The sequence below is a fragment of the Mauremys reevesii genome, linkage group 1 (assembly GCF_016161935.1).
Source record: "Mauremys reevesii isolate NIE-2019 linkage group 1, ASM1616193v1, whole genome shotgun sequence".
In the NCBI taxonomy this organism is placed as follows: domain Eukaryota; kingdom Metazoa; phylum Chordata; order Testudines; family Geoemydidae; genus Mauremys; species Mauremys reevesii.
Genome location: NC_052623.1, coordinates 247,371,143 through 247,659,500, shown reverse-complemented (window position 1 = coordinate 247,659,500; position 288,358 = coordinate 247,371,143). Strand labels below are relative to the sequence as shown.

The following is a 288,358-nucleotide window of genomic DNA, read 5'->3' as shown; positions in this document are numbered from 1 at the left end:
CACAGGAAGTCTGTGGTAGAGCATAAAATTGAACCCAGCTCAAATCCTAGGCTAGTATTCTAACCACTGGAAAAAACTACCTGTCTCCAATATGCCACTCCTTGTTCCAATGTGCCAGTTTTTTACTTTGAAACTATGGCCAACATGCAGGTGAAGCAGACACATTGCTATCTGCAACCTTACTGCCAGAGATGGTCTATATTTGGCTGATTTTTTATTTGTTCGGGGTTTTTTATGTTTTTTTTTTAGATTTTTCATAAAATGAAAAGTTCCATTTCAATTTTTTACTCTTTTCTCTACCTTTTAAAAAAAAACACCACTTTTCTCTCCCTTTTCCCATTTTTGAAAATGTTACCCATCCTAACTAGCAACTGTTTCTAGGTAGGCTGTGGATTCAAAGTGAGTTCAGCTGGATGACAGCAAAGACCCAGTGCAGTTAATTGGAATCACCTTTGGGGAATAACTCACTCCCAATCTTTGCAGTCCCCAAAGAATTTGCATTCTCCTATTGGTTAGCAAAGCCTTCTTTTCACTGATTACCTGAACTGTCAGTCCTGAGTATTTCACTCCCTTTCCTCACAATTACATCACCAGGGGTGTATAAAATCTGACCAGGTGGTGAGTGAAATAAAGCAGTGTCTGGAGTACTGAGAAAGGTCAGTAAGTCATTCCTTGAAGGAGTGGGACTTGTTGGTAAGGCTTTTTAGGTTTTTTTAAAATTGTTTATACAATTTCTTGGGTAGGGTTTTGTACTTCTGTGACTAAGAAATGTTTGGATGACTAAATATCTGTATTAAGAAGCTGTGGGTAGGACAGAAGTTGAGTCTGGGGAACTTAATACTTCCTGGCTTTAAGCCTGTTAGCTGGTGAGACAGGATCCCATTCTTCCTTCTCTCACCCCCACCTCCTCATAGTTAGAACTATTAAATGGCCTTTAGTAGTAGTGACACCTACTGCCTTTAATAGAATCTCCTGGCACAGAGTGGTTGAAAAATCTTCTATTTTTTGAGAAGGAATCCTCCTGCTTGCTTTCTCCTTAGCTGTAGCAGAACTGAAATATTTCCTGCTTTTAAAAAAGCAGTGACAATGTATTTAGCTCACTAGTCCTCTAAATAGTTATAATCTGATGAGAACCCTGCCATTTCTTCTAGTCCCTCTCTGGAGTAGAACACCACCCTTGTCTTTAGGGTGCTGTAACTTTTCCTTAAGGAACTTAACCTGTATCTTCAGGCCTTTCTTCTTGCCCTTTTCAGGTAGATCTGATCATACCATGGCTTCTAATGGAAAAGACACAACTATGGCATCCCCAGATCATGGGGAGGAAGAGCAACAGGTAGGTGCTCCCTCTTAAGCAATGCTGGTTCAACATGTGACTATGAAAGATGACTGGCTGTTACCTGGTAGCAGGCATCACATATGTACATCTCGGTGTCTAGAGATTTGTGCAGTTGCTCTTCCAGATGCTGCAAAATAGCCTGGTTTATAATGAGATTTAAAAATTCTTCTTGCCTTAGTTAACCTTGTGATCCAGTTTCAGTACTAACCCCAAAAGCAGCTGTTGGGCCTCTTCAGATTTTTGACCATTAAGCAATCCTTTGATTGGGGCCAACACATCAAGTGGTTACACCCTTGATGTAAAGGTTCAGCCCCAGTGTAGAACATGGCCTCCCTGACTCACTGTTCTGTCCCTTGCCTCACTAGAATGTCTTGAGGAGGGTGGCCAGTCTACCTTTAGTCAACTCTGCCTATGATCTGGCTGCCACTGCCTATGCTTCCACCAAGGAGAGCCATCCCTATGTGAGGTCCATCTGTGACATGGCAGAGAAGGGAGTGACCTCCATAACCAATGCTGCAGTTAGCAGTGTACAGCCAGTTGTAACTAAACTTGAACCTGAGGGTGAGTAAAGCATATATGCAGACCTTTCTATTTGTATAGTAAAATTTCTCAACAGTAAGCTCTAACACCTTGTTGGGAAGCTTCCATGTCTAAAACTCAGGTCCATGAAAATCAGTACTGGAGGAGAAGCTGGCAGTGGGGGTGGTGTTCCTATATAGGAACAATACAGTAGCCCATGCATGTAAGCAACATTTGCTAGAAGCTAACAAAGGGCTTTGCTTACACGAATTAGCATTGCTGAGCCTGCCCTCACCTTCATTGTAGCCAGGAGGTGAGATTAGTGCTAAGCTCGCTCCCTTTAAGGAGCAACACCCTTTGAAAGGTACCTAATCTCAAAATGCAACCAGAGAGGCTCAATCTAGGCTGTCACCAACAGAAGTTGGTCCAACAAAATATTATCTCACTCACCTTGTCTAATATCTCTAGACCAACATGGCTACAACAACACTGCAAACAAACAACTGCTAAACTTTTTTTAACTAGCTGCTTATCAGGCAATAGCTCAACAGCAATGGCTGCTCCCTGACTTGCTTCCTTCATGAGAATAGTTAGTTGGACTTATCGCAGCCAAGGCATTGCAAAAACTTCTTGGTGCCTTCCAGAGGGATGTTAAATGTTTGATAAAAAAGCTTCAGAGCTGTAAGACTATGGAGTGAGATGATTGCACTTTATTCAGAACATAAAAACCTTTCACTTGGTGAGGTAGCCTGGAAAGTAATGCCTAGAATGCTTGGGTAAGAGACTTCTGCAGTAAGTATAGATGGGATGAGAAAGTGTTCAGATGCTAGTCATAACTATCTTAATTCAGTTGCCCAATTAGGATGCATGGGAGGAAGCATGGAACGATGAACTATTGAAGGGGACACTATTTCTCATGGAAAATTTTTACAAAAGAGCTCATCTCTTGAGGGAGAGGGAGGGAACCACCTTACATGGGGAAGGAAGGGGGGAAATATGCAGCCCCTACAACCCAGAACAATTGCTGCCTGAACATATTGGAGAACTGAAGCTCTCATTACAGATGTGAGCCAGAGTCTGTAAATATTACAATAGCAAAATTGACCAATTAAGAAACTGAACTCTGCTTTTTCTATAGGGACAACAGCAGAGGAGTGTGTTTCTGAAGTACCTGACAAAGTGGAGGAGAATCTACCAACCCTTCAACAGACTGCTGATGAGGTAACTTTCACCACCCTCTCACTAGACAAAACATGATGCCAATAATGGGATGCTTCCTCCAGCAGAGGTACACTCCATACTAAAAGTGGTCAAGAGGCAGGAGCTAGGGACTATATATAACTCTGGTCTGATGCTTAACAGCATGATGCAGTTCTTCCCCTCAAGATTTGACCTATGGGGCAGAGCAGGTGGTAATCCCCTCCCCAACCTCAATCTCTGGGTAAATGTGGTGGTATCACCCTGAATTACTGTACAATATCTTGCTTGATCACTCTCCTCTAGGCTACATCTGAAACACTGGAGTTGGCCTCTTCCAGACTGACAGATGTCAAGGAGACCATGATCAGAATGGTAGATATGACCAAAGAGGCTGTGCAGGACAGTATGAAGACCACCAAATCAGTGGTAACTGACAGCATGAGCACAGTTGTGGAATCAAGAATGGGCCAACTGGCCATAAGTGGAATGGAAGCAGTGCTGGAGAAATCTGAAGAGCTCTTGGATCACTATCTTCCCATGACAGATGATGAACTAGGTCAGAACACATGAATGACAGGCCTATTATCCCTAAAAGTTTAGGGTAATCCTCCCTTTGTGCCAAACTTCTCTCAAGGCTTCTCAATCTTATCCATCACCAAATGCAGGCTCATTCTACAGCCTTTTCATAGCTGAGACTTAAGACTTTAGTTGGTGGGCATGTAACCATGTAAAATGATTTGAGCAACAAGTGGGGACAGGGTGGTACTAGAAGGAATGATGGGCATGACTATTCATTAGAAGTCAGTCACTTGCAAAGTATGCAAAATCCTTAGTAATGCTGTATGGTATGTGGCCTTTTGTTTTAAGGCTGAAGCTACCTCTGTGGTACTTGATGGGTGCTAAAACAAATGCTTGTTACAAGGGAGCTTAAGATTTAGCAGACCAGTATGGCTTGTACTCCTTTACCAATCTCTCAACCTGAGGGTGAACAACCTGAACTCTCTTCCCTCTAGCTGTACTTGCTGAATCTGTGGAAGGGGCTGAAGTGGCTTCAGCACAACCACAAGAGCATCGGAGTTACTTCGTGCGTTTAGGTTCCCTGTCAACCAAACTTCGCCAACGTGCCTACCACTATTCCCTAAACAAGATGAGACATACCAGTCAAAGCATCAGAGAGGCTCTTTCCCAGCTCCATCAAACCATGGGACTGGTAGGAACTCCACTATATCTCAAAACTGATGCCCTTCAGGGCAGGGAACACTCTAACCACACCTGTATAGAATGTGATACAATGAGGCTTAGACCTCATTCATAGTTGGGTTATGTAACTAGACCCTTCTCCTCTTGATGCATTGAGCATACCACACTGTGGTGAAGGCATATCAAACAGTGGAACTAAATAATTGATGTGCAAGTGTCATCTCTCAATATGCTTAATCCACTTCTAGATTGAATACCTTAAGCAAGGTGTCTCTCTCCAAGAAGTCCAGGAGAAGTTCCATCACATATGGGTGAGCTGGAATAAGGAGCAGCCAAAAAGCAGTGAAATGAAGGATTTGGCAAAACCAGAGGTATGTACATTTGGGGGTGGCAGTGTCAGCTCTGGTCTGAAGCTAGCCACCCTGCAAGGCCAAGAATAATTGCATCTTTGGATAAGTAGCTCAAACTCAGGTGACTTTAGTTTTATTACAAAAAGTTGTTCCCTTTTTGAGCATAATGAGTGGCTTCCTAGTTTAGACATCCCTAAAGTGATGTCATACCAGCAAGGTCTGTGCCCAAGAAGCATAGTCACTTGAGATTCATGCTTACTACTTTTTAAACCTCTGCCCAGCCTGAAAACTGATTGACAACCCATGATCTACAATCAGTGACATGCCTGTTAACTTGGCTTAGGTCAGAATAGAGCTAAGCCATCTTACATGGCTTATTGCCTCTGTTAGCTGCCATTGTCACAAGTGGCTTCTTTTAGGGAAGGCACAACTTGGCCTCTTTCTTTATCCTGAAAGATCATGGCACACCCATTGCAGACCTTGTTGGTGCCCATGGTCTTTCCATCAGACTGCTGTGATTGCAGCATAACTTGCTGCCTTACAACATCACCTGTGGCAATAGCAAGTCTGATCCTCATTGTGTTTTGAACATTAGAATTAAGCTTCTATTTCTCCAACAGATGGAGTCCGAGACTTTGGCTATGTCCCGTAGCATTATCCAGCAGCTGCAGGATGCTTGCCAGATGCTAGTATCCAGCATTCAAGGTCTCCCCACCAACTTCCAGGAGAAGGTGAAACAGGTGTATCGCAACATTGAAGAGCTTCATGCATCCTTCTCCACTGCCCATTCCTTCCAGGATCTCTCCAGCAGCCTCCTAACCCAGAGCCAGGAGATGGTGACCAAGGCCCAGGAACATGTAGATGAGCTGATGGCATATGTGATGGAGAATACTCCTCTGTCTTGGGTTGTGGGACCATTCATCCCATCTGGAAAGGTGTCTGCAGACTCCCTTGAACCACAAGAAAATGAGGCTGAGGAAGCCTCCAAGTCTAAGGAGGACCTGTGACCTGGAGGACCTGAAACTTCAACTTCTAAGGAAGAAGACGACTAAATGAATTTGCCTTCTGACTTCATGTGTACTGTCATACTTCAGGAAAGACACCAGTGGCTAGTACTAGTATGCACTGTGCCTAAATCTCTACCAATTTCTGGAGGTGTTGTGTGACTGCTATAATGTAGATCACTTCTCAGCTCAGATACTACTTGTTTGTGCTATCACGGTCTTCAAAATAAAATGCCACTGCATTTGAATGAAGGTCTAATCTGCTCTTTCTAGGAAGTGATTTCCAGTTCTATAGTAGACATCTGTGACTGCAATTAGTCATGCTATATGTAGCCTTGTTTGCCATAGCCGCAACCACTGGCATTAGTGTGTAGACATTTAAAGCCTGGGAAGCTTACCCTATATACCATAGAACCAAATCTAGAACTTACAAATTAAGGCTCTAGATCAACTACTCACCTGTAAACATGCTTTAGTTTCTGGTTATAACTTGCAACAGACATTCCTTTTGTTGCTCTCATGGCTGTGGTAGAATTGCACTTGGGATTTCAGGTAGCAACTTCTGAAAAGCACACAGTGCATTTGGTTAAAATTCCTACCACTGTCTAGCCAACCTGGGCTAGACACTACCTGGGTTGCTCAGTCCTGGCCCCTGCCCCAGGAGAGAACAGGCCTGGGATTCCTTTGTCCATCTCAAAATAGGGCTGTCCCTAGAGGGGCTTTAGGGCATAAATGTCACAGCCTATAAAATATTGGTGGTTCTGGTGGGTGGATGTATTTCAACCACCTATAAAATCACTGAGTCAGTATCAAGGCTGCATATTTCAGCACTTCACAGCTGGAAATGTGAAAGGTTGTAGATGCAATCTTCACCCTTAGGAAAGCAGGCCCTTTAAATCTACATCATAGAGTGACAAGTGTCTGCTTTTCTGTGGGTACAGGCTTTCTGGTGGTACCTTAAAGGCAACATTTATTTGGGCATAAGCTTTTGTGGGTAAAAGATCATTTCAGATGCAGCCTCAACCCTTTTTCTCATCAAAGGGTGAGTGAGTCAGCTTTTCCCATAGCCTCAGACCTACCTGTCAAAGGCATCAATCACTTGCTTAGTATTTTTCATACACTAAAATAAGAGTTTTGAAATTCAAAAGATGGTACAGTGCCCATAATACAGAGGATATGGGTTCTGTTTATGGCACCACATACCCTAGGAAAGCAAAAACATTAGGGCCCTTGTGCTTAAAGGTATTTAGGCATTGCTCCACTCTGCATTGCAGGACCTCCCTGAGCCAACTGTCATTTACAAGTGATGTCTCATTTTCAATGAGACATTGATGTCACATGGGTCTTGCAGAGCAGGGTTTTAAAAATAAAACTGGGCTGCTCTGAACAAAGTGGTTTAATCTGAAACCCAGGCCACGCTTGAGTGTTATGATAGGTGGTAATGACCTATGTCCTAGGTTATTTCCAGCCCTGCTACTCCTAAGGCATTTCTATGCTTTGTGCCTCTGTAAAAGGGCCACTTGTATAATGGGGATAGATTCTCTGGAATCAAGCAGTAGTTTGAAATGTTTATATTCAGTAACTAGCACAAGGGGGCACACAAGCCTCAACTGCAACTATTACAGCTGTGATCATCCTAATATGCAGAAGTGCTAAAGTTTGCACAATGTAGCTGTACCCAAAGTCAATGGGAGAGAAGCTGTTCCAGATGCATTTTTCTAAGCCACTCTTTCTACAAAGAGAAAACTGATCTAGTGGTTCTGGAATACCTACCTTCTATAAAAGCTACTGTGAATGCCTTGCCTACACTAGAAAGGGAGCTGCAGCTTATTCCAGCAAAAGTTTGTTGCCAGTATCATTTATGACTTCAGCAAATGAAATAAGTAAGGCTGTCAATGGCAGTTAACTCACACAATTAACTGAACTAAATCATGATTAACAGTGCAATTAAGCACATTTTTAAACAATAGAATACCAATTAAATATTTTTGGATGTCCTATATTTTCAAATAGATTTCTATTACAATACAATCTGTACAGTGCTCACTTTATTATTTTTATTACAAATAGTGGACTGTAAAAGATAAATAGTGTTTCACTTCACCTACAAGTACTGTGCTACAACCTCTATCAGGAAAGTGCAACGTAGAAATGTAGACTTTTTTTGTGTGTGTGGGGGGGGGTTACATAACTCTTCTCAAAAACAAAATGTAAAACTTTAGAGCCTACATGTCCACTCGGTCCTACTTCTTATTCTGCCCATTGGTAAGACAGACAAGTTTGTTTACATTGACAGGAGATGCTGCTGCTTATTTACAATGTCACCTGTAAGTGAGAACAGGTGTTCACATGGCACTTTTGTAGCTGGTGTTGCAAGGCATTTATGTTCCAGATATGCTAAACATTCATATGCCCCTTCATGCTTCAACCACCATTGCAGAGGATATGCTTTTGTGTTGATGGTTGTTAAAAAAATAATGCATTACTTAAATTTGTGACTGAATTCCTTGGGAGAGAACTCTATATCTTCAGCTCTATTTTACCCACATTCTGCCATATATTTCCTGTTAGCAGTCTCGGATGATGACCCAGCACGTTTGTTTTAAGAACACTTTCACTGCAGATTTGACAAAATGCAAAGAATGTACCAATGTGAGATTTCTAAAACTAGCTACAGCACTTGACCCAAAGTTTAAGAATTAGAAGTGCCTTCCAAAATCTTAGAGGGACGAGGTGGGGTGCACGCTTTCAGAAATCTTAAAAGAGCAACACTCAGATGCCGGAACTACAGATCCCAAACCACCAAAAAGGAAAATCAACCTTCTGCTGGTGGCATCTGACTCGGATGATGAAAATGAACATGCATTCATCCACTCTGCTTTGGATAGTTATTGAGCAGAACCCATCATCAGCATGGATGCATGTCCTATGGAAGATGAAGGGACATATGAATTTTTAGTGCATCTGGGACATAAATAGCTTGTAATGTCAGCTACAATAGTGCCATGCAAATGCCCACTCTCACTTTTAGTTGACAAACAAGAAGCAGCCAGCATTATCTCTGCAAATTGTATCCAAGTTTGTTTGTGTGAGCGATTGGCTGAAGTAGGACTGAGCGGACTTGTAGGACAAAGTTTTACATTGTTTTATTTTCAATGCAGTTATTTTTGTACATAATTCTACATTTGTAAATTCAACTGTCGTGATAAAGAGGTTGCACTACAGTACTTGTATGAGGTGAATTGAAAAATACTATTTTTGTTCTTTACAGTGCAAATATTTGTAATAAAAATATAAAGTGAGTACTATACACTTTGTATTCTCTGTTGTAATTGAAATCAATATATTTGAAAATGTAAAAAACATCCAAAAATATTTAAATAAATTGTATTCCATTATTGTTTAACACAATTGCTATAATTTTTTTTAATCACACAATTAATCGTGATTCATTTTTTTAAATCACTTGACAGCCCTAGAAGTAAGCTATATTTGCAAAGGGCTTTCTTCCCTAGTATATATGTATCTATACAGGGTGCATTGAGGGTAAAGCATTCCTAATTGACAGTTATGCCAGCAAAAGGCAGACTAGACAAGATATTTATTAACCTTGCAGAATTCCTTATGTATACATAAATGACCTTTAATAACTCCTTAACTATTATCCCAAGATACCTACCTCTCTCTTTCCTGAAAAGTTACCAGTTCTTCCCCCAACCTTCTGTGAGAGAAGGAAGGAGAAAAAAATAACTAGAAAAAGTTTGAGTTTAGGTTGGACCCATGTAACCTAATGCATATTAGTTAAGTGATCTAAACTCAGCTATTTTCCTAGTGCAGACCCAGGACAATATATTTAACATATTAGCTGGTCAATTTCTAGCCTAGGCTCCTGTATCTATATTAAGAAAAAAAGGTTGGCTTTAGCTACCATGGTGTAGCTAAGTCTGAAGTAAATTCAAAACTTTCCCTAGTTAAGGCAAACCCTACAGAGTGTTTCACAGTTTCAGCCAAGATGTTTGGGAATTATGATAAACCAAATCAAAAAGGTAAATTTTCAAGAAGTGAAAACACCTCTTGTTATATGCAGAGCTCCCAAATACCATCTCCAGTTTGCCTCAAACTTTTCAGACAAATTCAGCCCTGGCATAAGAAAAATGTCATAGAGCTTGGTTTGTTTCTGGTAAATTTAGGGTTAAGACTTTGTGCAACAGAGAACAAATATTTGCAGGACATGGGTCTTAGGCAAAAAGGTGCAAAACAGGCTGATTATGGAAGGACAGCATCTCTAGCTATTAAACTGCATTAACACTCTACTACAAATAATTAGTATAATTACAATATAGTATTCTAAAACTTGTGAGAGACTTTAAATGATCCATACCAATCAGCTGGGAAACCACACACCACTCCTCCTTTAGTGTCTAGTCTTTGTTAGCAAGGAAAAAACAGCTTCTCCTAATTAGCAATAGTTGCTAGTCAGGGTGTGGCATCCTAGAAGAGTCCAGTTGAATGAAAGAATAGTGCCAGTCAAAGAAATAGATAGGCTACCTCATACATTATTTTAATTAACTATCTTTCTCTTTCAGGTCTCCAAGATTTTGGAGTAACTTTTTGTGGTGAGACTTGACTTTGGGGGTTGGTAAGTATGTTTCTCTTTTCCCTTTCTCCCCCCTCACCCACCCCATCCCTGTGTTAGCTTCCTTTAGAGATAGCATTTTATATCAAATATTTTGATCTCCTCCTAATCTAAAGTACAGTACTCACCATTTATTTTAGGCAATACAGTTTCAGATTTCTCGTATTTCTATATTCTATAATTAAAGGGGTTATGATGTTTGAGTTTTCATAACAAGAAATTGTTGAATTTCCTTCATTTTAGTATATATCTGTGTTCTGGGGTGCTCCTTATATTATTGTTCTTGGAGGGGTCGGTTGTAAGTTAACTTTCTCTCTGAATGTTGTGTGAAATCTTTGTCTTGCTACAGGTCTGAAGTGAAATGGGAAGATCTAAAACTAGCTCAGATTACAGCTATTGCTAATATCAAAAGATACAGGAGAAAAATGGTTATTGCCATGTGTTGCTTTCCTATTTTTATGTCTACTGTAATTGTATTCGGACTGCCTGGGTGTGGCCTCTAACTACGTGGCTTGAACAGGGAGTTGAAATGAAGGTGGATTTTATTGGTTTGTCCGTCTGTCCACTAATCCCAATCCTGGACTCTGTCAAGCCTGCCTCGCAACCTTTAAGAGCTGGTTGTTGTTTCTTGTGTATTTAAAAAACACATTTGGATATGATGCATCTCCCCTTTTTATTCTTTTGTCTGCTTTAGATCCTAGTTGTAGTAGCTTCTTGTAAGAAGGGTACAGTTGGGACTTACTTTCTATGAAATGCAGTGATAGAAAGTATGTAATGTTCTTGTGCTGCAGTGTTTTGTTTGTATGGTGCTGGGTTACTGTTTACTCTGCCATTTGGACCTACAATCATTTTTCTTGCTTTTCAGTTTCATCTGACTAGAACACATCTTCAAAAGCCAAATAAGAAATCAAAGCAGGTAGGTGCCTTCAGTAGAAATTTAGGCTTCTGCAAGTAAATTACTGATCTTAACTCTTGGGTGTTAGCCACCTGCTGATTGTTGTACTCAGTATCATTACTCTCTAGAAACCAGTCACATTATACAGTCCTTGTTATTGCTGTAGTGGCTTCAGAAAAATCTAGAGCTGGTCAGAGAATGACAGTTCAGTCTCACAAAAACTTTTGAGGTTTCAGTATTTATTTTTGTCCTACATTAGAATGAAAACAAAACTTTGGAATGCTTTTGCAAAATAGAATTGTGTTAAAAATGTGTCTTACGATCAGAAAGCTCAGTTTTTTTTTATCTCTTTCTCTGGTCAGAAGTGACCAGGGAGCCCTGGATATGAGGCCTTCCCATCAGAAACTTTATTGAAACTGCTAAGTTTCTGTGGAATGTTCTGGCTTTGACTAAATAGCATACTGAGGTGAAATTACATTTAGTTGAAAATGTTCCCATTAGCTCTAGAAAAAACATGAAAGGCTGGTAATTGTAGATGATGTTGAAGCACAATGCTACTCCCAGATGTTGTTATGACTCAGTCAACCACATTTTATTAATGATAATAGTCATTTTTGATGAGGGGCAGTTCCTGGAAGAGCTACGTGTCCAATCTGAGCTGAATGATCCTCTAGCTTTCAAAGTGGAAGATCCTAACTATTAAGGGAACCTGGAAAGAGAACTGGGGAGAGGGAATGATCTTATGCCCCCCTCTTTTTTTCTGCTTTATAATACATGGAAACAACATGAAAGGACTTTTTTTTTTTGACCTCTCCGAAAGGATCATCTTGGTTGGTGATCTTTTGAAATTTTAACCCTTCTCTCATTGAGATTCTAATTTTCACACAGAGACAGTAAACTGGACAGCTGAGGGAAAGAGATGTTTAGTCATACTGTTGACCTGTTTCTTAACACCTTTCTGAGTCTGACACATCATACAACTTGTGGGAAAAGATAGTTATTTTAAAAGATTTAATTCTCCCAATTCAAGGAAGATGTGGAAGTGCACAAGGCCCATTTTCTAAGCACCCCTCTCCTCCTAGGTACTCCAGAAAACCTAGGGAAATTTAGTCTAATATTTCTAAGATTAAAAACATGCAGAATTACTCTTCTGCCTCCTCCCCTGCAGTGATACTGTGGAGATACAGGCAAGAAGAATAACAAAGCTGTTTAAGCCTTCTTTGGAAACATGATAAGGAAGCAAAAAGGCACACTCAATTTTTAATAAATGCCTCTTGCAAGTCACATCAAACTAGCAATATAAGTACTCTTACCTTGGCTACTAGACTTCATAGTTAAATAGATCCCTGCAGTGGATACCTAGACTCCTGAAGTAGCTTGATTTAATTTGAGTCTTCAGCCCACAGAGACTTCTATTGTCAATATCCACAACAGCTCCAGAGGGACTGATTTCCTGGAAACATAGGTGATTCAATCTCCACAGTGACCGTCCTTCCTCCAAGTCAATGACATGATGCTTCTTTTTGTAGGATGTATTCAGCAAGGTCCTCGGTCAGCTCTTAGTCCATGCTGACCATAGCCTGGGTTCCATGCTTCCACCTCTGAAAAAGAGCACCACTGAAACATCACATTTGTCCATGATCCTGCCATCAGTGATCCATGATCCATACCCCCAGTTATGACTACGCTTGAACCTCAAGGTGAGTAAATCATGGGATGAAGTTGGATTTCTGTACTTATCTCAGAGGTGACATGCAACTAGAATGTACTGCTTTCTATGTGGAAAACTGACTGTTGTGTGACCTTAGGCAAGTTACTTCACATCTCTGTCTTGCTTCCCTCCCCACCTTCCTATAAAATGGAGGCAATGATATGTGAATTCCTTTGTAAATTAGTTTGAGATTTACAGATGACTAGCACTGTGAGCTTACTATTACCTTCCCTCACACTCTAGTCAGAACAGCGCTTTAAAGTTGCAGTTATAACTCCTGAGATCACAGCAGGATTTGCAAGTGTGGGATGGAAGAGAAAGTGGATTGAGTGTCATCTAGAGTTTCATGAACTGGATATTGTAATATTTGGTGCAGATGGGAAGGGGGCTGGAGGTACATTTTAGAAGAAGGGATAAAAATGTGTTGCTTGCAACATGACTTCATGGAAATGTCTGCAGAGCAAAAGTGTCAACATGTTGCTCTTCCTCACTTTGTCTGCTGCAATTGTAATATGGCCTTGAAAAGAGCCTACCAGAAATTGTGATAAGGCTGATATTGTAGGGTCCTGTGACTCAAACATCTCAATTTGTTTATGGTGGGTTTTTGTGTCTGTGTTTGGTTTCAAGTCCAATTGAAACACAGTTTAAGGAAATCAAAATCACAGGAATAGGTGGGTTTTTTTTTTCTGAAATTAAAAATGAGGCCGAAATAAAGGCACAATGCAGGGAAGAGGGGCACAGAGAGAAAGTGTAAGTGAAAAACTGTAACCAGCTAACTACTCGTGAATCTTTGACCAACATCCCTCCTCTCTGCTCACTATTTCACCTAGTCTTCTGGGACTTATTTGAACATTCCAAACATAGGGGTGGATGATGGGTTTTAAAACAAGAAAAGGAAAAAAGAAAAATTGCTTGCCACTAAAACATTTCCTCTTTCTCTAACTTCCAAAAATGTGGAGCTTCTGTCTCCCAAAATTACTCTGTCTGAGGCCATATTCACCTCGCTATGTCCATCCTTAAAGTCAGATCTCTCAGCCCTCTAGGATGAGAATTTTAGAGAATTTAAAAAAGGCGATTCCCAGCTGTTAATAGGGAAGGCACTTTGCTTTTAGCCCTGGAAAGTCTTGATGACTGAAGGTATAAAGGATCTGGAGAGGCACTTCTATGTAGAGAGTTATTTGAAGTCACTTTTTGGACTTGTCGAGACAGAGACTTTGTGTGTGGCAAGCCAGGTGTAAATCTTGAACACGCTAACTGGCTGTGTGGACCCTGCTTCGGTGCAGTAAAATTTACCTAGTATGCAATGACATACTACTCTTTGAAAGAGGTGCAGATCAGTGTGCACTGGAAAACATTTAGTACACGGCAGCAAGATCCATATGACCAGTTAGTGTGCAGCACTCTAATGTGCTGTAGATTTACATCCTGGTTTGCCATGCGTTCATTCTCTTTGAAGGAACTATAAAGGATTTGCCTTGAGAGCCCTGGATCATAAAACTCTATTCCCAGCCCATCCTCACAATTCCCCTCGATTACAGCTGGAGTTGTGGGTGCCCAGCATTTATGAAAAATCAGGCACGTGGTAATGAAGGCACCTACCGTTAGAGAAAGAGATAGTGGCCCCTGTAATTCTTTTAAAAACATTTACATTCCCTCACACACTTTCTGTAACTCAGGGTAATGTTCCCACCTCCTGGGGAGACCCTTCACACCATACCATGTAGTATGTGTAGGGACTGACTCTCTCTTTTTTATTTATTTATTTATTTATATAGTGATTTTTATTACATCTTAATTTTCAAAAACACCTTGTACCAACTGTCATGGTTCTTGAGGTAATTGCACCTCTGATCCCTTCATGATCTCCTTGAAGGCACCCTATATAGGTTTCAGACCTCCAGCCATTGTCTTTCTTGGGGGGGAGTCCCATGACACTCTCCCTCTAGACTGGGGATTTAAGCTGCAATTCTTTCTGCCCTTTGGTTTGGTTTTATATCCAATTGAAATACAGTTTAAAGAAATTGAATTCATGGGAATAGCAAGCCTCACTTCGGTTCAACACCTGCAGCCTTGTTCTCTCACAGCCATGACAGGGTTAACCAGTGACCATCCAGCCTTCACAAAGCAAGGTATTTGTTCATAATAAAAGCATTACAGAGAAGACTTCTTAAACAGTGAACAGTTTACATGTCAGGTTTGGCTTATCAGGCAGCCATCCATCTTCCACATGGATTGGAACAAAGTACTTCGGATCCTTTCCATAGGGTCTATCTCTCTTGTGGTTGCTGTGTGAGTTCATGGGTAAATCGAAGTGACCCACTCTTCCTAAATCAGGGTGATTGCTTTGTACAGATTTTTGATTCCTTGTTTGCCAGGCTTCTTCAACCAGGTCATACCATACAACTAAGCAGTTTCCCCCAAGAGGGGTGAGGCTTACTGGCTTGGTCATTTGTATTAATTATCTCTTAGTGACTTTACTTCCTGCAGAAAAGTCCAGTAACTACTTCCTAGTTCAGACCGATACAAATATCACTTTTTAAATTGATACAGTGCTCTCTGAACATTCCATGATTCTATTGCTCAGTTCATAGGTTGACAACTCCTGATAGTTCATTCATGTTTATGTGGTGACTTCCCCTGGCACTGCATTGCTTGTCCTGTTCAAGAAAGAAATTAACTCCTTTGCAACCAGAGAGTAACACAACAAATTGAGAAGGGACCGAGTCACATTTTTAATGAAAAAAAACACAAGTATCCCAGTTCCGTACACCCACCTCATGCTCTTAGTATATTGTATGCATTAAAGATACGTATCTGTTAGAACTTCTCTTTACACTTTCAGCTAGTATCTGTACTTCCAATAGACCCAGGTGAAATGGAGTGTCTTAATATGGCTTCTGAAGGGATATTGCTGTGGTGTATTCTTGGTTCAGAGCGAGAAGCATGGTTAGGTCTTGGCACCAGTCAGCATCTTGGAATGCTGTTTTGGAAGAATAATCATTCTTGTGTGTTAGGTCAGAGCCATGAAAGCGACGGGGAGAAGGCTGGACCATCACAGACCAGCAGCAATGCACATGCTAGTAAGCCTGGGCTTTCAGTGGCAGCTCATGCTTTGTCCAGCCATCCTGAGAGTGGGAGCAACAAAGTGAATATTAAACATAGCAGCCAGGATGATGAAATCTCAATCCTGGATTTCTCTGACCTTAAAGGGGAGCATGAAGGAAGTATAATTCCTGTATTTGGCCTGGAGGACAGAGAGAAACCAGAAGATACTGCTTGTAACAGGTTTGCTGCAGGACCAAGTCATTGTGATGTACCTACTGGGAAGAGCAACCTCAAAGAAGGAGATGACACCCCCCAGCAGCGGCACCAGGGGGGCAGGCTTCTCCAAGCCATCAAGCTCAGGAGGAGACAACAAAACTTCAGTTTACAGAAAGTGAGAGGGTCACATTTGCAACAAGTAAGAGAGTACTGGAGTTCTTAGAAACCAGCCATCGGGAAGACTCTGAGGCCATACAGAGCATGTAAACACAACTGAGGGGCATGGGGGTAGCCTCAGCTATCATCCATAAACAGCTGGAAGCAATAGCTAATCTCCTCAGACAGCTTCCAAGGCCTGTCCCTGCACAGCCAGATAGCTCCTTCTCTGCCACACCCTGTGTAGAAAAGGTAGATGCTTCTACATACGCTGGTGACAACTGCATGTGATCCAGAGAGTTAGTTGCTCTTTGGAGCCATAAGAGATGGCTCCTGCCTGGTGTAGCTCTCACTTTCAGAGAGTGGCAATGGAACAAGCCTTGTTATCAGTCACCATGGCTAGGGAGGGAAGAAGAGAGCATGTGGGGCTTAATCTACATATGGTATCTTGTATCTCTTATTATGCTCTACATGTTTTATTGGTCAAGATTTTAAAGAATAACAATCCTATGGGGTAGTACTAAATAACGCACGAGGGAAAGCAGCCACATGAGGCATTGTTTGACTAGGATTTTAGAATCTCCACCTGTTCTCTCTCTATTTGATACAAAATGTGATTTCTGGAGATTTTTGAAAATGTATCCTAACAATTAAACTTTGCTATTTATATGAGGCTGTGCATGTGGCTGGTTCAGTTATCCTTAAGTTCTCTTTGGATAAGTCTGTGCCAGGTTGATTTGTCATCTTGGTCTGATGACTATAGGTAATTTTTCCTCTAGGATTTATGGTTTCACTGTGACTTATCAGCAAGAGAGGATGATCCACCATTTGCAGTAACTGTACACGATATGTCAATGGTACCTTTCTCCTGATTGCATTTTAGGTGCCTGAACCTCCATTTTCATAGAGGGAAATGCACTTTCTGAATCTTGCTTGACTACAGAAGGTACTCCGCCACTGTTAGCGGAAACCATTAGCCTTTCCTTTCTCAAAAGGAGTTGCTGCATTTTGTGAACTGTGAGCCAGTCAAGTGGCAGCTGCAGGAAGGGGCTCCTTTTGTACAATTTGCCTTGGACTGGATAGTGGAAGCGGGCCTAAGTTTTTATTATGGATGTGAAGTGTGTGTGTAAACAATATATTCATACCCTACTATCTGAGGCCATCAGGTGGTCTGTACAGGAAGACTTTGGGGAGGGATCGGGGAAGAGGATGTGTTGAGTGGGAAAGGATTGTGTGAGGACAGAGGACTACATGTCTTGGGTGGGGAGACACTCCATAGGTTTCAATAACCTTCATGAGCATCCTTCCTTTGTCACTGCATTTATGGTGCAGCTAATTTACAGCATGCTTGGCTGTGTTTTTAGGCAGTGGCTTGCATACTGATTGATCTACCAGCATTCTGGAAAAAAAAATCAATATTTGGCATTCACTGCCCTAAGTGGCATTGTGTATGCCTTGGTATGTGGCTGCACCTGAAATAAAACTTGCAGGCCAAAAAGAAACCAACTTCCTGCATTCGGCATTATATTGTTACACAGCTCCATTGCAGAACCAACCCTTCAAATATTCTTTTTAAATCCAGGAACCAACTGATATACCCATGGGAGCCAAAGGATTTGAAAACCAATAGCTTTCTGTAAAGCTATTTTACAATTTCAGCATATTAGCCCAGTAGGTCATTAAAGAAAAATCTTTAACTGAGCCAATTTTATCTTTTGTCATAACTACAAGCCTATACAATTTAAGGGCCTAATTGAGTTTTGACTGAAGTCAGGCTTCTGCCATTGACTTTAGTAAAAGAAAGGGAAGATATGAGAATTGGAGAGTATGGCAACCAAATCTGGTCAAAATTCAGAATTTCCATTTTTGTGGGAAAATTTGACACTACAAATCTTGTTCCCGATTCGTAATAAAAACACTTTGAAAAACTCCCACAATGAAAATTTAAAAAGAGAACTTTAAAAAAAATACACCAAAATTTTCTAGATTTTTTTTTCAATTTAAAAAAAAATTCCAAATCATTGTTTCAAAAATTTTACAAATCATTGTTTCAAAAATTTTACAAATCTTTCTCAAGACTTTTTTTTTTTTTCTTCTGAATACTCTTCAATTCTTCAAAATCCTTCCTGAATTGTGGACAGGAGAACTGAACAAGGAATTCCAGTGCTAGTTCTGCCAATGCTAAACAGAGGTAATAACCTCTCTTCTACTTAAGATTCACCTGTTTATACATCCAAGGATTGCACTAGCCCTTTTGGCCACAGTGTCTCACTAGGATAAAATGTTCAGCTGATTATCCATTATGTTCTCCTAGTCATTTTTACAGTTGGTGCTTACCACAATCGTTCCCTATCTTGGAAATATGATGTACATTCTTTGTTCTTAAATGATAACTATTTACCTACAATTGGTCATGTCAAAATGGTAAGCTGGGTGCAAGCAAATAGTATCCAGGCAATCAAGATCACTCCGCATCAGTAACCCTCTTCATTATTTATGCTCCTCCAGTCTTTAGAATCTGCAAACTCTTGCAGTAATGACTTGGGGCTTTATTCAAAGGAATTTAGGGCATTGGAATGCTCAGCATTCCAATGTTCAACTTTTAGGGGCCTACACAATCAGAGGAACACCATTGCAATCCACAAAGAGGGGCACCAGAACAGGGGGGGCTAGGAGGTCATGGCCTCATCGCTTTTTACTGGCCGTAGGGGCGAGCAAGGGGTGAGGAGGCAAAGAGGAGAGAGTGGGTGATGGGGTCTCAGGGGAAGGGATGGAATGAGGGTGGGGGCTCAGAGGGAAGGAGCGGCATGGGGCGCAGGACTACAGTTCAAGTGCCAATAGCCCCCACACACTTTTAGGCTTTGTGGACAGGAGTAGCAGAAGCTTCTTAAGTTAAGCATCTAGGCTCCCTATGCAATGGAGGGGGAGAGCTAAGCACCTTAGAATTCAGTTCATAGGAGCCAGTGCATTAGGTGGGGAGCCACCTAAGTTAGTCAAATAGGAGATGCTGGTAACAGGGGTATGTGTTGTAAGCCACATCCCTCTGATAGAGAGAAATGCCTATCTCTGCTAGTGGTCCATGACTGAGTGCCCCTGTCCTGGAATCAGGTGGTTCAGATAGCTGAGTTGTTTCTAGTGATTGGAGCTGGGAGCCTAGACCCTGTATGCTTTACCCCCAACTCTGCCAGCTGGATGCCCTACTTGCCAGGCTCCAGAATCATTCTCTCTGCCTCACTGACTCTAAGTATTTATCCACAGTAGAACAGCTTCAGCTAGTCACACTTGATGCATCCAATGGCATGACCAAGGACTAATTATTTGTCCTAATTTGCTGAAATTTCCCAGCCTCTCCTTATTTTTTTCCCTTCCCACTGTACACTCAATAAAATTCCTACCACTCTTTCTAGCACAGGTACGCTACACACGATATGACAGGAGTGCCTGTCTGACTCATGTCTATAGAGAAACATTAATAAAGACTTCATAGGGCTGTGTCTCATAAAACAAATGTTTCCAAGGCCAGCATTCGAGGAGCTCTCTTCTACAGATGATCATGTAACATTTCACATTACTCCTATATTGTATGTATTATCAAAATATGTGTTAACTACTTATGCTAAACAATCTGTTCCACCTTGTATTTAGCTGTGACTCTGAGTACGTTTCCCAGAGCTGAAGCAGAGCTCTCTAGCTCGAAAGCTTGTTTCTCCCACCACCAAAAGCTGTTCCAATAAAAGATAGTACCTCACCCACCTTGTCTTTCAGTGGCACTTAGCCCCACAGTTCCACACTATAGTACTCTTGAACACCTTGTAAATCACTTGGATGCTCTAGCAAGGTTGCATGCTTCAGCACTCACGCACAGGAAATACCAAAGCAGAGGCTGCCCATTCAATTCTAACCCTTGTGCCTAGCAGGCATTCGAAAACTATCACTTTGTATTGCATACTAAGTAATATAGCTCTTCCACAACCTCTGGTCTACCTGTCAAACACTCTTCCTATCACTCAGGTGTATGAAATATACACAGTAACCATTATTGTGTAACATTACAACAAACAAATGTAACATAACTCTTTGACTTGCAAATGCAATTGGCATATAGCTCTTTTCATAGTTTGCTTCCTTATGCTCCTCAATTGTACTTCAGAAGCAGCCATCAGATTTTAAAGCGGAAGAAATAAATTGTATGATATATGGGTAATGATTAAATACACAGGTAAGAAATCTAAAGATAAACTAGACATTTCTGTGAAAATAGTTAAAACATAAATATACATGACTGGAAAAAGTTGCAACTCTGTCAGGTTTAGAGAGAGGAGGGATAAATGCTATGTGATCATGTATGTAAGGCTGTACCATACTGCATCCATGTAAAGAAGATGCAGTTAAATCTGTAAATGTGAGCTTAATTTTGTCATGGCCTGATTCTCAAGTGCACTCTTTACATTCTTATTGTGACTTTGCAAATATAGCCCATATTCTGTGCATTAATACATGGCCAACTCCAAGAAACCAAGCCTTCCAAAGAAAGCTGTACTTCAAGCTGAAAACCAAGACAAAACTCAGAGGGGCACCTGGAAGAGTTGAGCAGGGTGAAGGAGTGTCATCCCAGGGATAAGATAGGACACTGCACTATAATTCAGAGATCTGAATTGCTATTCCTAGTCCTGGCACTAACTCATTATGTGACTCAGGGCAAGTTATTCCAATGCTCTGTGCCTCCATTTCCCAGCTGTATAATGGGAATGATGACACTTATGAAGTACTTAGAGAGCTCTCGCTGTGCTTATACTCAGTAACTAACACAATGGGGCTCAGTCTCATGTGTGGCCACTAGGTGCTACTGGGCTGTAAACTTCCCAGCAGGAGCACAATCGCTACAGGAGTTTGTACAATGTAACTCTGCTCCATAAAAATCCCACATGCCGAAAACTGTGCCAGATGCAACTCCTGTACTTGGAGGAAATGATCTAGCTGTTCTTAAATTCCTAGTTTCTGTAATAATCAACAAGAAAATGTAGGGACCCCACAGAATTTCTCATGTATGCATAAATTGCCTTTAATAACTCCCTTGGACATAAGAAAAAATAATCAGTTACCAATGATCCCCTCCACAACACACACGCCACCTTGCAAAAGAAAAGAGGAGAATAAATGTCGTGCCTAGGTAAAGAGATTGAGTTTAGGGTTGGACCTACCTGACCTGACACATGCTGATCTAATCTTAATTTTAGATGGATGAGTTCAAGCCTAGTCTCCTGCATCTATACTAAAAATAAAGATTGGCTTGTATTAGGCAAGCCTAAACGAAATACAACCGCTTTCCCTAGCAAAGGCAAATCCCATGGAGTGTTTTGGCCAAGATGTTTTGGAATTTGAGCCATGTCAAAAAGATACATTTTTAAGAAGTAAAATCATCTCCTCTTGGTATATGCAGAGCTCCCAAATACCTTCCCTAATTTGTCTCAAACATCTGAAAAAAACTCTACCCTGGCATAAGAGAAATGTCATACAACTTGGTTTATTTCTGGTAAATTTAGTTCAAAGACTTGTGCACATTCTTAACTCTTCACAAGGGAGGACCTTAATGAAGGACAAGTATTTGCAGGACCAGAGCCTTAGGCAATGGGGTTCAAAACAGACTGATTACACTGCTCTACAGCCAAAATGCTTCTGAAATAAATGTAGTCAAACTTTACTAATTCTAGGTCACTGAGAACGAAAATGATGCTTAAAATTGTTGATTGGCTCTAGTTTTCAAGATATGCTATTGGGTCAGTATATACGACCCTTGGGAATGGTGGAGGATAATCATAGAATCATAGAATCTCAGGGTTGGAAGGGACCTCAGGAGGTCATCTAGTCCAACCCCCTGCTCAAAGCAGGACCAAACACAACTAAATCATCCCAGCCAGGGCTTTGTCAAGCCTGACCTTAAAAACCTCTAAGGAAGGAGATTCCACCACCTCCCTAGGTAACCCATTCCAGTTCTTCACCACCCTACTAGTGAAAAAGTTTTTCCTAATATCCAACCTAAACCTCCCCCTCTGCAACTTGAGACCATTACTCCTTGTTCTGTCATCTTCTACAACTGAGAACAGTCTAGATCCATCCTCAAAATAAGTGAGTTATAAAGGGAAGGGATCTCAATTTAAACCAGAAATGACTAAAATACATCTTTGACTGGATCTATGAATAAATCTATGACTGGGTTTGGACAGTACTTGCTTTTTAGGCAAAACAATGAATGATGCAATCTGAAGCTGGTATTGTGTCATACATGATATGAATTGCATCATGTTATTCCTAGAAGTCATGGATGATGCAATCATAACGACACTTACATCACTCTGCTGAACAAATTGCCCTATATCAGCTCTAGAAATCATACGGTGTCGTGCTCTCTGATTTGTCAGTGTTTGATTTCGCAAAGGGACACATTTCTGTTTAGCCAAAGTGAGCAGAGATGCCTCGTACTTGTGTGAACAGTGCAGATAACTTCTGCTATGTTTGTGGTGAAGTGACTTTTGCATCACAAAAGCGCAGTATAACCACTATGGTTAAGAAAGCCTATCACCTTTATTTTGGCTGCAAAATTGGAGATCAGGACAAGAGGTGGGCCCCACACATATGCTGCAACACTTGTGCAACAACTCTTTGCCAGTGGTTGAACAGGAAAAGGAAATCTATGCCTTTTGCAGTGCCAATGATTTGGAGAGAGCCAACAGATCATACCAGCAATTGTTACTTCTGCATGATGCCTCGAGTTGGGAAAGGTGTGTCAAAGAAGAAAAAGTGGACTGTGCTTTATCCAAACATTCCATCAGCTATACGCCCAGTACCCCACGGAGAAGGACTGCCGGTTCCTGATGCACCAGAATCATTCTCACTTGAGTCAGACGAGGAAGAGGATGAAACTTCTGGTCCTGAACCATCAATGACACAGGACCCACATTTTCTCCCATCCTCCTCCTCTGAACCACACCTCATAACACAAGGTGAACTGAATGACCTTGTCAGGGATTTGGAACTACCCAAGAGTAAGGCAGAGCTGCTGGGCTCCAGACTACAGCAGTGGAATCTCCTGGCAGGAGATGCTCCATTTAATGAATACAAGAGACAAGCCAAGAAGCGCCGAGTAGACACTGAATAGGACTAAACTATGTACATAATAGTTTTTTGCCTTTTGTTTCATAATACATTTTATTTATATAACCCTTTTGCTGATTTTTAAAGTGTTAAATAAACAGGACAGGTGAAATATTATGTAAAGCAACCATAAACACATGAAAAGACCTAGGTTTACAATTTATGATTAAAACTCTACTATCTACACAATATACATAGACATAAAATGTAAAAACTTAAATATCTTAGAAACAGTAGCCAATCAGTTGCTTTAATTGTCATATTTGAATTCAGCACATCAAAATACATAATAAATAGCACATTTTATCTCTGAAGCAGACGACGTCTCAAAAATTGTAGACCAGTGTTATGGAAGGCTAGCTTTAACCTTAACTAGGGTGAGACTAAGGTCTCTTGCTAATAAATTGCATTAACACCCTCCTACAAATAATTAGTATGATTAAAACGTATTCTCTTTAGAACTTGTGAGAGACTAATGCCCCCTTTTAAATAACCCAAAGCAAATCAGCTGGGAAACCACGCAGTGCTGTTCCTTCAGTGTCTATTCCTTGTTAGCAAGAAAAACAACTTCTCCTAATTAGCAATGGTTGCTAGGCAGAGCGTGGCAGCCAGGGAGATTCCAAATGAATGGGAGGCTGCTGCTAATCCCAGAAAAAGATAGTTAATTAAAATAACATGTGATGAGTTAGCCTCTTCTTTCTCAGTCTGCTAAGATACCCATTCTCCATTCAACTTAGCAGAGTGCTTCTTTCTTATTGTTTCACTGCTGGCATACTAGTATTATCACGTGTTTGTATAGACTGTGGGTATGTCTACACTACGAAATTAGGTCGATTCTATAGAAGTCGATTTTTTAGAAATCAATTTTATACAGTTGATTGTGTGTGTCCCCACTAAGCGCATTAAGTCAGAGGAGCGTGTCCACAGTACCGAGGCTAGCATCGCCTTTCGGAGCGTTGCACTGTGGGTAGCTATCCCACAGTTCCTGCAGTCTCTGCCACCCATTGGAATTCTGGGTTGAGCTCCAAATGCCTGATGGGGCAAATACATTGTCGTGGGTGGTTTTGGGTACATGTCAGCCCCTTTACACCCCTCCACTCCCCGTGAAAGCAATGGCAAACAATCGTTTCTCGCCTTTTTTCCTGGGTTACCCGTGCAGATGACATACCTCGGCAAGCATGGAGCCCACTCAGCTCACCGTCACCATACGTCTCCTGGGTGCTGCTGGCAGACACGGTACTGCAGTGCTACACAGCAGCAGCTCCTTGCTTTGCGGCAGCAGATGGTGCAGTATGACTGCTAGCCGTCTTCATCATCTCCTGGGTGCTCCTGGCTGACCTCGTTGAGGTCGGTCAGGGGTGCCTGGACATAAATGGGAGTGACTCCAGGTCATTCTCTTCTTTAAGTTTCGTCTCATGGAGATTCACTCCTGCCTGGAATGTCATGCGAGCTGGAGGCTTCTGCCTCAGGCTGCTCTCCCAGCCTGCAGCACCGCGTGGTCGCACCTACCCCTTGCTCCCATGGCTCATGAAGCCTGGACAGTAGTAAGGAGCAGTACAACTATAGGCTGAGCAGGTGCAGAATGGTGGTAGAATGTGCCTTTGGACGTTTAAAAACTTGCTGGCTCTGTTTGCTGACTAGGCTGTTTGCAATTAGAAGAGCACAGTAAGGCATGCTGCACATCACAGAGGCTTTGAAAACCGGTTTCATGACTGGCCGCTTCAGTGTGGCAGTTGTGTGTGTTTCTCCTTGATGCAAACCTGCCCCCTTTGTTGATTTTAATTCCCTGTAAACCAACCCTGCAAGCCATGTTGCCAGTCACCCCTCTCTCCTTGAGAGCAATGGCAGTTATGAGCACTGTAAACACCACACCCATGATCCTGCAGTATTTGCAGCACCAGAAACTTCAAAAGTAGGTGAAGAGGCAACTGCAGCGCGGTGACAAAAGTGATGAGGACATGGACACAGACTTCTCTCAAATCATGGGCCCTGGCAATTTGGACATCATGGTGTTAATGGGGCAGGTTCATGCCGTGGAACGCCGATTCTGGGCCCAGGAAACAAGCACAGTCTGGTGGGACCGCATAGTGTGGCAGGTCTGGGATGATTCCAAGTGGCTGCGAAACTTTCGCATGCATAAGGGCACTTTCATGGAACTTTGTGACTTGCTTTCCCCTGCCCTGAAGCACAAGAATACCAAGATGAGAGCAGCCCTCACAGTTGAGAAGTGAGTGGCGATAGCCCTCTGGAAGCTTGCAACGCCAGATAGCTACCGGTCAGTCGAGAATCAATTTGGAGTGGCTAAATCTACCATGGGGGCTGATGTGATCCAAGTAGCCAATGCGATCACTGACCTGCTGCTATCAAGGATAGTGACTCTGGGAAATGTGCAGGTCACAGTGGATGGCTTTGCTGCAATGGGATTCCCTAACTGTGGTGGGGCAATAGACGGAACACATCCCTATCTTGGGACCGGAGCACCAAGGCAGCCCGTACATAAACCGCAAGGGGTACTTTTCAATGGTGCTGCAAGCACTGGTGGATCACAAGGGACATTTCACCAACATCAGTGTGGGACGGGCAGGAAAGGTACATGACGCTCACATCTTTAGGACCTCTGGTCTGTGTGAACGGCTGCAGCAAGGGACTTACTTTCCAGTCCAGAAAATAACTGTTGGGGATGTTGAAATGCCTATAGTTATCCTTGGGGACTCAGCCTACCCCTTAATGCCAGGGCTCATGAAGCCATACACAGGCACCGTGGACAGTAGTCAGGAGCTGTTCAACTATAGGCTGAGCAAGTGCAGAATGGTGGTAGAATGTGCATTTGGATGTTTAAAAGCTCCCTGGCGCAGTTTACCACCTCGGTTAGACCTCAGCAAAACCAATATACCCATTGTTATTACCGCTTGCTGTGTGCGCCACAATCTCTGTGAGAGTAAGGGGGAGACGTTTATAGCAGGGTGGGTGGTTGAGGCAAATCGCCTGGCCGCTGATTACGCGCAGCCAGACACCAGGGCGGTTAGAAGAGCACAGCAGGGCGTGCTGCGCATCAGAGAAGCTTTGAAAACCAGTTTCATGACTGGCCAGGCTACGGTGTGACAGTTCTCTTTGTTTCTCCTTGATGAACACCAGCCCCCTTGGTTCACTCTACTTCCCTGTAAGCCAACCGCCCTCCCTCCCCCCTTTGATCACCACTTGCAGAGGCAATAAAGTCATTGTTGTTTCAAATTCATGCATTCTTTATTCATTCATCGCACAATGGGGGTGGGGGATAACTGCCAAGGTAGCCCGGGAGGGGTGGGGGAGGAGGGAAGCACTGGGTGGGTTAGGGGAGGAGGGAAGGACAAGGCCATACTGTACTTCAAAACTTATTGAATGCCAGCTTTCTGTTGCTTGGGGCGTCCTCTGGGGTGGAGCGGTTGGATGCCTGGAGGCCCCTCCACCACATTCTTGGGCATCTGGGTGAGGAGGCTATGGAACTTGGGGAGGAGGACAATTGGTTACATTGGTTACTGCAGTGGTGGTCTGTGCTCCTGCTGCCTTTCCTGCACCTCAGCCATACGCCGGAGCATATCAGTTTGATCCTCCAGTAGCCTCAGCATTGATCCTCCAGTTTGATCCTCTAGTAGCCTCAGCATTGCTTCCTGCCTCCTCTCATCATGCTGATGCCACCTCTCATCTTGATCCGACCACGTCTCCTCATGCTCCCGCCACCTGTCCTCTCGCATGTCCCTCCTGTCCTTGCATTCATTTTGTGCTTTCCTGCACTCTGACATTGTCTGCCTTCATGCATTCTGCTGGGCTCTTTCAGCGTGGGAGGACTGCATGAGCTCAGAGAACATTCCATCGCGGGTGCGTTTTTTTTTCACCTTCTAATCTTCGCTAGCCCCTGGGATGGAGATGATAGGGGGAGCGTTGCAACATTTGCAGCTGCGGGAGGAAAAAAAGGGAGAATAGTATTTAAAAAGACACATTTTAGAGAACAATGGGTAGACTCTTTCACAGTGAACCAAGCTGTTAACATTACATAGCACGTGTGCTTTCTTTACAAGGTCGCGTTTTGCCTCTTATATTGAGGGCCTGCTGGTTTGGTGTGTGAGATCACACATGCAAGGCCGGCGAGCAACAGAATTTGGCTTGCAGGCAGATATGGTAAGCCACAGTCTTTTGGCTTCTTTAACCTTCATAACATGTGGGCAGCACCCTCATTTCCCATACCAAGCACCCATTGGTTGGCCATTTAAAAGGCCAGGCTGTGGTTTTTGGGTAAACGTGCAGCACAAACCCAACTAAACACCCCCCCCCCACACACACACAATTCTCTGGGAAGATCGCTTCACCCCACCCACAACCGCGTGGCTAACAGCAGGGATGATTCCTGTTCAGCCACAGGCAAACAGCCCAGCAGGAACAGCCACCTCTGAATGCCCCTTTAATAAAATTCCTGTATTTCAACCAGGTGACCATGAAAGAGATCACTGTCCTGAGGATAACAGAGAGAGATAAAGAACGGATGTTGCTTGAATGCCAGCAAACACTGGGACCGTACGCTGCCATGCTTTGTTATGCAATGATTCCAGACTACGTGCTACTGGCCTGGTGTGATAAAGTGTCCTACCATGGAGGACAGAATAAGGCTGCCCTCCCCAGAAACCTTTTGCAAAGGCTTTGGAAGAGATCCCTGGTGGATTTCCACTCCATCCCCATAGACGTTAACAGACTTTTCCAGTAGCTGTACTGGCTGCAAATGCATCCCAAGTCTTCAGGTCAAATTAATCATTAAACACACTTGCTTTTAAACCATGTATTATATTTACAAAGGTACAGTCACCAGATGTCCCTTCTCTGCCTTCAAGGTCTGGGAGCCCACCCTGGGTGGGTTGGGAGGGTACTGGCTCCAGGCTGATAAACAGTTCCTGGCTATCATGTAAAGCTTGCTTGCTGTGCACTATCTTCAACCTCCTTCTCCTCCTCATCCCCAAAATCCACATCCCTGTTGTGTGAGAATCCATTGACGGAGTCCATGCACAGGGTGGGGTAGTTGTAGAGGTACCCCCTAGAATGGCATGCAGCTCATCATAAAAGTGGTGTGTCTGGGGCTGTGACCCGGAGTGGCTGTTTGCCACTCTGGTTCTTTGGTAGGCTTGCCTGAGCTCCTTAAGTTTCACACGGCACTGCTGCGGGTCCCTGTTATAGCCTCTGTCCTGGAGATTTTTTCAAATATTTGGGCATTTCATCTTTTGGAATGGAGTTCTGATATCATAGATTCCTCTCCCCATATAGCGATCAGATCCACTACCTCCCGTTTGGTCCATCCTGGAGCTCTGTTGCGATTCTGGGACGCCATGGTCACCTCTGCTGATGAGATCTGCATGGTCACCTCTGAGCTCACCATGCTGGCCAAACAGGAAATGAAATTCAAAAGTTCCTGGGGCTTTTCCTGTCTACCTGGCCAGTGCATCTGAGTTGAGAGTGCTATCCAGAGCAGTCACAATGGAGCACTCTGGGATAGCTCCCGGAGGACAATACTGTTGAATTGCATCCACACTACCCCAAATTTGACCCAGAAAGGTCGATTTCAGCGCTAATCCCCTCGATGAGGAGTACAGAAATCGATTTTAAGAGCCCTTTAAGTCAACAAAAATGGCTTCATCGTGTGGACGGGTGCAGGGTTAAATTAATCTAACACTGCTAAATTCGATCTAAACTCATAGTGTAGACCAGGGATAAGAGGGGGAGTCACTTTTATAGTACAGATTTGGTGTGCTTAAACAGGCAGCTTTGTGGTAAAAGTGTTGGTGGTAAATAGATTCTTCTTTAGCATCCTCCCACTCTTACCTTCCTTTACATAAGGTATTCAGTTATTCTCCTAATCTTCCATTGGCTCCTAACCATCTTTTTTAGGTAACTTATTTTCAGATCTCTTGCATTACTGCATTCTGTAATTAAAGGGGTTGTGATATTTTAGTTGTTATAACAAGCATATGTTGAATAGTTTCCATGTGTCATATATATGAGAATGTTCTAGGGTGCTGCTTATTTAATGTTTTATTTTCAGAGGAGTGAGATGTAAGTTAGCCTTTCCTGGGACCATTGCCTGAAACTGTTGTTATCCTACATGTCTGAAGTGAAATGGGAAGATCTAAAACTAGCTCAGATCATGGCTATAGATAATGGCAAAAGCTAGAGGGGATACATGGTTATTGGGGTTACTTTGCTATTTTTATGTCTACTGTAGTTGTATTCAAAGTGCTATCTGAACCTACATCTATTTGTCTTGTTTTTCAGTTTCATCTGATTTCAGCATGTCTTCCCAGCCAAAGGGAAAAAAACAACAAAGCAGGTAGGTGCCTTCAGTAAGAGTTTAGGCTTCTGTAAGAGGGATACTGATGTCTTAAGTGTCTGCTAACAGGTGTATTGTTGTACTTAGTATAATTTGTCTAATAAGACTGATTTCTAGACACTCATTGTCATTACTGTAGTCTGACTAAATGTTGAGAAGCTGGTACTTGTAGATGTGAATGAAGAACAATGATTGAGCCCTAATAAAATCTAGGACGGGCAGTCACGCTTATGAATAGCAATATTCAATTCTGAGGAGGGGTAGCTCCTGGAAGACCCAAAATTGCTCTTTGATCTGAATGACTCTGTGCTGTTGTATGACCTAACTCTTGGAGAAACCTGCAAGAAGTGAAGCATGAGTACTGCTGTCCATGTGGGAAAATTCTTGAGGTCCAATGTATAGTCTTAAAGGGCTGAGATGTGGCTATTACCCTCGCTAATGAAGAGGAGAGAGTACTGTTGTGTGTGTCTTGCTGGGGAATGGCATAGCTTAATTGGTTCTTGTGGGTGGAAGCATGTCATCTAGGCTACTCAGGGAATAATAACTAGGATGAAGTAGGAAACAAAGGCTTGGAATTTACTTTCCTGTTGAGGTTTTGTTAAGTAAAAAATCTCTGAACTCAAAGTAACCCGACTTCTGTCACAATGACACGGAGAAGCTGAGATAGTATAGTTTATACTATACTATACAGAGAAGTTTTGTGTAGGATGCATCAGCCAGAAGCCCTACAAAAAGTCTTATCAAGAGGCAAAGCTGTAGAGTAAACAAGAATAATCATGGGAGAGGCTTTGGATTGGAACTTGGGAGACAGGGGTTCTATTCCCAGTTCTGAGTGCTGAAGTGATTTACCCAAGGTTACTCCCCTCTTTGCGTCTCTTCCCTCCCCCTCCTTTTGTAAAATGTGATACTTGCCTGCCTCTGCAAACTGTTTTGAGATCTACAGATGAAAAATACTCACAGCTCAATGTTATCTTCCTTTTACCTTTAGTCAGAACAGAGCTTTAAAGTCTATTTTATAACCCTGAGATCACAGCAGGATAGTGGATAAAAACTTTGTAAATGTGGAGGTGGGATAAGTATTTTTGCTGCATTAAAGGAATATTGCAATATTTGGCTCAGATTGGAAGAGATGAGATGGTGTTGCCTGCAATGCTATTTCCTGGAAGCGTCTTCAGAGCAGAAGTGTCAACATGTTGTTGGTCTTAGTTTTGTCAGCCTATTCTTAATATGGCCTTGAACAGATCCTAGCAGGAATTTGTGATAAGGCTGATATTGTTGGATCTTGTGAACTAGAACATCTGCAACTTTAAATGAGCATGTTCCCTAATTGATCAGCAACATAACAGTGAAACAATGTTAACCGGGATGACTTTAAGTGAGGAGTTACTGTACACATTTGCTGTTTCGATCTAGTAGTTCTGCAATACAAGTAGGCTTGGGAGAATTCAATTTTTTGTAAAATTTTTGATGGTTATACCTATTTTTATGCATTTTTAAAAACTTATCTGTTTAAATTCTAAGCTATGCAAACTCATGGGATTTAAACATTTTACATGATTTTACTTAATTTTTCACACTTGTGGAAATTATTGTGGGGGTCAGACAAGGAGGGAGGTCAGACAGTTATGTAATGGCAGATGTTGAGATTCAAAGGTAAAGCTTTATACTGTTAAAACACAATTTGTCAGCAAGACATGTCAAAGGATACAAAGTAAATATCTTCAAAACAAGCTTCAATAAGTTTTCAAGTAGCTTTTTTCTATCTGTAAATTTTGATTATCAATGGAAATATTTTTTGTTGGTTTCTGTGTGTGTGTGTGTTGAAATTGATAGTTACTGACACTAATAAAAATCTAATCCTTCCAAGTCTGAATGAGCAGGAAGGCCCCCTGCAGGCTCCCAAACTATTTAAAGGGATACTACCCAATTCCTGTGCATTCTACTGTGAGCTTATGATGTGTCTGCAGGCTACTGTGGTTTTAGATCTTTTGGCTGATTGAAATACAGGGTCTAGATTTTTTTTTTTTAAAGAGTATTTTTAAACTGGGTATTCTGACCTCTGTATGATGAGAAGATCACTTGAAAAAGGATATTCACAGCTTCCCGATGGAGAATGCTCTCTTCTTCCAGCCCTAGAAAGCCTTCATGACTACTTATAAAACTGTAGAGGCTTTTTATTTGGGTGTGTTTGTAGCAATGCTATCTTAGGTCACTTTGTTTCTTGTGATGTGACCTACCTATACAGGCCTCCAAAAATGTTTTCCCAATCCACCCGCCAGATTTGCTACCCCATCTCATACAGATGACCTTTTGAAATTTACCATGAAGTATGCAAAAGTGAAAATTATATCTTTATATGTAGTGGGGTTTTTTATTATACCTAAAACGTACTAAAACACTTAGCAGCCATCTCATTTTTGTAGTATGTATTGGAATAAATGTACAGGGAAACTACATGTTAGAAGTTCTCTTTACACCTTCAGCTAGTATCTTACTTCCAATATACTCAGGTGTCACATTCCATGGTGCAATCCAGACCAGTGAGGGGTTGTTACCACCTGTTGTTGTTCCCACTGGGCCACTCACAGTCTATCAGCATGCAGGTCACACCCTGAGTGTCTGTGTATAGCTGCAGCTCTGACTCCAGCAACCTGTCAGCAACACTCCAGTCACACTCCGGCTTCCACCAGCCTTGGTTACTAGTTGCAGGGTGGCCCCAACACACTGCCTGTCCCAAATTTCCACCAAATGTGTGTTCTGCACTGCCCAGCCCTCTCCTGGACATTTGAGATATTAGAGCTCCATTGCCCCTGTAATGGGTCAATTATTCAACAATTTGCTACTTTAATTGGAGTTACCAAATAGTGCAGTTCAAACACAACACTGGCTTCATTTTAATTAAAAAATAAAATAAGTTTATTTAGCTACAAAGAGATTTTAAGTGAGTGCAAGCATTAAAGTCAGAAATGGTTACAAGAGAAATAAATATAAAACACTTTCTAGTATCTAAAACTTAGCAAAGTAGACTTAGTTCAAGGTAAAATCCTCACTGCAGTTTGTCAGCAATGTTGACCAAATTCCCAGATGTCTTTTGCCCTAAAGTCAAAGGACTGGTTCCTTTGTCCTTTTAGGTGAGAGGAAGGGACAGGAGGGGCAGAGAGTCTCAAGAACCTTGTTTACTACTTACTTGTAAATTGAGGAAAACACACATTCCTTTGTTTAGAATAGATCTATTTAATACCTCTTGCCTAGTCAGGGATGTGTGGGTTTGGACATGTGCTCACATCATCGTTTGGGAATTCATAACTTTACATATAATGTTACTATTAAATAAAAACTAGACTAAATCAGGCATGTTTCTGCTGGGAGTAATTTGTTCAGGTTTGAAACTTCCGCTAGTTAATGTTTGAACCCAATTTTAGGTACTGTTCATAATCATATCACTGTCCATATGACTTCTTTGAGTCAAATATCAATTTCAGCCTGATAAGGAAATTATTTTAAAAACAGCTTATCTAGCTTGAAGCTAGATATTAATTCACTGTAGAAATGACCTGTTTCAGTGTGAGATATGGGGTAAAATTCCTAAAAGTGACTTCGCAATCTGCAGGTTAAATCTCCATTGGAAGTCCATTGCATTTAGGCACCATTGACAATTGCAGCCTGGAGTCTTTTTCAGTTAGGTTTTTTATCTCACAGGTATTTGGTTGTCTGAAACATGCCATTGGTATGAGGGAAAGGGGAAGCTCACTGCACTCTGTCATGTTTAGGAGACATGAAACGAAACCGTGAAAGAGAAATCACTAGAGTAAATGTAATCAAGTAAAATATACACATTGCTTAGAGGGAAGGAAGGACTGCTGAGTGCTTTTCAGTGCCTGAATACTTCAATACTACTTTCTTCAATGACTCAAGTAAGCTAAATTTATTGTAAGAGGGAACATGTTAACTGATTCACATCATCATGGTGTAGTTAAAAAAACCCAAACAACTATTTGATTGCATCAAATGGCCAGTGCAGTGGTGTCTCTTGCTACAACTAAATTAGTTTTGCTAAACAAATGTCTTTATAGGCAAGACAATTTAATGCGGATAGAAAGAGAACCTGCTAAAGAACATATTAGTAGGCAGCCAGAAAAAATAATCCTAAAATTGTTTTTAGATTAACCTTTAGCAATATATGTCAATAAGAGAGTTGGTATTTGGTGTAATATGTTCTCTGCAAACTAGTGTGCTCATTGTCCCTGAGTCTCTTCACAGGATTTGCTACTGTACAGTTAAGCTGCCTGCTTTCTCTGCACAGGTTGTCCTCCTTAGGGGCTTTGGAATGCAGTGAGTTTCTGCTCATGGCATTTTTTACTTAATTCTCCCATTTATGAGGCGTGGTGTTGGTGCACAGGAGGGTGGCAGGAGGAGAGAAAATATCTGGACCTTTCCTAACCTTAAAATAGGAGGAGGATGGGCCCGATAATATCCTAGAGGGAGCAGCAGCATTGACACGATAAACCTAAGCCCTGTGGAATATGGGGAAGTGCAGCCTACACTACAGTCAGCCCTCTCAATCAGCCAGCATCCAGATGTGGAACTCAGTGTGTGATAAAGAGCCAAAATTGGGGGTGGGGGTCATGCAAAACTTATGTGGGAAATTTAAAATGATGTGGGTTTCCCACCTTTATACTGAACTCTTTCCATGAGCTTCAGCTTAGTGATTTGTTGTCTCTGTTGTAAATCTATTAGTGAGGATGATGCCAAGTTAGGGTGGAACATGGATAACTTGTGGAGAGACATGTGGTAGCTTAGCACCATCCAAGAGGATGACTGAAAGGGGTTTTTGTGCTCTTGGGGAGGAGGGCAGATGTGCAGTTTTCTTAAATTCCAATTTTGAAAATACAGAGGATTGAAAAATGAATAAGAAACAGAAAAATTAAGAAGAGGCCGAGGGTGTCGGATAATACACTACCCAGGTTGCTATTTGTGTCTTCACAACCTTGGACCTGGATGGGTTGTCTGAGTGTGCTGTACTTTTGTGTAAAGGTACAGTTAGCTGGAGAGAGAGCGCCAAGTTTCTTTGGTTTCTAGGAGTTCAGTCGGTCCACGTGTTCTATGAAGAAGATCCAGTTGTTCCTATTTAATATATATGTTTTTCCATAACTAGCATATTCCCTCATTCTCATTAGCTAGGGTATGATACCTGGTGATACTGTTGCTCTCTCACCCTTCGCCCTGCAGTCTATGGGTTTGTATAATAAATGAGCACTTAGCAGCAGCTGGAAAGTAAATTCTTTCCACATCATGTTATGTTGTAAAATTAACATCTGGTAAAACTAAAGAGAGGTTGTGGGATCACAGTCAGGTGATGGCTGAAACAAGGGAAGAGCCAAATCTTCCAAAATCCCAATTTTGGGGGAATCCGCATCAAATGTGAATGAATGAGCTGGTTTCACTACATTCTCAAGCTCAGTCAGAAATAGGCCCACAAATACTCTGGCCTTTTAAATGGTGTAAGGATAAATTACCACTGGCTATTCGTACAGAAGACGACTAAAGCTGAGGAAGGAAGACAAAAGGAGAAGGGCCCAGGACATCTCCTTTTCTCCCACAGGGACGTGGCCAAGAGTAAGGGCTTGTCTACACTAGCAAGTTTCTGCGCAGTAAAGGAGATTTTTGTGCTCAAACTGCAAACGTGTACACACTGCCAAGCCACTTTGTGCGCAGAAACTCCTCAGCTGCAGCACTGCAAAAAACCCACCTCGATGAGAGTTGTAAGGCTATTTGCACAGCCGTTCCAGGGCTCTATTGCCAGTGTAGCCACTTGATTGCTTTCTGCACTGTAATTGGCCTCCGGAGCTGTCCCATACTGCCTCAAGTGACCACTCTGCTCACTGTTCTGAACTTGGCTGCCCTGGAGACATATGCCTCTCCCCTTTCAAAGCACCATTTCTGACAGCCGTTGTGTGCTGTGCTGATCTGCTCTGGGACACAAAGCAAACCATTAATGTGGAATGCTCATGCTGTTGAACACAGAGGCAGAGGTGTGTGTGTGTGTGTGAGAGAGAGAGTGATTGCTGTGCAGAGAGCCCAGGGAGGGAGATGGGGGTTGATGTCAGGGTTTCCCCTTTTCTAGGACTGGCTGCTTTCTGCCGCTGTCTGAATTTACAAGACAGCAAGCTGACACTCCTTTGGTCCCCCCAAACACACTGTCTTCCCTCCTCCATAACACACACACACTCTCCCTGTCGCACACTCCCCCCCCCCTTCAGTTGAAAAGCAGCTGGCAATGTAGTAGGATGCCCATGGAACAATCCTGCCCCATGAGGCATTGTAAACCCTTCCCAAAGCACCCTGTGGCCAGTTGCACCATGGGATAGCTACCACAATGCACTGCTGTCTTTGCCATTGCAAGTCCTGCTAATGTGGATGAGCTCAAGCATCACAAGGAGCACAGTGTGGACATGGAACAGCGGTTTAATTCCAGTGTTTTAATAAAAAGATATAACTTGTGGTGCAGAAAATTGATAGTGTAGACATATACCCTAAGTTATTCCCTTTTCCAGTCAAAGGTAGGGGAGGCAGAAGGATCTGGAGGTGGTTCTTCCTGCTTTCAGGTTAGCCAAGGATCACTGTGGCCGAATGACATGTGACCCCAGAGTGAGGTTACTTGAACAGATTGAGGTTCTTCTTAGCCAACTAGAAAGAGGTAGGAGTCTTTCCTGACTTAAGTTGTTCTTGCTGCTGTGGATAACAGCATGTTTCTGATAGATCCTAGCATTTTTCTTCTAGGCATTTACTCTGTTCCAAGTTTTTTATCTGTTACACTCTGGAAATGCGATTTTTGCCCAAGGTTAACACTTTATTGTTCTTTATCCGTTTTAGATGGAGCCTTCCAAATTACTAAGCATTTTTAAAATCTGCAGTGAAACCCTTAGATCCATTTTATGTGCACTATAAAATTGCCACCTAACACATTGTTAGATAGGACAACAGTTAGTTAATATTGGTACATGAGGAGCACCATTCCTCAATGTATAAGTTTAATAGTGGACATTTTCTATGTGTTAAAGTTTTGTTTTAGTGGCACTTTTTGTAGTAACATCTGGCTGATAACATTTTTCCTATTGAGCAAGTCAAATGCTTTCCTTCCCCTTTCCCTCAGCCAAGTTCTGAAACAGGTGCTAGGACAATTACATACCACACCCCGGGGCACCTCTAGGAGGCAATACTTCCCCACTCGCAAGCACGGAGTCCGAGTGTAGCAAAATCCTTTTAATAAAGGAGGGAAACAATGCGGCATCACATTGGAGAAACACCACAAACAGAATTATAACACAAACCATAAGCAAAAAACCCACCTCCAAGTAATAAAAGGAGATATACCAATCTCCTAGAACTGGAAGGGACCTTGAAAGGTCATCAAGTCCAGCCCCCTGCCTTCACTAGCAGGACCAATTTTTGGCCTAATCCCTAAGTGGCCCCCTCAAGGATTGAACTCACAACCCTGGGTTTAGCAGGCCAATGCTCAAACCACTGAGCTATCCCTCCCCTCTAAATGGCCTTTCCCCCTTAGGGTCTTAAGTCCAATCACCCCAGAGTCCAACAACCCAAAAGTCTCTGTTTCTGGTCAGTGCCACCCCAGAGTTCAAAAGTTTATCTGCAGAGTTTCTCCCCCTCCCACCCCAGCCTGGGTGGAAATGGGGGTGGAGGGGGGCAGGGGCCAACTGCTCCGCCTCTCCATGGAGTTCTGCTGCAGCCTTCACCACGACCAGCTCCACTCCACCAACTGTGCCGCTCCTCCAGCCGCCCCCATGAGCTGCTCCCGCAAACTGCTCCACTCACTGTTCCATGGGCTGCTCCAACGTGCTGCAAACTGCTCCGCTCTGCCAGCTGCTTAGCGATAGATCATCAGGCTCCCCGACTAGTTAACACAGCACTCAGTGATCTCAGCTCAGTAAGCTTAGCTCTTTTAGTGATTTCAGCTTGTAGTAGGGGAGCCCAGGTGCTGGTGCACCATTGGCCCAACATGAATTTAGCTCAGCAGCCTCTAGATGGACTCCTAATGGATTCAAAATTAGCTCTGCTCTTCAACAGTGGAGAGAGGAGGATGTACAATTGGTGTTCCAGGCCCTCAAAAGGGGCCCATCCCATCAGGTGTACACACCAGTCCCCAACCTCTCTCAATTCACTGGGTTTTGGCACCCATGTCCCTTGTCTAGCAAGCGCCACCCACCTGATGGTGAGACAGCTCTGTCACAAAGCAGTCCCACAGTTCCTCATCCACACAACCAGGGCGACAACACTCCACTCCTCCCGCCCCAACAACAAAGAAACTGGAGATCCCAGAGCTGTCAAAACAACCATCCCAGGCTGCCACGAGCTACACCAGGTGGGGTGGGTGTGCCAATGCAAATACCTGAAATTCCCTTCCACATGCCCCACAATTCACCACCAGATGTCAGGGCAGAGCCCATCCTGACTCTTCTTACATCAGTATAAATTAAATCAATTAAGACACCATTAAACCCACTTACTGACCTGTATTTCTACCCACTGTGACATGCCCTGCAGTGCAATCTGGCCTGTGAAACTCACGTACCCCCTTTAACTCTCCTGCCCAGGCTGTCACCTACACTGCTCTGCTAGTGAACAGCAAACCCCGCCAGGCTCTGTTCCCTCAGCCATCCGTGTGCAGAGGCAGACCCAGCTAAATTGCACGAATACCCTCCCAAGCCACACATCAACTACTACATATAGGGAAACCCCAGCAAATTCCCCCAGCCAGAGCCTTGCACCCCAGAAATGTGTGTCTTACACTGCTCAAGACCTTCTTGATCAATGCAAGAAGCTTAGGTAACAAAATGGAGGAACTGGAGCTCCTGGTCCGGGAATTGAAACCGGATATTGTAGGAATAACAGAAACATGGTGGAACGGTAGCCATGACTGGAGTACAGGTATGGAAGGGTATGTGCTGTTTAGGAAAGACCGATGCAAAGGTAAAGGTGGGGGAGTAGCACTGTATATCAATAATGAGGTAAAATGTAATGAGATAACTAGCGCTGCAATGGACAATACAGAGTCTGTTTGGGCAATGGTCACATTGGGGAAGAAAACTACCAGAGCCTCATCCAGGATAGTGATTGGGGTGTGCTATAGACCGCCGGGATCTAGCTTAGAGATGGATAGAGAGCTCTTTAATGTTTTTAAGGAGGTAAACACTAATAGGAACTGCTTGATCATGGGGGACTTTAACTTCCCGGATATAGATTGGGAAACAAATGCTAGTAATAATAATAGGGCTCAGCTTTTCCTAGACGTGATAGCTAATGAATTCCTTCATCAAGTGGTTGCTGAACCGACGAGGGGGGATGCCATTTTAGATTTGATTTTGGTGAGTAACGAGGACCTTGTTGAGGACATTGTTGTAGGGGACAACCTTGGCTCGAGTGATCATGAGCTAATTCGTTTCCAAATAAATGGGAGGATAATCAATAGTGCATCTGAGACTAGGGTGTATGATTTCAAAAGGGCTAATTTTACTAAATTAAGGCGACTAGTTAGGGAAGTGGACTGGGCTAACATATTTAGGGATCTAAGGGCAGATGACGCCTGGGGTTACTTCAAGTTGAAGTTGCAGGAGTTGTCAGAGGCATGTATCCCGAGAAGGGGGAAACGGCTCGTAGGTAGCAGTTTTAGACCGAGCTGGATGAGCAAGCGTCTTAGAGGGGTCATTAAGAAAAAGCAGAAAGCGTACCAGGAGTGGAAAATGGGAGGGATCAGCAAGGAAACCTACCTTATTGAGGTCAGAGGGTGCAGGGAAGCTGTGAGAAAGGCAAAGCGACGAGTGGAGATGGATCTAGCGAAGGGATTAAAACCAATAGCAAACGGTTTTTTAGCCATATAAATAGGAAGAAAACCAAGAAAGAAGAAGTGGGACCGCTTAAAACTTTAAATGGAGTGGAGATTAGGGATAATCTTGGAATGGCACAATATCTGAACGAATACTTTGCCTCGGTCTTTAATGAGGCTAATGAAGGGCTAAGGAATAGTGATAGAGGGACCGATGGGAATGAAGATATGGGGGTAGACATTACGGTAGCTGAGGTAGAAGCCAAACTGGAACAGCTTAACGGAAGTAAATCGGGGGGCCCGGATAATCTTCATCCTAGAATATTAAGGGAATTGGCGAGGGATATTGCTAGCCCGTTAGCGATAATCTTTAATAAATCCCTAAATTCGGGGATTGTACCGACTGACTGGAGATTAGCTAATGTAGTTCCTATATTCAAGAAGGGGAAAAAAAGTGACCCGGGGAATTATAGGCCTGTTAGTCTAACATCTGTAGTATGCAAAGTCATGGAAAAAAATCTTGAGAGAGTGGTTCCGGAGCATGAGGCCGATGGCAACTGGGATAGATTACAGCATGGATTTACGAAAGGTAGATCGTGCCAAACCAACTTGATCTCCTTCTTTGAGAGAGTAACAGATTTTTTAGACAAGGGAAATGCGGTGGATCTCATATATCTGGATTTCAGTAAGGCGTTTGATACGGTACCGCATGAAGAATTACTGGTTAAATTGGAAAAGATGGGGATCGAAGTGAAAATCCAGAGGTGGATAAGGAGCTGGTTAAAGGGGAGACTGCAGAGGGTAGTATTGAAGGGGGAACTGTCCGGTTGGAGGGGGGTTACCAGTGGAGTTCCTCAAGGCTCGGTTTTGGGTCCGATTTTATTCAATCTATTTATTGCTGACCTGGGAACCAAGAGTAGGAGTGGGCTGATAAAGTTTGCGGATGACACCAAGTTGGGGGGTATTGTCAATTCGGAAGAGGATCGGGATATTCTCCAGGGAGATTTAGATGACCTTGTAAACTGGAGTATTAGTAACAGGATGAAATTCAATAGTGAGAAGTGTAAGGTTATGCATTTAGGGATGTCTAACAAGAACTTTAGTTATAAGCTGGGGACGCACCAGTTGGAAGTAACGGAGGAGGAGAAGGACCTAGGAGTCCTGGTTGATCGCAAGATGACTATGAGTAGGCAATGTGATGTGGCGTTAAAAGCTAATGCGGTCTTGGGTTGCATTAGGCGAGGTATTTCTAGTAGGGATAAGGAGGTGCTAGTCCCGTTATATAAGGCGCTGGTGAGACCTCATTTGGAGTATTGTGTGCAGTTTTGGTCTCCCATGTTTAAGAAGGATGAATTCAAACTAGAACAGGTACAAAGAAGGGCCACTAGAATGATCCGAGGAATGGAAGGCCTTTCGTATGAAAGGAGACTTGAGGAGCTCGGTTTGTTTTCCTTAACCAAAAGAAGGATGAGAGGAGATATGATTACACTCTTTAAATATATCAGAGGGATAAATACCAGGAAGGAGAAGAATTATTTCAGCTCAGTGCTAATGTGGACACGAGACGAACGGATATAAACTGTCAGTCAGGAAATTCAGGCATGAAATTAGACGAAGGTTTCTAACCATCAGGGGAGTGCAATACTGGAACAGTCTACCGAGGGAAACAGTGGGGGCGAAGGACCTCCATGACTTTAAGATTAAGCTAGATAAGTTTATGGAGGGGATGGTATGATAGGATAACGGGCTTAGTCAATAGGTCAATTATGTGCCTGGTATGATATAACCTTTTCCAGAGGGTTTGGCTGGAGAGTCTTGCCCGCATGCTCGGGGTTTAGCTGACCGCCATATTTGGGGTCGGGAAGGAATTTTCCTCCAGGGAAGATTGGCTATGGCCCTGGAGGTTTTTCGCCTTCCTCCGAAGCATGGGGCAGGGTTCACTTGCTAAGGAGTGGGTGGATCGGCTTATGTGGCCTGCATCTTGCAGGAGGTCAGACTAGATGATCATAATGGTCCCTTCTGATCTTGAATTCTATGATTCTATGATTCTATATAGGGAAACCCCAGCAAATTCCCCCAGCCAGAGCCTTGCACCCCAGAAATGTGTGTCTTACACTGCTCAAGACCTTCTTGATCAATGCAAGGTCATTAATGAATTCACCACTCCTTCAAAGGGTACTGGACATGCCCCAGCCTCTGTCATCTGAGCAGATTCCCCCAAGCACTTTCGAAAAACTCACTGGTTTATATTAAACATCAAAATAAGTTTATTACTGGAGAAAGATAATCACTTAAAATCTAAGTGGTATTGGCATAGAAGGTTAGAATTGGTTACGGTTACAAAAGGAAACAAAATAGCAAAACTACAATCTAAATCCTAACTTACCAGGCTAATAATTCTAAAAACAAGAGGATTTCTTTCACACAACAGCAGTTCACGTTAACTGGATTGCCTTCCAGTTAGGCCCAGCCCCTCCCAAAGTCCTAATGGAGATCTTTGTTTTCCAGGCCATCTTGCTTCCTTGTGCAGATATTGGGGGTGGGGCTGGGGGAATAGGGGTGAGACAGGCCCTGTGGTGATGTCAATGTCCATTTAAACTTTTCTCCAGGTGCTGGAAAAATCCGTGCTAGGTCATGGGATTAGGCACCCTCCATGCCGTAAGTGAGCTGCTGACTGTCCTTTATTATGAATTGCAAATTTTTGCTTGCACCTTTTTTCTATGTGAGGTTTGGCATGTAAGGCCTCTGTGTGTACAGTTCCTTTGTCCTCTCTGAGGAGCTCATCTGTGGGCATTTCCTAGAGTCACAATATGTTTCAGTGACAAACGTATGAAGTTATGAGATTTTTGCTATATACTTTCATACACACATTTCAACAAGATAATGAGGTTCACCAAATCAAGACTCTTCAAATGATACCTCACAAGACATATTTTGTACAAAACATATAATATAGTAGTGGTGAATATGTGGGTACAAGGGGTAACATGGGGTACAGTATGTCAAACCCACCATACACATTGACATTCAATATGACCCCATACTTGTAAAATGCCATGTAAATGTACAGTATTCTGTTAATTAATAAAAAACAATGTATATAAGGATAAAGAAGCCAGTGTAGCTGCTTTAACTGTAGAAAAATGTTTGACCTGTAATAATCTGGCCATTAATGCCAGACAAATCATGAATCAAAGTTGCCAAATAAGCCTCTTGACAGCTAGTCAATATACTTTTTGAGTTGCTAATTATTATTTAATGGATGGGAAGCTTTAAGTCTGGGCAGATTAATGTGCAAACTAATTCATTCATACTCTTAGCAAAACTGGGGAAGAGATTGAATTTTTGTTAACATAGGCAGTACATGCTATTCAGCCCATCTTCGAATCCTCTTGAATAGAAATACACAGTGGTATACAAAATTACTGGCAGACGTAGCATGCTTTGTTATATGTATCATTGTCTTAGTTGATTTCATGAGCTAACTTTCTCATTCTAAATGTCCATCAACTTAAAATGAGTCTTCCTAGTCGGAGTGCTTTTGTTAACATGGACACACTGCATAGCTAAATGAAAACATGCAGGTGTTTATGTTTAACTGGATGGAAACATTTATTGATTTGTTAGCTGAATTAATCTAACAGGTTTTCCTCACTGTCATAATGGACCGTCTACTCCCACACGTTCCTTGGGGCTTGTCACAGTTCTGGGATTAACTGTATTTTTGCCCAGTCCATATTCTGCTCATAGGTGCCTCTCTAGCTCCCAGGCCTCCAGCTGTCACTTCTGTATGAGTGGGGACGTGTGGCCCTCTCCCCGAGACCATGTGTTCCGGCTTGCAATCCCCCTGAAACTCTCTGTGCCTATCTGAGCAAGTTTGACCTTAGAGCAGCACCTGCTGTTTTGCTGTCTCCTGGGAGCTATGAACGTGGTTACTGTTACCCCAAGATTTAGACCTCAGACATTCCAAGAATGGTTTGCTTAAGACTATGCAATCTGTTTTATCAAAAGGGGTAATAAGGTAGTGGTCCGCCCCAGAGGAATTGCCAGAGTATTACCAGGGAGCTTGTCTCTGACCCGCAGAGGGCTCCCCAGAGCAAGCCCCCTTGAAAGGACATGGATACAGACTTCTGCTCAAAGGATTGACTATATTTATTTATAAATTTATTTATTTAAAGAAGAATAATCAGTTATATTGAAATCAGTAGAATGAAAAAGAATACATTATAATACATAAGAAATACTATTAACTCCTACTCATCGTACATTAAGCCGATGCATTGGAATAAAAGACACAGACTACATGGAATATTTCTATATCTAATATGGAGACTATAACAGTTAAAATGTAATTCTAGTGAGAGACAGAGAACCTGTATACATATGTGTAAGAGCCGTTAATGCAGTGCTGCTCCACATTATTGTACCTATTATAATCAACACAACTTCTATACATAGCAGGATCATACATTTAAAGGATGTTGCAAATTAATATTACCATTTTGCAAGTAGGGGCCAACCAGTCACAGAATTGGGTGGGGTAGATCTCACTCAGAAACAGGCACAGAATATTAGGGTTGGAAGAGACCTTAGGAGGTCATCTAGTCTAACCCCCTGCTCAAAGCAGGACCAACACCAACTAAGGCCTGGTCTACACTGGGGGGGGGAGGGGGTGTCGAACTAAGGTACGCAAGTTCAGCTACGCGAATAGCGTAGCTAAACTCGAACTACCTTAGTTCGAACTACTCACCCATCCAGACGCCGCGGGATCGAAGTCCGCGGCTCCCCCGTCGACTCCGCCACCGCCGTTTGCGGTGGTGGAGTTCCGGAGTCGACGGGAGAGCATTCGGAGTTCGATATATCGCATCTAGATGAGACGCGATATATCGAACTCTGAGAAGTCGAACGCTACCCGCCAACCTGGGCGGGTAGTATAGACGTAGCCTAAATCATCCCAGGCAGGGCTATGTCAAGCTGGGCCTTAAAAACCTCCAAGGATGGAGATTCCACCACCTCCCTGGGTAGCCCATTCCAGTGCTTCACCATCCTCCTAGTGAAATAGTGTTTCCTAATATCCAACCTAGACCTCCCCCACTGCAACTTGAGACCACTGCTCCTTGTTCTGTCATCTGCCACCACTGAGAACAGCCTAACTCCATCCTCTTTGGAACCCCCCACTTCAGGTAGTTGAAGGCTGCTATCAAATCCCCCCTCACTCTTCTCTTCTTCAGACTAAATAACCCCAGTTCCCTCACTCTCTCCTTGTATGTCATGTGCCCCAGCTCCCTAATCATTTTTGTTGCCCTCTGCTGGACTCTCTCCAATTTGTCAACATTCCTTCTGTAGTGAGGGGACCAAAACTGGATGCAGTACTCCAGGTGTGGCCTCACCAGTGCTGAATAGAGAGAAATAATCACTTCCCTTGATCTGCTGGCAATGCTCTTATTAATATAGCCCAATATGCCGTTGGCCCTCTTGGCAACAAGGGCACACTGCTGACTCATATCCAGCTTCTTATCCACTGTAATTCCCAGGTCCTTTTCTGCAGAACTGCTGCTTAGACAGTCGGTCCGCAGCCTGAAGTGGTGCATGGGATTCTTCCTTCCTAAGTGCAGGACTCTGCACTTGTCCTTGTTGAACCTCATCAGATTTCTTTTGGCCCAATCCTCCATTTTTTCTAGGTCACTCTGGACCCTATCCCTACCCTCCAGCATATCTACCTCTCCCCCCATCTTAGTGTCATCTGCAAACTTGCTGAGGGTGCAATCAATCCCATCATCCAGATCATTAATGAAGATGTTGAACAAAACCAGCCCCAGGACCGACCCTTGGGGCACTCCGCTTGATACCGGCTGCCAACTAGACGTCAAGCCATTGATAACTACCCGTTGACCCGACGATCTAGCTAGCTTTCTATTAACCTTGTAGTCCATTCATCCAGCCTATACTTCTTTAACTTGCTGGCAAGAATACTGTGGGAGACCGTATCAAAAACTTTATTGACAAACACACCCGGGCACTCCTTAACAAGAGAGAGGAAAATCAGACTTCACTCACACCCAGAATCCCTCTGACTCATCAGAGGGTCCTTCTGCTCTGTCAGTATCAGAGAGGATGGTGTCCGCACCTGGAGATGATGGGGCTGTTAGTCCAAAATAATTCAAAGGGAAATTGCGAACACACTATTTAAAAAAAAAAATGCAATGAGGATAAGTAAGTCTTATGCTTGGGATCTGAGCTAAACACCACTGGGTCCAGAATGAAATCTCCACTCCACACCACCAAATACAGCATTGCACAGTTATGTGTGACAGTGTGCACCAGCTGGAACCCCTTGTTTAATGGGTAAACTTCAGCTCTGTGTCCCCCTTCCTTTGCTTGGAAGGAAGAGATGGAAAAATGGCAGCTTTAGATTCAGATTGGGAGGAGAAGAATTCAAGCCCCAGTGTGTTGGGGAGGTCAGGCCCCAACTTCAGGATAACAGAACTGGGTTGAATCTCAAGCTAGGGAATTATTCTGTTTAGCTTTAGCCAAGATTTTTAAAAACAGGAGCCTACAGTTAGGTTTGTAAATCCATATTTAGGCACCAAAATAAGTGACAACATATTCAAAAGTTCTGAGAATCCAACCGCTCCCATGGGCTTCAACCAACACAAGCCATCAAGCTGGCCTTAGAGGTGACTTAGAGCATTAGAGTATTAATCATTTATCTGACAACTAGGAATACACAACACAGTAATTCACTAATTTTAAGAGCCCAAGTATAGGGATAAAAGTTGCACTGTTGCCTGAAGCAGTGTAGCACGCCTTGAAGCTTGCTGCTGGAAAAGATGTGTTGATGTGCCTAGTTTAAAATCAAAGAGAGAAAAGCAAATTCTGTTGCCAAATAACAATGTGAAGGTAGGAATCTTGTGATGAGCTTCCAGAAGTGGGACTTCTAGCCATCTGATTCCACTTAACTCAGGGAGTGGATACTGGTTCAAGGTTAAATACAGTAGCTTGTATTGGTTTAACATGGACTTATTCACCTGGTTATTGTCCTGCCTTCTTAGGGAGTTTACCTAGCAACTGGACTCAATCCTGAGAGGTCTCAACTCCCACTGAAATGGATGTGCATAACAATAACTGAGAATGTCCTTAAATATGTGGCGCAGTCCTGTCCTTGAAGTCAATGGGTGTTGTATTTGGATAATTCACGGCAGAACTGGGCCCAAGAACTTTACTTGTCTGAGGCACCAGAAATCTAGCTGACAGTGACTAATTTTTTTCAAACTAATATTTTTTTCCCCATATGTGGCTGTAATTCCCTGTTTTGAGCTATGATGCTTTCATAAAATAGTGATTATATTTCCTGACAATTGTTTAGGAAAAATATGAATGCACGTAACAACCCTTACATATTTCATTGGATTCTTGAACGGCTTCAGCACTTCTCTAAGAGCTCTTCACAGTACAAAATCCATAACATTTGTGTTTGGGAAATAATAATAGGTTCTATATGCAAGTTATCTTCCAAAAGGATCCCATAGCACTTCTCAAGCTTTTGGCCTTATGCAAAGCTCATTGAAGTCAGTGGAAAGACTCCCACTGGATAAGCCTCTTAATGGCAACAAAAAGAAAATGCGCTATTAAATGTAGAACTTATATAACCTCAGTCAAGGAGTTACTTTAATGCAAACTTCTTTAAAATTGACCTTGACTATCTAGCCTCTTGACTACTTACATTTTTCACCTCATTTGTGTTGTACGTGCTTTCTCAAACTGTTTTATTTTTTTCAGTCCTACCAGAACACAGGATCAATCATAGACAAGCAAGCCCTGAGTTACAATGTAGAATATGAAAAAAGGCCTAATAATAAACACAATTGGCAATACGGCTGAGTAGCACATGTGGTACTGTATATCAGTTGCCATGGGAAAGAAAAAGTAGGGAGGAAAGAGGCAATTCTAATGTTTATTTTTCTGTATGTTGCTTGGTGACTTGTTTTGCTAATAATAAACATCTTAATGAAAATTACAAAAGGGCACAAGTCAAAATTCAGATTAAAATCCATAGGATCTCATAGTTTATGGCTGTTTGGAGTTTCAGGTTGGCTGTGACGGGGCAGGGCAGCCCCGCACTGGTACAGCAGGGGTTAACCCTTCTCTACTAGCAGAGGAAGCCACGCCCAGGAAGTTCTGCTGGGCATGCTCCAACTGGCAGACCAGTATAAAAGCCTGCAGGTCTGCTCAGTCTGGGCTGACCACCGGGGGAGAAGGACGCAGACCGTCAGCTCCTGCGGGAGGAGAGCCAGGGAGCCTGGACCGGGACGTCAGCCGGGCAGAGGCCGTGAGACCCGGAGAGGGCGCCGGCGGAGGGGACCTGCGGGGAACCGCTCCCACAACGCCAACGTCCGACTAGACGGGTAGGAAGTGACCCAGGGGACTTTAGAAACTGACAGCCTTAAAGCTGCAGTACCGCTCGGCGTGTTGCGGGCGGATCCCGCCAGCGGGTGGCAAGGAGAGCTTGCCACAATCAGGGCCCTGGGTCGGGACTCGGAGGAGAGGGCGGGCCCGAGTCCCCCTACCCCACCCCGTGATACCCCACCCTGAGGGGGGGGGTTTATGGACTCCGGCCTCTAGGCCGCGCTACCCCGCCCGAAGCGCTTATGGACTCCGGCCGCCAGGCCACACTACCCGCCCCAAAGAGGGGGTTTATGGACCCCGGCCGCTAGGCGCTGCCCCGCCCCGGGCGCATGGACTCGGCCGCTGGGCGCTGCCCCGCCCGAAGGCGCTTATGGACTCCGGCCGCTCTACCCCGCCCGCTTATAGACTCCGGCCGCTAGGTCAAGACTACCCGCCCCGGGCGCTATGACTCCGGCGCTGGGCGCTACCCCCGCCCGAAGGCGCTTATGGACTCCGGCCGCTGGGCGCTCCCCACCCCGAAGGTGTGTATGAACTCGGCCGCTGGGCGCTACCCCACCCGGCCGCTGGCCGCTACCCCACCCGAAGGGGTGTGTATGAACTCCGGCCGCTGGGCCGTGCTACTCGCCCGAAGGCGCTTGACTCGGCCGCTAGGCGCTACCCCGCCCTGAGAGGGGCGGTTACGGACTCCGGCCACTAGGGCGTGCTACTCTACCCGGAGGTGTCCATAGACTCTGGCCACTAGGCCGTGATACGGCTACCAGAGGCAGGCCGGAAGACAAGCGAGTGGTGCAGTGCTAGGCCCCAGCCCGCCCCTGCCGCGAGGGGGCGCTGGGGCACCTGGCCCATCACAATTGGCACCTGACCAGGGACTTGAACGGGCCTGAGATAAGGCCACAGGGCCCAAGATGGACCCTGAGAAACTTCTGCAGTGGCTGCTGGAGAATCAGCAGCAGCAGATGGCACAACTGCAGCAGCAGTGCGCAGCTGCTCCAGCAGCTGGCGGCCCAACAGCAGGCACAAGCCGTCCAGCAACAGGAACAGCAGCAGCAGTTGGTCCGGGAATTGACGGCCCAGCAACAGACGAACCAGGAGCGGCTGGTTCAACAGATGGCGGCGCTAATCGGACCGGCACCGGGTACGCCTCTCGGGGCCATCGAGGGCAACCCCGACGAGGGCCTCGGAAATTACCCGTCGCCTAACTAAGATGGGGCGGGATGATCCGAGGCCTTCCTTGTGACCTTTGAAAGTCGCGACCGCCATGCAGTGGCCCTCGCTCATTGGGCCACGATACTGGCACCCTACCTGGGCCCAGCCCAGCGGCGTGCGAACTTGGGCTCCCAGGATGCACTGGACTACCCGAAGGTTAAGGCCGCCATCTTAGACGGTTGGCGTCAGCCCTGAGACCTACCGCCAGCGACTCCGCCGGGAACGATACGCCGGGGCTCGGCCGCGGGCCGTGGCCCAGCGAATCCGGGACCTCTGTTGGCGGTGGCTGGAACCGGAAGGGCGGACGGGCGCTCAGGTGGCTGAGATGGTAGCCTGAGACCCGTTCCTTCCAGCCCTGCCCCCGGGCGGGAAGGAATGGGTACAGCGCCACCGCCCCAAGACCCGCGCGGACGCGTTTCCCTGATGGAGGACTACCAGGCGGCAGATGGGGACGTGAAGGCCAACCCCAGGGGTGAGCCCAGCAGACGGAGCCCAGGACAGGCCCAGGGCCCACGTAAGGGGCGGGGACCCTCGTCGGCTTCCCAGCCCCGTAATACCAGTGACCCGGGGCCCTAGGGCAACACCCGGGACGATATCCCACGACGCCGGCGGAGGCCCCCGCAAGGCCGGGCCGCCCCCGCCACCACCCCACCGCCGAAGGGAGACGGGACCGCTGCTATGAGTGCGGTCAGGTAGGGCACGTCCGGAGGGAGTGCCCGTACATGGATTGCAATTATGGGCACGTGTTGGCGGGTCACCGGGCCCGGGCTTGGGAGCCGGGAAAATTGTTCTGCCGGTGAAGGTAGATGGGACGTCTGCCTGGGCCTTAGTGGACTCGGTGTAGCCAGACGGTTATTCGGGAGGGCTGATCAAGCTCACCGGCCCTGCCGGGCCCCATCCAGCTACAGTGCATCCATGGGGATGTGAAGCCTTACCCCACTGTCTGGGTACAGCTGGAGGCGGCCCAACACCGGGCGCGGTGTCTAGTGGGGGTGGCTCCCAAATTGGCGTACCCCGTGGTCCTAGGGCGTGACTGGCCGGGTTTCACAAGCCTCTTGAGGGAAGGGGCTATGCCGCCAGGCAGGAGAACTGGGAACGGGCTAGACGGCCGGGATTTCTAGGCCAGCCAATGGCAGAGGACCCCTAGAGGGACCCTCGGGAGCTCCGGGAGAGGGTAAGGAGCCAAGGCCCTACCGAGCTCCGGCAACAGAGGGCCGGGCTGGCTAGATGTGGACACCGACTTCCTCGAGGAGCAACGAGGATACCACTCTCAGCCGGGCTTGGGAACAGGCGACTAGTCCACCAGGGAGGACGACCCGCCCCACCGCCAGCCACAAGGGCCCGATTTGAGATCCATCGGGACTTACTCTATCGGGTGGTGCCGAACCCCAGACAAAGAAGAACTCGCCAGCTATTGGTCCCGCGGTTCCGTCGGGACTTGCTCCGTCTGGCACACTCGGTGCCGTGGGCGGACACCTAGGCAGAGAGAAGACGCTACAAAGGGTGGCCCAGAGGTTCTTTTGGCCGGGCATCCATGCAGAGTACGAGACTATTGTGCCTCCTGCCCAGAATGCCAGAGAGCCAAAAGGTGTACCAAAGGCCCCCCTCGTACCCTTGCCCGTGGTGGGGACGCCCTTTGACCGGATAGGCCTAGATCTCGTGGGACCCCTGGAAAAGAGCGGCACGGGTCATAAGTACATCATGGTGGTGGTCGATTATGCCACACGCTATCCCGAAGCGGTGCCACTAAGGTCCACCACGGCACCGGTCATTGCTAACGAACTATTACAAATCTTCGCCGGGTAGGTATCCCGAGGGAGATATTAACGGATCAAGGGACGAACGTTACCTCTAGGTTGATGGCAGAGCTGTGTAGGCTGCTGAACATCCGGGCACTAAAGACCTCCGTCTACCATCCCCAGACGGATGGCTTGGTCGAGCGATTCAACGGCACTTTGAAGGCCATGCTGAGGAAGTTTGTAGACGACCCCGACACTGGGATAGACTACTCCCGCACTCCTCTTCGCGGTGCGAGAGGTACCCCAGGCGTCCACGGGTTCTCCTTTGAACTCCTCTACGGGAGGAAGCCTAGGGGTATCCTTGATCTCCTAAGGAAACCTGGGAAGAGCAGGAGACCCGTGTTAGGATCGGTGCAGTATATCCTCCAGCTGCGGGAACGTCTCCGGGAGCTAGGGGCCTTGGCCCGCGAAAATCTGGTAAGAGCTCAGCAGACTCAGGAGGCTCAGTATAACAAGGGGGCCAAGGTACGAACTTTCGGATCGGGTCCTCTTGCTACTTCCTTCCTCAGAGTCCAAGCTGCTAGCCAAGTGGCAGGGCCCCTTTGAAGTGGTCAGGCGGATGGGGCCGGTCGATTATGAGGTACGGTTGTCCGGGCGGAGGAGGGATACCCAGATCTACCACGTGAACCTCCTTAAGGCCTGGAGGGACCGAGAGGGCCTGCTGATAGCCCCATACCCGCCAGAACCAGAATTGGGGCCGCTGGTGGGAGAGCCCGAGGCAGCCGGGACGGCAGACATAGGCCGCGAGCTTACCCCAGCCCAGCGGGACCAGGTAGAACGACTAGTGGCGGCGTTCCCCGTGGTTTTGTCAACGCGACCCGGGCGAACCACGTTAGCAAACCACCACATCGCTACCATTCCAGGACACAAAGTGCGGGACACACACCGCCCGCTCCCCAGGAAGATGTGGGAGACAGTGAAGGAGGAACTCGGGCTGATGTTAGCCTTAGGGGTGGTGGAAGAGTCGCGGAGTGAATGGAGGAGTCCCATAGTATTGGTCCCCAAGCCAGACGGAACAGTCAGGTTTTGCATCGACTTCCGCAAGGTAAATGCAATTTCACGGTTTGATGCCTATCCCATGCCCGGGTGGACGAGCTGCTAGGCGGCTAGGAAAAGCCGAGTTCATCTCCACCCTGGACTTGACGAAGGGATATTGGCAGATCCCGTTGACACCGGCCTCACGAGAAAGACAGCATTTCCAACGCCGTTCGGACTCTACCAGTTTACGATGATGCCGTTCGGATTGCAGGGCGCGGCGACCTTCCAGCGACTCATGAACCAGGTGCTGAACGCCCACAACGAATACGCCGGCGTACGCATCGATGACATTGTCATCTACAGTAACACTTGGGAGGAACATCTACAACACCTGACTGAAGTTCTGCAGGCATTGGGCGAAGCCGGCCTCACGCGAACCCTGCGAAATGTCACCTGGGCCAGAAGGAGGTGACTTACCTGGGCTACACGGTAGGTCGGGGTCAGATCCGTCCTCGTAGATAAGGTGGAAGCGTTGAGGACGTACCCACGCCCACAACCAAGCGGCAAGTCCGACAGTTCTTGGGGCTGGCGGGTACTATCGGCGGTTTGTGCCTAACCCGCCACACTCGCGGCCCGCTAACGGAATTGACACGCAGTTCACAACCCCGAAAGTACGTTGGACGGAGGGCTGCGAAAAGGCCTTTCGCGCCCTGAAAGAACAATTAACCGGGAGCGGTACTAGTCCAACGGATTTTTCAAAACCCTTTATCCTACAGACAGACGCCTCGGAGGTGGGACTGGGGCCGTACTGTCACAGGAGGTAGGGGACGAAGAACACCGGTCTTGTACCTCAGCCGCAAGCTGTTCCCCGCGAAACCCGGTACTCCACCATAGAACGCGAGGCCCTGGCAGTAAAGTGGGCGGTTGAGGCACTACGGTACTACCTATTGGGAACCCCTTTTCCTTGGTGACTGATCACGCCCATCCGATGGAATAATAGTATGAAGGAGACAAATAACCGGATAATGCGGTGGTACCTGTCCCTCCAACCCTACGCCTTCCGTGTGTCACATCGGCCAGGCAGGGCTCATGGGACCGCGGACTTCTTCTCCCGCATCGGGGAGGAGGAAGGGAGGCAGGAGTCCAGGGTCGGCCGCCCCGGCGGCTGTCTTAAGGGGAGGGTGTGTGACGGGCAGGGCAGCCCGCACTGGTACAGCAGGGGTTAACCCTTCTCTACTAGCAGAGGAAGCCACGCCCAGGAAGTTCTGCTGGGCATGCTCCAACTGGCAGACCAGTATAAAAGCCTGCAGGTCTGCTCAGTCTGGGCTGACCCCCGGGGGAGAAGGACGAGACCGTCAGCTCCTGCGGAGGAGAGCCAGGAGCCTGGACCGGGGCGTCAGCCGGGCAGAGGCCGTACGGAGACCCCGGAGAGGACGCCGGCCGGAGGGGACCTACGGGGAACCGCTCCCACAACGCCAACGTCCGACTAGACGGGGTAGGAAGTGACCCAGGGACTTTAGAAACTGACAGCCTTAAAGCTGCAGTACCGCTCGCGTGTTGCGGGCGGATCCCGCCGAGCGGGTGGCAAGGAGAGCTTGCCACAATCAGGGCCCTGGGTCGGGACTCGAGGAGAGGCGGGCCCGAGTCCCCTACCCCACCCCGTGATACCCCACCCTGAGGGGTTTATGGACTCGGCCTCTAGGCCGCGCTACCCCGCCCGAAGGCGCTATGGACTCGGCCGCCAGGCCACACTACCCCGCCCCAAAGAGGGGTTTATGAACCCGGCCGCTAGGCCGCTGCCCCGCCCGCGCTATGGACTCCGGCCGCTAGGCGCTCCCCGCCCGAAGGGGCGCATGGACTCCGGCCGCTAGGTCCCCCGCCCGAAGGGCGCGACTCGGCCGCTAGGCACCTCCCCCGCCCGAAGGCGCATGGACTCCGGCCGCTGGGCGCTCCCCGCCCGAAGCGCATGGACTCGGCCGCTGGGCGCTACCCCACCCGAAGGCGGCCGCTGGGCGCTACCCCACCCGAAGGGGTGTGTATGGGCTCGGCCGCTAGGTCGCTACCCCACCCGAAGGGGTGTGTATGACTCCGGCCGCTAGGCGTGCTACCTCGCCCGAAGGCGCTATGACTCCGGCCGCTAGGCGCTACCCCGCCCTGAGAGGGGGCGGTTACGGACTCCGGCCACTAGGCCGTGCTACTCTACCCCGGAGGGGGTGTCCATAGACTCTGGCCACTAGGCCGTGATACGCCGGCTACCAGAGGCAGGCCGGAAGACAAGCGAGTGGTGCAGTGCTAGGCCCCAGCCCGCCCCTGCCGCGAGGGGGCGCTGGGGCACCTGGCCCATCACAATGGCACTAGTTAGGAATAGGGATCAGCCACAAGCTTCAAATCCAGTCTGAATCCACATTTTCCTGAAATTCCAGGGTGGAGGTTTTCAGAATTCTAGTTCCAGTCTGTACTAGAATCACTATATTCAGATTCACATCTGAACTTTCCCAAAGTTTGAGGGTGTCCTAATTCAGGCTTATTATAGACACTGTGGCTCAGGCCTATATTCAGGGGTGCTGGAACAATTTGTATAGTGGGGGTGCTGAGAGCCATTGACCCTTCAAGTCAGCACCCACCGCACCCTTAGTTCCAGCACCTATGCCTATATTCAGATCTGGATTGGAGCTTTCTCTGTTTTGGCTATATGGGTTTGCTATGGGGTTTCAGTTCAAGCCAATCTTTAATTAAAACTACTTTTAAAAATAATTAAATTGATGTACAGATTAAACATGGTTTGTTCTTACTTCTTTGTTTCAATGGTAGAATCTGGGCTGAAGCACAGCTTCTGTTTAATATCACACAGAAACACTAAGCAAGAGTTTCTATAATAATTACAGTTGCATGGGAAATGGTTTTACTGTCCCATGAAAAACGTTGGGATTTTGAAATTTCCCACAGTGGGAAAAAACTGAGACCTTGTAGTAGTCATTCAACAAGAATCTATCCCAGAGTAGCCAATAGTCTGGTGATTATGGCACTCTCCTGAGGTGCAGGAAACGCAGGTGTAAGTCCCTGGATTGAATCAGGCAAAGAAGGGACTTGTAACCAGGCCTCCAACATTCCAAGTGAGTGCCCCAACCAGGGGACTACTGGCTATTGTGGTGTCTTTCTCTGACCAGACATTTCATCCTGGACCTGATAAACCTTTCTGGGTGAAAACCTGTTCCATCAGAAATTTCTTGATCAACTCTTCTTATCCTACTACTTTAATTATTTAGTGTCTTTCATCTAAACATCCATTATTCCTTTTGAGATAGAAAAACCACATAGTATCTCCATTTCACTGATGGAAAAGGTGAGAGGCATTGAGAGGTTGTGTGTCACAGTGAGTCAGTGGCAGAATTCACATCCAGAATTCCTAGCTTCCAATCCTCTGCGCTAACCACAAGGTCACATTTTGTATGAATGGAGGCTATGTAGAACCTAATCGTGCTCCTTTTGAAGTAAATGGCAAAACTCACGTTGACTTCAGTAGGCGCAGGATCCGCCCATTCTGAGAAACAACATGATTTCCTGTTTAAACTGCAAAATGAGGGATGAGACTTACTTTTTTTTTTTTCAAAATGTATATGGACATCTGCTGTCATTATTGCCATTTCTTCATCCCTCTTGTTAAATGTGAGATGTTTATTGAGCTCCCTACTTTCCACGGCATGGGGGCATGATGCGAGGTTTGTGATACTCAGATTTCTTCACATAAGTGTGCATCACCTGATGGAGACAAACTGCTGCACATTGTGCATAAAGTTAAAAATGAAAACCCCCGTGAATAGGTGGCAATAAAAGCTTCTGTCAATTTAAACACCCAAGTGCAATTATAGTAGAAAAGTAACTGTAGTGAAAATGACACTGTGGAATTCCCCACTGTGTCATCCTCTTTCAAGAGCTTCAATATCAAATAGGCTTAGTTTATAAGTTAAAAGAATACATTGTTCGTCATTTAACTGCCAGCCCTGCACACCTGGGGTTTACAATGCCAGAAGAGTTCTTTCTGCTTCTTATATCACTCATCAGAAATGAAGATCTCAGAGTCAGAATTTAGCTCACAGTCTTACTGATGATTCGTAAGGCCAGCCAGCAGTTACAGCCCTTCAGTGCAAACAAAAATAAATGTGTAAAGTAAAATAAGCAGCTCTGGGTCAGAGTCCCAGCAAAGAACAAATATATTGAGAAAAGACAATATTTTTACAAGGTGATTTTTCTGACTATACCCACGCTTTAAGATTTATGTGCCCAACTCACTGAATAGGGCAATTCTACGAGAAAATCAATAACCATTGAACTGGTACCATAATATTAAGAAAAGTCTCCATTCATGCAGAAAATGAATTATAAGGGCACATTTTAAAATCGTGTTTTGGCTTCTAAATAACTTATATTTTTTCTTTCCCTCATAATGCTTTACAGAGTTGAACATTAGAATTACAGAGACAAAGAAAAGTAGGAGGAGAGAGAAATGCAGAGATACAGGAAACAGACAAAATAAAATTTTCCTGTTAAGATTTAAAAAGGGTGGGAAGTTAATGCAGTAGAAAGATGCAGGAAGGCTGTTCCAGACAGCAGGAGCTGCAGAAGGAAATCTCTTATACAAACAGGGCCAAGGTTGTGTGAGAAAAATAGGGAAGCCCATTGCTACATGATCATAGGGAAGGGAAGAGAGACACACGATTCATCCAAATCCCTGTTTTATGAGCAAAGGGCCCAATCCTGCCCTCCTCTACAAGGGTGCAACTCCTATTGACATCACTGTATGTGTCAGCAAAAATAGATGGTTAGGATGAATGACCTTGTTAAAAAATAATTGGCATTGTCCATATATGCCATTGCCTCAACGCCATCTCTGCAGAAATCCTCATCCAGACTTTCACTTTCTCTATGGCCTACTGTGATGGGGTCCTTGGACTGCAGCCTGGACTGTGGGACTGCTGAGCCCCCTGGAATCCGCCAACCTGGACCGCCTCTCTCACTGTGATGCTGATGTAAAGCTACAAACCTCTGACAGGCCCTGCACATCCAGACATCCACAGGCAGGGACACACCAACTGAGTTACATGGATGATCTCCCAGTCACTCATGAACCATCAAAATAGAGGCTCCAGTCAGTTCCCCCCAGCTCCAGTCCTACACCCCAGAACTGTACCATCTTACATTGCTCAAGGCTCTCTGGGGCAGTGCAAGTTCATTAATTAATTCACTACTCCCTCAGAGGGGAATGAGCACATGCTAGTCTTTGTAAATTGAGCTGAGATTTCCCAAGCATTTCAACCAGAGCGCACTGTTTTAGGTAACACATAAAACAGATTTATTAACTACAGAAAATGTTTAAGTGATTATAAGTGGTAGGTATAAAGGTCAGAGTGAGTTTACTTTCCATTTTCTTAAGGTAACATGCATTCTAAATCCTAAACTTTTACTCTATACCAGGGTTGAACCAAACAATGTCTCACTCTGATAGATGGTAGAAGCAGGTAACAGTTCCTCAGTACACAGGCTGGGACTGCTTTCGAGCATGAGACCACCTTTCCCCAGTTCAAAGTCTTTATCTTCCAGACATTCGTCTGGGTGCTGAGTTGGGGTTGGGTTAGGGTTGGGGTAGGGTTAGGGTTGAGTTGTGGGGGGGCAGGGGGGAGAAGAGGCCAAGTGTTGTCACTTCCCCTCTTTTATATTTTCTTCCAGCCTCCTGGAAATATCTTTGCTGTGATGTGGGTTAGTTCACCTCCAGGGTGTATATGCCTCCTCTAAGAAGTCTCTAGGATAGTGGATTGTGTGTTGATGATCCAGTAACACCATCTGGCTTTTCATGGCTACTCCTTTTCTTTAACTGAAAGGGTATTTGTGGATGTTCCCAACTGCACAAATTTCAGTAACACATATAGTAATACTTTATAACTTCGCATACAGTTATAGTACATACAATCCAACAGGATATTATTGTTCAACAGATGAAGACTTACAAAATGATACCTCACAAGACATACTTTGTACAAAACCTATCATAATATCACAGTGGTGAATATGGGGGTTCCAGGGTGCTGCTTTGAGGTACAGAGTGTCACAGCTGCTCAAGTCCCAGCTGTTCAGAATCCAGGACTCAGAATGCTGCTGATATCCTCAAACAAAAACCAAAACAAAACAGCCAACGATTCCTATTCATTTCGGAAGCCTGTTAAAAATGGCCCACTTTGGAGCCAATTTTTGACTTGCCTGCAAGGGTACTTATAACAATTTCAAAATCTATTGCCTGAGAGTTGAGCAATTAGGATCATCTTCTCATTGATTTCAATTGGCTTTTGATCAGATGGTAGCTTTATGTAAAGAGAGAGAGAGAGAATTTGGGATAGTGTGGGTTGGTGGTGATATGGACGTTCCCAAAGTAGAATACTTTTCTGTATTAGGCAGATAAATCTATTAAAAAGCCTGACAAGATTGTTGTATTTCTCTACATTTGATGAATCAGCTACATGGGGACTGTGCAGTATTCAGACAAATTCTACCAACATCTTTAGTATTTTAGAGTTAGTTCTGGATGTCCTGAACCTCTGATTTTTATTTTTTTCCATTACAAGAAAATTAATGTCATTAAATTTAACCTGGGAGGCAAGTGTTTTGGTTGGCCGTCTGGTAGTGGTTTTGAAATTTTGCATCCAAAGAACATATCAGACCTTGCTATTGGCCATGTCACCCTTTGGCAGAATTATTCAATCATTAAAATAGATTTCGTGACCCGAATGCCATGATTTACTTAAATTGGCCTGTAATTTGGAAAATGTTACTTTTTAAGGATGCAACAACTTGGTGGGTTTATTTCAGCCCACTAGGCTGTATGCCAGCACCTCTCTTCTGTGACAACTTTTCCTCTGACTTTCCCAAGTCCTGTGAAATTTCCTGACACTTATTTATTTTCCCCTCCCTCCAGTCTTCAAGACATGTTGTGAAGTGGATAAAAGACTAAATGCTTTTCTTGCTCCCGCTGACTCATTTGGTATATTGAGGACTCTGTTGGAATTGCAAGCTATCACTTTAAGAACAAGGTGGTTTTCTAGTCTTGCTTGCAGGCTAGGGGGCTCTATAGAAAAGTGTGCAAACTATCTGTCCATTTGAAAAGAGCCAGCTTAAAGTCAGAGGGTGAAGTGTCTTTGTCTTAGGGAGCAGTCTGTTTTCTTCCTTTGCGATTCTGGGCTCTTGTGTGTTATTGTTCTGAATTCTAAGAAATAAAGTATGTTATGTTTTAATGTTCCAACAAGAGAATTTAATTTTTTTAAATCTAATTTATCTCTGTACATCATGAAGATTACAACGTGGAAGTGGAACTGCCATGTTTCAGTTGAATTGAGGGAGAGAGGGACAAATAGAAGTGGTGCGGGATGACTCTGCACCCCCGTGTGTCTTTCTGAAACAGTGAATGCATATAGAGGCCAAATGGGGGCAGAGCAGAAAGCCATTTTGAGGCAGGGGTATCTTCCTTGAAGATATCTTAAGTAAGATGGGAGGTCCCCAGGGCCATGGGGAAAAGGTTATTTGGAGAGTTGTTGGAAGGTTGTTGCTGAGGGTAGGGTGCTTTTGGGGAAGACAAAAGTTAGGAGACTAGGCTAATAAATCTGTCATTAACTCCTCTGTGGAAAGGGCGGGGGGGAAGGCCCAACCAAGACTAGAGTTTGTTGGACTTAGACTTCACACAGCCTAACCTTCCTCCTGTTTTCCTCCACACAGGTACAGCTCCCACATTACTCTCTGGTACTGAAACCTCCTCCCTTAGCTTAAATGTCTGCAAAGTGAATCTCATTGTGCAGCTCCTTCCTACAGTGTGCTGGAGTCTGGGTGCCCTGCTCCCCAGAGTCTTCCCTCTGTTAAGCAGGGTCTTTGGGGCAGGAGGCTGCCAAGTCTTACCAACAGCTCCCCCAGATCCTAAAGTATCTTAGGGAAGCAAGATGCACCTGCTCCTCCTACGCTGGCATTGGAGAGGGGAAAAACCTATGTTCCCATTGACGCTTACCACTCTACCAAGTCAGTTATGGATAGCACCTAGTAGAAAGCAAAATTGTACTGGAAATCCTAAGTATACTTTTAGGCGGCTGCTTTAGACAGGGGGATGCCTATTGGAAATGGGCTTTAGAAAACATTGGGTTTCATTGCGGCAAGCTTAAGGATTAATTTTTGAGGAAGTGTCCTGCAGCCTTGTGAACAGAAGAACGGCCATACTGGGTGAGACCAATGGTCCACCTAGCCCAGTATCCTGTCTTCCAGCAGTGGCCAATGCCAGGTGCCTCAGGGGCAACCCTGACCATTATGGCAACCAGGAATATTTCTAATGCTATGTTAAGCCCTGATGCAGTTTATTAATTCTATATAGTAGTGAGTAAAATATTCAGTCGTCATCAGGGATTGGCTTAGGGAGAGGAAGGATGGACTTATGGTACAAGACTGGGAGTGAGGACATCTGGATTCTATTCTCTTTTTACCTGGGGAGGTGCTGTCCTGATCCCAGTGAAGCCAAGGGGGCTTTAACACAGCCTTTCTGTGGCAGCTGGCTCTATGCATGCCTTAAGCAAATGTTTTGGGTCACTGAAGCAATATAAATGTGGATCTTCTGGCTGCTATCATGGCCTGTCCCAAGGCAGATGAGCTCTTCGAAGCTGACAAGACGACCACCTCAGAGCTCCCAAGCATATCTAGTTCCATATAATGTTGCACATTTGAGCTGAATCAGGCTACCTGTTCTGCTGCACTGTCAAGACAAGCAGTGTTCTGCAAACACAAGAGAAAGTGACAGAGCCTTCTCATCCAAGCTCCTTCGTCTTAAGAAGTGGTATGGTGAGCCACAAGCCAAGAAATCATGAGTTCTCGTCTCACCTCTACTGACTGTTGGTTACATTTCTGTGTACTTGGTACTGATTTCTGTGTACTTATTCATAGCCTAATCCTAACAGGCAGTCGAGTACAATCCTGTGATGCTTCCTGGGGGGGACCCAGGGTTGTAATGCCACCTGCCCTTAGTGTGAAGCAGCTTCATCTGTGCCTGCCAGGGGTCAGCTCCTTGACTCTCCCAGACTAGCTTTCAGCACACTCTAACCCCTGAATCTTCTGAGCATCCCACTGCAGTGTCTGTCCCCTTATCCACTGGCCAGTCACAGACTTACCAGGCCCACTGTTCCCAAAGGAACAGTATACCACAGCTTACCTTAGAACACAGCTTCACATGATAGCAAACAGAAATATTGGAAACAAAGGGTTATGTATGAAACAAAATCATGGCATGCTTTCTAGAGCCTACATTTAACTAACAAGACTTTCTCCTGTCTGAAGAGTTTCTCACCTAAAGCTATGTCCAGTGTTTTCTTTTATGATCAAGCCCATTTGTCAGTTTACTTCCTTGGGGAAGGATCTATTGGCATCCTAGTTATAGTTCCAGAAATTCATTATCTTTACTTCTAAACAGGATAACCCCTACTGCTTTTAGTTTTTATCTGTAGCATCCACAATCCATTGGTACACATTTTGCTCACACTGTAAAGGGGCATCCATTGTGACCTATACAATACTCAATTTGCACATGACCAGTGAGAGAGAGAGAGAAGCATCTCTTCTCCCCTGCCTGCTGTTACCCGGGGTTCTTTCAACCCAAAGCTCTTGGTAACTTTACTCTGTGCGAGGAGGTGTCAGGAAATAAATCAGGGGAGACATGGCCGTCTGACCGATAGATGGCTGGCACAAACAGGACAACACAAGAGTGCTTTCACTTAAAGCTAAACTTTACTAGTCTCAAGCACTTACACACGTCCGCAACAAGTTAGTAAAACACCCCCAACCCTTGATAATTACCAAAGCTGAGTGTGGCTTTCGAGTGATACAGCGGCAGCCCGTCTGCCGCTGGGGAACAGAAGATGCATCCAGAGGGAGAGGCCAGTCCTGAAACGAGTCCCACCTGTCTCAAGCTTTTCCTCTTATTTATACATTAGTAATTAAAGAAACCTTGTTAAATAAGCAGTTTCAAGCAAGAGGTTCCTTCTGATTATTGATTAACCAGGTGTGGGTCTTTCCAGAGCCTGCAGCCTTGAGACCCCAATAGACATTCCTAAAGGTACATCCTGCTCTTTTCAAATGCATGTATCAGCAATTTTAACACAATTCTTATCAGGAAGGACGCGGGGTCAAGCTGCCCTTTCGGTGGCACCCTAAACCCACCTCCCCTCCTGCCTTGGTCAAGCTGAGACTTGCTTTTAAAGCTTGCTGACTAGGCTGTCTTTAACAATAAGCCATAGTGGTTTCAAACACTTTACTGGTTTGCCAAAGTCTCCCTGTACACCTGCCACCATCTTTTGGTGACCTGCCTTAGATCACAGACCTAGAGAACACGTTTTTTAGTATATATACATATTTTCTGTACATACATTTTTACAGGGGATGGATCACTTGATACTTTTCCTGTTCTGTTCATTCTCTCTGAAGCACCTGGCATTGGCTACTGTCAGAAGACAGGATACTGGGCTAGACGGACCTTTGATCTGACCTAGTATGGCCATTCTTATGCATGTACTGCACCTAGTGCAATGTGGGTCCCCATCCTGATTAAAGCTTCTAGACACTACTTGTCTAGTAATTCCCAGTGAGTGGTACTCTTGAAAAGTGGTGGACTAGAGTTCTTTCTTCAGCTCCAGGAGGTGGAGATATGCTTTACCTCATTGAGAAGCTCTGGGCTCAATGCAAATTGAATGGATGAAATTCTTTGGTCTGTGTTATACAGGAAGTTAGACTAGGTGATCATCACAGTCCCTTCTGGCCTTAATATCTATGAATGTGGATGTAAGACAATTGCAATGGAAAAACAAGGGGTCTGACTCTTATCTCCCTTACACTATTGTATCTCCATTGACTTGTGTAGAATTATTCCTAACTTATTCCAGTGTGAGGAGGGAATCAGGCCCAAGATGTTGAATCATTCTGCCCTCTTTGAATATGCTACTGATTAGGCCTGTTGTGTTAGGCTGTAGTATTGGTGCAACCAAACACCAGTGGACTCAAACCTGGATGGAACCAACAGGAGGAGGTAGAAGAGGACGTCATCTAAAAACAGATACATAAACAAAACACTTATTAAAAAATTGCTTTGTGAAGTATTTCAGAATTTTTAGTTTTCACTCTGAGTCAGAATGAAACCAAATCTCAAAATCCTTCCTGAAACACACTTGTGTTCTTGATTAGCTCTAGCTAGGAGGCTCTTTCTTTTTTCAAAGCACTACCAATGTCTTTTTCTCCTCATTTCCTGGTATCTCTGTTTTCCGATTGGGGTCATCTCCTCCTGTGCTATTTTTGATGCCACTGTTGCTAGGTTGCGCCAATACTAAAGCACGCAGTGTTGTCACTACAACTAATCCACTATTTCTCTTCCAATCTCTCTGGTATTCATACTTGCAAATTTTCGAACTCTGTCGCCAAACCTAGGAATGCTTAAAAGCACAGCATGAAATAGGACATAACCTCAAATCGCTGACTGAGTTCAAAATTCTCAAAACAAGCACTTCATATGCTTAAAAGGACATTACCAAGAGATCTGGCCCCAAATTAAAGGAAAATAAAACTCTCTGTGAAGGGCTCTTTATGTAGAGTCATGGGCAATGATTTTCACAGCTGGCAAAACTATGGTAAATTATAATTTTTGCCAGACTTACAAAAACAGCTGATCTTTGTTTGGCTATGATTTTGATTCCTTCTTTTCTTCTACCATTTGTTCTGAACCAATGGCCTAGCATTCTACTAGGGAGCACTGTGTTACTGGAAGGATTGCCTTTCAGCTGAGCTTTCCAATTAAATTTGGAAGTTATATACTGTCTACCTAAAATTTCCTTGGCAGTTCCTACTGGATGCAATGGGTGACATCCTCAGCTGGTTTAAATCTGCATAATTCCACTGAAGTTAGGAAAGAATCACTGATTTAGAAAAGCTGAGGGTCTTGGCCCCAAAAGCTTCCCTTTGTGTTCCAAAGTGATATGCGCGCAACTTTTGCATGGAGTTTAAATCAGAGCAGGAATTTTCTCAACATATGTAGATCTTTAAAAACCCGTTAGGATAAAATGTGCAACATAAGAGAGCCTTAAAAGTAAAACAGTCTCTTAATGAATGACTTTCAAAATTAAACCAATAAGCCATTTGCTATGATGGGGCTATTCACTCTGGTAAAGATGAGGGGAGTTATATAAATGTTCATAGCATAAGTAGAGCCAGAAATAATCAGGAGACTGTTGAGTTTCCTTAAAGTGAGATCTTAAGTAAAAGGAAACAACATGAGTAAACGCTGTAGCAAAAGTGCCAGCAGTATTTGAAGTTGGTGGGATTCTAGCCAGAAGCTAGATGATATGCTGCACTAAAACAAGGGGCTTTCACATTCAAGAAAAAAATAAATAAAACTAGAACATGTTCACAGAGTGTACTCTGCCTCACCAGTAACGTCATGTACTTCTTTTGATGTTGTTGCAGTGACTTGTGATTGGCATTTGAGCATCTTTATAAATAAATACATATCCTACTGCTTGATCAGAGGGATGTTGTAAGCGATGGCCCCTACAAAACTCATTTTAGGAAGAGAGAAGATTGTATAACAAATATCATGGCAAGATCCCTTCCAGGTTTATTATTCGATCAACATTGAGTTAAGTGGGAACTTTGCTGCAGAGTTCACCAGGATTATTGTTTGTTTGTTTGTTTGTTTATTAGAGAAGGAGAATCTTCATGTAATTATAGACATTGGAGAGGGCCAATTTTTATAGTATAAACAACTGAACTCCATTGCTATAAGGGAGTTGCACCTGCCTAGTGGAGTTGCTTACACCAGGACTAAATTTGACCCTTATTTAGATCTAATCCATTTTTAATTATCCAAATAATGAGGCTTCCACTAATCCACTAATGAAAGCTTGGGGCTTGTCTCGATGGCCCCACAGTGTGGACTATGGAGTGTAAACTACCTCACGCTGAAGTGTTGCATTGCAACTTCTTTGTGCAGACCCTGCTTGTTCAAGCTAAAAGGTACCTGGTTTGTCTCAACACAGTCCTGTCTGAAATTGAACTATAGAGGTTTGCACCAGCAAGATCCTGACGTGGCCTTTGCTGTCGTCTTCTGTTTTTTGTCATGAACCAAACCCGACCCCCCTAGATGCAAAACTTGTTTGTGCTGAAATCTGTATCTGGATGTTGGGACTCCGCATTCATCTCTGGCATAAATAGCGGTCTATAGAATCCCTCAAGCACTATTGGGACAGATCCTCAGTTTGTTAATCAACATATTTCCATTATCTTCAGTGGAGCTATGCCAATTTTCATCTGCTGAGGATCTGAGACATGAATCTCTGACTTGCTCTGAATACCTATTCATACATTGTTTCATATTAATTCTTTTTGGCCATGATAGCCTAAGTGTATCCTAAAAGATTCATGAGTTTTATGGTTCTCTTTTGCAATAACTCCCATTTCAGGTATAGATTTTGACTGTATCTTTGACCCATTGGTGACTGTACACAAAGGCTTATGTTACTTTAAACTCTTTAAATAGAATTTCCTATGTCAAAAACTGCAGAAGACAATAATGCTCCTTTGAATAAGTATATATTGTTCCTTGTGGGGGAGAGATCTCTTGACTTTTGCATCTTTTCTTAATTTATCTGTCCTTTCTGAAGACCAATGTTTGAATTGTTCACATTTGGTGAGATACGAGGGCAACTGAATAGCCACTATGTTAGAGAGAGAGAGGAAGATTCTGCCTTGGTGTGCCAAAGATTTTAATTGGCACCTTTTTGAAATAACGAACTGCTACTGACTATACTATGATTGTCCACAAAGCATCTGTACTTTAACAGGACAGAACCACAAACTATCACCATATGCTAAGATGTCATTTCAAAACCACACCACCTGTACTCACATCACAGTGTGACTACTGAGAACAACAGCATGTAGTCCACAAAGTACCCCCATTTATGCCCTGTTAGGATACACGCACGCGGGGTAACTGTCATGTCAGATGGTTTAGCAGTGTAATGTTTTCCCTTTCTCATTTTCAAAATGACCTCCTGCCACCAGTGGACAGAGTAAAGATAAATTGGGAATAAGCTGTCAATCACTTAGGGCCAGATTCTGATACATTTACTCACAGTGTGTAGCACCTTACACTACATGTAAGCCCACTGAAATCATGGGGGCTACTTGAGGAATAAGATACAATTCAGTGTAGCTATGTAACTTTCTGTATTGTAGAGGAATCAGCTAGTATCCATTTAAATTGTTTGTGAGCCGTCTAGTAGCATTCACTGTGTTCTGTGTTTCAGAAACCTCTAGAGATTAATCAGAACAGCAGTACGTTATATAGCCCAGGCCTGGCAAGCTGGTCTGTAATTAGTAAACATGGTTATTTGGGACCCAGCTGTGCCTATGTGATTTCTTCATGTTGCTTTTTTGTATAAAAATTAAAAGTGCCACTTTCCTACTGAGTTCAGTGGGAGCCAAATGCTATGTTGTAACAAGCTTCACACTGACGTGCAATTAGACTCAAATATGGCTATATGAGAGGTACACATTCCATTTTTTTCAATGGGGTGTGAGCACTAGATGTCCCACCCAGTGTTCATAAAGATGTATCTTCTGCTACAGATATGGAGAGTTGCTTGGACATCAGTGACCCCATATCAAAATGATATTAAATGCTCAATTGCTGTGACATATGCACATGAGTAAACAGATGGTGAGGGGTTAAGAAAGTGAAGAATATTTTCCTGGGGTTGTTGGAAGAGGTGTTGAGTCAGGATGATTACAAGAGAATAAGAGTAGGGGATAATTTGTAGAATTCCAGCTGGAGAGGCTGGACATTGGTGAATCTCAGCCTCCCCATCTTCTTAGTGGCCACAATTTTTTCAGAACCACAAGCCTAAAGTTATGCTCCTAAATCCATATTTGGGCACCTAAATGTAAGTGACTTGATCTTCAGAACTGCTAAGCACTTATAAATCCCATTGAATTTGGTGGGAGTTGCAAATGCTCTGGACCTTTGAAAATCAAATCCCTTCACAACAGGCTCCTAACTCCATATTTAGGCACCTAAACTTTTGGCATCCACACTTGAAAATTTTGACTTGTTTCTACCTTGAGTAAATATTTCTTCTTTCATACCACATTTCAGTTCTTGCTTCCTTGTTCAGGAATAACTTCGCTTTGTTGAACTTCCACCATCAAACGTGTGACATTAGAGGGAGACTATTGATGAACATTTGTTTCACCAATACCACCACCTATGAGGTTAACTCTGTCAGGTTGTTTTAACTGGAAAATGGTTTGAATACTCTCCCCTATCCCCCATCCCGAATATCAATTTAGTAGGCATCACATGCCAACTGTGAAACTGAAGTCAGTTTACTGCATGTGAACATCCAGTAATAGATTGAGAAAATGTGGAATGGTCTGGCAATAGATTCTAGTTTATGGAGTAAAAAGCTTGAGTGATTACTAATAGCAATGCATATGAATGCAAGAAATGTCACTTCCAGATTGCTGCATGAAGTTGATGTAACTGAAAAATGTTGCAATGTAGATCTACACCAGGGATCTCAAAGTCCCGGCTTGCGGGTCATCTGTGTCCCGAGAACCTGCAACCCGCAGAGGAGAGACGCATGCAGACACTCTGCCGTCAATGTCTGCTGCAGGCGCCATCCCCCCGCAGCTCCCATTGGCTGGGGGAGAGGGACAGAGATACCATCACTAGTCGCTGGGCAGAGTCAGCCGTGTAGACAGCATCATTAGTTGCCGGGCAGAGTCAGACATGGAGGCAGTGTCACTTTTTTCCACAATGAATATAAACAAGTCAAAATACTAAACACAATTATCTGATGCACACCTTGCTGCAATCCTGAAGGTTTCAACTGCCCAGTCACTGAGGCCAAACATCAGCAAACTGATAGAACTGAAGTGTTGCCAGGTGTCTGGCAAACACTAAAAACTCTCTGGCAGGTGAAGAATTGTATAAAGTTGGATGATAGTTTTATTATTTCTAAGAAATTTGAAATAAAAAATACAATATAAATGTTTTCTTTTCTGAACACCATCTTCAGCGACATTGCTGGCCTGCTAGGAGGATTTGAGGACTGGCACTGGCCCTAAGGTAAATTGAGTTTGAGACCCCCTGATCTACATGCTTATCATCAGGCTTTAAGTAATGAGAGAATATCTTGCAGCATAAACATCTCTGATGTACATCTGTTTCTGATGGTGACTTTGTGAACATTGCAAATATTTTTGATATGTGTTTATTTAGAGGCTAATTGCCAGATGTTTTACATGAATATTTTAGGAATTTAAACAATTTTTGTAACTTATTAAAGTGCTAATACTGTCCTCCACACTATACAAGACATGGTACCTGCTCTGCTGAACTTGCAGTCTATGGCCCTGATCCTGAAAACATGTATGTGAGCAGTCCTATGGGTCGATGGGATCATTCAAGTGCATAAAATTACTCATGCATAGATGTTTGCAAGATCAGGGCCAAGGTAAAGAACTCATTGAGAGGCATAGAGGATTGCCATAACTTAGAATGGCCTACCTTAAAATAGAACTAGTGATTGGTGTTATATAAGTTTCTCTTTCAGAAGAGATTTAAGGTGGGTGGGATCTTGTTATATTACTAATGGAATATTTCTTAATGATATAACAGCAGTATGATTTAAATACATATCTTATTTGAAAATTCCCTAATACTGTGGATATTGGTAAAACTTCCCATCCAAGGCTTTTAGGAAGGTCTGAAAAACAAACATCAACTAATCAGCAACCACCACCCATAAGTAGTAACATTGTGAAGTAGTCTCTTGCAGAGCTCCCAAAAGAACACAGATCTCCGGACTTCTTGTCCTGAACTTTAACTTCAAGATTGTCCTTTCCTCACCACATGAGTTCCATGTTGTGTTTTCCCCCTTTCGCTTACAAGACCTATATTAAGGGGTCTGTGATTCCCTTGCTACAATTCATTATGGGCCTGTTTCAAAGCCCATTGAAAGAAAAGGAAGAACTTCCATTGAGTGTTTTCAAGGGCCTCCAGATCAGACCCTGCATCATCAATGAGTGAAGCAATGTAAACTGCCTGCTTCACTTGTGTGAGGTTATCAACGCGTGCAGGGGAGGCACAATGTTGAGCTTGGTTCTTGGCAACGTTGTGGTGGCAGTATGGAAAACCATGCCCACTCTTATATTACCAAGTCCTCCAGCTTCATGCTAAACATTCAATATTGATGCAAATCTACAATCACTTCCTGGGATTGAGACTCCCTGACTGCCTCAGGGAGAGCTGCAGCCCAGTGCTAACCCTGTAGGGGCACACAGGATGAGACTCGGATTGATAATCTGTTTATACAGAAATGTATATGGCCCTCCTTACCACACACATTGAGCACTTCACAAACGTACATTAATTTTATCCTTGCATGCCTCCTGTGAAGTAGGAAAGTAGTAGTAGTATCATTTTACACATGGGGGAGTGAGGCTGAGAGGATAAGCAACTTCCCCAAGGTAACACAGGAAGTTCATGGCAGAAACAAGAACTGAACCCAGGGCTCCAAGTATAGTTCCTTAACCATAAGGCAGTGAAATGTGAGAGAATACTCAAAGACATCACAGAAATGCCTAAAAAAAGGTATCTGCATTTTTAACAATCAGAAGCAAACAAAAACCTTGTATGAAGCTAATATGCAAAGGAGGAGTTGGTAATGTATCAAAATAAATATCCATTGCAGGTTTTACACAAGGCTGTCTAGCAGATTGGATGTACTTGGAACTGGTCCAAAATGGTATTTTTCCCGTGGAATATATTTTTTAGGGAAATTGTTTTTATTAAAATTTTTAGGTGGGGAACTTTTGATTCTCATGAGAAATTTCAAAACAAAACCAACTACTTTTTCATTTCACGTTAAAAGTTGCCTCGTGTTCATTAATGTAGTCCCATTTCAACACCCTCCTTCAGCCCTCCCATCCCCCAAAAGCTTGGCAGTTACCATGAGAAATATTGCTGCCCATGAAATTTAAAATTGTATAGGATGGTAAATATGGCATGTACCTGGAAAGAGCAGCACAACACAATGGGTATGAGTGCACATGTATTTTGTAGGTACAGTAGATTTGACAAACTAGTATTTTAATATTCATTGAGCTTCACTTTTAGACAAATCAGTATTGATTAGAATGAGGCAAGAGGGGAAGCTTGGGATCTGTGATTACACGTAAACTAGTTTTAAAAAAATCAAGCCAGTTTTGAGGCATGTGAAGGAAAGCTTCTCAAATAAGAACATGGGAAATATTAACAGAAAGGGCTAGTTATTTTCCAGTGGAAAAATTGCCATGATATCCTCTCAGTAACTCTGGAATAAAAGGTGTGTAGTGTGCTAGAATTGGAAGTTTTCTCTTCAGCAGAGAGAGAGGCAAATAGCCATGAGTATGCGGGGAGGACTGACAGACAAATGACTTGTCTTCCTTGTGACTTTTGGAAGAGGACTTTATGGGACACAAAGAAGGATAAGGACATACAGTTGCTCACTTCTTATGAGCAGCAAAGATCAGTTCCATATTTCAACTTCCCTGAAATGCTGGGGTGTGACAGGCTCATCTGTGATAGCGGACTGTGGGTTGGGCTCTCAAGTCAATGGAAGGCTTTCAACTTATTTCAGTGGGGGAATGGGTCAGAACCATACAAAGTAGCCTAAATAAAGTTCTGAGATGGAGAGAGCTGCAGGGAACCTTTGCACAAGCTGTCCTTGATAAGCAGGCTGGCTTAATATTCAGATATATGCTCTTTCTTCAGAATTATGGTATTATGTACCCATTCTGGTGCAAATCCAGAAATGAATGTAGTTACTGGGTCTATGCCGGTTATGCGATATGTATGTATCTTTTCATCCTTGCAAATGATATCTGTAACCTCCCATAACCCAAGCCTGACCGCAGATGTACAGTACCTTCCCTCTCAACCTGTGTATATTTCATTTCAAACATTTACTTTAATAAAATTTTTAAATCTGGATTCACACCAGAGTGATTCTAGTGTAAATCCAGAAATATTTTTCTCTGAAATAATGGCACCAGAACTGGGCCCATTCTCTACATTTGTATCTGTACTTGCCCCTTTGGAGCCTTGAGGACAGTCCTGATCATAACAAATCCCAACATAAGCAGCAGATGAACCCAGACCCTGTAATAAAACAGACCCTCTTCTGATGGAATAATATTAAGTGCTGCAAATAAATCAAAGCTGAAAATACAATACAGGCTGCTGGAAAAGAAAACATCTGACCATAAAATCAATATGAAAGAGAGAGGAAGCTGTAAGCAGAAGCCAAACCCACTGGCTTCCACTGATGAAAACCACACTGCCAAACCCAGTTAAAGCAATAAGGATTTGCCAGGGACAGAGGAAGGCTTTGGCACACAAGAATCCCAAATTCCTTCCAGATTTTCCCCACTTTCTTTAGATAGTCAAGAGGTTAAAAAATGACTTTAGTATACTTTTGAGCCACCTACAAAAGATACTGTGCAAAATATACTGGGTCTTGATTAACTTTTCCAGCTTGAAATAGTCTGATGCATTGTAGAGCAACAGGGGATGTTTGAGAAATTACTAGCAGCCTAGTAATGTTCTGAGTGGCCCTGCCATAAAAACCTGCACCTGGCTATTTATGCGATGATGACGTGCTGCCATGGCTGTGTTCAAGAAGGGGCCTGGGGCTGGAGCTCCATTAGTATAAAAGACAGTCATCCTTCATCAGGGCTTGTGAGCCTTGGAAACTCACTTCTTCATTGGTTCTCAAGAGTCCAAATTTGTTAGTCTTCAGGATTCATCCTTTCTCCCTCACCTGTAAGGAGATGGACAATGGGTAGAGCTTGGCAGTGGTGGTCTGGGTCTCTGGTGGGAATTGTGCGGGGAGCTGTGACGCTCTGTACCTCAAAATAGCACCCTGGAACTCCCATATTCACCACGGTTCTATAATTATGATCAGTTTTGTACAAAGTATGCCTTGCGAGGTGTCATTTTAAAAGTCTTGGTCTGTTGAACATTAATATACTGGTGGATTCTATGTGCTATCATATCATGTGAGTTCTGAAGCATTGCTATATGTGTTACTGAAATATGTTGTGAGGTTGGAAGCCAATTTTCCAATTGCAACAAAGGACCAGCCAGACATGCGCTGATGGCTCATTAAAAGGAATCCACTCTCCCAACAGCCATCCCAGAGACTTCTCAGAGAGATCATGTATGCATTGAAGACTGCTCGACCAATGCAGTCTGCCTGATCCCCATGTCACAGCAAAGATCTTTTCAGTAAGCTGGAAGAAAATATAAAAGAGGAGAAGTGACATCACTTGACCTCTTCTTCCGCCCCCCGCCTCTGACTCAACACCTGGAGGACTGTCTGGAGGACAAAGACTTTGAACTAGGGAAGGGTGGTCTCAAGCTGGAAGGTGGGTCCCAGCCTGTGTATTGAGGAACTGAAACCTGCTTATACCATTTGTCAAGGTGAGGCACTGCTTGAGTCAAATCCTGCTTAGTTTGTAGAACTTAGGCTGCAAATTTATTTTCTTTCCTAAGTAACCAACTTTGATCTCTGTTTGCTACTTATAATCACTTGCAGTCTATATTTCTATGGTTAATACATCTGTTTTATATTTTACCCAAAACAGTGCGTTTTGGTTGAAGTGCTTGGGAAATCTCAGCTCAGTTTACAAAGGCTAGTTTACAAATACTAATGGAATGAATTTGCACTGCACAAGGGAGCCTTGAACAGTGTAAGGCCTGGTCTACACTAGTCTGTTATTTTGGAATTAGCCAAGTTAATTTGAAAAAAAAAATGATTCCGTCCATATGATCAAACCGACTTTTTCGATTTAAAGGGCTCTTTAAATCAATTTCTGTACTCCACCTCAGCAAGTGGAGTAGCACTTAAATCGCGATCGCAATCCTGGGTTAAAGGTATTGTGGACGCAATTTGACATTATTGGCCTCCGGGAGCTATCCCAGAATGCTCCCTTGTGACTACTCTGGACAACACTCTCAACTCCGATACACTAGCCAGGTGGGCAGGAAAAGCCCCGGGAACTTTTGAATTTCATTTCCTGTTTGGTCACCATCAGCACAGGTGCCCGTCAGCACAGTCCACCATCACAGGCGACCATGCAGAGTCCACCATCACAGGAGATCACGTAGCCCCAGATTCGCAGACGAGCCCCAGCCTGGTCCAAATGGGAAGTACTGGATCTCATCGCATGTTGGGGAAACGAGTCTGTTATGGAAGAACTACATTCCAAAAAAACGAACGCAAATACATACGCTAAAGTCTGCAGGGCCATGACAGAAAGAGGCTACTCCAGGGACACAGACCAGTGTCGTACAAAAATCAAGGAGCTCAGGCAAGTGTACCAAAAAGCCAGGGAGGCAAACGGGCACTCTGGGTCTCAGCCCCATTCCACTTCTACCGTGATCTCCATGCAATTATGGGGGGTAATGCCACTGCTACCCCACCACTGTCCGTGGACACCTGCAAGGGGGGAGTTGCACGGAGCGAGGAAGAAGAGTCATTGGAGGACAAAGAGGAGGAGGAGGCGGAGGAGGACAGTGCACAGGTGGCAAGTGGGGAATCCGTTTCCCCCCCTAGCCAGGAACTATGCTTAATGCTGGAGCCAATAGCCTCCCCCAACTCCCAAGGCAGGCTCCTGTTCCATGACCCTGGAGAAGGTACTTCTGGTGAGTGGGAGCCTGATTGGAGCCATGCGGTGGGGGGCCGGGGGGAAACCCAGCCGCATTGGGCTGTTTGCATATAATTTAAAGGGCTCATCCCTGCTCAGAGCCTCATCGGAGCCATGTGGTGAGTGCGGAGGCGGGGGTGAAGTGATCATCCCAGAGAGCCCGCAGGCCCTTCTTTATGGCAAACCCACCAGGCATTGCTTGCTATGGGAAAAGGGTCCCAGCAGTTTGAAAACATTGAAATGAATGTAGAAGAAGCAGAACCCTGCGTGCCCTTAGGCTGCCTGCAAGCTGAATTCTGTTGCCTGGCCATGTGTGATGGCTTACTCATACCAAAGTGTCCCCTTTGTTCTCTGAAATGTGTATTTTAAAATACTACCCTCCCTTTTTCTCCTCCCGCAGGTGCAAATGTTTCAACACGGCCCCTATCTACTCCATCCCAGAGGCTGGTCCAGATTAGAAGGCGGAAAAAACGAACTCAGGAAGACATGTTCACCAAGCTCATGCAGTCCTCCCGCACTGATAGGGCCCAGCTGAATGTGTAGAGGCAAACAATTGCAGAGTCCTGGAAAGCATTACAGGAACAAGAAGAGAGGAGGGACATGCATGATGAGAGCAGGCAGGATGCTATGGTCAAGCTCATGGAGGAGCAAACTGACATGCTCCGCTGTATGGTGGATCTAATGCGGGAAAGGCAGGAAAACCACAAACTGCCGCTGAAGCCCCTGTTTGACAGCTCTCCCTCCTCCCCAAGTTCCATAGCCTCTTCACCCAGATGCCCAAGAACATGAGGGGGGAGGCTACGGGGACCCACACACTCAACCCCAGAGGATCGCCCAAGCAGCAGAAAGCTGGCATATGCGAACTTTTGATTTGGTTTCTCGACTTGTCCTTCCCTCCTCCTCCACCTCCCAAACCCATCCCCACTCTTCCCCAGTCTGCCTTCTGATTTCTCTCCATGTGTTGTGCAACAAATAATAAAGAACAGTTTTTAAACAATTTAGACTTTATTTCCTTTCATATATATATATATATAGAGAGAGAGAGGGCAGGTAACTTCAAGAGAAACAAACATAACTGTCACACCGTACCCTGGCCAGTCATGAAACTGGTTTTCAAAGCTTCTCTGATGCGCAGCGCGCCCTGCTGCGCTCTTCTAATTGCCCTGTTGTCTGGCTGTGTGAAATTGGCAGCCAGGCGAGTTGCCTTAACCTCCCACCCCGCCATAAACGTCTCCCCCTTACTCTCACACAGATTGTGGAGCACAGAACAAGCAGCAATTACAATTGGAATATTGGTTGTGCTGAGATCTAACAGAGTCAGTAAACTGCGCCAGCGCCCTTTCAAATGTCCAAAAGCACATTCTACCACTATTCTGCACTTGCTCAGCTGATAGTTGAACTGCTCCTTACTACTGTCCAGGGTGCCTGTGTATGGCTTCATGAGCCATGGCATTAAGGGGTAGGCTGGGTTCCCAAGGATAACTATAGGCATTTCAACATCCCAAACAATAATTTTCTGGTCTGGGAAGTAAGTCCCTTTCTGCAGCTGTTCAAACAGACCAGAGTTCCTGACGATGCGAGCGTCATGCACATTTCTCAGCCATCCCACATTGATGTTGGTGAAATGTCCCTTTTGTTCCACCAGTGCTTGCAGCACCATGGAAAAATACCCCTTGCTGTTTGTGTACTGGCCGCCCTGGTGTGCCGGGGCCAAGATAGGGCTATGCGTTCTGTCTATCACCCAACCACAGTTAGGGAACCCCATTGCATTAAAGCCATCCACAATGGTCTGCACATTTCCCAAAGTCACTACCCTTGATACCAGCTGGTCAATGATTGCATTGGCTACTTGCAGCACTGCAGCCCCTACAGTAGATTTGCCCACTCCAAACTGATTCCCAACTGACCGGTAGCTGTCTGGCATTGCAAGCTTCCACAGTGCTATGGCCACTCGCTTCTCAACTGTGAGGAGTGCTCTCATTTTGGTGTCTTTGCGCTTCAGGGCAGGGGACAGCAAGTCACAAAGTTCCATGAAAGTGGCCCTCCGCATACGAAAGTTTTGCAGCCACTGGGAATCATCCCAGACCTGCAACACTATGCGGTCCCACCAGTGTGTGCTTGTTTCCCAGGCCCAGAATTGGCATTCCACGGCATGAACCAGGCCCAATGCCACCATGATCTCTCAATCACTACATGCCGTGCTTCTAGGAATGTCTGTGTCCATGTCCTCATCATTGTATTAATTGCGTTGTCGTCGCTTCCTTGCCTGGTTTTGCGGGTACTGCACATACTGCTGGATAATGCGCTAGGTATTTACAATGGTCAAAACTGCAGTGGAGATCTGAGCGGGCTCCATGCTTCCCGCGCTATGGCATCTGTACGGGTAATCCTGGAAAAAGGGTGCAAAACGAACTGTTCAGTTCAAGATGGCCGATAAAAGGCGGTAAATGGTTGTCTTCTGTAGCTTTCACGGAGTCAGGAAGCTCGTTAGAGCTGCAAGAGTGGGAGAGCAGAGTTTGCGGCGGAAATGTGAGCAGAGTTTGCGGCGGAAGCTGTGAGGCCCTGTTCATGATGGCCGAAAAACGGCAGGGAATTGTTGCCTTCTGTAGCTTCCACGGGAGCCTAGGACAGACAACATGGAAAAAAGCGGCAGAAGCTGTGTGGCTCTGTTCATGGTAGCTGAAAAAAGGTGGGAAATGGTTAGATGAAAGAGTAGATAGAAAGACGAGAGGACATGCGAGGTGGATTCATAGTACCAGGAGACAGGCGGTGCACTGTGCTGCACCGTCTGCTGGTAGTATGGCATCTGCCATAGCTTTCATGGAGGGAGGAGCGAGTGACGGCACACACCCAGAAACACCCGCAAGAATGTTTTTACCCCATCATGCACTGGGAGCTTAACCCACAATTCCAATGGGCAGCAGAGACTGCGGGAACTGTGGGATAGCTTCCCAAAGTGCACTGCTCCGATATTCGACGCTAGCCTCAGTACTGTGGATGTACTCCGCCGAATTCACGCGCTTCAGTGGGGACATAGAACACCGAATGTATAAAATCGCTTCCGAAAATTTGAATAAAATAAGTTTGAATTAATTTCGTACTGTAGATGTACCCTAAGATGGTACAGTTCTGGGGTGTAAGGCAGGATCTGGGAGAATTGGCTGGAGCCTCTCTATAGTTCCTGAATGACTAGGAGATCATCCATGTAACTCAGTTGGGTGTGCCCCTGCATGTGGATGTCTGTGTACGTGCAGGGCCTGTCAGAGGTTTGTAGCTTGACATCAGCATCGCAGTGTGAGGGCCAGCCCACGTTGGTTGGTGGGTCCCACAGTGGTCCCACAGTCCAGGTTGTGCCCCAGGGACCCTGTCACAGGAGCTTAATCAGTTTTCTTATTATTTGATTTGAACTTGGAGTAATTTGTGGGTCTGTTTATTGGATGTGTAGTTTTAAGATTGTGAAACTTTGCCGGCATGTGGGATAGCTGCTCTTTCATTGTACAGTAGTAAAAATTCATGTAAATACATTTTCATTAGCTTTGCCTTTCCACTGAAATGATAAGGAAAGAGCAATCAGAAGCCATAGTTTGGAGCTCAGCAGGATGCACTTCACTCCCTTGAGTAGTCCTGTTTTACTGGAACACGGGAATGGCAGCATTGCACATCACTGTATACAGCCATTCTGTGATGTGACTACCAAATTCACACGATCTTTGGTTTAAGATGCCAGAAATGCCAGGTCCTGCACAGTCAGTCATAAATCTGGGGTCAGCATAATATAATTTTATATTCAAAATAACTAAATATATCATTGGCATCCCAGGCCCTGTGAGGCTTACCCTTCTATCTGCTTCAACGTAAATACTAATGCAGGCACAAACTGAACTATTTAGATGAATTGTTGTTGGGAAGTTTCTCTTACCTAACAACCAAACACCTGTACCACCGGTAATGTTCGTTCTTTGGTTCCTCCACAGTTTATGGAATCAAGGAAGATATTTTTTCAGAGAGGTTCAGGTAATGTTACCAAACTGCATCTGCCTTTGTAATCTCTGTCAGGAGCTACACACATCAGAGGATAACTAGGACAGAGGGATTGCATGGCCTTGGTAAGCAGGGTGAATAATACATTAGCATTTTGAACTCTCGCATCACCAATTATGTAGAGTTGGAGAGCTGACTAGGGAGGCAATATTGAGCGCAGTACCATGAAAACCCCACCTTCCCAAATCAAAGTCTGTCCTTCTGGAGGAACTATTCGTTTTGATTCTTGCTGTGCTTGAGCCCCAGTAGATAATTTGATACTTGTTTGTCTAAATAAATCAGAAATGTAGTTCATGTTGATTAAGTCTCAGTGGGTGTCCTTGCTGTGCTGTTATACCCACAGCAGAACTGTCTCCTTGACATGCTACAGCACTTTTCCTGCAATTTTATTTTGAGTGTGTTGCATTCAGTCTTTGAACGTTCTCCCACATTAAAAAAACACAGATGGTTGGTTACATTTATGCAACTAATTGCCGGAGAGGAGGAGACAGATGATCTTTCTTTCTGGGAACTGAAGCTACTGGATTATTTTCATCAATAATGGTTTTATTTACTGTAACAAACAAAGAATATGGTAACAAAGAGATGAATGTTTTATCCCTTGCTCTCCCAGTGTGCGCGTTAATATTTACCTCACTCTTGTAGATTGACTTGGCAAATGAGAATCTATAAGGAGCAAATCCATAATTATTTTCATTCAGCTTACTTTCAAGTGCAAAGTAAAAGGTTTATCTCGTGAGCTTTCTTCCAAAGAGCATTCCTAGTAGTGCGTAACTCTGACTTTAAACGTGCATTTAAACAGCATCTTCCATCAGAGGGGCTCAAAGCATTATTACCTATAGTGCAAACATTGACTTGCATTACATCCATGTGAGGTGGGCAAGTATTATTAGCCCTATTTTATAAATGGGGGACTAAATGGCTTGCCCAGGCTCACACAGCAAGTTAATAGCAAAGGCAGAAACAGGGCCTACAGCAGGGTTTCTCAAACAGGGGTCGCCGCTTGTGTAGGGAAAGCCCCTGGCAGGCTAGGACGGTTTGTTTACCTGCCCTGTCTGCAGGTCCGGCCTATCGCGGCTCCCACTGGCCGCTGATCGCTGCTCCGGGCCAATGGGAGCTGCTGGAAGCAGTGGCTAGTACGTCCCTCGGCCCGCGCCGCTTGCAGCAGCTCCCATTGGCCCGGAGCAGTGATCCGCAGCCAGTGGGAGCCGTGATTGGCCAGACCTGCGGACGGGGCGGATAAACAAACTGGCCCAGCCCCCCAGGGGCTTTCCCTACACAAGCGGCGACCCCTGTTTGAGAAACCCTGGCCTACAGGGTCAGATTCAGGCCGATGGTCTTCTGCTCTAACCACTAGACCATTCTTTATTATTTTACATTGGTAGAAAGAGAGGGGGGTTGTAATGATTTAGGACCTGACTCAGCAAAGCTCATAAACAGGTTTAGCTTTAAGCACCTGCCTAAGTCTATACCTATTGCCTTTACCAATTATCATTATAATAGGGTTACTGTGAAGGTAAAGCTTGACTCTCAGTGTTGCACCTCTCAGTATCACAAGATGGCACTGCAGAGTAGTTTTCCTCTGGCCTAGTGAAAATAAAATATAACCTTCAGTAACACTTTAAGGCTAGAATTTTCCAAAAATGGCTAGTGATTCTGGGTGCCTTGATTTTGGGGGTTCCAAACCTGAGACACCTTAAAGAGGCTTGATTTTCAGAGGGTGGGTCCTCTTCAAGAAATCACTAGTTATTCTTGAAAATTTAGGCCTACTGGTAAAGCAGACACATTGAAAATATATGCTGTGGTAATAATACTCAGCTCTTGTATAGTGTTTATCTGTAAATCTTGAAGCAAAGGAGGCCAGTATCATTATCTCCATTTTACAGATGGGGAAACTGTTGCACGGAGGTGAAGTGACTTGCCCAAGGTCACGAAGTAGGCCAGTGGCAGAGCTGGGAGTAGAACTCTGATCTACTGAGTCCCAGCCCAGTGCTCTGTCCTTGTTAAATGGCTTGATTTCTTTTATGTTGATCTCAAAAACTTTATGTAATTTATGTATTAAACAATTAGAGAGTATGTTATAGGTCAGTTGAAGATGGGAAACACAGCAGATACTCAGCAAGAAGATTAGAAAGAACTGATTGTCCAAATGGTCACTTGGATACTATGGTGAAGGGGGCCATATTAGTGTCTAGATAGAAAGGTGAATGTATTTGCAATGGGAACCAGCAACTGAGTGCCTCTTTTTATCTGCAGGCAGGGTCAATCAGAGGTGCTGGGGATGCTGCTGCACCCCTTGGCTTGAAGTGGTTTCCATTATATACAGGGTTTACAGTTTGGTTCACTGGCTCTCAGAATCTCCACTATACAAATTGTTCCAGCACCTCTGGTGTCAATAAACCATCCATGATTTGGTGCCAAAAACAAAATGGAAGGATTCTGGAACTGGAGGATCCAGTGCAGGCCGAGATTGAGAGGTACAAAGGGAAGAGAGGAAATTTTAAAAAACTGTGTTGTCACTGACTTTGGCTTTATGAAATGGAGAGCCGATCCCATTCAGAAAGGGACAAACTAGAATTGCTGGAGCTGGATGTGTATCGGATGAGGAGTTTTTATTTGTGCAAGCCTGGTGTATCCCGGTGTAAAGGGTTACAGATGTTTTAGGGAAAACTCCACCCTGTGTTGTGCTGGGGGAGCAAAGGGAATGGAAAAGTGCAGGGAATCTCTTCTTCCCTCCTATCCACCCCACTCAACATACTCTGAGAACAGCAAGATGGATGAGCACTAAGTCAAAGCCCATTGAGATTAAAATCATTGAAGGCCACTGGATCATGCCCTAAGTGACAGTCCTGGCTTATGCAAATGCAAACTTTCCATAGCTTCATGGTGGCAAGTTCTGTCAACTTAGCCATGTGTTCAGGCTCTTAACTCCCCTCCACATGTGCTTCAGCTTGCAGCACCAATTGGCCGCATCGAACATGGGCGAAGGCTGTGTACATTATCATTTTAGAAACTGAACTAAGGCCACTTCTAGCTTCCCCTCCATCAGGGTCTACATTGGCAGGATGGCCCTGACCTCTACTGCATAGTAGGAAGTGCTCCATTTCCCCACCCTCACGCCATGCGCGGCATGGAAAAGCAAGGGTAGAATTTTTGCCTGTAATTTGGAACTGTCATTGCCACTTGTCATCCTTGTTATGAGCTCATTTGCCACGCTTACAAGGGATAGAGGGCTGCATTTTTGGATGGATATTGACTTTTAATTAACAAACTAAATGTGCATCTGACCAGAAGCTAAATCCTGAATCTTGTAGGAATAGGTGGGGGTGATTGGTTGTTTATGTACTGAATTAAAGTGAGAAGAAACTGAGAGAAAGGAGAATCAATAGCTGCCTACAGAATATAGCTTCAGTAGTTAACAGAATAAAATACAAGCAAGGTACATTAAGGATCTATTTAAGTCATCACAGACAGACTATAATCACCAGGTGAACAGCTCACAAAGCTTTATAGTCACACATGCTGCTTAAAGCTCCTTTCCATACTGGATCCTACGTCAAAGGACAAAAGCATTGCTCAGCACTAACAAAATAAACTTGCTGAAGGACTGTTAAATTAAGCATGGTAAATCGCTGTTTGATATAGACCCAGGCAGCTAAACTATTCAGTTCAATGTGCATCACAATTTTTCTCACCAGATTAGGGCAAAATTCTCCTCTCCAGTTGGCACTCTGTTCAGGACACATTCAGATATTGATGGAAGATCTCGGGGTGGAGCAACTGTGGAATATGCAGCAGAGATTAGCTGTTTGAGTCAGAGAGGGGAATTTTAAAGTTAAGAGGGAAAATTTCATCCTTGGTGAAAATTCAGTTGACTTCTGAGATGAATTTATTTAGCCCGTTGTTACCTAAGGTAAATCATAGAATCGTAGAATATCAGGGTTGGAAGGGACCTCAGGAGGTCATCTAGTCCAGCCCCCTGCTCAAAGCAGGACCAATTCCCAACTAAATCATCCCAGCCAGGGCTTTGTCAAGCCTGACCTTAAAAACCTCTAAGGAAGGAGATCCCACCACCTCCCTAGGTAACTCATTCCAGTGCTTCACCACCCTCCTAGTGAAAAAGTTTTTCCTAATATCCAACCTAAACCTCTCTCACTGCAACTTGAGACCATTACTCCTTGTTCTGTCTTCAGGTACCACTGAGAACAGTCTAGATCCATCCTCTTTGGAACCCCCTTTCAGGTAGTTGAAAGCAGCTATCAAATCCCTCCTCATTCTTCTCTTCTGCAGATTAAACAATCCCAGTTCCCTCAGCCTCTCCTCATAAGTCATGTGCTCCAGCCCCCTAATCATTTTTGTTGCCCTTAGCTGGACTCTTTCCAATTTTTCCACATTCTTCTTGTAGTGTGGGGCCCAAAACTGGACACAGTACTCCAGATGAGGCCTCACCAATGTCAAATAGAGGGGAATGATCACGGCCCTCGATCTGCTGGCAATGCCCCTACTTATACAGCCCAAAATGCTGTTAGCCTTCTTGGCAACAAGGGCACACTATTGACTCATATCCAGCTTCTCGTCCACTGTAACCTCTAGGTCCTTTTCTGCAGAACTGCTTCCTAGCCATTCGGTCCCTAGTCTGTAACAGTGAATGGGATTCTTCCGTCCTAAGTGCAGGACTCTGCACTTGTCCTTGTTGAACCTCATCAGGTTTCTTTTGGCCCAATCCTCTAATTTGTCTAGGTCCCTCTGTATCCTATCCCTACCCTCCAGCATATCTACCACTCCTCCCAGTTTAGTGTCAACTGCAAACTTGCTGAGAGTGCAGTCCATGCCATCCTCCAGATCATTAATAAAGATATTGAACAAAACCGGCCCCAGAACCGACCCTTGGAGCACTCCGTTTGAAACCAGCTGCCAACTAGACATGGAGCTGTTGATCGCTACCTGTTGAGCCCGACGATCTAGCCAGCTTTCTATCCACCTTATAGTCCATTCATCCAGACCATATTTCTTTAACTTGCTGGTAAGAATACTGTGGGAGATCGTATCAAAAGCTTTGCTAAAGTCAAGGAATAACACATCCATTGCTTTCCCCTCATCCACAGACCCAGTTATCTCCTAATAGAAGGCAATTAGGTTAGTCAGGCATGACTTGCCCCTGGTGAATCCATGCTGACTGTCCCTGATCACTTTCCTCTCCTCTAAGTGCTTCAGAATTGATTCCTTGAGGACCTGCTCCATGGTTTTTCCAGGGACGGAAATGAGGCTGACTGGCCAGTAGTTCCCCGGATCCTCCTTCTTCCCTTTTTTAAAGATGGGCACTATATTAGCCTTTTTCCAGTCATCCGGGACCTCCCCCGATCACCATGCGTTTTCAAATATAATGGCCAATGATTCTGCAATCTCATCAGCCAACTCCTTTAGCACCCTCAGATGCAGCGCGTCCAGCCCCTTGGACTTGTGCTCGTTCAGTTTTTCTAAATAGTCCCGAACCACTTCTTTCTCCACAGAGGGCTGGTCACCTTCTCACCATACCGTGCTGCAGAGTGCAGCTGTCTGGGAGCTGACCTTGTTTGTGAAGACAGAGGCAAAAAAATCATTGAGTACATTAGCTTTTTCCACATCCTCTGTCACTAGGTTGCCTCTCTCATTCAGTAAGGGGCCCACACTTTCCTTGACTTTCTTTTTGTTGCTAACATACCTGAAGAAACCCTTCTTATTACTCTTAACATCTTTTGCTAGCTGCAACTCCAAGTGTGATTTGGCCTTCCTGATTTCAGTCCTGCATGCCTGAGCAATATTTTTATACTCCTCCCTGGTCATTTGTCCAAGCTTCCACTTCTTGTAAGCTTCTTTTTTTGAGTTTAAGATCAGCAAGGATTTCACTGTTAAGCCAAGCTGGTCGCCTGCCATATTTACTATACTTTCTACACATCGGGATGTTTTTTTCCTGCAACCTCCATAAGGATTATTTAAAATACAGCCATGTATTCTTTAACAATACCATGCATGAGACTATTTAGCCCATAGGCTTGGACATACATTAGGGCTATGTCTACACTAGTTATGTCGGCAAAACTTAAGTTGCTCAGGCATGTTTATATTCCACCCTTCTGAGCACCATAAATTTTGCCAGCATAAGTGTACAGCGCTAGGTTGGCAGGAGAGTGTGTCCTGCTGACATAGCTACCACCGCTTGTTGGGGGTGGATTAATTACATCTACAGGAGAGCCCTCTCCCGTCTGCATAGAGCAGCTACATGAGAGATCTTAGGCCATGTCCACACTTACAAGCTTACAGAAGTACAGCTGCTGTAAGAGCACTCGTCTAATTGCATTGTGCTGATGGGAGAGCGCTCTCCCGTCAACGAGTGGCTGCAGCTATGTTGGCGGGAGAAGCTCTCTTGCTGCCCTAGCGCTGTGCACATGAGCGCTTATGCTGGAAAAATTAATTTTCCTCAGGGGGGTGTTTTTTCACACTGCTGCATCAGCACTGTGTCGCCACGGTACACACTCTAGTGTAGACATATCCCAGGGGCGGGCAAACTTTTTGGCCTGAGGGCCGCATTGAGTTTCGTAAATTGTATGGAGGGCCGGTTAGGGGAGGGGGTCGTGGCTCAGCCCCCACCTCCTGCCTGCCCCCCTGGGACTCCTGCCCCATCCAACCCCCCCCCATTCCCTGATGGCCCCTCTGGGACCCCTGCCCCATCCACACACCCCCACTCCCTGTCCCCTGACTGCCCCCGGATCCCTGCCGCCCCATCCAACCCCTCCTCTCATTACTGACGGCCCCCCTGGGACCCCTGCTCCATCCAACCATCCCTTCTCCCTATCCCCTGACTGCCCCCGGAACCTCTGCCCCTGACTGCCCCCTGCCACCCCATCGACCCCCCCTCCTTCCTGACTGCCCCCCAGGACCTCTGTCCCCATTCAACCCCCTGTTCCCCCCCAACCGCCCCGCTCCCTATCACACCCCCGGCCCCTGACCACCAACCCGAACTCCCCTGCCCTCTATCCAACACCCTCTGCTACCTGCCCCCTTACCATGCTGCCTGGAGCATCAGTGGCTGGTGGCACTACAGCCTCGCCACCTGGCTGGAGCCGGGCCATGCTGCAACCACCACCACCACTTAGCACAGACACTGGGTCAGGCCGGGCTCTGCAGCTGTGCTGCTCCAGGATCTCACAGCATCACCGCCCAGAGCATTGTGCCGGCGGCGGAGCAAGCTGAGGCTGTGGGGGAGCGGGGACAGCAGGGGAGGGGATGGGGGTGAGCCTCCCAGGCCAGGAGCTCGGGGGCCAGGCAGGATGGTCCCATGGGCCTGATGTTTGCCCACCCCTGACATAGCCTAAATATTTTCAGTAAGCATAGTCTAGAACTTGATCTTGACTGGAGGTTGTGTATTCCTGAATTCTAAACCCACCAGTACTACTTATTCCCTCTGCACTTTTGGGCAAATCCAATTACCACTGTGCCTCAGTTTTTCCATCTGTAAGACTGGACTAATAGTACTAACCTATTGCACTATTTTCCTGAGAGGACTGATGTCTGCAAAATGTTGTGTAATTGTTGCTAATGTCTAATTGCTGCCTTGTTGTATGGGTGTATGAGCAGGAGCCAGACAGGATGGTAGTCTAGCACTCTGCTCTGCTGATTGCTAGCCAAAGTCCTGGTCAACATATCCAAGCAATGATTCCCAGCCCCAAGAAAGATAGACCAGGCAGCTGGAGGACTTGGCCAGATCCTTGTCTCTCCTGTGAACCTGCTAGAGAACAGTCAGTCACTGTGGTAGAAGAAGCCGTGTCTTGTTTTTTTGTTCCCAGCTACTCTGAATTATTTGCAGCTAGAATGACTCAGAAACCATCCATTCAGACAGAGCGGAGTGTGGCAGAGCCATTAGAGCGCATATGCATCAATGGAAGAAGTGGATTACCAACTGTTTCTTGAAGGTGGAGATGGAAGGAGGTTGGCATGTTACTGGGGAGGCTATTCCAGGCATAGGGGCTCTATGGAGCTGAGAGTAGGTCAAGGAGACAGTAATGCTATTTAGTGTTTCCATCTCAACACTCTTCACTTATGGTAGGTGGGGAAGTCTCTCTTATTCTACAGAGGGCCAGAGACGTTGAGTGATGTGCCAAAGGTTACACATTAAGCCAGTTGCAGAGCAGGGAATAGAACAGAGGAGTCTTGATTTGCAATCCTGTGCCCTGTGCACTCGACAAGACTGACAAATGGGGTAGGGAGGTGGCAAGCCATAGCAGAGCACTAGATGAGTGTCATAGGGTGGGCTTCTGCTACCGTACTTTCTCTTGCATTGAAAATTCCAAGAGTGATGACTTTCTGTTGTTGTGGGTGTTTATTTTTTTAAAGCCAAATAAACCTAATGCTGCTGTTAATGGGTCAGATCCTATAAGATAATGAGGGGTCTTAGCTCCGACTGATATCAATAGGAGTTAAGTGCACTTGGTACTAGCACCTCACAGGTTTGGGCCCAAATCATAGGCTTTGTGGCAGAATTTCAGTAATTCTCTCCTGCAACTTTTATCCATAAATATCTGTATTAATGCTTCATAAATCCTGAGTGTCTTGGGTCAAATACGCACCCAGAAGTTTTGTTGCTTATCTGAACTGTATCTGGACCTGAAAAATTGGGCTGGAAATCTCAAGAGAACTGACCCTTTCATGAGGTTTCTGGTATTTCCCTTTACTAGTCAGCTGGAAATATGAGAGCATCCTGCTGCTGGTCCTAGCCAAAGCCAGGAAATGTAGAAGCACGTGAAAATGAGATGAGGTATAACTGACTCCACACAGCTGCGGACGCTGAAAAGTTAATGAAAAGAGCAATCTCTTCCCCCAGCTGCAGCTAAATTGTTGGTTAGCAACAGCTGGGATAAGAAGCTGAAACCCAGAGAGAGCAGGATGGCTACTGGATTGGATGATAGCTACTATGTGGGAGCTCTATAGCACTGGATGAGGGGAAAGCTGTTCAGAGAGACAAGTTGCCTGGCAAAAGGATCCAGGGAAGGTTTATCATACAGAAGATGACTCCAAGAGGCAGAGGTAGGAGGCAGCAGGAGACTTAGTCAAATATTCTTTGACTTCCCAACACAGAATCCCTATGTTGGAACCCAGAGGAGATGGCAAGCCTGTGTCCCACAGGGAATGGGGTAGAGACTACTGGAGTCCCAAGGTCAGGGTGGCAGTACTAACATAAGACTATTGGATTTCATTTTTGTTTCTCTTTTAATTTCCTTGGTTTTCCCCCTGGTGAAGAAGGGAGAGGGAGATATCCAGGGCCCAGGACTATCAGCTGGAAGCCCATCACAGGATTCTTAGGACACTGGGGTGAGACCCCTTCCTACAGTGAAAGGGGAGGAACTCAATTGACCCAGTTACAGGGCTGGAGCCGCAGAGAGAAGCTGAATCCTTCAGGTCATGCTTCTAAACTGACAAAGGGAAACTGAGGCACGGCTGCCATTACCACATGCCCAGGCTCGTTAAAAAGGCGAGAGGCCTGATGATCATGGTAATCAATTATTTTACTAAACCTCAAAATATTTTGTCTAGGGCTTCAAGGGTGAGAAAAGGTTTGCTCAATTCTTAGTTTAGCTGTTGCAGTTCAGCCTTCCCTAGCGCCATGCTAACGTCAAGCTGAATGCTGCAGGGATATGCACATCTCTTCTCAGCAACCTTGATATACATCAGGGTATGTGCTTTTTCTGGCAGCAGATGGTTTCTCTTGCCAGTCATATTGTTCAGCTGTATTCTTAAGCGTAGTGTAGATTATGAACAGACACTTGAGAGAAGGGCAGTCTGCCTATACAAATGCCATTTGGTAGAAATCTGGGCAGGTTGTAAATGATCTAGAGCAGGGGTGGGCAAACGTTTTGGCCCGAGGGCCACATCGGGGTTGTGCAACTGTATGGAGGGCTGGATAGGGAAGGCTGTGCCTCCCCAAACAGCCTGGCCCCTGCCCCCTGCCTCCTATCCTCCCCCTCTTAATTCCTGCCCCCCTCAGAGCCCTCAAAACATCCAACCCCCCCTGCTTCTTGGCCCCTGACCACCCCCTCCTGGGACTCTCACCCCCATCCAACCCCCCTGCTCCCTGTCCCCTGACTGCTCCAACCCCTATCCATCCCCCCACCCCCAACAGTCCCCCCAGGACTCCCAGCCCCTATCCAACTGCCTTCTGCTCCTTGTCCCCTGACCCCCCCACCCCTAGGACTCCCCCACCCCTAACTGCCCCCTAGGATCCCACCCCCTTATCTAGCCCCCAGCTCCCTGTCCCCTGACTGCCCTCCCAACCCCATCCACATCCCTGCCCCCTGACCGGCCCCCTGGGATTCCCACTCCCAACCCTCCCTGTTCCCCATCCCCTGACTTCCCCCCCAGAACCTCTGCCCCACCCAACTGCCCCCTCCTCCCTGACTGTCCCTCAGGACCCCCCGCTCCCTTACCCAACCCCCCTACCCCTTTACCAGGAGCAGGAGCTCGCAGCTGCAACACCCGGCCAGAGCCAGCTGAGCTCCCCAAGCTGCCCAGTGGGAGCGATGGGCCAGAGTGCGGCCCGTGCGGCAGCGTGGCTGCAGGGGAACAGTGTGGGAGGGGCTGGTAGCTCAGGGGTTGGGCAGGACGGTCCCACGTCTGATCTAGAGAGTTCAAGTGACCCCATTGCACCTTGCCAGGGGCTAGCAATCCTCACTCTTTGTCTCCAGGGCAACATACCCATTGGTCTATTTGCTGAGATTGCAAATTAGTGCTGAACGTGGCAATGAGTGAGGTTTGTGTGTGTGTGTGTTGTGGTGCTTGAGCATCAGGACCAAATCAATCAACTTATTTCACAGAGGCCATTCAACAGCCCATCCACAATAAATGACTGTGCTCTCCATCTGTTGCAAATAACCTTGGGATCCTCAGGTGAAAGTGTTATACAAACGCAAAGCACTAATGTGTGTCTGTCAGAACTGAATATTATGGGACAAATTCTCTGCTGGTGTCAGTTGGCAGGCCTATATTGCTACAATATACGAAGGATTATAAACTAGATTATGATAGAGGAGGAGAAAGGCCTAGGTGTATTGGTTGATCACATGATGACTGAGCTGTAAAAAAGGCTAATGCAATCCTAGGATGCATCAGGGGAGGTATTTCCAGGTGAGATACAATGTACAAGGTACTGGTGAGACCTCATTTGAAATACTGTGTGCAATTCTGGTCTCCCATTTAAAAATTCAGACTGGAATACGTGTGGAGAAGAGCTACTAGGATAATCAGAGGAATGGACAAACCTACCTTACGAGAGGAGGCTCAAGGATCTTGGCTTTTTTAGCCTAACCAAACAAAGGTTAAAGGGAGATATGATTGCTCTCTATACATTCCAGGGAGGAAGGGGAGTTATTTAAGTGCCAATGTTGACAAAAGAAAAAATGGATAGAAACTGGCTGCCAACAAGTTTAGGCTTGAAATTACCTGAAAGTTTCTAACCATCAGAAAAGTGAAGTTCTGATACAACATTCCAATGGGAGCAGTGGGGGCAAAGAAACCTAACTGGCTTCAAGACTGAGCCTGATAAATTTATGGAGGAGATGGTATGATGAGATTGTTTACAGTGGTGTGTGGCCCATCTGTCACTGCTAGTAGCATCTATCCACAATGGCCAGAGATGACACACTGAATAGGGAGGGTTCTGAGTTACAGCAGAGAATTCTTTCCTGGGTGTCTGGCTGGTGGGTCTTGCCCACATGCTCAAGGTCGAACTGATCACCGTATCTGTGGTTGGGAGGGAATTGTCTCTCATTCAAATTGGCAGAGATTTTGGGGGATTCACCTTCCTCTGCAGCATGGGGCAAGGGTCACTTACTAATTTAAACTAGGGTAAATGATGGATTCTCTGCAACTTGAAGTCTTTCAGTCATGATCTGAGCACTTCAGTAACTCAGCCAGAGGTTATGGGTCTATTAGAGGAGTGGGTAGGTGAGGTTCTGTGTCCTGCAATGTGCAGGAGGTCACACTAGATGATCACCAAGGCCCATTCTGAAGTCTGTCATTTTGCCACCTAAAAATAGCTCAGATGTAGGAACCATTCTCTCATCCTCTGCAATGAAGACCAATGCAAGGAATTCATTTAGCTTCTCCACAATGGCCTTGTCATCTTTGAGGGCACCTTTAGTATCTTGTGGTCCCATTGATTGCTTGGCAGGCTTCTTGTTTCTGTTGTACTTAAAAAAAATTCTGTTTTTGTCTTTTGCTAGTTGCTTTTCCAATTATTTTTGGCTTGTCTAACTATATTTTTACACTTGACTTGCCAGATTTTATGCTCCTTTCTATGTTCCTCAGTAGGATTTAACTTCTACTGTTTAAAGGGTGCCTCTTTTACTCTGCTAGCCATGATGGCCTTTTTTTTTTTTTTTGGACCTCTTACTCTTTTAGTTGGGGTTTATATTTAATCCGAGTCTCTCTTATGGTGTTTTAAAATAGTTTCCATTCAGCTTACAGGCATTTCACTCTTGTAACTGTTCCTTTTAATTTCCGTTTAACTAGCTTTCTCATTTTTGTGTAGTTCCCCTTTCTTAACTTAAATGCTATTGTGGTGGGTTTCTTTGGTATCCCCCCCTCAACCATCCCAAGGATGTTAAGTTTAATTACATTATGGTCGTTATTACCAAGTGGTTTAGCTTATTCACCTCTTGGATCGGATCCTGTGCTTCACTTAAGAATAAATCAAGAATTGCCTCTACTCTTGTGGGTTCCAGGACTTGCTGGTTTAGAAGCAGTCATTAATGGTGTCTAGAAATAATATCTCTGCATCGCACCCTGAGATACCATGTACCCACTTAATATGGGAACATTTGAAATCCCCCATTATTATTATTTTTGTTTGTTTGTTTTTTTGGTAGCGTCTCTATTCTCCCTGAGCATTTCGCAGTCACCATCACCATCCTGGTCAGGTGTCCGGTAATATATTCCTACTGCTATACGCTTATTATTTAAGCATGGAGTTTCTATCCATAGAGATTCTATGGTAAGGTTTGATTCATGTAAGGGCACTTGGCTCAGCACACAGCTCCTGAAACAGACCACACTAAAATTCAATCAAGCAGGCACCAAACAGACAACAAACTCACCATAAGAGTTACCTAGTCACCCTTCTTCACCTGGGGAGCTCCCTTGCAAAACTCCCATGGTTTGCTGCTTCTGTTCACTAGCTCCTCCAGCATGCCAGAGATCTAGTTCCATTTTGGTTTAGGTGCAGCTCATCCTTCCTGCATAGAGTCCTCCTTTTCCCCAAAGGTTCCTTAGTCTCTAAAAACCTAAATCCTTCCTCCCTCCCTGTGTTTCCAGTGTACCTCCTCCTTGTTTCCAGTGTACCAGTCCAGCAGAACCATTACCATTTAGAAAGCCTGCTCAAATTCTTGGTTTATCACAAGCTTGGCTTGACTTGGGCACAAAGTACAGCTGATAGCATATGGATGACGTAAAGTGCTAAAGAGGATAACACGTAGGGTTCTTCCTTTCCAAGGTGCTAGTAAGTAGATCTACTTTACCAACTAAAAAGAGCTTTAGAAAGCCACCAATGCTATAAGAATAGGTTAAAGAGAATTAATTTTTATACTAAAAATGATACTGTTTGGCCCCAAAAAGGTTACAAGTAAGTTCTTCCACCTTGCTTAGAATCCCTTCCAGTATCAGAGAGACAAAACCTGTTCTCCTGTGGTAGACTTGCCTTTCCTGCTGTCTCGTATGGACCTGACTGAGATTTTAACAAAGACAAATTAAAACACAATCAGAAACAAGATTTAGGGAAACAGAACAATTAGGGGCATTTATTCTTGAGTCATCTTATTTTGCATCTGTTTTGCCATGCAAGTTGAATTGTTCACTGTGTTATGTGCTTTACACGGTAGCATTATTCATCTCATGACTAGCAGCAACAACACGGACACCCAAAATAAGTAAAGGGAACCTGCTATGGCTGAGGTCACAAAGATTAATTGGGGCCACTGACTGTGCTACCTTGAAATGAAACTGAGATTGATTTGTTTACCTGAAACATCTGTAGGAGGTAGGCACAACAGATAACGTTTGTTTTACAAACAGTGGTCTGAATTTTATAGTCCTTTCTCAAGACTTTGCACTTCAAAGAGGTATTTTGCCAGGTTTTTGCCTGAAAAAATCTTGGGGACAGAGAATGCAGTTATGTTGACTTATACCACTTGGAATGTAGCCGTTGGAGCCCAGAAATCACATCCGCTTACACCAGGGTTAAATTATTGCTCACTCAGTGTTCATACACCAAAATCATTTTTTTTTATTTCTAGTCTCCTGAAATCTCCAAAATGCATCTATTTTGGATTTTTTGGGGGTCTCGACTATAAATGCAGTCCTGCAAAAGTGGGGCCTAACCAAAGTTGAGCAGAGTGGAGCTGTGGAAAATTGAATTAATTTACCAACGGGATAATAAACCAAGAAGAAATGGGGAGGAAATAGGGTGAACCTGCCAGATATAATGCTAAGTTTTGGCTGCAATTTTCAAAGGGGCTTATGTGATTTAGATGTCCAACTCTCATTTACGTTGCCCTTCAAAATCCCAGCCAGAGTATCCCAAATTGACTTGCTGTGTCTCAGTAGCTGCAGAAGCTCTGAGAAGTGAAGCCACCTATTGATGGCAGAGATTTAATATCAACCTACGGCAATTGGAGCTTGAACCAGGAATTGCTTAGCTTCTTCATTCCTAATGAAGCCAGTGGGAGTCTCCCCCTCCGCCTCATAAATTAATAGCAAAAAAGCAGGGTGTAAAAAGGGAAGAAAATGAGCATTCAGCACAAAATCCAGATGTTGAGAACAAAATTAATCAAGAAATGGAAGGACATGAAGAGAAGATATTCTTAAATTGCCCATACGTTAATGGCAGGAGCCTGGGAAACACTAATGAACAATTCCAATTCCTTATCAGTATAAACTCAATCTAGCTGGTATTACTGAAACCTAGTGGGACAAGTCACATGATTGGAATGATAAAATCTATGGTTATAACCTATTTTGGAAGTAGGCAAAAGAGGAAGGGAAGTGGCACTTTGTCAAAAGTGGCATTACCTCTTTCTGAGACAGGGATAACACGGAAGAAAATAATCTAGACTGCTTACAGATCAATGTTCTAAAAGACCAAGCACAAGATGTAGTATTAGTTGGTGTCTCCTGGTGATGTTTTGGGGATCATTCAAACAAATAAGGGGTTCTGTCACTGCCTTCCCTGTAACCGTGGATGCTTTTATGCTGCACAGCTTTGGTTCAGACTCCAACACCATTTGCCTGCCCACAAGCAAAACATCTCACCTGGGCTCCCTCCAACCTAGTTACTCCTGACAGGGTGACACCAACAGCTCTTTCAGTCCTGAGTTTCCCCAAATCTGTCTACCTTGAGTTTTTAACTGCCAGACATTCAGACTTTTTCCCTCTGGTTCATCACCCCCTAAGGTGTGAAACCAGCCCCCCAAACACCAGCTTTCTTTGGCACACATGCTCCACATAGTGTGTTTCCAGTTGTCCCACAGGGATCAGTTCTTAGCCTACACTATTTAACATTTGTATTATTGACCCAGAAGAAAACACAAGGCCATCACTGATAAAATTTGCAGATGACACACAAATTGGGCAAGAGGTAAATAATGGAGAAGATAGGTCACTGATTCAGAGCAATATGAATTGCGTAGTAAACTTGGTGCAAGCAAACAATATGCAATTTAATATGGCTAAATGTATACATCTAGAAACAAAGAATATAGGCCATATTTACATGATGGATGACTCTCTCCTGGGAAGCAGTAATGGTGAAAAATATTTGGAATTCATGGTGGATAATCAACTGAACCTGAGATCCCAGTGTGACTCTGTGGCCAAAAGAGCAAATGTGATCCTGGGATGCATAAATAGGGGAATCTTGAATAGGAATAGAGAGGTTATTTTACCTCTGTATTTGGCATTGGTGCGACCACCACTGGAATCCTGTGCCTAGTTCTGGGAGGCATGTCCCACAGTTTGGGAGGCATGTTGATAAAATGAAGATGGCTCAGAGAAGAGCTATGAGAATGATTAAAGAATTAGAAATCATGCCTTAGTGATAGACTCAAGAAGCTCAATCAATGTAGCTTAAAAAAAATGAAGGGGGTGACTTAATTATTATCTAAAACAAATATTTAATAGGCTAAAATAGGAAAAGAACAAGTTAAGATTTACTTAGACAAGTTAGATGTCTTCAGGTCACCAGGGCCTGATGAAATGTATCCTAGAATACTCTAGGAGCTGACTGAGAAGCTATCTGAGCCATTAGCGATTATCTTTGATAAGTCATGGAAGATTGGAAAAGGGCAAATGTAGTGCCACTGTATAAAAAGTGAAATAAGGACAACTCGGGGGATTACAGACCAGCTTAATTTCTATACCTGGAAAGATAATGGAGCAAATAATTAAACAATCCATTTAAAAAAATCTAGAAGATAGCAAGGTGATACGTAAGAGTCAGAATGGATTTGTCAAGATCAAATCATGTCAAACCAACCTGATAGCTTTCTTTGACAGGATGACAAGCCTTGTGGATGGGGGGGAAAGTGGTTGATGTGGTATATTTTGATTTTAGTAAAGCTTTTGATACTGTCTCACATGACCGTCTCATAAACAAATTAGCAAAATGCAACCGAGATGGAGCTACTAAAAGGTGGGTGCAAAACTGGTTGGAAAACCATTTCCAGAGAGTAGTTATCAGTGGTTCACAGTAATGCTGGAAGGGCATAATAAATGGGGTCCCACAGGGATCAAGTTCTGGGTCCGGTTCTGTTCAATATCTTCATCAATTATTTAGATCATGGTATAGAGAGTACACTTATACAGTTTGCGGAAGATACCAAGCTGGGAGGGGTTGCAAGTGCTTTGGAGGACAGGATTAATATTCAAAATTATCTGGACAAACTGGAGAAATGGTCTGAAGTAAATAGCATGAAATTTAATAAGGACAAATGCAAAGTACTCGATTTAGGGAGGAATAACCAGTTGCATACATACAAAATGGGAAATGACTGCCTAGGAAGGAATACTGCGGAAAGGGATCTGGGAGTCATAGTGGACCATAAGCTAAATATGAGTCAACAGTGTAACACTGATGCAAAAAAAGCGAACATCATTCTGGGATGTATTAGCAGGAGTGTTGTAAGTAAGATATGAGAAGTAATTCTGCTCTACTCAGCGCTAATTAGGCCTCAACTGGAGTATTGAGTCCAATTCTGGGTGCCACATTTCAGGAAAGATGTGGACAAATTGGACAGAGTCCAGAAAAGAACAACAAAAATGATTTAGGGTCTAGAAAACCTGGCTTATGAGGGAAGATATAAAAAATTGGGTTTGTTTAGTCTGGAAAAGAGAAGACTGAGAGGGGACAAGACAACAGTTTTCAAATACATAAAAGGTTGTTATAATGAGGAGGGAGAAAATTGTTCTTCTTAACCTTTTGAGGATAGGACAAGAATAAGTGGGCTTAAATTGCAGGAAGAGAGGTTTAAGTTGGACATTAGGAAAAACTTCCTAACTGTCAGGGTGGTTAAGCACTGGAATAAATTGCCTAGTGAGGTTGTAGAATCTCCATCTTTGGAGATTTTTAAGAGCAGGTTAGACAAACACCTGTGAGGGGACTGGACTAGATGACCTCTCAAGGTTCCTTCAGTCCTATGATTCTATGAATAATGGACTCTTCGGTTTAGCAGAGAAAGCTGTGACACGGTCCAATGGTTAGAAATTGAGGTTAGACAAATTCAGACTGGAAATAAGATGTAAATTTTTAACAGTGAGAGTAATTAACCATTTACCATTGGAACCATTTACCAAGGGTCATGGTGGATTCTCCATAACTGAGTATTTTTAAATCAAGATATGCTCCAGGCAGAGTCAGCACTAGGCGGAAGCAGACTGGACAATTGCTTATGGACCAAAACAGCTCAAGGAGACCCCATATTAACTATTAATGTGTGGTGTTTGTGTGAGGAGGTCCCAAAAATATTCCTCCTTAGTGCCTCCCAATGGGCTAGCACTGGCATTAGCACAAGGAATTATTTTGGGGAAGTTCTATGACCTGTGTTACACAGGAGGTCAGACTAGATGATCACAATGGATCCTTCTGGCCTTGGAATCTACAAGTACTCAGTACTCTACAGGATCGATCCTTTAATATACAGTTATTTCAGTGGTAGCAAAATGATGACAGCAGTCCATAAATTATTCTAAATACGCTTCCTTGTTTCCGCCATACTGCAAGGCCTGGAGCCTGAGGGATAGCATGTAATCCATTTGAACACCTATTGTGCTCTGCACAAGCTCTGTCCTTAGTGCCACGCACTGCTGCACAGAGGCAAGTGTTCAAGTTAAGAGGAAAGTTTTGGGAGCTTAATTCCTAAGCCAAGATATTTGCTTGCCAGAAATGTTACACCATCATTATGGAGATGAAACAAATGAAATGATGGACCCACAGCAGCTACTGTCAGATTTCTGCCTGCAGGAACAACTATTCATAGATTTTTAAGGACCGAAGGGGTTATGAAACTGGGAATTGGGACCCCTCAGGGGGTCGCAAGGTTATTACATGGGGGATCGGGAGCTGTCAGCCTCCATCTCAAACCCCGCTTTGCCTTTAGCATTTATAATAGTGTTAAAAATATAAAAAATGTTTTTAATTTAGAAGGGGGGTCACACTCAGAGGCTTGCTATGTGAAAGGGGTCACCAGTACAAAAGTTTGAAAACCTCTGACCTAGTCTGACCTCCTGCACGGAACCTAGCCCTGCATTTCCTGCATCAAGCCCATAACTTCTGTTTGAGCTATCTTATAGAAAGATAGCCAGATACAACTATGCACTTCACTACAACCACTGGTTCAATGCAAAAATTGTTGGAGTCTATAAAACCAGTTAGTGAGGAACATGGACTGTACCTGAACATGGCAAAAACAAAATGCATGTACATTGACATAGATGAAGAGGATGCAAGTAGGCATCATGATTATCAGTCAAGCTGTAGAGGCAGCAAATGACTTTATTTACCTGGATCATACATATTCAACTTATGATGCTGCTCCAAAGGAATCAGATGATGATTAGAGATGGCTCACTCCACCATGACCTCCCTATGAAAGTGAGGAAAAACTGTGACATCACAAAATGTATGAAAGTTTGACTGGTGAAAAAGCTTAACTGTTTGCCATAGCAACATATGGATGTGAATCCTGGGAAACTAATGTTGCTGAGAGGAGGAAAATTGAAGACTTTGGGATGTGGTGGTGGCAAAGACTCTTGGGTATCTCCTGGATGGAAAAGAAGATGAACGCTTATGTTAGAAATATTATTGGAGAGAAGTGGACTCTGTTGTTGGAGATCAACAGATGTAAACTTCTGTACATTGGTCACATCAGGCATAGAGACTGAAACAACCTCAAAAGTGATCATGGAAGGAATGGTTGTGTGTCATCATAGCATGGGAAGACCAGCAAGGAGATGGATAGATGGTGTGTGCCAGATCACTGACAGGTCAGCTGCTGAGTGTTCAAAGCTAGCAATGGATAGAGAAGGTCTAAAAATTTTTTTTGCTATGTCATGAATACTCAGACATGAATAAATGGATTTTATAATTACAGTACAACGATGCAAACTCCTTCACCCCCAATCACTTCCTCATCACTGAACCAATGAAATACAGCTGCTTCTGGGGTGAAGAGCAACAGCAACGTGATCAGCTGTATAGGGTGTGATAGACCCAGGCCAGTTGGGAACAGCAGGGTAGTAGAAGGGAGATATACTGGCCACTGGATAAGAAGTTTTCTGTTCCCTGAGTCACCAGAGCAGAGGCTGCTCCAGGCTAATGAGAACACCTGTACTGTACCAGGAGCCACTCTTGACAGCTGCAGTCCACAGGGCCCTGGGCTGGAACCCGGAGTAGAGGGCAGGCTCGGGTTCCCCCAAACCTCCCAACTCCTGATCAAACACAGGAGAAATTGACCTGGACTGTGGCTTCTACCAGAGGGGAAGGTCTCTGGGCTGTTTCCCAACCAACAGGGTGATTCTGTGAGGTGAGCAAATCTGCCAATAAGCACAGGACCCACCAAGGTAGAGGAGGAACTTTGTCACAAGGGGCAAAACACAAATAGTATTGCCAACCCCAGGTGCACAAAAATCATGAGTCAGGCTCCCAAAAAGTATGAGATTCACTTTTACAATCGTTATTTTTAAAGCGGCAAATGGAGGTGGGGTGGGGGAAGGAATTGTTTATTTGCCTTCTAGGTTCTGATCCTTTGGGTGATCCACCTGGGACATGGTTTTCAAGTGTCTTTACACAACCATGAATACCTGGTCCCTTCTGGCCTCAGAACCTATGAAACATTAATTTAAAAAAAAACTGAGATTTTCGTACATTCTTCTGTGACTTGAAGGAAAACACCAATATCACAAGAGCTGGCCTCACTAGGAAGTGAGGAAGAATACTGATGCCAACTTCTTGTGTATTCACCTACTTGGATTTTCTTAACAAGCTTTGATCTTCTTTTATCTGTCATTTAAATTCAGAGGAAGTTCAGAAGACTGAGACAAACACAGAACACCAGCACTTTGGTGTGTGTAAATTGACATATTACACTAGTCCAATCTCCAGCTCAGAGAATCCATTTTCAAACTAGCAACCTGCTTGGCAGTTCTCCAAGATACACTCAGTTGTTCTTAGCCTTAGACTCAGGTAATTGTTGAGTCCCAACACAATTACAGCAGTTCTTTGAGTGCCCAAATGATTCTCACTCAGAGGAACACAGCACCAGCATGAAATGCAACACATAACTTTATAGGAATGCACTAAGGGCCTAATCCTGTCCCAATGAGTCAATGGGACCTTTGCCATCAACTTCAATTGGAGCTTGATTGAAACTTAACTCTTAAATGTTGGCTTAAAATATTGTACATAACAATCCTATGGAAACTAGGGGCAGGGGGGAAGAGACTGAACATCCCCATATTGAAATTTGGCCAGAACGCCACCATTATCATCCTTCTCTTGCAAATGTTTCAGAAATTCTTAAGTGACGAGCGAGCAGAAAGAATGTTGGCTTTCTTTGACGCAGCCAAAAGAGAGAGTATGAAGAGCAGAGACCATGAAATGGATTATGCACAGCGTTAGTGGTTTGGTATAGCTGAGCAAATTATACAAAAAGACATAGCTTTTGTTGTTTGGGGGGTGGGAATGTAATGAATTTGCTGTTTATACAAAGTCATGGGTCAAGGATTTTTTTTTTGCAATGAAGCTTTTCATGCCTTCTAATAACATTTAACTCACAATTTACAGTAATTCTTAAAATATTTACAACTACCACTGACTCTGTGATGTTGGGCAAGCCATCTAACCTCTTACTTTCCCTCGTATAATGAGGATGATGAGCCCTGCCTCACAGGGATGCAGTGTGATGTTTGTTAAGCATTTTGAAAGCATGGATTAATAGGGAGTGGAGATAAGTGTTATATAAAGGTTCATATGTGAGATTCATATACAAAAGTAATGTTCTGCATTGTGTAGAGAATGCCAGCCATCTGACATTGTAACGTCTTAAAGTACCTGGATCTGGATTTAGGCAGGAGGTCAGATTAGATGATCTATTAAGACTCAACACATTCCATCAAATTTCACCCAGTAGCACCTGTATCGAGCTCAACAACTTGTGGTTAAGCTACAGCATACATTTTAGAAAGACATCTCAGTAATTTACTGTCTCCAACGGATGGAAAATCTACTACATCCCCTGCTAGTCTGTTCCAATGGCTAATCAACTGCACTGTTAAACCTTTGCTCCTTATTTCCTGTTTGGATTTTTCTAGCTTCAGCTTCCAGTTATTGGACCTGTTCTTTCCTTGTGTGTTAGATTTATTCTACCTGTCTAGATACCTGTGGATTTATTTCAGAAATGACACCATTGATAGATTGATTGCAACAGACATCCATTTTAGATAGCATGTATTTTCAGGCTGTTTCATTTCTAGAAGAGAGAAATTGACAAGTGTGAGGGAGAATCTGTGTCAGAAAATTAAACTTTTCTTTTCTTGTGTTTTTTTTTATTTTAAGTGGGTGGAAAGCAAGCCAGTTTCAGAGATGATAGCCTTGGTCTCCAGGGTTTAGGCTGAGGGCATGGCAGCAGCTACAGTAAACCAAGCACCACTCCAACAGCAGGAGAAAAATCCCACAGAATAAAACATATGTTTTAGAACTTAATTACTATTATTATAAGCTATTGACATATTTAGTACACTGAATCTAAAATTAAATTTGACTGGATTATTAAGTTAAAACTACAGGATAGAGAAATAAAACATCCTCTAATTACCATAGTGATATTATAGTCAAACTATAGGCTTTCACATTGTGTTGTGGTAAAACACAACTTCATTTTTAGATTAGCATATGAGCAACTATTATATACTAATGATAGTTGTTGATGTAGTTCAACAACAGTCACTTGGGTCTTATGTGAACCAGCTGAGTTTTGGATTGTTTTGTTCACATTGCATACAGTGCTGTCAGCAACCATACCACTTTAGAGAATGTTCCCCAGAGATCTCATAAGGGCCAGCAATAATCTTTGCGTCATAAATTGAAGTGTGTTTTCTTCTGTAAAGGCCTGATCTGAAGTCAATGGAAAGAGTCGTATTGCCTTCAATGGACTTTGGAACAGGCTTTGGTCCCAGTTCAACAAGGTACTTAAGCATGTGCCTAACTTCAAGCACATTTGACGTAATCCCACTGAAGTCAAAGTGTTCAAAGAAATAATTTCAATGCCAATGCAGAATCATAAGACCCTACTGTATTGTAAGGTGAAAAACATGGGGATCCTGCACAGTACAATTCTGCAAAGTCACTGGGCAGATGTACAGCTGTATCTAAAAAGAAATAAATTTCTGCTCCTATATAACACCTGCTGTACTCAAAGGATAAATGTAACAATATTTTTACAAATAATTCTGAGGAATGACTCATGCTCTCTTTCCCCACCCCCTTTCCTTTCATTATTTTGCTCTTTGAATTCCATTTTTCCCCTCACAAACTCCTTTCAGAGAGCATGCATAAAGTATAGATAATTAGAATTGCTGCTTTGTAGCAAGTTCCTTGAAAATGCCCTTGGAATTAAGACAACAGTAGGTGAATTGTATCAATTAGTGTTTACAACAGGCAGTAGATGTTCCACTAACCTTCAAAATATAGCTTCAACATGCAGGTAAAACAAATTGTAAAATCTTCTAGGCTTGGGCAATGCAAGTGCTAGCCATATGAAAAAATTATCACGTTTTTATATACTGTTGACCATTGACCCCTGGTCTGATCTTGGAGGATCTGTAGTTTGGGGTAAAATAATAATGAAAGTTATTGAAGCAGTAACAGCTGGTAGAAAAACCAAAACATATGTATTAAAAATAAGCTTGGCTGAAGGTCACTGATGTATCAAAACTAATGGGGAAAGGACTGATGTGAATGATTGGATTAACTGTCAGAAATGTAATTATGGCCAATCAGAATACCACATATGGACAACTGGAACCCTAAAATTGGTCTGCTGGAATACCAAATATGAATAGGAGGCTGAGACTTGATCAGATATGGCCTTGGATGTTTGTGGGTGGAATTCAAAGGTGTATAAAAGATTGTTAAACTCATCTCTAGTTGGGAAGTTGGGGTGATAAGAAGGTGGAAACCTGGAATGTCATCACCTCTTATGAGATTCTCCACTTACTTTGTTCCACCTTCACTCCCACTGGCTTCCATCAGGTTGAAAGTATGTTGAGTTTGCTTTTATCTTGTACCATCTTAAAGCTGTAAGTATTGCTGGGGTGAAAGGGGTGCTTTACTATACCTATATGTTCCTGTATGTGATTGGCAGATCATATTCAGAACAAACCTTATGGAATTAAGATAAACTTTCCTGAGTTAAGTTAAACCTTATTGAATTAAGGTTAGCACCTTTTGGGGTATATTGTGTATGTGGTGTTGAGGCACTATATGTACCTTCTCTAATAGGGAGTTGGGAGAATGATCTTCCTCCATTATCAGTGTTTGAAGCCCCCCCCACCTCCCACCCTCCCAGAGAGATGCACATATACTAGTTTAAACTGGATTCTCCAGAGACCAACAGGCAAAGGAAAGACTTTTAAATAAAAAGCCTGAGTTTAGCTAACTCGGGGCCTTCTTTGTGATCCAGAAATTGGACAGTACCCCTGGTTAATGGAGGCCACAATCCTTAGGATAGGGTTGGAAGGACACTACCAGAATCCATGTTAGGGTGCACTCTGGTAAGCGAGTTAGCTTGTGTGCAGGTTCTTTTGTTGTTTTTAATATGTTTTCTCTGTAATACCTTTTGTCTTAAGAATAAATAAGGTTTGCTTAGAAGGAGCTTGTGGTAACTTTTATATCTGCAGCAATAGCTCTGCTATCATTCTGTGAAGAGAAAGCAAGCAGTCTGTTTAGGCAGATTCTCTTTTCTCTACCTTCATTGTGTATTTACCAGCACTGTGCAGCTTGGACATATCATATGAGTCAACAGTGTGCCCTTGTTGCCAAGAAGGCTAATGGCATTTTGGGCTGTATAAGTAGGGGCATTGCCAGCAGATCGAGGGACGTGATCATTGCTCTCTATTCGACATTGGTGAGACCTCATTTGGAGTACTGAGTCCAGGTTTGGGCCCCACTTTACAAGGGTGTGGAAAAATTGGAAAGAGTCCAGCGGAGGGCAACAAAAATAATTAGGGGGCTGGAGCACATGACTTATGAGGAGAGGCTGAGGGAACTGGGATTGTTTAGTCTGCAGAAGAGAAGAATGAGGGGGGATTTGATAGCTGCTTTCAACTACCTGAAAGGGGGTTCCAAAGAGGATGGATCTAGACTGTTCTCAGTGGTAGCAGATGATAGAACAAGGAGTAACGGTCTCAGGTTGCAGTGGGGTAGGTTTAGGTTGGATATTAGGAAAAACTTTTTCACTAGGAGGGTGGTGAAGCACTGGAATGGGTTACCTAGGGAGGTGGTGGGATCTCCTTCCTTAGAGGTTTTTAAGGTCAGGCTTGACAAAGCCCTGGCTGGGATGATTTAATTGGGAATTGGTCCTGCTTTGAGCAGGGGGTTGGACTAGATGACCTCCTGAGGTCCCTTCCAACCCTGATATTCTATGATCCTGTCAGAAGAGAGTGAGATGCAGGTGGTGACAGGATGTACCTCTGGGGTGAAGCCTGAAAGCTGTTGGAACTGCTGTGCCCCGTAACTATTCAGCTAGGATGGCCTCTCTCACTGCTCTGCTGATGACATACAGCCAGCCCCTCTAACCCTGTTACCACCCAACATGACAATAAGTGATGCCACACCCCCAGCTGAGTTACCTGAGTGCTTTACCTAAGCCACTTATGGACCAAAAATGGAGACACCGGCCAATTTCCCAGTTCCTGAGCCTTGTGCTACTGGGGTATAATTATACTGTCTTGCACTGGACAGTGATTCTCTTCCCCCTCAGTGTGGGGAAGAGATGCACCAGCTTTTGTAACAGAGCTAATATTCCCTAACACTTTACTCAAAAACACACTGATTAAGATAAAACATAAAATAGGTTTATTAACTACAGATTTTAAGGGCTTGTCTACACTTAATTTTTATAGCATTCTAACGTGCTGGCTCAGGGGAGTGAAAAATCACCCCCCGCAGTGCAGCAAGTTTGAATGCTTTATAGCACTAGTGTGGACAGACTCTGAACGCTTGGAGCCGTGCTCCCAGCACTCGGAGCTATTCCTCTTGTGGAGGTGGATTACTCGCACGTGACCACACGCACACTTCAGCAGCACTTTGAAGTTTCTAGTGTAGACGTAGCCTAAGGGAGTTTAAATAAGTTGCTTTTGCTGCCATCCAGGAAGTAGTGCCAATGTATTTTAATTACAGATATAAGTGATAGCAAACAGATCAAAGAAGAAGGATTACTTAATAAATAAACAAAATGCAATCTAGGTCTTATCCACTACATGGGAGTTGAATCAAACAGTGTGTCACCCTGTAATAGTAAAAGCAGTCTGTAGATGTTTTATACACAGGCAGGAATCCTCTTTTCCAGCCTGGGATCCTCTGCCCCAGTTCAGTCTTTGTTCCTCCGGTGTTTCCAGGTGTTGTCTTGTAGTGGAGTAAGCCCCTTGGTGATGTCACTTCCCCCTTTTATAGTTTCTTCCACAGGGTGGGAACCCCTTTGTTCCAAGCCAAGTTCCCACCAGTTTGTGGAAAAATACTGAACTCTATTTTGGTACCTGTATCATGTGATCCAGTCACATGCCCCTGCATGCTTGATGAGTCATGGCAGTGATTATCCATAGGCTGTCTGAAGCTTCCCCAGGAGAGGACAAGACTTTTCCACGGTCCATTGTTTTTGCTGATGGGCCATTAGCTTCTTCGTTGTTGTACGTGAAAGGCTAGTTGCTGGGGTTACCCAGAGGAAGCACGTTTGAAATACAGAGACATAGTCAATATTCATAACTTCAGATACAAACATGATCCATGCATACAAATAGGACAACCATATTCAGCAAATCATACCTTTTCTGTAGACACATCACATGACCTATATGATGTACAAGATGCCACAAAATCAAGATGCAATGTAATTTTATCATCATCATACCATACTATGGTGGATATGGGTGTGGATTGTTACACGAGTCTCCGGTGTTCCCTCGAATTTTTCCCACCCATGTGCAGAATGAATTTTGTTATGTGCACCAATATGAAGGTGATGTGTGATACATCACCTCCATATTGGTGCACATAACAAAATTCATATGGTGGGGTGGGGTTTGGGGTTCGGAGTGTGGGCGGGGGGTCAGGGCTGGGGCAGAGGGTTGGTGTGGGGGAGGGCTCTGGGGTGGGACAGGGGATGAGGGGCTTGGGGTTCTGTGGGGCTCCCTGGGGCTACGGTGGGGGAAGAGTATTCCCCCCCCCTCAAGCTCTCTCTCCCTGCAGCAGCACCTGGGATGTTGGGGAGAGGCTGCAGCATGGCTGAGGGTGGGGTGCCTGTCCCTGGCTGCGGCAGGTTTGGGGCCGAGCTGGGCCGGGGGAGGGGAGCTTGTCCCCTGGCCACAGCAGGTCTGGGGCTGGGCTGGGTCGGGGCTCGGGAGGGAAGCCACGGCAGGTCCGGGGCTTGGGGAGAGACATCTCTCACTGCCACAACCCTGAACGCCTGTGTGGCATTTAATAGGCAGCTGCTCGGCCGCGCAGCTTACAGGGAACTTAGGTCTGCACCCAAGAGAGCAACAGCTTGGAAGCCTGAGAGTGAGGGCTCTTGCTAAACTACTGAGAGGAAATATAGGTATAGTTGCTCTGAACTGTGACAATACTTATCTTGCTTTTCTATAATTTCTTGTATCTAAGTATTAAATAAAATCTTCATGTCTCTCTGTTTTACCAATCTCATAATTAATATATAGCCACAGAGCAAAAAGCCTGTTACCTGTGACTGAAGCATTTTGTATCCTAGATGAACCCCATTGTGACAATAATGGGGCCTGATACTTGATTGTGGGGTGTTTTGAGGAATAACATTTGTGCTGTGCTTTAAATATATGTCTTACATGGATGCTTGATATTGGCCAGTTTGGGAAGAGTTGAAATTGTGAAGTACAACGAAAGGTTCTCAGACATTCACAATTTGGCCCTATTCAATGCTTACTGATGTCCGTATGCTTCTTTCCATTGACTTCACTGAACTTTGGATCATGTCCTCGCTGATTATTTGGACTCAGCAGCATTGTACAGTCATGTCTATTAATTTTGATTCCTTCAGTGATGAACCATGTTGAAAGGACTGGCTTGGAAAAGAAACAAGCATTTTGTACTAATTCAGTACAATATCAAAGGACATTACAGATGGTTCCAAACTGCAAAATGCACATCCAGTTTTCAAGGCTTCTCAGACTTGGAGTGTTGTTTGACAGTGGTGTGTGCGGGCCGGGCAGGAGGGTCCCGCAGGCCGTAGTTTGCCCACCTCTGGCATAGCCAGACCACTTTTAAGCAGTGATCCCATTTGAAGTCAGTACAGCAGTTGCCGTGCCTGTCCAGGGCATTGCGCCAACTGTGTAGTCGTAATGCTACTGAAATTTGACCTGGCTGCCCAAACATCCAGATGGAGGTGCTGCTGGGCCAAACCTGTGACTTGGCACATCTGGAGTCTGTTCCTGTATGGCACAGTGCAGGGGAGATAGCCAAGACCCTGAGTCCTGGCAGTCCCAGCTCATGCACTGTGTGGGTAAAAGACAGGGGAGGCTCCTCAGCCCAGGGACAGCCAGGATCTCTCTAGAAGGAGGAGGACGAACGAAACAGGGTAGCTCCATGGGAGAGGTGAAGACTGGAATTTGCCCCCTCCCAAGAAATATTTGAATTGGCACTGCGGGGTTCACAATTTATACTGTGTGTTTTTACAGTGAGCAGTTGATCCAAGGAAATTTCCTTCTCTCCATAATAAACGCTATGGAGAGGCTCGATCCACAATTTTCAGAGCTGATGTGTTCAAGTTCCTCTCTGATACAAACCAGGCATGAAACAAGCTCTTGACTTCCTCATGCTGCCCCTATCCTCAAGTCATGCTGCCTCAGGCTAGCTGTGAAAGACATATGTGGGTTACTGTCGGGGCTTGTAGTTATGCTTGTAAAGTTTATTGACTTCTTCCTTTCAGAATTCTCTTCAGTTATATTTATAAAAGGATTGATTTATTCTACAAGGGATAGTGTTTTTCTTCACATCCTCTTTAATTTGAACCTGCACTAGAGCCTCCTTCCATCTGTTTTTCTTCATCCTCTTCTCCCCAGTGAAAACAAATTCTCCTTTCCAAGATCCTGTATCACAATGATCTTCTCTGGGTGAGGAGGGATGGATGGGAGTCACTTCAAAGTTTCTTGCTTGGAGACAGGGACAAGGAAGAGCAACTCAAGAGGCACTCCAGGGTAGATAGACACTGTTATAATAGGCTATGTTGGCTCCTTAAGAACAAGAGCCAGGTCTTGAAATTCTGTTTCAGTTCAAGACCAAGACATTCTGGGAATTAGAGTTCCAGAAGGACTGATGGGAACTATACACTGGGAGAAAGGCCTGCTGGCAAGAGGGAAACAGAATGTAGTTTCTTCTCCATCATGAAGAGGAGAGAGCAGGAGAAGGGAGCAGCTGCTGGTGTGATCCCCAGGGAGAAATGACCAGGGAAATTGTTTTTGTTTGAGCCTTCATTTACCATGGAAGGAATGGGGTAAGAGTAATTCCTTTATCCCTCTGGCTAAATCAATCAGCTGACAAGGAAGTAAAAGTATAGCCAGAAGTGGCCTTGTCTGACCATGAGAAGTTAAGCACCTTCTTCAGCTGGATAGAGAAAGTAAGCCTTCATGGTATAGCAACTGACTACGTGGTGAATGCTGACCCCTCAAATACTTTCTTTCCCCTTATCCTTTTTGCCAACGTCTGGTCCCTGATCTCCATTGCCAGTTCAATAGAAACGTTCCCTAGATGCTCCTTCCATTCACCTTGCTCAGAAACAACATACTTTTTCTTTGTATTCATTTAAGAGCAGATGAAACTTAGGAAAAACTAGCTAGACAGACAGACACGCATGCACGTGTATTTTAAGGAACCTAGCTATTAACGTCAGATTTGTCATTGATTTACTGCATTCAGTACTGGTGCCTTCACTTGAGAGAGAAACTTAAGCTGGACATTTGATCTTTTAAGAAACTGCAGGTTATTTTTAGAATATTTTTTTTCTCCAAAATAACTTTATAAGAGTGAGTGTGTGGCATTGATATAGGCATACCAGAATACAGGTGGGGGTGAGGAGAAAAGAAGATAGAATTTCCAATATGTCAGATATTCTCTTTTGCTTTTTAATTGTCACTTGGTTCAGACTTAACCTTAATTCTAATTTTTGATTGTCTTTGAAATAACCCATTTACCAGCATGAACATCCTCTGTCTTCTCTTCTGTCTGAGAATCAAGTCCAGTGCAATATTTGCTCTCCTTCCTAAACCAGCATGGTGTATGGTTGCTTTTTTGTTTTGTTTTTCAGATAAATGCAGTGCCAATGAAAGCAAAGGACTAGAAGTAATAGCTAGAGCCAGACATAGTTCAGCCTGGCATAGTGGATATATATTATATAAGCTTCCCTGTGTAGTTTTGCCAATGCAACTCAACCCTGATCTGTAGCATTCACTATAATTCCACTTTGGGGTGCTCAAACACGCTCTGCCAATACATGTCAGTCCTGAGCTGTAAAACCCTTTGCAGTATTGGGACTTCACACGGCTCTTTCAGTGCATTTCACACATTGCTTACAGTAGCCCTGAGTATTTTCCCCACTGGTGTGGCCCCCACTGAGTTTTACAAATATACATCAGTCTTGATCGGGGTGGGCAAACTTTTTGGGCCTAGGGCCACATCTGGATGGGGAAATTGTATGCATGGCTGGGGCAGGGGGTTGGGGCACGGGAGGGAGTGTGGGGTGTTGGAGCAGGTATGATGTGCAGGGATTGGGATTGGGGCAGAGGAGGGGTGCAGGGTGTATGAGGGGGCTGAGGGCAGGGGTGCAGGAGGGGTGCGGACTACGGGAGGGGGCTCAGGGCAGGGGGTTGGGGTGCAGGAGGGGTGCAGGGTGCAGGCAGGGAGTTGGGGGGTGGGGTGCAGGAGAGGTTCGGGCTCCGGGATGGCAGTGGCATGCACCGGGGCCAGGGCAGGCTCCCTGCATGCCTGTCCTGTCCCCAGCCCCGCGCCACCCCAGGAAGCACTGCAGCCTCTAGGGGATGGGGGGCAGGGGCAGAGGGCCTGCACCTCCAGGTACCTCTCCTGAAGCTCCCATTGGCCGCGGTTTCCCATTCCTGGCCAATGGGATCTGCAGGGGGCGGTGCCTGGAGGCAAGGGCCTGGGAGCCACAGGGACATTGGGCCGGCCACTGCTCAGAGCAGCGTGGGGCCCGTGGCACCATAGAGGGCAATCCCACAGGCCGTAGTTTGCCCACCCCAGTCTTGATCCTAAATGCCCTATGTTTATTCCAGTCCTCTGCATCTTTCCTATTTGTGCCAAAGATTATTCTGGGGAGAGATGTTGGCAATAGGAAGTAATGCCAACCCAGTTTTACTTGTGATTGACTGACTGAAATGAATAGAATCATAGAATCACAGAATATCAGGGTTGGAAGGGATCTCAGGAGTTCATCTAGTCCAACCCCCTGCTCAAAGCAGGACCAATCCCCAACTAAATCATCCCAGCCAGGGCTTTGTCAAGCCTGACCTTAAAAACCTCTAAGGAAGAAGATTCCACCACCTCCCTAGGTAACCCGTTCCAGTGCTTCACCACCCTCCTAATGAAAAAGTTTTTCCTAATATCCAACCTAAACCTCCCCCACTGCAACTTGAGACCATTACTCCTTGTTCTCTCATCTGGCACCACTGAGAACAGTCTAGATCCATCCTCTTTGGAACCTCCTTTCAGGTAGTTGAAAGCAGCTATCAAATCCCCCCTCATTCTTCTCTTCTGCAGACTAAACAATCCCAGTTCCCTCCGCCTTTCCTCATAAGTCATGTGCTCCAGCCCCCTAATCATTTTTGTTGCCCTCCTCTGGACTCTTTCCAATTTTTCCACATCCTCCTTGTAGTGTGGGGTCCAAAACTGGACACACTACTCCAGATGAGGCCTCACCAATGTCGAATAGAGGAAGACTGATGCAGTGGTTTGGGCACTAGCTTAGAATTTGGGAGACTTGGATCCAAGTCGGACCTGCTTTGCCACAGACTTCCTGTGTGACCTTGGGCCAATCACGGAGCTTCTCTCGCCTTTAGTTTCCTATCTGTAAAATAGGGATATCATTACTTCCCTACCTCACAGGCAGGGCTGTATTTCTGGTTAGGCACAGTAGGCTTGGGGAGGGGGGCTCCAGGCTGGGCCACATGAGGATGTGGGAGGGGGTTCCAGGCAGGACCACATGGGGGAGTGCTCCATGCAGGGCTACACAGAGACACGGGACAGGGGCGCCAGGCAGGGCCATGTGCCGAGGCAGGAGGCGGTGGTGCTGAAGATGCTGTGCCTAGGGGCACATAAGGTGTAAATCTGGCCCTGCTCAAAGGCATGTTGTAAGGATAAACTTCATGAGATAATCAAATATTATGGTAATGGGGGCAATACAAGTACCATATACACCGCTACCTCGATAAAACGCCACCCGATGTAACACGAATTTGGATATAACGTGGTAAAGCAGTGCTCCGGTGGGGTGGGGCTGCACACTCTGGTGGATCAAAGCAAGTTCAATATAACATGGTTTCACCTATAATGTGGTAAGATTTTTCGCTCCCAAGGACAGCGTTATATCGAGGTAGAGGTGTGTATATAGGGGCTTGAGTTGAAGCCCACTGAAGTCCATTAGTTTTTCATTTGACTTCAGTAAGCTTTGGATCAGGCACCTTGAGCAGTATGGTACATTGGAATGTTATGTATCCCACTTTGGGACAGAATGATACTGTGAAGATGCTGAAGGCCATTCTGGACTACATGTGATTAAATGTGGACATGGCGCAGTAAATATTGGGTTGTTTTTTTCTTTCTTTCTGGGGAATACTCTGTTTCAGGAGCACGGAACAAAAACTTGCTCATATCCAACATTTGTTAGTTGGCTGAAATATAGCTGAATAGTGTTAGAAATGGAAAACTGTGTTAGGAATAGCTATACCGGTGGGGTAGGGGGAGTTCTCTTTGCTCTGTACTGTGCCTTTGTACCACCCAGCAGGAGGGCAGACATGGGTGGTGACTAAGTGGAACAAAAATAGCTGAAAGCACTATGGGTGGAGGGAAGTTGGCTAAGGTGGCCTGAAAGGTATAATTTTGTTGAAACAGAGCAAAGGAAAAATCGAGACTGAATGTTAGAATAAATTCCAGATTGAAGTTGTGGAAATCCCCATTACTTGAGTGATTTAATGATGATGGAACAAACTTGTGTCTGGTCTGTGGGACCAGGAAATTGGTGTCTGGCCATGAAAGTGAGAGAAGCAAAGGTATGTCTGAGACGGCCAATAGGATTTCTTTAGTTTGTGTGTTTAAGGGGGAGAAAAATTGTATGGCTTGTACAGTTTGTTTAAGTCTATTTCTTATGCTATTGTTACTGCACAGAAGGGCAGGAAAGTGATTTTAAAATATATATGTTTACCTTCTTTTTGCACAGGTGCAATGCAGTTGGAGGACCATCAGTTCCTGATTTCTCTTGCACTGTTAGTCTGACCATCAGGGCATGGTGTTAGGTTCATATCTTTATTCAGTGCGTGTTCTGCCTACTCTCCATGGGGTAGCTGGTGTTTAGCTAGCAATATTGGGCATTATGACTTCTGCTGCACGTGTTGTTTGTGTGTGTGTTAATGCTACATACACCCTGAGTCCTTTGTAACAGGCACGTGTTACAAACAACTTATTTTGTTAATCAGTTGTGAAATCCTTCTTTGATGTATTTAGGCATACGGCATTGTCCATACAAAATGCTACTGCTACTACAGAACAGAACACAGCTGCCTGACTAGTAATCTCCTGTTTTCTCTAGTTGTCTTTATACGTTGTCTTCAAGACTTCTCATAGACTCTGCAAATTCAGCAATGCCTTTAACTCCATGAAAAACATTTTAATTGAACTGCGTTTTCTCCTCTGCATGTGAAATAGAGGGGTCTTTGTTTTTCCTTTTTGCTTCCTTTTTAAATAACCGGTCACAGCACCAATAAATTGAAAATCCACATGCAGTACTTAAAATGCTGTCTTGCTGCTCAATGTTCTTCCTGTGTGTCATAGTCATTCATCTGGCTTACCAAAGTATGTGCATCACAAAGCACACATTCCAAATCAGAACACAGAGATTCACTCAGATGGCTTATATATAGTTATTCCTTAACATACTAGTGATTTAGTTCCCAAACACAGTAGTAGCACAATTAAATGGTAGTATTGCAGAGAATTACTGGCCTGCATCCAGACCATGTTGGACTGTGAATTCAGCAGATCTGTCAAGCTTAAACTGGGTTGGGTCTGTTCAGAAGCTTTATAGAAAAACCTCCAAGGAGCACTCAGATTCTGGAGGAAGTGATGCTGCTGATTTAGTATGTGTCACTTTTCCCTCAGTCAGTATTGACTCAATGCTTCAGCTTTGTGTAGAGCAGTGAGGTGCTATTGGAGATGCTGTTAGTCTTAGAAAACATATCTCACTGAGGTTTCCTGACTAGAGCTAGACACAATTTTTCTTTAGTCAATTTTTTTGGGTGGATGTTAAAAAAACACAGATTGTGTGATTCCAAATAGACTTGTATCTCTTCTGCTGAACTGCTTATTTTGATTTAAAAATATTCCAAAATAAATAAATGAAATATTTATTTATTTACAATACATTGAAATAAAACATTTTTGTTTTTTCAATTTGAAATGACTTTTTGTTTCAAAGTTCCCTTTAAAAAAAATCAAGTGTTTTAAAGTGTTTAAATAAAACATTTTGTGGTACAAAATGAATTATTTTTGACCTTTTTGAATTGCCAATTTTTTTTTTTTAAGAATTGGTTTTGTTCCAACCCTGAAATGTATTTGTCTTTTGGCTTTTCAAAACTGCCAATGAGCTGAAAAATCCATTATTCACCCAGCTCTATTTCTGACTCCAAGAGTTACCATGTGCTTCCAATTGGAACAATTTTTATTTTAGGTTAAGGCAAGCCAGAAACAAGAAAGAACAAAAATTAAGTCTCCATGAGAGACGGCACCGTGTACGTCTCTTCCGTAACATGCTGCATGCATGTTGTCTGCAAAATGGCACTGCATTCAGACCCTTTCAAAATGTACAGCTGCGGGATGTAGAACACAGAGTTATATAACTATAGTTACCACACTGACCTCTCAAGAATTACCAGTAGCCTGTTGCAATTTTTGGAAGGCCAAGAGAAGGGATGTTAGTCCTTGGGCCAAATTCCAATGAGATGATTCCATTGTGTCTGTAATGGAGTACTGGCTTTTAAGGCCAGAGGGGGTAGTTTGGAAGGTCAATTGTCCCATTCCACGAGTCCAGCAAAACAGATGAAGGCCAGAAAAATAACTAAAATAGTCATTTGGTGAAAGGATGATGGTCCCAGGGAGCACTTACTGTCTAGGAGAGGAAATATATAAGCCAACCCCAGACTATTGTTCCTTTAAAGCAGGGGTTCTCAAAGGGTGGGTTGTGACCCCAAAGTGGGTTGTGACCCCATTTTGATGGGGTCGCCAGGGCAGAAAGCCCCAGCCCCCGAGGTTCACAGGCGAAGGGAGGCTGAATCTCTAGCTAGCCCACCTTTCTGTGGGTGGCTGCAGCAGCTGGTGGATGAAGCCCCAGTCAGCCAGGGGCTGCGACGGCTGGGGGCTGAAGCACTGAAAAACAAACACAGGTCCCATCTCGCTGTAGAAGATGATCTCTGTCTTTTACCTCAGCCACACAGAGCCCCACTTCAAGGGTTTGTGTTCATCAATGCAAGCTCATGTGTGTATATTTATTTATTTATTTTACTATTGGATATAAAGATTGTCTTGGGACTGTATTGTGAATGAAAATATTTAGTGTCTACTTTTCATTGATACAGCCTTGTAATGCATATTTTATTCAAAATCCTAGCTATTCTGAGTAACACAGGGCACTGGGGTTGTGCAGTAATTTTTCCTTGTCAGAAGGAGGTTGCGGTGCAATGAAGTTTGAGAAACGCTGCTTTAAAGGCCTGAGACCAGGAGCCTTGGAGAGTGGGTGCGGCTATTCTCCCCTCTCTCTGAGCAAGTACATATGTGTATTTGGGGTTATTAAACCCACCTGGGTAGAATTAAGAGACTGATTAGTTGCTTGGGTGAGTGACTCAAAAGGAGGCTCCATGCCCAGTCAAGAGAGAGTTTCTGAGGAAGCTTGCTTCGGGGGTGGATGGCAGTGGGGATGAGGAATCTGTGCAGATAGTTTCCAGAAGGAGGGCTGTGGAAACCTGGAACTAGAGGTAATTCCAGGCCACAAGGGGGTGCTCTGGAGCAGCACTTATCTACAGTGCCTTTGTGGATGAATTACATCTGTGCTATGTATGTGCAGTTTTAATTTGACACCATATTCTTCATTTGTCTTAAACTATTGTGTAGTGTTGCTATGCTCTGCTGAAACAACTTCACAAAAGCAGCAAAAGTGATTCATTCATTGGAGTGTGTATTTGAATAGTAATAGACGGATACTTTGTGGTGCAGCTGGAAATATACAAACTTTGACTGGGCTTCTGGTTACCTCCCAGAATCCTAGAGAACTGCCTCATGGCTTGCACCTACTGAATTTCTAATCTGACCTACTGCTTCCTGTCAGAACTACATGTTTTGCTCTCCGTGCGCTGCAAACGATGAATAAAAGGTGCCAGTTAGAGGAGGAGGATAACTTAGTAGATTGACTGACTGCAAGTTGAGGTTCAGGGTGGAGGGGAAAAGGACAAGGCTGGTGAGTCAGTTATCCTTATGGAAGCTGTCGAGAGACATTCAGTGTCCTGGCTGGACTAGAGCCTATCTAGAGTTCACACCCCCACTCCTCCAGAACATGACCAGGAGTGTTAATGATCATCAAGCAGTCAGGGACTCTGTCCCACATCTCATCCAGAAGACATCATCTCCAAAATTGCAGTGTCCCGCAGTGGTACCTCAGAGGGAAGAGTGCCACCTGCCGAATTGCCAAGACCACTCAGGGCCGATGCAACCATTTAGGCGACCTAGGTGGTCGCCTAGGGCACTGGGATTTGGGGGGCAACATTTTCTTCGGCAGCAACCGTGGTGGACGGATCTTCGGCCGCCCCAGTCGCTGCCGGCATTTAGGCGGAGGTAGCTGGGGCAGGGGAGCATGGGGAGGGCCGCTTGCAGCAAGTGTGGGGGGTGGCATGCAGGGGAACTCCCCGCCCCAGCTCACCCCTCCCCTGCCTCCTCCCCGAGCACGCCATGGCAGCTTCACTTCTCCTGCCTCCCAGGCTTGCGGCGACTAAGCTGATTGGCACTGCAAGCCTGGGAGGCGGGAGAAGTGAAGCAGCCACGGCGTGCTTGGGGAGGAGGCAGGGCAGGGGTGAGCTGCTTCACTTCTCCCGCCTCCCAGGCTTGCGGCGCCAATCAGCTTAGATGCCACAAGCCTGGGAGGCGGGAGAAGTGAAGCAGCGACGGTGTGCTCGAGGTGCTCGTGTGTGGAGCAGGGGTGAGCTGGGGCGGGGGGTGGTGCCTCAGGACAGAGGGTGGGGGAGGGGAGCTGCCACAAGGGGGGCGGAGGAGGGGAGCTGCCATGGGGGGGGGCGCCTCAGGTTGGGGGCGCGGAGGTTGGGGCGCAAGGTGGAAGTTTCGCCTAGGGCACAAAACATCCTTGCACCGGCCCTGAGACCACTCCGTACAACACCTTGGTTTCACCAAGATATTCCCCATCCACCTACTGAGCAGGCCTGGCCCAGTGAGTGTCTGGAAGCTGATGAGATTACAGCTCACAGTGACTCTGTCACTAGTGCTTCCCTTCGCCCACATGCTTTCCGAACCGGTTCCTATGGTGATACTTTTAACGTATGATTTCCATTTGCTTTCTCCATTGCCTTCTCCCAGGGTCTGTGTACCTCTACAACAAATGATTTGACGTCTGATAGCTTGTTGTCTTATAGTATCCAGCTCAGATTTAAATGTGGGGGAAACTAATTTGTTTGGATTGTGCACAAATGTGTTTCACAGCCTAGTTTGATTGGCTTTATCTTCTGTTTTGTACCATCACCTTTTGACATAATAAGAGACGGATGGGATAAGGTTATGCCTGTGGACAAAATGTATACGCTAGGTCTAATCACAAGTCAGGATTGTCACTGGTTATCATTTCTGCTGCCATTACTTATACTTCATCTCATCTGTATAGTTCATGGAAGGCTGGTCTTGTGGCGGTGATACTGAATTGCCACTGGGGATAACTGTGTTCTGTTCCCAGCACTGCAGCACATGTCCCGTGTGACCCAGAGGAAGTTACTTTAAGATGCCTGTGCCTCAGTTCCCCATCTACAATGGGGATAACAACATTATTTTCTTCCACCCTTCATCTGTCTTACCTGCATAGACGGTGAGCTCCTGGGGACAGTGAATGATTCTTCTCGTCTGCTTGTACAGTGCCAAACACAATAGGGCTGCTGTAATACAGATGTAACCCTTGTGTCAGGTGATTAATGACAGCAAAAAGGGCTGAGTTCAATCAAGGGTCCCTCTTGGCAAATAACTAAATTACCTTGAGCCCCCACCCAGAAACCTGGCATCATGAAAAACATCCTCCCTCGGTACCCTTAACAGGCGGAACTTCTCCACTGGCAAGCATTTCAAGACAGTTCCCAAACAAAGGTATCTTGATTATGAGAAAGGGAACACAGTCATAAGCTTAGGCAAACACAGCAACAGAATATATATGCAAATAAAGAGTAGGATACTCCATCTCTTCTTTCCCCTGCCCGCTCCCATCCTCCTGTAATTTTGATAGTAATCTGTCTAATTCCCTTCCCATCTGCCAGTGAGGTGATAGTCCCTTGGACGCACTGCCTCAGCCATCCACCAAACCCCACCCATGGTTTGAATCCGCAAGTGACAGTCCTCCAAGTATCACTTGGCAGGTCTGTCTCCAGTTCCAAGGGAGCTGCTATAACCCTGGACGGGCTACCACCTAATCCAGTCCTGTGATTCAGCTTTATTGAGGTACTGGGTAGGAAGGACCTCACCGGAATCCACTCCACTCTTCTGCTGTCCTCTGTGTCATGACTGCACTTTTCAATAGAGGAAGTAGAGAGCTTGTTCCACTCTGATGCCTCTTAACATAGGCCTTACACAGGTGGTAAAAATAGGTTTACTATAAGAATAGGTTACTATAATCTTTCAAAACAGAAGAAACCTCTTAAGTGAAGCCACTGTAACCCATTGATAATGAATTTTGTTTGTTGCAACATTTTCAGAAATGACTATTTGACCAATGTCCCCTTCCATTGCCAAACAGGCTAGTTCTGCTATTTTTGTTTTAAGCTGTGTATGTTGCTATATAGACATATATAGTTTTTATTATTGACCATGTGATCTATTGTTAGTCAGAGGATATCTGATAAAGGATTTCTCTATCTTGGAATGAACCTCTCTCTGATCTCCTCCTGTAATTTTTTTAAGTGCAACTTTCACTTCTGTCCTATTCTTTTCTACCAAATGTTGGTCTCTGCTTTTTCCAGTGTTTTGGATCTCATAATGAATGGTGGCTTAGTGTTCTCCAGTACCCAAAGAAACAAACAAAATATGAGTTTTCCTTCCCATCAGTATTGTCAGTCCCCACTCAGATGTCTTGTGTTGCCCTTGGTTGCTACTGTATGTATCACCTTCATTTTCTTCTTTAAAGAAGCATCTTCCTTCATCATGAAGGGAAATATGTCAATCTGGTGCAATACTTGGTACCAGTTCTAGCCCTCTGGGCCTGATCCAAAGTCCAGTGAAATCAGCGGGCTCCAATGACTTCATTGGTCTTTGGATCAGGTCCCGTATTTGTAACTTGAACACATGAATCTTTTACATGAGTGGTTCCCAAACTGGGGTTTGTGAAATGTTACAGGGGGTTCTCAGGAAAAAATTCCCTAATGGCGGACAGAGCTGTCCCTATGGAACCCCGGGCAGCACGGGGCCAGCAGCCTGGAGCCCCTGGACTTCCCAGAGCTAAGCAGATCAAAGCAAGCATATCTATCACACTGAGGGGATTTAAACTTCAAGACTCCTTATAAGAATTGGAAAGGGAGGTGGATGTTTTTTGCTGTTTTTAAAATTAAATAGGCAGCTAGTGTTGTTTTAAAAATTATTATAAAGAACAGGTTTAAGCTTTGTTGTAACGTGTGGTGTTTGCCTGGACTGCTCAAGACCTGAATGTTTGTGTAGGAGGAACTCTTTGAGTTGGCTTCTTAAATACCTTCATGCTGTTTCACATCTAATACTCCCTGATGAAACATAGGAGCCTTGTCTTATAATAGGCTTATTCAAAGTGATACAAGCTACAAAAGTGAGATCTTGGAAGAGTGTTGCATTTTCATAATAAAAATACTGTAATGATATATAATTAATAATAGTGTGTAATAAGCATGTCATAAAAACAAATTTTATATTTCCAAGATCACTGCTTTTATAATTTATACTCAGGTAAAGGAGAAAATCCCTGGAAATATTCATTTTTAGGAGAGGATCGCGAGACTTGACATTTTAGTGAAAGGGGTTCACAGGTTGTTAAAGTTTGGGAACCACTGCTTTACATCAATGGGAATTTTATGCACAGAATAAGGGTAGTATTTGCAGGGCTGGCTCCAGGTTTTCTGCCTCCCCAAGCAGCAAAACAAACAAACAAACAAAGCCATGGCAACGCGATCGCGCCGCTCCGCTCTTTGTCGGCAATTCGGCGGCAGGTCCTTCACTCTGAATTGCCGCCGAAGACCCGGACGTGCCGCCCCAATAGCGGCCGGAGTGCTGCCTCTTCGTATTGGCCACCCCAAGCACCTGCTTCTTTAGCTGGTGCCTGGAGCGGGCCCTGAGTATTTGGCCAATAGGCTTCTGATAGGCCAGCCATCTTTTAGGCAAAATTCTCTTACACACCTTGCCACTAGGTGGCAATGCAGCGCAACCCCACATCTTGCTTATAACAAATATAATTCTACATTCAGAGATGTATAAGTATTTTAACTACACAGTGAAAACTTCATCAGGAGCAGGGAAAATCATTTACAAATTCAGCTGATATAATCAATCTTTTCCCCCCCACTGAGTTGTGGGAAGGTGTCCATGTAAAACTCACTGAAAATGTCAGAGAATGTGTACATTAGCTGTGCCCCAGAATCCATTTTGCTCTCTGCCTTTTATAGAATCGCCATTTGTTCCTTAAATACTCACATTTTCGTATAGCACATTTGTCCATTTGACTGGGCTTGCTTAAGATAAGGTCTTTATTTAAGCCTTATGAGGAAGTTGCTATTTTTACACACAGTATAGAAGTAGTATTATGGATCTCAATGTATATAAGTACCCAGCAGGAGGTGGGGAAATGTCTCTTACATTTTTTTCATAACTAAAGAGCATTACAATGTAAATAATGTACAATTTGTGAATGTTCCTAAATTATTAATACACCAGAAGCTACATTGCAAACTATTAAAATATTTATTCAAACCGTGTAAAAGAACTGTCTGGAAAGTCAATGGAGGAAGATCTTTCCTCTTATTCCATTTTCTGTGAGTGACTGGTGTGTGCATTTGATTCAGATGAAACAAAATGGTCAAAATCATCCATATTTTGTCACTCTCTTGCCTTCATTGGGCTTACACCAGGAGCAGACTTCGTCTAACATGTTCCATGCTGAAAGCCAACTCTGAAAGCAATCAACAAGCTGTGTGTGTGTGTCTGTCTTTTCTTGAAGACTGTAAAGACATCTTAATCTTATTTAATAAATATTTTTTGGCAAAAAAGCAAGAGCATCTGCAAATCTAACATTGTTTGTCAACAAATAAGTCTCCTCCTTTTATGTTTCCAGGCACTGTTCCGCATTCTCTAGTGTACACTCTGTTGTCATTCAGTCAGTCTCTGGTGCAGTATTCCATTATTTCTTATCACTATTAGAATATATGGAGAGACATGTTTTTCAGAAAAAGCTGCTCTAGTATCCTGCTTTCAAAACAAATGCTAACAAGCTCAGCTGCATCGGGACCCTTATGGGGAGATTGCTAGCAGGCTGCATTTGCCCCACTGCTTCTGGCGGCCCACTATCTCCTCTGGTTTCAGAGTGTGCATACGCATGCATGCATGTGTTTCCCAGAAGAAGGCTGCAGACTTGCCTAGCCTCAAGCTACTAGCAGAGTCCTTTCCACTCTAGCTACATGGATGTCTTTCTTCAACTGCAGCAGAAATCCCAAAGGGACAACCATTCCTGGCCTGCTCCCACAGTCCAGCAGTGAGATGCCTCCTTTTGATGGATTTGCCAGTGCTGGTCAGGTACCCCATCCCTGTTCACTTTCTAAAGCTTTTTGTCAAGGATAGGGATATTAGCCATAGTGCCTTCATCAGGCCTCATTTCCATTCTGGAGATTTGCATTCCCCAGGCAGGGTTGTCTGGTCTGTTAAGGCTATTTTGTGCCACTTCAGCAGTTAAGGCTGCTTAATCCTCCAATGGAGGAAAATGACTGGTTAAGTAAGGAGTATGGGAAAATTCTGTACTGGAGTTTGAACTCTGTTTAATTAACATAATTGGTGGCATATGAATCTAGATATCAATAAAACTAGATCTGGGCTTTAGCAACAAAATTCAGATCTGAAAAGGATCCAAATTTTAGGGGTGTTCAGCTATTCTGTTTTTGGTTCAGCTTGTCCTAAAGACGTGTTTCAGCTGTGAAATTTGGAAAAGAATCTGATTCCAAACTTTTCCATAGTTTGAACCCATCCCTAACAATACTTCTGAAGTTCAGAAGAGAAACAGGAGGCAAGGCTAGTTAGTCAAACATCTTTATTCAACTACTTCTTTATCGACCTTTCCACTAGATAGCCGTGTAGTGCCATCCTCATGCTAATTAAAAGCTGAAACTTGTGCAATCAGCTAAAACTTGCATCATCCAAGAGCATGCTTCCAGCTAAAATAGGTACATTTTAGCACCATGGGCTTCACTGGAGTTATATCTGGGATTAAGTTGGCTCTTAAGGTTTACATAATTGGTTCAGCTTTATTCTCAAATTCCAAAGTGAGGGAGAACTGATTGTGTCAGCCTTTCTCTCACTATATTTCTTCTTGCTCCTCTATTACAAGAATATTAAGAGAATATACAAGTCTTGTCTTTCATCCTACAAGAAAGCATTTGCCATATTATCATACCATTTCAAAAAGATGCAACCGTAGTAAAGTTAGTGATGAGCAAAGCTAAAAAGGTTCAGAAGCTTTCCAATTGAATAAGTATCTACAAAATTCAGATTGTTTTCTCTGAAGTTTATCTGACTTAATATAGCTTAGAAATCAGACTGGAAAACCAGGAGAAAAAAAATTCTTAGAGAACTTTTTGGGAATTGCCTGGGTTTGACCCACTGATTGTATAACTTCCAGTTATAACTCTCTGTATTTCTGTTTCCCACTCTTCAACAACTGTCTTGGTGGGGCCATTCTAATGAATACCGAGCTCTTCTACAGCACTTTTCAACTGGAGATCTCAAATCACTTTAAAAAGGAGGGTAAGTATCCTCCCCAGAGGCAGGACTTCCTAGACTAGTTTCCTAGCCTTCATGAGTAGGGCTAAGCATAGCAGAAAAAAAATCCCATCTCCTGAGAAAATGTCTTCCCAACCTACAGCTGGTATAGTTCACCTACTAAATCATTTTATGCACCCAAGATGAAAAAGCAGCATTAGCCATTCATTAAGAAAGGTAACTATTCTTGTGGCTTTAGAAGCTAACAAACTCATGCATCCACTTGCAATGTGACTTCCAGTACTGCCAGCTGGGAGAAACAAGCAGCTTGTGGGTGAATTTTCTATTCTGCATGTGCAGTGCCCACATCAGACAGAGGATTTTTCTTAGGGCAGTCATCCATAAGGGATAGAAAAAAGAATAGGAAAATCTGTGACCCTGTTCAATAACTAAAACCTTGGTTTGAGTCTGCAATATTTAAACATTCCTTTGGATTGCTTTCCAACCCAAACACCAGTCATTCTAATACATTAAAAATCAGCCTTAGGATTTTGTAGTTTGCATGTGAAATCATCTGTTTGTTTTTTAAGGTGATCTCTTAGATGCGGTTCTGAGTGCTGGGGGAACTGGCCTCTATTACCCAAAGAGCAGGCACAGCATGAGCAGAAACAGTGAAATCTTCCCTCTGTCACAGTCTGGAGGAACCAAGTTTAGGGGTGAGAAGGTAGCTAGATTTCCATGTCTGCTCTCCCCATTGCCTCCCTGCTAAGAGTGCAAAGAAGGGCATATATTATAAGTCTGTTCCTGCAGTCCTTTCTCAGGTAAAACTCTCATTAGCAGCAAGGGAATCCTCTAACTGAGAATGAACATAGTGGTTTCTATACCCCACCCCAGCTACTGTCACAGGGGGAGTGAAAGGGGATGAGTCTGGGAGGCTTAGCTTCAGCGGGAGTTTTGCCTGTGTGAAGGCTGCAGGCTTGGGTCATGTTAACTATTCCAATTTTCCTGTCTGGTGTTCTCAAGGTACTCAGCACTGCATAGAACACATGCAAATAAAAGTATGTTTCTGCCCTTCAAGAGTTGACAATCAAAAAGATTTGATTAATCATGTGCAAAGAATTCATTACCTGTGGTGGTGATGGGAAGAGCAGGTGTTTAGGAAGGAGTAGAATGCAGAAAGCATGGAGGATTGGTAAGTTGGGTTAGTGACGGTGTTTCATGAATAGCGGGCAGTGTGGGAAAACTACAGAAGGCAAGGGCTGGAGAAGGAAATGGACCACCCTCAAAAGTGACAGCATAGGCGAGTGTATGACAGAATAGGCCCAAGATGTAGGTGAGGTTGGGGAGACAAATGGCATGGGAAAAGTTAAGGTCCTTTGAAGTAAAGGATGAGAAATCCAGTGCTATCCTTAAGGGAGAGACAATGTAAGGGTTCGCACAGGGTGCAGTTGGACTGATTGATGGATGAGGACAACCACTTTTACTGCCATAGTTTGGAAGGGAGCAAAGTAGGCGTCAGAACAAAGAAAGGCATAGTAATCAAGAAAGGAGATGGCAAGGGCCTGATAAGTGTTTTAGCCATCAGGACTGAGACGGAAGGTTAGAAGAAGCAAGAAGATTTAGTGACAAGATGCCAAGATAAGTGCGTTAGACATGGCAGAGGAAAAAAAGAGAATTAAATAAGTGGCTTAAAATCGTGAATGTTTTTTGAAAAATAATTTTTAAAAGTTATTTACCTTCTGGCTTCTGAGCCATTAGACTGAACTTGAGTCATATTTTCAAGCATTTCCCTACAACCACAAGCTAGAACCACATATTTTTAATGAAAGGTAAGATTCTCAGGCAATTTCTTAGCCCCAGGAGCTGGGACTTTTATGACATTCAGTATTTTTCTTAGACTCACAATAAAACAGAGCTGGCAACACAAAGGGACTGCAGCAGCTTTTGTACAGAGAACATCTCTACACTAGCAATGAGAATAAGATCAGCAACTCTTTTCAGACCCTTAAGGCATTAAATAAGTTTGGTCACTCTTGACCTGGGGTGGATTGGAATTTGTGACTTAAAGATAAATGCTTCCTTTTTCTTTTTTAATTTAGTCTTATTATTTGTACGAGAGTAGCACTTAGGGTATTTTACGCAGCCTGCAGTGTGCCTACCAGCCTGGGTCAACAGACCTAGGCTAATGGAGCTCGGGCTGGGACTCTAGAAATATCTGTGTAGACACCACTTGAAAGTTGTGGCTTGGGCTTGGAGTTTGGGCTCGGAAGCTTTTTTGCAGAGCACTAGTGAGAGCCCTGCTCGCCCAAGTCTGTTGACCCAGGCTGGGAGGCTTGCTGCTGCGGGCTGTGTAGACACATTCTGAGAGGCTCCAACTGAGTCTGGGGCCCTACTGTGCAAGGTGCTGTACAAACATTTACTATGACTCTTCCCCAAATGACTAAATGGACAAGACAGATGAAGAGCAGGGATAAAGGAAGTGGTGGTGTTCCTAGTATGTAGATAAGGAAACTAAAGCACAGAGAGAAAGATCCTGATCCAAAGTCTACTGAAGCATATGAGTCTTTCCATTAACTTTGGTGGCTTTGGATTAGGCCCTAGATGATTTGTTTGGGGCCAAAGAGGAATTCTGTGGCCATCTGAGAGCTGATCTCAGATCTACTTAGTCCCAGTCCAGTGTCTCAACCACAAAACCATCCTTCTGTTTCGTTTCCCCATAGCTACCCAGCATCCCCAACGTTTTTGCTGAATTTAGGAGGGGGAAAGACTTATTTCTGCAAAACATTTGAACATGCCTTACACTGCAGCCAATTGTTGAATCAGGGTTTCATTAGCTGCAGTGGTATTGTAAGCCCAGACCCTTAGGGATTTTGGAAGCATTTCCTTGAATATGAGAGAAATTTGCAAGTGGAGCAATCCGTACGCATTTAATCAAGGTAATTAAAAACACCTTATTTCATTCTTGGAAATGCACAGCTGGAGCCCTCGCCTATTTAAAACATTGCTGTTTTGTGCTTCATGCTTCAAGTGAATCAGTGAACCAAGTGGATCAAGTTCATGAAGACGTGTGAAAAGTGCAACCCATAGCACCCTCCTCCCCCAGCTGAAACCAGTGCAGTGGCTGTAAATAAAATCCAGATGCTAGCTTAAAAGGCATCAGCTACAGCTGGAGGCTCCTTTCTGTGGGTTGGTGGGGAGGGATGGCCAAGAACAAGTCTATTCAATCCACATGCAAGTTCTGTGGTGTTAAGGATCAGAGGCTTGAAAAGTTCATTGAGGCTGTGAGTCTGTTTTCAAAGGCCCGTGTGCCTTACTGGCTTAGCTCTGGAGTGAGACACTGATATTAACTACTGACTTTTCAAAGTGCCTTTCACAAGGTTGAAGCACTTGGACCATTATACACTATGGCCAAGATTTTTCGAAAGTAACTAGTGATTTGGGGTGCCCAGCTGGAGTCCAGGGTTTCAAAGGACAGGTGCACAACTCTTTCTGTTTAAAGTTGGCCCCTCCAAATCTCCAGTTGTCCTAGAAAGTCTTGGCCTCCTATACAGTTAGGGCTGAATTCCTAATAGGAATTTTGCCATTGACTTCCATGGAAGCAGGATCGGGCCCATAACATCCTGCTTAACCTACAGAAAACCTCCTGTACATATTTTGCATTCTAATGTGCTGGTGTTAATTGAGAAATCCTTATTAATATTCTCTGTTAGTAATATTACATTGTCACCTGTCAAGATGGCGGCATGCAGGCCTTGGATACTCTTGGCTCTACATACCTTCTCCAGGCCTGAGTTCTGAGTGAGCTTGAGAGAACCTAAGCCAATATTTGAATGTCTTCTCTCTGGTGCGCCCAAGCCCCAGACCACCCTATTCTAGGAAAACCCAAAACCATCTGAGACTGCATTCTTCTTCTTGACTCTGCCTAGCTCCCAACTCCCCCTCTGGTCACCGCATCCCAGTCCCTCAGCTCCCACCCTGCTTATCAAAGGGCACAAAAACATAATAAACAGATGACTTTAGCAGCATTTAACCTTTGAAACATTATCACCTTCTTAACAATTAACATTTTTTTCTGTTCTTGGTCCTTGAGGTCCTGATAAACTTAAGGACAAAGCTGATGGGTAGTTAACCGAGGCACAGACACAGACCCTTTGTGCACATGCACACAAACAAACACAGAGACTCCATGCCACATGTACTTACTTTGTGAGCTTGCCACAACTGTCTGGGCATTAGCTAAGCAGCATCTCCTGCACTCCTGAGCTCTAAAAAGATAGTTAGCAGATACACAGCAAGGCTACTACCTGCAATAACAGGAGAAATGAATGAAAACCATAAAATCAAGGTGTGCATGTGCTCAGACTCCAGTCCCCCAAGACGGCAATACTCTGCATAATGTAAACCAGGCTACAGCTGGTCAGAAAATTTTCATCTTAGGAGTTTTCCACTGAACAAATGTTGTTTTGACAAAACTGACACTTTTTTCATGAAATCTTATTGATTTGGATGACGTTTAGTTTTAAAAAACCCCAAATTGTGGGGATATTAAAAAAAAAAGTCATCTTTCAAAGTTGCCAGAACCAAAGTTTTGAGGTATTTGTTTCAGAATTACCTGACATTTTGAAGTGTCTTAAAAATATATATTTTTAATGTAAAATCGTTGAAATCAAAACAAAATTTCAGGGAGAATCAGATGACATTTCATAGAGAGAACAGTATTATTGTTAGGTTTTGTAAAACTTTTTGGGCCAGATCCTCAGCTCGTGAAAATCAGCATAGTCAAGAAAGCTACACCAGCTTTTCGCAGTGAGGGAACTGGCCCTCAAACGCCACAATAATTGTCATTCCCGACCACCTGCCAAAGTCCTGTTGAGGGGAAAGAGAGTTAGAAAGCTAGTGACACTTTGAGCCACTGTTTCCCTATGTAGTGTGCATATGTCGGGGCTCATAAAAATAGAGGCCAAATCCAAAGATACCCATTGACTTCAGTGGGCTTTGGATGAGGGCCTTAGTAAGTTTTTGTGAGTAATAAAGATGAAGTCTTGGTTTGAGGGTGGGAGGATGCACAGGCAAGTTCAGGAGTTAACTTCAGAAGGCCTGGGGGAGGAGAGGGAGAGGCTGAACTAGAGACTAGGTAAAGAGGGAGCAATAGGAGATGCCCAGCTGGAAATTAAGAAAAGTCCTGGAGGAGAGAAATAGACACTCACAGCAGGGAATGAGGCAGAGGTTGTGTGTGTTGGCATCAGGGATAGAGAGAGGGGCCTGGCTGGGAATGTAGAATGTGATGTTTGTATTCCTCAAAAGGCCACAGATACAAAGCCAAGAAAAAAGACCCTATTCCGTATGTTCAATGTCTGCCTAACAAGATGCAGCTTTTTGAAAATTTTAACACAAAGTGATTGACTATTTTAAGCTTTATTTAGATCTTTAAAAATGTGTAATTCTTTTATTTATTTATTTATTTACTTACTTACTTACTTACTACCTGCCTACCATGAGGCCAGTTATTGGTGTTTGTGGATTGGGTCTGACTATTCACAATGAACCAAATTCAATACTAACTTCAGTGGAAAATAAATTTGGCCCATGATTTGCAAGTATTTTTAATAACTCTCTGAAAATAGCCATTCTGCTTCTCTTCTTTCCATTTTCAATGAAGTGTCCTGCTGGTGAGAAGTGTTTAGAATGAAAGCCCTATGGGTATGGTAAGGGTGATGAGCCACTTCTAGGGTTGAGAGAATAAATCAATCAGTGTGACCATTTGATCCTCACTTTTAATTTGAACCTGCCAATTACAGGTGCCAATTAGTACCAGTCATGGTGATATTTTGTGATGTGGATATTAGTTCCTTCAGAACTGATAACTAACTCTCTTCATGATGGTCACCTCACTTAGTAGCAATCTAGGCTAGATTTGATCCTAATGGTGAAGATTTGGTATTCTCATACTAAATCTCTCTATTCCTCTATCCCTACTTCTCCAATCCCGGGAGAATGCTAATTATTTTCAGGGGATCCTGGGTACACCTAGCCCACCATATCTTTGTGTATAAATGTCAGAATTCATAAGGGTCTTTAAGTGGTTTCTTTTCTGAAAAATGTCATGTAGAGATCTGTCTCTTTTTTTGTCCCTGTCTAGAACTACTTTTTGTACTATTGGCATCTCCTCTGATATCTTCCCTATTGTGCTTATTAACTTTTAAAATGTGCATGTCCTAACTGTACCTCTAGAGAACTATTGTCTTTAAATGAAAGTGTCTGATGGAGGTTGTACGCTTCACATCTACTGCAATATTGGGAAAATAAGTGAGAGGAAATAAAAGGCAGCCTAGGGCAATTTTTTTCTTAATTAAACTCATATATATGTTAATATTTGTAGAGCATGTTCACCCCTGTTTTGCTCTTTTCAGTTCATGCAGGCATCTCTCCTCTTTACTCATGGGCCAGTATTAAGCGTATTAGCGGCATGGTAAAAATATGCTCTTCTTATATTTCTAATAACATCTGGTGATTTCACATGTGCCCTTGAACTCTACTCTACAAATGTTAGGCACACCCCAGAGTCCACTCAGGATGAATGAAATAGATTGGATAAAAGATTATATAAACTTCTGCCCTAAACCCTTGAACTTAATGCAAGTTAAACCTTTATTTAAGTGTGGTTAACTTTTCTTATATATATATATATATATATACATAAATTTTCCATATATATTGGCACTTCTTGGTTCCAGCTCTTTCAGACCCTATGTGGAAGTATTCAGATATTATAACAAATGATCAGGTGTGTAATCGCAGAGCTGTGCTGCTGACTCACCCTGGCAGCCAGACCATGTGGGGTCTCGCTACCTCCAGCTCAGAAGTATAAATGCTGATTGTCTTTTCTGGAGCAATATAGAGAACAGGAACACGCGCGCGCGCGCTCAGGGAAGAACCTTGAGGGCTAACATTTGTGCTTGTAAGCACAGTCCTAGCCTTAGAGCTTTGCTACATGATTTAAGAATAAAGGGGATTCCTCAGGAAGGGAATAAGTTTGGACAATAACCTGCGTGCAAGCATGAATGCACATGTTAGGAATGGGGTGGCAACTAGAAATGGAACCAGCTTTTATGAGGTTTTTCAATACAATTTTGTAGATAAATTTTTGATAATCTGAGAGAAGAATACAGGCTTTTGGTAAAGTACAAAGATGGGAGTCACAAGACTTGTTGTATTCCTGGCTCTGCCAGGGCAAGTCACTTAACCTCTCTGTGCCCCTGTTTCCCTATCAATATATAGGTAATAATGATACTTCCCTATTTCACAGGAATGTTATGAGGCCTCATTCATTCATCTACCTAAAGTGCTTTGGAATTCTTGAATGGATGATACTATAGAAGCTCAGAGTAAACACTCTGAGGCCTGGTCTACACTGGGGGGGGGGGGGTCGAACTAAGGTACGCAAGTTCAGCTACGCGAATAGCGTAGCTGAACTCGAAGTACCTTAGTTCGAAGTACTTACCCGTCCTCACAGCACGGTATTGAAGTCCGCGGCTCCCCAATCGACTCCGCCACCACCGTTCGCGGTGGTGGAGTTCCAGAGTCGACGGGAGCGTGTTCGGAGTTCGATATATCGCGTCTAGATGAGACGCGATATATCGAACTCCGAGACGTGATCGCTACCCGCCGACCCAGGCGGGTAGTATGGACATACCCTGAGGTTTTATCTGACCCAGACTCTGAATTCTAAGGGATACATTAGTAGTAATACTGAGCAACCGAAACTAAGTGACATCAACAAGGATCCTTAGTGCCTTTGAAAACCAGGCTGAAGTTATTATGTAACACACTGGCTAAGTATGTTTGGTCATGTCACCCTATAAGTGGCTGGACCAGACATGTGAAAGAAGCCATTTACTAGTACCAGATAACAGAGTTACTCTTAGTTCATGTGATAGAGGCCCATGCTTTTGGTTCTAAAGGTCCAGAGTTCTATATCTTCATTGAAAGGCTTGGTAGGTGGTGGTGTATTAGCATCAGAATATAATACATTTCAGAATGTAGAGGTGAATATGGGACCTTTTCACTCCAAAATATATCTTGGGTAATTGTATTTATCTTGTCTAATTTCTAAAGATTTAAAGACAAAATATGTGCCATCCTGTTCTTTTAATAACCACTATACATTTGTAGCTTGTCATGTAGATAGAGCATGGAGCCAAGGTAATAGAGTTGTTAGGAAATTATTTTAAATGATTTACGGATAGCCATTTCTCATAGTTCAACATAAACTAATTCTAAAATACTGAATGATCCAGAAGCTGTATTTCCACACTGGAATTAAAACTTGGACACCATAAGCCTGACATTAATTTCAAATTTCAACTGGCATTAATAATAATATTTGCATTTCTTTTGGATTAGATTTGTAAAAATATTTTTACAAAGAAACCTGTCATGCATTTTATCTTTCTAATTATATTTCTGGGTGGATCATCAGCATACCAATGTGCTGTTAATAAATGATAATGCTTATGTGGAAAATCCTAAACTCCTTATTCGGGCAAAATTCCCATTGAAATGAGTGGGAGTTTAACCTGTACACAGGTTATATCCCTTGTATGTTTTTATTTGATTATACTCTTAGTCATTCCATCTGAATATATTTGACAGTGATCTTTACCATGATAACTTTGACTAGGGCAGAAGAGGTAGGTTGAAGCTATAGATAAAATACAACAATACTGACCAAGCCTATTAGACAGAACTATTAGTCAGCCACTAACTGAAAGTACATAGCTAGCAATGGATAGATTTAACTCGGGGGTTGCCTTACTTGGGACTTGTCTACAGGGAGGGTATGTTATTGCACACCAGTTTGGGTGTAAACTCCAGCACGCATCAGCACGTCCCGCACTAAATGTCTGCTGGTCCATGCTGAAAGTTGCCTAGTGCATGATGACATAGTCCCATTTCCAGTGCTGGAGTCACCCCCCCATCAACAAAAAAAAGGGCTGGAGGAGGCAGAAGCTTGTTCTAAATATTAAGGTGGGAGGTGGGAGGCCAGAGATACAGAGGCCCTGGGAGGAAGCAATGGGGAGGTGGGGAGTAGTGGTGGGAATTGGGAGGAAGATAGGAGCAGTGGGGCAGGCCATGGGGAGCAGGGGAGTGGACTCCTCACAGAGCCCATCCCATTCCTGTGTCCCCTCTATCTGTGCCTGGCAGGGGGGCTCCGCTGTCCGGGAAGCCCTGCTTCCCAGGTCCAGCTCCAAGCTTCCGGCAACTCCAGCCCCTCAGCTGCCTACACAGTCTGGTCCCCCACTCCCTCTGCACTGCCCCCTACTGAGAGCCCCCTAACAAGGCTCAGTACCAGCACCTACCGGCTCAGAGGACACTCTGCAGCCAAGGAGGGAAAGGGGCTCTTTTCCTGGCACTGGCTCCCCACGTTAGACACTGGCACCAGGGCCCTGCTCACCCCTTGCATGGAGGTTGGGAGGTGGCTACAATTAGCAGAAGTACCAGAATGATGTTCTAGGTCCCCCAAAGAGTCCAGGAATGGTGTTCTGGCAGGACCCAAGCACTGCCCATTTCGAACTGCAGTAAGTCAACCCATACTAGAGAACTTTTAGTGAGTGCCATCCCCATCCCCATGGGCAGTTAGTGCGTGGCCTGCAGGTGTGTGCTAGAATTTCTAGTTCAGCTTGTGCACACTAAGGCACCATGAAGACAAATCCTTGGAAGTGAAGATGTGACCATAACTTCTTGTTCCTGAGCAAATAAATGCTACTTCCAATAAAACTGACCCACTTGCAAAGCTATAATTCTAGCGCTGAAGCTTAGAGATCTATGAATAGAAGTTGTTATTGTGAGTGCAAAAAGTTTTACCAATATCAATGAATTAAGCATCAGACCTCCCAGGAGTTTAAGGAAATGTTATTCCTCATTTATAGCTAAGAAACTGAGGTGGAGAGTAGTTATGTGGCTCACCGAAGATTGCACAGAAAGTCTGGGACAGAATCCAGTTCTCTTGACAAAGGTCCTTTACTTGAACCAGAAGACCATTCTTTCATAATGAATATTCATATCAAAGCCTGTGGACTAATAACGTGTTAATGTTTAAACTTTCAAAATCTGACTGCAACGCAATGTCTACCTATTGTACTCTCATGATGGAATACTTCTGCTATGTAGCCATAGCCTCTTTATAGGTACAGAATCACTTGCGCATCAAAGCATGGTGATAGGCCAACATTTTTTTGAAATAACAATAAATGCTGCTTTTGTAAGTCTAGTGCTGGTGGAAGGGGCTAGCCTGACAATCCTGGAGACTGAAGTCCCATTTAAACCACAGCCATTCAATGGTAAGCTTGCACTACTAATGACTTTTCCATAATACCCCACCAATCTGCCTCAAATGCAAGGTGGAAAGGGGTTGCCTATAGGATACAGGGAATAGGGTAGCTATCTCCCTGTCCACTCAGTCATTGATGCTACTAGGACTGCCAGCAAAGGGCTTAATTAATCCTTAGTGTCACCCCACTGAAGTCAGTAGAGTTACACCAGAGATGAATTTAGTCCAAGGTGAAGCTTACTGGTGTAAATCATGTAAATTGCTTCTGTGATCTGGACCTATGCCCACTAGAATCAAGACTGAACTCAATTCCCATAGGCCACCATCCCAGGCAGTTAGTAACATCACAAAGTAAGGGGTTGAATTTCAAGCCCTTTGCATCTTAATGGCCATCTAGCTCCTGCCTGGCATATATAATGGAAATAAAGCACATAACACCAGAGCTTCTAAAATGACACTGTTTTTATTATAGATTTACTTATTCAAAGAAAATAAATCAGCTACACCAAGCTGTCAAGGAGTATTGTTGAATTAAAGCCTCTATATCTTTACAAATGCTTTTTTTCCCTCTTGAAAGTTATGTAAATAGTTTGAGCCGTTAGAGAAAGAGAGAACTAGAAAGTCTATGCATACGTAACCTTTAGGATCTTTCCCCCTTGAAAGCTAAGAATTGCAGTAATTTATTTTGCAGGAAACTTTCTGAGTCTAGTTGATGGGGCAGTTAGAGTTTAAGAGCCTGATTCTTGACTCTACTCCAGCTGTTTTGCGCTGCCCTAGTGGCACATCAAAACTGGAAAGCTGGCTTACCTGGCCCTTGGAGGATTTCCCTTATGGCCAGGGCAAGCATAGAAGCTCTACACCGCCCCTGTGAAAGGGGGTGGTCCCAGGAGAAGGGAGCATGGCTTAGGCATCCCTATGCCCTGGTGATCCTTAGTTGCCATGGGAAATAGCCTGAATGGACCAAGGACTGGGAGAAACACTAAGGAGTTTAGTGCCATTTCCTGCCCCCCATGCCTAACATTCAACTTTACTGAGCCTATCTCAGCTACAACTTAGGATTTAGCCTGACTATATTTGAATAAAATCTCCACAACGTTTCCTAGGGAAATGCCAGTCACTGTTTCAGGAAAATCCCATTTCTTCTCATAGGGGTAAGACAATTTACCTTACATGTAACAGAAACTGATTAGGGCCCTAGAAGAGCGTAGTTGTCATCCCTCTGCCTCCTTCTTACCAAATTTAGTGTTAACAATAGGTGTTGCCAGAGTGACAGCCCTGGAGGCTGAATTCTAATTACCCCTGATATTTAGGAACAGCCATATCTGGGGGAAATCCTGTCTCCAATGAAGTCAATGGCAACCACCCTGAACTCTATGGCTTTGACCCAGTTATCACTTACAGGCAAGATAATGGTTGCACAGACCTTTGTTAGCCAATTTCATGCAGGCAACCAAATAGCCAGATTGCTATAACACTTCTGATCAGCTTTGAATTGCTATAATTGCTAATGGGATAAGGCTCCATAGTCCCTTATAAATGCTATTGGATCTATTGGATGCCTAGGTGTTTTGGTGAAATATCTGTGATTTACGCCAGTTAAACTGATCTGTTCGCTCTGGGCCAAATCCTGAACAGATTATTCAGGCAAAATTCACTTTGAATTTACCTAAGGTAAGAACAAAGGGCCATATTTTAAAAGGTATTTAGGTGCTGCACTCCCAGAGGTAGGCACCTAAATATCTTTAAAAATCTGTCTAAATAAAAACTGAGTGAGGACTTGAGGATTCGGCCCCTTGTTAATTGAAAGACAGAGTATCAGAGGTATCTGGAGGAAAATGAACATGTAAGAGTTCAGTACACAGAGCACTGATTTTCTTTATTTTTATATTGTTTTTATATATTATCTATAGGTGTGGGCCTTCATATTCTTGTATGTCAAAATACATACAGTTATATATAATTTGGTACAAAATATGTGCCGAGTATATATGTACCCAAACCCCACATACAAACATCCCCAAATTTTGGGAAAGTTTATCTTGATATGGATCCAACCTTCATGGTCTCCCCCCTCCCGCGCTTTTCTGTAATGATTGCACCAATCCGCTAGATATGAACATCCCAACTTGGAGAAAGTTTGGCTCCTGATCCAAATCTTGCAGTATGGGCATCTCTAACTCTTTATTTGTGACTTCAATGAATCACGATCAATGATGTTGAACTAATGAGGAAACTTCTTCAGGGGGAAAGTGCAAAAAAGGGGAAGGGGAAATACCATTAAAAAAGAAAAATTGGCAGTAAGAATACAAGTGAAGGCTTTTAATTACCCTGTTTCCTGCTTGAAAGATCAGTGGATATGGGTTCACTTTGCATTTGGGCCTTTCAACACTTCGGCATTTTCTGGCTCATTTGAGAAATTGTAGAAATAGGAAACTTCTACAGAACAGCCAATAATAAATTACAACAGCTTGAGAAGCAGTAAATTAGACTGTAGTCATACTGTGTTACAATTGGCTTGACAATCAGCCCATTAAACAGAGGAAAAACAACAGCACTCTTAATTAAAAACAAAATAGAAACAATATCCAAATCACAAAATAGCCCCCATTTTTTTTGTCCAGTTGTCTGTCATTTGCAGTAGTCTCCAACCTCAATCTTCACAAATAAACATTGCTACTTTTATTAGAGAGCCTCTCCTTAACGAGTAAGACACATTTGCTCAGCATGATGTGTTCTTTCAAAAGGGATTTCATTACTAATGTTAAAAGGAAAGACACATTTTCAAGGGACATTGTCAAGAAGTAAGATGATGATATACTATTTCTTTACCTGACACAACTTCCTACTACAAACATGGTCATCGCCTTTTAAAAAGTAATTTTTGTGGGTGTATTTTCATCTGCAGTTTTAATCTGAAAATGTAGTCTATCCAAAGAGCATCATGACATCCCATGTTCTCTCTCGCTGATCTTCAAATCAAATTTCCTTAGTGTACAAGTAAAATAATGTCACTCCACACACACCCATTGCCAAGTCAGCAATCTTGCCCTGGGATGTAAAGGTAAAGTCTGTTCTTTTGGGCTTCTGTGACATCACATTATTAAAGATTACAGGAAAAACTTAGGTCCTGAACCTGACAACACTTTCTCATACATATTAAGTTAATCACATGCATGTTTGCAAGATCAGTGCCATAGTTAACAAGTGTTGATGCATGAGCCGGAACAGAATCTGGCTCACTTTCCCATAGCTATGTTGGCTCTGCATTGCTAACAGGAGTAAAAAAAAGGCAAAAACTGATTGTTGTCACTAAAGTTAGCAATATGACTGACACATTTTGGGAAGATCTGTTGAATGAAAAGGTAACTATTTGTTGCTCTTCTGACCGGAGCCATGCTTTGAAGATTCTATTGTAGTGTTTGCAACTGAAACATCATAACATGTGAGCATATGAGAACCAAAAAGAAGAATCTTACTCCACATTCAACAGTCTAATTTTACTGTCCCAAATGCGATGAAGTTCAGAAAGTAAATGAAGCGCATATAGGTCTTTAAAGTACATTTGAGTATGAATTCCTTCAATGACAGTCATCAGAGAGAGTGTTAGTGACATTGTTTAAAAGAAAATGAACTTGACAGAGTCTCTTTAAGTTATTCCTGGTTTAAAAACTGATTTAGGACTCCTGTTTCCTGCTCACCTGGAAGCTGAGGGCTTAGTCCACTATGTTGCCCTTTATGTGGTCAATTACACCTGTGCAAAGTGCTAACAAATCGAATATCACCACTTGCCTACCCCTATGATAGCATCCTCTGTCCATTTTTCATTCTCCTTGCACAGGCGTAAATGACTACACAGGATGCCAAGCAGTGGAGAATAAAGCTCTGGGTATTTGCATAGAAGGGGGATGTTAATCAAAGGAAAGAGCTGCTCAGACTCCTATTAGTGGGTCCACCCAGTTGCCTATGACTCTGCATGATGTTAGTCTTGGTTCCATTGCTAGCTGCCTAAAAGGGTGTAATGTAACTGCTAAGAAAGATGCATAATCTGAAAATTCTTAACTACCTCCTAATTCTAGCTCTTGTATATATGTATGTGTGTGTGTGTGTGTGTCTGTCTGTCTCTCTCTCTCTCTCTCTCCTCCCTCTTCCCCCTCAAGAAGGCCACAGAAATGCAGCCAATAGGTGAGTGAAGTAGAGGGAAAGTTAAGAGCTGGCTGAAGCCATAGGGATGGAGGAAAGGAGAAAATTAAAAAATCAGATCAATACTATTAAAAACTCAAGAAAGCCTAAAAATTTCTTCTCCGCTGGTTTAAACTAACCATTGGCTCAAGCCATAAAATGTAGATCTGTGTTCTAAACACCTAAAAGTTTGGGGGCTTTTGTAAAGAAAGGGGACATTTAAATTATATCTGCATATGAGTTTGGATTTTGAATTCTCAACCTTCCGAGAATTTGAGGCTTGGCCTGGGCCTATCTTTAGTTTAACGTAAAAGTGGATGCATGATTTTGGATAAAGCAGCAAAGTGGAACTTTCATCAAAAACTCATAACTAACCATAACCAAATCTCTGGAACTTCACTAGTAGATTTGTTATCTTTGTCTGATTCCTGCCCTCCCTCCCCCACAAACTTCTGTTCTTTGAGGTGGAATGCTGAAATTGCCTTCGGAAAAGCTGTTTATGCAATATTCCCTGCCCACTTTTGTAGATCTGAGAGACCTGGAAAACCAGCCACATTTGTGTCCTGCAGACCTATTGAAATTCACCCATCACCAGTTGAAATCTCTACTGTCATGCAATATTTTTCCCATTTTAAATACACACCTAAGAATGTAGGCACTAGTATTGGGCTGGAAAAATAATACAAGAAAAGAGGAGTTATAATAAAAGAAATTGTGTGTAAATTTAGTGTTAGTGAAATGTGCCAGAATAACAATTTTGGAGAGTACAATAAAGCAGTCTCCCAGGTGATTCAGTCCTTGGCCTCTCTGGTAAGGATGTCTCGCTGGACTGAGACTCATAACTCATAGGCCACTGAGCAGCCATCAGAAGATAATGATTTTCAGTCATTACCAATCTGGGCTGGATTGGAGCCAGCAACCTAGCTGTCTCATTACCAATCCCTTGAGTCATCCAATCCTTTAGAATGTCTCTATGATGTTGGACAGAAATGGTGTGGAGTGGATGCTACCACTCAAAAACCATTTAAATAAAGTAGAAAGGAATCTGCTCCATGTACTCAAAAAGGGATGACGTGGTTTTTTTTTAAGTAAAGCTTTGACCATCTTTTATTTTAATTTGTCCTGGCTGCCTCCTCCCCACCCCAACCTAATCTTCTCTACACCGGTTCTCTACTTAGTTACAAATCTTTTAGCTGCTGATTTTGGTGAGCATCTTGTTAATCGCCTGCTTGACATGGGTGGTGGAGCTCCGTCTCCGAGTCTTGCCCTGGACCATCTTACGACGCCGTACCTCACGGCAAAGCTCATAGAAGGCCTCCATGATGTTGCCTTCACCTGTGCAAGCGGAGCACTCATAAAACGCACATGCCAGTTCTGTGGCCAGCTTTTCTCCTTCCTCTGTGCTGACCTGCCTGGAGTGGTCCAGGTCTGCTTTGTTCCCCACTAGGATCAGAGTAACATTCTTGGGTTTTTTAACTTCATCCAGCAAGTTCTTAAGTGGCAGCACTTCCTCAAAGCTGCCCCTGTCGGTGATGTCGTAGACTAGCACAAAGCCTTCACCCCATCGTACGTGTCCTTCCTTCTGAATAGTGTCCTCCTGTTTGGAAAGAAGGATAACAGTTTAAGGAGAAGATCATACACTGGCTGAATACAGTGGGAAACTAATACAAGCCCTTCAGGTAGACATCCGTCCCATATGCTTGCCTCTCAATGACTGAGCAGGGTGCAAGCCATTTACACCTGGGCAAAGTGGATGTAAAACTACAACTTTTCAGATTTTACATCCATTCTGCAAAGGTGGAGATTGACTGCACAGGGTGCAAGGCAGTGGAGACTCAGATCCTAAGGATCTACAGCTGTGAGCAGAATAATGTTGTTGTGTGCCCCTGTAGTAGATTTTGAGGAAAAGTCTGATAGGTTTGGATGGGTTTCTGGTGGTTTTCAGTGTGAGCACCTGCCAGTGTTTGGTAAGAGTGAATGGTGGCCATGGTGAGGCAGAATCTAGTGTTTGTTTTGGTGGATGTAGCTTACAAGTTATACTTGTGTTCTGGCTGTTCATGGCTGACCATAGTGTATGATCAGCTGGCTGTAGGACGTGTCTGTTTGCCACCTATATCCAGGTATTGTGATTCCTTTCTAAGGGGTTAGCTTCATGGGGTGCTCTTGCGTGTCCACATAGGTCACTTAGAGGAATACTGCTAGACTGTCTGTATCTCCTCTGGATAATGGCACCGGGCAAGAGCAATAACCCATTAGGGAAATCTGGTAATGTGATCTGGGCCAGGCAGGTCACTGTTACCATAGATTACATTGCACTGATTTCATGCAGAGCCTTCATCTTGCAGATTTATGTGGGAGGCTCCTTGTGCACAGAGACAGTTGCTTCCAGATGATGAAGTGGAGTACCTTGGGGCACCAGCTGAAGTTCCTTATTCAGCCTTTGTTACAGTTAAGGCATGTAAAATAAAGAGTTCTCCACATGGTCACACACTATCTCCACCCGCTTTTCCACATTACGAAACTCTAAACATCGATCTGTGTGCAGCACCCGGGTCTGGCAGCCGCTGCTCAGAGTGGCATGGGCTCTACTTGATTTTAGTCACCAGAAGTGTCATGCAGCTGCCTTACTCTCACCCCTTTTCTCCTGTTTATTTGTGTATAAGAATCAGATCGTCTCGGCTGTTCTCACTCACCTGACCAGCTGTGTCTAGTATCTCCATGGAAACAACTTCATCATCAATAGTTGCCTGATGACGATAGGTAGACTCTTAAAAATAATAAAAACAGTTTGAAAAGAGTTTAAAATCTAAATGCAGAATCTTCTATATGTTCCTTGCTACTGTTCTATCATGTATTGTCAGGGGTGGCGCCAGGCCCCAGCATGCCAAGCGCGTGCTTGGGGCGGCATGCAACGGGGGGCGATCTGCCGGTTGCCGGGAGGGCGGCAGGCAGACTTCGGTGGAGCCGCGGGACCAGCGGACCATCCGCAGGCATGCCTGCGGGCAGGGGCGGCTCTAGACATTTCGCCGCTCCAAGCTTGGCGGCACACCGCGGGGGACGCTCTGCCAGTCGCCGGTCCCGCGGCTCCAGTGGACCTCTTGCAGACGTGCCTGCGGAGGGTCCACTGGTCCCGCGGCTCCACCGAAGCCGCAGGACCAGCGGACCCTCCGCAGGCATGCTGCTGAAGGCAGCCTGCCTGCCACCCTCCCGGCGACCGGCAGAGCACCCCCTGCAGCATGCCGCCCCAAGTACGCGCTTGGCGTGCTGGGGCCTGGAGCTGCCCCTGCCTGCGGGAGGTCCACCGGAGCCACGGGACCGTGCTTGGGGCAGCGAAATGTCTAGAGCCGCCCCTGTGTATTGTGATGTGATGTAAAGCTTCCCCAGCATCCATGAAGTGGAGCTTTTTCAAACACAGAACATCCTAGCTCCTCTTCTCACGGCTAAGACCTACCCATCTCTCCCCATGTGCCACCCCATAACCTTCTTTTATACCACATCTTAGAACTATGACTGTCCATAGACACAGCCTTTGTACTATATACATGGGACCTCTGCAATTACCACAAAAGAACTGAAAAATTAAAAAAGTTAACTAGCTATCCAGTAATATTCACAGGCCTGGGCCTTCCTATTGGACAATAATATAAACAATATCTGGAGCATGTAACCCAAGACATTTCTGTGATGGAATGTTTAAAAAATCATAACTTTCAAAAATGAAACTGGTTTCAATGACTATAGCTCTATTTACATCAGGGCTGAACTTGATCCAATTTGTTTATTCAGACTGGAACGTGGCACACTTATTCTTTTTTTTTAATGGATTTTTTCCCCCTTCAGTTTATTTTTTTAAGAGGGAAAAGGGCTAAATCATATTAAAATATCTTTCAAACAATCAGCATAAGTTCTTTTCAAAAGATTTTTTCTATAATATCAAACTAGCCAATAATACCGAAATCAGATGCAGGCTTCCATATTTCAATATATTAGACTGATTAAAAAAAAGTTCTCAGTTAAAATAGTTTCTGCAATACATATTATTGTTACTGCTAGATTAAAAAGCTAAATGCACACACATGGTATAAGATGGATTTACAGCAGACATGAATTTGGTGTAAGATCTTGTAATTAAAGGAAGAATCCTGGGATCACTCAGGATATCTCTCAGAACCATATTTAGCCTGTTTATAAACTCTTCCTAGAATACTTGATGTACCCTTCACATTCCCGCTTGTTCTAACAGATATTATCTTACTTGCTAGTATTACATATGGGGGTTGGAGTCCATTGGTATGGATGATTTTTAAGTGGTCAGGATCTTGGATTTGTGCCTCACTGAATGCACCGCAACTCCAGCAACAGGGAGCCTTTTAACCCCATGCTGTGATGATACTTTCTCTACTGATTTGGAGGGAAGAGTGCCACCTCCTGAAACACCAATGCTGCTACTTTGGAGGTCTCCAATAAAAAAAACTGACCATGCCTGTCACTGCTTAGCTTGCCCTCTGACAAGCTCAGAGCTGAAAGTGGTGTGGCTGCAGACCAGGGATCTACTCAAGCTACTCGCTAAGCATAGCCCTTACACTGTGATAAAATTACAGAACAGCGGGATTTATTTTCGGCATGTTTCTTTGAAACATGCTGAAATCATCACTTTTCTAGCAAAGGCTCAAAGCAATGTGTATGATTTATAAGACTTGCCAAGGAGAGTTAAATATACACACTATCCATGTTATAGGAAAATAAGGGTGCATTTGCTGCCTCTGAAGTTCTGGAAATAGGCAACTAATCAAATAATTAATGACACAAGGACGCTTGTTTTATCTTAATGAGTAGATGACACTTAAGTGTGATAGCATTTGACCTACAACTTGGAAAATGATTCTTGCTAACATTCAGATTTATTACTGTTGCCAACTCACAGATGGTCTATATCAAAAGTCAAATGCACATGATGTAAAACTGTACTCAGCAATTCTGATCACTTGTCAGAGATTTACATTTTATTTGGTGCAAATCTCTTCAATAGGAATGGGAGGATATGCGCAAGGAAACTTATTTATTGAACCAGAACTTCTGAAAGGTTTTATGTTCTATGAATGTCTCTCTTCCCTACTGAGGGATGCCACCTCTCCTGAATAATGTGTTTAAACTCTCACATTATTCTCTCCCACCCAACACCCTCTCCCCCACCAAAAAGTAACTTGCCCTCATCACTCAAATTGGTTTAAGTGGTGCAGCTGTCACCAATATGGACAAATGGGCAAGTCCCTCCATCAGTCAGGCAGGTGGAAGCCAAATGGCAAGTCCCATTGTTTTCAGTTTTTATTTTGTTTAAAATTTCCCAGGAACTTACTGGTGTTTGTTACAAAACTGTCAAAATGGGCAAAAGTTGGTGCAAAAATTAACTTCACAGTTTTCTGGGTAATATCAGGCTAATACTGGGGATGGGAGAATAGGAAAAAGAGCAACAAATACAGAAAAGTAGGCCATAAGTGAAGAGGTGGCAGAGAGGAGGGCGTCATCTCCATCTCTTCTGCATCCGGGTCCACTCCAGAAGTTCAGTTACCTGGTTAGCCTTCAAAATAAGACTTAAGTGGGATTTATGCAGGGCATATATCTTGTTCTGGCCGCCTGCCCAAGGTGAGTTTTATCTTGGATGTGTAGCATTGATAGGGGTAAGAGAGGTGTGAAATGTTGGTAGTTGTTTTGGATAAAGATGTATCTGGTTTTGAGCTTGAGTAAGGTTTGTGGATTTGGGGCAATTTTAATGTCATTTAGCACTGTCTGGATGTTTGTGAAAAAGCAAATAGCCATTATTAGTCTCAAATTGACAAGTATGAATTTCGACTAAGGGGGTGGAGCCTCCTAAAAGCCCAGTTGATTAAAGCATAGGCTGCCAATCATGGCATCTTGAGTTGTATTACCTTTCTGAAACTAAATGGTCTTGACTTTGCATTTCTGTAGTACTTCACACAGTACAGTACCTTGCTTTACAGTAGTTCAATATCATTACATATAGAGAAACTGCGACAGAGATGTTAAAGTGCTTTGACTGGAGTTGGCATGATCTAGTTGCGGGCTTATTTGTGCTATCTTGTTAATAAGTGTATTATATAATCACTGTATTTTTCTGAACAATGGATTAAAAGTCATTATGAAAAAACAATACTATTAAAATTATATAGAGAAAATATTGAAGTATTTGATCCACAGAATGCAAATCTGAATGTCCTACAAAGCCTGAGGTTTTGATAAATCTGATAGCATCTCTGTGCTGTGGTTATAATACATTCAAGGGAGATTTGGGTTGTATTTACATGAAGAATGAACACATTTTCTTGTCCTGAATAAAACTGAATTGGTCAATACATTTGTTCCAGAAGAGCATATTTCAATTCAATTTTTCCTCTGAGATCCACTTTGTAGCTCTTGGACCACATCCTCAGTTGGCATAAATTGTCTTTATAGGAACTACACCAACTTACACCAGCTGATCTGGTCTCTTGACTCCAATGTCTTGCTCAGTACAAATTCCATGGATATGGGGAGAGCAGAAAATGGGGGTAAAGTGTTGTCTTACAGCTCTGAAAGGAGATTTTCGCTTTATGCTTTTAGGAACATGTTTATCGTAGGAATAGGCAAACCAATTTGGATGAAATAAATACCTCCACAACTTTATGCCCAAACTTTGAATGGTAGCCAGGTCTGTTTTGAGTACAGATGGGCCCAATTTTTTTCTTATCCAGAGTTTTGGCTCATGTCCTTCTCTAGTTTCAATGTTCAAAAAAGACAGCCTCACTGGAAGGAGACATATAGAAATAGTGTGAGAAAGCTTATGCTCATGGTGTCTTCCACCCCATGCAACCTGGAAGCACTGGAGACCTAGTGAGAGATCCTGTTCTGTGAAATTTTCAGACCAGTCTGTAGACTAATGAGATGCAGATAAGATGAAATGAGATGCAAGCATGTGAACTTCTGCTTGCTTAATTGCACTGAACTTTCAAACCATTATTTAAAAATTTTATTTTCCCTTGGATGAAGAAATATGCATAGGAAACGAGGGCTTGCCATAATTACTTGTCATAAAGTAATGAGCCAAAAACTCATGTTACCCCCATGAAACTCCATGGAGGTCACAGGCATTGCATGGTGTATATGCCTGCAGAATTCGTCCCCGTCTGATTTGAGAACCATGAATCATGGCACACCCAATTTACCTCCATTCCACAAAAACCTAGTATTGTCTCATATTGTTTTCCATGGATTTGCTCCAGCTGCATGAGTAAATTTTGTGTCTCTTTGCTGCTCTCTGCATCTACTCACTTGCTTTCTCTCTGCCCTTTTCAATCTTACCACTACTGGGACCAGGGACATCTTCTCTTTAGCACTTACCATCTAGAGCATGACTTTGTGTGTGTGTGTGTGTGTGTGTGTCTCTCTCTCTCTCTCTGACTCTTCCCCCTCCACCCATCTTTTGTCAAACCTCATCTAAAAATATTTTTCTTTCTTGCCTGTGACTCGTAATTGCCTACTCCATCTCTTATTGCTCTTATGACATGCTTTTTCTTTTACTGGAATCAGTGGAGCTAATGTTTGTTCACACTAGTGGAGGATCTGGCCCTACGTGCTTATAAAACAGGTTGTTTTTTTAATGTTGAATGCATTCCTTCCCCTCTTTTTATTATTGTAATATGCAGAACCATAAATATGCATGGGGCTTTCCATTCATGCTATGTTAAAGTTACACGCTAAAAATCGCAAAGGGTAAAATTTCCAAAAGCACCTAACAGCTTGTCTCTATAAACACTTAGGGCACTGCAGGCTGGTGTGGGGTAGATTTACACCTCATCTTGCTGCAAACCAAGTGTCAGTGTGGACCTTAGCTGCTGCATGCTAGAAGTTCCCTAGAGCGCTTTGATCTACCCCACGTTGAAATGGGAGTAGGTTAAAGGACACTGGGGAATTTTAGTGGGGAGCAACAGGGTCCACATGGATGCTTAGTGCATGGCAGGCTAGTGTGTGGTAGATTACACCCCAACTTGTTGTGAACTCAGTGTTTTTATAGACAGGCCCTTAGGCCCAGGTATTTAAAGCTATTTCGGCATTGCTATGCTCAGTGTCACAATGCCTAACTGGTTTAGGAGCCTAAATTTCATTTTCAAAAGGTGTCACTAAGGAGTCTAAATCCCATTGACTGTCAATAGAATTTAGACTCCTAAATGCCTAAATCCCTTTTGGAAATGAGATTTAGGCTCCTAAATCAGTTAAGCATTGTGGTTCTTACTGTTGCAATGTCTAAATAGCTTTAAAAACCTGGGTCTTCATGATTTAGGCTCTTAGGCTCCTAAGTTATTTTTGAAAATGTGATTTAAGTTCTTAAATCATTTAAAATTTTTACCCCCCAAAAGTCAGGAAATACAAAACTTAAGGCTTCAACAGGTCATGTTCTATGTTCCATATGCTTGTCTCTCAGTGAAAAGTTTACAACACCCACAGCAATATTAAGCCACACAAAAAACAGAAATGTGGATCTAGAAAATATGGGAGTTAAGGCTGAATTTTACAACCCCCTTCATGCCAACTGTCTGAGAAGAAGCCTCTGCCCCGACCAACACCTTGCTAAGGCCAGTCAGGGAGATACACAATGATATCAGAAAGAGTGTGGGATTCGCTAGGCTACGTTAAATGATTTAGCTGTGTCAGTACTGAACAGCCTCAGAATTTTTCAAATTTTTATCTTTTCCTTTTTAATTCTCCTCTGCCTCTATCCAAGCAGAGGCACTAGTCCTCAGTGCGAGTTATGTCCACGACAAGCTTCAAGTTAAATAAGCCATTCTTGCTGTAGTTTTAAAAAGTGTCGTTAGAGAGCAGGTGTGTACTTTCCCCCATAAATGGAAACTAGCCAAAGAGATTTTGCTCACAATTTATTATTTTTTCATCACTTTGAGGCATAGAGCAAGCCTGGGGAAATTTCAGTCCGGCCGGCGAATGTTTCAGAAAATGAGCAAGTATAAATAGGGAAAGTATTTTGCAATCATAACTACCATGGGCATAGCTAGTGCCCAGTATAATACTTCCTGCTGTCTTCCATTTATTTAATTCTGTAAAGTGCTTTGGGATACTGTATATATGTAAAAGCTGCTATAAAACAGGCTGTATTTTATCACTGCCATCAAGAATGCTACATCTTGAGACTGATATTTAAAAAAACTTAAAACATATATTAAATAAATGATTCCCACATTGTTCCAAGCTTTTCCCTCTGCTGTCCTTCATTGTGGCCTCTCGCTTTTGTGTCTGCCATGCTCTTTAAAACCCAGTGTCATAGATTAAAAAAGTTCTAGGCCATGCCCATCTGCTTCCTTATGGCTACTTCAGAAAAACCAGGAATGTTTCCACAGCTCATTTCCATAATACATTTTATATAAATTCCCACTACGGAGGAGCACAGTGGGAGGCAACAGAAGATATCTTAAATTTGTGTGAGGTCAAGTTAATTTTTCTTTGAAAATGGGAAAATTAAGTCTAGGAGAGGTGCCTACCATGGTACCAAAGGGAATGGTGTAGGGTCCCATCCTATTTAACATTGTTGATCCAGAAGGAATGAGTAGCATCATTAATAAAATTCACAGATGACACCAAGGAAGCAGATTGCAGCTAGCCTACCATAAGGACCCATTCCAGCACAGCATTAAGCACAAGCCAAAGTGGAGAAGGTTGTTCCCCTTACATCCTTGCTTAGGAGCCAACCAGAATCTTATTGCTTTTAATTTCTGAGTGCAAGGACTAGGAAAGTCTAGTGTCACTGCTAGATTCCTCCCAAATTGTCACTGGGGTAAGGAGAGGGTATTGGTCTTTAGGGATGCAAACGCTGCTCTCTCTAAAGGTTTTCACAGTTTCCAAACTGCAATGCACTGCACTAAATCAGTCAAAACACCTCAGGTACACAGCTGATAGGTGCACTTTCTCATCCAGTAGCTACTAAAGTTAGACACTTTTAAATCAGCAATTCTGGATAACTTGCATCTAAGAGTTTTAAAAGAACTGGTTGAGGCAGTCACTTAGACCATAAATGTTGATTTTCCGTAAGTTTTGGAACATTGGGGAAGTTCCAGAGGACTGGAAGAAAGCTAATGTTGTGCCAATATTTAAAAATGGTAAATGGGATGATCCAGTTAATTATATGCCTGTCAATCTGACTTTGATCCCAGGAAAGATAATGGAGCAGCTGATACAGGACTTGCTCCATAAAGAATTAAAGGAGAGTAATATAACTAATGCCAATCAATATGGGTTTATAGAGAATAGATCTTGTCAAACTAACTTGATATCTTTTTTGATAAGATTGCATGTTTGGTCGATAAAGGTAACAGTGTTTATGTAATACACTTAGATTTCTGTAAGGCATTTGATTTGGTACTGCATGAAATTTTGATTTAAAAAGCTAGACACAAAATATACATGCACAGATTAAACGGGTTAAAAGCTGGCTAACAGGTCTAAAAATGTGATGTAAATGGGGAATCATCATCGAGTGGATGTGTTTCTAATGGGGTCCACAGGGGTTGTTTTTTGGCTATTTAACATTTGTATCATTGGCCCAGAAGAAAACATAAAATCATCGTTAATAAAGTTTGCAGATGAAACCCTAATTGGGGGAGTGGTAAATAATGAAGAGGACAAGTCGCTGATTCAGAGTGATCTGGAGAACTTGATAAGCTGGGTGCAAGCGAACAATATGTGTTTTAATATAGCTATATATAAATGTATACATGTAGGAACAAAGAATGTAGGCCATACTTATATGAAGGGGGACTCTATCCTGGGAAGCAGTAACTCTGAAAAAGATTTGGAGAGGGGTGTATAATCAGCTGAACGTGAACTCCATTGTGATACGGTAGCCAAAAAGGGCTAATGCAATCGTTGGATGCATAAACAGAGGAATCTTGAATAGGAATGGAGAGGTTATTTTACCTCTATTTGGCACTAATGCAACTGCTGCTCGAATACTATGTCTAGTTCTGGCATCCGCCATTTAAGAAAGAGGTTGACAAATTGGAGAGGGTTCAGAGAAGAGCCATGATTTAAGGATTAGAAAGCCTGCCTTATAGTGATAGACTCAAGGTTATGGGATGACCGGTTACAGTCGATAAGTACCTACATGGAGAACAAATATTTAATAATGGGATCTTCAGTTTAGCAGCAAAAGATAGAGCATGATCCAATGGCTTGAAGTTGAACCTAGAAAAATTCAGACTGGAAATAAGGAGTAAAGTTTTAGCAATGAGAATAATTAACTATTGGAACAATTTATCAAGGGTCACAGTGGATTCTCCATCACTGACCATTTTTAAACCAAGTAGGATGTTGTTCTAAAAGACATGATCTAGGAATTATTTTGGGGAAGTCCATTGGTCCGTGTTATGCAGGAGATCAGATGAAATGATCACAATGGTCCCTTCTGGCTTTGGAATCTATGAAAATGTTCACAAAAGACAGACTTTGGAATGATCGGTGGTGAAATGCAATGAACATATTGATCTTTTAGGCACCATGACTGCACTTGAGTTGATAGGGAGTTTCAGTTAACCAGGGTATGGCTGAACTGGTTTTTTTCGTATCATACTCTATAAAGCAACATCATTTAATATGACTTTATGTACAGCACCTTGATGGGAGGGTGAATGTGCACACTCAAAGATGTGTTGTGTGCTCTAATAACGTTCATTATTGTGATACAAGGCAATAGTGTTTGTGGCTTGTTTAGTAAGAGCAGGAGAGGAGGGTTCCAGGATACTTCTCTTAGCTGTGCCACTGACTTGCTGTGTGGCTTTTTACAAATTGCACAGCCTCTCTCTCGCTGTGCCACTGACTTGCTGTGTGGCTTTTGACAAATTGCACAGCCTCTCTCTCTCTCTCTCTCTCTGTGTTTCAGTTCCTCACCAGTAAAATCGTCCACCTCAAAGAAGTGTGGTCAAGTTTTAATGAATTAATGTTTGTAAAGTTGTTTAAGTTCCATGTCTGAAAAGTGCATAGAAATGTAAAGTGTTTATCCAAAGGCTGTATTTTGGGCAAGAATCTACCAGTGTAATATTAAAAAAACCATGGAGTAATATTTTGCTTGTAAATAATACAAACTCCATTGTCTGTAGCATTTCTCTAACTTCACTGTATTATTTGACTGTAATAAGAAAAAAAAAACATGTTTATGGAGAATGTGAAGGACAGGGGATGCTGGTAAAGAATCTTGAGTCTTAGCCCTGGTCTACACTATGTGTTTAGGTTGAATTTAGCAGCCTTAGATTGATTTAACCCTGCACCCATCCACACGACGAAGCCATTTTTGTTGACTTAAAGGGCTCTTAAAATCGATTTCTGTACTCCTCCCTGACGAGGGGATTAGTGCTTAAATCGACCATGCTGGGTCGAATTTGGGGTAGTGTGGACGCAATTCAACGGTATTGGCCTCTGGGAGCTATCCCAGAGTGCTCCATTGTAACGGCTCTGGACAGCACTCTCAACTCAGATGCACTGGCCAGGTAGACAGAAAAAGTCCCACGAACTTTTGAATTTCATTTCCTGTTTGGCCAGCATAGTGCGTTGATCAGCACACGTGACCATGCAGAGCTCATCAGCAGAGGTGACCATGCAGTCCCAGAATTGCAAAAGAGCTCCAGCATGGACCGAACGGGAGGTAGTGCATCTGATCGCTGTATGCGGAGACGAATCCGTCCTATCTGAACTCTGTTCCAAAAGACGAAATGCCGGAATATTTGAAAAAATCTCCAAGGGCATGAAGGACAGAGGTTATAACAGGGACCCGCAGCAGTGCCACATGAAGACTACCAAAGAACCAGAGAGGCAAGTGGCCGCTCCTGGTCAGAGCCCCAGACATGCCGCTTCTATGATGAACTGCATGCCATTCTAGGGGATGCCCCTGCAATTACCCCACCCCTGTGCTTCCCTCCTCCTCCACCCCTCCTGGGCTACCTTGGCAGTTATCCCCCCATTTGTGTGACAAATTAATAAAGAATGCATGAATTTGAAACAACAATGACTTTATTGCCTCTGCAAGCGGAGATCGAAGGGGGAGGGGAGGGCATTTGGCTTACAGGGAAATAGAGTGAACCAAGGGGGCGGGTTTTCATCAAGGAGAAACAAATAGAACTTCCACACTGTAGCCCGGCCAGTCATGAAACTGGTTTTCAAACCTTCTCTGATGCACAAAATGCCCTGCTCTGCTCTTCTAACTGCCCTGGTGTCTGGCTGCGCGTAATCAGTGGCCAGGTGATTTGCCTCAACCTCCCACCCAGCCATAAACGTCTCCCTCTTACTCTCACAGACATTGTGGAGCACACAGCAAGCAGTAATAACGATGGGAATATTGGTTTCGCTGAGGTTTAACTGAGTCAGTAAACTGTGCCAGCGCACTTTTAAACATCCAAAGGCACATTCTACCACCATTATGCACTTGCTCAGCCTATAGTTGAACTGCTCCTTACTACTGTCCAGACTTCATGAGCCATGGGAGCAAGGGGTAGGCTGGGGTAGGTGCGACTGCGTGGTGCTACCGACTGGGAGAGCAACCTGAGGGAAAAGCCTCCAGCTGGCATGATATTCCAGGCAGGACTGAATCTCCATTAGATGAAACTTAAAGAAGAGAATGACCTGGAGTCATTCCCATTTTTGTCCAGACGCCCCCGACCAACCTAACCGAGGTCGACCAGGAGCACCTATGGGACAACGATGATGGCTAGCAGTCATATTGTACCATCTGCCGTCTGCAAGGCAAGGCAAGGCAAGACAAGAGAATGCTGCTGTGTAGCACTGCAGTACCGCGTCTGCCAGCAGCACCGAGGAGACATACGGTTACAGTGAGCTGAGCGGGCTCCATGCTTGCCGTGGTCTGTCGTCTGCACGTCTAACCCAGGAAAAAAGGCGAGAAACGATTTTTTGCCATTGCTTTCATGAAGGGAGGGAGGATGGGAGGGACGAGGGCCTGACGACATGTACCCAGAACCACCCACGACAATGTTTTTGCCCCATCAGGCACTGGGAGCTCATCCCAGAATTCCAATGGGCGACAGAGACTGCAGGTACTGTGGGATAGCTACCACAGTGCAACGCTCTGAAAGGTCGACGCTAGCCTCGGTACTGTGGACGCACACCGCTGACTTAATGCGCTTAGTGGGGGGACACACGATTGTATCAAATCAATTTCTAAAAAATTGACTTCTATTAAATCGACCTAATTTCATAGTGTAGACATACCCTTACATTTTAATTATGTTGCCATTTAAGTTTTCTTGATACAACAGACTACTAGAATTAGTGATACTATTGTTTGAGATTATTAGCTCTCTGATATCAGTTTAAATATAATATATAGATTACTTTGGAAATTTTAGTGTATGTCTATTCTTAGACTGTAGTGCTTCAGTGTACACACTACCTATGCTGATGGGAGGGGTTCTCCTATCAGCATAGGTAATCCACCACCCTGAGAGATGGTAGTTAGGTCAGCAGAAGAATTAGTCTGTCGACCGAACACTATCTAATCTGGGGGTTAGGTCGGTAATCTTTGTGTCCCCAGGGCATCAATTTTTCACATATAGATGTTCTGGACCAAAATATATCCTGTAAATATGCAGCCCAGAATTGCATTGGCCTTTGTTATTCTGTCACATTGCAAACTCATTTGTTGGCACTATCACAGCAGGTCTTGTTTGACACTGCAATATCCCTATTTCTCCCTCCTAGGGTTGTCAAGCCTCCAGGATTGTCCTGGAGTCCCCAGGAATTAAAGATTAATCTTTAATTAAATATTATGCCATCTGATGAAACCTCCAGGAATCCATCCAACCAAAATTGGCAACCCTATGCCCTCCCTTTTTGTTTTGGATTCCCCTCCATCCCCTGGGATGCACTTTCCCTGGGTGAATCTCATTTTATTTTCTCATACTACTAATCTCCTTGTATGTTGTTTTTCTTTCATTACTAATATTTGCAGCTCCCATCAATTTAGGCCTTTATCACAACTGTCATGTCACAGCATACTCTGAGGAAGAGTCATAGATTTCAGACTGTGATCCCTACTTATCAACACTGATGAACAGAAACTCACACAAATAATCCTTGTAAAGCCAATGAGCGAAATCCTGGCAAAACTCAAATTGACTTGAAATGGAGTTTCACTCACTAAGGCTACTCATGTGAATAACTGCTCACCAATATCACTGAGAGGTCATAATATGGTCTTTGGGGTGAAATAGATCCCTATTACAGAGGGCCAACACAAGGCCTGTGCACACCTGCAGGGCTTGCATGGGACACGGGGCTTCGGCATATGTGTGACTAATTCTGCTCCTGAGAAGATATTGTCTGGCAGGCATGATGTGCTTGTCCTTCTGCTGTCATGGCAACAGGCAGTGGCAGTGCTGCCCCAAAGGGTCATCCTGCAGCTGTGCCCTTGTGAACACTTCTGCCTGCCTGTTGTAAGCCACAGTGCTATACCTATGCTAGGCCAGCGAGGTGGCAAACAAATGCTCATGCTACCATTGCCTAGCAACCAGAAAGAATCAGATTTAGTGGTACTTAGGACTTGGGCCGGTCCTCTCCACAGAGGTGAATTTCACCCTGTTATGTTTGGTTTGATGGATATTTTTAAATCTGTAAATAGAACAAAAATAAAATGGAGAGCAAATATTTCCAGTTCTACATCAACACCCACCACAGAGGAGTGTTGTTGATAATTAATGTTTGTGAAGCACTTTTAGACTGCTAGTTAAAATGTATCCTAGATGTGCCAAGCGTCTTTAGACTTTTTAAAACCATAACACATTTTCTTGTTTAGTGGAAATTGTGAGCTTGTTATAGATACAGATGTATGTTAAAAGCCTCCTGGTGCTCAAACCTCCCCTTCCCACCAGCTTGTATCCTAACTAGAAAAAATCTAGTTGAAACACCCAATTCACACACCCCAAACTTGGAAAAAACTGTGGATCTGGATCTAGCTCTTGAAGTTTGCAACTTTGGTCTCTCTCTCTTTTTCTATGCGCCTTCTGTATCCTCAGTGTGCATATATAACACAATGTTTTGATTTGTTATAAACAGAGATTGATATGCCTCATATACCCAGGCAGGTAAGGAATTAGTAGAGCCCTGCAAATGTGCCAATATCCACAGATATCCGCAGACCATGTTTGAGGATCTGATGTGGATACAAATTTTGTATTTGCATAGGGCTTTAGCAATTAGCTTCAATGGCTTGGTACCTTTTTTTTTTTTTTTTTTTTTATAAAGGTAGCAAACACCTACCAAGAAAATGATAGAGGAATGTGTTTAACTAAGCAATAATGAACAAGATGTAAGGCAGCCAAGAGTTGGCTGATAGTTAATACTTTCTGGGTAATGAGCTCTGCTGATACTGTCATTCTTAGTAAGTTGAGAATGGAAAATTAAAATATTAAGTGTGATACAGTTGTACAGGATCATAGTTCAAGGCAGCTACACGTCTATTCCCCCTCTATGGTCCAGCAAGGGCACCCACTAGGCTTCTGGCTCCCAGCTGCCTCCACTCTTGGATGGAGACACATGTCTCTCTCCCTCTTGACTGGGATATTTCAAGGCTGACAGCTCCTTGCCTACAATAAGAATTCCTCAGTGAAGTCCGGTTTCCTAAGCAGGCATTACTTTTCTCCTAGAGACAGTGCACAGTGTAATTGCAAAAGCTGTTACCACACAGCTCTTTCTAAGCAAGCACATTTATTCTTAAGGTAAAAGCCTTAAAGAGAAAATATATTAAAAACAATAAAAGAACCTACACTCATGCTAATAAGCTTACCAGAAATCAACCCCTCACTTTAAGGGTTCACTCTGGCTGGTGACCATCCTTCAAATCCCACCAAAGGGTTATCCCATGATTACGAGTTCATAACTCCTTTTCTCAGAACAATAACACAGATTGAGCTAAATCCATCCAACCCTTCCCAGGAAAGATTACACCCACCTCCCCTTGCACAGAATGTCCTGTCAATTTGTCGGTTCAGAAAAAAGGTCACAAGTAAATTTTAACACAGGCTATTTAACTAAACATCCTTTCTTTGTTTGTGCCTGGAAACTCCAGTATGAACCAGTATATGTGAGCCTCTCTCCAGATGGTGGTAGCAGCTCTCTGGAGGTGTTACAACCTGAATGAATTTGCCAAACCACTCCCAACTGTTCTTAGTGGGTTGTGGTCCCCCTCCCTTATGAAATTACACACAATCCCTGGCCCACAATGATACATATACTTAATTCAATAAGGTTTAGCTTAATTCAATATGGTTTGTCCAGGAAATTGCACAAGCTGTCACACAGGGCACATGTATAGAAATAATATCCTGTGTAGCAACCCTAGTGCTGCAAGACCCTCACTTTAAATGGGAGTTCCATGCACCAACGGTCCTCAGCAAAGCCATGCTACTCATTCATGCTCCCTCTTCATGTGTGTGGCAGCTGAACATTATAACTTGGGTCCTGGAGACATAATAATACACTGCACACAGAGGTAACATGCGACAGAGACCTTATAGACTAACAGACGTATTGGAGCATAAGCTTTCGTGAGTGAATACCCACTTCGTCAGACGCAGTGTCTTGCATCTGACGAAGTGGGTATTCACCCACGAAAGTTTGTTACAATACGTCTGTTAGTCTGTAAGGTGCCACAGGACTCTTTGTCGCTTTTTACAGATCCAGACTAACACGGCTACCCTTCTGATACTTGAGAGGTAACATGGAGTCTCTAGTTTTTGTCTTGAAGCTTAAAGTGGTACTGAATCCCATAAATTCCTTTTAATCTAAAATGTATTATCCCTTTCAGGAATTACAGGAGGACAAGGAATTTTATGTTGTTTTATTCACTCTAAATAGAACCCTAGTGAATTTCCTGTGCCTTGGAAGTTTTGATGCAAGTCCTGGTAGAAATGGGAATTGCCAAGGGAAAACCAGCTTCTAGCATGGGAGAATTAATGGATCCCATTGGATCTGATATAGAAAATTAGCTGTAAACATTACTTTTTTTTGTCGCTTGCAGCCTCAGTGTTTCTGGCAAAATCTCTTGTTGCTTAGTAGCCGTGTGGTATGCATCTGTTTTAGTTCTATATTTGAAAAGTCACTTGACAAACATGCTTATTCTCAATGTAGGGTAAATATGTCACACTGACACAGTTTATGTTGCTTTAAACAAAGAAACAGATTGATATGATTCTTCAGAAGAACAGAACAAAACCAAACAAAACAAACCTCTCTCCGTAAAAAGCCATAGTAAACCCAGCTATGTAGTATCTAAAGAGATGCCTATACGCTATAAGCCACCAAAGGAAGACCATGATGATAAGGATAGATATAGTATTCTCTTTAGAGAATGCATGTGTGTGCTCATTTCCTCAATCTAACTGCTTCCACCAGAGGCACCTAGCATTGATTAATGTCCAATTGATGACATTTGTTAATTTTTGCATTTGTAGTCTCTTCCATCTGAACATCTCAAAGTGCTTAGCTTCACAACAGCTGTATTGGATAGTTATCTCCAAAATTAGATGAATATGTAGAATTTAATCAATCAAAGGAGTAGCAGCCCTGGATGCTGAGTACCTTTTGTGGAAGGAAGGAGACATCAAAGGATCATGGGAGAGCAGGTGATCTTGTGGCCACTTACTTCCTGTGTAACCCAATACAAGTCACTTAGTTGTACAGGTCTGAAGATAGATTCTACTTTTGTGGGTGCCCAGCTTCAGACATCTAGGACCTGATTTTAACTGGTGCTGCACATTCAGCGATGTAATTACTTAGCACTTCTGAAAAATCAGGTCCCAGGGGTAATTTAGGGTACTTTGCTATTTGGGGGCCAATCTGAGATACTTTGGGCCCTATTCTGAGAAGTGCCAAACACCAGCACAGCTGAGATTGAAGTCAATGGGAGCTGTGGGTGCTCAAGAGCTATAATAAGGACCTGGGTGTTTCAAGGTGGTCACCCAAAGGTAGAGACCCCCAAAATGAGAGCCCCCCTTTTAAAACTGGGGGCTAAGGACTGAATGTTCAAAAGGATTTCGGTGGTGTGACACTCAGTGAGTTAGGCACCTTGAAATGTGATCCACAAAAGCCAGCAGGGAGCGAGGTGGGGAGCGGCCTATTGCTAGCCAATGGGAGATGCTGACCAGAGCCAGTGTATGCCAAGCTCTGCCCCTCTCTCTCCAGAGATAAGCACCCAATTCCAGGCTGCAGGGAGGTGTCTATTTCTGCTTGCAATTCTCAGCCACGGAGTTAGGGTGCCTCTGCCATTTTAGCAAGAAGCCAGAGGGCGGAGTGGTCATTTGGGACACAGAGAGAGAGCGAGAGAGAGCGCAAGCATGAGAACGACTCTGTTGCCCAGTGGTTAGAGCACTCACCCAGGATGTGGGAAACCCAGGATCCAACCCCTCTGCTCCAATGACTTTTGTTATTTATCCACAGTGCAACAGGAGAGATGAAGGGATCTCCACATCAGAATATCCCATAGCCCAAGGGTTAGGGCACTTGAGAAGTGGCAGATCCCTGTTCAAATCTCTTCTCCCTCTTAGGCAGGGGGACTTGAACTGGGGGGTCTCACACTTCCCAGGTGAGTACACTCACCACTGGGCAAGAAGTGATGAGAGAGGTCATCCTCTCCCTCCCCTGCCCCCAACTGTTTTGTGTAAGATTGCCTATGAGGGCCTGATCCAGTGGGCAGCCTCTGATCACACCTATCGGATAGAGTCCTTCAAGCTGAACATCTATCTTCTCCTGGTGTGTAAATCGCTGAGGGGCTTAGGTGGGAGATGAGTGCGCACTCAGAGGCAGAAATGTAGACTTACTGCCAAAATGTAGGCATTGAGTGAGTTTAGGTACCTCCAGCATTTCAGCAGGGGTTCTGTGCATTTCAGTGGTCCCAAGTAATTTGCACCATCTTACACAGGAAATGACTGTCCACAGGATTATTCCTCCCTTTCCCCTTTGAGCACTCTCCCCTAGCCCTTCTACCGTCCACAAACAGTGGGCGGTTACTCCCAAGCAGAAAACTAACATCTTTATTTCCATGGGTCAAATTCTAGCCCCACAGAAATCAATGGCAAAACTCCCGTTAACTTCAATAGGGGTAGGTTTTAACCCCACCTACAGCCTTTGTTTGAATGTATTTATACCTGTTGATTGTGCCACATCAGTTGGCTGTTCATTCAAGCTAGGGATTTACCTCAGAGAAGCTTTAACATCATATTTAAGGGATAAATGAGGTTTTGGAATTTTTACACCGGGCCTTTCCATTGCTTCTACAAAGCCAACACCTGCAGCATTCCGTAAGTATTTAGAATAAAATGTAACCTACCTAGAGTGGGGTCATACTCCCAGATGAACCGTTTGGTCAGGAAGCGCACGACGAGAGCTGGGGGGACAAAAATATCTCACATGAAATTTTAAAACCTCTGACTCATTCACTTCAGAGGGGAGGGTCTTTTGACTGTAGGCTCATATAGAAATGGTGAGCCCTTGGGAGACAGTGCAGAGGTTTCGTAGAATAGACTTGAACCAACACATACAATCCAAACACCTGCAAGCTTTGGCAATGGAAGGCTTAAATCCAAATGCACATCTGGATCGGAATTGTACAAACAGCACCTCTATCTTTATAACAGGACAAGCCTGAATCTGACTTTTCCCTAAATGTCTTTGTTCAAAATCCAGATCTTGATTTGAATGTTTGAATGTTGAACTGCTCTATGGCAGTTAAGGTGAGCAACACCATAAATTTTAGTGTCAATAGTACATGCTCTTTTGGGGTTTATTTTAAGAGGAATTTACTGATTTTGAAAGATGCCTGATTGACAGCCCTGGAAACTGAATTTCTTGGTTTATTTACAGAATATCTAAAGCAAAGGCAGTGGCAAAGCAAGCTCCCCTCATGCCTATGGGCTCAATCCTTCTGGGACCAGCCATAAGAGCAAGAGCTTATTTTAGTGCCCAGCTTTTTTGCTGAGATTGCCAACAAAAGTACCAATTGACAACAGGACTGAGATTCATAAACTACACATAAACTACTGAAGAACCATCAGATGGTAACTTTCAATCCCAATCCTGGCTTTAAACATAAGCCTGGCTCTTCCCAGCAAAGAAGGAAAAGAGAAAGATATCAGGCTTGCTCCTCCTTTGCCCTGCTCCTGAGGTAGCCAGTGAAAAGCAGTTGTAAAAAGAACTACCATTCTGATTCAATAGCATTTTAAACTCTTTTTGCACAAATGCAGGAAGATGGTAAATTGGGCACTTTGTTGGCGTTTTATTCTTGGGGGCACTGGGATACTGCTGTGATGGGTGTCAATACTGGAACCTGTGTATCCATAAATAGATCAACAGGCTCTGCATCTCTTTAACCATTCGTTTCCTCCATTTTTAAGCTACAGTTTGTTACAATCCTTGTTCGGTAGTACAGTAAAAATTATGTGCTGGAATTTTGTTTTCAAACTATTTCTTGAGTAATAGCCAATGGAGCTTTTGGTATCTTTATTTCCCTCCCCCATCCCTATTCATGCAGTTGAATATATTTGGGGAGTAAAGTATGTTTAGTTTTCATTTCATAATGGGAAATTATTCATTTTAGCTAACCTGTATTATATTAGAAGAAACACAAGTGACAAGGTCACAAGCAATTTATAAAAGACTTGATCCTTTAGGAGTTACCCAGGCAAAACTTGCTTTGGGTGAAATTCACCCCTCTACAGAGGAAAAGTATCAAATCCCTCTCTTAGCTTTAAGTGGTACATACTCTGTGTCCTGGCCATCCGCACAAGGATGAATTTCATCCACTGTACATAGGATTGAATTCTAAATTCCAGCAGCTGATGTACTATTCTTCTGAGTTTGGATGGATGTGGCATGACTAGGAACAAAGCTTCACTTGCACCTCTGTAGGTAATTTCCTTCAGAGTGGTGAATTAGCAGTGAGTAGTTTTAATTGTTTTCTTAATTATCTACTGCCATCGCAGCACAGATGTTTTAGATGGGGAAAATGCTCACTTAAGCGGATGAACTTTGAATACTGTGCTATGTCCCTGGGTATCTTTGGTAATTACCTTTGTACAAGTACATTTATCCTGCTGTGTCAATTCTTGAGTTATGTCTCATTGCAGGTTCAGATATTCAGTTAAATGCAGACTACTTGCCTGTATTTATCACTAAGTGAGTAGAATTACTTGTGAGTAGAATTAATCTCTACATATAGGGAAAATATTAGGCCTGTGAACCACCTAAGTCCCACTTAATCCCTCAAACTTCTGCAAAAAATATACAGAATTTAACTGCTTGTGTTTACTCCATCATATAATATTGCAGTGAAAATGCTACTGATAAGGTTGAGATGGCACTCCTCCATTTAAATTTATCTTTCCCAAGTAGCTTAAAAATTCTCAGAAACACACACCAGTGAAGGGCCTGGCTGCTGAATATTGGCAGTGTAGTGGCCAGGAGACCCAAGATTTTTAAAAGGGATTAGCTGTTTTGGGTTCCCAACTTGAAATGCCTTAGAGTATTCCAAACACCTACCTTCTGAAAATCAGGCCCCTTTAAGGCATTTCAAGTTGAGTGTCCAGAAAAACCTGAGGCACTCAAAGTAACCAGTCCCTTGGCTTAGGTCTTTTAAATATCATAAAGCAAATCTATAAATCTGATAGTTTGGTTTTTCGCTTGGGGTGTGAGCATTTCTCACCACCATTCTCCTGAAACAATTTACCCTCTTTGTCTTGTCTACTTGCCATCTTGTGTATCCAGCTATAGCATTTCCCAACTACTTGTTTAAAAAATTCAATTAATGAAATTGTAATTCTATACATGCATCCTGCAATAAATACATTAGAGCATCAGATGAGTCACAGTAAGTTTCAATTTTAGGAGCAAAATCTTAATGCTTATATACTATATGATCGTGCCTGATTTTGTCTATTTCTTTTTTTAAAAATCTAAGATGGTTTGAGTCTAGTATAGATGAAATTCAAGCAATCTAACTTGAAATAAAAGAATGGTTTGAATCCATAGTTCTAGAAGTGACAATTCTAGGCCATTCACCAACAACAGACAATTAAAATCCTTTCTCCATAATGAAATACACATTTTGAGAGCTGGGACAGAAACCCTGTTGCTTTAGCTCTGAAAAACACAGGCCTCTTCCATTTGAACTAGAGGAAAAGCTCTGCTGGCTGCTAGCCAAAGCTATAATTTTTATGTTCTTTCTAAGATGCAACCAATCAATATAGGGCAACACACACCCAATTTCTGTTCCTACTCAAAAAGTTCTTGATCGAAAAAATATAGTTAATAACTTTGCTTAATTACAACCTATTTTCTTCAAATATGCCAGACCATGAGTTTTCAAGAACACTTAACTAAACATAAAAGTTTGGAGAGGTAATATTAATAAGACATTCCTCAGGGAGATGACAACATTGGACAAAAGTCAGTTTCAAATTGGGGTAATTTTTGGATAATTTTTTTTAAAGCAGCTGTTAGAATATTTCTGAGAAGTATAAAGAAAATTAAAGACAAAGTTGATTAGAGTGGATATGGCAATTTTCAGGCCAAACTAATTTTCCAGGCCAAAAGTTTTCAGAGTTAAATAGGGTTTTATGATGAAAGCAAGCTGCAAATTTAATTCTAGAAAATGTGGGCACAAGGGCTGAAGTTAAAGTTTAAGGCTCAATCTTAACTTCTCAAAATACCTGATATTTGACTGCTTCATTTCTTAGGCCTGGTCTAAACTTAACAAGTTTTACTAGTATAACTATGTCAGTAAAGGTGTGATTTTTTTTACGTGCATAATTATGCCAATAAAAGCCCTAATGCAGTTGCAGTTACATCAGTATAAGATGTTTTATAATGGTATCACTTATTTCACTTTGCTGAACTAGAATAAACTATACTCATATTATAAGCACTTTTGTACCAGTATAACTGCAGCTGCACCATGGGGTTTTGGCCACTTAATTATGGCATAGTTAAAGAGGAAAAACTCTTAATTGTAGGCAAGACCTTAGCCTTGACTTTGAATTGTTTGGTTTTGGTTTTTTTAGAAAGTTTATATTGGACTGGGAAAATAATAAATGGACAGAGTTTTCCTGACAATCATCCAGAAAGTATCCTAACTACAATCTCTTCTTCGGCGAAAAGCTTTCAAATGGTTCCTGTTAACCTTGTAGCCTTCTAAGAGAGTAGACTCTCACTCAGTCATGAATCCAGAACTAATAGTATGTGATCCATCGCAACCAATCCAGCCTGAAATTCAATATATAATGTGAAAAGTTGCCATGAAGATTCCACATCTATTCAGAAATTGGTATATATTCCATATGCCAATGAAAGTTTTGCTAATATAGGAAATTTCATGCAACAGGCCAAATAATTTTACCGTAACTCAGTGAACCTTAAAGGGGGCAAATTTCAATACCTCTCTTAATTTCACAAGTAATATTCCAAACAGCTCTATTAAAGACCTTCTCAATAGTTACTCCCTTTTTTTTTAAATAGAGCACTATACACCTATTCCGTCAAAGAGAAAGTCTAGATGCAACCTTAATTATGAGGGCACTAGCACACATGCTGGGCAAGTGGTCCTGGGATGCATAATCATAGACGGCTAGCAGCAGCATTTCATCACTTATTTGTATAGCCTCAGAAGAGGCACAAAGACATGATCTGTGTAATACTGTGCAATGAGGGAAGCACAGGGTAACAACACTAAGCACTGCTGCCCCTTCTGTTTATTCAGCTGAGAATAGGAGTTCTTGCTGAGGTCACCTATAATTATTGCTGTACATTAAACCTTCGAGAAGAGTTGAAAGCCCAATGTGTGATTTATGTTGAGGTGGAAACTTTTCTTACCTGTCTGACTTTTGTAATCCTACACTAAAAAGAATGTTTAGAGTTTAATACCTGGCTCACTGTTACAAAATCTCTGCACTGAAGTGGATCTGCTATTACCAGCCAAGGCAACGATGTGCTGCCATGTTGTCACAACTTGTGAGAGAGCCCATGTCTTGAGTTGGGCTTGCTCACAAAGAGGAAGGATAAGGGTCTTGGGAATCTATGCACTTGTTTTCCCATTTAAACAAATTTCATTTTCACACTTACTGTGTAAACTGAAGTATCTTAAGATGAAGGTATGGGAAACTAAGGTGACAGGAAGGAAGTCAGTCAGTCAAGTATCAGAGTCTGAGAAGGGGAGGCTTGGGGGTGAGCAGTGGGGTGAGGGCTGGGAAAGAGAGGTGGGAAATAGCTACTCTGAAGGAAAAGATAGAGAGCAGCTGTCTGGAGTGGACTTCAAAGATAACCAAGGTGTGCAGTCAAAGAGGCCAAAAGTCGCAAGAAAAGGAGAGAAGAATTGGATGCCACCACTATGGCCTTAAACCTAGAGAGTGAGAGGAGATGGCAACATTAGTTGCAGAGAAAGGAAAGAGACAGGTTTTGGTAAGCACAAGGGAGCTGATAAATAAAAGATCCGTGTGAGTTCTGGGGATGAAACAGAAAGTGGGGTAAGTTGTCTTGTATTTGTCTCCATAGAGTCCTCTGATTCTGTAGACATAACAGATAGTAATACATGAGGGAACAGAATGCAAGGAGGGAAGGTGGGGAGAGAGCTGGCAGATGTAAAGCCAGGTGACTGGATCTGAGTGGCTATTTCCCACCTCCCTTTCCCAGTCTCCCATCACTTCCCCCCAAGATGCCTCTCTTCACACTGTGATGACTGACTGACTTCCTTCCTGTTGTCTTAGTTTCCCCTATCCATGTCTTAAGACACCTGCACTCTTGGCAGGAAGGACAGGACAGTGACTCACCCACTTATCCATTGATGGTGATAATAAAAGAGATAGGAGTCACCCTTTGCCTTGAACCATGAGGTTTGTTTAGGTATGATAACCAACCATCAGACTTGCATCCGACGAAGTGGGTATTCACCCACGAAAGCTCATGCTCCAAAACGTCTGTTAGTCTATAAGGTGCCACAGGATTCTTTGCTGCTTTTATAGATCCAGACTAACACGGCTACCCCTCTGATACTTGACAACCATCAGATACATTTTACTGGTACCAGCATTTCTAAGGCATCTATCACTGTAGGATCTAACTGGGCCCTACTGAATATATTTAGAAGAACATCAGTTCCTTCTAAAAAAGGGACCAATGTCTGCTCCCATTTTCTTCAGATTGAAGCCACGTATGAGAAATTAAATCTAGGTGATTACTTCCAGCAATAATGTTATGGGGTCAGTTCCAAAGGCCTGCAGAAAGAGATGCTCCTTGTAATGCATCTTGAAGGTTGCAGGTAGTGGTGATTAGCCACTGGGGCAGTGGGGCCATGCCCAGGGGCCCTGGACAATTAGGGGGAGGGGGGACTGGAAAAATGGGCATCCCTGCATCCTACTCAGAACTCCTGACGAGGAGTGGGGTGTGGAGGCTTCCCACACTCCCCTTCAAGCCCACCCGATACTCCTGACAGAGAGCGGGGCAAGCCCCTGCGCCCCAACCCTGCTCCCCAGCAGGAGCGCCAGGCAGGCAGAGCAGGGCAAGCCTCTGTGCCCTGACACAGCTCTCCATCAGGAGTGCTGGAGGCGGGACTGCAGGTGGAAAGGGTGGGGAAGGGACCCCACTTCCTGTGGTCAATGGCTCCATAAACCCCTAATCTTCCTCTGGTTGTAGGACTCGGGCTCAGCCTGGTCTCTAATAGCAGCGAGTTCCACAGATCGGGGTCCACCACAAAGAACATTCGGGCCGCTTCCTCAAAACATTTTACTGCTTGTGAAGTGCTTCATCTTTCAGACTTGTCAGGAAGGAAAAGCCAGACAGATTAGAATTTGGTTTTCCTTTCATAGACACAACACCCACAAAAAAGAATCAGTGTCACCACATTCAACTGATTTGAAGTCATTTGTGTTGTGCAGGGTTTAAGTGAGGATAGAATCTGTCCCATCACTGTCATTCACTCACTTTCAAGTCTCCTGCCAAGTTATTCTTGGAAAAGAAACATGAGCATCTGTCATCCGCAGTGTAACTCCACTGAAGGCAAGGAAGTTACACCAGGAATTAATTTGGCACTTGGGCTGAGAATTGCAAAACCAGCTCAGGGATTTAGCCACACAACTAATTAATTTCACTGGGAATTGTGTGACTGAGTCCCCTAGTCAGCTTTAAAAATCTCAACCCATTATATTAAATCATTCAGTTGTACTTAGATCTCTGTTTGGATTTAGTGACATACAAATGCTCTGGCTTCTGCTAAATTTACAATCTGCCTGAATACATGACTTCATGAATTTATTATCTTGCCAACTAATACAAGCTGGGCTTTTAGTGGGACAGAGAAAATGGATTTAGGATTTTTGTTTTGTTTTTTAAATAGAGGCTATAGAGCTTAGAGTTACACTAAGAAAAATTACATTTCTCTCCAGTGAAATAATTGATGAATGATGATTCTTTTATACAGTGAGTGTTTGAAGCCATAAAGATGGCCTAAAAGTAATCACATTATTTAAAACATCAGCAAGACTGTTGTTGTTGTTATGATGGTATATCATCTTTAAACTATATTTGGTAAGAGAAGCTGACATGGTAAAACTAGTTTCTATAATGATCAAAGGGCACTTATGTAAACTAAGCTACTCATTTTTAAAAAATATTTTTCTTTGAGTCCATTTCTTATTTTTTCCTTTTAGTGGCCTCCTGTGTATCTAAATCTCCCCTGACTCATAGCACGTGACAAGCCCTGTAAGATGGCAGCTGTACAGTATTGTGGAATGCAATGTGGTCAGAAAAGGGCACTGCATTCAATCCAAAAAGAGGATGGATGGTTTTAAACCAATATGCAGAAGCATTTTCTTTGCTTCTAAAAGTGCAGATCCCTCAGGAGAAATATCTGCATGAATGTCAAGTACAGAGGGCCATATTCTGATCTCAGTTATACCAGTATAGAGTAAATACATCTGCCCAGCATTCGTGGCTCTGGAGTGTCTTTGTCTGACATTCTTTCAGCTAACTCAAAGCTAGACATAGAGATCAGTGGTGGTGCTGTAAACACTAAGGGAACATTTTTCTCTGCATTTCAATCTCTTTCAGGACATGCACTGTGGTTAATCCCATTGTTGAGGTTTAGCAGGCTGTAACAACTAAAAAGGGGAATTTAAGAGGTTTATGGAGTGAGATCAGAGGGGAAAAAGGAAAAGAAAACATTATCAACCTCAAAATTGAACATATTACGTTGTCTCATTGTTCCCCTAACTAATACATTTTACTCATTGTCTTAAATTGTGAACGCTTTAGGACCAGAGACTGCTTACTTCTATGTTTTTGCAATGACAGCACAACAAGGCCCTCAGTTCTTATTGAGGCTATGATAATATACGTGACATAAATAATAAGAATAGTAAATGCAGACAGATTGGGACTAGCTTGCTATGTGCCGAGAGCTGCTGGGCTGCTCTTTTTTCTCAGGAGAGTGTATTGTTTAGGGTAAGCTGGTGAACTCCCTTCCCAGACCAGGAAAGAAGCAATGCCACACTGGTCTCTCTTTCAGGCTCTTATCTCAGGGCACAGTTTATTATTTGAATATAATACTCAGATGGTTTTTTTTAACCCTGACCCACAGCCAGCTGAACGGGCCCAGAGGCTTTCCCCCTTGCATCTCTGTCCAACCTGGAAAGAGGACATACCCTTCCTTTAAATTCCTGCTGAACTGTGTGACAAGCAGCCCTTCATCGTATCCTGGCTGTTTCACCCTATCGCTGTTATCCAAGAAATTTGTCCAACCCTACCAGTTTAGGCTATGATTCTATTAGATCTCAAACTAATCTAGAGATGAGCTCAAAACCAGACATCACAATGATTCAACCACCCCTGAATTGTGAAAGTGGTATAGAGGGATTGAAATTCCAACCTCAGACCTCAAGCTGAATTCCACAGTTGTTCCACAATTCTATAAGGGCCCAAGCTAATATCCCACATCCAAGAACCTCCAGGTTTTAAGATATTTGAAGTACAGATCTTAAGTGTGTATCTTGGGTCCATCTTTAGGCTAAACAAAGTTGGACATGGGAGTGCTTGTAGAATAGCAGAATGTCAGGAGTTCAGCAGGTAGCTCTCGCACGGAGTAAAAAGGGAAGCAATGTTCCAGCAGGGTGTTAGGAGACACAGGGCTCTTACAGATGCAATGTAAAGCGATGTGTTTATTAATAAGACTAGAGCAGTTTTCACAAGGTCTGAGTGTTCATCCTAGTGCCCTGCCAAACTCCAAACTGGGTATTATATTCTGTTTATTTGAAAGTTTCCCTGTATGTTCAATCTGGTATGATATTATTCTTTTGCTTTCTGTACTAAAGTGGTGAGCAGTGTTGTTGTACAATGCTAAATGATGGTAGCATTTCATCCTAGAGATGGCTGCATTTTAATGCTGGGTGAAATTATTGGACCGGAAGTATGTGCTCGTTGGTCTGTTGAAATGTTGGTAATGAGACATTTATTTGAGATGCGAACAGTTCTGTGTAGAAATCTTTGCAGACAGCTTCCATCTCTGTTCTGTCAATTACTGCTTTTCCATCCTTGTTCTTCAGCGCCGTTATTATCAACCTGTACAGCATCAATTCCCATTAGCATTTTTGAGGCTTCTGCGATCTTCAGCCATCTTTGAGAGCCTTTCATTTCAGTACTCTCAAAGTCCTTCTTTAGTCTTCTTCTTATCAGCTTGCAGAGGAGCGAGTACTCAAATTTGTTGCTATCATTTCACTTCTTATTCCTCCCCTTCTCTAGCAAGTTCCTCGTTTCCTCCAAGATTCTTCCCGTCACTCTTTTCCATCTTTCTTTCTTGGCTAATTTCACACACTGTGTCAGTTTATCAGCAAAGTTTTTTTAGCCCTCGTCACAGTTATCTATGAGGCTAGTCTTTCTTGGAAATGTCACTTTCAGTATTGCCATCTGTAGCACTTTCTTCTCCACCTTTTCATTGAAGTTGAGCCTCACTCTGAGCAAGAGATGGTCACTACCAGTGTTGAATAATGGCACTACTAAGATGTCTTGTACAATGTGCCCCTTATCGATCAGAATATAGTCAATCTCATTTTTTTCTTCATATTGGGCGCAATTCATGTCCACCTCCTCTTGGCCGCCGCCTTAAACCAGGTGTTACCAATGAACATTTCTTTTGTCTCCAGTCCTGAGTTGCCAGTCGCTCTCCTCGTGGATTCAGTTCACCAATGCCATATCTTCCAATGAACGTTTTGCCTTCTTTCCCTCTTCTAACCTTGGCACTGAAATCTCCCATTGCAATTGTATATGTGGATTTTCGAGCGAGGGTTTCCTCGAACTCCTGATAGAATTCTTCCACATCATCATCTTCACTTGTGCTTGTGGGAGTGTAGATCTGATAATCTTGAGGGTGCAGTTCTTGTTCAGTTGGAGGTTTAAGACTCTGATGTGTGATGACTTGGACTTGCAGGAGATGATTTTTTAAGACCATTCCTTGTTGATGATAAAACCAATTTCCTCCAATGGTTCTTCCATCTCTTCACTTCGCTTCCATCTCCTTTCTTCATTGTGTTTTGCAGAAATTAAGGATGTCACAGGATGTCCTTGCCTTATCCTCCATTAGATGGTTGATCAAGTCATCCCTTGTCAGTGTCCTGGAGTTGTAGGTACACACTGAGAAGGCTGTCATTTTTCTGGGCCCTTAGATTCTTAGCAGCCTCTCGTCAATCAAACTCCACACTGCCACTGTGGAATGGATTGAGGGACACCCGAGGAACAATAGGCCAATTTATTTGTTTTGTTTTAGCCATTTCTTCAGCCACCTGCTGGCTATGCTTTCAGTGGCTGCTTTTCAGTCAAACTGTCCCCTCACTGGGTTGGCAGTCTGACACCTAATCATGATTAAGGCTAAGATTTTGTCATGGTTATTTTAATAAAAATCATGGACAGGTTACGGGCAATAAACAAAAATTCACAGAAGCCAGGACTTTCCTGTGACTTTTGCTGCTGTGGCTGCATAGTTTCCCCCACCCCGTAGTGGCTGGGAGCTGTGGGGTTCCCCTTCTGCCCACAGCAGCTGGAAGCTGTAGGGTGACCATATTTCCCCAAAAGAAAATGGGACATATTCCAACTAGTTCTGACTGATCCCTTCCTTTGCTCCAGTATCCAGAAATCCACATGTACCTTTAAAGATCTGCTTGTGTTGTATAGAGAAGGGGAAAATGCCTTTCCCTCTCTCCCTGCACAAGGTTGTCGCCCATCGCTGGAACCTTGAGGAGGGCCCCCTCAGGAGTCTGTCACCTGTTGCTGGAACCTTTTAGGGGGCCCCCTGTGGCCTGTCACTAGAACCCTGCCAGGGCCCCACTGGCTGCCAGCTCCAGAGTCTCACAGCCCCTGGGCTGGAGCGTAGAATGTCATGTGACTTCTATGATGTAAACATAGCCTTAATCATGATCTGATAGAATTCAAGATCCTAAGGAAAGGAGAATAAGAGAATAGCAAAACAAGGACACTGGATTTCAAAAAGGCAGACTTCAACCAACTCTGGGAAATAGTAGGCAAGGTACTATGGAGAGACCAATTAGGAAGAAAAGGAGCTGAAGGGGGCTGGCAGTTCCTAAAAGATGTCATACTAGAGACTCAACATCAAGCTATTCTGATGCAGAAGAAAGATAAGAAGAGCCACAGGAGGCCAATGTGGCTGCACAAGGAGTTTTTAGCTATCTAAAAACCAAAAGGGATACATACAGGAAATGGAAGGACGTGCATGTCACTATGGATGTATACATGGAAATAGCACGAGTATGTAGGGACAAAGTCAGGAAAGCCAAGGCAAGGAATGAGTTACAATTGGCAAGAAATATTAGAGACTACAAGAAGGGGTTCTATAACTGTCAGACAAAAAAGAAAGTTCAGGGATGGTGTGGGTCCGCTGCTCAATGAAGAAGACGAACTGGTAACGGAAGATGATAAGAAGGCGGAACTGCTCAGTAACTGCTTTGCTTCAGTCTTCTCACAAAAAATAATGTGATCAGATGACTAATGAAGTTATCATAGATAATAAAAGGGAAGGGATGCAGATCGGGATAAGTAAAGAACATGTCAGAGATCTTCTGACTAATTTGAATGAATTCGAGTTAGCAGGGTCTGATGCTATTCATCCCAGGATGCTGAAGGAATTAGCTGAAGAAATCTTGGAGCCACTGGCAATAACATTTGCAAACTTACGGATGACAGGAGAAGTCCCAGAAGACAGCAGAAGGGGTAACATAGTGCCCATCTTTAAAAAGGGGGGAAAGGAGGAGCCAGGGAACTATAGACCAGTCAGCCTGACCCATACCTGGAAAGCTACTAGAGCAATCTATAAAACATTTAATTTGCAAATACCTGGAGGATGAAGCAGTGATCACTAGCAGCCAGCATGGATTTACTAAGAACAAATCATGCAAACCAGCCTGACTTCGTTCTTTGGCCAGGTAACTGGTTTGGCGGATGGGGGAATGCAGTGGACATAATATACCTGGGCTTTAGCAAGGCTTTTGACACAGTCTCACATGACATTCTCAGAAGTGAGCTGAAGAAATACTGCCTCGGCTGAACTACCATTAAGTGGGTATATAATTGGTTAAACAACCGCAAACACAGAGTAACCATTAATGGAATGACATCAGATTGGAAGGAGGTCTCTAGTGGGGTTCCAGAGGGATCTCCTGGTGTTGTTTAACATCTTTATTAATTACCTGGATGTAGAAATAGAGAACATACCGATCAAATTTGCAGATGACACAAAGCTAGTGGGGGTTGTAAACACTTCGGAGGTTAGAACTAAAATTCAGAGGGATCTTGATAAATTGGATAACTGGACTGTAGACAACAAAATAAAATTCATCCAAGACAAATGTAAGGTGCTACACCTAGGGAAGAAAAAACAAATGCACAAATACAGAATGAGGGATAACTGACCTGGCAGCAGCACTCTGAGAAGAATCTGGGAATTGTAGTGGATCACAACCACAACATGAGTCAACAGTGCAATGCTGTTGCCAAAAAAAAATATTCAATTTTGGGTTGCATTAACAGAGGCATAGCATGGGAGATGATAATACTGCTCTGCTCAGCTCTGGTTAGGTCTTAGCTGGAGTACTGTGTCCAATTTTTGTCACCAATGTATAGAAAAGATGTAGAGAAACAGAAAAGGATCCAGAGGTGAGTGACAAAGATGATCAAAGGGATGGAATGGAAGCCATATGAGCTGAAGGAACTGTGCATGTTTAGTTTAAAAAAGAGGAGATCGGGAGGAGAACATGATAATGGTCTTCAAATACTTGAAGGGCTGCCATAAAGAAGATGAAGAAAAATTGCTCTCTCTTGTCACAGAGGGCAGGATAAGAGGCAATGGGTTCAAACTACAGCATAGCAGATTTAGATTAAATATCAGGAAAAACTTCCTAACTGAAAGAACAGTAGGAAAATGGAACAAACTGCCTAGGGAAGCCATGGAACCTCCTTCACTGGAGGTTTTCAAAAAAGGTTGGAGAACCATCTGCCTTGGATGGTTTAGAGACAACAAATCCTGCATCTTGGCAGGCGGTTAAACTAGATGACCCTTGTGGCCCCCTCTAGCCCTATGGTTTTATGATTTTTTGATACAAAGTCTCCCAGGCCTACTTCTGGACTGGTGCAGCTTACATACCTCCTCTGCTCAGTGCTGTGTTAAAGTCTCAGTGTAACTGTAGATCAGAAATGGGGCTTTTGATTTGTACCATTCTTTCTGAATTAAGTTGGTAGGTGGCAGCATGCAATACCAGCGCTCCTCTGCTGGTTCTAGCCACATCTGCAGAATTTAGGCTCCTTGAGGGTCTATCCTTCAAGGGATGGAGAGTTCTTATGTCCTATTAAAATCAACTGGAATTGAAGGTGGTATCACGTTACATTTTTATTTTTCCATGATTGCAAAGGGAACCTTCTGAATGGTTCTTGATGAAGTAGGGTCTTATTGAGAGTCGCATGAACTGTGACTGCTCCCATTCATTGTACTGAGGTGTTGACGCTGAAACCTAACAACAATTTTAAGGTCAACTTTGCTACATAATTCACTACTGTTTATTTTAGTAGAAACAGCCAGCTGTTTTGGACTGTGACCAGAGCCTGAGTAGAACACCACAACTTCTCATCACTAATCTGACCTTGACCATTTTAGTATTTCATATTCCTTACATCCACTAGCATCCTTTGCAAGTTTGAAGCAAATGAGAACTGATCTACATCCAAACCTTTTCTAAGGTTTGGAAATGGTTAATTTTTGTGTTTAGTTTTTCACATGCCCCATTGCTTCCTGGTTTTGGCTGGAATTAGACAGGGAAGTAACAAATTATTAAGAGACAGCCTTTCCTTGTTGCAGTTAGAGCCCAACTGTAAGCAGGAAGTGCTGGAAAGTCCTGAAAAAGCATCTGTCTTCCAAGTTTTCCAGCACTATAAAAGGCCAAGGAGGTTCAGATAAACATCAGAATGTTAAAGATTCTAGAACTACTGCTCACAATCCCACACATCTCTATAGTGTTCACAGAGTGAACTCCGGAGGACATGTGATGGGGCAGGGGACGTTTTTAGGCTAACAATGAAAGTATTGAAAACTGACATTATGGATTTTTCCTGATTCCCCTTCCCCTTTTATAAGCCTGCCCCTAAAGGAGATTCTTCACAAACACTACAGCACCATTTCTTACCTTGCGCCGAGTATGTGTGTAGGAGAGTTTTGGGAATCAATCATTTCTGATTATGCAGTTGGTTCATTTCATATCACAGTTCCTTGTCTAACTGGAAATTTGGAGGCAGATTATATAAATATTTGCTTTGTGTGACCTCTTTGACCTGAGGGGCTAGCAGCCCTCTATATGAAACTTGCAAGGGGAGGAAGGGAGTCCAAAAGTAATGAATGGAGAGAGAGGCAAAAGAGCAAAAACAGGAGAGAGCGTGATGTAGGCCACGGTGATCTTCAGATGTCTGTCAGTATTTATTGCCAATATATATTCTTAAAACAACTTGTTACACCCTCTGGAAAACTATGATAACCGCTCTGCATGTTGCTCACATACCTGATCTTTTATAGCGTTATTTTTTCTGTTCTGTTTATTATCAAGACATCTGCTCCTGCTGCTTGTTTACCACCTGGTATCCAAAAGTCCTCTGTAATGTAACAATTTACACAGGAAACAACTTTAATGTCACACACAGAGGATTAGGGGACTCAGCAGAAGGGGCAGATGATCTCTTAAGAAACAGATCTCATTTCCATAAAAAGGTCCCTGGTAACAAAAAGGACAAGAGAAGAGAAATACAGAAAGGATGTGATCAACAATAAAAGCAAAATTGTTTTTAAATGCCACGGGCCATATGTCTCTTTGTCTTGAGTGCCACAGTTGTAAGGTTTATAAAAGACTGGCGCAAAATACTCTGCACAGGATAAAAGTGTCTGTGCTGTAAGATGCTATACAAATCCTGACCTCCAGAAGGCAAAGTGTGCACAATCCACAAGACTTCCACTGCAGAGTGAAACAGGAGTGATTAGTGCAATGGGGGCAGGGAAGTAAAATGAGAAATTACTAGCACCTAATAATGCCCTCTCAAAAACTGGGACTACTATTTTGTGGAGCGGTTGGAAGCAGCTGGATGGGGGAAGATAGAGTATCTAACAATAGGTGAATAGGGACTGAATGTTTTTGTTACAACCTTATGTCTGGTTAGTGAGCTATGCTGAATGAGATTTGTAGTCTTAATCAGGTCTCTAATGGGCAGGTGTTCATCTCACAAAAAACCCCAAACTGGCATGAAGTCTGAACTACCCCTTCCCACGTGGAGGAGGCTCCTTCAGATCAGAGCTGAGGCACACTGGTGGGGAGTGATGTAGTGAAATTTACACCATCTATGCTGTGAATTAATGGAGGACTTAAGGCTCCAGGGCTAGGAGCCTGGCACCTTATTCTGGTAACAGTGCTAAATTCTCTTAATTTTCCCAGTAAACTAAACAGCGATAATCTCAGATCTCAGTCTGCAAGCACCACTTTATAGCACTTATTTTGTACTTTGTATAGCACTTATTTAGCAAAGCGAGTGCTATTATTAGCATCATGTTTGGGATCTGGACTCACTAGCCTGGGAACAGTTTGCAGAGTAAACTTTTAAATGGGGTGGGGGGAAAAACATGATCTAAATTTAAATTGTAAAGTTCTAGGATGTTAAAGCCTGCTTTCATTTTCAACAGTGAAGGGTATTTAGTTAATAAAGATCATAAATCTTCTAACAAAATAAAATCCACAGTAGTGCACAATGAATGTTGTAAAATCACTGGCTCATAATGTTCATCACAGCTGCCAGGAGACCTGGCTCTGCATCTCTTAGAATGTATTAGACTTTAGGGAGTGCTTTCCAGCTGTGTTGATGTTGTAGTTCACACCTCGGGGTCAAATTCTGTTACCTGTACTCATGCTGAACAGTACCTTACTTCATGGGCAGTCCTCAGTGGGACTACTTGCATAGGAAGATTCTAATCAGCTTGAGGAAGGACAGCTGAATCAAGCCCATGGAAATTATAGATGTCCAAGCTATTTAGTCCACACAGGCAGGATTGTTCTTCTCATTTAGTGGTGTGTCCAGTTTAGTTTTACCTCATCCAAACAATGGGATTTCATCATTCCTTTTGGTTGAGACCTTTCAAAACCAAGTTCCTGTCTTCGCTGAATAGACATTAAAGATTCCCATGTATCAGAGGGGTAGCCGTGTTAGTCTGGATCTGTAAAAGCAGCAAAGAATCCTGTGGCACCTTATAGACTAACAGACGTTTTGCTGCATGAGCTTTCGTGGGTGAATACCCACTTCGTCGGATGCAAGACACTGTATCATCGGATTAAAGATTCCCATGGTGCCTATCATGAGTAGATGTTTTTTAAAAGGTGCCTAGTTGCAACTTTAGGCACTTAAATACCTTTGAAAATCTGGTAAAATGGGGATAATAGAATTTCCCCACCTCACATTGTGTTGTGAGGATAAAGACATTCAAGATGGTGAGATACTATGGTAATAGGGCCATCTATCTACCTAACATAATGGGTGTATTCTTTTATTGAGTTGGAAGCTAAAATAATTTTGTTTTTCGCGTATATTTTAAAAAGGATTTCAGTTTCCTTAAATGACTTGCATTTTGTCAGAACTTGTTGCATTTTAATCAGATATTTATAGACAGTGAGAGCCTTCTACAGCCACCTCTTTTCTAATATTTTTTAAACCAGAGGTTTTGAACCTGTGGTCCATGGACTCCTGGGGGTCTGCAGACTATCTAAGGGGTTCACGAGAGGTTGTCGTTAGCACAGAACAGTGGTTTTCAACCTGTGGTCCAAGGACTCCTGGGGGTCTGCAGAATATGTCTTTGATTTCTAAAGGGATGCGCACTTGCATTTGAAATTTTTTAGGGGTCTGTAAATGAAAAAGAGGTTGAAAACCTTTGTCCTAAACACAGGCTCTATGTTGGCTTCTTCCTTTTTACTGGTACATCCTGAAACTTTCTCCACAGAAGGCAATGACTGTGGGCTAGATCTTACAAATGGATCACCTGCAAAGTGCAGAGTACCCCCCACCCCTGCCACCAGATGGGTGTTGAGAGCTTCATGGGGAGTTGAGGGCTTTCCTCAATGCTTCCCTGGATCAGTTTATTATTATTTATTATTATTTAAAGCAGTGTCATCTTCTCATTATCTACCTGCCGTTATTTAAAAAAGATGTGCCCCTTTAACTCTGTTGATGGGCATTGCCCCCACAGGGCTGGCCTGCCGGTTCAGACTATAGAATATTTCAGAGGGCTAGATTATAATGTTACAATCTGCCCTGCGCAAGGGGCAACCAGTGGCTTTTGAACAGTTTGTACAGTGGGGGTGCTGGGAGCCAAACTGTAAACCCTGTATATGATGGAAACCACTTCAAGCCAGGAGGTGAGGCAATACCCCTAATTCCAGCACCTGGGAGGGGGCAGCACATGGTCGCACAGCCCTAGGAGCAGCCTAGAGGACACACTGTGATCCAGAGAGTCACAGTTCTACATCTGCGCTCTACCTGCTGAGTTAATCAGTGTTTTCCCCAGGAACTGAAATTAGAGGGGGTGTTTGAATATACAGGAAAATGACTACATTGGCAACACTGTGACCACTAAGGGGGGATGAGGGAGTTGGGTGGGGAGCATGTAGAGGAATCCTCAGTTAAGTTTAAGCTATTTCACACCTTTATTTGGAGCAGTTTTGATGCCAATCTGGCTATTCTGTCTAATGCGCTTGTGAATGTGCAGGGGCATAGCCAGGATTCCTCCCACTTCCTGCCCACTTTCTCAAAGCAGGGAGAATCAGCTGAGTTGTTCCTTCTCTGTCCACTGCAACCAGAATCAAAGTCTGAGCAGGGCAGTAAAGAGGGGTTTTATTGCCCCTTAGCCATCCCGAGCTCATGCAGCCAAATAAGGGCTGTGAGAACCTAGCCCAGAGCAAGCACCAGGAATGGCAAGAAGTCATGGAAAATCCACTAGTCTAAATGGGTAAGTGTGGGGGGGAGGCGTGGGGGTGGCACAGGCATACATTACACTCTCATCATTGGCTACATAAAATAGACTTTTTTAAAATCCTGGAACATTCCCATTTTAGGAAATATAATGTGGGTAGGGGAGTAGGGAGATCAGAAGGTGTTCAGTATAGCCTATTACCCATTCCACTAGATAAAGCCACGGTGAGTGAAAATGTTGTTAACGGCTAGAAAACAGGACAGAAATCCTTGGAAAGAAAACTCCAGCAATCAGGAACAGAGGATTTCAAGTGCCACAGAGATTGTTCTTGGAGGATCTTACAGCAAGTGGCAGTTTTATGTTAGGCTCTTAAGCTGTTCAACAGCTGGGAAGTATCCTGTCATTGCTTGCTCTTGGCCATGAATTTATAGGCTGATTTTTGTACTGAATCCATCCTCCTCTGTTGTAGCCTAATCCCAAACCCACTGAAGTCCTTTGACTTCAATAAACTCTGGATCAGGCCTTTGTTGGGACTGTGTGTAAGTGGTCAGGAGTGTGCAGTGGTCTTCCCTCCCCCACCCACACATGAAGAAAGAGAAAGTGAGACTAAGGAGCTGGTGCTTGCAGAATGGGTATTAAATTCCTGCATTGTAGAGTGAAAGGTTTTTTTTTTTAAATTCTGATCTCCCCTGTGAACCCCACCCCCAAGTGAGTACTAACACCCTCACCAGATACTGATTTTAAGACTGACCTGGCTTTACCATTCAAGGCTCTTAGGGCTTGTCTAAGCTTGAAAGGGTGTGACTGTAGAGTGTGAATTTAAAGTATAATGGCTATTCTGGAATAGCTAATGAAGAATAGTTGTTCTGGTTAATGTGCCTGTGTCAACAAATCCTTACAACCTCAGGACATAGGCCTTGCTCCTACTCCCATGGAAATGGATAGACCATGCCTTTGATTTCAATGGGAGCGTCGTCAGACCATTAAATTGCAATATGGATTCCCGGTTTCGGTGCTCTCAGTGGGGTTCAAAAGCAACCGTTCAAATGCCATGCAAGTCTAAGGTGTCTTGAGATCAGAAAGGAATCCCCAACCCCATCTGCTCACCTATGTCTGACATTACACAACTGATTAGATACATAACAGAGACAAGGCAAAAGTTACTGACTGTTGCCAGAGGTAGAGTACCAGAGTGGCAGGACTAAAGTGCTATGTTTTGGCAACTACTGTGTAATATTGATGTGATTGGTCCCTGCTCTCACCTGATCCTCTGCAACTGTATTTTATGTTTGGCCTATTTTGGTGAAATATGTCACTCATGCTGTTTACCTTCCATTCTCATTAACTCAATTACCAGGCATCATAAATTTATTCCAGCAAATCTTTTGTTCAAGCTATCCTAATTGTTAAAGATAATGTGTAGCTAAACAAAAACAGCATCGCCTATGCAGAAACACAAAGTTAATGATACTTAGCCCATAGAGCAGTCTTACATTACAGACACTGTTGTTACCCTGATACTTACTTATTTCATCAAGCTGATTGCTGGTTTCTCTATAGCAGCTAAGAGACTGCCTAATTAATGGCAGATGGACACATTGTAATCAGCAGATGACTAATGAATCCCAAAAGGTAGTCTGCATTGCTGGGTTGCTTGCCAAAGAGGTCAAGGTAAAATTACAGCTATTGTATAATAGAGCCCTATGCAGGACCCTTGTAGAGCCCTGCAGTGGGACTTGGGATCCCATCAGTCCTGCAGGACCCACTGCCATAATCCAGGGAGCAGGTGGATGTGGGATTCACAAATAGTCCGGTGCAGGGCTCTCTTTTATAGGCCGAAATGAGAGCAGGAATAAAAAGAAGGTAGCTAGAATCATGCATATAGTAAAAAAAAAAACTAAAGCCATCTAATAGCAACTATTGTACATTATCATTAATAGTAGAACTGGTTGACATTTTTCTATTGATGAAAAATTGATTATTTTAATGAACATTTCCAATTTTTCTACAAAAATCGAAAACCTGAAAAACAGAAAAAAAATTGGGTTTTCAGTTATTGTTATTCCTCTCTTTTCTCTCCATTTCTTCTCCCCTGGAAAAACCAAAAACTGAAGAAAAAAAATGGTTTGGAAAAAATTGAGGTTTTATGCTTTTTTTTTTAAGAGGGGGAGTTCATTTTTTTTTAATATTTCTGAATTGGACAACTCATTCTTCTTCCAGTAAAAATTATCCAGTGTTATTGGGCCAGATCCTCAGCTGGTATAAATCATCACATCTCTGTTGACTTCAGTGGGAACCCAAACTCTTGACTTCAGTGGAGCTATGTGGGTTTACACCAGCTAAGGGCATGGACCATTACTTCAGATAGTTAAATGCTGATCGTGCTTCACCTATTTCCCTACACTCAGGCAGAGCCATTTGAGCTCCTATCCTACTCTTCTTTGGCTTCCCATAATCCAGTAGGGAAGCAGGCAACAGAACAACCAGAGTCTCTCTCATCCTCACCTCTCCATGGAACTACTGCAACAGGGAATAAAGAGCAGCTCACAAGAGCATTCCCAACTCAGACCAGAGCTGCTCCTAGAGCTGAAGGAGAACAACAGGGAGGCAGCTGGGGAGAAAACACTCCCAAACCACCTTCCTGTAGTATTTGACCTGACTCAAACAGCTCTGTTTGCAGGGTGTAACTGTTACACCATTCATCAGGTGGGTCATTAAAAATGGGGATTGAACCTGGAACTTCTGGATTGTAAAAGCATGAGTCTCTACAGCCTGAGCAAAAAGACCCTTCTCTGTTAGCCAAGGCTATAGCAGGGTCAACCACCTCCCTTTGTGGCCCAGCCACCACTATGCGGGGACAGAAGACCACATTGGAAAGGTGTGGGTTACACAAGTGAGAGAACATGCTTCCTATCCATAACCAAATAGATATTTTATTTTTAGCATAATGGCTCTGATAGGTTACAGCTTAGAGATTCAAGGGACTCCACTGATCTAATTTATCTAATCTTCGATGGCCCCAATCACCATACTATGTGAGTACTCAAATCTCTGAACAGCTTGGGGGACTCAAATTCAGATAATCAGAATGGCCAAAGTAAAGACAGTCAAGAGACAGGGAGACATACTTGTAGTTTGTTAGATAGGGCAGTTCAGATACTGGGGATATGTAAAATTAGGAACCTACTGTATTTTTTTCACACCTGGTACTACAGCCTTGTTTTATATACCTTCAGGTGTTCACTGCTTTAACTGAATGTTAATGGTAGAAGAGATTCTAAGCACTGTGATTTAAGTTATTGACCAAGCATCCTTGATGTTTTTGAGCAAACTATGCAAAAACGTGAAGAAACTCTAAATGAGATAGATCATAATTTGTATTTGTTCATACAATTTCCTGCTTTGTACACACAAAATGTGTATTTTCACATATAATTGTAAGCTTTCCATTTCTGACTGTGCAGACATTTACTCAATTCGCATATACAATTGCACATTGTATGTAGTCATCTCTTGGAAAACTAGTTGTGGAAAAAAGACTGAAAAAGACTGAGAAAAATAAGACCTTAAAATAGAGAAAGGAAGAAGAGAAAAAGGATGAAGGAAAGGAAAAACTAAAATTCAAAGCAGAGTAATTGTCAAAATGTTTTGCCACTTTTTTTCCAACTTTGAAAAACATTGTTTTCAAACCTGAAAAACAGTGTTAAAATCTGTTAACCACAATGGAGTGGGGGTGGGCAGGGGAACTCTACACCACTCACCTTCTATAAAATCAGATATAGAAAGGCAAATAGAATATTTTTGGGGGGTTGTCTGCTAAGGGAAGGAGTAGAGGTGGCCTCTGGATTGGTGGTAAGCACAGCTCTGGTTCTTCTGCTACAAGCAGGATTGCTCCCCCTCCTTAGAGTCTCCTTAGCTTGAGGGAACTCAGTTTCCTCTCCTTTCCTCTATAGCTGAAGCGAATCCTAGAATCATAGAAATGTAGGGTGGGAAGGGACCTGGAGAGGTCATAAAGTCCAGCCCCCTGCACTGAGGCAGGACCAAGTAAAATTAGACTGTCCCTGACAGGTGTTTGTTCAATTTGTTTTAAAAAGCTTCCGGTGATGGGGACTCCATGACCTCCCTTGGAAGCCTATTTCAGAGCTTATCTGCCTTTATAGTTAGAAAGTTTTTTCCTACTATCTAACCTAAATCTACCTTTCTGCAGATTAAGTCCATTACTTCTTGTCCTACCTTCAAGGGACATGGAGATCAATTGATCACACTCCTTTTTATAACAGCCCTTAACATATATGAAGATTGTTATCAGGTCCCCACTCAGTCTTTTTTTTTCTCCATACCCAGTTTTTTTAACCTGTCCTCATAGGTCAGGTTTTCTAACTCTTCCATCTTTTTTGTTGCTCTTCGCTGGACTCTCTCCAGTTTGTCCTCATGTTTCCTAACATGTGGTGAGGAGAACTGGACACAGTGCGCCAGCTGAGGCCTCACCAGTGCCAAACAGAATACAACCCAGAATGATATTAGTTTTATTTATTGTTTTACTAGGATGTGGAATCTGAAATGGAAGTACGTGGAGGTCCATGAATGAGAATTTCTCTTAGCCTTCTGCCAGCATGTCTCCACGTGGGAGAGCAGCAATAAAACATGAGAAGCAAAGACAGGTTGTCTCAGCTGTGAATCCCTTATTCAACCTGTTCTCCCTAAAGGGGAATCTGCCCGCAGCCCTTATTGCATATCCTGCAGGGAGAGAGAAGACAGGAACAACTCCCAGCTGCCTCTTTGCAAAGAGAGGGAAGGAAGGTCAGGTTACACTTCCCTACAAGGGAAAGGAGATACCAACCTCCCCTCCTCCCAGACACATACCCTCTCTCATCTGGATGGTTAAATTAAACTGGAGACCTAAATTCTTCATAACATCTGCCTTTTGAAATATCACTGTTCTGAAATGGAAGAAATGTCATAGGGCATTCCAAAGTTTTCTGCGGACAAGCCCCCAGAACCTCAAACTATTTCTTTTACAGTCATACAAATTTCACACCTTGGTATTAACTGGGGTGGAGAAGCACCGGAGACCTTCACATCCTAGCACGCAGATGCACGCCTTGGCTAGATACCTGCATGAGGACACACTGTTTGGATACAATCCTTCTCTTGTCCCCTTTCTCATGCCCTTGTTACGTCCCACCTCCACAAGCTGATCCAACCCTGAATTACCCATAATGTCGAGACTTATGATGAAGGGCACTTTACACTTGTGAGCGCCCCTTCCTCCCTTGATCTACTTTAACCGTTGCTCTGGCAGGCAGGCAGATTTGGCACTCCTGCCACAGGTAAGAGTGGGGCTGCAAAGCTGCAGGAAGCACTAGTTTCTCCTGCAGCTCAATATACACTGTTGTGTGGGTGTAACTAAGGGCAAAATCTGGTTTCTTTCTGGTTATTTGTCCTCTGTTCCATGCCAAGTTCTGTGCAGAAGCCTCTCTGACTGATATTACATACAGTAAGATGCTGATCTTTAAAAAGCAAGTGCAATTAACCAATCCAGCCACCCACACATCAGTCACTAATTCTAGGCTAGGAGAGGCAGGAACTAGACAGATATTTTCTAACAAATATTATTAACGAGGAAAGGGAATTAGCCCCAGCTGCATAGTGCTTAGTCCATCTGCTAATCGTGCTTACAAGTCTATTATGATTAACAGCAAAGACTAAAATCTGTTGAAGTCAGGCTAGAGCCCTGGGGCCAGATCTGAAGATGCAGCGCAGCCACTTTGTGATGTATTGCCGCAGAATATGGTCGTACAGCGGGCAAAAAAAAAAGCCCAGAGGAATCACTCAGTGTAAGAGAGATTTTCTGATGGCATAAAGCCAGAACAGATGCCAGCTCTTTTCCCTAATATCAGCAGGGCTGGAGCAAAGGAATCTTGGCCAGGATACTGCATTGATCACTACTATGGTTGGTCATTTGGGTTTGTCCTAATTTATGCCTGGGAAATGGCCCTGTACAGCAGGGGTCTCAAACATGCGGCCCACAGGGCTCTTGCGTGTGGCCCGCCAAGCTCCCCACCTCTCTGCCTATCCTTGGGATTGCCCCCTGTGGCGCTGCAAGCCCCAGGCCGCTCTCTGAAGCAGCTGGCAGCACACCCCTTCGGTCCGGGGGGGAGAGGGGGAAGGAGGCAGAGGGCTCCTGCATTGCCTCCTTCCAGGCACCGCCCCTGACAGCTCCCATTGGCTGGGAACAGGAACAGCAGGGACATGGTTCCAGCTGCTTCCTGGAATGGAGTGGCGCGGGGCCAAAGGCCAGGGCAGGCAGGCAGGGAGCCTGCCCTGGCCCCGGTGCGTGCCGCTGCCATCCTGGAGCTACTCTAGGTAAGCGGCGCCGTGCTGGAGCTCGCACCCTGAACACCTCCTGCACCCCAACTCCCTGCCCTGAGCCCCCTTCCACATCCCTCCTGCACTCCCTGCCCTGAGCCCCCTGCTGCACCCTGACCCTGTGCCACACCCCTCACCCTCTTGCACCCCACACACCAACTCCCTGCCCTAAGCCCCCTGCTGCACCCTGCAACCCTCTTGCACTCCCTGCCCTGAGCCACCTGCTGTACCCTGCACCCTGACCCCGTGCCGCACCCCTCACCCTCTTGCACCTCAACTCCCTGCCCTGAGCCCCCTGCCGCACCAACTCCCTGCCCTGAGCCCCCTGCCGCACCCTGCACACCTTGTACTCTTGTCAGCATAGGTTGGTATTAGGCTACAAGGTCAATTCTCTCTATTCCCTGCACATCCTAATTAGAGATGGGCTCAAATTGCAAAATGTGGATCCAAACTTCTCTGCTGTTTAGATCCAGGTTTTCGGCTTTCCCTTTTGAAGAGAGAGGAAACATTAGTGAAATTGATCCATAGATTAATCACCTTTTAAACACTTTCTTTTACCCAACCCCTAGATCAATACTTTTTAAAAATCTGTGCCTCTTCCTCCCCACTGACATCAATGGAAGCTTATTACCATTGACTTCAACAGGACTTGATCCTGTACCCAAGTGTTTACATGGGAGCTAAGGTCCTGAAAACTTGGCCTCACAAGACTGATTGTTCCTCCTTCACAGGCCTTTGAAGGATTCCCAATCTAATCTTTTGGATTGTTCAAGTGTCCAATCAATTTTCTTCTTTTTAAAGTTCAATTTCACATCATTTCTGTATGAAATGTCACCAACAGTATGAAATGAAATTAAAGATATTGTTTATAATAGAATTCAGCTGTTAGATTTATGGTCTATTGAGATTCTCAATGAGTTTACACTTATGCCATCTAAAGAGTTATTGTTTCACAAACTAAAAATAGGGAGGAAGAAAATACATGGAAAAGTACTTGCAGTGAAAAGAAAAACAGTACTTAGTATGCAAATATTTTGCCACAGTTTACATATTTCATGATATTTAACAAGAGTAATCTATCATGAAATTGATATTGATCTCATAGGTCCATCAAGTAAACATTATATACCAAAATAAATATCATCCCTGACAAGTCTGTAGAAAAACAGCTTCCTAAATCCATTTCAACTCAATTCCATATAATCATCAATACTGTAGTTGCAGTTCCCATCCAAAAGTGATGTAGGAATAATAAAAGCAATCAAATACCTTTGTCTAAAATCTATGATGGAGCAGCTACTGAAATTGTCATTTTCTTTCCTTGATATACAGTTTCCTTATACATTATTCACCCTGGCATATGTCAGTTTTCTAAATTTACCCCAATGTGCCTGAAAATTCCTTGTCTTAAACTTACATCATCACTGTCCCAAATAGAGGAAAACTTTTTTTTTAAATACAAAAATTACAATTATTTTGATCTTCAGGACATCATTAAAGCCAAAAGAGTCTATGGGAGCCAGCCCAAAATGAAAAGGCCACACACTGTGTCATACGATAAAAGATGGCCCACTATGTTCTCAGATGATTGCAGCGTGTGTGTGTGTGTGTGCGCGCGCACGTGCGTGGAGAGACAGAGAGGAAGATATGGGTCCTAAAGATGAAATTTACCCATCTGCAGGGGGTCATCACAAGGCCTTTTCTCCACTTAAACTCTCAAAATAGAGCTTAAGTGGGACATTAGTTGTGCTTAGATCTGCTGGCTCTCGGCATGGTTGGATTTGAGCCTGCTTACAGTGTCACGGTTGTGAAAGATTCGCACAGATCTAATGGGAAGTGAGGAACATTGGGAAATGGGGTGCTGCTTATTTGATTGATACAACCACTCTATTTTCTATCTACTTTTAACATCTATATGATTGAAGGGAAACAATCTACAGTGATACTACTACTAATTAAAGCTGGACAAAAATATTAAGTATGTTTCTCAACAAAATTCAGAAAAGTTTTTGGTTAAAAAAAAATGAACTCCCCCCCTTAAAAAAAAAAAGCATAAAACCTCAATTTTTTCCAAACCATTTTTTTTCTTCAGTTTTTGGTTTTTCCAGGGGAGAAGAAATGGAGAGAAAAGAGAGGAATAACAGAAAACCCAATTTTTTTTCTGTTTTTCAGGTTTTCGATTTTTGTAGAAAAATTGGAAATGTTCATTAAAATAATCAATTTTTCATCAATAGAAAAATGTCAACCAGTTCTACTATTAATGATAATGTACAATAGTTGCTATTAGATGGCTTTAGGTTTTTTTTTTACCATATGCATGATTCTAGCTACCTTCTCTTTATTCCTGCTCTCATTTCGGCCTATAAAAGAGAGCCCTGCACCAGACTATTTGTGAATCCCACATCCACCTGCTCCCTGGATTATGGCAGTGGGTTCTGCAGGACCGATGGGATCCCAAGTCCCACTGCAGGGCTCTACAAGGGTCCTGCATAGGGCTCTATTATACAATAGCTGTAATTTTACCTTGACCTCTTTGGCAAGCAACCCAGCAATGCAGACTACCTTTTGGGATTCATTAGTCATCTGCTAATATTAAGAACCCCCTACCTTCTCCACACAAACCTGAACTCAAACCAAAACTTTTGGGGGATTTGAAAAAAGTTAGTTAAGTTGGAGAGGGTGAACAACTTTTATCTTTTCCAATTTTGTGCACCTCTGTATTTTCCTGTGTTCAGCTGGGCCTGGAAGCAGTAACCATGAGATACCATGAAAGAGAATGTTCTTGCGTATCTTTGACTCAACCCGGAAGAAAAAATGGCAATCATCTCTTAAGAAAGCGTGAGATTTTCAGTTTGATTTCTAGCTTAAATATATTCTGATGATCATCCACATTTTAGGTGCCTATCCCAGCCTCAATCTCTGAGCTTTTGGAGAAGCCCTGTTACTAAGAAATGGGCTTGCTCTTGCTTTACCTTCCATAGTCCCCCTGAAGATAAAAATGTTCCAGAGAGGAATGTTGTAGCTGGATAGACCAAGATTCTGACTATCAAGCACTGGGAACAGAGCATTCTTGGTGGGGGGATCCCAGCTGTAGAAATCCCTGCCAACAGAAACCAGACAGCCCAGTTCTGACAGTGTTCAGCTCACAGTGTAATACAGATCTTTTCTTATAAAAATGCCCCTTGTCCTAGCATATATAATTACAAATGTTATTGCAGGTTGTAAAATCTTCTAGCTCTTTTAAAAAATTAGAGAATTTGATGTTCTGACTCGCTGTGAATATGCAACCCCCAGGTAAGTAACATTTCCTTTTATATTGCTTTAAAATTATACATACCAGTTATTAATCTTATCTAATGAGACTTTGTTCTCACATTATAGTACTGGCCAAAAAGGAAGAACTGACTGAATTTCACTTTGCCCTTTATAATTTCACATCCTTTTCAGATCCCCATCCCTTAATTATCTCTAACCTTTGCAATGCAAATTCTGCTGTACAGCCAACATTTTTTACTGCTCTGAACCTTTTAAAACTCAATTATATGTTATTTAAAGTGAAACCACTCAAACAGGATGCAGTTCAGCATTTGGCAAATAGATAATAATGAAGACGAGCCATTGTTCAGTATAATTTCATTATAATAGTTGGTTATTTTCCTAACCCTTGTCTACTGTACCCAAGCAATGGAGGTTTTCTGGAACCTATAATACTTAGACACCAGTAATAATTTTCCTACAATTATAGCAAAGCTTGAAGAAGATGAAATTGCAGTCCTTCTTTAGAGAGATTTTGTGGTTTAACCTACCGTAGCCCACAATTTTCATTAAAACATATTTTGCTTAGAAAGTGCAGGCATGAAGACAGCATTAGCTTTTGTTACAAACACTGTAATAAGAAAACACAGGCTCGTGAATGGCTGACAACAATTGTGTGATGAGTCAGTAGACGTCTGTTACCTCTATCCAGGTAAATGCTCCTGAGGTCTGAGGCACAGGTTAATTAATTAATTAGGCCCCAGTCTTGCAATCAAATGCCTGTTTGCAGACCATTATGACTGCATAGAGACCCAACTGCAGAATTGGGGCCTTGTATTGCTCAGGAAAATGATTGCATCATCACTGGCTATGGCTGAGTTCAGTGAAAAATATTACCCAGCTCTAAGGAGAACTCCCATCTTCAGTGTGAGGGGCTCCCTGCTGATATTGTGGCATTGCTACTCATTTGTCCTCAGCACTGCTCTGTAGCCCTTGTGTATCTTGGGTCTCCCTGTTCCCCCATTAGTGTCACCACCCACCTACCAGACAAGATAAACTGCATCTCAGGGAGGCCAACGCTGGTGTACCTAGAGCTCAGGAGGGTCATCAGATAGAGAAGCTGCCTACATAAGTGGTGCTGCAAGCTCAGCTTCTCAGAAAACTCTCTTTCACTCCAACTCTCCCCGCTGCTACCTCCCAACAGGGGCGTGTAGAGAGTGAGAGACATACTGACATACTTTCCTGAGAAGCAGAGCTTGAAGATTTGCTATGAAGATACCTTCTCCTTCTAGTGAATCCCCTGTGGACCCTGTTCAAATGAAACCAAGCCTTTCAGACTGGGATTCCTGCTACTGAAGAGTGTTGCATTGCAAGGAGGTATGGAAGGAACACAGGCAGGTAGAGTGTGGGGTCTGGTCAGGGGTGTAGCCAGGAGAGAGTTATAGTATGGTAAAGGGTTAGTGAATATGAGAGGCAAACGGAAAATGGAAGTAACTGGTGGAGCTTGACAGTTTGTCTTTTCTTTGCAGAACTAGATTAGTTTGATGAATAAAAAGGAATAATGTTTACTGTCTGTGTTTAAAAATTTGAAAAGTGCCACATCTGGATTTTATTACAATGTGTACATATATGAAATGTACAGTTTTAGGTGACTGCTATAGCTGATGGGAGGCCTAACGAGTGGCATTGTTAAAACCAAATTAAAACAACAAAGGTCATTTAAAACTATTTCCTTTGGAAGAGATCATAAGTATTTCATCCATAGAAAGTTTAGTTGTCCTCTGGAAAGCTCTTGTGGAAACTAAATCTGGAACCTAACTTCTGTCATTCCAGTGGGAACATAGAGAGATTTTAATCCTGCATTCAGTGCAAATCTCAATGTAATTGTAACTATGGAGTCACCAGTACTGCATCTGACTTGCTGCAGAGCTACAGTGGCGTCAGTGGGAACTACAGAAGTGCATGGGGGCAACATGTGACCCTAGATTCTATATAACTCTACCAAAGCTCAGACCACCATATTGGTTTCACTGAAAATATTCTAACTCGATTTAGCTCAAGGTCCCCAAAGGTGAAAGGCTAGTTATTTTTTAATTCAGTCCCCAACCACTGAGTAAGAACATGCAGTGACCAAATAACTGCAGGCTCAGTTAAACAGCCAAGCTTTATTATACTGCAAAACCTCCCTGTGGTTTTATTGCTCCCTAGAAACACAATTCCTATAGAAGTGTCTGGGAAATTGCACTAAAACTGTCTCTTTCTATGTATTAATTATGATCTGTCAGGCACATTTTGACTGGAAGCAGCCTGCATCACAATGAATGTATTTTTGGCTGTTAAAAGGATATTAAAACAGGAACAAAAAGTATTGTTTAATAGTTATCATTATATGTGTTTGTTTTTAAAAGAAGAAATCAAAAATCTCAGCAGGGACTATTCTTTTTTAGCTTAAAATTGCAAGGCCCCTCTTGCTAAAATTAAATTCCCTAAAACAATGACGCATTTTTACTTGGTTATGAAGTTTGGGTTGTTTTTCAGCTTAATGATTTAATATCTAGAGACATGCATTCATCACTCACACATCAACATGGCCTTCTCTCAAGTGATTAAACCTCTGTTGTTTATGGTTGTATACTGATGTGGGATGAATGAGTCACATATTTACGAAGGAGATGATATACGAGGGGCCTGTTGCATAGCAAACAATGTGCTTCTAGGTTCTGAAGCACTTGTATTCCATGAAGTACCAGAGTAATCATGACACAAACCCTTCTGAGTAATGTAAAAAAAATGTGTTTAATACTAAAGTAAGCCCCAAATACAACCTCACTGATGACATTACAAAGAATTTCTGAGAAAGCCAAAGGAACCAGGGAATGAATTGAGGCACACACATGACTTCACTAATTATCACTCCGTCATCCCAGCATCTCAAATAATTTTTCAAATGTTGGGCCTAACTCATTCTGCCTGGCAGCAAGGGCCTGGATATGGGGCAGTGTTCTCCTGTAGGCAGGTCAGGCACAGATCTCTTGGAATTTCCAGCTGGGGGCATCTTTAGTTTCTGCCAGTGACTCCCAGGGAGCCCTTCTGAGTGCATTTGCCAAGAGGATGTGCTGAATCAGTGTTTTTCCTGGTAATGTTGGCCAAACCGCCTCCACAGCCAGTGCCATCCACTTTGGGGGCTGTAGAGGCCCTTCCACTTGTCCCTCTACCCCTTGTACATGGGCGGTTAAGGGCACTTTTCTCTCTCTCAACCGCTCTCTCTGGCAGGCTTTCTTCCCTGAAGACCCTGCACTCAGGTTTACATCCACAAAGGCAGAATAACCTGGGAGTAAACATGGCATTTTAATTAAGTGTCAAGCTTTAATTTTGCTGCCCCTGTCAGGTTTTCTGCCGCCCAAAGCAGCAAAATAAACAAAAAAGCCGCAGCAGTGCGATCGCGCCACTCCGCTTTTCGTCGGCAATTCGGTGGCAGGTCCTTCACTCCAATTGCTGCCGAAGACCTGGATGTGCTGCCCCAATAGCGGCTGGAGTGCCGCCTCTTTGTATTGGCCAACCCAAGCACCTGCTTCTTTAGCTGGTGCCTGGAGCCGGCCCTGCCCCCTGTGAGGCATGTGATGTGATGTAATTTTTTTTCCAGATGGTTGAACTGGGGCACCAAGAACCTGATTCTCCTCCCACTGACACCTGCTTCACACTGGATTCACTCCATTTATTTCAATGAGGATACTCCTCATTTGCATCAGTGTACGTGCGAGGACAGTTAAGCCCTAGCTGGGACAATAGAACTTGCTGGTGGTGGCAATACAGCCAATCTGCTTAGGTTCACCACTCACCACTCACCACGCTGTCCAGGCACAGAGTATCTTTTGCTCTGTATAGATTTGATTGTGTGGGGAGAAGGGATGGCACAAAGTCAGAGGTGTGTATTGGGAGAGGTGGGACACGGCTGGAACATCCGATTGGCCTTGAAGGAACTGGTCCATGAGGTGTACATGCACTTGGCCCACTTGCTGTCAGTGTCTTTAGCTCAGCTGATAACTTTTTTTCAGGGATCCAGGGCAAATGGCTGTTTGGTTGGTTGTTTAAAAAACAGACTAAGAAAACAGGACAGAGTGTGAAATATGGAAATTCTTTTGTCAGGGACACAAAGTATAGAAAGGAAGAGCCACCTGGAAACAAAGTTAACAAGACCAAGAATTGGTAGAAAAGTAGGCAGGGGGTAGTTGAAATGGCAAATCTATAAAATTACTCTAGATAACAAATCTGGATATAGACAAGGCAGGCTCTGTATTCCCCTGCTTTTTCCCTACTATGATCCACTGATGGAAAATATGAATCTTTTCCTAAAATGAGAGAGAAATTTCAACCAGCTTCTGTTTGCAAGGAAATAAAGGACCTTCTACAACTGCATTTTGCACAACACCATCCTTGCCCACTGTTACAACTCCATTGGTTTGCACTAGCAAGGCTAATGAATCAGCTGAATGGAAAGCTCCTGATAAAAAGAACATACATGTTCTTGTACCAGTGAGATCAAACAGAAACCTTCACTGCAAGTGCTCAACATCAGCATCTGTGACACTGCATTAATCGTAGTATATTCCTGTCCCTTAAAATAAACCCTGAGCAAAGGCAGAGTAGGTCAGACAGGGAACAAGAGTAACTGAACATACTGCAAGGTTATTTCTACCATCGTTCAGCTATCATATTATACATTACTTCTTGTCTGGCAACATCTGTTTGGGGAAAGGGAAACACATACAAATGTAAAAACATTACACGATTCATTAATTTAAAGCTAGACTGTGACTTGGATTATGTTCTTGTGCAAGGGTATAAGAGCTCCAGCTACACCCCTATGTAGGCTCCCTAGAGAGCAGGTAAAAGTAAGGGAAGCTACTCAACTGCTTCATCTCTTTCGCTGAGACACAGGTGGGTGGGAAGGGTGGGGGATGGGTGGAGCTGTGGGTCTAGTCCCACAAGGTTGAGTAGCAGAGTCAGGGCAGAGTGGTGATAGGGTTAGTAATTTGCTATAGGCATTGATCAGCACTAAATCACTAACCCCCAGCAGATCAAGAAAATAGTAGAAGTGGAAAAATGACTCAGGTTTGCCTTTTAAGTTATTCCTGAAGTGATACTTCTTATGTACTAACATTTGATTATGGTTCTGCCTAATGCCACAATCTAGACTTTAGAAATGTATATCTGGTGCTAAGCACCAAGGCATATAGGCTCTTTATATCAGCAACCTCCATCACCAACTTTTAAAGCTACGGTATTTCTGGTATGTTCTGTTGCTTTATAATTTCAATAAAACCTCGCTTGTTAATACAGACCCCCCTCCAGTTTCCTATTATTGGAAAAGTTAGTCAAAATCCTGGTCAAACAAATAGGTATCACACTGCGAATTGGAGTATATGGCAAAGTGCTGGAGGAAGCAAGTGCTGGGATTATGGGCCCTGAACTGGAGGCAGGAAGTTTAAAACTCAAAACAAGCAGTGACAGTAACCCAGCAGATCTTGTCTCTGATATGAGATCAGAAAGTAGAGCTGTGCCAATGCACATGACAAGTATGGTACACAGTCACACAGTACTCTATGTTTCTGGATACACTCATTCTGTCTGCTCCACTTCCCTTCACATGCTTACTACCTCTTCTGCCTGTTATGCCTCTCTCCCACATTCTTGAAAGCAAAGACTGGGTGCCCAACAATAAGGGTGCCCAATCAAACACTCCAGCACTTATGTAAAAAAACTAAGAAGAGCCAAAATGATCCATTCTCCGCAACATCATAAACCGCACTTTACTCCCCCTTAAGTCTCAGACTGAGCTTGTTTTCCATGTCTTGTTAATGATTGCTCAAGAAGTGATAACTTTGGTAACTTCACTTCTAGTAGTGTCATGGCACCTATATCTTCATTTTTTTCTCTGATTCTTAGAATCTTGAGTCAGAACCTTCAAGCTTCTTTTCTAAGGAGGCCACTGAGATCTGAGTTATGCCAAACTCCTTCCTACTAATGCTTTGCAAATACTCTTGAGTACATCCCACAGTTACAGTCTATTCGCAATGGTTGGAAATTAGTGCTGGACAAACCTTGAAATGCTGGGTGGCCAAATTCACTGCTGGCATAAGTGGGTGCAATTCTATTGACTTTTGTGGAGTTACTCAGACTAACACCAGTGGTATATTTGGCCTCTTGTTTGGATAAGCATCCTTGTTTTGGATCCTCCTCCAGACTTATTTGGGTCTTCTGTTCCCTCCTTACCCTGCAGCAGCAACCCCACGGCCTAACTCTATCTCTTCCAATTGGTACCCTAATCTCTTTCAGCTGAAATAGACTGCTCCTTCTCTTCTGGCTCTCAAGCCCATGTCATTAGTCCTATAAAGGAATCACCAATAGCTCTCCAGTCTTTCTACTCGATGAGAAAAAATCCCGTTTAGAATGGGTGGAAAATGTGGTTCACAAACACAATTAAAGGAGATTGGAAATGATGCACTGGCCATGCACAGTACTTCATTTGTAGCTTTTTCAATCTCTTGTAGCCTTTAATTTGTGAACCAAATTTCCATAACCGTGTCACCACAAGCATCCATTTTCATTTAGGAACTAAGGACGGAGCAAGCTTAGCCTTCTTCTGAATTATCTGACTGCCAAAAAAAGCTTTGGGCCAGCTAATGTAAATTGGCACGTCTCCATGGAAGTCAGTGGAGCTATGGTGGTTTATACCCCCTGAAGATCTAGCCCATTGTGTGTGTGTGTGTGTGTGTTGCTTTTTTTCAAAGAGACATTTTTCACCTTCAGATAATTCAAAAGGCACACACCTGACCTAAAAATGGCTCAACTTCCTCATTTCTCAGAGCTTTCTAAAGGAGTCCACCTTTTGGTTGAAAGTAGGAGTGAGAATTTCAGTCTCAACGTTTTTGTGGTGTTTGAATGTTTAAGTTATGAAGGACTGAACATTGGAGTTCATTAGAACAGAGGGCGCATTCAGTCGTCCTCTGTTTATGATACTTGTGAATTCATCCACTATGGCCACAGCCAGGAAATGTGTATATTAAACTTCTCATGTTGTTAGGGAGGTTAGTATTGCATCAAGGCAGCAATTACAGCCTCAAGGGTTGTCCTGGTACAATGGAGGCAAACATTTTTACAACCATGTACTTTATCCTATTTGTGAACCAGAGAGTGAATTTACTGCTGCTGAAAGGTGCTGTGTAGGCAGTGCTAGAACATGAAGCTCTCTATTTATCCACAGAATAGGCACTATGTGTACAATGGCTCCCTACACTTTTCTCCACTACTGTGTATCCATACTGAACTGGGGCCGGGGGGTGGGGGGAGTCACTGCTAAGGGCTTGCCTTTTGCTACGATTTTAGCTTGAGGTATAACTTGAGTGTTGCCCCTAACCCGACACCCATGCACACACACACTCATCTCTAGCTTGCGTTAAGTGGGGCTTTATTTTAAACTCGAGCTAACTGGCCCCTCAGGGGTTATGGGTTGAAGCTCGAGCGCTGGTGGTGCTTGAGCTTGTGGGGATGCAGCTACAGGCTGCAGCATGAGTTAGCGCAACTCATCAGATGCTAATCCAAACACTCTGTGCTGCTAATCAAATTCACGGGGTGACTCAAGTGTTGTTTCACAATGTTGTCTTCCTCACTGGAGCTAGGCGAGCTCAAGTGGGGTAACTCAACTGCATTAATGCAAGCTAAGTGATGCAGCGAAGATAAGCCCTCAGAGTGAGCGGATAGATAGACCCTCTCCTTAGTCTGGGTTAAAACAGTGTGCAAAGATTCCAGTGCAAGCCAGTTATGGTGGTTCTTCTGTGGTACAGACATGTGTCTCTTAGGAGCAGGACTGAAATCATCAGCTTATTTACAAAAGTTGTCAAGCAAATCAAAAATGACTTTTGATCAAAAACTGTTTGGACTAGATTTGAACCAATGGTTTAATAATGAAAGGCTCCATAATGCCACTACTAATCACCCAGTGAGCCAGACCACCTCCCATGGTTAGTCTGTAGCAAAACCTTTTCAGTTCACCTTTGATAGAAAGCCAGACATGGGAAAAAATAAAATAAGCCATGTCTGTTGCCATCAGAAACTCTTTCCCCCAGGGAAATAGTACTTGTGCCCCGTGGGATACATCTATCAACACCCTGGTATTTAGCAGCTCCCCTGATGATATTGGAAAGAACATACTGTAAACTTCTGAGCCAGTAGCAAAATATTCCAAACAGCTATGTAATGCTGTTCTGTGTAGAAGACATACAGAAGTGGCTCCCAGGGGCATAAGTGATATTGAAAATTCCACAATAAAACATATTGTGGAGATATAGTTCTATGAAAAACAATGTGGGATATTTTAAGCCACAGTTTTACACCAGTGTAACCCTACTGTAACCACTAATTCTCCTCCCATGCTGGTTTTATGTAACTTCATTTGCTTCAGTGGAGCTGCTTCTGATTTACACCACTGCAACAGAGAAGATAATTAGGCCCACAGGCTATATACCACCTTCGCTCTGCCTGCAGATCTTCCATTGATATTAATGGGAATTCTGCACATGGAATGAGGAGAGCATCTGGCCTACAGTGTTTTTACACTTACATTCTTAAAACATCCATCATCATTTGTATCTCATTTCTACTAGCTCAATTCATTTTGAAAACTATATTCCATCTCAGATTGTTACATAATTTATATCTGAGGGAAAGAATGGGAAAAAAAATCAAGATTGTTTTACTGCCACACTAACATCCATCATATTTGGATAATTCATAATCTATTCAAAAGATAAATGGAACTTAAAATGTTATTTCCATCTATCTTAACTGTGGCATGCAATGAAGTAGTGTCTTTTATAGGCATACCAAATATAATGGGAATAGATCTGTCTTTTTAAAAATACTATTTTATTAGGTTTTGGTTCAATACAAAAGAAATGAAGGTAAAAGGGGAGAGATGGTACATTGTGGCACTTTAGAAAGAGGATATAACATAAATAGTTCCAGTATGCTGTATCTCTAATATTCACTGGGATCTGCTTAGAAAGCCGGGTCTGACTCAGGCAAAACTGGCATTGACATTAATGGGAGTTTTGCTTGAGTAAGGACTGAGGGATTTGGCCTAGCCTAGACTTGGCTATAACAAAACAATGTATAGCTTAGCGGAATGAAGGTCTTGAACTGTTTCAGGACATTACCACGTGAAAACTGTAGGTCAAGGTATGGTGAACTTTCACCATAGTGAGATTGTTTTTGTGGGGTGGGGGGAATTAATCTTTGGGCAGAGAGGCAACCAAAGGAATCAGCACAACTTACATCCTATTGAAACCCTCAGGGTAGTACATAGACCTTGTGTGGATCCTCTTCACAAGGGTAACTGTCACAAGATGTTTCCACTGTGTACAAGTATTGCCTATACTGAAACACCTGTCCAAAATCGATGCCATTTTGAAGAAATTCTTATATTCATATGTTTATCATTTATAAAACTACATTAAAAGAACATTGTTGAGGTTGCAAAGTCAAGCCCTCAGAAGGTAGGAAATTCCAGCACTGACAGTTCTGGTGCAACCTTCATTCAGCCCCCTTGTACATAGGCATTATGACAGTTTTTAGTTACATGACTGCATACTCTTTTTTTCTGCAGGGCCCCTATCTCATTCAATGTATTTGTCCCTTCCCTATTCTTGGCTCCTGGTTCCAGTCCCATTCTCCTTTCCTACCCAGTCCTAATTTCCTCCTCTAGACTTGCTGTCTTCCAGTCTCAAGCTCCTTGCCCAAGCAGTCTCAGTCTCCCCTCTCTGACTCCAGCTCCTAGGCTGTGGGTCTCCTTGTCCAGACAATCCTTCTCTTCGCAATTCCTTGTCTAATTTCAAGTATCAGAGGGGTAGCCGTGTTAGTCTGGATCTGTAAAAGCAGCAAAGAGTCTTGCGGCACCTTATAGACTAGCAGACGTTTTGGAGCATGAGCTTTCGTGGGTGAATACCCACTTCGTCTAATTTCAGTTTCCCCAAGTCCTCACAGTCAACTGACTCCAAGTCATTCCCCCGTTTCCCTCACTGGCTCCCAGTCCCCCGCCCCCACCAGCTCCCAGTGTCCTTGCGCAACCATTCCCAGCCTCATCCCCACAGCTTGCCTTCCTAGTCTCCTGTCCCAATCAGCCCCAGTCCCCTCTCCAGTCCCAATCTCACCTGACACCTTGTCCCAACTCCTTTCCCTCCCCGCTCATCAGACTTTTGATCCCAGTGCATTCAGATTAGCCACCTACTTCCTCCATGTTGCCTGGATGCCAGCAGGGGGATCAATGAGAGCACAGGAGAAACTGGCTCCCGCTTCTCTGTTCCTGTACCCTCCTCAACCCTGCCCCACAACAGCTGTTCTAGTGAAAGTCTGTCTTTGCTTTGGCTTTCTGGGCTGAAGCATGCCTATCTGCTTGATGGGGATGGTGCATGCACAGCCTGGTCAGCACTAGGAGCTGAGAGAGACTTGTGCCTGCTCAGTGAGGACAGAATCTTTGGAGATTTTAGCTGCTAGAATTGAAGTCTCTACTGAACACTTGCAAACTGATTTTCCAAGGCTTATCATTTGGTAAAATTTGGGCAGATTTTCACAGAGATGGCAAAACACAACTGCCCACCACAAAGATCCCTCACACACATATACACACCTCAGCTCTGCCACTGGCTTTTGGGGTGACCTTCAGCAAGTCACTGCCATCCATGTGCCTCAGCTTTCCCATCTTTAAAATGGGGATAATGATACTTACCACCTTTATAAAGTGCTTTGAGATCTTCTGATGAAATATGCTATATAAAATGTTGGTATTTTTATTATTTAGTACTGAGATGCCTAAGGCAACGTTCTGCTCTTCTGGGAGCATTAAAGACTCCCACAGAAATCATTAAGTACTGCACAACTGCATCTGGGATCAGAATTTGGCCTTAATTAGGCTTCCTAGCTACCCCACTAAGTGTTTTTTCTGTCTCTGTTGAATGCATTGTATGCAGGAGAGATACTTAGTCAATGACTCATCTGTCTTGCCTGACCTTGTTTCTTATGAGACATTATCCAAGCCCAGGCAAGATGGTCATAGCCACTTTTGAAGCAATTAAGCACTCAAACCTACAAGCTTGGTTTTCCTCTCTATATTTTAATACCATATATTATTCCAGGCCTTTCATGTAAGAATGATAATGGGTTTGAAAGTCACATAGAACCTTTGAAACAGAAGGAATTAAATGAAACAGCAATAGAAAGTACACCTTTTTATTTAGCAAGATGCAGAGAAGAGCTACTAGGATGTTGAGAGGAGTGGAGAACCTACCTTCTAAGAGGAGCCTTAAGGAGCGTGGCTTGTTTAGCCTAACAACATGAAGGTTGTGGGGGACATCTGATTGCTCACTATAAATACATCAGAGGGATAAATACCAGGGAGGGAGAGAAGTTATTTAAGTTAAGTGCCAAAGTGGACACAAGAACAAATTGATATCAACTGGCCATCAACAAAGTTTAGGCTTGAAAATTAGATGAAGGTTTCTAACCATCACAGGAGTGAAGCTGTCATGAGATAAGAGGAAAGGTCCTCTCATGGATCAGTAACTGGTTAAAAGATAGGAAAGAAAAAATGGGAATAAATGGTCAGTTTTCAGAATGGAGGGAGATAAAAGGGGTTTGTACTGGGACCAGTACTGTTCAACATATTCATAAATGATCTGAAAAAAGGGGTAAACAGTGAGGTGGAAAAATTTGCAGATGATACAAAACTTCTCAAGATAGTTAAGTCCAAAGCAGATTGCGAAGCATTACAAAGGGATCTCACAAAACTGGGTGACTGAACAACAAAATGGCAGATGAAATTCAGTGTTGATAAATGCAAAGTAATGCACATTGGAAAACATAATCCTAACTATACATATAAAATGATGGGATCTAAATTAGCTGTTACCACTCAAGAAAGAGATCTTGGAGTCATTGTGGATAGTTCTCTGAAAACATCCCTTCAATGTGCAGCAGCAGTCAAAAAAGTGAACAATGTTGGGAATCATTAGGAAAGGGAGAGATGATAAGACAGAAAATATCATACTGCCTCTATATAAAACCATGGTACACCCACATCTTGAATACTGCATGTAGATCTGGTTGCCCCATCTCAAAAAACTATATATTGGAATTGGAAAAGATACAGAAAAGGGCAACAAAAATGATTAGGAGTATGGAACAGCTTCCATATGAGGAGAGATTAATAAGACTGGGACTTTTCAGCTTGGGAAAGAGACAACTAAGGGGGAATATGATAGAGGTCTATAGAATCGTGACTGGTTTGGAGAAAATATATAAGGAAGTGTTATTTACTCCTACCACAAGAACTAGGGGCCACCAAATGAAATTAATAGGCAGCAGGTTTAAAATAAACAAAAGGAAGTATTTCTTTGCATAACTTATAGTCAACCTGTGGAACTCTTTGCCAGACAATGTTGTGAAGGCCAAGACTAAAACAGGTTTCAAAAAAGAACTAGATAAATTCATGGAGGATAGGTCCATCAGTGTCTATTAGCCATGATGGGCAGGGATGCAAAATAACGCTCTGATATGTCCCTTGGTTCTGTTTGCCAGAAGCTGGGAATGGGCAACAGGGTATGGATCACTTGATGGTTACCTGTTCCGTTCATTCCCTCTGAAGCACCTGATATTGGCCCCTCTCGGAAGACTGGATTCTGGGCTAAATGGACCATTGGTCTGACCCAGTATGGCGGCTTGTCTGGAACTGCCTTCCAAAGAGAGCAGTGGGGGCAAAAAACCTAACTGGCTTCACGATTAAGCTTGATAAGTTTATGGAGGTGATGGTATGATGAGGCTGCCTACAATGGCATGTAGCCATTCTGTGACTGCTAGCAGCAAATATCTCCAACTGCTGGTGATGGGACACTAGATGGGGAGGGCTCTGAGTCACTACAGAGAATTCCTGGGTGTCTGGCTGGTGGGTCTTGCACATATGCTCAGGGTCTAACTGATCGCCATATTTGGGGTTGGCAAGGAATTTTCCCTGGATCAGATTAGCAGAGACCTTGGGGGTTTTCGCCTTCCTCTGCAGCATGGGGCCCAGGTCACTTGCAGGTTTAAACTAGTGTAAATGGTGATTTATCTGTAACTTGAAGCTTTTAAATCATGATTTGTGGACCTCAGTAACTTAGCCAGAGGTTAGCGGTCTATTACAGGAGTGAGTGGGTGACGTTCTCTGGCCTGCGACGTGCAGGTGGTCACACTAGATGATCCTGATGGTCCCTTCTGGCCTTTAAGTTTATGAGTCTACATAAATGATAGGCTATTTGCCATCAAAATACCACACAAAGAGGTAGAAAATCCAGCTACAACATGTATATCTTAGGCCGCCAAAGCTGACCAGTATCAAGGCAGAAACTTGGTCTTGTGGTAAGTACCATAGTTCCAGTGATAAGTAATTTCCTCTAAAGTGCTTTGATATTTTTGAGCATAATTACAGTGGACCACATTCTTCTCTCAGATAAACCCAAGCAACCCCATTGATGTTTTTTCTGGGGATTACAGGTAAAATTTGACCCCAAGGATTTAACTCTCAATAGGCACATTGATTTTAAGGGCACATTGAATTTAACACTGTTCCCCAAATGCAGACTTCTTGTATTCATTGTATTAGTCGCTAACGTATTCACGGTATCACCCTACCACCATAAAATTCAGGATAATGACAGCAGAGTATTTCCCTCTGGGCAAGAAGAAACACAGATGCTTGGATATGGATTCTACTGTAAATTCTAACCTGGGCTCCTTTTCTTTCTCTTCTCTACCATTTGCCCCGCCCCTCCCAATGACCCAGGAATGGGTTACAGGAACATCCCATTCTTCTTGGTCAATAGCTCCCCCACGCAGGCATGCACTCCTCTCTGGCAGAGTCCTGCACAGCTCCCAACAAAAAACAGTGCCTTCAAAGCATAATCTGACTCAAACCAGTTTTGATAGAACTTCGATAGAAGTTCAGGAGATGATTTTTGCAGGATCAACTTCTGTGGTCTTCACTACTGGCTCCATAAGAGTTTTTTCACAGTTTTGTCAAAATATAGGATAGTCTTCTTAATATGTATATAAAACATACTTTGATTTTTAGAAAACTCATATGCGCCACATATCTACATATTTTAAAAATCTCTATAGAGATTAAATTTCCACAGACATTCCAGTATGAACTTTAGCTGACCTCTGGTTATATGTAATGATATAATTTACACATCCCCTGTGTCTTGTCCTATTACAGTCTTCTAAACTTTTAGAATTCCAAACATGCTGTTTTGAAGCAATTCAGATCAGCATCTGACACTTGATGAAGACAGATACGGTAAAATCTACTCTATGTACAAACCAAAATCTGATTGTAAGGTCTTATCCCAAAGGAGGAGGAGTCTTTATACAACTACAGGGATTTGGGGATTTGCCTTTCCTTCTCCATCTAAGTTTTGTTTATAAAAAAAAATTTAATGAAGCTTGAACATGACAGGAAATGTTTAATTTCACGTTAAACAAAATGTTCATTCAATCAAAACGGAACTTTTTATTATTTTTTTTTTAACTTTTCAGCATGGTCAGCGAACCCAAAAACCAGTTAGTTGCAGAGCTATATGAGGCACTTCAAGGGAGGGGCATAGAGTAGGCAAAGTCATGGCTCCACCCACTATGCACAACCATGGAGTTGACCACTCTCATGTCAGGGGGAGAGAGAGTACACTGCATCCCTTAAAGGAGTGTAGCAGTGCACACACTCCCTCCTGTGCACTGGGGCTTTCCTGGAGGCATTCAGTTTCTGTGAGGCAAAGTACCTCAGGTGGTCTCACTGGGCTGGTATACCTCAACCCCCAAATGGCACAGTGGAGTCCTGAGTGTTTATCATGCTGGCTAAATATCACGTAGCAGTAAGTTCTGAGCAGACAGCAAGCACCTGGGTATGACATTTCATTTCCATCATTACCTTATTGCATCTCAGTTTTAAATTTATAGCATTACTTGCACGAAATGAACCAGATAACTCCCACTATCTAGTGTTACAGTTGTACAAGAACAGGAACAGTTTATTCATATTATCAAATTATCTAAAACACTTTGTTCAGTACTGTATGTCTTTAACTTCTAGCAACGCCTTACTCACTGGGATCCCAGCTCTTAAATTTCAAAATAAATATATATATATATATGTCATCTACTTGAATTTAGCATGCTTAGCAGGAAACTCTAAAGAGGGAGCAAGTAAGAGACAGAAAAACAAAAATCCAACCACAACCTGGAATCTTGCTATATACCTAGTCTAAAGATGGCAAGTTTGTATAAAACATTCAAACAGGAGAATGACCCCACCTGACATCAGGGGATGAATTTGAGAGCTAGATTATGCTGCAAGAATCATAGTGGATCAAAGACCTGAGTTAATGGTGTGCAGACAAGCCAATGCTGTACACACAACATACATGGACTAATGCTGTGTACAGAGCTGATGCTGTACATGAAGCAGGCCTGGGTGCATTAAGGTGTCTAACATACAGTATGGTGTTTGAATAATTAACACAGTTTTCAGTTAGAAATCTAATGCTGTGCATCACAGACACTTACTGTGCAGCTGCAAAAGCTACACAACAAAGTGGTAGTCCATGACCTGAATTGTCAGTTTCCCTCTTCAGCAGCTATTGCAGTCCTCCAATACCATCCTGAAACAGCAGGCCTGGGGCTCTGGCAGACAGGTCAGTAATAAGAGCAAGCTCTGACAAGCACCTGAAAATTAGGTTCCTGGGCAACAGTCCCCCAGTTATTAAATGTCATTTCTGAACGCAGAGCCATTGGTGTGAGTTATAAATAGAAAAGCCAATCAATTACAGCAAATAGAGGCTAGAGTGGGCATTTTAATCTTTCAATTACAGATGAATGTCATAGCCTGTTAGGCTGATGACCTCTCCACACTCATGAAGATAAATGTGTTATGTTAACTTGATTTAGTGGATATTTGACATATGCATAATGGGCAAAATCATGAGCTCCTCACTCAGTCTTTCCTCAATCCTTACCCAGGCAAAAATTCCATTAAAATCTATAGGAATTTAACCAAGTAAAGATCTCAGGTTTGACACAAAGACACTATGTACACTAGAGGGCAAAGGCAGAGTTTAATGCAATGTTCTTGACTGAGAATAGCTGCTTTCCAAGGACACTATCATGGTAGTCTTAAAAAAAAATTGTAATCAATAGTATTACACCTTAAAAGCTCAAAGATAAGCAGTAGGAGACTGATGTGCATGAGGGAAAGCTTTGCCTCCTGTTACAATGTGAACAAAGGAGAAACCTAAGTACCTTTAACACTTCCTGATGCTGCACATGCTTCCTCATCCCTTTACAATCATCCCACCGGGGGCCATCATAATGTTTGCTGTACACATCTGCACTTTCTAGTACTAATGCCACAATATTGTCTTTTAATTTTTTTTATATGGGTGAGATGCATGTACAATCTTTGTCCAGGTTCTTTAGTGTGTTTAAGAAACACTAAAGAAGTGTGTGTGTGTGTGTGTGAGAGAGAGAGAGAGAGAGTGCGATACACACAAACTTTATTCATATAGAATATAAATTCACATTTTGATAAAAAGATCCCCCACACATATTTTTTTGCGGAAAATTTACAGGTTTTTTTACCAGCTCTAATGTATTTCAGTACAAAAAAAATCTACTTTAAAGACTGTTGTTCAAGTTGCAAAGTCAAGCACTCAAACATTTGGAAATGCCAGAATTAAGGTTGCTTGTGGAAACGTAATTCGGATTGCTTATATGTACGTGTTATGATCGTCTTTAGTTATATGCCCATGTAGTTTTAATTTCCCCCTTCAAGACCCCATCCTCAGTCAATACACAGGCTGGATGGTGACCGAGAGGACTTTGTATCAAGTGAGACTGTTGGCTGTAGGAGACTTGTATCATTTGTTGCAGAAGTTGGACAGTTTTGTATAGTTATGAACTAGGGCTGCTTGAAAATTTTCCATCACAACTGTTTTTCAACTGAAAATTGGGGTTTTGAAGGAACAACATTTTTCATTATGTGTGTGCTTTCTGTGGAAAACTCGCCTCTGTGAGCTGGGTTCCCCAGATGGACTACATTTCCCATGAAAAAAATGCAGTGGGTTAGCAGGAGGGGAGACCAAAGTGCATCATGCATGATGTAGTCTGGCCGGGAACCCTGGCTCATAGAGAAGAATGTGGGCATGAGGCACCATGGCAGCATTTCAGAATCAAAATGTTCAATAATGGTTTTTGGACAAAAAATTCAGTGTTTGATTTTTTTAATTAAAAGTCAAAATTTTCTTCGGGGGAAATCTGTGAGCTCTATTAGGAACAGCATATCAGGTCTTTAAAATGTAACTCACAAAAGCAGTGATTTTATCATGACTCTCATGATATCTCATATTTTACAATGCACCAGCACCTAGAGATATATGTTTATGTGAGAATCTGTTTTTTTAAGTAAGTTTCTAGCTTTCATAGCTGCAGATAAAAGCTTGAACATGTTATCCTCAGTGTACCCTAAAGGCTCAGAAACAGGAAGGCAAATAACCCCCCCCAAAATCCATATTCTTTAATCATCTCATGATTTTGAAGACACACTCATGATTTTTTTGGAGCCTGGTTTGATTTTTGAACATTAGGAATTGGCAAATACTGAACAGAACTAAAGATGATGATTCAGTAAAATAGTAATTTGGTTGTGCGAGATACTGAGTTTTGCCTGAAAGGTACTGAATGGTATCCCTCCCATTCCCACTGCAATCAGGATCTGAAAAAGTGCTGGAGTATTTTATTATTATTTAATTTTGATGTCTGTTCCACCTAATCTGATGTGTTTTCAGGTCTAGCACTCTTCAGTATCATATACTTATGAAAATAATCCAAGGACATCCTTATCTGCATTTTCATGTATTAAACATAATAATAATGATAATTAAAATTGGTGTACAAAGCCTTTTGGTGCCTGTTATTAATGCAGAAGCTCTGTTGACCTGATTATCATTGTGAGCTGTATTATCAGGCTGTATTATTAAGCTTCTACAATTTGCTATGTAAATTGTGTGAATAGGTGCTTTGCTCTGTGCTTTTTTTAGATTTATGAGTACAGAAACGTAATTCCCCCCATTACTGGAAGAGCACCATGTCTTTCAAATCATCCCCCTAAAAGTGCAAGAGGAAATAGTAATGTTTTCAGGAAATTGTGAACAATTTCAAGGAAAACTGTTTAGGGGTTATCTCATGTGAAGGTGTCACCCCAGGGCCGCCCAGAGGATTCAGGGGGCCTGGGGCAAAGCAATTTCAGGGGCCCCTTCCATAAAAAAAATTGCAATACTATATTCTCGTGGGGGGCCCTGCGGGGCCCCAGGCCAATTGCCCCACTTGCTCCCCCTCACAGGCAGCCCTGAGAAAAATAAACCTTCCACATCTCAGCACAAACCTAGTTTTGAGAAAATTCCTTTACAAGGTATCACTGGTTCTCTGCATCAGCTAGTGCTAAAAGGCACTAAAGCTCATTAAAAGGGTTGGACAAATATTTTCCATCAAAAGTTTTTTTTGTTCGAAAACTAGGGGTTTTTAAAAAGCAGAAAAAAATCACAGACAATGTCTGCTTTCCTTCAAAATTTGTTGTGGTTTTTTTTAATTGAAAAGCTGAAATTAGTCTGCCAAAACCTGAATATGGTTTGGGGTTTCAGAAGTGTGTGGCCAAATATTTGCTGCTTGCTGTGTTTGATTATTTAAAGAAACAATAAAAAATTCTGCTTAAAAAAAATCCAAAACTTTCGAACCACCTCAGCTTGTGACCAAACGCCTGAGCCCATCCAGTCAGAGATTTTTCCAGGTTTCTGATACTCTGCTGGCTTCCTTAACTCATATCTTCTCCATAACTTTGGGTTCATTTAGGTTAGAACATAAGAACAGCCATACTGGGTCAAACCAAAGGTCCATCCAGCCCAGTATGCTGTCTACCAACAACGGCCAATGCCAAGTGCCCCAGAGGGAGTGAACCTAACAGGTAATGGTCAAGTGATCTCTCTCCTGCCATCCATCTCCACCCTCTGACAAACAGAGGCTAGGGACACCATTCCTTACCCATCCTGGCTAATAGCCATTAATGGACTTAACCTCCATGCATTTATCTGTTTCCTAGAGACTGGCTCCATGGGGTCCTTCACAAACTGGAGACGGTTACTGTGGGTTTGTCTTTAGTATAGCTTATGTACATACTCCATGAACTGAGCATTTGAGCTTGGTCCAGAATCTGGGATGAGCCTATGTTGTCAAAACTGAAATGCTCAAAATAGCACATGCATGTGAATGGATACAGGGTGCTAAAATTAAATTAACCCAGGGGTTCTCAAACTGGGGGTCAGGACCCCTCAGGGGGTCATGAGGTTATTACTGGGGGTCACGAGCTGTCAGCCTCCACCTCAAACCCCGCTTTGCCTCCAGCATTTATAATAGTGTTAAATATATTAAAAAATGTTTTCAATTTATAAGGGGGGGGGTCGCACTCAGAGGTTTACTATGTGAAAGAGGTCACCAGGACGAAAGTTTGAGAACCACTGAATTAACCCCTCTGGAGCCTCAGGGAATGCAGGGGAGGGGGGTCTCCCTTCGTAGGGTTGAGAAGGATATTGCTCTTCTCATGTGATCCCTCCCCCAGTGGCTAATTTTAAATGAAGCTACCCTCCCCTGACATGAATCTCCCTATAGCACTGACATTAAATATAGACTATAATTTGGCATTTGAGAAGTGAAAGGGATGGTAGCCCTAATGGAAATGCTAACAGCTTGGCTCTTCTGCAAGCCTCAAACTGCTGAATGAGCTTCAGGGTAGGGAAGGCTGTGCCTCCCAAACAGCCTGGCCCTGCCCCCATCTGACCCCCACCCACTTCCTGCCCCCCGACTGCCCCCCTCAGAATCCCCGACCCATCTTGCTCCTTGTTTTCTCACCATCCCCCAGAGACACCACCACCACCCCGGGACCCCACCCCTCCTCCCTGTCCCCTGACTGCCCCAACCCCTATCCACTTCCCCACCCACTGAGTCTTGACAGACCCTCCAGAACACCCACAATCCAACCTCCCAGTTCCCTGTCCCCTGACCGCCCCCCCCCCAACCTCTGCCCCCTCCCTGTGCCCTGACTGTCCCTGAGACTCCCTGCCCCTTAGCAACTCCCCCCCCGGCCCCTTACCCTCGGCTCACCCCTCAGCCGAAGCCTCAGCACATCCCATCCAGGGCCGTCCCTGAACAGTGGTGCAGCGTGGCTCCGGCGGGGCCTGAGCTCCGTCCCACTCAGAGCCCCGGGGTAAAGGGGATAGGGCTGTGAGCTTCCACCACTCAGCCCAGAGCTCGCAGCCCCGCCCCCTTACCACGCGGTTCTGAGCGGGGCAGAGCTTAGGCCCTGCCAGAGTCAAGCTGCAGCTGTTTAGGGGCAGCCCTGGACACCCTGAGGCTCCGGAAGAGGGGCAGAGACGGGGTTGGGTCGGGCTGGGGCAGCCGGGCAGGAGTCTCAGCCATTCTCTTGGGGGCCCCTGCTGAGCCCGGGGCCTGGGGCAAATTGCCCCACTTGCCCCCGCTCTGGGCAGCCCTTTGTCACCCCCACTCTGAACTTTAGGGTACAGATGTGAGGACCTGCATGAGATAACCCCTAAGATTATTTACCAGCTTAGATCTAGTAGCTGCCACCATCAAATAGTTTAAACAAACGTTTATGGGAGAGTTATTTGAAAACTCTGTCTTCTCCCTAAATATTTCCCCAGTCTTTATCCCCCTTTTCCTGGCAGGATTGAGACTCATTCACCTCCCACCAATTCCTGGTGAGCCCAGATCCAAAAAACCCTTGGATCTTAAAACAAGGAAAAATCAATCAGGTTCTTAAAAGAAGACTTTTCATTAAAGAAAAAGGGTGAAAGGAATACCTCTGTGAGATTAGCATGCAAGCTACTCTCACGTACAACAGATTCAAAACACAGAGGATGTCCCTCTGAGCAAAACCTTAGTTACACAAAGAAACCCAATTTGATTCTCCCTTTATGCAAAAATGAAGTCACAAAAGAAAATAAACATAATCTAATACATTCCTTCTCTAAACACTTACTACTTTTAAGAAATGTTAGATGGCTGATTCCTGGATCCTTCACTCCGGCACAAACTTTTCTGAACAGACAAAAGACTGATTTCCCTCCTCCCTCTTTGAAAACATCTTGTCTCCCCATTTGTTCCTCTGGTCAGGTGTCAGCTAGGCTAGGTGAACTTCTTAACCCTTTACAGGTAAAAGAGGAATTAACCCTTAACTGTCTGTTTATGACAATAGTGCTTTTCCTCAGTAGATCTCAAAGTACTTTACAAAGGAGGTCAGGATCATTATCCCTATTTTATAGATGAGGAAACTGAGGTACAGAAAGAGACAGTGACTTGCCCAGTTGGCCAGTGGAAAAGGACCCAATTTTGCTCTCAGTTACACAAGTAATTGGAGATTAATTCTATTGACTCCTTTGAAATTACCCTGGATTTATACTGGTAGAATTGACAATAGACTTTGGCACATTGTCATAAATGTATTAATTCATCAGGATTAAGGACTAGATGGTTTTCAACTGACCTCATTGGACTATTATAAGTAAGTGGGTTGTTTACATTTTGCTATATGTATCGGGAAAGTGAAACATACACCTAAATTAAACTCTAAACAAGCTCCTTCTCCCCTATGGAAAGCAAATGTAATACAGTATGGTCTTTATTAATGTATTTTGCCTTCCATGGCAAAATGGATACTCTTATTTGTAAGCGATTCTTTGAAAACAAAAAAAAATGTTTTCACTTCTTAAAATTCTGCTGCTAGTTAGATCTGAATTTCCATCAGCTGATAAAGTATGATGGGGCAAGTAGGGGGTATCGTTTTTCACTTCTGACACAGCCACCTCTTGTAACTAAGCTGCACTCTACAGTGCAAACAAAAGACTTTCAGAAGATGAATGGTCCTTATTATATGCTTCACAACTCAAGGGGGCTGGAGGTGGTATGCTTTTTCTTCTAATTTTTTAGACCATCGTTGAATACACTTTTCAAGAGAGGAGTTTTAATAACTACCATTCATCATGACAAAGGATATAGTCCCTTGGAAAGAGGAATTCACAGTAGGCAATGTTGCTTGAATTTGATAATTAGTTATGGCCTTTCAAAAAATGAGAAATAAGTTCAGTGTAACAGTACTAAAGGGTTAAAACTATGAAACAAAATAATGAGTCACCAGGGTAATGAGCGAACATTTGGTTAAGTTGTGTTCTACTGCCGTGTTCTCCTGGGGCATGATTAGCGGAAGCAGAACAATATGTAAGAGAAGAAAAGAAAACCTTGCATTCCCAATGTACACAAAACTCACGCTCGCTTCAATGGGCGTTTCAGGTGAGCAAGGAGTGCAGGATTGGGCCCCATTTTATTTAAAAGGGATGAATCTCATTAATCTCATAGTAAGTATAAAGTACAAATCTACCATATTCTCTAATTTCAGCTGTGTCTAATAACCCAAACTCTGGGCTTAATTCTACACTCTGTTAGCTAATGTAGTGCCCATCTTTAAAAAAGGGAAGAAGGAAGATCCAGGGAACTACAGGCCAGTCAGTCTCACCTCAGTCCCTGGAAAAATCATGGAACAGGTCCTCAAGGAATCAATCCTGAACCACTTAAAGGAGGGGAAAGTGATCAGGAACAGTCAGCATAGATTCACCAAGGGCAAGTCATGCCTGACTAACCTAATTGCCTTCTATGATGAGATAACCGGCTCTGTGGATGAGGGGAAAGCAGTGGATGTGCTATTTCTGGACTTTAGCAAAGCTTTTGATACAGTCTCCCACAGTATTCTTGCCAGCAAGTTAAAGAAGTATGGGCTGGATGAATGGACAGTAAGGTGGATAGAAAACTGGCTAGATGGTCGGGCTCAACGGGTAGTGATCAATGGTTCCATGTCTAGTTGGCAGCCAGTATCAAGTGGAGTGCCCCAAGGGTCGGTGCTGGGGCCGGTTTTATTCAATATCTTCATTAACGATCTGGAGGATGGTGTGGACTGCACCCTTAGCAAGTTTGCAGATGACACTAAACTGGGAGGAGTGGTTGATACGCTGGAGGGTAGGGATAGGATACAGAGAGACCTAGACAAATTAGAGGATTGGGCCAAAAGAAATATGATGAGGTTCAACAAGGACAAGTGCAGAGTCCTGCACTTAGGACGGAAGAATCCCATGCACTGCTACAGACTAGGCACAGAATGGCTGGGCAGCAGTTCTGCAGAAAAGGACCTAGGGGTTACGGTGGACGAAAAGCTGAATACGAGTCAACAGTGTGCCCTTGTTGCCAAGAAGGCTAATGGCATTTTGGGTTGTATAAGTAGGGGCATTTCCAGCAGATCGAGGGATGTGATCATTCCCCTCTACTCAGCACTGGTGAGGCCTCATTTGGAGTACTGTGTCCAGTTTTGGGCCCCACATTACAAGGATGTGGACAAATTGGAGAGAGTCCAGTGGAGGGCAACAAAAATGATTAGGGGGCTGGAGCACATGACTTATGAGGAGAGGCTGAGGGAACTGGGATTGTTTAGTCTGCAGAAGAGAAGAATGAGGGGGGATTTGATAGCTGCTTTCAACTACCTGAAAGGGGGTTCCAAAGAGGATGGATCTAGACTGTTCTCAGTGGTAGAAGATGACAGAACAAGGAGTAATGGTCTCAAGTTGCAGAGGGGGAGGTTTAGGTTGGATATTAGGAAAAACTTTTTCACTAGTAGGGTGGTGAAGAACTGGAATGGGTTACCTAGGGAGGTAGTGGAATCTCCTTCCTTAGAGGTTTTTAAGGTCAGGCTTGACAAAGCCCTGGCTGGGATGATTTAGTTGGGTTTGGTCCTGCTTTGAACAGGGGGTTGGACTAGATGACCTCCTGAGGTCCCTTCCAACCCTGAGATTCTATGATTCTATGATTCACTTCATATTCTTGCAGTCTATGCTCCAGTCTGGATGTAAGTCTCTCTATGAATGCAGTCTCCAGAAGCTGGGATTTTCATGGCAGTTTTACAGGCAGGAAAATACAAGAGATCAGATTTTCTCAAAAGATTTCCCATACTTGGATTCAGTCAGCTATGAATAATCATGAGAGCAGTCCCTCTTGTGGTATTTTGCTGCTTCTGTTTCTGGCTGAAACTAAGAAGTATAGAGGCATGTGCAAAACTTTTAAAAAGTTCGCTGAACTTTTCTGAATGTCACCAAAAAAAAAACCCACAAAACACCCACCACCCACTTTGGGGTCAATATAGTTCAAATTCTAGTACAAAGTTCTTAATTTCTCGATATCCTTGCTGCAGATATTTCATTTGTAAAAGCAGCCAGTTAATGTCAAATATTTCCAGTCCAGTATTCAGAGATTAGGAGTTTATTGCAGCAGCTGTAATCTTCGTGTATTTCAAGGGAAATATATTAGGAGACATTTTACATGTATTTTCCTCTATTAAAATAAATGTTAGCATGTTACCCAATACAGTGAAATAATAGGGCATAAATTACTCAATAAAGTTCTTAATCGGTAAGACCTAAAGGAAAAGCGAAGTTAAATTAAGATTTCAGGTTTAAAGTTTTATGTGAGTTGTGAATGTGTTTTCTAGACCCAATTCTTTCTTCTGGCACTGGAGATAGCAAAAATGCCGGGGGATTGGTAACAGGATATGGAGTCTTTCGCCACAAGGCCAGTTCTTTCTCACTCAACGAGTCACCACTGTCTGATGGTTGTTTGATGGTTTACATAAAGCGAGATGCTGAAGCTCAGTCAAGCTCCAAGTAGATATTAGGGCTGGATCCACAACCTCAGATCTGAACTTCATAGGCCAAATGTTCCTGTCCATTTAGGGCAGCTTTGCGATAGTCTCTTGAGCCAAAGTTGCTCAAAGCTGGTGTAATTAGCCAGAAGGGGTTCCCACAGCATAGGGCCCCTAGTTTATGAGAAAAGGGACATGAGCAAAGCATATCTATGCCCCAGAGATCCTTGGCTGCTCTAATGATCCTTGGGGACCGTTCGCAGCTGGCACAGGTCAGGCCGTTCTAATCTGCTCCAGGAGACTGGTGTGACCCTGAGCTGGCTAAGGATCTACTGGCCGTCACCTTGGGAGTTTGAAGTCCAGCTCTAAATCTGACCCTTCCTGAAGTTCATGGTGTTTTGATTAAGCCCCTTGTAAAGACTGGTTTGAGACACCAACTCTGACCCAGGGTTTCAGTTTAGTCCCCTCTCTAGAAGAGAGCAATCCAAACTACGGAACAAAAAAGCATTTACAACGAGCACGAGTTGGCAGTTTCAGCAGAGAGTCCAAGGCTTCCACTGGTCTGAAGACGGAACTCGCCTCTCACCCATTCAGAGGATCCCTCCAAGGACAGTAGCAGTTGCCACAAGGGGCAGCTTGCTCTGGCATTTCTCATACAGTACGTATGTTATGTATGAAGACCTCACTCTCCAGGGCTATCAGTTCAGCAGCTGTCACTGCCACTAACTGCATATATAATTGAGAATTTGCTTATGCTTTGTTTATTAAAGTACACACCAAAGCTGGTACTGTTGATGACATCTGAACATTCTTGACATTTACTTGGAACTATGGCCTGGATTCAGCAAGGTATTTAATTTTAATAGACAGCTCTTATAGGAAACTAGAATACCAGGGATAATCTGGGATAATCAAGTAGAGTTTGTAATAGATTATTTGTAAACACCTAATACTATAATTAAACTTCCATAAATAAGTCTTTAACAATTTATTATAATTTTATTAAGGTACAATAAGAGTCTAACTAAATGTGAGTAACATCCTATAGAAGCCAATGAGACTACTCAAAGTTAAACACGTGTTCTAATACCTTGCTGAATCAAAATCTATAACAATACACTGTATAAATCCTGCACATGTGATAGTGCAGCTGTTTGGATGAAATAAAGGAGATTGTAATTAATGATGATTCATCCAAACATTTTGGGTAATCCCTTCAAGTAAGATTCCCAAATATACATTTAATTTAGATTTAGTTAGACTGTTAATGTACTTTAATAATGTGTTTAGAAATAATCAGCTACAAACTCTACTTGATTGTCTCAAATGTTCTGGTTTAAGTGGTATATTTTCATATACGAACTGCCTATTTAAATTAAATGTAAACATATTTGAGATCTGTGACTAAGCCCATGTCTACACTGCAGATTTTTGTCGGCATAGCTGTCGGTCAGTAGTGTTAAGAGGTGTGATTATGGTGACCAGATGTCTCGATTTTATAGGAACAGTCTCAATATTTGGGGCTTTGTCTTGTTATAGGCCCCTATTACCCCCCACCCACCCCGTCCCAATTTTTCACACTTGCTATCTGCTCACCCTAGGTGTGATCCCTGTCTGACACAGCTGTGCTGGCAAGAAGTCCCTAGTGTAGGTATTACAACTGTACTGGAAAAGCTGTGCTTTTACTGGCACACCTCTACCCCGATATAACGCTGTCCTCGGGAGCCAAAAAATCTTACTGAGTTATAGGTGAAACCGCATTATATCGAACTTGCTTTGATCCACCAGAGTGCGCAGCTCTGCCCCCACCCCAGAGCACTGCTTTATCGCGTTATATTCGAATTTGTGTTATATCGGGTCGCGTTATATCGGGGTAGAGGTGTATAGCTTGTTTTGTTCAGGGTGGGGTCATCTAGCTGTACTTGTACAAAGCACAGCTTTGCTGGTATAGCTCTGTCCATAGTAGGAGTGCTTTGCCAGTATAGTATACAGGTATTCCTATGCCAGTATAGTGCTTCTAGTGTAGACATGGCCTTAGGCTGACTGGTTGCTATTCAGCTTTTATTATTATTTGTATCGAAGCGACTTCTGTGGGACCACTCATGCTTAAGTACTTTGATGGACTGAACTAAAGTGGTGGGCACATGGCAGGATCAAATTCCTAACACTTAGCTTTTTTAATTATTATTTTTTGCCTTTATCTCCTTTGATGTCACTCCCTGATGAATGATGTGGCCAAAGTTCCCCTCCTGAGTTCTGAATAGTGTCCTAAATACATGAGCTCAGGCAGTTTGATCCCAGGGCCTCACTGGATACTTTACTGCATCCGCCTTTGCCTTTCGCTCGCCCAGTCTGTGGCTCTGTTTGGTGAATGAGCAGACTAATCTTACGAGAAGTCTTGAAGAACGAAATAATGGGAAGGCAATGCATGAGGAGAAAAGACATATTACTGCTACTGGCACCATCACACCTATGTGTGTTATTTCTTTCTGTACTTTCTACCCACCCTAAATCCACCTTTTTCACGCCATTCCTCTTTCTCATTCTCTAGGCCTTCCAGTTTGATGGGCTGTCTATTTCCTTTTCTAAACCCTGTCCACATTGCTCTGAACTTGTGTTAAGAGATGGGCAAATTTCAGGCAATTAGAGAAAAAACAGCTTTTTTTCAAACCTTATTTGTACAAATCAACGTAGTAAAGTTCTCATTATAGTGGAGAATGCTATAGCATCTTTTTCCCTAAGTGCAGAAGTATGTGTAACACTCACTAATATGCTCACACACACACTTATTAAACAGAACTTTCAGATGCTCTCAGAAAGAAAATGACAAGTTAAAAGTTTTGGGAGGGTTGTGTGCTATAAATCCATCAATAACTGAACAACATCTATATTTGACTCATCTTTATTTCTGTGTCCTACATATTGGCTGCCTCATATCTTTTTTAGACAATTTTCTCCCTTGTATAAGAGATGATAAGCAGCCAAGTTGGAACAAGGTCTGCTGAGCAGAGCACTGCAGTGTGTTGGGACTCTGGGTCTAGGCAGCCGTTCTAGCTCCCACAGTTGGTTCCAGGAAAGAATCAGGGAGATATGAAAACATTTAAACTTCCCACATTTAGCAAGGTTATTTTTGTATATTAAAGCCCAACCATAGGCTAGATTCTCTCCTAGCATTTTGTTTTGATTTCAAAAATGTTTTATTTTGTATTATAATACAAACTAAAAAAATGGAAATGAAAAGTCATTTGAAAATGAAAAATGGAAATGTTTCATTCCAAAAATGTCAGAATGGGATGTTTTGATGTTGTCAGAACTCTTCCCCTCCCTCCCCCGTCTTCTCCCAAAAGAGAATTCCAGCAAAATCAACCTGATTTCATGAAGCATTTCAATTTTGACAGAACTGCACGTTCTGATGGAATATGGTTCCCTCAAAGTTTCTCTGACCAGCTTTACCTAACATGTCTAATGTGTAGAGCAGGATTCTAGGAGACAAGACTGTTGTCTTCTTATCCCAGGTCTTCCATTGACTTACTAGGTGATCTTCGGTACATCGCTGCAATTTTTGTTCCTCAGTTTCCCCATCATCAAAGTGGGTACAATAACATCTCTCTCTCAGAGGGCTATGAGAATGAATCAGTGTCGGTAAAACTTTTTGAGCTTCTCTGATGAAAGATACTACACACAACCATATTACTGAAAATGAGTAGTAGTAATATTATTATACACAAGGTTAGAATCCAGCATGTGGGACTCTTATGAGAGACATCATGAATGGACAGTTTAAGGATGAGGTTTGTTTTAATGTAAAAATAAGACTACTTTTCCTCTCTCTTTTAAGATATTTAAGTGTCTAGATTGAAGATTTTAGAAAATACTACTAGTTTTGGGTCACATAGTCTATTCTATTCTACATCGGTTCCTATGCTGCATTCATCACCGTAGTATCTGAGCACCTTCCAGTGGTTCTCTGAGCAACATGACTAACATCTGTCACCGTGTTTGTTCTCACATCCTCTCCCCAGGGAGAGAAGTATGTGCAATGGAGCGTTTTGCTTTGGAATATGGTTTGTTCTCGTTACCGTATGCACGTGACACAATGTACTCTTATTTCTGAATAATATTGGAAGAGATGAGGAGGTGGAGAAGCAGGGCAGGAAGGAGACTGACTAGTGCCTTTTTGAGTGCAACGTATTAGGTCTGTTATTTACAACCCAAAATTCATTATTCATCTTCTCCTTGAAACACATTGAACAAACCACAAGCAGCTTAGCTAGGGACAATGGACTGTGTCATTCTTTAGATAGCACCAAGCGACAGCAAGCAGCTCTGAAGTGATGATATATCCACAGCATGAATCAGTAATCTCATCTTGTTACTTGGCTCTCTTTTGTACTGCTTCTGCTGCATGCTGTTTCCAGGCATTAAAATGGCTGCTGGCACCAGTGAAAGGTGAGTCATAATCAGTGAGTAATAAAAGGTAGGGTATATTTTTAAATCTGTATTTATGCCCTAGAACTAAGGAACTGATGAGGAATAAATTTGCCTCGGCTCTGCCTCTTTCCCAAAAAAGATGTCTCTTATTGAGGACATCAGTAGATGCAACGCTGTAGAAGACGAGGAATTACACTTGCTTATGTCAGCACTGAATTTGACCACAAATTGTCCCAACCCTCGTTATGTCTGTGGATTCCTCCTTAGAGCCATCTAGAGACTTGACCCTCTCCCTGATCACTCTCCATGCATCTCCTCCCAGAAACTGTTACAAATTGACTCACCTGCTCCCTGTTATTGTCTCTGTCCTCCTCTATTCATCCATCTCCCTGCACCAGCTCCCCAGCTTGTTCCCTCCTAGACCTCAACCTCCACATGGCTCAACTTCCTCTACTAGTTCCCAGCCCTACTGAGCGGGGTGGTTGGTTATGGACTTATTAAGACAAGTGTCCCAACCCTAGTAAATACTCCCTTATCCCACTGCATAGCACAGGCATTTAACACTGAAACCAGACAGTTTCCAGCCATCATCCAGAGTTAGGATGAAACAGAAAATGATTGGACCTTTCATCAAAGCCTCAAATTAAAATGAACACAATTGTGCTTTGAGGTTTAAAGTTCAAATAACTTCTTTATTCTCCTGGGCACCTTGGCCTGTAATGTTTTCAGTCTTATGTAAGCACACAAGCATACCCTTGTTGGGAATATATTTTTATTTCCGTTTGCTCTCTCTGACCACAAATTTAAGTCTGGCCAACAAAGAGGAAGCCACACCCTCCAGTAGAGAGTGATTCAGGAATGATTAGCATAAACAACCTTAGTACGATTAATGTAAATCAGAATACCACATGCTATTACACTCAGCAATTTAAGCTGGAAGCAGAAATGTGAAAATACCATGAGAATAGCTACTTTTTTGGAATTTCTCACTTGGATGAAACCAGGACAAAGAGCCCTCAAAAATCTCAAGAAAGAACCTGACTTCCAGCCTAAGAAGTTTGTGTTTCCAATTCTTATAATTTTATTTTTTGTGCTTGTCTTGAAGTCTCAGTTCCAAGACATATGAGACAGCATGAGCACTGTACCCTTTGTAGTCTATTTTGTAATTGAAATCTATATATTTGAAAATGTAGAAAACATCCAAAAATATTTAACAGTGCAATTAATTGCAATTAATTTCTTAATTGCATGATTAATCGTGATTAATTTTTAATCACTTGACAGCCCTAGAATTATCATGATTTCCATAGGTTTGCAGTGCTGTGCTAAGAGAGTGTGCAATTGGAGTACTTGAAAGAGGATTATTTAATGGACCAGATCCTCCATTGATGTAAATTGGGGTAGCTTCATTAACTTCATCAGAGCTACCTCAGCTGAGTATCTGACCCATTATTTGTTAAGTTCGAATATCATGTGATAAACATTGCAAAAACAAAGTGAAAGACACCATCCATGGATCATGAAGCTACAATCACTACATCTCAGAGAGGGCCAGATCCTGCAGGCCCTCTGCTACAGCACACAGAACTCCCAGCAAAGACGTGGGAGTTCCACAAGATAAAGAAGACTTGCAGGATCAGGCCAAAATCTTGTGGCACATTTGAGAAACTGTTGAGAAAATGAAAGAAAATGCGCCAAATGCCTGAGAAATAGGTAAGAAAAGAGAACCTAAGAAATACCTGCCTGAGTGAGGAATAAAGCATAGAACTGACACAGCCTGATTATCCTCTCTCACACACTGGTCTAAATCAGGTGTAACTTCACTGAGGTTTAGAAGGGCCTCGGTGTCTCATCTCTTTGCCTTCTAGGGAACATATAATAAAACCAGAACTAAATGATTGCTTGAGATCACTGTATTTTCATTATTCTTTTACAGATTCTGTTTCCCAGCAACTTAGAAGTCATGAAAGTCCCTCAAAAACTCTTATGGGAAGGAACAACTGAGAGCTAGCAATATGCTAGCAACGTGCTCTTGGCTTTCATAGATTTCATTTCCATCTCCTTTCATTTTTCAACGTCATCTGGCAAATGTAAAACCAGCTGACAACACATGGATATTCAGGTGAAGTTTGCAGGAGCAGGTTTTAAATACCCTTTACACTTTCTCATCATAAAGCCAGCATTACAGATTCACAATGTGCTTCTCCTCTTTATTAAAAGCCTGCCTTTTAATATTTTAAAGCTTTTTAAATGGCATGCCAATGAAATGGCTGCCTGAAACTTGCAATACCTCATGTCCTGGATGTGTTGTGGCATAATTCTAATGGGTAATTACATTCTGCCTGTTTGACATTCCCTCTCAAGTTTCAACTCAAGAAGCTATTCCTTGCTTATTTACAGGTTTTTCTATGTTATCCCAGCACCTCATTTGCATTAATTATTTATCCTCACAATCCTCCTGTATTATGGGCCAGATTTTCAAGAGCTGAAGGTCAGATTTTTGACTGCTCCAAACCCACAGTTGGGGGTCAATTTTTCACAAAAGCTCATCTTTCACTGAGGCACATAAATAAGGATCAGATTCTCAAAGGTTCCCAGCACTCGGAATCTCCCATTGTGACACTTATGGCCAGATTTTCAAAGGAGCTCAGTATCCAGTGTGCTAAACTCTTTTGTAAATCTGTCCACTTATTTTGTTGGCTAAATGGGAGCTGAGTTCTTTGGAAAACTCTAGCACTGATTGTGGATGATGAGGTCTTTTAATATTCTGGACATATGTGGTAGGGATCATTCCGTTTCCGCAGAGGCAAACTGAGAGACAGGTTAAGGCCCTGATGCAGCAGAGCACTTAAGCATATGCTTAACTTTAAGTACGTGAGCCGGCAGGGACAAGAACACAACCTAGACTTTCTGATTCCCAGTTTATTGCCTTTACTCCCAAATCATCCATTTTTCTCATCTTCCCTCCTTAAAATCTTACCTGGAGTGGTGTTGGCTCATATTGTGTCTGTGTTCAACCCCAGAGACAGCTACATTCCAGTGTGTGTGAGGTGAGTGGTAGCAAACGTGCAGCCTGTGAAGCACTTGGGTTCTTATTTGTTTTAGCTCCTCTGTTAGATCTGTTGTATGTGGTCATAGGGCTGTAGCCACAACTTACACAACACAGGACAAGACGTAAATATATGTATAATACCACCAGCCAGGACAGTTGAAGTGCTGGGTGAGGGGAGGAAAGAAACCTCACTAATTATCAGTGGTTCTCCTGCCTGGGGCCTATGGTCAAGCCAGTCCTAGGAAAAACATGCCTGATAGCAGCCCTGTATTGACCATGAGACTCCCAGACAGTTTGTGTCCCCCACTACAATGATATATGCTACATACACATGGTGGAACAAATTCATTCTTCGTGGAATTCCCCTGAGGAGCAAGTCCAGCTCCCAAGAGTGAAATCCTAGTCCTACTGATGTCAATGGCAAATCTCTCATTGACTTCAGTGAGGCTAGGCGTTTACTGAAAATGAGGGACTCTAACTGGTTAAGTGTGGCTGGCTACCACTTGGCAGCCAGAAGCCAAAACTCATTCTTAAAAGTTTGATTATCCCACAACCCTGCTTTGCCCAGAAAACACACACACAAAAATGTTGAAAGCATTTCAGCCCCAAACAGAATGAATACGGCCCAGCTTTTTTCAAAAGCAGCTGCAGATATTGGGTGCCTCTGTTTTTAGGGGCCCAATTTGAGACACCAAGGGCCAGATTTGCAGAGGTGCTGTGTACTCATAACTTCAGCTGACACCAATGGGAGTCACGGGTGCTTGTCACTTCTGAAATCAGGCTCAAGGTGTTTCAGATTGGGCTCAGAATCCTAATGCTAGTGAAAGCCTGGATTGAGAGAACGTCATCCTCTCCCATTAGCTCTGCATTCCTTTTGCATAAATAATTCCTAATCCAGTTCTTTCCTCCACAAGGTATTTTCCATTTTTAAAAACCTACAGTCTGGCCTTGTTAATGTGACAGATCGGAAAGTGCAAGAGGTTCTGCAGAGGAACTCCTTTCTGATGAAACATTTAGAAGGTGCTGCATGGCTTCAGAAAGCAAGGCTTAAAGAGAGGGCTTTTAAAAAACACAAGCAAGCTTTCCACATTGAATTTCAAGCAGCAAAAGTCAGAGTAGAGTAACCCACTACTCTTCCAAAAATAACCCCAAAGGAAAGAACAAAATGAAAAGTACAACTATCTAGATTAGACAGCTATGGTGAACTTAATCCTTTTAATTACTCAAGGCCAGGTGTGCTGGCCATAGTAAAGGGCAGTGATTAGTTTGTAAAATACCTAGGGTGTGAGAAACGACATACAGATCTCCTTGCTTCAGAGAGAGTTCAGAGTTAAACGTGATCACTTAGGCCCCGATTCAGCAAGTCACTTACGGACAGGCTGAACTTTAAGCACGAGTAGTTCCATTGAAGTCAGTGCCCTCAAAAAGTCAGCGAGACTAGCCAGGTGCCTAAAGTTAGGCACAAATTTAAAATTAGGCATGTGCTTAAGGACTGTCCTGAAAGCAATAATTCACAGAAAATGGCAAAGGAGGAACATGGCCAAGTTCATAACTGGCTAGAACACTGCAAAGTGTTCTGAAAAAGGAACAATAGTTAAACTGGGATAGGAGTAGGGGCATGGGACTGTTATTGCTGGTTTTTCCCAGCCCCCGATGGCCCTTTACTCCTATAGTATGCAATGTAGAGGTATACTAGAAACTATTGGATGTTTAAGTAATATTGTGCACTTATAAGACCTTACCTGTATAGATATCAAATCACTTTGCAAAGATGGCAAGGTATAATTATCCTCATTTTACAGTTGGGAAACTGAGGCAGGAATCACTTAAATGACTTGTCCAACGTCACAGGCAGATTTTGAAAGAAACCCCAGTCCTGGACTCTAACTGTCCTCCCAATGCACTTACAGACACCCTACAATTCAAAGTCTTTCGGGCCCCATACACCTGGCCTTTACATTGCTGCAGCCAGAATGTGGATTTGTGCAGCTGGATACTGTTTCCTGTTTGTGTAGCTGGAACAATCACACCTTCCTGTTTATCCACTTAACGTTGGTGCTAGAAACACTGAAATATAAAGTCCAGTCTGGAGTGTTACCTAACACTTGCTAGTGTGACAAGTGACAGTGGGGTCTAGAGCTGATGTGAAGAAGGAGGCTTTACCTCATATTCTGAGGTACTGAATCAATGTGATGTCTAGCTGGAAGTGAATGCATTTAGCTAGATCTTGGTTCTAATAGGTTGCTTCTTACTGTTTAAACTGGTCCTGATTATTTTCCAAGTTACAGTAACAATTATATTTTATACCTCCAGAGCATCATCCATCTTAGAACCTCATAAAATTCCTGTGAGAAAGGGAATGACTACAATTCCCATTTTACAAATAGGAAACTGAAACAAGGAGGTTGCCAAAGATCACACCAGAATTCTAAAGCTGGAAGGGGAGAATTTAACAGATGGCCACTTTACCAGGAGAGAGAATAGAGGTGTCAATCCTGGCCAAATTCCATCAGGTACCTTCCATTCTGCCAACTTACATTCTCTTGGAAGTTCAAATAGATATAGGCTTCTTCAGGGATGAGTGAGATAGCATGGAGAAAATACGAAATGACGCAAACCTACATTCAGAACTCAAGCCAAACCTTTTTCAGGCTCAAAAAATGTCTGGTTATTTTTGTTTATCATTTTTTGTTATGAACTTCTGTGCTTCCATGTTCCAGTTCAACCATAGGCAGGAAGCACCAGAAACCACACTGGAAGGGTATTCTAGTGTGATTTCCAACCCAATTTCACAGCCCAAAGAGATGTCCAACTACTTCAGATAAACATCTGAACTTTTGGCTGTTTATTTGAATCAGCCCTCTGGAGGTTCATGTATTACTAGTAAAATCTCTCCTGGTTGGAAGATGAGAATTTCATAACAAAATTATATGCAGAACATTCATGGTTTTTTTGCATTTTGATTTCTTGTTTGTTTGCTAAACCAATGTGCAGGGACTTTGAGGTCTCTCCCTCTTCCACAGCCCCAGCTATCAATTCTTGATGGGTGAAATTTGCTCTGGTGTAATAGCACTGCACATTGCCAAATCACCACTTAGGTTCTACTTTGAGGGCTGAAATGGGCCTTTAAACCAAGATGAATGTCACTCTGAGACAGCATCTCAGAATAACAGACCTCAGTAAATGAGGCCAAAGAGACCTTGCCCAGTGATGGGAAGACCATGAGGCAACATATTTAACCACAGCAGTGAATGGTTGACCATTGTTTAGCAATTGTTTCACCATGGCTCAAGTGGAGTATGGATCAAGGGGTGAGCGCTCAAAATCTCTCAAGGCAGACCTGCCTTTGCACACATTTGGCCAAATTCCATGTTGAGGTACATCCAGTACAAACTGATTGACTTTACTGTGCAAAACTGAAAACTAGGCAGCATGCAAGACTATAGCAGAAATTTAATACATTTACTTATAAATCCTCAGAAAATTCTGTCTTCACTCACAGAGTACGTGCTATATTTTTGGGCAGATACACTTTATTCTTCATTTTTTTAAAAATAGGTTGAATTTCTGTTTTAAATGCAAATTTCAGCACAGTCTTAATTGAGGAACTGATATATTGCCTCCATAACTTCATATACTCTGATTTGAAAGGCTCAAGTTTTGTGGACCAACTCAATATGTTAATATCAACTTTAATTGCAAGAACTATATGTTCCCCTTTTGCAGAAGCCAAAGTTGATTGCATGCATCTGTAACAGGGTGTAAATGTGCTCTCTAAAGGATCCTATAGGCCAGGCATAGTCCTGATTCCCATGAAGTTCCAAATAAGAGCATTCCAGGAGATGTAGTCTGAAGATGCTGATGGGAAGTGTAGGCAATGGGTCATGTGACAAAGATCAGGTGATGGGTGGACTATATATTGCAAACACTGCTCTCTTTGGGAAAGACCAGACCTGGAGTGTATTTCTCCACCAAGTGAGATGAGTGAAACAGCCCAGGAAAAGGGCATGTGTAGAGCTTGGGGAAGAAACCTAGAATGAGGCTGGTGAAAAGAAAGAAATCCAAGGAAAGAGAGAGAGAGAGCTAGTGAAGTAAAAGGCCTAGGACTATGCAGTAGTTCTGTGGGCTAGAGGCCTGATGTTGACATCTTGGATTATTTAGAGGCTCCAGACTGGGGCTTTCAGAGAAGGTTAGAAGAAGCCCCCCTCTTCACTCCTTTGCCTCACATGGGGTGAAGTTTCCCCTCTTCACTCCTCTGCCTCACATGGGATGAAGCTAATGGCCTGTGGAAGGCCAAGGAAAGAACTGTTTAGTCCTGCATCAACAGTAAAGAGAATATTTAGCCTGGGGAGTGTAAAGAGCATTGTGTCAATTGGGTAGAAGATTAATGAGCCCGTGTGGGGCGGGGGGGGGGGGAGGTTCTTTGTTTTGTCAGGGGCTTGGTTTGCTCCAGAAGAGGTGAACTGTTGTTTTGTCTGGAAACCAAAAAGCACCAAACCTATCTATCACTGAGGGAGACCAGAAGGGAATTGGAGATGATGACACTGGAAAGGTAAGAACCCAGTACAGTACATGATAAATAGCAAAAGTCTACATTGGGGGTGTATGACTAAGAAAACTAAAGAGTTGAACCTATGGAAAGTATTCATGAGAATCTTAGGAGCTTCCATATTATGTGTACAATAGTAGGAGATGGTCAAAATAGGCATAAGTGCCCAGAAACTATTCAAGTGTCTTGCTATCTGAGATGAAGCACCCATATCTACAATACTTTCCAGTGCCCTGCCCTGTGCCTCCCCACTCACTGTTTTTGAAAATCCATTGTTTTTACAATGTATTAAGATGCACGTTGTTGTCACTGCAGCAGTAATTTGTCTTGCTGTGCCTCTTCTGTAGCAAAATTGATTTGTCTACAGGATTTGATACATGGTAATGGTTTTTTTTTCTGTCTTCTCCCATATTTCCACCAACCACACTCCCATTTGCGGTGCCTGCTGACTTGTGGTGATCTTCTGCTTGGTACCAATTTTCTTTGATGTGGCTGAGGCAGTGTAAAACTGCCAGTGAAGAGTTATGAGCTGTGACATGACCCAGTAGGGGATTTAAAGGAAGGATGTGTCCTCTTTCCTGAAGCTGAGAGAGGCAAGGCAAAAGGCTCTGGGGATTGCAGCCCAGGCTGGTCAGGAAAATCACTTTGTTTTGTAAAAAAAAACAGGAGTACTTGTGGCACCTTAAAGACTAACAAATTTATTTTAGCATGAGCTTTCGTGAGCTGCAGCTCACTTCTTCGGATGCATAGAATGGAACACACAGACAGGGGATATTTATACATACAGAGAACATGAAAAGGTGGAAGTATGCATACCAACAGGCAGAGTCTAATCAATTGAGATGAGCTATAATCTCAATTGATTAGACTCTGCCTGTTGGTATGCATACTTCCACCTTTTCATGTTCTCTGTATGTATAAATATCCCCTGTCTGTGTGTTCCATTCTATGCATCCGAAGAAGTGAGCTGCAGCTCACGAAAGCTCATTCTAAAATAAATTTGTTAGTCTTTAAGGTGCCACAAGTACTCCTGGTTGTTTTTTTTTTTTTGGCGGATACAGACTAACACGGCTGCTACTCTGAAACCTATCACTTTGTTTTGTGTTACTCATGAGTAGAACTGTAGAGAATTTTCAACTGCTGATTCATCTAAATCTAAATGTTCCATGGGAAGGTGTTAATTTTGATAAAATCTCTTGTTCTGAAGAAGAAAAACATTGAAATCCAAGCATTTTGATAAGGTTTTGATCTGAAATTGTATTATATTGTGTAAGAAAAATAAATAAAATAAAAATATTTCAAAATGAAAACAATCCATTTCAACTGACCCAAACCAACATTTTTCAGAAATATCAATGGGAAATTTTGAAATGTTCAACTTCAGAATGAAAATACACTTCTAAATGTGAGAATTTTCCGCTAAATGGAAATTATATGCAGAACATTCCGCTAAATGGAAAATCCATGTTTAGACCAGCTCTACTTTTGAGCGTGTATTTAATAAAAAGTGCCCTGAAATGGACTAGTTCCTCCCTGTGCCAGGGAGATAGCATGCCACCATTGTGGGCTTATAAGACTGCTTTGAATCACATTTCAGATTTTGAGGCTGCATTTGTAAGTAACTAATGCCTTTCATCAATCCATGATGCACAAGTTCTGGGAGAAGATAACCCTATGCAAGGAAAGACTCCTCTAAAAACCTAGATTATCACTCTCTCTTCCAAAACTAATACTTATTCCTTAAATTTCAGTCCTGCATATTGTGGTGATGGCTTTTTATAACAAATCCTAAACTGTGGCCTGCATGCCTCCGAATATGTTACATGAGCAGTTGTGCATGCTGAACGAGCATTTATCAGACAATCTGTCATTCTGAGATGTCATAAAACTAGCTCTCCATCCATTTTATTCTTTTTAATTATCAGCTTCTGCTCAAGGATAAGGCAAAGCAAATTCAATGACATTTAGCATCCATGTAATGCAGCTGCTGCTTTTTTCTTTTAAGTGTAGGGTTTTGATTTTTAAACACTGCAATAAATGTCAAGGGAGATTTGCTTGTCATTGAGGACAGGACCCTGCATTGAACATGAAACATCTTTGGAGACTAAAGTGCTTTTTGTTCATTTAGATGTTTGTGATGAACTCCTTCTGGGTTGGATGTGTTTCCTTTGTTCACTTGGATTCAGCCTAATTAGGGCAATGAACTTGATTTCTAGTCAAATTCACATAAAACTGTTTTATCAAGATGCAGATGGTTATTCATATAGAAATGCCACTTCATACTAGAAATATAAACAAGGTACTTAATGTTCTTGTGTGCAGTGCAGGGTCAGGGCTGGATTCAGACTGAATGAGAGGCTGGAGCCACCAGACTTTCTGGATCTTCTCCCATCACCTAGGAAGGGAAGCCCACTAGCACTAAAGTGTGACAAGATCCTTGTGCTTCGGTGACTGGTGAGACCTCGCTGCTAGAGAAAGCGGATCACCAACATGTTCACTCAGCACTGTTTTCCTTCCCACACTTCTGGGACTGATCTAAGAATTCTGCTTCAAAGGCACAGTCCCACTAGGTAAGTAGGAAGGGCCAATTTTGTCATCTAACTTAGCTAAGATGATTTTCCACTGGGTGCACGGGGTTTTAGCCACACCATGTATACCGGCACTAGTGAGAGATGGACAGATGCCCTGCACAAGTTGAAGCCAAATACACCTAAGGATGACATATATTTGGCTTTCTTCAATATATCAAATATTTAGTGTGTTTAGCTGGTGTATTGCAATGCTATTCTCAACAGCTCTTAATTTCTGCTCTCCCTTCTATCCTAGATAGTCTTCTACTTTGTTCCATGTCTCTGCAATATAATAAGATATCAGCTGCTTCTGCTGTTCTATTCTAGGGACCATGGTGTGCAATGCTTCCTTGTCCCCCATTACTAGGACTGCTGCCTGGCTCTCTGTGTGATACAGGCATAGCAGGATGCACAGCAAAGTGGTGACTGGAGGGGAAGGGACAAACCCTGCAGACTAGGAGCTTCTGAGAAGTGTGTCCATGGTGTAAGGAGAAAGGATAGTGGAGGGGAGGAAAGGGTGGCTGAGGAAAAAGTGAAACAGGAAGGAGAGCATGCAGATCCTGGAGGAGGGTACATTGAGAGGCAAGGCCTGTATTTGTGTTACTTATTTGAGCTTAGCACAATGTGGCTGTCATCTGGGTCCTTAGGCACAACCACAACCGAAGCTATCATAATAGGAAGGATGGAGCAACACAAAGGATTCAAGAGTTTGAGAGAAGGGAACGAGTGTGAGGGAATCCCAGAGAAGGAGGACAGACACTTGCCCAACAACTGAAACCCCTTCTATTGTCTGTCTGACTCAAACAGAGAAAAGCCTGGGACACCACTTTGTGCACATGGTAAAAAGGATGCCCAGGATTTTGTTCCACGACAACTGAAATTGAGGTGGTGCCTTGTTTCAGTTAGCGGGAAGTGCACTGAGCAACCAACCTAGGTAGAAAATGTTCCGTCCTGAAGACTTGGCACTTGAGCTTACACTAGTCAGTGTGGGGTTTTTTGTTTGTTTTTTGTAGACTTTTGGCTGGAATCCTTTGTCGATGGCATTTATCCAATGAAAATGTTATGCCGTTTCTATGGGATACACAACAACGAGAAAGCCAGCTTTTCCAGGATTGAATATTCCCCACTTTCTCTTGCATGCTAGGGGATCCCCATGCCACTTGTATTAGCAGCTTCTTAGGATCCCATATCTTAACAGAGGAGCCACCATAAACCCATGCACATAACCTGCATGTGTTCACTAGAAATCAACAACTTTTTGGCTTGATCCCAGTGGTGGCAAATCATAATGGCATAAGAGTCACCCATTTATCTCAAATGCTTATCACTGCAAAGCACTCATTATGGTGGTAACTAGGTGTAATCAGATCTGTGCTGGAAAAGAGGAATAGTGAAACACAGTACAGGGCCTGAATGGGTGCCAATTGATCTAAGCGATTAATGGAAGCTACAGTATTATGTCACTGCTGGTAGCGGCACCTCTGCAGTTAAGAAGGCTACATCAATCAGCCCTATCCACTTCCGTTCAAGGAGCTTCCTTAAACTCCTATGGCCAGATTCCTTAGCCACTGAGGGCTGGAGGTAGCTGGCACAAGCTTGAGACTGATCTCTGCTACCTAGGAGATGGGCTTGCATAGACTCAGGCCTAGGATAGAGATGCTTTAAATGGCTCCTTTGCACCCCTTCAGCTGTGGGCAGCACTTCTGGGGTTCAGCTGAGAATCTGGTTCAGTAACCATATTTGATCTTCTCTGCTAAAATGCATGATCTCGACAGTGTTGGCTAGATAAGCAACGTTATCTGAAGTGACAACAATACATCATTCTCTTGTCCTTATCCCTGTAACTAAACAAGCTACGGTCTCATTGTTCCAAACACTTTTTGTAGTCCTTAATACAGAATCTGTAGAGAGAATGGTATGGTATATTTGAGTCATTTACCACATAGGGAGTATTACAAGCCTGTAGTTCACTCCTGGGTCCTTGATGTTAGAAGATGAAGAGTAACAGCTTGACCTTGTACAGTTTGTCTACATGGGGGAAAATAATTGGAATAGCAATTCTGGAATAGCTCCCCATGTGGACACTATTACTTCAGAATAAGAATGTTCACGTGGGAGCTATTTCAGACTAGCTACTGTGCTCTAAATTCACTCCCTACCTTAATCCAGAATGACTTCCCTATATAGACATGCCCTAAATTAATGGCAGTGGAGTTTTGTGAGGCTGGTAGTCATTTTATGGCTGTCTATTCTTGTAACCCACTGGAGAAATGTTAGTCTCTAAATACTTGTTTTGGAGTGACTTCTTATTGGTTTTCTATTTAGAACATTTGTTTCTGAAGTTTAGAAATTCTTAATTCACTGATGTCAATAAAAAGCTGCAATACTATAAGGAGCTGTTAACTCTCTACACAACTTTGCTGTCACACTTGAGAAGCACACCAGATATGTCTAAGAGTTAATGAATGTGATTGTGGGGTGACTTGTGTAGCGTGAGACTCTTGTCTCACAAGTGGCATGAATGAAACCAGGGGCAGCTCTAGGAATTTGGCCACCCCAAGCACGCCGGTCCCGCGCTCCGGGGGACCTCTGGCAGACGTGCCTGCGAATGGTCCGCTGGTCCCGCGTCTCCGGTGGAGCATCCACAGGCATGACTGCGGAAGGTCCACTGGAGCCGCGGGACCAGCGGACCCTCCGCAGGCATGACTGCGGAAGGTCCGCCGGAGCCGCCTGCCGCCCTCCTGGCAAAATGCCGCCCCAAGCGCGCGCTTGGCGCGCTGGGGTCTAGAGCCGGCCCTGAATGAAACAGTGAAATAAAATTTTAGCCGTATCACAGATGAGACAGGGTTCTGAGTGCTTTCAGTGCCTATGGAAGGAATACAGGGAAAGTTTAAAAAAGGATCAAGGGGAGTAGAGTGATTTTTTTTTCTTTAACAGATTACCAGGATAGCCGCAGATTCTTAAGCCTCTTTAAGAGGCACGATCTATCTTCCAGGCTTTTCAAAGGGTGCATGAACTAATCATGACCCATAACCTGAGAAGGGTTCCCATTTGAAGTCAATGAGAGTGGAGAGTACTTAGCACTTTTCACAAGGCCTGCACCATCTTGGAGGATCAGGGGTTCAAATGTACTTCTACAACACCATTAACTCTGCCTCCAGCAAAAAGGAGGAGCAATAATAGCAACTCACACTTTTGCCTTTTTGTCTTGGTAAACCCCAAACTTAACCAATTTAAGAGAGAGAATTATTTATACTGTGCCATAGATGTGTAAGGTGTTTATACATTCAAGCCATATATACAGGGATCACTGACATGCAGCCACCTCTGAAGTAGAATGGGACCACTGTCTACTAGCAAAGTCCAACAAAACACAACACTTTAGGACAAGAAGAGAAGAATACCACATCCAATCAAAGTTGCAGGGGGAACCTGGTTAGGAAGTATATGGCCAGGACACTACAGTTGACACTTCTACTTCTATTTAATTAATTTATTTAAATAAAAAAAAAACACCAGAGGGGAAAAATTTCAAAAACACTGAAGTAACTAGAATGTCTCATTTTCAAGAGCATAAGAAGCATAAGTCTTGTTGACTTTCAATGAGACTTAGGCTCCTTAGTCAGATAGGTACTTTGGAAAACTTTAATTAAAGACCCCATAAATAGTCGCATCCTTTGCATTCTGACTTCTCCGAAAGATGGCAGCCCCTAACCAGTTACTTCTCATTCACTGATGTGTCAGTAGCATCTGAACCAGGTCACAGCTTCACAGTACAAATACCTGAAACGAAGGTCCCCGCCCCAACAGGCTTAAAACAAGATGCTGAGATAAACAAATGGGAAGTGGTAGGGGAAATCTGAGTGCATCTTTATAATTATGACAGGCTTTCTCTCTTCATGGTAAAGTATATCTTGCATAACTCTGAGAATGCATCACCCTCAGAACACCCCTGTGAGGTAGGAAAGTGCTGTTAATCTTCCCCTCACCCCAGTACAGGTAGCCTCTGTGCCTCAGTTTCCTGAGTGACTTAGCCAAGGTCACACAAGAAGTCATGGCAGAGAAAGGACTTGAACCCACGTCTCCAAAGTCTGTGACTAGTGCCCTAATCACTGGACAATCCTGCCTCTCAGCCCTACCTCTAATTTACTGAGTATTATATAGTACAACTGACCTCACAAATGCAAAGTTGTCAACAAACACAAAAGGGGAAAACACTTTTGTTGGTTGGAAAACTAAATCTAGGTCTTTATTTTGCAACCAGTTAAGAAGGCAAACATAAAAATAAAAAGTCTAATAACATTGGTGCAAACAAATCAAATGGCATTTTACAGAAATACAAAATTTAATGTACATATGCTACACAAACCTTCCGTGAAAGAAGCAAAAAGCTACCCACTTGCAAAAAGTGCGTTCCAGCAAGAGTTTTTCATTTCACAAGTAAACATTTCCCTGATCCATAACCTGCCTTACTTTCCATATGTTAGGAAAGTGGGGGTGGAAGGGAGAAGAGGCTCACATAAATAGAATGGAAGTTTTCTTAAACAGTTGAGTTTTAGCTGTACAGCCCTCCTCTAGCTCTCAGAAAATGCCAGACAGTACTTTGCATCTATATGGTTCATTCTAGTCAAGACTCCCAAAGCAGTTTACAAATGCTCTTTGATTAAGCTACAAATCATCATTATTTGTATAGCACATACAGTAATGGGTCCCCCGATTTTGACTGGTGCCTGGGATTGCTACTGCAATCAAATAGTGTGGGATAGGAAAGCATTATGTACCCTACAGTTTGAGGAAACTGAGGCACAGGACAGTTAAATGACTTGCCCAAGTTCACACAGTGAGTCAGTGGCATAGCTAGTGTGACAGACCCAGGCCAGTGGGGTACAGGAGTCTGGTAGAGGGCAAATATACTGGTCACTGGATGAGTAGTTTTCTGTTCCCTGAGTGACCAGAGCAGGGGCTGCACTAGAGTAATCAGGAACCTGCTAGAACCAATTAAGGCAGACAGGCTGATTAGAACACCTGCAGCCAATCAAGGCAGGCTAATCAGGGCACCTGGGTTTAAAAAGGAGCAAGAGGTGCAAGGAGCTGAGAGTGAGAGGGTGTGCTGCTGGAGGACTAAGGAGTACAAGCGTTATCAGACACCAGGAGGAAGGGCCTGTGGTGAGGATAAAGAAGGTGTTTGGTGGAGGCCATGAGGAAGTAGGCCAGGGAGTTGTAGCTGTCATGCAGCTGTTACAGGAAGCACTATAGGCAGCTGCAATCCACTTCTGAAACGTTCATGCTATGCATGTTAAGACTCCAATTACCCTGAAATGTCTTCTTGGCTATCTGTCCTCATCATGACAACAAGCGATTCTGGCAAAGAATCTCTTCTGGTTGGGATTTTCAATTGGGAAAGCCACCATGCAACATGCCCTGGGTGGAAGCAGGTTTCACCCTCTTGGGTTAAGAACTAAACACCTGAATTTCAATATGGAAGATATAGTTGTTCTAATCCAGAGAGTTAGAGGACAAAGGCATCATGCCTTAGTAGGGTGCAGGGGTACTTTAGCTGAGTACTAACTTCTAAAGAGACTGGAATAGCTCATAACACAGGAATACAGTAGACATTTGTTTACAATAAGATAATTTTGACTTTTCCTGCCTTTTGTTACTTCCCAAGTGGTATTTCTTATGGTTTGGTAATTACTTCTGGAGGGTGGGGTTACTTTAAACATTTTTTTTAAATGTTAGATTGAAATCTTATTGGTCTTTGACAAAGATGCAAACACTTATTCACATCTGTTCTGATGGCTGCTGTCTTTTATTTCTGAAGCAGTCATGGGAAAAGAGGGAATATTGTTAGCCATCATTTGGCACATAACCTAAAGAACTACACTTTATGGAATAAAGGGATTCTGCAAAGCAAATACCATATGGAAGGACAATCAAACATAAGAAGCACTTAGGAATCATGGAAAGTAGAAAAGCAATGGATTAGATTCTTTTCTCTGGTACACTGTCCATCCATGCAACTATCTGGTACTCTGGAAAGGTTTCCAACTGGCAGCCTTTGAGACTAAAGTCCTCTGTTTAAGCCCCAGCACAAGTACATCTCTGGAAAGTTCCCCACACTGCTATGGCCATGTGCCCTGATCCCGATGAGAAGGGGCCATTCGGGGTAAAATGGATATTTAGCTCATTACTTATTCATCCTTTGACCTTTGTACTGAGACTTCGGGTGACAGTGGGTTAGATTTTTTTTTGCTTGATGTGGACACTTGCAACTGGATTGAAGCCAGACATCTCCTTGATTTGTGGAACTCAAATACATATAAAAACTTCTAGATTGCTCACAGCCTGCTCCACTTTTGTGACTAAGCAAAACTGAAGTGCAGTGTCTCCTCATTTTATTGCAAGTCTTGTGCTATCAGTAGTTTATCACAGCTCCATCAGATAGTATCAAGAAGCTGCATGAGAAACTCAGCTTTTATTTAAGAAAAGAGTTTTATCCTTCATGGTTGTGGGGCTTGAAAACATGAAGTAAGTGTGTCCTAAAGGCTCAGAAACCAGAAGGTAAATAAAAAGATTTCCCCCCCCCACCCCAAGGTAGTGTGTATATTAAAAATATTGTCTTTAAGTCAATCTCATGGGATGGGGAGAGGGAATCCTGACTTATGAGATCTGAAAGCCTGAGGCTGTTCTACTGAAAGTAGTTCACATAAGAAGGAAATCAGTGCACAGAGCTGCATCTCTACTGGGATGCATGGTATCCAGTGTAACTTAATTAGCACTAAAGTCTTGATCTTGCAAAGGCTTGAACACCTGCATAATTTTACACACAAGTAGTACCATTGACTTTAGCGGGACTAGTCATGTGAATAAATTTATGTACGTGCATAAATTTACAGGATTGAGTCCCAAGATTTTATTCACGGGAAATCTATCTGAATCATTCATATTTTGTATTTATATAGCTTTTTTCATTCAAGGATATTGAGGACTTAAGAGTGATTAATTAAGCCTCCTCTCTGTACTTCACTGTGGTGTGATGTTTAAGAATGCTTATTTTGTAGATGAGCTTAGAAACCCAGAATGGTGTTGCTTTTCTCAAGACCACATAAATCTGTTGCAGAGCTAAGAATACAGCCTAGAAATCCTGGGTTCCAGTTTGTAGTGCTGTCAGCACTAGATCATTTTGGCTCATTCCAACACTTCGAGTTTATGGATGTTGTTTAATATAACCTTGTTTCAGGACTTTAATCCAACTATTGTTTTAAGGTTAAATATCAAACTGTTAAAAAAATCTGTGAAGACTGTTTGTACAAGTGGATAAGGTATAGGCTTTTAATGATTGTTCATCACTGTGTGTACTGACACTTCATATGCACACCTACGCTACAGAAAAACACCACGTTTCAAATGTACCGCTAGGGTAGATTGGCATATTACCGCAAACAGCCACATACTAGCACTTAAGCCTATACGACTCTCATCTATTGCAGGTCAGATCCTAACTCTTCCAGCCTCTTTGTATCTCCAAGGACATTATTTGTATTATGCCCACATCTGTTTTGTCTGTTTCATCACATTTAATGTCCTTGAAACGAACAAAATAACGAAAGGGGAAACAATATATTTTGTCACTTTCTTTTTACGCTTATTGTTTAATAAGCCACTTTTGGAGCACTTCTCAACTACACTTGGAAAATTCTCTTCCTCTTCATTATACAGTGTTTGAAAACATGATGACAAAGCTGCAGAACAGATTTTTTTTCCCAGTGGCTTTTTTGTAACACCATTTTATGGATTTATCTTTAAAAGGCCATAACCAGGGCTTAGAAAATCCACTCACCTGGAGGTATGGGAAGCTTGGCCTTTTGTGGTGGTGGTTAAACATTGATTACTGAGAACTTAAGTTTTCATTTTAAAGAGGGGGAAAATGTCTCTTGTCCTTATGTTGGTGCAAATGACCTTCCAAACACAGATGCAGTGTAATTGATGCTGTATTGACTCTGAATCTGCAGACATACAGCTCTAGTGCCTCTGCTGCTGCTGCTCAGAACTTGGCCAGGCAGAGTGAAAGTAATGAGTCACTGGTTAATATGGCTGAGGTATTGGCACCCTTAAGCCTTAGTGAAACTGTCAAAAGTCATGTCACTTTGATATTGCTGTCCAGGACAGAAGTCTCAGCATCCTCTCCCATCACAACAGATGAGTGCTGGGAGGAAGGTGTCTTTCACCGGGGGATTGCCCCACCCTCATTTTTTGTATCTACTAATTGGAGATAGGCTTAGTCCTCTAGTGCTCTGAGCATAACACCCCTCCCTCATAACCAGCCCAATACATATATTCAACAACCACCACATGCCCTTGAATCATGCACGCCAATGTGAGATGATGGAATAGTTGAAACCAGCATAACTCAACTGACTTCAAGGAAAGCATGCTGTCTGATTCATACATGGGAAGTATCTGGCCTTTTCCTCTAGAGGGTGGTGCCTGGGATTTAACCAGGCCTTTCATCACTGGGTGTGAAGCCCAGCTTCTCCAAAGGCAAGCTCTTCTAAGATGGCCTTATTAGGGTCCTTAGTAGAAGTCCCAACATCCTCTCCCGTCATAAAAGATGAGTGGTAGAGAGAGAGGTGATTCCCACCAGGGGATCTCCCCAGATCATGATTTTGGGCAAGTCACTTCCCTGTTTTGTGCCTCAGTTTCCCTATCTGTAAAATGGGGATAATTAGACTGACCTCCCTTGCGAAGTTCTTTGAGATCTAGGGATGATATGTGTTATATGAGAACTAGGTTTTGTTGTTAGACCTTCCTCTGAGTGCCTGTCCCATGGGAAACTAAGTGCTGAGTTAACCCTTTGTTGACTGGGGATCGGGTAGCACCACTGCCTCAATCCAGTTATGCTAATATGGCACCATGTGACTAGCTATCTGGCATTATTTGCAATAGTGACATCAGACACTGGCTCACAGGTATACGAACCATCACCTGGGCTCTAAATCACCAGCTCTATATTTTGTAGTAGATCTTTGAGCTCTGCAGTATTTCAGTAGGCAACCCAATGGTCCTGATTATCTACTAGCTTCTAACCTATGCAGTCATTCGTCTCTGTGTCAAGTCAAGTGTGTGTAAAATGCTGCTAGGTGTAAATGACTATCCAAGATGCAAGCCAGTAAGGAATCAGATCCACGACTGCTGTGTACACTGACCTACATTGGAGGGGAATTTGCCCCACCTACCAGCTACACTAGGCAACAGAAAAAAATGATTGACTATGTGGCTGTATAGAACAGCAACACTATCATATAAACAGAATTCTACTAAGTTTTCAGTTTCACATGCTTAAGGGCTTGAGTAAACAAAGGTGCAGTTTAATTAAGATATTGCAGCACATGCGATCTAGGGGGTACATACCAACCCATGCCTCTTTTTTTTTTTTCTGGGTTTCACTTAGCAATGGACAAACAAAAGCTTGAGTCTGGATAAACTCCCAGAGGCACACGTTCTTATTTATCTGAACCTTCTGGGCCTGCAATATTGGACTGGAAAACTCACTGGGGCAGTAGGCTTGCTGGTCATTCTCATTTTTGGTCAGGTAAGAAATGCCATTAGAACAATCCCTCTCAGTAGTGCAGCACTCTTGCTTCCAGCCCGAAGCAAAAAGGGGACTATAAATGGTGGGGTGAGCTCAAACAACACTTTCAAACCTTGAAGTTTGAATTGGGAGTTTGGCTCATTGGAAGAGCACAAGATGCGGGACTGTTGTTTTTAAATGACTCAGTTTGCCCTTCTCCTGTTTCAGTTACAAATGAGCCTGAACTGCAAAATTTTCACTCTCCACACGGTCTGTTTCACCCACCCCCTTTGTGTTTTATCTAACCCATGCTTTCAAATCAAAATGGTAACATGTCTTGCACACCCTTTGCACTGGTATAAATGGCTACACAATGATTAATTGGGTCCATGAAATGGCTAACTGAGCCTTTAAAAACAAAACCACCTTCATTTTCTGTTGCATCTGCAATGTTAGCCAGAAGCTGAAAAGTGACAAGCACTGAAATCATGTGCAAAGAATTTGGATTGTTTTGGGAGTCCTGTGAGGGTACACCCCTAATGATAATTTAATGCACCAATAAAGGCAGCTAGGTCTGCAGCTACATTGTGTATATACTGTATTCAGTGTGTGAAATCTTGCCTCCAAAGCTACTCACTGGCTTCCCTTGAGCACTGCATTCCAGCCTTTGCAACAACAAAAAAAAAAAGGAAGAAAGAAAAAAGATCATTCAGAGGCCACAAGAAAACTGATATCTCTCTCTCTCCCCCTTCTGCCCCCCCTCCTCAAAAAAAAAAAGAGGGAGTGCTAAGGCTGGGGAATATAACCGTTCTGGAAAGGTTTCTGTGTAGGCCACTGGACTGAATGGAAAAACATATGAAACACTGATATCCCCTAAGAGGCCTGGGTATAAGAAGAAGTCTTATTAGAAAGGCTTTACTTTCTTACCAGCATTCCACATTCTCAAATTCACGTAGTCTATATAACCCTCACGTTGTTCAAAAAGCTGGACCCCGTACCGCAGTCTCTTCTGGGCCCACGCCAAATGCAGCGAGTATGAAGTCACCTTCACGGCAGACAAAAAAGCAAGTTCTACTTGGATTTGTGAGCTAACATTTTTTGACTGAAAAGAGAGAAACCTCATCTTAGTGTTTAGTTTAGTTTTAGTGCTGGTGAAAAGTGCTGGCTGGCTTGAGAGCCTTGCAGACTGAAGGCCTCTGTTTATCCAAACAGCATTGGAAGCTTCCTCTGCCATCATCTTTCAATCCAGTCCTAGAGAGGAGCACCTCAGGTGTGCTGGAGGCTGGTTTAGCCTCCATCCAGCCCAGGTGTAGTCAGTCATGGGGTAAAATTTTCAAAAGCAGAAGCCTAAGTCACTTAGCTAAGTCTCATTTTCAGAAGTGACTTAGGCATTTAGGGCTTGTCTACACTATCGCTTAAGTCAATGTAACTTAGTCGCTGGGGTTGTGAAAAAGTCACCCCCCCTTGAGCAATGCAAGTTCCATTGACCAAAGCAATGTCCATGCAGTGAACTACAGGTTTGGGTCAATTGAAACATTTCATGAATTGTGTTTGAATTCACTGAATTGTCTTGGTCAGGGAAAAAAAAATAAACAAAAAAAAATCCCCAAAACTTGAAATGTTTTGTTGTTTCATTTTTTTAAATGAAACATTTTGATTTCTTTAAATTCAAAATTACTTTGCTTCACAGGTTATTTCAATGTTATTTTAAATAATAAACCTTTTAAACTCAAACAATGTGCTTCAATTGAACTGAAAATAAATACTTCGACTTTTCATTTCACCAAAACAATTTCCTTTTACTTTGACCAGAAACATTTTTCCCCCTTTGGTATGGCCAGCAAACTGAAAAAATTGCTATTTGCACAGCTTTAATTAGGCAACCTTAATTAAAGGTGGTGGTACCAGCTCCACCAATAGTGCTGAAGACTGAGGGTTAGTGTGACAGATAGACATTCATCCCAATTAGAAAATGAAATATGGGAGCCAAGTAGACTTTATTTATCCAAAGTGTAAATAGCACATTTTGTGGCTGCTGTTAATTTCTCCTAGTTCAAAGTTGACCCTGGTGCCCTGTGTTGTGATAACGAACACTATCAGCTCATTATATGAATGGTACAAACCTCTAAACAAATCACCTCTTCCTTGATCATATAGCAGCATTTGTGAAACAGGACCAGAAACACCACATCACCGCTGCCTGTCAACATTCCAAATGAGAATCCACATACAGGAGTGACACCGGCGGTATGTGTTTTCTGTTTCTGTGATAACCGGTTGTGTCTTAACAGGTCTTTGCTTCTAAGAGGTGAGGCTATTAGGGTGCATGATAAGTCTCCCTATAGTACTTAAGTCTTTGAAAAATCTCCCCCTAGAACCTAATTACAAGTGACTACCTGAATCAAATTGCTTACTGAGGAAGAATGGGACTGTGAATCAGGAGATCTGCATTTTCAGCTCTATAAACTTTTGTGATATGGGGTCAGTCACCTAGTGCCTGAATTTCCCTTCTGTAAAATGGGATGATAGTACTCCCCACCTCGCAAGGATATTTGATAGGATAAATTAACATGCTCAGGTTCTATTACTGATGTGGGCTGGGGGTGGGGAACAGATAGGAAGTCAGACATTTAGCTTTTCAGGTGACAAATCTGTGTGTGTTTGGGGGGGTTGTAGAATGCCCCCCACATAGTTTGAACTCTAATACAATACATGTTACAGCACAGAGTAAGACAGAGAACAGATCCTTTGCTTCAACAGTCTACTGCAATCCCATTAGAAGGTTTGTTTTAAAATGATGTTATCTTGAACTTATTACTATCTAACTTTTTATCGTAAGTTACTTTCTATGGGACTGACCCTGCTAACACTCTGTGCATGGAACTCCTGTCACCAGAATTCAGTTCAGCTTTCAGTAATGAGTGGCAGAACTCCCACAGAGAAATGGTGGGATTGAGCCCAAAGAACAAGTGAGATTTCTTTTCTTTCCATGGATCTGCCCCCAAACCCAAAGAGTCTTTCCCTTGACTTCAGTGGGCTTTGGGTCAGGCCCCAGATGTTTATCAATCCCTTTCAATTGTGGAAATATTGCTGGGAAAATGTAACACTGGCAATGCAGAGAAGAAGCTGAAAATAGTATCTGTCTGGTGGAAAGAATCTCCTTGTAAATCACAGATCTGTCACAGAAAATGAACAAGAAAAAAACTTCTTATTGCTTGCCCTAAAGAAATAGGGCTAAGCAAACTTGTTCATAATCAAATAGGAAATGACTTGAACTTCACCTTTTGGCAGAATGAATTTTTTAAGCCACATCTTGTCAAACCCTCCAGTGCTGTACCTGACCAAGGAACAGTTCCATGGAGTCAAGAACTTTCTAATGGATCATTAGTTCTACAAAGGAATATGGCAGCACAGAAGTAGTTGCAATGACCAGCATTGATTCCTGTCCATTTGAATGAATCTATCACTCAAAAAGCCTCCTTCTTGCTCACTACAGTTTGTGTCTACTCAATTTCAGGAAACAATGCACGATGCAAATACTTGGTGTAGCTGTTGTTTAATTTCACCCATGACTCTACCCATCAGTGCTGTACTTTCCCATAACTAATGCCTTCAGCTTTATAAATAAACAGGTGAAGTTCCCCTCTAGCTCCAAAGACTTATACAGACTTGTCACTTTTCTGGGATTTAGCTTTATTGGCAAATGAAATAATAACAAATCTTCAGACTTTCTCCCCAAGCTTGGCTGTTCCTGGACTTTCCCCTAAGGCCTCTTCTATCTGAACCCTTAGTTCCCTTTGCTCCAGGACAATTCCATCTCATATCCTGATTAAAACTAACAAGATCCACTTGCTAGCATGAGTCTGCAGAAAGTACTACATCTTTCCAAAGGGTTTCAGCAGCTGAGCTTAGGGTGATTCTAGAGAAGAACTTGCACCTGTCTCCCATTTCACTGAAATGATTTCAGAGCCCAGTTTTGTCAATTACTACTCCTGAAAACAGGCCTTAGGCACACAAGGCATTCCATTGATTTCAATGGAACTACTCATGAGAATCAGGGTTTGTATGATAGTTTTATTAAATGTAGCTGCAGCGGAATCAAAAATTTGATGGAACTAATGCATATAAGTTCATGCTATAAAGTTGAATGCATTTCTTTCACATTCATTTTACAGGAATCATCTTTAATATTTTGGTATTTAGAGAATATTACATTTAAAAGATGTTATGACATTATGAAAAAAACCTTTGTCCCCAAAATGATGATAATCTCTGTGTATCTGAAGGGTGTAAACTCCACAAAGGGAAAGGGATTGTTCGGAGTGGGATCCAAGGGGATGTGATTGTGAGTAAAGAACTGAAATTAAGCAAAGGGAAAAGTGAGATCACGAAACACTTACTCAAACTGAGGTCTATTAGATTAATAGTGGCCCTTGTGACTTTAAAAATCTTTGATCATCCTGTCTGCTATCCTCCTGCATAATACAGGCCATAGAATTCCTGTAGGGGAGAGAATTATTAGCTAGGGAATAGAATCCCAAGGGGAATAGAAATTCTATGAGTAACTTAAAAATGGATGGCCAAAATATGGGTGAGTACTGCTATACAGTCCTGCGTTGATTCCCTAGGGATGGATTAAATGGCATCATACCACTTCCATTCCTCACTTCCTCTATGATCATCTGAGCCTGAAATATCGCTAGCCTTGAGCTGGGCACATAGCCATAGTCCTACTTCATCTGGGCAGACTGCCAAGATGACTGTGTTTTAAGGGGAGCATTGGTGACATCCTTGTAAAGGAGTAGCAAAGACCAGCTCTGTCCACGCTCACTGAACTCTTCTTGAGGCATAATGCCTCCATCAACGCTTCGGAGTTTCATATCCCTCTCCTTCTCCCTCCCTCCAAGATGCTTTTAGCACACATGGCTTATCCCAGCAGTACTCATCCAATTTTGGAGAAACAAAGACACAAATAGCTCCATAGTGGTCATTATTTGTTAAGCACCAACTGTATGGTAGGTGAAAGACAAGTTGCAGGTCTTACCCTACTTACATGGTCTCCATCACAGTAGTGTCTGAGAAGCTCCAAATATTGATATAAATATCCTCACGACACCCCTGTGAAGCAGGGAACTTGCCCCATTTTACAACTGGGGAACAGAAGTATAGAGATTGAGAGGCATTGCTTCCTTGAGTGAGGAAGGCATCAAACCCAGATCTCCTGGGTTGCAGTCCAGTGCCTTAACCAGATTATCCTGCCCCCCGGGAACTTCTAATCAGGGGTTATGAAATGTAAACCTATGTTCCAGACCTACACTAGGTTATGCAGTAGTGTTCCACCAGAACAGGGGTGGAAGGTTCATACTAGTAAACCCCATGCCCTTTTGGGTATTAATCAGAGGGAGGTTGCTGCCCTGGTCTGTCACCTGGGATCTGAGATGCTTTGATACAAGCACTTCAGAATGACTGTTGCAAAATGATTTATACCCCCATAAGAAATATATTTTTAAAAAATCAAGATGCTATACAACCAAGAACAATTGCATCTAATCGTCTATACACCTAAAGTACCAAAAATAACAAACTAAGCACAGCTGTCTAGCAATTACACAGCTAGTTCATTGCTCTTAACACATGAAGTCAACCTGCCCACACTGGATACCATAAAGACCCCTTCTTAATCCTCTCTGCCTCCCACCCCCACAGGGCAAAAGATTCTTATCATGTAGCAGCAGCCTACGGTATGAATAGATGCCACAACAAAATCCAGCTTCAAGATGCTTTAATCATGAATGTATTTGCTAAAGCCTTGTTCTGAGAACCCAACAGCCGTCACTATTTTTCCAACCTTTTGTATGGCACAAATGTCAGAAGTCTCTTTGCGCAAAGCCTAAAAGTAGCATCAGAGTGTTAACAGACTATTTTAACGTAACCTTGAAAATCATGCACTCCCGTGTAGCCCTTTGTCCTCTATGCAGCAAGTCATTTCCCCCACTGTAGCAGTAAGAGAGTGACGTTAAGGTACCACAAATAATACTTAGACTGTTTCTGCTTCCACTGCTGAAAATTACATGACTCAAACATGCTGTAATGAAACTCTTGAACATCTACTATACAGGATCACAACGTTACCTTCTGGTGGAAAAGAACAGGCTTGTGGGGAGCATAAACTCCTTTAAAACTCATTCCAGACATTGATAAATAGCAGAAAAGAGCTAACTGCAATGCACTCATATTGCATCATCTCAGTTAATGAGGGAGATACAGTACTCCACATACATTGGGTACTGACGATTGTTTTGATGCACAGTAAATCTGTTAACTCCCTAAGAAGCTGTTCCCTCCACAATTTTATAGCCTACTGTACCTTGTGGGTGGTATTTTTCTTGTAAATTCATTTTTATTGAGCTTTTCGCATCAAAACATGCACAGTAAAAGACTCCCTTCCCCTATAATTCTGTGGCCTGTGTTATGCAGGAGTCCAGATAGACCACCGTTTCTCAAATGCAGCCACTGTGGGCGCATGCAGCCACCAGGGGGTTTCCCTACAGCCACTCCAGTTTCCTGGGTGGGGGGAGGAAGCATCAGCCCCTCCAAGTTGCCTGTAACTCTGTGTGGCCGCATAGCAACCTTTTTAGCATCGCACAGGTGCTCAGCGAACCTGCCCAGGCACCCCTCCCGGAACCCAGCCCCGGCCTGGACCTGCTGGGGCAAAAAGAACTGCCACGATGGAGACAGATGCCTCTCCCCTCCAGCCCAGATGCTGCTGCGGGGAGAGAGAGCTGGGGGGAGTCTTCCCTGCCATAGACCTGGAGCACCCTCCTGCACCCCAAACTCCTCATCCCTGGCCCCACCCCAGAGCCTGCACCCCCAGCCGGAGCCCTCACACCCCTGCACTCCAACACTCTGCCCCAACTCTGAGCCCCCTCCTACACTTCAAACTCCTCAGCGCCACCACCACCACCCATTACCTCCATATTGGTGCACATGGCTTGGAAAAATTAGAGGGAACACTGTAAATGCTGCATGCGCCGCCTCTCTGAATAAACAGGTGGGGGACGCAATGTTTAAGGAGTAAGGTGCAGTGGGGGGAGGCGAGCAGCGGGGGAGCCTGGTGGGAGAGTAAGGAGGTGAGCCACCAGCAAGTAGGGGTTCTTGCTGCGGGCACGGGGGTGTCTGGGGCAAGGGAGTGAAGAGGTAAGCGGAGGAGGGCAGCAGGTGGGGGACTGAGGAGGGATGCAGGAGGCGAGCTGAGGGCGGGCAGGGGGTTCAGGAGGCAGCGGGCACATGGGCAGCAGGTGGAGCTCCCCTTTGGGGAGGGTAGCCCCTGACTCCACCCTCTCTGCCCACCCCTAACCCTGGCAGCCAGAGCCCCAAGACCCCCTGCCCTTCCTGCAGCTGAAGCCACAAGCCCCAAGCACCCTCCCACCACCCCCTGGCTGGCTGAAGCCCTGAGTGTCCTCCCCCCGCCCCTGCACGCGCGCACACACACACACACCTGCCCAGAGGAGCCCTGGACTGGCTAAAGCCCCAAGTGCCTGTCCCCCGCCCCCAGCCAGAGGCGCTCAGGGCCGGCCAGAGCCCCGCCACCTGCCCGGAGGAGCCCTGGATCAGCTGTAGCCACAGCCGTACCTCTCCTCCTCTCCCCAGACCCAAGTCACCCAGATGTTTTTCATTATTATTTGGACTTCTATTATGTCAAAGCATTTTTAAATTTATTTCAGAATTGTAAAACCGCTTTTACCAAAAAAGCAAAAGAATAATTAAAAAAAAAGACAAGAACATGCAAAGCACCGGATTTGTGTTTCTATTCTGTTAGGTCCTGTAGAGATAACTGTGCATGATTTTTATTATTGAGTCTGCAAAAAAAAAAGCCCCAAACATTACATACATAAATTACAATGATTTGGATGTATATATTACTTTATTAATTTAGGAAAATAAATAATTTTAGGGAAAAGTGTCAGTGCGGCCACTAGCAAGTGTTAGTGGAGGTACTCTGAGGCCACCAAAAAATTTGTTGTGAGAACCCCTGGACTAGACAATCATCATGGTCCCTTCTTACCTTAAAAATCTATGAATCTATAACGCATGCTTGTTTTCCCAAACAGAAGGGAAATAGAAGTAATTGGTGATTCCTTACATCATAGCACTGAGATTCTATAGTGAGGTGATAACTATACAAGGCTTTTTAATGATGTTCATACTGCACAAGTACTCCCAAAGTACTGACTCAACTCCCAAAGGCCTCCCCCAACATGCACTGGACTCTGTGTAAAACCCTGTTACTATATATTGTGGTAGTGCTTAGAAATCCTGATAAAAGATCAGGGTGCCATTGTGTTAAGCACTGTACAGTAACTGAGAAAACATACCCTTCCCCAGAGAATTTGCAATCTAGGTTGTATGTCTACACTAGGGGGCAGGCTCCATAGGAATGGGAAAAGAATGTCCCAGAAATACTACAGAAGTGACACTGGATTATATGGAGATGCCAGGGGGCATATGGTCTGAACCAGATTGTGAGCCTCCTAGTTACATTGTTGAAAAAGAAGCTCTCAGGAACATTCACCTGGAATTAAGGGACTCCCCCCATGGCCTCTTATTTCTGTCTATGTACCTGTTCTACAAAGAATTTATGTTATGGTAGATAGGGAATTGGGAAGGACCAAAGCTTGACCACCTTACTTGGGTAACACTTGCATTCATTTCAATTGGAGCATTGCCTAGAGATGAACAGAGGAAGATTTTGCCCACACCAGTGGTCCCCAACCACTTCTCCTTCTCCCTTCCACATTATTGGCTGCTCTGTTCCTCTCAGTTTGAAAAATGAGCCTGGACCACCATTGAAGATCAGTGCTTTTCAAGCCTTTCCACTTCAGTTTGAAAATGAACCCTCTCTCCTTAAGCCCAGGAGAACGTCTATCCATATTTTTCACCTTTATAGGTTCAAGAACTGGTGTTTTTCTACTCAATTTCCACCATCTTCCTCCATGGCAAATCTACCCTGGCTAATGTACAGTCAGAGCCCCATGTCTGCTACAGTCCTGTGGCCAAAATATCCTCAGTAGAGCGTGAATTTGGTTTTTTTTAAAAAACCAATATAAGGTTTAAAATATAGCAAGTTGACTATTTTGGATTCAATCACATCTTGCTGCCTTTCCCTCCACTTCTCCAGCAACTCCTTTCTGGCATCAGGGCTGCTTCCAGAGTTACATATCTGTCCAAAGAGTAAGACAAAATAGAGTAGTAGACTTAAATAATCAAAGGATTAGCTATAAATAAGACCAGAACCTGCAGTTACACTTACTACAAGTTACAAGTGCTGTCATTCCTTGTGCCTTAGGGAATAAGTTAATTGCCCTCTGAAGTCAAGGAATGCTCTTCTTCAGTACCCACAATGGCATGGGGAAAAATTGTGGTGTGCCTAAAGCACAGTACTGGGAGGCACGAGATCTGGCTTCTATTCCCAGCTTTGTCAAGAGTTTCCTAGGCCAGAACCTCAGCTGGTGTACATAGTTTCACCGAAGTGACTCTGTTTTCCCCACTTCCCTTCCATCTCTTGTGAATTACAATGGTCCTAGTAGATGTAGATCAAGCTTTTCTTAATTTAAAATAAAATTTCAGGAAATTTGTTTGCCTAGAAACGGATATGTCAGACGTGGACTCATGGGACAAATTCATTCTGATGCTCATAAGGTCAAAATGGTTTAATGTAGGAATTGAGCCTGGCATCTGGCCAATGCCAGAATGCAGCAACTACTAATGTACAATCAGGGGTTAAGCAATAGTTTTGGGAGTCAGGTGTGTTATTGCAGAACTCTAACACAGTATTTTCCTTGGCACTGCAATGTGGGGCCCCATTTTGTGGGGATTTTTTTAATCTATCCATGAGTGACAGACTATGCATTCTTCTGGGATGACTCCCAAATGTATTCCTGTCGATAGGCTGCAGTGTTCTTCCAGTGAACAAATAAATAGCTCACTTTGCTTTTGCTTTTTGCCACATGTTACAGCACAGAATAGCTATTATTGAAGTTCCCTTGGAAAGCTTCTAAACCTCCTCAAGTGTACATCACCACACAGGATTCACCATGGCACAGAACCCTTTACAACTGGCTTCAGGTATTCTGAGGAGAAGGATTTTGCCAAGAGGAATAAGCATGGAACTGGGCATCAGGAACTCCTGAACAGAGTCCTGATAGTCCCACTGACTCACTGTGTGGCCTTGAGCAAGCTGGGCACCCTCTCCCATTGCTTCAGTTTCCACCTCTGTAAAGTGGGGATAATCCCACTAATTGACCTACCTCACAGGAGTGTCTTAGTGGCGGATTAATATTACCACTGCACTTTGGAAATGTAACCCACAGTATAAACACTAAATATGTTCATCATTTTTTAGTGTAGCAAATCCTGCACTCTCCAGACCAGTTGCTTCCTTCCAACTTGAAAGGTTTTCATGCACCATTATATAAACATTTCCAGCTATTTAATGCACCTCTGACACAAGCTGTTTCTGTTACATATCCACAACTTCCTTTCTGCAAACTCCTGCATGGAAGCAGCTTTCTGACCTCTGAGCATCAAGGATTTCATGGTCTCTTGAAACCAAGGTGGTGATTTCATCATACTCTCATTTTGCTGCACTCCAACTACATCTAACATTTCTGGAAATCTGATCTGCCACTCAGGCCAATTTGTATGGCTTTTTTCCCCCTACTTTCAACTTTAAAGCTGCACATATGTTTAATATATCCATTGCATCTTTTTCCTGGGCTTCATACCTCTCACCATTATCTTTTGGCCTGCAGATATAGAGTATACAATGCTAATGATCACGAGTTCTTTAATTTATGTAGTTACCACCATAATATGAAGCATTTCACAAAATGTACATGGTAAATGCATTCGAAACAATAATAAAAACTGCCAGACAGTAACTCCAAGCAAAGGGACTGGTGTGTATATACTGGGGAACATAAGAATCATAACAGTACTTCACCCGTTCGAAATACATACATGTGTCTGTGTGTGTTTGTGTGCATACAGAATTATGAAAAGGAGAATGATCTCTCCTTTTTTCTTTGCATTCCTCTCTATTTCAAAAAAAGGAGTGACTCAGTTAAAGCAATAGTTGGTATAATCTTGGGCAAATGGCAGGAAATACTAGATCAAACAACAGAGCAATTCAGAGGTGACATAAACCGTATAAGCTACACACTGGTGTGAAAGTCACTGGCACTGAAGGCTTGATCCAAAGAGCATTGAAGTCAACAGGAGTCTTTCTCCTGGGCTTTGTATCAGGCCCCAATGAGAACAAAAGGGGAAGATGTAGCAGAAAAAGTGACCAACAGGACTGAAGTGGGGGCAGTGGGTGTGGAAATATAGGGAATGACAAGGTTGTTTTTTTCTCATTATAATCCTATCCTTTGTATCGAAAGCAGGTACTCTACTGATGTGCAATAGTGTTGGGTGCCCACCAGCTCCCACTGACTCTGCAAACTCAGCAACTCTGCAAATCAGGTGATAAATTACATCAGCTGATGCTCACTTACACTCTAATCACATTCTTACACTAGCCTCATCACCACAGCCGTGGAATGCTTTGCAGGAGTCTATTAATGATATGCAAGAATGCTGACTTAATGGCATGCAGCTTACAGCTGAGGAGTGAGCCCCTATGTTCACTCCCCAGGTTGGGCTGCCTGAGCTAAAAACATTGCACAGTGTAAACAGATGTGTTGCTGCCCTTTTTAACCCCACCCAGCAAGAAACTGTCTCCAGGCAACCAATGGGCCTGATTTTTTGAGAGGTTCTGAGCACCCACAAATCCAAATCTGGATCATAGTTGCTAGGACAGCATGAGTGTCTTGTGATGAGCTGCTATGTGCCATTCCACACCACCAGCTGCCAGCTCTCTTATCTGAATGGGGAGGCTAGAGAGGCAGCTGTGAATGAAGGAAGAGGTTCAGCAGATGGCTGTGGAGCCTTACAGAGCTAGTGAGTGAAGGCGGAAGACCAGAAATGGGAGCTGATCAGTTGGGGGAAGTGGTGGAAAACTGGGGCAGAGAGACACATATGTGAATAGGCATGGGGAAACAAGGGGAAGGTAGGAACTGCAAGCACTCAGGGTGGGATTAGGGAATGAGATTAACCTCGCTGTGGGATACCCAAATCCTAAAGCCAGCATTTGTAATTACCCAAAAGAAATACTGGGGTTACACCTCTGTGAGCCATCACTGCATTGAATGATACATTCAGGTAGTTACTGTGCAGTTAGTGGTAAAATACTGTATACTATTTTATGATAACCGGGCAAGTGAGTCCTCTGACCACCCCACGAGGAGGCTTTGCTTATCTTTTGCAGTAATTCCTGGAGGCCAAAAACAATCAAGGTCCCCATCTCACCAAGCCAAGCACTGTGGTTTGTTTGTGTATGTTAAGACAGCAGCGCAGTATATACAAACCTTGGAGTCTGGCATCCTTTCCCCAGTGGTCAAGCAGCCGGTTATATTTAGCACAACCTAAACAGACTTCAAAAATGGCAGAACAAGACTTAATTCTGATAACTGTCACCAGCTGCTCTGAGAAGATGCAGGTAGAGTAGATGCCAGTGAACAGTAAAGAAGATGAAGCTGAGAAGAGGGATAAGACTATATGAACAATCTTTGGTTTTAGGCTAGTACATTCCTGCATTAGTTACTCCTTGATTTGTGTTAGCCGGGAGGAGGATGTAATGTCAAACAGACTCACAAGCAAACAGGCTTTGTCTCCTCCGTGGTCTGATACTGGCTGCTCGCGAGCAAGTGTGAGCAGGGGATAAAGAGTGGCCAGAATCCCTGTACATGCTTTTCATGAGTGAAACTGATCTACTTGAGGGGCTTAATTGGTGCAAAGGGATCAACTGCACCCCAGATGAAGGGTGCAGAGGAGTCCTATCACAGGTTAGAGCATTACGTACATCAAAAAGGAACATGTTTGAGTAGCCTGGGGGCATGGCCAGAGGCCTGTTCCCGTCCCCTTCTCCCTGCACTGGGTACCATTCTATTCCTAGTAATACACAAGAGTTAAATATGTGTACACAAGACCCTCCAATAAGCACATCCTCTCATCCATGGCATCAAACCAGAGGACAGAAGAAGCAGGAGTTGTTTAATATGGAAAAATAATAACATTTCACCAGCACCACATTAGGAAAAACAAATACAGTGCATGTTAGGAAAAATGAATACAGCTGATCCCGTAACAAGCACTATAATAAGAAAGTCTTTAGATAAGTAATGAAAGCAATTGACCCACTGAACCACCATGAAATTCCACCCCATTTTCTGGACTTCTGAAGTAACCTGTTATGGTAACTTTCCCTGGCCGTGTCAACTGTATAAAACCTGACTTTAAAGCTGTTGTGTGATGAGGATTTTTCCCTTGACAGAACTGATAACTAGAGGAGTAATTGCTGTTGAAGAAGAATTTAACATTTCCTAGTAAATACACTGAACTAAAAATGGTAAAAGAAGGGGGTGGGCGCATAAGAATGTGCATTGTGAGGCTGAAAATCACTTTTAAAGAGACAGCTTTGGTAACTGTGTGTGCAGCTTTGGAAAAAAGGAGGTGGAGTTAAAATCTAAAATGAGTGGGGAGGGCGTAGAACTCAGTTCAAAGCTTGCCTTCTTGTGTCTACAACTCTCTATGGACTCATTCTAGCCTGCCTCCATACACTGTCTCGCTACACCCTTCCCTGGTGTTGCAACTATGTCTACCATCAACTTCCCCTCTCTCTGCTGAATCTGGCCACAACTGGTCTGAGAGCCCTCTCTTCTGGAACTCTTTCTATCTGGATCATCTACAAGAGTTTCCTATTGTAGATTTAAAATCTTCTCTGAACATATATTTTTGTCTCCTGCCTCAACCACTTGGTTTCCTCCCCTGCTATTATTTCATCCATAGGTTCAAAAATGTTTGGACCAGATGGGATGTTTAGATCATGTCGTCCAACATCCTGTATAACACACGATTTAGAACTTCACCCAATTACTCTAGTATTGAGTTCAGTAACTTGTTGCCATCCAGTTTTGAAGGTTGAACTTTGTAGCATAACAAACCAGAGCTGGCTGAAATTTTTTTAAATTTGAGACTTCAAAAATATAAATGGGAAAATGTTGTGTGTGCCCCACCATTTCCCAACCAATTATATAACAAACATTTCATCCTATAAACTTGGATGAAAACTACTATGCAAACAAAACAAAAAAATTTGTACTGCACTGTTTTGCGTCTCTATTCTGTACTTAATTACATACTGGGCACAAAAAGGGAATTGGTTTAAGACATTTCTGATGTTAGAGTGTGATTCCACCAGATGCTGTGTGTGTTCAGCACCTTGTAAAATTTCATAACTCCCCTTTCCCCCTCCCCACACACAAATAAACAACTTTAGTGGATTCCCTGCCTGCCCTCTTGTTTTTGAGTAGCTCTAGTGAAGAGATTATTTCTGTTTACTCAGGTTTTTTTGGCAAATGTAAAAATATCTCCCTTTTGATAAAACTTAAAACATGCACAAATCACACAGCCCAAAAGGATCTCCTCAGACCACCGCCACATCTCACAGAATAAAGCCCAGATTCATCCATTTCATTTTTCACACAGCTTTGCTTTGGTAGTGATGGTTGTAGTATTGGGGACTATGCCTTTAAGGGATGACCTTCCCAAACCTAGTCTGAATGGGGCACTGTGAAGCTCCGGTTAGATACAGCCCATTGAAATTGAACCCAGAATAAAGCAGATCTCTTGCAACAAAGTGATCACTGAACAAGGGCCATATGCTGACCTGGATCTGCACGCTGCAGTCAGTAGGGTCAATGTAGCATAGGGCCCCATGCACAAGTGCAGTTCTGACACTGCTCCAAACACAGCATAAGCAGATGCTGGATATGGTCCAAACTTATGCATGTGCTTAACTTTATGCCCTTCCAGTCACAGTGTGCAAAGCTAACCATGTGCATAAGCCTTTGCTGAATCATGGCCTTTCCAGGGGTTTGCCTTTGCTGTTCACTTAAATAGCCACAACAAAATACCAAAACCTTTGTCTAGGCTTTTCGCCTGAGCATGGCTATTCCTAGCATTTTCTCTGCAGGGCTTCTGTATTCCTAACTACCTTTCTCTCAGGCAGGTTCTTCCATCCTGGCTTGAAACTGATGAGAGTCACTTGCCAGTATGCGGCAGCTGAAATAACTCTTCATCCTAGTGACCTAGAAGTGCTCTATTTTCCAGTGCAAAACCCTGCAATCTGCCGCACTGAGATGGGGCCATACAAAGTAAAAGCTATACAGGCTTTTGGAAGCTAAGCTAGCACATACCTTAGCTCAGGGGTCGGCAACCTTTCAGCAGCGGTGTGCCGAGTCTTCATGTATACACTCTAATTTAAGGCTTCGCGTGCCAGTAATACATTTGAACGTTTTTAGAAGGTCTCTTTATAAGTCTCTATATAACCAAACTACTGTTATATGTAAAGTAAATAAGGTTTTTCAAAATGTTTCAGAACCTTTATTTAAAATTAAATTAAAATGCAGATCTTATTAGTTTAGTGTGATCCTTGCCCTTGCTTTTCCTTGCTGAGTTTTCCAATGTCTGGAATGGCACCTATTTAGATAGTTTAAGCTGCACACAGGCTTCTGAGTTATAAGTTGTTAACCGGCTGGCAGGAGGTCAGCGGCTGGAACCCCAGATCGGCAGCTGAGGTGAGTGGAGCTGGCGGCTGGCAGGGCTGAGCAGGGCAAGAAGCCTGGACCCTGTCTGGCCGGGGGCCTGCGCTGGAACTCCAACTGGAAGCAAGGTGAGTGGGGCTGTGGCGGGGACCCCGGCTGGCAAGGGGCCAGCAGCCAGAACCAGCTCAGCCCGCCGCCGCTCTGGGGTTTCCACCACCGGCTCCTTGCCAGCTGGGGTCTCAGCCCGCTGCCAGCCTGGGGTTCCTTCCCCCAGGCCAGCAGCGGGTGCTGAGTGGGGCTGTGGTGGGGGGGACCCCAGCTGGCAAGGGGCCAGCAGCGGGAACCCTAGAGCGGTGGCGGGCTGAGCTGTTCAGCCCACTGCTGCTCTGGAGTTTCCACCACCAGCTCCTTGACAGCTGGGGTCTCAGCCCGCTGCCAGCCTGGAGTTCCTTCCCCCAGGCCAGCAGCGGGTGCTGAGTGGGACCCCGGCTGGCAAGGGGCCAGCAGCGGGAACCCCAGAGCGGCGGCGGGCTCAGTGGCTCAGCCCACCCCACGTGCCATCAAAATCAGCTTGTGTGCCACCTTTGGCACGCGTGCCGTAGGTTGCCAACCCCTGCCTTAGCTGGACACTAATCATTCCAAGGTCAAAATAAAAAAAGTCTCCTAGGCATAGATACTGTATTTTGAACTTTGTATTTAAAGGCCAATTAAATTGGGAGCTGGAAAAGACTTCAACCATTTCAATGCTTCCATCCATTCTTTTTTCTCTCTCACACACACACATTCATGCTCTTCGCCTTCCGTACAGGTCATTCCTCTCCAGCCTTTCTTTTCCCCCTCCCACCCATGCATGTATTGCAGACCTTCGTTGCAACCATTGGGGGATCAGACCTTTGTGACTTTCTTTAATGGCTGTTAATATCACAGTTTTAAAATAGCCACTTGCATTATGAAATCCCAGCTCTCTTTGGAATAGGAATGAAGGTGTAAAATCAAACTGAACAGTGATTAGAACAGCAGTGTGTAAACTAGGGCTGTCAATTAATTGCAGTTAACTCATGTGATTAACTCAAAAAAATTAATCGCAATTAATCATACTGTTAAACAATAAAATACCCATTGAAATTTATTAAATATTTTGTATGTTTTTCTACATTTTCAAATATATTGATTTCAATTACAACATGTAATATAAAGTGTACAGTGCTCACTTTGTTATTTATTACAAATATTTGTGCTGTAAAAATGATAAAAGAAATAGTATTTTTTTCAATTCACCTCATAGAAGTACTGTAGTGTAATCTCTTTATCATGAAAGTGCAACTTACAAATATAGATTTTTTTTGTTACATAACTGCACTCAAAAACAAAACAATGTAAAACTTTAGACCCTATAAGTCCACTCAGTCCTTCTTCTTGTTCAGCCAATTGCTAAGACAAACAAGTTTGTTTACATTTATTGGAGATACTGCTGCCTGCTTCTTATTTACAGTGTCACCAAAAAGTGAGAACATATGTTCGCATGGCACTTTTGTAGCCAGCATTGCAAGATCTGCTAAACATTCGTATGCCCCATCATGCTTTGGCCACCATTCCAGAGGACATGCTTCCATGCTGATGATGCTTTGTTAAAAAAAAAAATTTGTTAATTAAATTTGTAACTGAACTCCTTGGGAGAGAACTGTATGTCTTCGGCTCTGTTTTACCCACATTCTGCCATATATTTCATGTCATATCAGTCTCAGATGATGACCCAGCACATGTTGTTCGGTTTAAGAACACTTTCACAACAGATTTGACAAAAAACAAAGAAGGTACCAATGTGAGATTTCTAAAGATAGCTACAGCACTCGATGTAAGAATCTGAAGTGCCTTCTAAAATCTGAGAGCAATTGGGTATGGAGCATGCTTTCAGAAGTCTTAAAAGAGCAACACTCTGATGCAGAAACTACAGAACCCGAACCACCAAAAAAGAAAATCAACCTTCTGCTGGTGGCATCTGACTCAGATGATGAAAATGAACATGCTTCAGTCTGCACTGCTTTGGATCATTATTGAGCAGAACCCAACATCAGCATGTTCTCTGGAATGGTGGCTGAAACATGAAGGGACATATGAATCTTTAGCAGATTTGGTTTGTAAATATCTTGCAATGCCGGCTACAACACTGCCATGTGAATGCCTGTTCTCACTCTCAGGTGACATTGTAAACAAGAAGAAGGCAGAATTATCTCCTGCAAATTGTAACCAAACTTGTTTCTCTTAGCAATTGGCTGAACAAGAAGTAGGACTGAGTGGACTTGTAGGTTCTAAAGTTTTACATTGTTTTATTTTTGAATGCAGCTATTTTTTGTACATAATTCTACACTTGTAAATTCAAATTTCATGATAAAGAGATTGCACTACAGTACTTGTAGAAAGTGAATTTAAAAGTATTATTTCTTTTATTTTTACAGTGCAAATATTTATAATAAAAATAAATATAAAGTGAGCACCGTACACTTTATATTTTTTGTTGTAATTGAAACCAACCAATATATTTGAAAATGTGGAAAACATCCAACAATATTTATATAAATAGTATTATTGTTTAACAGCACGATTAATCATGATTAATTTTTTAATCACTTGACAGCCCTAATGTAAACTACTGTGAGCTTTAGTTCTCCATTCCATCCAAGACATTGTGGAGAGGGGAGGACACAGAGAGCTGGTGGCCATTCTCATTCAGGGCTGCCTGGCTCCAGGGCAAGTGCACCCTAACTTATGCCAGTGGAGGACTGGGTAGAGTAGAGCTCTGCCATGCCCCTTCCCTGCCTTTGAAATGCCACTGCCTTTCTTCCCCTTAAGTAGGGGTGGTGTGTGGCTGACACAGGAGACAGCAAACAGTTCTGCTGCTCAGAAGGAATTCTCTATCCATTATCCGCAGCCAGTTTAAGGCCACTTTGCATTGTTTATGCAGTGCAAACTGGCCTTAGCAAAATGGAGAATGCAGCTCCTGGTGTGTTCGTGCATTGGAACACTTCCACTGGTTTAACTTGCACAAGACAGAGAGACTGTGTACCGAATGCTCATTTATTGCTCAGTGTAATTCTGAAGTAACCTTCTTAGCTTCAGTGGAAGTATTCTTGATTTACACCTGTGCGAGTAGATTTGGTCCTCTATCTTTGAAGGGTTTACATCTAGAGAGGAAAATAAAATAGGTGAGGTAGATTAGCAATGAAATCTACTGCCCTTAATCTGGTAGGATGATAAGTAAATTGTGGCTATGTCTGAGAACAGATTTTATGTAACCATTTAAAAAACAAAAAACAAACAAAAATACCTCTAGCCTAGAAAACCTAAGGGCAAGGAAACCTGACAATTAGCAGCAAGTGTAGAAGTTTGTCTGGCTTTAGCTCTTTGAGACTTCATCACTCATGCTCCATCCCACCTTTCTGAGAGCCTTGAATTAATATACTGAAGGAAAGAATAGGAAGTCTTACTGAACACATCCTATTAAGTGGACTACTACGTAGATCAGAGTAAAGCCCTGATCTTACTGCCAGTAACATCAGTGGTAAAACTCCCATTGGTTTCACTGTTGCATGATGGAAGCAGGGCCAGCTCCAGCTTTTTTGCCACCCCAAGTAGAAAAAAAAAAGACAAAGCTGATCGGTGGCACTTTGGCAGCAGCTCAATTGCGCCGCTTCATTCTTCGGCGGCAATTCGGCGGCGGGTCCTTCGCTCCCTCTCTTCCTCTTCGGCAGCAGCTCAAAGAGGAAGAGAGGGACCGAGGGACCCGCCGCCAAATTGCCGTCGAAGACCTGGACATGCCGCCCCTTTACATTGGCCGCCCCAAGCACCTGCTTCCTTCGCTGGTGCCTGGAGCCGGCCCTGGATGGAAGCCTAAAATTCCCAAAGCATCCTGTCCCAGCACACTTTGTTTCTTCTGCAAAAAATTCTTTATGGCTACCTCAGCTTCAATCATTCCCAAACCCTGATCAAGAATTGGGAGGGGAATCTTTCCAGGACATTACAATATGCTTCTGTAACTTCACAAATGTTCTGCTTTTAGGGAGGGAAGCCAATAAAGGCTTAAGACAGACTAGAATCTAATGTCTTGCCCTGTCTCGTTAAATGAGGATGAGCCAAAAAAGAGAGAAAGCCAGTGACCTTATTTTGGAATGACTCTCTGGTAATCAAAACAGTCTTATTTATTGCCACATGTATTTCCTTCTTCATATACATCTAGTCCACTCCAGTGTCTTGAGTCATGTTCTGGCTTTTAGAACTTGGCTTAACTTCCAGCTGTCTACCTTAGTCAAGTCTAGTACTGTACATTCAGAGAAACCAGGATTTCACACACTACATATCATAAACTGGACACATATCTTAATGGAAAATTATATGGACACGCTCAAGAATCTACATCTCTTTCACAAAAAAGCCACTTAGAAGGCAGCATCTATTACATCCTAACACTGGGCCTTTCTGTCCACTGTAGTTTGCTCTCTGGGGACTATTTTGTCTCTCATCCTGCTCATAGTTGATCCACAATAACAGTCTCAGTATTGCTACCACCAGTGATGCTGTCCTGATATTAGCACAGTGGGGAATAATTGCCAGAAAACCTTAGTGTAGTGAAGGCCATAAAGGGAAGACCAAATGTGAAAACTGTACCGCTCAGATGCTAGATGTTCTTACGAAGGACACTGCTGATTACTTTTGACTGAACTTTTAAAGTCTCTTTTTTAAAAATAAAAGTTACGAAACCTCATATGAAGAGAAATATATATTGTGTGTGGAGGGGGGAGGGGTTAATTTTGCTGAAAAAGCTTTTTGGGAGAGGGGACACTTGGGAGGGAGATTCTCCTTCATTATTCTGAATCCAACCAAAGCATTGTGCTAGGCAACCACAACCATAAACAGAGTTTGACTACAAACAAAAAGTGAAACTAACTGGCCTTATTGCACTGTCCAAACTGACTTGCAAAACTTAAATAGGATAAATGGTAGAAAGTAAAGGCAGATTATTACAGCACTTCCAGTTAACAGTCTGTGGCATTATAACACAGATAAGGCAATTTAAATCTTTGTTTTTAATCTTAAGAGCCCCCTTTTAAATACGTTATGTAAGTAGATACGATTAAATTTGTGTTGTCTTTGTGATATGATCGCTATAATGTCCTCTGTCCCATGTACAATCTTCCTTTGTAGGCTGATGGAAGTGAGCTATTTCACAGATATTTTCCTGGTACAGTATTTTCTGAATAAACACACTTGGGTCCAAATTAACTAAACAATAATAATGTTTATGGGCCTGATCCTCAGTTGCTGTAAACTAAAATATACCTCCACGGAACTGCACTGATTTTTCAACAGCTGAGTATCTAGCCCTATGTTCTTAAAAGCACACACTGTAACTTCATGTTGCTCACACTTCAAACAAACAGCTATAATACATGGTACCTGTGGAGACCAGCCTTATATTTTGCAAGGTCCCAAACTGTCACAGGAGGTAAATTAGGCTAAGAGATGCCTTGCCTTCTGGTCCTATTGTCTGAAGTGTATATTAAGGTAGCCCTAAAGTTGTCAAGTAAATGCAAGACTACAGCGCTATTCAAGGTAACTTGTGCACCTCATATCACTTACCAGTCAGTACTTGTTTCTATAAATGCACCATTGTACTGCTCTAAGTACAAATGGTGCATCTCATGCAAACCTTCTGATGTCAAAATCCCAGACAATATTGAGATGATCGAGCCTGGAATGAATAGATCGGTAGAAAAGGGTTTTGTGCGTGTGTGTGTGCGTGTGCGTGTGTGTGTAAACTTTTGTTTTCTACTGAGATTGTCACTTGCTGACGGGGGTTTGTTCCACTGGGCACACCAATGGAGTTGGCAGGTGAATTTGGCCAGCAGCTCGCTAAAGGGCTCAGTTGTTCCCTGGGTGCTGAAGTGGGTGGGAGTTCTGTAACTCCTCTGAGCCTACATTTTTTTTAACTTGCTCATTCAAATCTAATTTTAAGTGGAAGCAACAAGGAGGGATATTCTATGTAAAACAGACGCCAGCTGTTTCCTCTCCACCCTGCAGGAGGCTAAAATAGGGATGTTGTGAATAAAGTCAGTTGTTGCTTTATCCTCCTCAAAACAGGGCAAATCTGGGTCATCCAAAAAGTCACCCTGATCTGGTTTGGTCCTTCCACTTCTCTTTAGAATCCTGTGAAAACTGCTGTGATATCACACAACTGGTTGTTAGCTCCACATCGCTTCCAGTGCACTTTCCTAGGGTCTGATCCTGTGAGTTGCTGAGCACCAGAAATCCCCACTGGAATCAATAGGCACTGCAGCACTCAATACTGCTCAGGACAAGTGCATTATTCTACCTGGGCTCTGACCTCCTTTTGTGTAGGGAATTAAAAAATAATAATCAACATGTCGTAATCTGAGCAAGCTATGTAGGGACAAATTAAACAATGCTAGTCCATCTCTATCTCCACAGAAATCAATAGGAGTCTTGGCATTGACTTCAAACAGTAAGCCTGATCCCACTTCCATTGTTATACTATTCCTTTTATTTGCAGAGCCTAGAGCATGAAAAATAGTTTGGAAAGCTAAATTAAAAATTAGGGGCCTGATGCTGATCTCTCTGACACCAGCTTTACACCCATATCACCCCACTGGCTTCTCTGATGCTCTGCATGATTCACACTGGTATACATAAAATCAGAGGAAGTCCCAGCTGTTTTTTGCGTACACAAAAGAACACTGGACAGAGTGAGGAAAAAGCCACCTGATCAAAGACAGAAGAAAAACAGACAACAAATATACCTGACTTCCCCACACCGGCTCGACCAAAGATCGCCAGCTTCACTTCTGCACTTTTAGCCATGGTGGGAAAATGGAACGCTGGAGAATTCGCTGGATTACCCAAAATTGAGCAGACGGAAGGTTCCCAGGTCCCGTCTTCAGCTTCACCACGTCATTGTGACTTCTGCACGGAACCTTAAAGTGGTGTAATATAGTGAGTAGGCAGAAATCAGACTCTTCCTAAATATTTCTTTATTTAAACCATATGCTAATGTCCTCAAACACGGAGGTAACAATACTGAAACCTTTGGTGTTTGTCACCATTCGTGTAGAATATATATAACATTTAGTTTTCTAGCTCAGCTGTTGAGACATGCCCCTGTGACACTTTGTTGAACAAAGGTTCTTATTCAATAATCTTCAGCGCTCAGCTCATAATGCCATATAAGGTTCCCTATTACTTTTTTTTAAAGCCAGCTGGGATAGCTTATATTAAGTTACTACTTTTGGCCAAACTAACTTTAATGAATTTTATTTTACAGAATACATTTAAAAACCATAAGTATTCATTAATCTATTTGCAGATAGTTGAACTCTCTTCCCTTTCCCAAACCCTCAATTATTTCAAAACCCCAATTACTCAGCAGCAGTTACTTAAAAGTCTTCAACGGTTCTAAATATTTGCACCTTGCCCATTCCAGTAAACAAAATCTTTACACAAAATTCCTTGATGTTCTTTGTGTAAGATGACTCAGCTCAGATGTAAATATTCAGAAAAGCACAGGGCTAGAAAGGGACACTGATGTTTCTCTTTATATAAGAATGTTCCTACTACCTCTATTGCCCTCCTGTATGATCTTCAGCGTGTAATGTCACCTCTCTCTGTGCCTCAATTTTCCCATCTGTGAATTTAAGGATAACTACATTTACTTTCCTCTGTAAAGTGCTTTGAGATTTATGGATGAAGGCACTATAGATGATTAGTATTGTACCAATACTACCATTTAGTGTGGGTAATTCATCTCACCAATTACACCTTAGTATAATTTTACTTCTCTACACAGCATGTTTCACAAAAAAATACCAATCTGTTTGTTAGAAAGGTTTGCCAATATTTCTATAGAAAGACGTAAGATTATTTTAATCATAAATATCACATATATTAATTGCTACATTAGCATTACCCACACTAAAGCAATAACATGTTTCAAGCACCTTTGAGAAATAAAATAATGTTTTATTACATTTTCTCAGAATACAATATGTTGCACAAATCTTGTCCAATGTACTTTATTTAGAGAAGGATCTGAATATATTTTTGAAATCTCATTTTTCTGATTTATTTTGCAGAGGAGTAAACAGCAAATCATATTCATCCTGTACAAGCATTTAGAAAGGCAACATCTTTTATGAATTGTTTCATCTACCAACAGAGAGACAGGAATTTAACTCCAAAAAATGCATATATTTGCCTTCCAATTTCTAACCTAATAAAGTCACACTTGTGTGCTTTGTCAAAAGCAAGTCATGTAAAATCATCTGTAGCAAAACTTGTTTTTCTTACTCTAGTTCTGCTCATGGAAGAAAGACATAAATGTGATGCGGCCAATACATTCCTCTCACTTTCAGCTTTAGATAGGAAATGAAAAATGCTATAGTATGCTGGCAGAAGAAAGTACTTAAATCAATCTGTACTATATAATCCCTAGTTTTAATGGCTCTTGGGGTTTCTAATACACATAACTGCTGACAACCCTAAAAACCGCCTTGCAGCTTGGGCCAGATTCTCACCTGGTGTGAACTAGAGTAGTTCTGAAGTCAATGGAGCTATGTCAATTTACACTGAGAATCTGACCCTTACTGTTTAAAGAGATGGACGCTTATTTCTAGATGACTATAAATGCACACTGTAAATTAGAGGGTTGCAAGTGTCCCTTTTCTATATTTACATGCTACCTTCCTCTAAAACACATGGGCTAGATGCCAATCTGGTCTATATCTGGAGTAACTCCAACAGTTTGATTTGTTCCTTATTTACACTACAGCAACTGAGTTGAGACTCTGAACCCCATATTTCTATATCAGCAAAAGAGAGAAAACAAGACAACGTGTTGCTATAAAACAAACTCTCTTTAAGTAAAGATTGACATACTACTGGGTGTACTCTAGCTCCAAAAGAAATCCAATATTCATTTTCATACTCAAATGTCATTGAAAAAAGTATGAATGCTGGTTTGTCACCAAGAATGTCTTTAAAAAACTATGAGCAAAGATTTCCTTCTCAATCAGGCTCATGCATTAAAATAAAAAAGGTATATTTGGTTTAAGTCAACCACACAACTGCCATCCCCTCTTTGATAAACAAATACTAGTCTACACATTAATTTCTCTTCCGATTTTCTGTAGGTCTCTGCCTCAGTGTCATCACAGCAAAAGAGCTGAGAAGCATATCGATCTACAGTGTGATCTAAGGGATACTTTGGTTCTCTCTAGTTTTCTGACCTTCAGCTTGCAAATGTTTGGCTTTCCATATGTGATGAGCACATCAGGACAGTCCCTGAAATAATTACAGATCGCTGCTCCAAGCCCACTGCTGTCACTGATTAAATAATACAGTGCAACAGGTAATATTTTGCTTTCCTAATGAAAGGGCTGAAGGAATCCTCCCCCACTGCCGGGCAGATAGACACGCTCGCAATGTGCTCGCCACCTCGCTACTCTTGTTAAAATTAGCAGCCAGGAGGGAACCCCAGAAGTGGAGGTGTCTCCCCTAATACCTTCCCATGCAGATTCCGGAGAGGATCCCAGGAAGCCCATCCTCTTCTAGCTCTGCCCGATGTGGGGACTCGCCGTAGAGATAAACCGGTAACAATTAGGCAGCTTGTTTGTTGCTCTTGGCAAAGCGCAAAGACAGCGGCTGGCTTTGCCAGGGTTCCTCTCTTGCTGCAGCAGCCCCTGGCTATGTGCGCGCTAGCCCTACTCAGCCAGATGCATCAAACTCACCTCTCCGCCCCAGTGCAGCCGCGCGAGGGAGGACGGGGATTCAGCCCTGGTCTTTGCTGCCGGCCAGCTCACCTAGCCGGGTGATCAGAGAAGGGAGCCGACCTCAGCCATGGTGGGTTGCCCGTAGTCTCCTTGCTCCCCCGCCTAGTCCCTCTGCCGCAGAATGCGGAGACTTCACACCGCCCCAGGCAGGACCCGCTCCCCGCGGCCGCCTGCTCCTGCCGGCTACCGCCGCCGCAAGGAAGCTCTCTGGCGCCCCCTGCAGGTGCTCAGGCGCTAGGGCGCGGAACGGGCTGCAGCAGGACCAGCATTGAAGGCGGAGGGGTGTGTAAAAGGTGGTGAGCATGAGGCGTTTCATCTACAGCATAGGGGCAGGTGAAATGGAGACTTCCCCTTTCTCAATGTGTAGCATCGGAACTGGGCCTACGCGATCACATGAAACCACGAGGCTGGCTTGAGCGGAGCAAGCCGTGGTGTGCAAGAAAATGTGCCAGGGGCTGGTAGTGAGAACTGTGACTAAACGCCTAACCCAAGTGGGAGAACCACGAGGGAGGTAATGCCGTGACTGTCTGTGCCAGCCAGAAATGGAAACTATAGAAAGGGTTTCTGCCTTAAAAGAAACTCAATCCAGAGACTTTAATTAATTTAAATGTGTGCCAGGGCTCAAGCAGTACACTTTAGTTCTCTGGGTTGAGCTTGCATCGACTGAAATCAAATGGGAGTTTGATCATTGCCTTCAGTAGGACCAGGAGTCAGACCTTAAGGAGAAAAGTTACAGTCACCCCATGTGTTGCTAGATAAGGAATTTCAAGCTGTGTTCAAGTTTGGGCACACCAAGGTTCTGATTTGCAGGACCCTTGACTTAAGTGGCAGCTGTGGGTTCTCAATACCTCTGAAAATCAGACCCTATGTAATAACAGTTTAGCATCCAGTGGTGCTGTCTACATGTTTTTCCTTTCAATCTGGCTAGGGACCACAACTATCCAATTCAAGAAACAAAAGGTGTGTTGCAGTAAGGGCTTACTTTCATAGAACCTGATCCTACAACTACTTACTACTAGGAGTAGTGTTTACTACCAGGAGTAGTCCCTGAAAATAAACATGTGACCTTGTAATCAAAGGGTGGACAATGGGGCTAACTCATGTTAGTAAAGTTAGTCATAAGTGTTTACAAGATCATTCCTAATGGGACTACTCACAGTAGCAAGTACAGCATCTGATAGTAAGCGTTTGTAAATCTGGCCCGTAGTCCTTCTATGCTAAATCATATCACTTGATTTGCTGCATATTAGATATCTTGGGCCAAATTCCTGTTTGGTGTAGATCTGATGGAGTTAAACCAGGGAGGACTTTGGCCCCTTAATTTTTAGCTGTGTCCAATTTAAGAATATCCAGAATACAGTCCTTCCTTACAAGCTGAGCCACTGAATTTCTTTGTGACATTTGGTAAGTCACTTACCTTCTCTTAGTCTCTTTTTCCCCACTGTTAAATGAAGATAATGACACCTGCTAAGAGTGTTTTTCTAAGGTGCAAGACATTAAGGTTAGTCAGTGGTAGGGCTGAACTCACAATCTCCCAGCCCTGTACTTACTTCACTAGAAGATTACCCGGCTTTGGTGTAGGTGGGAAGACTACACCATGGTTGTCATCCTCCTCCTCCTGTGCCCAAGGTGAATTTTTTGCACACATGAAAAAAGGGCTTTTGAGATTTCACCAACTCAGCTGTGAATAATCCAGTCCCTCCACGTTTTGCAAAGGTCAACATTCCAGGGGTTAAAAGAAAAGAAAAAATCCTTGTAAAAATGAACTAAGAAATGTAACCCAAAGTTTCTGGATGTTTGTTTTTTCACCTATTTCATTCAGCACTGTTCACAAGCATTCATCTGTGCCTTGTCAAGTTCTAGAAACATGGAATAGTGAGGGAACTAGCTTTTGCCTGCCCTCTCTAGCCTAACAATAAAACAGTGTTAAGGCTGCTACAGCCACCTTCTTTCCTGGGCTGTAAACAATATCTAGTTTTTACGTAATTTTCCTCTATCAATCCCAAAGTATTTTACAAAGGAGGTGTCATTCATCTTGTGTGTTACAGAGGGGAAATTGAGGCAAAAAGGCTTATTCAAGGCCATCTTTTAGGCTAGGGCCAGAGCTAGGAATAGAATTGAGGTCTCTAAATCTTAAGACAGATGTGATCCAGTGGATAGAACCTTTATCTCCCTTTTTACTGACTTGTCCAATGCTATAGGGATACCTTAGTAACAGCTATAAACAGAGGTAAAAGGTCCTCAAAGATCAGTGGGTATTGCTCCTGTGTTCAGGTTCCAACTCATCTCTAATGCAAATAAGTGAGATAAAATGGCAGTAAAGGCAATCATCCCCCTCTTAGTGAGCAGAAGTTAAATACAAATTAACTTCACATTCAGCTCTTCCACAATGATTCAAGTCTCTCTCATGTAGAATAATAAGAGCACACCAGAGAATTAGGAGGCCGAGGCTTACAGGGCCTAATCCTGAGAGGAACTGAGCACCCACAACTCTGCTGCGTTCAATGGGAGCAGCAGACACTCAGCTCCTTCTCAGGATCAGCTCTTAAAATAGTTTGGCTGCTTATCGTACGAAGGCAGCTAATTCAAAGGCAGATTTTAAAGCTGTGTTGCAGTTTATATTTTACTTGTTAAAAATAACTGCTGCGGCTTTAAACCTTCTCTCAACGTTTGGTTTACATAATTTAGATAAACTGGCTTTTCCATTCTCCTGTGCGAGTAACTGGTGCATTTCTGTTTTACGTACGTGGGGACGTACGTGTCAGTTTCAAGGGCTGGCATTTGGGTTCTGCGTCTGTGGAATTCACGCTGCAGGGGGGTCATTGAGTTAGATGCTATGTCAGGATTGACAAACCAATGGGTAATTTCTTGACCACCAAAACCTTTTTGTAGCAGTGCAAGCTACAGTAGTAAGCGTAATTAAATCTCATGCTCCTGGTCATAAACTGATCGCTGTGGGGAACAGGAAGGAATTTCTTTCATTCATGAACAACCTTGCATAGGCTATATTCAAGATGAGCAAAAGTCCTTCTTCCCTTGCCATCATCGGAGGGTGGAGGTATAGGCCAATGCCGGAAACAGGAAGCCAGGCTTACTATACCAGTGATCTTATCCAGTATGGCATATCCTGTGTTTGACTTTGGGTGAAATCCTGACCCCACTGAAATCAGTGGGAGCTTTACCATTGATTTAATCTTCGGTGCAAGTCTTCTTGCTCCCTTTGGCAGGTAACATTGCATCTAAGTGCTTCTGAAAATGGGATTTAGGCTCCTATGTCACCTAACCTATAGCTCCAGCCAGGCAAGCAATCCCGGAATCAAAGCCACATATAAACTCAGGCATAAAGGGTTTGGGTGAGGACAATAGGAGGGCATAGGCTGAACCCCAGGTAAGACCCCAGGGTGATCCTGCAGTGAAGACACAGCCACAGGTGTGTCCAACATGTTACCCAAAATGTATATCTAGTGGAAGGAAAAATAGTAGTTACAGCGGGGAGGGGGAAATTGGGACCTGGAATTATCAGTTGCAATGGAGCATTGAGGAGCACACTTTTTGGGAACAGATGTTTAAGGAAGCACTGGTTAGAAACAGGGATTTAGCAGCCAAGCCTTCATCTGGGCTCTGAATATGGAAATTGTGGCCATGGAGATGTTCCAAATGGTAGAGGAGGAGCAGAGTCTCAAACTCAACCTCTTCAGTGCAGAATGATTTATTGGTATGAACAAAGGAACAGGAATTAAAGCAATAAATAAAGACTCGCACAAACATTTACTATTGTTGTCTGTGATAATCCTAGTGCTAGAGACAGTAGCTGGGAACGCTGCTTCCTCTTAGATGCTCATTCTTCTCCAGCATCAGTGTAACTGCACCTGCTCACCTACAATGTCCCATGACCTTAGTTATAGCTTCATTGCTCTGAGGGGTGATTCTAGGCCCCATATAAGGGCTGAGCAGGCAACTTCCTCCCTCTTAGTGAACTCACAGCTGCAGGTATGGTGCAGCTGCTGTAGGAGCTATATTTTTCTCCCAGGGGGACCTCCCCACAGGTGAGTACAAGCCTAGAGCAATAATTCTGACCTGTTTATAAGGAGCTCATCAGAAGCAGCTACCCTGAATCAGCCTATATCAGCAGGAGGGTATTTCAGACATGCCACCGTTCACCAGAAACCCCCATGGTCTGCTCTTCCACCCACTTATTAAACAGAGAGCAGCAGGGTCCCTAGAAGCAAACTCTAGCCCAGACTCTCTACAGCTATACAAACCCCCAGGCAAAGCTAAACTCAGCCTCAGTATAAATGAAAGGGCTCTCTTCCCAACAGCTGCAGTTGATGTAAGTAGTCCTGAAGGACTCTATCACAATTTCAGGGCCATTCAATAACACTTTATTGCTATGACAAGCTATACAAGTGATGCCAAAGTCCAATGTATTTTTCCTCTGCCTGTCTGGATGATGGTATCATTTCTGTTTTCTTATTATTTTCTTCAGGTATTTCCCCATTTGAAATAGGCAAACCAGAGGCTCTTGCTTCATGAAGTGTGCCGATGATTTAGTGTGATGCTGCCCACCTGAGGGTAACACTTAAGACAAGATGTGTAAATTGCACAGGATTGCTAGTGAGTTCATATGTTTAAAGCAGGAGAATCAGTTGGGTGTGATTGGGCTATAGGCTGCAGGAACCAAAGGAGCAGCATCTTGCCATGGGGGATGGCTTTCAGTATCTACAAACTGGGGGGCAAATCCTTCCCATGGGGGCATAGAAAAGCAGAGCTAACACTGATGTGTCCTCTGCTGTAAGAAACATACTGATGAAAGCAGTCGTCCAGGCAGGCCAGGAGTACAGATTCGCAAGTTCTCTTTGCTGGTGCATTAATCAACAGCAGCATACACCTGGAGCAGTGCTTGCTGTTGAGTGCAACACATGTTCTACCTGGGTTGATGGCTGGGTGGTCTCCCTAAGCCAGGGCTGGGGAACCTATGGCACATGGGCTGGATCCATCCCATTGCTTCGTTTCATCTGGCCCACAGCAAGTCTTGGTGCCCCCACCCCAGGCTGGAGCCGCAAGCGCTGGCTTGCCTCACCATGGGCGGGAAGCCCCAAGCCTCGGCGCCACCCCACAGGGCTGGAGCCACAAGTGCCAGCTCGCCCTGCTGCGGGGGGAAGCCCCGAACTTCCGTGAACCTCCAGGCAGGTGAGTGGAATGTTTTATATTTCTCTCTCATATATATATATAAAAAAAAAAAAAAAAAACCCCACCCTAAATTAAGTTGCTTTTTACTTGTGTGTGGTCCACGATTGATGTTTATTGCGGGTCAAGGGCCCAAGATAGAAAAAAGGTTCCCCACCCCTTCCCTAAGCAATAGATTGAGTCCATTTGTGGACTGGCTGGTTATTTTGCGCGCTCTCTCTTTCCTAGTATTCACTCAGGTCCTGTGGAGATTCTCAGTTGGTAGTTGAGCAGCTGCTGAACACTATTTGGGGTTAATGTCTTAACACAGATATTTGTAGCAATTACTAAAGGTACACATGGAAACGTTGAGATTGTTTTCTTCAGTTTCATCTTCCAAATGTTTCTGTGTTGGCTCAAGGCACTGTACATAAATCTATTAAGATATGCTAATCTAGCCCAATGAAATATAGGGCTATCTTTGTCATTAAATTATAGATGAACTTTGCTGGTAGTTTGGGTTGTAGTCATTATGAAGTATTGCTGTTTGACTTAATATTATATTATCTCATATTTTCCCTTGTGGCTCATGTTACACAGAGTTTTTAATGATGTGATTCTTGAGTGTGTCCTTATGATTTATAACCTCTCTTGTGCTCACTTTTCCCACTATTAAAAAAAATCCAAGACGTATTTTACTTGTTTTTAAATGCAAACTGTATCACTTTTATTAATAATAGTGTAATAATTAAGGTCCAGATTCTGCAAACACTTAGATATGTTTAACATTATACATGCCATATGAGTAGTTACAAAGAGTTCAGTGGATTATTCTTGTGTAAAGTTAAGAATGTTTTAAGTGTTTGTCAGTTCTAGGCCTAAATTCCATTAGGAAATAAGCAATGTGGTAGCATTGTATCCCTAAAGCCAATAGAAATGCTGGATATTCAAGAAATGCAGGACCCCGTGAGCCCAGACACTGTATAATGTTGATTAAAAGAAACCTCAGCATTTAAAGTTGCTCTACTTTATGGTACAATGAAGTATCATAGTGGAATGCTGCATGACAGCAGTGTCAAGAATTGGGGCTTGGCTAAATTGAGAGCTAGTGAGCAGCAAGTGGTGATGTAAATCTACCCCATACATGTTTTTGTGGACCATGCTGCCATGCACTAAAAGTTTCATAGTGAGCTTTGCTCGACTGCTGTTCAAACCGCAGTAGATCAAAGGGCACTATGGAACTTCCAGTATGCGGTAGCAGGATGAGACCTTTTAGGTGAGGCAGGCTAGTGTGCTGTAAATGTTACATCCTATCCTGCTGCAAACCAACTCCCCATTTAGACAAGCCCCTTAGGCTCCCACATCCTGCATTGTGATCAGCGTGGGTGGACTGCTGTACCTGAGTGGGTCAGTCTCTTGCCTGTGTTGCACACAAATGCCAGAAGGTTATCTAATCAGGTATGTTTTAGTAGTGGAAAGTCTGCAAATTCAAAGACATAGCTCACTAAGACTACAATCTTCCCTGAATAATGGGGAGTGAGCAGAGTAGATTCTGAATAGTGGCTCAGTCACAATTTTGTCCCTGTTTTTCTCCTTGCTTAATTGGGCTGGAGGAGGGATGGAGAGAATAGGTAGTGCCAGCCCTCTTCCTGGTGTAGCTTACTTCTCCCGCTGGGTCAGTTCAGCTGCACTAGCTGGGGCCTAGATCATATGGATAGGTGTCACTTATTGCATTTCCATTGATCTAAAATTGATGTATACTTGAACACATATGTGTGAAGAAACAGGAATTGAATGAAACATACTTAAAATGCTCTTATGAGTAATTACAATGACAAGTTAAATGTAAAATAGATGTTTTTTTTCCTGAAGGATGCCAAGTTTTATGAAAAGACAATATGTTAAACAGTTAGAGAAATTATCTACATAGTATGCTCTACTAATCTAGTTAGTATTATGCTAATATAATATAGTTTTATACCACAGGATCCTTAATAAATCAGTAGTTTTTTTTCTTGCCTTCATTTCAGTAATTTATGATAAATAAGACTAAGTATTGAAGTAGGCAGAGAATTAATAACATTTGTAAAGTTTGTAACAAATACGCAAAACCAGACTTTAATCAGGAGTGCTGCATGCAGCACTTGCTGTCTTAATTTCTTGCAGATGTATCCATGCATCTTGAAAGGGGCAGTGATTTTTCATGGGAGTTCATCATTAATTCATTTTCTATTCATATTAACTAATGCTAGTTATACTTTCTTTGCCAGTATTATGACTGCACCTGTTGGGGCCATGGGTATCTGACTGCAATTTATTAATACTTAAATGGTCATGTTTTTTAGTGGATCTGGTCACTGATGGCAAGAACATCTGGAATTCACTCTTTTCCTGATGTTACCTCTCCATGTTTAATCAAGACCTTGTGGGGGCGGAAGAGGAAGGAATTGCTGCCAGCATTAAGCTGTTCAATTTTCTTGAGCATATAGTAGAGCTCTGGAGAATATTTAGTCAGGCTTTATGTTAAGGGTACATTATCAATAGTTTATAAAGGTAAATAACTAATAAATGTTTTAATAAATGGTTAATCAGTTGTAATAACCAACAGGTTAATAGCTTCCCTGTAACCATGGCTAATGACCAATTGTATGAACTTAGGCAAATATGCATATAACCATGTGTAACATAATGCTCATGTCCATAACATGCTTATAAAAGGATAATAAATGTTATAAACAATTTACAAATGTATCCTTAATTTAAAATTACAGAATATTAAGTAGCATGCATAGTGAAAACATTTTAAAGGGGGTACTGTCAGGTTCAATATCATATATGTCATCATTGAGGTTAATCCCAAAGGAACGTAGCCTCCTTACAGATGGAGCACCGTCGAGAGCAAGCTGTAAGTGAGTCCTTAAAACAGTCTGGATGTTCAGTCTATGTCTATCATTGGTTATCTTATTGCAGCACTGACCAACCCTGTAGTGATATTCCATGGTAAACACACTTCACAATTTGTTGGGGTTCCATCCTAACAATATGCCTGGCCTATAAAGGGTTAATGGAGCCCTAGGGAGGCTGTGAGAAAAGCAGTCAATAGGAGAGGGGCTGCAAGGAGCAGCCCATCAGGGCTGGGCAGGCCAATATAAGAAGAACTGTAGGGCAGAGCAGAGGCAGTTGCTCCCTGGAGCTTGAGGAAGGAAGCCTGCCTGCCTTGCAGGAGGAAGAAAGCTAGCACCTTGGACAGAGTAGTGCTAAGCAGGATCAGGGGAATGAGAGCAAGCTCCCAGCTGACTGCTGGCACGCTGAGGCCCTGAGATAAGGGCAGAGATGGTGCTGGGGCCGTGGGGAAGTGGCCCAGAGAAGTAGACTGAGAGGTTTGAGGAGACGCAGCATGTGGCTGCCATCTATAGGACTGGCTGGGACCCAGAATAGTGGGTGACTAAGTTCCCTATAAGCTGCATGACCATGCAGCAGGCTATAAAGGGCCGCGCAGCCACAGGGGCCTGGAGTGGAGAGAGCTAGATGGTGGGTGGGGACTGGCGAGGGGAGCGAGTTGGGGCGTGCAGGGCTGCTACAGGCCACTCCCCTGGCCCTGGAGCTCGCTGCTGCCAGTGGGGGAAGAGGGGCCCCTCCCCCAGAGCTCACCGCTGTCGGCAGGGGGAGAGGGGCCCCTCCCACAGAGCATGCTGCTGCTGGCAGTGAGAGGGCTGGGGGAGTCCTCTGGCCTCAGCCCTGGGGCAGCCTGCACCCCCAAATCCTCATCTGCAGCCCCACATCACAGCCTGCAACCCCAGCTGGAGCCATCACCCCAATGCTCTGCCCCAGCCCTGAGCCCCCTCCCACACGCTGAACTCCTCAGCCCCAGCCCCACCAGACATCACCTCCATATTGATGCACATAATAAAGTTCATTCTGCACATAGATATAAAAAATTAGAGGGAACATTGTTGGGTGGGCCCGGGTCCCTGCCCTCACCCCACTTGCACTGAGGAAGTGGCTAGACCAGGGGTGGGCAAACCACGGGCCGGATCCGGCCCCTCAGGGCTTTGGATCCGGCCCGTGGGATTGTCCCCTGTGGTGCTACAGGCCCCACAGCAGTCTCAGAAGCGGCCGGCACCACTTCTCTGCAGCCCCCCAGGGGCGGGGGGGCAGAGGGCTCCATGTGTTGCCCTTGCCGCCAGGCACTGCCTCCCGCAGCTCCCATTGGTTGGGAACGGGGAACCATGGCCAATGGGAGCTTTGGAGGAGGTACCTGGAGGCGCGGCAAGGGCAGCGCATGCGGAGCCCTCCACCCCCCTTCCCCCAGGGGCCACAGCGCTTTCCAGAACGGCGCAGCATGGGGCCAGGGCAGGCGTGCAGGGAGCCTGCCCTGGCCCCGGTTCGCACCGCTGCCACCCCAGAGTCGCTTTAGGTAAGTGGCACAGGCCGGAGCCCGAACCCCTCCTGCACCCTGCCCCCCAACTCCCTGTCCTAAGCCCTCTGCCTGCACCTCCCACCCCTCCTGCACTCCTACCCCCTGCCCTGAGCCCCCTCTCGTACTCGGCACCCCTCCTGCACGCCAACCCCCTTCCGAGCTCCCTCATATGCCCTGCACCCCTCCTCTGCCCCAATCCCTTGCCCTGAGCCCCTTCCTGCACACCACACCCCCTCCCACATCCCATACTCCTTCTTGCACCCCAACCCCCGCCCCGGCCCTGCATACAATTTCCCCACCCAGATGTGGCCCTCGGCCCAAAAAGTTTGCCCACCCCTGGGTTAGACCATTGGACTGCAGTACATTTCCCCCTGAGGGGGGAACATAGAGTGCAGCACAGCCAGAGGGCTGTGATCTTGGAGCACCACAGTTCCAGGAACAGAGGTGACGGCAGTTGAGACACCACCAGAAGAGGGCGTAGAGCTAATTCCCAGAACAGCCAGCAGGAGGCACCGCAATGGTGAGTCCCACCCTGTCACAATGCCCATACCAAGAAAGCTGTTGAAATCAAACCAGTGCTGATGGAGGCGGTTGCTTGGTTTGGCTACAAATATTATACACAGCATTAAAAATTATTTAATCATTTACTTAATAATACCTAGATTATTAAAACTAAAAGTGATTTTTAAAGTCATTACAGTGGTTGTACTTAAGAATGTCTTCTGCTTCTATGTCAAACTATTTTTATCATTCTTTAACATGTCCTTTGGCAAAACACATCTTGTTGAAACCTCACTTATACATTAAATGAGAATGAACAGCTAATCCCATGCCAGTGGTCAGTTCAGATGACTTTTATTATAGGTAGTTGGTAATGGTGACTATAGTTAGGGTCACTCAATGTTTCCCACTATAAGAAATTTTCCATGCTGCTCTTTTGCCCCTGGCTGGATGTTTTTTGTTTTGTTGTGTTTTGTTTTGTGTTTTGGGGTTTTTTTAAGTTTCAGTAAAAATGGTTCAGCCATTTCAGAGAATGAGATTAGGGAAAAATTAATTTTTTACCCATTTTAAGTGTTAAGAAGTTTTTCAGACGCTCTAGTGCCTCCATGCTTAGGAGCTGGGATTTGAGGTTTGAAGGGGGTTACCCTGGTGTCAGGGATGTGCTTTTTCTTCTCGCATGACAAACAAACAACATTCAACTTTTGGCCAAGTTACGAGCCATTGAAAAAAAATCTCAGTTTGCACATAGAATCATAGACTCCTAGAAATATAGGGCTGGAAAGGACCTTGAGAGGTCACTAAGTCCAGTCCCTTGTACCGTAGCAGGACCAAATGAACCTAGACCGGGGTAGTCAATAGGCAGACCACTGGTCCAATCCAAACCATCAGATGCTTTTGAACGGACCCTCAAATCCACAGTCTGACGCATCCTATGTAGATACATGCAAGGGTCTCCCTCTCTCCACAGAAAGGATAAGTGAACCACATCAGCCATCAACTGATATCCCTGGTCAGCCATGGAGCCAGAATGGAGTGCAGGGTCACTCTCTGGGATTCCTCACCCTCCTCAGGTAGCAGCAGGTCCCACCACTTTGTATTATGGTGAGACATGAGGACAAGGAAGTAGGTGGTATGAAGCACAAGAATGTTCTCAGGATGCAGTTTGGAGGTAAACTGGCTGGATGTTCTTCAGTTGACTTAGGTTGCTTGTCAGAGGAAGCTGAGGGGGCTTGCAGGGCAGGGACCTAATGATGAGTTCCAGAGGGCCAGAGACGAGGTATCCACAGGAAGGACCCTCCCACGTGACCCACTCAAGAAAAGCGAAAGATGTGGGAGGCAAGGTTGCCTTCACCTCCTGGAGCAAATGAAGGGACATGCATGGTGGGCAGCCCCATGAGCTGGCCAAGTGCCATAAGGTCCACCCAGTTCCTTTGATCATAGTCCAGGAGGTCTCCGATTCTGGTGGTGCCAGCCAAGACCAACCTCTGGTACATCGTGGGGGAACTCTACCACCTGCACATGGAAGTGGGGGTTATGTAGTCGGAGTTCTATGAAGAGATTCTCCCCCTTGATGGCTGCTATGGACCTGGTTGTTGAAACTAGCTTCCAGGTCCTGAGGAGGTCCTAGTAAAAGACCAGCAGTCAGAGAGGTATTGGGGGAGACACCGCAGGTGGGGATAAAAGAGCTGCCGGACATATTGGAGCACTGAGAGGCAGCAGAGGAAAGTGTGTGCCAGCATGCTCCACATTGGACTACCTGCACTGTAAAGGAGCCTCTGCAGAGGCAGAAGGCATGAACCTGGCTACAGACACCGAGCAGGCCCTGTCCGCCCTCTCGCAGGAGGAGGCTCAGATCACCCACAGAGACCAGCTAGAAAAACTTCAGAATATTCTGCTGGAGGCTGGCCAGAGTCCCTGGGGGCAGACTTAGGGTGTTGAAGTGATGCCAGAACATGGATGGGACTAATTGGTTGATCACCGGTGCCCTCTCCTAAGGGAAAGGCTCCGGAGCTGGCCCATTCACCTCCACAACCAGTCAGACACCCTGGCCTCTAGGTCAATCCCATTCTCCAGTGGGGAGGGATTGGTGGCAGAAAGGTGCATGGCCAGACAGAGCAGTGGACCTGTGCCCCACTGGATGGCATAGAGCACAGGTGAGAGGTAGCCCATCCGCCACCCATCCCTGACCATCAGGCAAGAGTTCATGACCCAGTTGACCCAACTGGAGGAGACTGCCTAATAAATGGCTTTGCAAGCCTCCACCTATGCGAGATCTCCCAGGTCCTGGGCCATGAGGAGCTCATTGTCAGCATACACTCATCCAGCTTCTTCTGATGCCCTCTCCAGAGGGATAGATCCCCAATACAAGCAGCCAGGCTCCTCTCTGGCTCCAAAACATCCAACTCCAGCTGCTCTATTGCTGTGTCCCTTCTCTGGCTGGTCCCCAGGTGTAGTCATGGCAGAAGAGATGGGCATGGGCCTTTCCCACATGGCTCTGCCAGGCCCTCCAGAACTCTTGGAAGGACACTGCAAAACCCACTTACTCCAACAGGCTGTTACTGAAATGCCAGTAGGTCAGCCCTAGTGGCTCAGGTGTCAGCAAGGCCGTGATGGCCACCGGATTGTGGTCTGAGAATGGGGTAAGACTGGTGCTCGAGGAGTGGGCATGCAAGATGTGAAATCGAGAAAGATAGATGCAGTCCATCCAGGAGTGGCACAGCCATGTGTCTTCCACATGGACATAAGTGAAGGTGGTGGTGTCCGGGAGGTGGTTGGGCCAGACATCCACCAGGGACTGATGATCAACAATCTCTCTGAGGATGTCCATGGTGGCCTGGCACTTCTCTGTCGCAAGAAAGTCCCACATGTACAGGGTGATGTTAGAAGCCCCACCCAGGACCAGCCCCTGGTGAGGGTACAAAGTGGTGAGGAAGGCAGATGCCTGGCAATAGAAGCACACCCACTCTGGGCACAGCATCAGGACAGAGATGTTAACCAGGTTGAGAATCCCCTCCACGCAGACCCAGAGGTCCAGTAGACATCCCAGCATGACCTCAGCAACCCCTCGCACCTTAGTCCATAGGTCCAGGGACAACAGGTGGCTACCCCACCCAAGAAGTGGCTGAAGTACACCCCATTCCCCAACTCCAGCTGCCATCTGGCTTCAGCAGCTGGATCAGTGAAAGTCTCCTACAGGAAGATCACAGAGTATTCTCCCTCCCCCCACCCCCTTTCTGAAGGAAGGCGAGACACTTGGCATCTGTGAAGACTCACCCTACAGCCTCTGGTGTTAAGTGAGGTGGTGGTAGTTGGTATCATTTGAAGGCCGAGAATCCTCACAGCCAAGAGTGCCACCCACCCCCACAGCAATCCATAGTCCATCCCAAAGTAGATCAGGGAATCATGGAAACTGTTTGCCCACTGCTAGTCCCCACCACCACCACGGAAGAGTGAGTTGTACCTTCCCCCTGGAGCCAAAGGCATCTACTAGGAACTGGTGCAGATCATCCTGCAGCACGGTAGGGGATAAGAACTCTGTAGACCCAGCCAATTCCACAGACTCCTGGTCATCGTCCAGCTAAGCTCCATCAGTGGCCCCACAGCCTTCAGGCAGGAGCATTTGTGCAGCTGGTATTTCTATTCCCCTACCTCATTTCATGGGCAGCTGCTGTACTCCCTCTGCTGTTCACTCCTGTGTCAGGGACTAAGACAGAAACTACATTTTGGATGGTGCTGCACTGAGGGCAGGCGTGAGGTGCCCCTTATAGGACACCATGCTCAGGCACCGGGATGGGCTCAGTGCACTCACAGCCTCAATATCTTGTTGAACACTGATTGATTTGGGGCTCTCCAGCTGCTCTGGCAACAATTGCCCTGATTCAGGACGGGGTCCACCAACTGGACTTTCTTGGGGACACAGAATCAGGCTCAGTGGTGGCTCCCCCTAGATGTCCTGTGGAGGCATCCCCCCCTCAAGGAGGGGGAGGTGCTAGGCCCACAACTTACGCTTCCTCCTTGTCCTTCCTGATAACCAATACCCAGACTTCCACGGCTCTCACTGGAGGGCCAGCCAGCTGGGGTAGGTCCAGTGTGCAAGGGCAATGAGACTGTGGCTTGGGGAGGCAGGGATGGGGCATAGCAGGAGGGGTGGTCTCCCCCGATATAGACCTGCTCCTGGATGGCAGAGCAACCCCCTCCTCCACAGACCTCACCCAATGGCTCTCAGCAGCAGGGCCCATCCACTCAGCTGGCCACAACAGGGGGCTACCCCTGGCACCCAAGCAGGATTGTTGGCTGGTGGAGGAGGAGGGGGAACTGGGCAGGTAGGGTCACTGGCAGTAGCAGGACCAACACCCTCCTAGGTCTTGGGGGTGCCTGGTATTCCACCTTGCCAGGCCAAAGTCTCTCAGCATGTGCCTTGAAGTCTGGCAGAAGCAGCACTGAGCATCCCTGAAGAGTAGTAGACCTGGTACAAGGAGCCCTGATAGGGCACTAGAAAAGACCCCTCCAAGCTCCTCCTGCCACACACCACTGCTGGCAGTTGAACGGTGACTTGGTAGAGGCTGGAGTCCTTTCACCCCAGCAGGAGAGGGTTGGAGAATTGTTCCCCCAGTTGAATAGGAGAAACAGGATAATGTTGGATAGGAAGGATGAGATGGAAGTGAGAACCTCCCCTATGCCCAGGTCCTCCACGGGTTCAAGGGAAACAAAGAAGCCCTCCCCACTGAGATGTCTTTCACCACTGGCTCCTGGGTGCCAGTCTCCAATGCCAGGAAGAAGACAACCGCCCCATACATTTTGGAGGCCAACTCTATGGCTGACAGCCTGACCACAGTGTCAATGCCTGCACACACAAACTGCCACAGTTCCTCATCTGGAATTATACCACCTGTTCTCACAGAGGTATTGTGAATATAAATTCATTAGTGGTTTTTAAAGAGCTTGGACCCTATGGTGCAAAACCCATAGAAATGCCTAGGGGTCCCAGGAAGAAATTATTATTGTATGTGGTGTTGTAGCCATGTCAGTCCCGGGATATTAGAGAGACAAGTGGGTGCGGTATTATCTTTTACTGGACCCACTCCTGTTGGGGAGAGAGAAGTTTTCTAGACACACAGAGCTGCTCTTCAGATCTGGGAAACTTTTACCCAGAGTGTCACAGATAAATACAATATTGTTTAGCATAAGTAGTCAACACATATTTCAAGGGTCCATTCAATGTGCAGTGGCCTGTTACCCCTCCAGTCCTAGAGAGGAAAGAAACGGGAGAAAGCAGCTGCCAGAAGAGTCTAAGGGTGCCTGGCATCCCTTCTTGCCAGGCCAACGGACAATTCCTCACCACCAGAAGTTGGTCCAATAAAAGATATTACCTCAGCCACCTTGTCTCATTAAGAAACTAGTAATTTTGTATTCAGTGCAATGTTTGAAAGGTGTGCTGTAAATAAGGCCTAAGGCTGTATTTTGTTACATAATGTTATATAGGTTGGTTGATGTATAAATTCCAGGGCATACTTTAACCATTTTACTGCACATATGTGTGTCACTGCCTGTTTTTCTCTCAAGTACTATTTTGAAGAGTGCCCTTTTCAGATTTTATACTGCCACCATTCCTCATAGTATCTGAGTGTCTTCCATATAAAATTGATTGGCAATAGCAAAGTGCTTAGTAGATTTCATGGAGTCTCTGCCTGTTTTCCCATTTTAGTTAATAACTGCTGGCCAGAGAGTTCGGCACTTCTAGAAATTAAGGCATTGCTGTAGCTGTTGCTATCTTCCCTCTCAGTTGGTGATGGATATCTAGTTTTCTAATAAAGCAGGACATGAGACTACTGCATTAGTGAGTCATTAGTGCACATCTGGAAATCATTATTGCTAATCAGTCTAGCTTTTATGTACTAGTTCCTGCAATCATTATGACTAATCAGACTTTTTGTGTAACTAGTTGCTGGGCCAGTATGTGTACAATAGTATCTTCAATTTACTACAACCCCCTGAACATACTGATTGCAAATGAATCAATAATAAAGTAGTGGATAACCCCACTGGGCGATAATGATACAAACAAGAACAGCTGCTATGTGACAAAGTAGGTGCTTTTAATAAATGAAAATTACAATAATTAATTTTGAGGCCCTTTTATAAAAGAATAGGGAGAATCCTCCAAAAGGATTTGTTTTAAAAAGAGTGATTGTTAAGGCCACAATTCCACAAAGCACCGAAGCATGTGTCACAGACTGTGAAGGGATCAGGGTGGACTCTCTATCTAGAGATAGGAGAATAGTGTCAGAAAAAGGAGACCCAGGAATGAGTGAGTGTGCATGCTTGCTCTCTCTATCTCTGGGGAGAGCCTGTTTAGTTCCAGTGGTGGGCCCTGGAAATGGGGTAAGACCCAGAGAGCCATACTTGTGGGTTGGTGTTCCAGGGAAGGAGCTAGAAGGACTTAAAGAGAAGCTTGGGAACTTGAGGAGAGGCTTATTAACACAAAGCTCCTGGGAAACAGCACCAGGGGCTAAGAGGTAGGGAATGTCCTGGGGACACAGCACTGCATCTAAAGGAGCAGACCAAGCTGCAACCTAGAGCAGAGCGTGGATCTGGGTTCTGCTACCAGCTTTAAGGAAGGGGTGTAAAAGCCCTAGCACAAGGACTATTGAGCCTGTGATGGGGTTGAGTGCTGATCACAGAGGAAGGATGGAGAAGTACCCAAGACAAATTAAACAATCTCTTGTTAGGACATTTAGGTTTCTAGTTGGACTTTTGTCTCCCTGGAAGAGGTCTGGACAGATGTGGCTTAGCTGGAGGGCTACGTTATGACAGAAATTGGTCATCACAAGGCCATAAAGTGATCAAAGGGCACTCAAGGTGAATATCCTTGCAATGCCAGGAACTGATACTGGAGGCTGCTATAGCTTTGTGTGGAACTGCTTACAGCATGCTTAAGTCTCTGTGGATTCAGGTTAAGGTGAGACACATGCCTGAACACTGCATTGAATTAGGGCATAAGAGAATTCATAGGGTTAAGTCTTGTTGTCCTTATCCAGCTTTTTGCTACAGTCCTTATGTAGGCAAAACTCCCATGACTTCAGAATTTGACCCTTATATACTGCAGCAAGTAACAGCATTAATGTTATTGTACTAATTGCTAACTAATCAAGCGCTGATTTTTAAGCTGATAATGTTAATGTTTCACCTGCATTTATAAGTCAATAGGAATAAATTTCTCAATGGTATTTCAAAATAGCTAATGGAAATAGGTTAAGTGTTTCTCCTGGGAAAGATTGTAGAGTAATGCCTATAATATACCTTTAATCAGTGTGGGTTCATCCATCATAGTGATGTTTCTTTAACTAATCCAAAGAATGTTCTATGTCTTGGTGGTGCAAATGCTTACACTTTTTTTCCCCCTAAGGGGGGTGGGGGTGGGAAAAGGAAGTTGGCCTGAAATATCCAGCTTATAACTAAACAAAATAAGACTAATAATATAGGACAGTGAACATAGCTAAAAACATCCGTGCATCATCTTAAAGATTTATAGGAGGGTGAGATAGCTCAGTGGTTTGAGCATTGGCCTGCTAAACCCAGGGTTGTGAGTTCAGTCCTTGAAGGGGCCATCTGGAGCAAAATCAGTACTTGGTCTGGCTAGTGAAGGCAGGGGGCTGGATTCAACGACCTTTCAAGGTCCCTTCCAGCTCTATGAGATATATAACAAAGTAAATAATTTGAGATGTACCTATGGTACATCAATTGTTTGTACACTTGTTTGAAGCTTCCTGCCTCAGTAAAGAGTTGTAATTTTTCTCAAGTATTGTAGAGGAAGAGTCTAATTCAGCAATTTACTGCTTAAAGAAGCATGCCAACTGGTATTGAAAAAGACTGCATTGGTGTTAATTGGCTTAGATATCAGACTTCTATAATTTTTGGCTGGCATGATAAATCTGTGCAGCAAAACATGTATGCTATTTTTAGGTGACTCCTGTGTGAGATTATCTGTTCTGTATTGTTTTCTCTTAAAGTTTCAATAAGAAAAACAGAATATAGCAACTCTCCCTAATATTCTGCATCTGAATTGAAACAAAATGGCAGCTCCCCCCAGCTGTCCCAGCAGCAAGCTGTGAGAGTTCTATACACCTCCTCTCAGTTAAGTAACTATAGTATTTGCAACATGTATCATTTATCATTGGTGTCAGATTGAAATATTACTGTCCATTTAACTAAAAGTTTTGGCTAAAATTTCAAACATGACTAGTGATTTTGGGGTATCTCAATTCCGGGACTCCTCAAACGGGCCTGGTGCTCGGTGCTGAGCACTCGCCCTCTGAAAATCAGACCCCTTTAGGGATGCCTCATCTTGGGCATGTAAAATGACTAGTCACTTTTGAAAACACTTCACCAAGACATAGAAGGCTCAATTGCTAGTCACTTTTTGAGCATCAAGATGATGCTGAAGTGGTCTGATTTTTTTCCCCAGAGGATTGGTGCTCAGTACTTTCTGAATACCAGGTTCCTTTAAAGAGTCCAAATTGGATGTTCCAAAATGGAAGTAATCAATGTCACTAATCTTGCATATAACATCTAATGTATATGAGAACCATGAAAAATGCTGCATGCCGGCTTTACTGCAAATCATTGAAAACTTGCTCCGATTTCATTGCAATAAGATTCCAGAATAACTTAAACTCTGGAATTTATTCCCCTTCTGATTCTGTGAGTCTAACTGAGATGATTCAGGCTTCCATGCAAGGCAAATCTGCTCACCTAAACATTTCCTTGAGGGTGGGTGAGATAAGACTGGCTAGGGATGGTGGTTCCTGATACTTTCTCCCACTCTGGTATTGCTGCTATTGGTGTCAGTTCCGAAAGAGAGAGATTGTCTAAGGAGTTTCCCTTTTATATAACTAAAGGGAGATGGAAAAATTACAGTGAAACATTTTTCATCAAAATTTGCAGACTTGACAAAATTGAAACTCTTCATGGAGACGGTTCAATTTCAACGAAGTTCTGATGTTTGTATCATTATCTCCCAGTGGGGTTATCCACTACTTTATTATTGATTCATTTGCAATCAGTATGTTCAGGGGTTTGTAGTAAATTGAAGATACTATTGTACACATACTGTCCCAGCAACTAGTTACACACAAAGTCTGATTAGTCAAAATGATTACAACAACTAGTACATAAAAGCTAGACTGATTAGCAATAAATCGAAGACATCTTCCCTTCCCTCCCCCCGTACCTGCAACCCATGGCAGCCATTAGCACCTTTCATCATAACAATAATCTCCAGCTACACACGCTTGTTTAATATAAGTTTGAGGGTACCCTAGCTTGAAATGCACAACCCTATATATTTTAAAAAGTGATCCCTATTGTAAGTTTCAAGATGTGGGGTGATCAATAGAATTTGTTTCCATGTGTTCATTAAAGTAGATATAATACAGATTCCATTTCTATCTGCTACCTACCTCGTTAAGCCAATTTCTCCCCTGGCTGGTATTGATTTTCAGGAGCACCGAAAGTGTGCTAATCATCCAATCCAAACTAAAAATAATCCATGGAAAATAATTGAATATAAAAGTGATTATTTTCAAAGAGAGGAAGCAATCTGCTGCTGAAAGCCCCTTTACTATGTTGTTAAAGTGCCATTTACAGTTGCTCAGCACTGAAAAAGCTAAGGAAGTTGAAGAAACAAATTGCTTGTGAGTTGCTCCATAAGAACAGTCATACTGGGTCAGACCAGTGGTCCATCTAGCCCAGTACCCTGTCTTCTGATAGTGGCCAATGCCAGATACTTCTAAGGGAATAAGCTGAACAGCAATCCTCCAGTGATCCATCCCCTGTCATCCGGTCCCAGCATCTGCCAGTCAGAATCCAGGATACTACTAATTAAAGCAAATTTATGTAAGTACAGCTTTGAACTATCTACAGGCTGTCAAACTAGTTCTGAGATTCATGTTATATTTAGCCTCCAGTCACAGGTGGCTCCCATTGGATGAAAGCATATATAACTCCACATTATCATGACACCTTGCCTGAATGTACAGGAACAAGCTTCTCTTAAAGAAAGCAGGAATAGTATGTGATGTCATGTCAGCTCCTAATTCTTCCTGAAGGGCAATGTCTGAGACCTGGGTGAAGTCCATTTAAAAAAAAAAAGTGGGGGGAGACTACTGAAGACAGATAATCTTAGCAATAATAACGGTGCCCTCTTGTCTCTTTTGAATGGAACTTCAGGCCATATGCATTAATTCAAATGGTGATATCATCTGTAATAATTGGAAATGTGGGGAGAGGGGATATTTAAGTACCAGGCAAGGAAGACTTTGCACTCATAGGGATGGCAGAGTTTATGCACAGGAAAGTTCCTGAAGGCTCACTGTCACTGACATGATCAAAGATGAGAAACCACAAGATGGCTAGACTGTGCACCCCTGGATTTCTGGATTTGTTTGCTAGATTTCCAGATTGAAACTCGGGATTTCATGTTGGTGAGGATTTACTTGCCCCACTGGGTTCGGTTTTGAGCCAGCCTAGGAGCCCATGCTGGGATGTAAGAGGGTCTATCAATAGCACAGGGGAATCAACATCTTGGGAAGAACAGCTGCCATCAGTCACTGCCATCAATCATTATTTCCTCTCCTGTGCAGGTGGGACAGGGAAGGAGCAGAGTCTTAGCTCCGGCTCCCACTGTGCTAGTGCAGCTGAGCCAGCACCAAGGGGGAAGTGAGCTGTGCCAGGCAAAGATCTGGCCTAGCTTAGTTCCCCCATGGAGCAAAGGGGAAGCAGGGACTGAGTTTTGATAAGAATCTTGGCAGATTGCAAGGTATAGTGTAGCCCAATGTAAAGGAGGGTTGCACAATTAAGCCCTAAAGCAATGATCTCTACCAGTAGACATATTTAACCCTAATGGCTCTAGAATAATTTTTCTAGGGGAGCATGGTGGTTGAGTGGATTTGGCACAACGTTGGCAGATCCCTTGAGCTATGTTGAGTGAGGTAGGGGTCTTGTGGAAAAAACAGCTGGTGATCATGTAAACAAAGATTGTAGCATAATGCATAAGCACAAGGGGCCGAACAGACAGATTCAATTTCAGCATTTCCTAACTTTTAAGCACTTGCAATCCCCCAAACATTGGCAACCCTATAACACATTGAGCAGCCATCTTCCCCCCGCCCCCTGCTCGCTCTCCCCACCTTCACTCACTTTCACCGGGCTGGGGCAGGGGATGCGGGCTCCGGCTGGGGGTATGGGCTCTAGGATGGGGCCAGGAATGAGGGGTTTGGGGTGCAGGAGGGAGATCAGAACTGGGGCAGGGGGTTGGGGTGTGGGACGGAGTTGAGGTGTGGGAGGGGGCTCAGGGCTGGGGCAGGAGGTTTGGTTGCGGAAGGGGGTACAGGCTCCAGCTGGGTGGTGCTTACCTCAGGCAGCTCTTGGAAGAGTCCAGCATGTCCAGCTCCTAGGCAGAGGGGCCGGGGGCTCTGTGCACTGCCTGCACCCGTAGGCATTGCCCCTGCAGCTCCCATTGGCTGGGGAGCCCCCATGGCTGCCCCTGCACCTAAGAGCCAGACATGCCGGCCTCTTCCAGGAGCTTCATGGAGCCAGGGCAGGCAGGGAGCCTGCATTAGCCCTGCTGCGCTGCCGACCAGACTTTTAGCGGCCTGGTCAGTGATGCTGACCAGAGCCACCAGGTTTCCTTTTCGACCAGGTGTGGTGGTTGAAAACCGTATGCCTGGCAACCCTAATGTGTTCATGCCTGCAGCTGGGATCGTCCCTGTACTTGCAGCTGCTCCTCCTTGCTTTGTTCCTGTCTTACTCCAGCCCAACTTCTGTTCCTTATCCTGCCTTGTTCCCCAGCCGTGCTCCTGTTCAGTCCTTGCTACCTCAGCTTACTCCTGTTTCTGGTTCCTCACCTTGTTTCTTGATTCCGGCTCTGCCCCTTGGTGATGCTACTCATTTCTGATCCACAGCTGCAGTCAGTGGAGGCAGTCTGGTTAGAGCCTCCTCATTGAAAAAGTGAGCCCTGCTGTGTAGGCAGTTCTCTGTGAGGAGGCCTCAACTTTTGAATTCTCTCTCCCTGTTCTTGGTCTGCAATAGTGAGATCACTTGGCCTATGGGGCATTCTGAAGGGCCCATAATAGACAAGCAGAAACTAGGTGTTTTTGTTTTTTCTGTTATAAATAAGGCCCTACTTGAATAGCGGGATGACTGTAAAAAAAATTGCGGCTCAGTTGTGGACAAGCCATGGACAATTGCAGAAAAGTAATAATAGACCTTATTTATGGTAATGAAGTCCATTATTACTTTTCCTCAATTTTCCGCTTCCGGATGTCTAGGGCTGAAAGCAGGAGACCCTGCTGTCAAAATTGCAATAGAAGCCTAATATTGCAAAAACCACAATTTCCGCAATATCACAAAGTAAGTAGGGCCTTAGTTATAAACCAAAGTATAACCTCCTGTGGACACGTCTTGATTTTAGGATTACCCTCATAGGAACACCTTCTCTGTCTATGTGGCAGTTGACGTCTCCTCTGCCTGTACAACCAGCTACATCTAAGAGTAAGGAAGGACTTACCCCTGGGGAAAGTAGATTTAAACTGTAAGCAGAGCTCTGCGGAAGCCCCTCCAGAGAAGACAGTCCATGAGATGCACTGAATCAACGAATCTCTCCGATACTGAGGAGCCAGCTTGCCCACACATTGTGTGGGCTGTGCCAATTGTTCTGCTTCCTTCCCCCCTGGTGGAGTAGTGGCACTCTGTCATTATGACACCCCTCGACAAACTCTCCGCCACTAAAGGTCAAGTTGCTAATCAGGGTCTCTTGTCTACGAAAATACATTTAGTGCTGGCAATAGAGTATGAACAGATACAAACAAGGACTTCCAATAAAGAAGGGCCTTGTTTGTGAGGGATCATGTAAAAAATAAAGTTCTTAGCTTCGCTGACTTGTACCAGAAGCAAGCTTTCCTAGCTGAGATGTCTCTTGGGGAAATAAATTCACTCCCAAGCTAGCCACCTGTTTTTGTGGCAAAGTAAATATTAATCTGTCTTTGAAAAACAACCAGCAGCACTGAGTGGATTAAATCAAAGTAGGATTAATGAATTATTTACTGAATTAGAAACATTTTGTGCTTTTTGTGACTTTAAAAAGCATTTAAAATTCCAGCACTACTATTGTGATAAAAGCAGAATGAATTCTGCTTAGGATCATTTCTTCCATTAAAGTTAACTTGGGTCTGTTTCTTTGTTTACTTGATCTGGTGAGATGTATTTCATCTGATAAATACTGAATTGAGGCTTTGCTAGTGTATTTACTCCCACTTATGCCTGGCCTACACTAAAAAGTTAGGTTGACCCAGGTATGTCGCTTAAAAAATCCACATAGTTAAGCTGACATAATTAAGCCAACCTAACCCCTGCTCTAGACAGCGCGAGGTTGTTGGAAAAAAAATTCTGTCAACCTAGCTACTGCCTCTTGGGGAAGTGGATTACCTACACCAATGGGAGAACCTTTCCCCTCAGTGTAGGTGTAGGGTCTACACTGAAGCACTGCAATGGTGCAGCTGCAGCTATGCTGCTGTAGCGTTTCAAGTGTAGACAAACCCTAAATCATGACTGGGTCTCTGTAGAGATTTGCCCTGGTCCTTATGCAGCATTTCTATTGCGCACCTAGTCTGAGACTAGCTTTGACCAGCTTTTTTAAGGTATGATTATTGCTCTGTACATTTTCAGTCTGAAGTGATTTTTTTAAGCTAAATAATGTGCTCACCTATAGCCTCATGTCAAATCAGATTTGGGCCACCTTCAGAGGAGGTATAATCAAAACTCCACTGAAATTAATGAATCACTTCACCCACCACTGAAATATAGGCTGAGGTGGGAGGGAAAGAAGCAGCTTTTAAGGAACTCAGTGACACTATATAACATTATGGACCATGAAGGGAAGAAAATCATGATATCCAGAGGAAAAAAACAGGAAGTAACTCAGAAAATATTCTCTCAGATATGAAGGAATGGAAAGTAAGGGAAGGAGTCATGGAATTTCAAAATTTGGAAAATGCTGTATCAAATTAATTCCTGGTGTAACTTATTGAAATCAATAGTCTAGGGATGAGTTTTGGCCAATCCGCCTGTTCCATTTATTGTCTAACCAGATGTGTTTGGAATTCTATAGAGAGAGGAAGCCTGGAGTCTCCAATGCCCTATGCATTTGAATAAGATAGTTTCCTAGTGGACACACACAGATTCCGAGACCACCAATCCTTGCTATAGAGGCCATGATTCAATACAGTCACCTAAAGGACTTGTCATGTCAATTAGTCTGCATCCTCTAAAACTTTTTTCAGTACATGAACAGATTAATTTCTTTCCCTTTTGCTGTTTAAACCCTCTGGTTTATGACCACTGTCACAAGGCCAACTAGTCTGGAATAAAAAATCATACTTCAGTTTAGTTTGTTTTTTATTTGATTTGGACATCAAGCTCTAATCAAGTTACAAAGACAAGTTAATAAGGGTAATTTTCTCCTAATGGATAACTGTCTGAAATTGCCAGTGTAAAAACATGTCTGTCCATCCTCCATATAATCAATTTCCCAGAAAACTTGCAATATATATGAGACAAGGGAGGAGAAATGCATACTCAGGGCCTGAAAACATCTACTCCATGTGCAGCGGCAGTCAAAGAAGCAAACAGAATGTTGGGAATCATTAAGAAAAGGATAGATAATAAGACAGAAAATATCATATTGCCTCTATATAAATCCATGGTATGCTCATATCTTGAATACTGCATGCAGATGTGGTCACCCCAGCTCAAAAAAGATATACTGGAATTGGAAAAGGTTCAGAAAAGGGCAACAAAAATTATTAGGGATCTGGAATGGCTGCTGTATGAGGAGAGATTAATAAGACTGGGACTTTTCAGCTTGGAAAAGAGATCATGAAGGGGGGATAAGATAGAGGTCTATAAAATCACGACTGGTGTGGAGAAAGTACATAAGGAAGTGTTATTTACTCCTTCTCATAACACAAGAACTAGTGTTCACCAAATGAAATCAATAGTCAGAAGGTATAAAACAAACAAAAGGAAATATTTCTTCACACAATGCATAGTCAACCTGTGGAACTCTTTGTCAGAGAATGTTGTGAAGGCCAAGACTATAACAGGGTTCAAAAAAGAAGTAGATAAATTCATGGAAGATGGTCCATCAATGGCTATTAGCCAGGATGAGCTGGGATGCAAAACCATGCTCTGGAGTGTCCCTACCTCTGTTTGCCAGAAGCTGGGAATGGGCAACAGGGGATGGATAACTTGGTGATTACCTGTTCTGTTAATTCCCTCTGGAGCACCTAGCATTGGCCACTTTTGGAAGACAGGATACTGGGGACCTTTGGTCTGACCCAGTATGGCTGCTCTTAGGTTCTTATGATTCACTATTGCATAACACCAGTTTCAGGACATTTCAGAGAAGTTAGAGTAGTGTCAGTGGCGTAAGGCAATAGTGAATTGGGCCCTTGGTCTTCATTTTCATCCCCCATCCCCCAAAAAGAGCAAAATTCAGAGAACAAAAGTGGTGAAGGACTGGAACTGAGTGACTTCTGATGGAAGCTTTAGGACTCAGTCTGCAAGGTAGTGAATGTTCTGGCCTCTTTCCAGCACAGCACTTAAATATGTATTTAGCATTAAGCACACGAATAGTCTCACTGAAGAAGTCAGTGGAACTGCTCACATTCTTAAAGTCAAGCATGTGCTTAATTGCTTTGTGGACCAGGCCAGACTACTTAATACCTTGCAGGATCAAGCCCTTAAAGAACTGAGCTTGGTGAAGTGACAAGAGCCGACATTGAGCTGAACCAGAATTTGGGATTTGAAACATCTCCATATTTTGTTCAAATGGACTGACTGAAATTTTGGGAGGGAGTGGGGTTTGCAAAAAAATGTTGAAAGAAAAGTTTTTGTTTTATTTGAATTTTTTCACTCTTTGCTTTATTCAGTGAAAAACGAGAAACATTTTGTAAGCAAAATGATTTTATTTGGAAAATGGAAAAAATTCATCCTATGAAATTTTGTTTGCTATAAAATTCATTTTTGATACACCCCTTTATTGGTGAAAAAAATCATCAAAAAAGTTTCAGCCTGCTGTCGGTACAAAAATCTAGACCTAAAACAGAAGTGTGAGGTTTGTTTCCGTTTCTATGGGTAGCCAAACTAAATGGTTCTCATCTCTCGAATTTCTCCTTCTGATGTAAGCCCCAGCCCTGACTGAATGCTTTTGTAGAGCTTTTCTAGAGCAGCTGTGTCTTTGGAAGTGACCACTCTGCATTCTACAGTCAGCTTTGAAGATGTACCATCAATGTGACAGCATGAATATATAATGTATTCTCAATTATTTTCTATCAGTTTCTCAGTACAGTCTAAGATCTTACCTGTTTCTATAAACACTACTGCTCATTGAGTGGAAGTCTTTATTGAGCCATTTAAAATTATGATGACTATAGAACTAGTTGATTTTTCAGCCAGCACAACATAGGGGTATTGTTGCCTTGAAAAAAATGTCAATTTTTTAAAGAGGTGAATTTCCTAATATGGGAAAATATGCCTGTGGCATTGTCAGGAGTAGGGAATGGATGATAATTACTTAGATAATGAGCATGCAAATATAGTAGGTACATCCATTTAATGAGATAAGTGAAGTCACCGAGGAGGAGCCAACAACATCCCTTGTCAGCATAACTCAGGAGATGATTCCACTAACAAAAACAATTTCTGGATAGATTTTGCCTGGCCTTGCACAGGTGCACAAGCATGGGCATAGATGCCAGGCATACTTACAGCAAAGGAACTGCTCATCGCTAGCATCCCCTGAGGCAGGGAGCCGGCAGAGCCCCAGTAACACTCATTCCACAGCAGTCAATGGAGGTGGCTGGATTGGCAGGGGAGCTTTTTGCAAGGGGTGGTGTAGCAGACACGCTGTCTTTGAAAGGCACTGAGCTCTTGAGGCACAATTATCCCACTGGGTCAGCATGCCTGTGCTCTGCCCCATTTCAAGCCAATGTAATAAAGATTACCTCCAGGCAAAGATGGTCCAAAATCCTGAACCCAAACCTCAGATCCAGACTGTAGTTCAGATTCAAGTTTGAGTTCAAACATATCAGTGTGTAATAGGCCAATTCTGACATCTTCAAACTTTCCCAGAGTTTGAGTTTGGATTCACATTTTTGTTACCTCAGATTTGGTTCTAGGGCTGTGGTTTGGCCCATTATAGAGCTAGGAAGTTTACATCCAGGTTTTGATTGAGCGCTGTCCTGAGCTATAAATAAATTAATCTGAAGAAAAGTTTGCTGAAGTGGGAGGGCGAGCTCAGTGGTTTGAGTGTTGGCCTGCTGACCCCAGGGTTGTGAGTTCCATCCTTGAGAGGGCCACTTAGGGATTTGGGGCAAAATCAGTACTTGGTCTTGCTAGTGAAGGCAGGGGGCTGGACTCAATAACCTTCCCATTCTATGAGATAGGTATAGGTATATCCAAAGAATCAGGATATTTAATGATGGGGTGGGGGAAATCAGCTAATTAAAGCTCAAATAAACCTTATTTCTCAACCTTTGCTGTTTAGAAATCAGACTGAAAATTTCATAAGGGGCTTTCTTGGGGTACTTCCATTTTGTACTTCTGCTCCTGACAGCTGCCAAAATAAGGAAGTTTCAAGGATTGTTAATACTGGAGGAGAAAAATAGGATGTAAAGGAGAGGAGAAAAAAGTGAACAATCTACTTCAAAGCTCAGAAAAATTTCAGGCTAATTCCATTTGAATTTTGGACAAAGGTTTAGGTAAGTTTTTAAGTTATTTAAATTGATTCTCTCACATATTTCAATCAAAAATGGATATCTTTCTAAGCATTATGATATACTATAGCTCAAACAGAAGTTATTGAATTAGTAGGTAATGGTCTGTGGCCTGAATTATACAAGAGATCAGACTGGATGATCATAATGGCCCTTCTGGCCTTAAAACATTTGAATCCTTATTCAAAATTATTGTGGAGTAAGACACAAAATCAGAGAAAGCCAAAATGAGCCTAGATCCAGGTATCAGAGGCCTCAGAAAGTTCAGAACCTCTGTCCTCATGGGGAATTTGTCAAAGGCCTAGGAATGAGAGTAAAGTGACAACCCCAAACTTGTGCTGATAAAGACTTTGTAGCATACTATATCATCATCATTTATACTATACCTCACTGTATGTACTTAATCACTGGAGAGCAAGCAAACCAGTTCCCCAAGCATGCTGTACAGGGTTCATATGACCTTAATAAAGAAGAATGTTCATTGCGGGGGCCTAGCTAAACTGATAGTACCTTTACATATGATATTAAAAAATACAGTTTGTAGTAGCTTAATTTATGCCTGGCTTTTCCCTACTCAATTAATGTTCCTAATGATCAGAAACACACATTTTAATTCAGTTTTCAATTATTGATCACTGGCTTCCAAAGACGGAGAACTCAAAATCAAATCTTCAGGATCTATATGAGCACAGCCATTACTATGATCTGGCTGATTAATCTCCCCCTCATCAGACCTGACACACAGCTACTTGCTCTATTATGTAAAGTATATCCTAGGACGCTCCTGTAGACTTTACAGCAACAGGGCTGCTGTGCTGTATTATTGGACAACAGACTCTCATAATTCAATATCCCAAATTATTATACCTTTCCTCACCTTGAGCGCTCCACAGACAGACCAATGAAGACAACGGGACCGACTACTTGTTCAGGAAGATGCTGCTCGTTGTGAGTGAGAAGATAGCGGAGCGTGACCCAGGATATTAAAGAACTATTCATGAAAACCCTTACTAAGGAAATTCTGCAGCTGTTTAAAAATCCTGACTCTGTCAGCAGCAACTTCCTTAAAGGGGCAGCTGCAGTTGTTATAATCCGAAACAATATTTTTAAATAGTGTGAAAAGTAAATAATTTGTAGAGATTAAAGATGGCCACCTCCTGCCACTTTTACTCATGCTACTTGCTCAGTGTAAATAAGGGTGTCAACATCTGGCCGGGAATAAACATTTTAGAAGTAGCCATCTCAGTTAGTTGTAACTGAATGGTAAATACCAGGTTTCCTAAGAGTAAATGGACAAATGATTGACTCCTGGGAATTTAGCTTTGGAATTAGCATGCATTTTGTGGTGCGTATCTGGACAAAACATAGGGAATGTGTTTTTGTTTTTGTTTTTCTGTTGCTCTTTTCTATGATTACCTGAATAATTTAATGTTTTAAGAATTTTAATATAGTTGAATTCATGATATAATAAAACATGGATAGACATGTGCAGTATTCAAATCCCAGAACCGAACTAGCTAGGGAGATAGATATCATAGGGTGAAATGCTTACATCTGATGCTGAAAGACAACTGGGAAAAGTTTAGATCCCTGTACTGTGTGACCTGTCTTAGATGTGGTATAGATGAAGAAAATTCATCCAGATTCTAAAAATCTAGTTAATTTCTCCCAGATGGTGTGCTTAACTACTTCATTACAGTGATCATTTATTTCTGTTATTCTGAACCAAGACTAATAATGCTACCCCTGTTCTGTTTCATATAAGATCTGCAAGTAAACAGCCTGTCCCCACCCGCCTTGTGGAGGTGGCTTTCGGTACTGATGATGAATGCAACAACAGACATTCTGACATATACTTTTGTTTTATTAGTCACAGCATCCAAGCGTGGGCTTGACCACCATGATCCATTTACAGTTTTGCAGGGTATAGTAATGCATATTTTTCTTGCTTTCCCTTAGCATTGTGGCTTCATCTGTGGGAATTATTTTGTATCTCTTATTGAGGCCTGGAGA

General features: G+C 43.4%; 2 protein-coding genes and 1 long non-coding RNA gene across 14 annotated transcripts; 2 read left to right on the top strand and 1 right to left on the bottom strand.

The window, feature by feature from the left end:
- The first annotated feature begins 575 nt into the window (after positions 1–575).
- On the top strand, positions 576–5,613 carry LOC120408385 (perilipin-3-like). Of its 2 annotated transcripts, none has more exons than XM_039545245.1 (8): positions 576–656; positions 1,254–1,333; positions 1,702–1,897; positions 2,994–3,076; positions 3,359–3,611; positions 4,069–4,265; positions 4,504–4,626; positions 5,226–5,613. In XM_039545245.1, exons 2-8 carry the CDS (start codon positions 1,271–1,273, stop codon positions 5,610–5,612), a joined length of 1,302 nt encoding a protein of 433 aa, XP_039401179.1. In that variant the 5' UTR covers positions 576–656; positions 1,254–1,270; the 3' UTR covers position 5,613. The 2 variants fall into 2 exon arrangements, with proteins under 2 accessions (XP_039401179.1, XP_039401189.1); XM_039545255.1 differs by having other exon boundaries at positions 621–693.
- A 4,439-nt stretch (positions 5,614–10,052) lies between these two features.
- LOC120384385 lies at positions 10,053–12,805 on the top strand. The gene is made up of 3 exons (XR_005588824.1): positions 10,053–10,248; positions 11,111–11,161; positions 12,670–12,805. It is a non-coding gene; the product is annotated as an uncharacterized LOC120384385 (long non-coding RNA).
- Positions 12,806–136,089: 123,284 nt separating this feature from the next.
- Positions 136,090–287,283, bottom strand: RERG (RAS like estrogen regulated growth inhibitor). Of its 11 annotated transcripts, none has more exons than XM_039502989.1 (6): positions 259,845–259,929; positions 256,218–256,284; positions 255,404–255,577; positions 156,013–156,069; positions 138,320–138,393; positions 136,090–137,223 (listed from the first exon to the last, which is right to left on the bottom strand). In XM_039502989.1, exons 3-6 carry the CDS (start codon positions 255,462–255,464, stop codon positions 136,816–136,818), a joined length of 600 nt encoding a protein of 199 aa, XP_039358923.1. In that variant the 5' UTR covers positions 255,465–255,577; positions 256,218–256,284; positions 259,845–259,929; the 3' UTR covers positions 136,090–136,815. The 11 variants fall into 11 exon arrangements, 10 of the variants coding, with proteins under 10 accessions (XP_039358923.1, XP_039358898.1, XP_039358919.1 ...); XM_039502964.1 differs by lacking the exon at positions 259,845–259,929 and adding an exon at positions 258,386–259,030; XM_039502985.1 differs by lacking the exon at positions 259,845–259,929 and adding an exon at positions 258,160–258,344.
- Between the last annotated feature and the right edge of the window lie 1,075 nt (positions 287,284–288,358).

Excerpts from the sequence above, each read along its gene's own strand:
- LOC120408385 (XM_039545245.1), top strand. The coding sequence starts at position 1,271 with ATGGCTTCTAATGGAAAAGACACAACTATGGCATCCCCAGATCATGGG. Across the intron at positions 1,334-1,701 it reads ATGGGGAGGAAGAGCAACAG|AATGTCTTGAGGAGGGTGGC; the intron begins GTAGGTGCTCCC and ends TTGCCTCACTAG. Across the intron at positions 3,612-4,068 it reads CATGACAGATGATGAACTAG|CTGTACTTGCTGAATCTGTG; the intron begins GTCAGAACACAT and ends TCTTCCCTCTAG.
- RERG (XM_039502946.1), bottom strand. The coding sequence starts at position 157,555 with ATGCCACATCCATCCAAACTCAGAAGAATAGTACATCAGCTGCTGGAA. Across the intron at positions 156,070-157,443 it reads GCGGATGGCCAGGACACAGA|CTCTCGTCGTGCGCTTCCTG; the intron begins GTATGTACCACT and ends TTGTCCCCCCAG. Across the intron at positions 137,224-138,319 it reads TACTAGACACAGCTGGTCAG|GAGGACACTATTCAGAAGGA; the intron begins GTGAGTGAGAAC and ends CTTTCCAAACAG.